The 288,358-nt window shown below is 41.8% G+C and overlaps 1 protein-coding gene, 3 long non-coding RNA genes and 2 pseudogenes across 8 annotated transcripts; 3 read left to right on the top strand and 3 right to left on the bottom strand.

Annotated features, from left to right (window-relative positions):
- Positions 1-32,022: 32,022 nt before the first annotated feature.
- LOC139589376 (uncharacterized) lies at positions 32,023-134,057 on the bottom strand. Its single transcript, XR_011679003.1, has 2 exons — positions 133,746-134,057; positions 32,023-40,470 (listed from the first exon to the last, which is right to left on the bottom strand). It is a non-coding gene; the product is annotated as an uncharacterized lncRNA (long non-coding RNA).
- Positions 70,473-77,398, top strand: LOC139589373 (uncharacterized). The gene is made up of 3 exons (XR_011678998.1): positions 70,473-70,875; positions 74,844-75,044; positions 75,530-77,398. It is a non-coding gene; the product is annotated as an uncharacterized lncRNA (long non-coding RNA).
- LOC139589375 (uncharacterized) lies at positions 88,268-128,628 on the bottom strand. Its single transcript, XR_011679002.1, has 2 exons — positions 128,449-128,628; positions 88,268-89,228 (listed from the first exon to the last, which is right to left on the bottom strand). It is a non-coding gene; the product is annotated as an uncharacterized lncRNA (long non-coding RNA).
- Positions 134,058-134,064: 7 nt separating the features above from the next.
- PIK3C3 (phosphatidylinositol 3-kinase catalytic subunit type 3) lies at positions 134,065-204,044 on the top strand. 5 transcript variants are annotated; one of them, XM_071425786.1, is made up of 25 exons: positions 134,065-134,223; positions 136,272-136,460; positions 136,971-137,114; positions 139,390-139,519; positions 143,416-143,502; positions 145,492-145,587; positions 151,432-151,503; positions 152,598-152,702; positions 153,164-153,256; positions 153,432-153,617; positions 154,895-155,049; positions 156,299-156,386; positions 157,574-157,641; positions 160,738-160,843; positions 161,740-161,856; positions 163,389-163,520; positions 164,383-164,511; positions 164,835-164,904; positions 165,504-165,568; positions 167,755-167,839; positions 173,141-173,221; positions 181,049-181,211; positions 186,683-186,773; positions 199,358-199,483; positions 203,336-204,044. In XM_071425786.1, exons 1-25 carry the CDS (start codon positions 134,156-134,158, stop codon positions 203,348-203,350), a joined length of 2,661 nt encoding a protein of 886 aa, XP_071281887.1. In that variant the 5' UTR covers positions 134,065-134,155; the 3' UTR covers positions 203,351-204,044. The 5 variants fall into 5 exon arrangements, 2 of the variants coding, with proteins under 2 accessions (XP_071281887.1, XP_071281886.1); XM_071425785.1 differs by having other exon boundaries at positions 173,141-173,215; positions 181,043-181,211; XR_011678999.1 differs by lacking the exon at positions 186,683-186,773 and having other exon boundaries at positions 173,141-173,215; positions 181,043-181,211.
- A 39,305-nt stretch (positions 204,045-243,349) lies between these two features.
- LOC139589455 (cytochrome b-like) lies at positions 243,350-245,847 on the top strand (annotated as a pseudogene).
- Positions 245,848-271,130: 25,283 nt separating this feature from the next.
- Positions 271,131-272,411, bottom strand: LOC139589457 (tyrosyl-DNA phosphodiesterase 2-like; annotated as a pseudogene).
- Positions 272,412-288,358: the final 15,947 nt, after the last annotated feature.

A 288,358-nucleotide genomic window follows, 5' to 3' on the forward strand; every position in this document is an offset into this window, starting at 1 on the left:
TTTAAAGCCAGATTAGAATAACTCAAAAAGTTGTGCCTCACCACTGAGGACTACTAAAATTGAGTTTTCCATCCTTGACACAGAGACATGGCTGAAGACATCTCAGGTAAGTATCTCCAAGACTGACAGGATCTTTCAGTTCTGGGACTTCTGCCCACCTGTCTCCTCAAATTTCCTGTTATTCTTTGTAAACCTGTCTAAAAGATTGGCCACATCCTGCAGTTCTGGCAACAAAAAGCCATTTCCCAGGATCTGAGTTGGCCATGTTTTCTGCTGATGACCTATGAGCAGCACACTGGACATCTCCAACCTGCCTTTTCTGGAAGAAAATCACTGTTCCTAAACTTTGCATTAGAAAATATATTCCATGCCACTTGTGGCAGCTGCAGTTCTTATGGATGATTGGTTAGAATGGATAAAAACAGATTTCCCAAACCAACTGTATTCAATGCAACATATTTTTCATATGTTTAATGGAACAGAAATTTTTATTTTAAGAGGCATTTATGAGCACTGCTAGCTCTCTGCCTAGGGAGTGAAGACCTGGTAGGGGGGAAAACTAGCAGGTGTAAGAATAAAATTAGTTTTATCACAAAATTGGAAAGGAACTGAGATTTTCTCTCCGTACTTCTGCTCTTAGCCACTGATGAAATACAGTCTTTAGTCACAAAAAGATCCTCCTGTGCTCACTATTTAACCCTTTTCTGGGGAGCTCAGGCTAATGTACTTCACTCCAGTGCTGGCACGAGCAGCTCAACAGTGCTGGCATCACAGCCTTCGATTTGAGCCAATATCATTAAAAAGAACAATTCTTCATTATCAGTCCTGGAAACTTCCTCCAGCAATCCGTGCTTCAGAGAGTCAGGGAGCATTTTGTACTTCTGTGGTGAGTCCTTGCAGCCCCTTAGCACAGGAGATGAAACAATCCTGTCCTCTGTCCTCATATCCTGGTTCCCAGGTTAGTTTTAGGGGGGATTCAACACTTTTCCCAAATGCCTCCTTTTTCCTTCCATTAACGGAAAGAATATTAATCTCTAATAGAAAAAAAAAACCCTCTGAAAATGGCTTTTCTGTCACTTGATTCCTATGATTATTATTTTGTGGAACAATGGAAAGCAGCAGAGCCCCCATGTTTGTCTAGATCTGCATCTTGCTTGAAATGTGTTCACACATCACCTGTTAATGTCACCTTGCAGTCAGAGGGGGTGTATTCAGAGAGCACGAGCACTGATCTTTCTTCTGAGTATACAATTAGGGGTCCGTTTGCCCATGTTGCAATGAGAATGAACAACTCATTTAAATGAAAAAAATTAATTTCAATTTGACTTAGAGCCTGTTAACTATGGCCAGTGTGATATGCAGTCTTACTGGAATCATTTTTGCCCAAAACATCAACCAAGGGATCTTATTAATGCAGACTGTCTCAGAATTGTACAATCATTTCTGGGTTTTGTGAGTTTGAAGCAGTAGTAAAAGCTCATTCTTTTGGTAGTGCAATAAAATTATTCCTTCTTGGTCAAAATTTGACAGGACATTTTGAATTCTAAATTTTCAGTTCTCCAAAGAGAGGGAAAGGGTGAGAAAGAGATTACTTGTGCTTCATTCCTCTTTAAGGCTGAAGTTCAGGTTGGGGTAAGAAGAAAAAAAAAATTGCTTCCTAAAATCAATTAATTTTACATGCTAAAAAAATACCCAACTCCATCTAGAAAAATGGAGAAACAATTTCTAATCAAATTGGAGAATATACACATCAAGAGTGGGAAAAAATGATGCCTCCCAGCAAGAGGAGTAGGAAGGAGGAAGATGAGTAAAACCCCTGAAAATAAAAGTAGATAGAAATTGAGAGTCGTATGAGATGGATAAATAAACAGCAAGGTTACAAGTTCACAAACCCACCCTGCAGGCACTATTAGGACTTTAATTTGCTTCAATCAGCAGCGTACGTGGTGTGTGTTTACTTCAAGGGGAATGGAGTCGATTTTCTGCTTCTGACTTAATATGCTACCAACATATCATGATGCCTGGCCAAATTCACCAAAGCATGTCTTTGCTGCTCTTCACTGGATTGTGCTCAGAGACACTTGTGGTACCTGTTAAAACACTTTAATGAATCTGATACTCATGAACAGTGCTGAAATGACAGCCCTGGAAATTGAAGTCTTCTATCAAACTACAGAACTCGCACAGTATGGATGAAAATACTGCCAGGTTCTGCCATGCTGTCCTCTCAACATGCCTCAAATTTAACCTGGAAAAATCATTTCTGGTGGTAGCAGCACTTCAGCCTCAATGCCTGGTCATTTCTTCCTACTTCAGATATAGTTGCCAGCAAGTGTTTGGATTATCTTGGAGATTTTATGCTGCAGACAGAAGCTGGGCAAGACATTTTCAACAGAATTATTTCTTATCAGAAAAAAACAGTTGCATTTGAATCAAAGTGTTCTGGAAAGTGTTAAAATTGCAACAATCTCAAAAGGCAGGTGCTGAAACAAAATGGGTTTTTTATAGATTTAATTATTTCTTTAGAATTAAATAATGCTTTAATTGTATTATAATTATCCACATAATATGTCTTAGATAATGTACCAGATTTTGCTATTCTTTAGGTGAAGCATTTTATCTTATTGAATTTAAGAATTTCAGTGTTTCTAAAATGAGTCATATATGAATTTAAATAGCAAGGTCAATTTCAAAATGGGAAAATTTATTTTGACAGAAAAATAAAAATAGCCCAAAATATCTCCATTAATGTTTGAGGTTTTTTGACTTTTTTCCTTGTTTCCTCATCTTTAATCTTTTGTGGAAAGGGAAGAGAGCAGCCCTGTTTCTATGTACTCTGTATCAGGCAGTAGTGATGTGGGAAGCTGGAGGGAAAGGAGACTTGGGGGCAAATTTAAATTTTTCGTAATGTTATGGCATTCAAGAACATTTTAGAAATATTGGAACCCCATATCAAAGTGGAATAACAATAATCTTAGTATTGCAAATTATTTTTCTATTATTTATCAACATTACCTCTGCCCCAAATGCTCAAATCTGAGCTGGGTCTAGTGATGGGAGGGGCAGGAGGGGTTGTGATCCCTTAGTGCAAGGAAGAGACTTTGATTTCTGCTTTCCAATGGAGATTGTAGCAGGAGAGGAGGAGAGGGTGGAGGACAGATCCCTCTGGTGCAGTCACAGAGGTGAGGGTGGGAAAGGAGGCTCTGCTGAAAGCCACACAGAATTAACAATGAGAAAGTTAAGAGAACTCTGAAAATACCATCATGCTGATTGTGCAGCTCTCCCCTTGGAAAAAAAAAATATATGATGTCAGCTTAAATGATAGTTTGAAAAAAGAAACAGAAGAAATAATCCCTTAAGGAGGTGTCTGAGAGTTGATACAGCAGACCTTTACACAGAAAAACAATGTTCACGGTGTGTACCAGCTGATAGCTATTCTCTCTTCTGACCTTTATCTTCAGGTGTGTGGACAGATCTGAAAACTCACTCATGGCTTTTCCATTTGAGACTTATCTTTCTCTTCTACTTATCACATGCCTCCTAGTTATCACAAAGCAGTACTTGGCCATTACCTTCATCACAGATAAAAGTATTATTGCGTTCTCGGTATCCTCACTCTCACTCTACTTGATTTCTTCAAGTAGATTGATTTCTTCAAATGACGTACTGCACAGTGTTTTGGTTTTGTTTTTTTTTTTACAGTTACTGAAACCTTGTGGATCTGCCAGCCTTTTTTTCATCTGACTGGTTTCTGAAATAACCTCTTCTGTGAGATGCGGCGTTCAAAATAGGCATAATTCTTGACTTGTGGGTTTCAGAAGAGAAATAATCACTGAGCAATTAGTTCAAAACCAAAACTGGCATAAATTTCACTATGGGCATGACTGACTCATATTAGCTATAATTATCCCATTTGCTCCATTTTGCTTCTAGTCCTCCACTGCCCAGTTATTGTGGGAACCCTAGTTTGAGTAGTGCCTGAAAGCTGAGAACAGACTAACCAAGCAGGCCAGTCCTGAAACTATGTTTATTAAACAGCATTTTCAACACAGATGTTCAAAAATAATTTCTTACCTTTCCCTCTCCTGAGAAACAGGTTTTGCAATGTTTTTCCTTTATGTGAGATACAGACATGGCTGCCAACACGATAATGTTGTGGGACCCAATACCATCTGGAAGACTAGATGCCATGGTCAATTCCTGGCTAATCTTGTCAGGTCAACCGTGAAAAACTGACATTCTGCCATCAGGAGCATACCCAGATTTGTTTTTCCACACTTTCAGGTTTTTATGGCCCAGGATTGAGAAGCCTTCTTCATTACTTCATTAGGTACAAAGGCATCTCAGAAGCAAGGTCACAGGTCCTGTACAGCTTTTGTCTCCTGGATAGATCCTGTCTTGTGGGACTGTACAGAACCAAACCATCAAGAGGCCTAGAGTTTTGTTGGGTTGTTTGATTTTTCTCAAATGTTAAGAATTAATGTAAAGCTAGTGTCACAAGGTCATTCATTAATAAATTCCTGCATTTAACTCTGGGGCTGAAGAATGGTAGGATAGGATAGGACAGAATAGGATAGGATAAGATTTCTCAAATTCTCTAAAAATGTTTTCAGATATGCTTCTTATCAATGGCTGTACCAAAGGGACTGAGGGGTGGTGACTGTGCAGTTGCAGAATCCATGTGCCAGGTCAGTTCAAGCACCTTTGACACAGCAGCTGAACTGTTCTCAGGACTGATGAGACCAGCTCCACAGACACATGGAGTCACCTGGAAATGCTCAAAAGGTGTGTGGATGTGGCAGCTGGGGTCGTGGGGTACTGGTGGGTTTGGCATTATTGCGTCAAAGGTTGAATTTGATGACCCTAGAGGTCTTTTCCAACCCAAAAACTCCATGATTCTATGAGTCTAGGACCCTGATTATTTGGCCTTGCTGTTACCCAAAGGTCAAAGCTATGCCTGTGTTTTCAGACAGTGGTACACTCAACAAACTGAAAGCAAGTTTAACTCTTATACCTGCTATGTGGGCTACCCAGCGCAGATCTGGACTCCTGCCTCAGACCTCCTGATCTGATTTGCCAAAACTCCTGCCTCAGACTGCTTTTCTCCCTGTTAAACCCTCTGTTACAGCTCCTCAGCCAGCACAGTGGTTCTGAGGCTTGGCTTCCCATCCCTCATCTGGCTACTGCATCAGTGCAGGACTTCTGCAGACCCTCCTCATCACAGAGCACCATGCAGTTAAGCTGCATCTTAGGAACTTCTCCCCCTCCTAAATGATGCTCAGGTCACTGGCAATGAGCTCCCTGCTTTGGATAGGGAGTGACATCCCTCCTCCCTTGAGACTGGGAGTCATTCTCTGCCTCAGGTGGAAGGAGATTGCAATTTGTAGTCTGGGGTCCTCCATGGCACAGCTTTTGGGGTCTAGCTCTGCAAGACTGGCACAATATCCTTTTTTTCTATTTTGAAGCTATTTGTAGGCTCTCACTCCAATGATCTATAATTGGAGTTGTGCTAGACCTAAATTAAATTCAAAACTAACTAGTAAACAGGTTGTTTTGCACAGGTATTTCATGCATGCAAATATCTATAATTATGCAGTAGTGTGCGAAATTCATACATATTTAAATATATGGCAATAGAGATCATGTTAATCCTTTCAAAACCCAGGCTATCTGAGAAACGGCTGAGTTAACATCACCTTGTAGTTCAGGAGCAACCAGATTATTTTTCTGCATTGCTATGTTTCTTAACTTGCTGTGGTTGTTTCCTTTTTCCCTTTGTCTGTCGCTCGTGGCTGATGAAACCCATGCAGATCTGAAAAGCTGCAGAACCGCATTGTCTGCATATTCCTTTTGCTGCTTCTCATCTGAAAACAGTACCTCCTGGCACCTGGAAAACCATCACAGATGCAGAACAGGTGATCTTTACAGAATGCTATTCAAAGTGAACAGTCTGCCAGGCCCATAGACAACAAAACACACTGCTGACTCCAGCTGGAGCGAGCGATTACTTTGATAACAAATTAAAACAGCCTCAGAAATTGGAAATGAAGGAGCTGTGCAAGGATGAATAAACTCCTCAGATGGCCCCAATTTTGTGCAAGTCTATCCAACACATGTGCTATAAATTGGTGCTCTTCATTAATAGCTACTGTTTAGACACTAACATCTTTCAAAAGGACGAATCAGGATCTGTCTCCTTTCACAGTGCTAACTTCCATCCTGATTGAGGAGACTATTTTCTCTTAACATGTTCAGAGCACTTCCTTGGGATCTTAAAAATTCTTTATGTGTCATTTTGCTTCTTGCATATGCAGACAATTGTAATGCTCAATTTAAAAATGTTCATATATTTTCTGTCTATGGGATTTTTACAGCACTGGATAATTCCTGGATGATTACTGTTTTTAATAACCACATAATTACTGTATTAATCAGAACTGTCCTATTGGCTTTTGTGTGACACAGAAGGGCAGAAGCAAGATAGAGATAAAGATACTCTGTATTTAAAAGAGCCCTGAAACATTTTCTTGAGCTCACTTTGCAATATGGCACACAAAGAGGTCAAAACACAGCAACAGCCTTAGCGGATATCAGGAGTCCATGTGCCCTTCAACAATAGTCAATTTGCAATAATTGAAAGCAGGTATGATATGTGAAGCTATTTCAAATGACAGCTAGCCAGACAGAGTGCTCACATGGGAGTAGCCAGGACTCCAGGTGAGTGCAGTGGATCTTGTGAAGGGGCACATAAACATGGATGAGACCCATCTTTCCTCAGTAATTAATGTTCTAAAATATGCTTAATTTTTTCTTTTAGAAAGCAGAAAATAAAAAGAAAGGAAGGAAAATTGCTACAGATTCTGCAGAAAGAAGATGAGTTGCACAGGACAAAAAAGAAAAAAAAATAGCAAAAGGCCAAATTTTCCAAAATATGATGTTGACTAATTTGGTGCCCTAAGGCAAAAACTTTCCTGAAGTTGAGTGCATTTCTTGTTTGGTACACTTCATACAAAATCTCTGAGATGGATACATGTGCCTACATGGTAAAATGCTTTGATATATCATGGGATCATAGAATGGCCTGGGTTAGAGAGGACTTGAAAGATCATGTCACTCCACGTCCCTGTCACTGGAAAGAACACCTTCCACTGGACCAGGCTGGTTACATCCCCACCCAACCTGGCCTTGGACACTTCCAAGGACTGGGCAGCCACACCTTTTCCAGGCAACCTGTGCCAGGGCCTCACCATCCTCACAGACAATACTTTTTTTCTCATATCTGATTCAAACCTATCCTCTTTAAGTTTAAAACCATGCCTCCTCATCCTAATACTGTTTGCATGTGTAAGAAGTCACTTTCCCTCTTTTTTATCATCTCCCTCTAAGGAAGGGAGCGGTGAGGTCCCCCTGGAACTTTCCCTTCTCCAGTCTGGGCAGGCCCTGCTCTCTCATCCTGTGTTTGTTCCACATCCATGTCAAACTGGAGGGGCAGGGAGGAGAGGGGGGTGCCCAGCTGAGTCTGTCTGTCCATCCCCAGGGAACAGAAAGGGCAGAAGCAGATCATACTGAAGCCATGAGGACTCACTGCAGATCAGCTGTGTTTGAAAAGAAGCTTGAAATTACCAAATGCAGCCCCCTAAAGCACTGTCAGTTATGACTAAAAACATTAAGGAGTCCTCTTTACTTATAGGAAATGAAAAGCAACCAGAGTGTTTAATTCTAAGTCATTACTTTTACCAGTCACTTGTAAAGATTAAATTTGTCAAAGACAAATTTCCTTTCTGCTTTTGATATCTGCTTGAGCCCTTTATATTTCTTCTTAGGACACTTGGCAATGCCTTTTCCCAGCTGCTCAGTTTTCCTTTACTGCAAGCATACATAAGCAGGCAAGATGCTCAGTGTTCACTATCTGAACCCCACACCCAAGGGGCATCCTTTAATGGATGTAAACCCTGAAAGGAAGGTTACTTTCATTAGTAGGATTAGGAAAACATCCCCTGGTTTGGTTTGATCATCTCTTAGTTGGGTCTGATTGCATGAATCTGAAATGGAAACAGCACCTCTTTTTTTTTTCTCCTTTTTTTTTTAACTGACTTTGATGGACAGATCCTTTTTATAATGTACAAATAATCTTTGTGACCCTGATAAGCAGGTCTGATGATACTCAGCTGAGTAATGTACCAGAACTGAAATTTCCATCTACTTGATGCTTTGCATAGGGCTTTTGATGAAGTCACTGTCACCTGCTATTAACTTAATATCAAGTCTTAATAGGGTCCTTTTCTTTCCATCTTCACGCTGTTGGGGTCCAAATTAATTACTAAGGGGAAAAAAAAAAAAAATCTTCACATAAATCCTTAAGCTTCACAGGAAGGAAAAAGTTTCCAGTGCCAGTTGAGATCTAAAGGCTTATTAGGAATGTCTGTCTCAACCAGACATCAGTGCTGCCCCTCCCATTTCACGTACCTCTCAGAGAGACACTTGAAAATTTGCTTAGCTTTAGGCTGGTGCATAGTTAAGTGCAAAAGGATATCTGATGTATTTGAAGTTAAGCACATGCTTAACCAATTTGCTCAATCAGAGAGATATCCTGGCAAGAGAAAACATCTTCTTAACATTTCTTTATGTTGTGTCTCCATCCACACACTGCCTGAATGCTCTCATCTTTGCTTTACCTCACAAACAGGAACTGGCAGCTTTAGAGAGATTATCAGGGAGATTGACTTAGAACTGAAGGGCACATGATAATGGAATCAGATTTACCTGCAGATGCTAAAATCTTTATCCTTAGAGAATCTGACTGGGCAAAAAGTATTAAAAAATGAAAACACTCGCTCCTTTTTAAAAGGAGCATAGCTCTAATGGTGCATATATCTCAAATGCATATATCATAAATATATATCACATTATAGAATATTAACAATGGTAGATATATTGATTTTAGATGAGTTACTTCACTCTGGTGGGTCTTATTTTGTGAAGAGTTGCATTTCTGCTAGGGTCATGCAACTAAAATTATCATTAATGGTAATAGGAAGATGAAATAATTTTATTTTGTTCATGGAAAAAGCATACTTAAAATATAAATTTGCATTGCAAAAATATTTTACTATTGTTCCTTCCATTTCCCTCAATGCTCGAATGACCAGGGATTTAAAGGCAGCTATAAATAGCTGAAGTGTTCTCTAAGCCTCTCTCTTTTTTGTGCATTTCCAGGTATGTTGTATATCTAAAGAGGAAATGAGTGACAGCCCAGTCTGCAGCCTGTTTTGTAGAAATATATGGCATGTTTCTATTATGAGGTATTTACTGCTTCTCAATTCTGAGCTCGCTTTGGGGGTATGTTTGAATTACATACTTCTTTTCTGTAGAGAGGGATAATTTCACTGAAACTAGTGGAGGCAGGCTTGCTGGCAAACAGACTGAACTTGATAATTTTCCCTCTTATCCTGGTATACTGGATACTATTCATTTGGCATTTTGCAGATGGGGAAATAGAGACCGCTGTGCAGAGGGGCTTTGTCAAAATCTTTCTCATGTCTCTTTCAACACCCCTTACATTACAGCAAAATAGGAAATTACATGTTTAGAGCACTCTGCCTGTTCTTTGACAAGAAAACTCTACAGAGTCTAAGACCAGTAAACACATCACTTCCCATAGAGAGAAACACCCTGGCTCCTGCAACAGTGGCTTCAAATCAGGTTTAAACCTTTCATGCCATGGCAGGGGCCACTGAATGTTACCCAAGTGTAAATAAAAGGTATTGAGAATTATTTTCCATTAGAAACATAGCTCCTCAGGAAAATGGGGTTTGCTATATGGAGCAGATGACACCCACATTTATTTACTTTTTTTTAGGTGCTGCCTATTGGGGCATATTCTCTGCTTCACTACAGAAGTTTAATTCCCTCTCAAATAAGCTGCCAAATGCTGAAAAATACCCCCACAACAGAAAGAGGCAAGGTGCTTTGAATGCAACCTTGTCGTCTGAGGGCAAGGTTGTCATTCCCACCCCCAGGATCTGCTCAGAAGGTGAAGGGTGCTGGGCAGAGGGTAAAACACAGCTCTGCATCAGGGAGAGTGCTGGACCGTGCCCTCTGTACCCAGCTCTGAGGACACAGACCGCCAGCATGCTGCTGGAGCACATTTAGCTCTGGACAAGCCAGAAACTTTTGCTGGTTTGAATATGCAAAGAGCTCCTGGTTTTTCAGGTGCACTCACAGAAAATTGTCTTTTCAGTTTCCCTGGGTTGTTGCAATGTCAGCTTGAGCCTGGTCCCATCCAGCTGCATCAGTCAAAGTGAGCTCCACAACATGACATAACCTGACACAGCTGACACAGCCAGGTGTTACAAGCCAATGGACACCATGGTTCACAAACTATTCAAATTACTTTCAGATACATATCCTACCTCTCTGCTCAAATCCTTCCCAGCTGTCTCCTTTCTCAGCTCCATATGAATCAGGGTTGGAGGAAAGAGAAGCGGGGGGAGATGGGGGAGGAAAGAGAAGGCGGGAGAGAAAATATCCTGCCTGGCAAAAATAATAAAAAAACAAACTGAATTCTTGCAAACCATATTGCCTGAAAAATTAACTCTTTGAGGGAGGCTCACCACAGCCTTGGAGACTCTTTTAGGCTTTTTGGGGGAGGGTTGTAAATATATCAGCTGTAAATGCACATCCTCTAGGTTAAACATTCATGCCTTGGAGTACTGCATACTAAAATAATAATAACAATAATAATAATAATAATAATAATAATAGTAATAATAATAATAGTAGTAGTAGTAGTAGTAGTAGTAGTAAAAAAACTGATCTCATGTTTATAGGATGTCATAAAATTGAAGATTTGGAGCAATTCCACAATCAAAATAGTCAAGCCTAGCAGCACCGGAGAGAGAGGCAGCCAGCCAGGACATCCACCCATGCCTAGGCAGGCACATGCAGTGGCTGTAGAAAGTTGTGTCCCAGGGAAACCAGTGAGACAATCCATAGGAATTCCTGCTTGACAGCACTGACCTGGGATGGTGCTGGCCCATATCAAGGCAGGCCACCTCCATTTTGCAGAACAGAAAAGATGGGTTGCAGAGTTTAAGTGACTTGATGAAGGTCATACAACAAGTCTGTGGCAGAGTCAGAAATTCAGGCATGAATTTCATTATCCAGATAGCCATCAATCACCTTGGGGGAAGGGAGAGGTTCAAATGCAGAAAGAATGGCTGGATACCCAACTTCCAGAGAAGGTCAGTGAGAGCTGAATGCCTCATGTCTCCCATTACCACAGAAATCTCCCCCTCAGAATATAAGTGCTAAAAAAGGCCACCTCCCTCCTGAATATAAATCTCTGTGATTCTCTTTTCCTCTTAATTATAATGGTCTGAATCAGGAGGAATAGTTTGGCAGTCAATGAATTTACACCTCCTTAGTCAAAGAGCAGAATTCACCCTACAACCTTCATGCCTTTGCTTTAATGTTTTGTCAAAAGCAAATAAAAAATATGGGTGAAACCAGCACCCTAGGCCATTAAGCAGAATTTCTGACTGGTCTTTAATGCAGCATGTGTAAGAGCTCCCACAGTCCTCCCTCAGGTTTGTGATCCTTTTATCTACTACAGACGGCCTCTGTGGGATGCATCTCTCTGTTCCAATTTATCTGCGAGCAGAAGGAAGAGAGAAAGAGGGAGACACTGAGAAAAGGAGAGAGAGAGAAAGAAAAAAGGGAAAGAAGGAATGAAAGAAGGAAAGAAAGAAGGAATCAAAGAATGAAAGAAAGAAGTAGAAAAGGAAAGAGGGAGAGGGAGAGAGGAGAGGGAGAGGGAGAGGGAGAGAGGAGAGGAGAGGAGAGGAGAGGAGAGGAGAGGAGAGGAGAGGAGAGGAGAGGAGAGGAGAGGAGAGGAGAGGAGAGGAGAGGAGAGGAGAGGAGAGGAGAGGAGAGGAGAGGAGAGGAGAGGAGAGGAGAGGAGAGGAGAGGAGAGGAGAGGAGAGGAAGGAAGGAAGGAAGGAAGGAAGGAAGGAAGGAAGGAAGGAAGGAAGGAAGGAAGGAAGGAAGGAAGGAAGGAAGGAAGGAAGGAAGGAAGGAAGTGGCGGAAGGGAAGGAAGGAAGGAAGGAAGGAAGGAAGGAAGGAAGGAAGGAAGGAAGGAAGGAAGGAAGGAAGGAAGGAAGGAAGGAAGGAAGGAAGGAAGGAAGGAAGGAAGGAAGGAAGGAAGGAAGGAAGTGGCGGAAGGAAGGAAGGAAGTGGCGGAAGGAAGGAAGTGGCGGAAGGAAGTGGCGGAAGGAAGGAAGTGGCGGAAGGAAGGAAGTGGCGGAAGTGGCGGAAGTGGCGGAAGTGGCGGAAGTGGCGGAAGTGGCGGAAGGAAGGAAGGAAGGAAGGAAGGAAGGAAGGAAGGAAGGAAGGAAGGAAGGAAGGAAGGAAGGAAGGAAGGAAAAGAAAGAAAGAAAGAAAGAAAGAAAGAAAGAAAGAAAGAAAGAAAGAAAGAAAGAAAGAAAGAAAGAGAAAGAAAGGTGAAAATAGAGAAATAATGAAAGAGAGAAAAGGAAGAATAAAAAAATTAAAATTAAAAAATGAAACCACAAATGTTAGTTTCTCTGATTTTGTATATGTATCTCCTTAAGAAATGCAAAGAAGCAGAACAAGCGCACAAAAACCCCCAACACCAACATTGTCCGTGGAGCAGCTGAGCCAGCCGAGTACAGCAAGCAGTGTACAGGTGTCTGGTGCTGCTTTTATTTGCTGTATAATAGGTGCCTACTGGAATGGGAGAAAGGGCATGAGAAGCTGTCCTTGTCTTTGCAGAGCATGAATAGCATTTATCTCAGTGCAGTGGGCATCGCCAAGTTAGGTTTTTGTCAGCCTGTCAATTCTTTTTTTTTTTTCTTTTTTTTTCCCCCCCTTTTTTTTTTTTAAACAGAAAGCAGAGTTCAGTAAATAAAGATAAATGATTGTGCTCCTTGTCTGCAGACCCTGGAGCTAAACTGAACAGGCCTCTTATGGTTTGGACCTGCTTCATTGACTGTTCAGACAGCCCAGTAATACGACAGATGTACCCAGCCGTTCCCTCTTCCCCGCTGTCCATTAGATTATGTTCATTTTGTCTGAGATGCCATTATAAGTCTCAAGGTCAAATAAGTCACAGAGAAGAAAGAGGAGGACTAATTTTTTTTTTTTTCCCTACCGCCCTCCCTGCATAAGGACTCACTCTCAACTTGCAAAGCAGATCGTCTTTTAAGGTGCACATACAGCTCAGCACAATTTATTGAAATAAAATGCAGGTGTAACATTCACCTGGAGGCACGACAGCAGAGGAGACTTCTCAAGAGTGATTTGGGCAGCTTTCCTAAATTTCTAATGAATTATTTTTAGGTAAAATACATTAAGTGAAAGCTCTCAAAAAGAGGTAAAGAGGAAGAAAAAAACCCGGAACAAATACACAGGGAAGCAAACTGCAAGGTCTGAAGGATTTTCAAGGCACACTGGACAGGTTATCACATTCTGAGCAGAGCAGCTGAAATGTGGAGATGGGAGGGGAAGAAGAAACAGCAGCAATGATAGAAAAATACCAAAGATTCCTAAAACCTCAAACCTGTTAAATATGTGGGAATTAATTTTATTCTTGGATACAGCAGGATGTGTGTCATCCCAATGGTGTCTTGGGTAGTGATAATGTCTGTAACAATAAAACTAAACAATAATAAATCAGGGAACAAATTTCTCTTCTTTATGTAAATATTTATATTTTTTAAAGAAAATTAAAGAATGGCTACTGAGGAACACCAAATAGGACTGTTTATTCAGTTAGCATGATTTTTTTTTTCCCAGAGCTTGATTTTCAACAAGTGGGAAGAGGTTCACTTATTTCTTTGACTTTTAGACTGTGCTGACACAGAAACCTTAAATAATGAAATTTAGGACTATGAAAGAGGCTTTTGTTTTGTTTTGTAAAAATAATTTGTATTTGCCTTTTTTATTCCCTTTCACTGTGAGCAAATAGTTACATTTAGTAAGAAACAACATAAATACTCTTTCGGGCAAAACATTCAATAATCAGAATACCCATCACAAACAGAAAAATAAATCCACAAAAAAAGCCCCACAAACTAAAATCCACAAAAAAAGCCCCACAAAAAACTATTATTTTTTAAAAACAACAATTTAAATTTCTACAGCTCTTTTATGATCTCAAAAAATTACTTATCCACTATATCTGGGAGGAAGAAAAACTCTGTTATTCAGATTTAGCTGATCAGCCATCAAGGAATGGAAAGATTAAGGGACATAGCAAACCTGAAGCTGGTTGATTCCAGCAGAACCTGGAACCAATTCTGCTCCTCCTGTGTGTCACATTTAAATCCTTCTGTTGGACAGACGCCCTCTTTAGACTGAGGAGAGGGCAGACATGAGGCAAGCAAGCTGGATCCAGGACAGCTCTGAGTAACTTCATTTTAAAAATGAAAATAATAGGTGTTCAAAAGTATGTTCAGGAATTAATTTGCAATGGCAAGTTCTGATGCGCAGGGCATGTTAAGGGAACACAGCCCAACCCAAAATCCCTTAGTATCCAACAGCTTAAAACACCTGACTCTCCAAGCCTGGCCCTTTAGGAAATCAGAGTAAGAACCAGGCAAATACAAGGAATACCGAAGTGTTTCAGAAGAGAAGCATAAATTACTATATTCAGATCAAATTTAAGTAACTTTAAAGTCTACCATGGTTCAGTTTTACTTTAAAAAAAAAATTAAAAAATTAAAAATTTTTTAAAAATTCAATCACTGAACCAGACGCATTCCCAGAGAGGGAATTCATGCTTGTGGCATGTAAAGCTGCTCGTTCCTGCCTGAGCTTCCCCGGGCTGCCAAGTGCATCAGGGCAGAGCCGCGCTGGTGCGTGCAGGGAGGCTCAGCCCACCCTGCCCCTGCTCCGAGTTTGCCAGACATAAACCAGCTCTTGCCCAAAGCCCCAAAACAGCACTCCTCTGTAGTTTGAGCTAATAAGTCTTCCTTTGTTAGGACTGTACGAGCAAAGAAGCCTGAGGGAAGCAGGAGGAAATGCTGAGCGACGGAGACGCTCCCCGAGGCCAGCCTCGCGTTCCAAAAAATGCAAAAGGCAAAAGGAGCTGCTCTGCCCTTTCTCAGATTACCACAGCCATAACCCCATGGTCTGGTCCAGACATTGCTCTTCCCCCTTTCAACTCCCCGTGGGAAGTCTTAACACTCATTTCTTTGCAAGGCTATTTTGGTCTTTGCAGTTACATGCTATGGTGATGAGAGTAGATTATTCCTTAGGGGAGCGAGGAAGGACCGCTTTGTAGACACTTTCCTCACCCTCTGCATGCAAGATTAAACACAAGTTGATATGAAGTATGCAGGGTTAGAAAGAATAGAGCCATAAGATTTTTAAAATATGAATCCACTCAAGTGAAACATAGACTAAAGTCTTGCAAATGCATTTTTGAGTGTGCTGCATTACTTCCCCATCGAGAGTTCTCCACATGATCCCTTGAGATATGCGGTCCTCTGAAGCCTGTAAAATTATTCTAATCAGCATTTGCTTAGCACTTCAGAAGTTCTGGCAAACACAAGCTAATTAATTCTCACAGTTCCCCCAGAGAAGGAAGATCTCATTTTGTTGATGGTAGCACAGAGGCAAGGATAGTATAAGTGACATGCCCAAGGCCACATTTTGGGCTGGTGTCTGGCACAAAATCAGAAGTTTGGGACTAGCTACCAAATCAGGCCAACCCAACCCTTCTCTGACTCAAGAACATCAGATGTAAACCAAGGTATTTGATAAAATCAAATAACTTTACCTTGTGCTTAGCATTAAGTGAGTCTGACAGCATTTCTGCCTGCAGTTATTCAAAGGAAGCTGCTTCTTTTCACCAAATGCACAGGAAAGTTGTGCATGAATTGGAGGAATTCAAAATATAGAGATGTTTTGGCTGGGAGAACTATATCCATTACCTTTGCTGCAGGGAGAATAATGTGAAATGGAGATGGAAGGAAAATAGTGGGAAAGGCAGGTGACATGTCATGCTTTCTTTTCATCACCTTCTGCTTTTTATATAAGTGAAAATATTTTGGGTGGGCTTTATATTTTTTCCTCTTGGTATGTGACATAACCTTCTGGTGCAGGAAGAACAATTTATGGAAAAGAATAAAGAGTCATCATTCAGCCTTGGGCTGGATGGGGATCTGAGCTGCTTAGAGTGGCTGAAGATGTCCCTGATCACTGCAGGGGAGTTGGAGTAGATGGACATTAAAGATCCTTCTGGCACAAACCATTCCCTGATTGTGCAATTCTGTGAAGTCAGGAGATGTCCAGAGTGTGTGATGGAGGATTGGAGCTATGAAAACTTGTGATGGATTGTATAAGGCACATCATATCATACCTACGTCAGGATAATAAATTCCTAATTTTTAGAAATATTCAGAAATATTACAAAAGCACACACAAAGTAAAACTCCCATCAAGGTGATATAAAGTAAGGGTCATTCACAACTGTTGGTTTATAATTAATTTATTTTGAAAACTCTGAGGCAGAGTTTAAAGTTTTTCATGGAAATTAATTTCCTGACCTACTCCCACACACACGCACACACCCATTTTTCAAATAATTTTCACAGTTTTGACTAAACAGCTATTGAGGGATGCCCTTTGTGAGTAGACAGTTGAGCAAAGATTATCCTCAGTGTAATATGTGTTAATAATTGCTTATTCTGGTGGCTCAATGTGACAAGTGATTCCTAGAGGAATCTCTAAGAATTGCATAAAAGAGAGGATGAGAGTTGTTAACCAGGAGCTGAAATTTCAATGGAGGGAAAAACACATCCCTTTTGAGAAAAGGAAGGGGAAAGAGAGAAAGGCAAAGGGAGGAAATATTCTATCAATGCCTGCATTTAAATTTGGGCTCAAAGCAAGAATCCCAAAAAACACATGTTATAAATATCTGGGAAAAAAATCCATGAGTATTTCTAATTGTTGTTTCAAAACTTTTATTCACTGAAACTTTTCTCTTTTAAAATTCTTTATCCAACAAAAAAAGAGTGAGCAATATAATTTTTACACAATAGTGTTATCTTTATTGTCTCCTGTTTTTCAAAGAAGCAAGTCAATAAAGCCAGCCCTTTTCTTTCAACAGTTATCAGTCAAATTCTTTTTAAGGGGTCAGGGTCAGAGACAGACCCATTATGTCTTTAAACTTCCATTATAGGGATTGTTGTGATACCACTGGCTTCAATTTGCAGGAAACCCTGCAAACTTTGACTCACTTTGATAGCACCTTTTTGCAGCTAGAAAAGCCCTGCAATAAAACTAGATTGGAAAGAGAAGGAATATGAAAAGAAATGTAAGTGCATGAAATGAAAATTATTTTCCCAAGGCAGGTTATATTAAAGATTGAACCAAAAAGTTATCTAAGTTTTCTGGAACTTCGTGCTGTTTTCATTGGATGGCATTTCAGTGTTTTGTTCTTTATCTGCATTTTTATTTATATTTTTTCTTTTTACATTTTTCTCCTCTTTTCTTCTTTTTTCCTCTTCTTTTTTTTTCTTTCCTTTTTCTTGTTCGTTTTTATTTATTTTTCCTTTTTTTTTTTCCCTGGATACACGGGAAAAATTGCCAAATTGCATTCTTACATTCTTGTTTTATACTACAACAGCAGTTGTACTTATCACATTGGAAAGTACTGCCATGTGGTGGGTGCTGTCCTCTAATGGCTGTGGTTGGAACATGGAGACAGGGAACTGTGTAATGCATGAAACTGGAATATTTTGAACACATAGGAGAACATGAGAGTAACTGGAAGCATTACACTCATCCCCATGAATTTCCGCTTCAAAATGATAAGTGACTACTTCCTAGGATTTTTTTGTCTCTGATATTATCCCTGTCTCAATTTCTTCTCCTTTTCCCCTCTTATAATGCTAAAGAATTCCTCTGCCTCTTGTGATATTGTTTCACCTTTGTGATGTCAGAGCTAATTACAGCTGGCATATGGGAGAAGCTGGATTTTGTAGGGGTGATGTTCTGCTGCAAGTGACTGCCAGGAGAAAAGTCCAGCCAAACCAGGGAAATGAACTAAACAACTTTTCCTACCACAGGGGTGAACAGCATTTGATGGAAGCAAAACTTCAGCAGACTCATATTAGAAACTGAAAAATGATCTATGTCTCAATCTTTTGAGCAAAAATTAACATCAATGAATGCTTGATGCATAATAACTACCCAGTGTTTTCTTCATTATGCCAGTAGTTTATGAATCCAAAGAGCTGCACTTACATCATGTAATTTGTTTTCCTGAGATGACTCGAAGAAGAAAAATGTCAAGTAATTATATACTTGTTACTCTCAAGAATTTTCATTTCAGGCTCAAGATGAAGACTAATACAAGAATTTGGGAAATAGTCTATAATTTCTGTTCACTTATTTGATGTAGTTTACCTTTATTGCTATGGGGTTTTAATTGATAATTCAATAGAATATTTATATTCTGTCTTGAGGTTGCTGCACTAATTCTATTAATTCCTGGAGTGGCTACATGACATTCTGTTAGAATCATTATTTTCCTTTTAATAGAACATAGCAACAGACAGCAAGTGATTCAGCATACGGTAGATTGTTCCATTTATTGAAAATCAAGATACTGTATTTGCTCTATTACAATAATGAAGTTGATGATTTCCAATCTGTTTAATAAACTGTTTCTGCATTTGAATATTTATATTAAATCAACCAGCTGGTGAGATCACATCAGTGTTTTTACTCAGAAATATATAACAATTATTAACACTGAGCATATTATTTGCTTTTTTTGTCTCAGCCAGGATGGCAGGATTTTTATGCTCATCCCATGCAAAGCACAAACTTAGAGCTCAGCCTTAGCTTTTCAATTTTAAAGTTCCAAATACGGATATTTACAAAACTGCATAGAAACATCCCTTGGGGAAACTGAGGCATAAGGTAATCATAGAGCAAATGTCAGAATGGGCTTCAGTCCTCTCTAACCTCCCATAGTATGCCACATTTGCTCTTAATCACTTGAATGATTGCTGTCAGTCATGCAGCAATAGGAACAGTTTAGCAGGGGATGGTGTGATGTGGTGTCATCAAGCCCACTCACCCTTGACATGGTGCTGTTGGTCATTATCAAGCTTCATATCCAATCTCTCCCCAGCAGCAGGGGAGATGGAATCAGATGATCTTTGAGGCCTCTTCCAACCCAAACCACTCTGTGATTCTGTGATTTATGTGGGCAGGTTGTCAGTAATTTGAAAACAGCTGTTGGTCATAAAATGCGTCAGAACTTCTGGTTCTTCACTTCCTCACACTCCAATCCTTCCATGCACCTTGCCCTGGTGCTGAATCAGCTTGGCATAACCTCCTGTGCCATGGGTTTAAGCATGGGAATGTTCCCACACTGAAGTCTGGGAATTAACAATCTGAATTAACAATCTTCATTTTGCATAGCAGAGTTAGCATCAGAGGATTAGGGGGTTTTTAGCCCTTCACTGGAAAAGGCATATTATCATAAAAGTTGAATAGCTTGGGAAACCAGAAGATGGATACCAAGAATTTCTTAATTTCTGGAATTTGAGGCTCCAGATGAATGCTGTCAGTGAAAACACACGGCAAAGAGGCAAAGCTTTGTTGGTAGATGTAATTCATTGGGTATGTGGTGGTTTCCAACACTGAAAGACAGGACAGATGGGTATGCAAGAAGCAGATACAATTTGTTTTACACAAATTTGCTAAACAAAAAAGCTACGAGGATAGTAATGATGAGTTTTCAGCAAGCCATCGGGGGACTGGAAGTAGCAGAAAAATCTTATTATGTATAGATTCATAGAGAGAAATAGCAGAGCAGTGTTTTGGTCCTATTTCTGTGCCCTTTCCAAAGGAGCCTACGGACATACAGACAGTTGGAATTGGCAGAGCTCTAAAGAAACTTAATAGGGTTATAGAAATTACTCAAAAAACCCTACAGGATGCGTTAGAGAGTTATTTCTTCTCCACATAGTTCTTTGAACCATCTCAATAGAAGTATATTTCATTGTATGTTTGCTTTTACAAGGTGGTTTAAAAAATTATATGAGAAAGTTTGTAATTTTCTGTGAAGCCCTATAGGATTTTTCCATAAGGGAAATATCTCTGTGTATCTAATACATGCAGGATATTACACAGCACAAGAATTCCTAATGAAAAATTTAACTCTTGGTACTTCCTTAAGCATTAATGAGAGAAACACTTCTTAAGAAAATGTGCAAAGCATCCAGCAAGTGCTACCCTGGATAACACGGTGACACAGGGAAAGAAGCAAAACAAAACAAAGGAAGCAGCCTGTGAATATTTAAGAGTTGATCTTATGACTTATCTCTGTATTGACATTTTCAAGCTAAAAAACATTTGACTGAAGGAAAATGGCTAGCTCTCAGCAGCAACAGCAGCATTGTGCCAATTTCCTAGCCTAGAGGCAGCATGCAGAAAGAAGTAAGAGCAAATGATGTATACTTTGATGTAAGGTGTAACCTGGGGGGAGTGCCAGCCAAAATGGGGGGAGAGAGATATGAAAAATTAAAATGAAACAGCAGAATAGGTCACTGACTGTAGGATGAAGTTTAATCTCTCAGTACCGTTAGTTTTAAGAATTGAAGGACAATTGGGAGAGGAGAACAGAAAAACATGTGGCTCATTGTTCTGTTGGTTTAAAATTGTTTACTTTAGATGGCTTCAAGTCATTAAGGGGAAATGTAGGTTCTAAGTAGAAGAGAGATTGTTGAAGAAAGTTTAGCAGGGAAAAAAAAAAGGAAAAAAGATAAAGTTCATTGTCCCAATTAGACATGAAGTGTTCTCCTGGTCAAAACCACCCAAGAAAACCTGGAGGGAAAAGAGGGAGCAGGCATAATCACAGTTACGCCTCAGAGAGTCAGACTGAGGATCAATCTGGGAAAAAAAATACACATTGATTTATAGCTTCACAGACAAAGGCAAATGATGGGCTGTGTAAATCACATCAGGCACAAATTTACCATTATTGCTATGCAAAACTAGGAAACAACACTGTCAGGATGCTGAGGCTGTTAATGGCAACCCTAATCCTATGAAGACTCAGTAATGTGCTGATGTAAATAAATCTACTGTCTTCAAAAAAGCCTCACAGGTTTAAAGTGAAGCACATGCTTAAGTGTCTGGAAGATGATAGTTCAAAAAACCATTTTCTCTTTCCTAACCAGCAAATTAACAATCTCCAATTTGCATAGCAGAGTTAGCATCAAGGGATTGGGGGTTTTTTCAGCCTATCACTGAAAAAAAGCATATTATCATAAAAGTTAAATAGCTTGGGAAAGAAGATGGATACCAAGAATTTCTTAAACTTGTCACCGTTATGGTATACCCAAGAATCCATCTTAGAGGCTTGGCACCAGATTCTTCCTCACACAGGAAGAATAATGGAATAATGCAGAGTGTGCAATCCAAAGAGAGCAGGAGTGTGCTATAGACCCTGGGTAGCTGTGCTCTAGCACACCTGGGGGACCACATTCCAACCTCCTGGCAGAGCCTGAAAGGATGCTTTACAAAGATTTTGTCCTTCCACCCACTCATAGATGACTTGAGGAGGAGGGAGGCTGGTCTAGTCTTGCTTTGGAAGCTAAAAGGAACTATTGGATGAAGGGATATGCTCACTTAAACATTTTTGGTGACCTTTTTTTAAATGTTGCTGGATGGAGTGACTGCCATGAGCTTCTGTGGAACAAGGGATTGTGGGAGGAATTGAGACAGGATTGTTTGGGTTTTCCATGATTCTTGCCATGACTTCTTGCAAGCTGTGGAGCATAAAATTTTTCACTCAGTGTTCAGGTTCTCTGTCTTTCTCCATAATATAACCTAAAGATACTTTAGAATGAAAATAAAGAACCAATATAATCCCCTTTTACCTTTACTCTGCCAAACCAGGTCTGCTGATGTCTTCTCACTGCTGAGCAGGGACAGGACCCAAGGGGATGGTGGCAAGTTGAGCATGGGGAGGTATGGGTTGGATATTAAGTAATGATGAGGTATAGGTTGGATTTTAGGTAAAGGTTCTTCACCCTGAGGGTTGCTGGGCCCTGAACAGGCTCCCCAGGGCAGTGGTCATAGCAGCAGCCTGACAGAGGCATTTGGACAATGCCTCAGACACATGGTGGGATTGTTGGGATTTTTGTGTGTTCAGAGATAGGAGCTGGACTTCAGTGATCCTTGTGGGTTCCTTCCAACTCAGGATATTCTGTCATTCTGTGATCCCATGCTCAGCTCTAGCATGTTATGAAGTAAGAAACATCACTGGCTAAAAGAGATGCTTGAATTATCTCATCTGCAGTGTTAAAGTGTTCCTGGAGCATCACAAAATCTGGGAGGGTTGATGTGCAAGAGGGAGGGTGTTAATGACACACTGGCTAATAGTAACTGGATGAAAGGGCAAAAGATCTTGCTTCACTTGCTGCTGACCTAATTCAAAACTGATTTATTGTATACAATTAGTTTGCATTCAATCTCTCTCCAAGCCACGTGGCCAGACAATGAGGTTCTTTGCTGCCTGCACACACACTGGAAGAAGCCTTTCTTTCAAGGACCACTCAAGCTCTCCCATCGTGGTGGGCATTTTTAGGGTTGCAAAGATCAAGGTAAAGGAGGTGGCAAACTGCTTCCTGTCTTGTCCACAAAGTTTCACTGCAAAAAGTTTTAATTGCCTTTCAAAGCAGATTCCTCAGGTAGAATTACACTCAGCTTGCACACTTAAGAAAGGAACTAACTCTTGCATTGTAGCCTCAGCTGTGATAAGGGATGCTTCGTCTGAGCTGCCAAAAAAATAATGGTGCTTACCTGCGCAGTATTTCTCACAGTGTATGAACATCAATATTATCCTTTGCCTGTTTGAAAGATTTCAAAGTCCTTTCTAAATTTACTCTCCAAGATGTCCTTGTGGTGCTCTGTGATTACCGGCAATCAAAATGAGCTAGTGCGTGGCTTGTGCCGTAGCAGCTTTTCTTGGAACGTGGACCACAAGATCAAGGAGCTCCACTTTTACTTTCCTCACCATCGCTTGTGCTGCTGTTCCATCTGTAGGACGGGGTCAGGCAGCACAGTCTGGCTGCAGTCAGCGGTGCAAACCCAGAGCAGAGCTGAGCACAGGTGCCTGCTGCCACAGACAACTTACAGCACACCTCTTGGCTCTATCTAAATCCTTAGACTTAACTGGCTGTAAGAGGAGAAATAACAGATGGAGGCTGCAAACAGATGGAGAAGCACAAACTAGCACTGAGACAATCATGCTAATTGTAATGGGCAAAATGCACAGCACACTGGGTGCATTGCCATGGCCATTACCCTGCGTCATCAGCAGGGGAACAAAGGCATGGGAAAACAGCCTGTGCAGGGCTGCAAGGTGCAGCAGGCTCAGGAGGCTTCATTTCAGAGTCTTTAGATGTCTAATAACATCAGCAATATCAGGGGTCCCTATAAAACCAGCGGAAACAGACAGGCAGCTCCAGAGAAGGATGGATTTTTACATAAAAACATTTAAATAACAGTGCCTTTCAGAGGTGTGTCTCTAGTCTGTCTGTGGCACTGACTAGACAAGGAGACAATTCTTCCTGTCTAGATGTATACTTTAAGGGCTAATTTTTACCAAAACAAAACCAATCAAGAGGAAAAATTAAGAGCAACAGCTGCCAGCACCTGATCCTCTTCACAACTCTGCAAACAGGCATCTGAAAAAGCTGCTGAGGCAATTTGGAGTACACCTTTCAAAACACAGAGAAAAGATAAGGAAAGAAATGTCACTCCCTCAGCCATTCCATGGGTAAAAGGAACTGTGGTACACATACATGCACATACACACACACACATTTATATCTTTCCAATTAAGAAGGAAAAATATAGAATCTGCTGGGTTGAACAGGAGCACTAGTGAATTATCTAGTCCATCCTTTTGCCTGGGGCAAGACTGATTTAATTATCTCTAACACTTCTCTGATGGATGAGTGTCAAACCTTCCCTTGACTATCTCCAATGAAGGTGATCTGACTACCTCCCTTGGGTAACTTGCTTCATTGCCTTAAATGTACTAATAGTTATGAAGTTTTCCATAACAGTCAACCTAAATATGCAGTGCTTCATTTAGAGCCTATCACTCCTTCTTTTTTTTCTTTTTTTTTTTTTTTTTTCTTGTTCCCACTGACTAATGAGGATAATTGGTTCCTCTCCTTTTTCAGGGACATGCCTTTATGTGTTTATGGACATTCATCATTACTCCCTTTAGTCTTTTCCTCTCCAGACAGGACGTGCCTGGTTGTCTGAAACTTCAGTGGTAAGAAGCCTGAGGCAGAAAGACGAACGTGTTACAAAAGGCAGAAATGTGGGCATTTTTAAAAGGTAACGAGGAAGACTGGGCATTTTGCACTGCCAGAGATTCAACATCTTCCACAGATACGAGGAGTGTGAAGCTAAAACAGGAAATGTATCTGGTAATACTAAAACGAGCTGCAAATGCAAAACGTCATTCACCTGCAATGGGACACCAGGTGAAGGAAACTGCCAGGGGATGGCACAAACAAGGGTTCTACCACAGCCCATAACCAGGTGGATGAGCCAAGGCTCTGTTCCTCAACCACAAAAGCAGTAAACAAAAGTGAATTCCCAAAGGAATATTCCCAACATGAATAAATCTTCCATAGCTAAGACTAGCTGCTTTGCAGCCCTTCCACCTGTTAGAATTTACTCTGTCCTCCCCTCATCTCTGATTTAATTTAGACAAGCAGACAATAAGTTCTTCACAAAGAGGTATTTAAAAGGTTAAAAGGGGAGAGGGACACCAATAAAGCCTTCTTTGTATTTTATTCTGTCATGAGGGTTAGCTGCCCCCCAGCCTATTCAGTCTGAAATGGCATCAACACTCCACAGAGACCAATTCATTCTCCAGTTCCTGAAGTGCAAACAATTCATAGAATAAAACAGCACCAGAAAGCAAGAGAAAAATCTCTGTGGGGATGCCACGAGCCTAGCTACATGCAGTGAAATCACCAGACTTCAAAACAGGAAGGAAGGGGGGTTAACTCTGGCCTTGATGGATGGTTCAGGCACTGGACATGGAACTCTCTGAGAGCTAGTTAGAGGGTCTCTATGTCTACATCACAGAGCTTGCCACAGCCCTTTTTGTGTTAGGTTTTTTATAATTTTTCCTGCTTCATGGATGGTAAATTTAGATAAATTGAGAGTAAGACTCAGATTTTCAGAAGGACTTTTTCTGATTTCACAAAGTTTTGGGCAATCAGTGGTATTCCAGCTCCCAAACACTTGAGAAGGTGAGCTCTAGCCAGAAAAGCTCTTGGAAAATCCTTCTACTTTAACTTGAATTATTTCCACTTTCTCAGACTCTCCTTTTAGCAAGCTACCACTCCCACATCTTCACCAACTGAAAGAAAAATATATTTACACTTCCAACATCCTCGCATGAAACTCTACAGCTTAACCAAAACTACCAGCAAAGACTGGGATGGAGCTTTTCAAACCATGAAAGGTGAACCATGTCAGCTGACATGGGGCTGCATGAAACCTGTGCAATAATGGTACTTCCTCCTATCTTTCTTTTTTCATGTTCCTGAAAGCCAGACTGAAGGATATATTTCTAAAACAGGACTTATCACCAGTGATCTAATGCAGAACAAGACACTTTTTTGGCCAGAGATGTATGGCTTCCTCTGACAAAGCTGAGCTCTAAAACTCTGCTGTTTACTCTGGCAGGATCCCCTCCTTAGGTCCATATCTCTACTCATAATCTGTGATTCTGCTGACATGGGATAATTCAGGTGTAGATCACAGGAATCCTAAGTGCCTCTGTGAATATATTTTCAGTTGGCATAAATAGGACATCACAGGGATGACAACAGAAGCCAAGTGTTCCTAATCCTTATCATTATCCCAGTTTCTGTACTTTCCTGGCCATGAAACCAGCAATTGACCCCACCCATACTTTCACTTCCACAAGTAAAACTGCTATTTTGAAGAGGGTCTGGAGCAAGCTAAGAAAATAAATCCTCTACCTTATCAGAAGCTATAAATGGCTGCTGGGAAGTCCTGAGAGATTACCTACTGGCTGGATATCACAGCTCCATACTGAAGAAGCAGCACTTGACTATTGACATTTGTTATTAATGTTGAAGAGCAAAATGCCTGTGATATTTTTATTTGGTATTTGTGCATCCCTAATGCCTCGTCTGCTTCATCCTGGGCTCTGTCATGCTCTCACTGACGTCAATAAGGGTCTTGCCAATAGACAGGAGGCTCCCCATTGGCTATTTCTCCAAACACTCTATGAATCTACTCTTATTTCTCAAGGCTTATCTGATTATGATTGGGAAAGTCATTTTCTTGTGGTGTTGGCACTTGCAATGCCCTGTCTTTATTGAGCCTGAGTCATGAACAAAATGTTGTTTTGGGTCTTGCCGTGCCTTATAATGAAGGACATTCAGTAGTGTTAATATCTTCTTTTATAAGCCTTTTTTATATATAAATTCAAGTACATGGAGATTCTTGTGACAGAACAGGCAGATGCAGTCTCTAGGGTGTTTCCTTGCTAGTCCTATGCCTAGATGTCTTCCCACTCCTCCCCTGGAGAGAGAGGGAGGATGTGTCATTAAGACAAGTCACACAGATTTTTCATTAAAAACACTTTCACTGCTCTGATGTTTGAAAGCTTGAACAAGAACATCAGCTAAAACATGATTTGAATGAGTCAATACTAAGAGAAAAAATAATGGCTTGAAAATGGGAAAGAAGTTTTGAGACTCCAAAGACTTGTGAAATGGAATTCTCCTTCTATAAAGGTGAGCTAAATGATGGGAAAGGGTGACAGACGAGTAGTTCTGCAGGCAGATGTTCCCCTGCTAATCCCCAAGCATGAGTAGAAGGGGGAGAAGTTGCACAGTTTTCCCTGCGACTGTTTGACCTGAGGGCTTTCACTTTGTTCAGGAATTTCAGCGCCTGATAAGTAGTTTACCTTCAGATGTGAGCCCAGTTTTGGCTTCTTCCAGAGACTGTCCACAAGCATTTCAGTGAAGACAAAATGGTAGCAGCTTGGAGAAAGCAGAGACCAGCTTCAGCCCCTAAAGACCACCAATCATTTGGTAGAAAATTACTTGAAAACCACTCATATGTGTTCAGTTGTGAAAGGTTTACTTCACTAATTGATAAGCATCCTCTTTCAGAGGGAAAAAAATCTCTTGTGGGATGCAGAACATTATGACACAGGAGGGAGATAAACTCTCTGATCATTAAAACATTGGTCTGAACACCAAATTATGCAGTTTTGGTTCTTAGATAATTGACTGAGATTCCTTCTGTGATCTTGTGTCTTTGCTTCTCTCCCTCACTGGCCATAATCTGAGAATGAGAATTGTAGTTCCTCTGACAGCCTGTGAACTTGGGCTGTAAGTAAATCATATGTACTGTCAATGAAATGTCACTGTCAATGAAATGTACTGTGATGAGCATTTTATCTTGGACTCATCTTACCTGGATTTTTCTGGCATCTTCTTGCACTTCCTCGATCCAACATTCTTGTATTTCATTGGCTCAGCAAATAAACCATGTGGTATTCACCCATGTGGTCTGCACAGATTGTCCAGATGCCTCCTAAAAGCCAATGAGTTGAGGTTTGGGGATATTTGGGGATATGAGCCAAAATTATCAGCTCAATCTACTCTTAATTTTCAGCAAATATTAATGCTACACCTGGACACCTCTAAATGGTAGAGAACTTTTATTTTGATGCCAACACCAGGTCTATCTTCACAGTCCTTTTGGACCATCAGCATCTCTGACATTCTCACAGCTGCTGGAAAGCTCTTTGATCTCTACGGCAATTCTAAATTTTGTCATTTTCTTACTTGCTCAGATGCTTTCCCATAATCTCTCTTCCAGATATGTCAATCAACAAGACAGCCAACACAAAGTTTTTTTGCCCTCCAAATCTATTTTAGTCTCTCTCAAGATTACTTGTATATTAATTTAACACATCTGGGGGATTTCTGATGCATGGATACAACAGCATATTTTTCTTTTTTTTTTTTTTCACTATCCAGCTTGCCCTTGTTTTTCCCCTTTGATGTGTAATAATGAGGTGGCACAGGGGAAATGTCTTTAATCAATTGCAGGAACTTATAGCACTATCAGGATTGCATGTATCTCAAAACACTTTATCACTGTCTCTTTCCAGCGTTCATAATTCTGATGTATCTGGTGTACCAGTGTCATGTCATTCTATTACATTAAACAATCTAACCTAACAACGGAACACAGTGAAATGATGAAATGCTGGCCTGCTTCAGAAAATATAAAAAGATAATACACTTGTTTTCATCTGGGAAAGCTGCTATTAGTTTATTCTGTGGTTTCACATGATTAGAGGGAGAACTAGATAAGCAGGTAGACAGACAGACATGAGCACACTGCTTGGGGAAATGCTGCTCAGGTTCCCCACCTTAGCCTGTCAATTTGGATGCATGAATATAAGCAGAAAGGTTTCTTGCCTTTTGTTAATTGCAAATAAGATGTGAGATCAGAAAAAACTTACTTCATGTCTCTGTTTCCAGGTTTATTTGTATATTAATATGCCTTACACTTTCTCCAAAAACAGTTGCTCCTTAAAATCTTCAAGCCCGCCTTACACCTTTATTCGTACTGCATCTCACCTTACTTTAGATATGTTCCCAATGAAAGTGATTTTACTGCAGTCAAAACTCTGACCATAACTCACTGAGCCATCTTGAGTTAGTCTTGATTTACCTGGCTGTGTAGCTCTGCATGTCAGAGCTCAGCTGCACAACTGCCACCGTATTTATTTCCCCCCTTTTTCCTTCTCTGGCAAGGTTTATAGCCCACACCAAACCTCAAGCTAGCATGGCTACATGGCTTTTGTAGCTGGTAGCCACTTCCAAGCTTGCCCAGAGCCACAAAACTGCCAACCACACCTCTCTCTGCAGAGGACACATGTGAAAATGGCTTGGGGTAATTTAGCACCAATTACATTTGGTTAATTTAACATAAACTTTGAATATAGGCAAGTTCTAAGTATGGATTTATATGCAGATAAGAATTTACACAGCTAGCAGCAGTGAATCCAGAAAATTTCAGGAATGCCATCAGACAGGGAAGAGGGCTGTGTTAAATATAAAAAAGTTATGTCAAAATTTTATGTGTACTGTGTGTATTTATTGTCCTTGACAGCAACTGGCTCCAGTATAGGCTTATTCTGGACCAAGAATCATTACTGATAGCCTGGGGAAAAAGACAACAGTAGAAACAAAAATTATCCATGTAAAACTTTTTATCCCTCTAATTGTTCATTTTCTGAATACTTAAACAAATCACTCTGTGTGTTGAGTTAAAAATCTCATTGAACACATATTTTCACATACTCACACCCTTTTGCTGTTTCCTGCCATACTGCAGCCATATTAACCCAACAGTAATCCAGTCATTTTTCCCTGTTATCCTGTATTTCCTCACTGTGACTTGGTACATGGTACACTTTGTTGGCATTGCTCTGGAAAAAGCACTCTGCAAGTACTAAGAAGATAAAAGGAGATATCCTGAGAAGGGGAAAAAGTCTTTACAGTGTCCAAAGGGGGCCCAGAGGGGAACTCTCAGTTAGGAACTGATTGATAGAACAAGGGGTAGTGGGTAAAAATTGAAATACAGGACAATTAGGTCACCTATTAGGAACAAATTTTTCATTGTGGGTGGGGTGGGACTCTGGCACAGGCTGCCCAGGGAGGCTCTGGATAGCCCAGCCCTGGTGGTGTTCAGAGCCAGGCTGGATAAGCCCCTGAGCAACCTGATCCTGTGGAAGGTGTTCCTGCCCTTGGCACATGGGGCTGGGACTGGATGACTTTAAAGTCAATTCCAACCCTTAACAGGATATGGTTCCGTGACTCTGTGACTTCCCTTCTTCCTAGGATGTGCCTAGGATCTTAGAGACATTTCCTAAGCCCTTCCAATCAAGAATAATTTATAATTAATAATTATCCCCTATAAAGTTGGTAATCAAAAACAGTCTAGGGTTAACAGCACTATCTGAAATCATAATTTAGGGTATGTTTCTCTGGGTTGGAAGATGCAGGGATCACAGTTATTGATGCTGTTTGGTTGTCAATGGCTTTCTTTACCATGAACTCCATGGTGGGATAAATAAGGTCAAGCAGACCAAGTGTCATGGGCTCAAAGTGTGAGTGACTAATGAAAGAATAGAGTTATTGATTCACACTGGGCAGAAGTAATTTTTGTGTTAAAACCTTGGCATCCCCATTCCTTGAAAAGCCAGTTGTGCTGTGTCATCCAAGAATGTCTGACATGCTGCTGAGAGCATGCCAAATGCCAGTCACTCAGAGGACTGTATCTTTAGAAAAAAAATATTAAATTATTTTATGGATTTAATAATACATATATAAAAATATATATACCACATAACAGATTTGCTGCATTAGCAGGAGCAGCAGCTGATTTCTAGCAATCTTATCACTGGGTCATCTTTCATGTATATGTACATACAATACCAATTACACTCCATAACACTCGAAATAGAGCCAGTAAATGTATGTGTAATTCATCAATGAAACAACACAGATTTTTCTAGTGATGCTTGACCCTATATTTTTCTTTCCTCCTTCTGCTTCTATTGTGTTCATTCATCATGTTATAGATCCATTCAAATCATAAACTCTTGAGGGTAAGATTTGTGTCCTTAATTTGTTTCTGAAAAATCTTGGTTACTATTATATACATAATAAGGGACATCACTTTTCCCCAAAACCATGTAGCCCTCAATACAACCTAAAACAAGGTCACTCACCTGACTGAAACAGAGTCACTGAAGCACAGTGGCCAAGCTAAGATGAGTAAACTGGCAAGCAGACTTAGAGACTCCAGCATGGGCATGAATAACACAGAACAAAAGCGCTGTAAGTGATGTAGTATTTTAATCACTTGTGCTCAGACATTAAATAACTCTGCAATATAATTCACCAGTAAATGTCTCAAACCTATAAAAATTTCAAAGAGCTTAAGCCCCGCTGATTTCAGTGACTAAGAAGACAGAATATCTTGCAGATGGAGATCTACAACTGAAGGCTACAAACTTGTTACTCTAAATATGCTGAATGAGTGGGTATTTGGTGTAACAGTCTGGCACACTTCAGTGGAGAAGTTTCAGGTTTATTTTGATTTAATACCTTTGTGAGTAAGAACAGAATTAATATTGTTCGTTTTGACCAGTGAAAGACCAAACAGGGAAGGAAAGGTGTCTGTGTGAAGCTTTAGCACTTTCATACACAAAATTCCCTGGGTGCAGTTCCAGCAGCTCATCACCCGAGGACTGCTCACCCTGAAATCTTGCAGAGGCAGGAAGGCTGCTGGCAAAGGATGAAAGGATGAGGCTCAAGAAAGAAGATGACAGGGAGGAACCTTCCCTTTGCTTTTCTAAGGCCCTCACATCTCTTTCTTAACCTCCTGTTAAGGAGTACATCTCCTCCCACATGGAGAAATTCTGCTCAGCAGTCTGGTTAGCCATTTTTAAATCAACTCTCTCTTGTGAAACTAATAATCAATTTCCACAAAATCTTTTCCCTTTGTAACTGTGATAAAATGAGATAGCTGAGACATGGGTATAGCATAAATCTTCAAAGCTTTGATATGAAGCATTGCAGAAAGAAGTTTTGTCTCCCCCCTGGCCTGCTCACACCTACCTTAAGCAGCTGGAACAAGGGGGAAAATAGGGACAGAACAATAAAGAGAGTGACCAAGGTTTATTTCCAAAAGAAAATAAACAACACTATAATTAGTAGGTAGTTGTTTGGGTTTTTTGTTTTGTTTTGGGAGTTTTTGTTTAGGATTTTTTTGTTTTGGTTTTTTGGGTTATTTTTGGGATTTCTTTTGGTTCTTTTGGGTTTTTTTTTTTTTGGTTGCCTTTTTTTGTGTTGTTTTGTTTGTTTGTTAGATATTTGTGGTTTGTTGTGGTTTGGATTGGTTTGGTTTGGTTTGGTTTGGTTTGGTTTTTGGGCAGGTTTTATCAGGCTTATACAGGATTGGCAACCTGAGGTGAATGGTATCACTCAGGTGATATACCTGGTTAATTGTTCTTGTCATATATATGTTGTCACACCATTCACTGAGTCTCCACATGGGTTAAGTTAACAAACAAGCAAAGAGACAAACATTGAAACAAAATTAACAAACAAAGCATAAGCTGGAAATAGACTGTGTAAGGGCAACTATATTTTCTTTATGGTCTCAAAATTTATTGACAGCTTTAGCCTAATAAGCCTGGCTTTGCCATCCCATAAAAAGAAAAAAGAAGAGGATAGTAAAGACAGACAGCTGTACCAACAGGAAATAGACTTTAAGATATTATCCACATCTTGATGTAGGAGTTAGCAGAACTGCAACTGTATATATACACCCAAATAATCCAGGATGAAAACAATTATTGGCTTTGTCGACAACAGACCCAGAAAAGATATCCATCAGCTTTACAGAATGGTCACAGCAACAATGAAAGGATCTTGTTTCCCAGAAGTCTTTCTGGGATTACTTTGTGTTCAGTTTTTTTTTTTTTTTTTTTTGCCATTAGATGAGCCAGTTATGAACCCTTCACTCCGCTAAGAGAACACCCAGGTGAGTTAGTAGTGAACAATACAGGGTGGTGGCTCCCCCACTCTTCTCTCTCTTTCTCTCTGACTCATTTTCAGGATTTCTTGCCTGACCTTGTTGGACAAATTTTATAACTCCACCGTGGAAGGTTACAAGACATCAGGGCTTTTAATTCCAAGCGCAGCGTTTCCTCACCCCACCAAAGTTAGCTGGCAGTTCCAAGAAATAAATGACTTTTGCTGGGCTCTTAAATAATATGATTTGCATGCTTGAAATGAGATCACCAAAGTAATTGTAGAATATTGCTTGCCATTACAGTCATTAAAGCCAGGCAGATGTAGGATCATTCTCATGGAAAACTTTCCTGCTGGGTTTTCATGGAGATAAGTGCACAAAATCCACTTCTGAAAAGATGTTGAATAGAATGAATTTGCCATTCACTGACTGTCTGATGATGATTTGCTTGTTAATTGGGAGTTTAGGCTTTAGAGAAACCTTAACAAATGTGATTGCTAAATTCTGGAGGTTGCCTCCCTCTTTGCAAGCCGTGTTTACAGCTATAAATTCTTCTTTCATTGTATGGCATTTTAGTAGAGATTTGTCAGTGGGGAAATACAACATTACTCATTTTTATAGAGGGACTTCCAAAGGTATTTTCAACTTCATTGCATGGCAAGAATGTGTTAATTAAATTCATAAAGGTGTTTAACTCTGTGCTTACTTTTAAGCACAAGCTTAAATTTTAATGTCTTAGTGATTTCAGCAAGTGATTAAATGTGAGTAGTGTTTTCCCATCCAAAATTATCCTAAAAAACTGTTCTGCAAGTAGCTAATTATTTACATTGGTGGGGGAAGATTCAGAAAAACAGACAAACATCAATAACTAAACTTAGCCACAGAATATTTGACCAAAAATCTACATAGTGTTACCAATTGCCTGGAACAGAATTCCAGAATGGTTTGGATTGGAAAGGACCTTAAAAATTATCAGTTGCAACTGATAATTGCCATGGGCAACTGTCCAATAGCCCAATTTGCTCCCAGTCCCGTCCAGCATTGCCTTGGACCTTCCAGGGTGGATGGAGCAGACACAGCTTCTCTGGGCAACCTGAGTCAGGGCCTCAGCCCCCTCAGAGTGAAAATAATTCTGTCTAGTATCTCCTTACCAGATAAAACACCAGTTTGAGTGAAGGGAAAAAATAAAAGATTGGTTTTTATGGAATTACAACTGGAGTGAATTTCATTGAATAACTCAAAATAACTGGTTAAAACTGGGAAACTGGTACTGACTAAAGATATCTCTATAAAGAGACATTTTTCAGACTAGGAGGAGAAGGAGCCATGGGCTGGCTCTGACATTGCTTTGCTTCATCTGAAAACTGCTGCACCTCGTGCAGTGTACATCAAGACAGTGTTGTTGAGTGCCTCCCAACAGGGGATGAGGGGTGAGTGCATCCCCACCCCTGACACCAGCCTCTGGGTACAGCAGCAGGCTCATGAGTGCCTCCCAGCTCCCTCACTGGATCTCAAAACACCTTTTTTTTAGCCCTGGAAAAGGGATATAAGGTTTGGAAGATATGCCCATAAGGTACCCTCATGTGCCAGCAGAGCAGAGATTGATGAAAGCAAGAAAAGGTCAGTCAAAAGTAGAGGGTTAGCAGAGGCAAAACTGCTGGATGTCTTGGCAAATTCATCTCTTCATCCTTTTCCCTTTGTAAAGGAGGAAACTAATTTCTGAGCTGCAGCACCATGTGTCCCAGGGTACAGCCTCCACTACAGAATCCCTCCTCACCACTGGCTGCAGGACAAGCTCAGTGCCTGGATTTCCTGTGGGATTTCTGGGCACAGTGAATACTTCTGCCTAACAGTGAAAACTTTCCTGTTTTTGAGGTGGAGAAACTGAGTCTCAGGGTGCTGAAACAGCTCACCCAAGGTCAGTAAAAAAAGACAGAAGCAGAACCCAGGAGTCCTGCTTGCCCCTTCCCTGTGCTGTAACCACTAAATCCCCCAATCAATAATGAATCTGTTACAGCAGTCTTATATTATACCTAATGTCAGGGGGAGGAAAAAAAAATAAAAAAGAAGAAGAAGGGAAGAGAAGAAGTTGTAATAAAAGCACATAGGATAGAGATACACATTTCTCTTTAGAGCAATAAATCTTTCCAAAAGGAAGTTGGTTAAAATTCTTTACGTTAAAAAAATGAGGTCTACGGGGACTCCAAATTTCAGTTCGATTTTTAGCTGAGGCATTTTTTTTCTTTATCAAACACTTGGTGCCGTAATGTGATAAGGGCCCCATGCAGACCATAAAACTAATTTATCATCTGTAAGGTGTACAAAGAAAATGGTAACTGCCTGCTTGTCTGCTTGACATATGAGGTCATTTTTGCCGCTAGCTTTCTAATACTGAGCAATTTTATCAGCTATTTATATACATTAATTGTAGGCACCCATATGTTCACCGTTGTATTTAATAATGCATTGCATTGAATATGCATTCCTTAAGTTTTAGCATGCCGTGTGCATCTTTTATTTAACTGTTTGGTTTGCCTATTAAAGCCCATTATTCAGCTCTGCTGTGCAACCCTTCCTCTCTCGAAGGGGCTTATATTTCTTTAAATCTTGCTCACCATGTTGAAAGTCAGTGGTGTGAACAAGGCCACCTCTCTCGTCCCGAAGGAATAGCAACAAAACAAGCAGAATTGGGGCCACGGTCCACTTAATAATACTAAACAAAAAGGATTATTCAATGAGTCTCTTTCCTCGAGGGACAGCAACGCACTCATGGGTTGTGGTGTGCACGCAGACATGCCTCTCTATCAATATGGGAAGGGAATTAAACAAAGGCCTGATCCTCATGCCCGCTCCTGTTGATGGAAATGAGAGAAGGAGCTTGGCTAAGCACGTAAAACACCACAAACACCTGCAGTGCCCTCCTCTGAAAGATGGCTGTGGGAGGAGGAAGACTTTACCCTCTGCCACGGGCTCCTGCTTGGGTCTAGAGACACGTCATGTATCACCCACACTAACTCTGGAGTGCCCTAATCCCTGCTGACAGCAGTCCTCACAAGCAAGTGGAAATCAAGGGAGAAAAATCCAGGTATTTGTAGACAGCAGCTCTGGGAGGGACTGTTTCTCCAAACACCCCTTTCTCTAGTGCCTCTGCTCAGTTTTCACTTCCAAGATCCTATGGAACTCTGGCATTCTTTTGTGTCTGATCCATAGGAGCAGTAAATATCACAGACCTTTTCCAATGCAGTGGAGGTGGATGGAACACCTGGAAGGGAATGTCTGTCCATTCCTTCACATCATAGCTTGGAAAATGGGAGCTACACACATGTGAGGAAAAAAAGGCATCATGCTGGGCAAAAAACCTTGAAAAATCGGGTGCCTTCCTGTAAAAATCCCAAACTTGCTTCACAGGTTCAAAAATTCCTAGCAGCTGGTATTATCAAAATGGTGCTCTGAGTACCACATCCTAAACTGGGTAGAGAAAATCTCCATTTCTGCCTTTTCTGGACAGGATGAGAAGCCTCAAGCATTGTATCCTATGGACCGTGCTGCCATCAGATAAAAGGAGCTGTTGCTGGCCTCAGAGATGTACACTGATGCCTTCTACAGATCTGAATTTTAATCTCTTGCTCATATTTCCAAGGAGCAATGGAATACTGTATATTGACAAACACTAGTTTTCAGGCAAAAATACATTCCTTATGACATTCAAAAGCATGTCAAGAGGAACATTTAGGGGGAAAAAGTTTCATCTCTCTGATTTATACTTTGTTGCCTTTCTTCAAATCCTCTTAAACCTGAAAATCCAAAGTTGCTCTTTAAAAACTCCACAAATTACATCTCAATAGAAAATGAATTTCCCAAAGGCTAAACTTCCAGGTTTTGCTTTTGAAAAGAAGATTCTCTAGCAATTTTGGCTGTCTTTGTAAGAGGTTTTTATTGTCTTCCACCAGGAAATGAAAAGCCTAAGTGGAGTTCGTGGGCAACAGGTCTGAAACAACAGAGATGCTTTTTGACAGCTGATCCTTCCCAGAGCCCACAGTGAGAGCTCGTGAGTGCCTCAGAGCTCCACCAGCCTTCAGCCTCGTATGTCAAATTCCAGCAAACTTCTGGCTTAGGTCTGTGTGTGATTAAATGATGAAGAGGAACACTCTCCTCTAGGCATTCTGTTTAGTGTGTTAAAGGGCTTTTCATCTAAATATTTTTCTGTTTGTTTGTTTGTTTCGTTTTGTGTCTGTGCTGACAGATAGCCTCTGCCTTCCTGCAGAAAGTCTGGAGAAGCTTCCAGCCTGTACTGGCCCAATCCACATTTCTTGGCATGACATACAGATATCCTCTCTATGGAGGAAAATACTTTCTGGACACTGTGCTAGCACAACATTCATCCTTGGGCAATTATACTGAGTTGTTATATAGCACATTTAGTACTGAGATCTTGCAGCATGTTTAGAACAAACCCTGCGATCCACTCAGAAAACAGGGATGGGAAGGGAAATATGATCAGTGCACCACAGCTAGGCAGGAGCATCCACCTAAGACACCCTTCCTGAATTTTAACCCTTCATCAAATTTGCACTGGTTCTAGGAAGGATTTAACTTAAATTTCCCTTCTCTTTATTATCTTTTGCTGAAATTAACCCATGAAGCAAGGCACGTGAGTTGGGGTTTACTTGGTGTTCCCACAGAGCCCACGGGACCTTGCTGAGGTCCCCTCACCTCTCACCTTTTCCCTCTCACTCATGGGCATGCACCCCACTTCACTCCTCTGCCTCCAAATCCTCAATCCACAGGGCTGGAATTGAGGAGGAAAGCAGTCCTGGCTCTCCTGCATAAAGACAGAACTGAAATCTTTGCCCACAACTTCGCTGTGTCCCAGAAAGCAATCTACAAGATGAGCATAATAAATAACTGCTAAGAGGATTCTGCAGTGGTTTTAGGTAGGGAGTAATGAGAAGTCAGCATTGGGTGTTTTTAAGCATGATGAATCTTTAACAACAGCTAGGTTAAAAATTCTTAGGAGGAAGAAGGAAAAAGAACTGTTTGTCTCTCCCAAGCTGCCAACACCAATAACAACAACCAGGCTAAACAGAATTGTTCAGGAGATGGTGCATTTCAACACAATCAACTAAAAGAGAGAAGTACCCTCACAGTTTAGTCTTGCAGTTCATTTACACAAGACCTAGCAATTTCCTGATCCCCCCAAAATACATCCTCTAAATGCAAACCCACTAATTTTTATTCATTTTTTTTTCTTTTTGTCCTCTTTCTCCTGACTCCTGTCACATACCATTTTCTAGATGTCATGTACATATAAGCAACAGCAGCTACCTAATTGTATTGACACTTTGACCTCTGTCCCTAAATGATCAATTATAGGGCCTGAAGGGACAGGGGACAAGATTAGAGTGAAGGGCAAGGCCTAAAAAGCCCCTCTCTCCCCTCTAAGGTAGGAGGGCAGCTTCTTTAGCTCTTTCATTAGTTATTGCTGTTGCTCCAGCCCCATTACCTCTCCCCACCCTCAGCAGTAAGGTCGTCTGCAGGAGTATTGATCATGCCTTAAATCCTGCTTCACCTACAGAACTGGACTGGTGAGCCAACTGTGATGAATTCTTGATGTTTTAAATCAAATTTATAGGATCTGTCTGCACCCTTCAGCTTGGCCCTGCCTCTGACTGCCGTGACACTATGGTCAGGGAAATTGCTAGGGATTTAACACTTTGGCCATACCAGACACCTTCTGTTGCAAAAGGTGAGGATTTGATTGGTGTCAATCATTCCCCAACCTGTCACATGGAGTTTTCAGCCAGCAAACATTTTAAAGACTGTCTTAATGAACTGGCGCTGCTCCTGTTGTCACCTGTCACTTCCAGCTCAGTGCCAGCTCACTGCCACTCTGGTCCCCTTCTTCTGTGGCTTTTCTTGCCTTCTCCTTCCCCTGCTCCAATCCCAACATAAACCACAGCCTTCTCCACTTTCCAGTCCCCTCCTGAGACATCCCATTTCCTAAATCTCCAACCCCATGTTGATAAACGAGGAGGTAACCCCAACATTTTGGAGCAGCATGGGCCCTCCCCAGGCAATTTCTGTACACATAGGCTGCTCTTTTCTGTGAAATTCCCCAGCATTTTGGCGGAAGTGTCCCAGAAAAAAGGCAATTATTTAAGTCTTTTCAGGATAAAATTAGTATGGAGAAAGAAGGACATCCAAATAGCTTTCTAATGCCTTGGTTCAGCATTAACTATCACCTTGGCTGATCAGTGACTGAAAAAGTTATTTCCTTAGGTAAAACTTAACAAGAAGATGATCTCAACAGAAATGTCTCTGAAAACAACAGTACTCTGTAAACAGCAACCAAAATACTCCTACAAGAGTGGGCTCCACCCATCCCAAATGGGACATGAGATTTTTATAAGCTGAGGCAACTCTCCAGGTCTTCCTTCAGTAGCTACAGCAAGCTAATGTACATACACAGGGGTATGTGAAGAAGCTATAGCAGCTACAGCTTATATTTGTGTATAAAGAAGGTACAAACAAGGTAGGAAAATTAAACAGAGCCTGGAAATCTATTTCTTCCTTGAGAAGCAATCCAAAGCTTTTCTTAGGCAGGCCCCAGATCCAACTTAAATGTCAGTTTTTGCAATACCTGCTCTGATAAGCACCACTTGTCTTTTCTGGGCAGATTTGTCATCACTGCTGATTTTTCCCAGCACATATTTAATTTCTGTCAGGGTCACTGGTGGGAATTGCTCAGGGAGGGTGGACTGTGATGCCTGTGGTGAGCAGGGAGGCATGAGCCACCTTTGGGGCTGTAGGAATAACCAGAAGCAGTGTTCAGCTGACTGGTAGCTCATGTCCTCTTCTCCCTATACCTCACACTTGACTTTTAAAGGTATTAGAAGAGATTCTCCTGTGATGGAAATTAAACCAGTGGGTTTGCATGAGTGGAGGATCTGGAAAGTCCAACTATGACTTCCTTTACACTGATAGGAATCAGGGAAAACTCCACCACAGAGAGCTGGGTAAAATGACAAAACAGGGCCAAGGACCACCCCGACCACCTTCTGTCCTTCCCAGTGCCAAGGCAATGCATGAATTATATTTCACTTCTTCACCTGATTGTGATCTGGCAGGCAGGTGCAGAAGCAGCAACACTGATCAACTCCTGGTACGTTTATGTCTCAGTGTTTCATTTTCAGCATTTCAGGGAAAAATGAAATGTATCAATGTGCATAAACTCCCATTAATGGGATGTACTTCTTCAATTTACACTCAGGCCTTGGAAGTGTAAATATTTTTCTACTCCCTGTTTAGAGTTTTCTGTGATTTGCTCAGCTGTGTAAATTGCTGGCTTCTCCACGCACAAAGTTGTGCACGCTATTTTTAAAGTCAGCTTTTTATGACAGTGAGGTATTTAGAACAGGGATTTGGGAGGCAGGACTCCTGGAGCCCAGACTCGTCCTCATTCACAGCAATTTTACAGTCACATAACTCCATCCGTTCCAGGTAAGCCAGTCTGTGTTTCCAAGGTAAGGAAAAAAAAAGTCCTGCTGGGTCCAGGTGTGTGATGGTGGCTGAAGTGTTTTGCTTGTCTGTGCCTCAGTTTCCTGGATTGTAGAAAAGGATTAGGAGGCCAAGTGCTCCTGGGTGTGACAAGGTGATTTCCATAGGCGTGCTTCAACACTCCTAGAGAAGTTATTTCCCAACACAAAATAACTTTTGGAGGCAGTAAGGTAATGAGCTGTTCTTGTGCCACATTGAATCTTTTGCTGATATACAGGTTTTGACTGGAGAAAAAAAAAAAAAAAAAAAAAGAAAGAAAAGAAGAAAAACAAAAGATGAGTTGTGAAACATCCTTTATCTTCATGCTGCTATTTGAGTGTCAGAAGCCATTGGCTTAATGTAGGTGTCGACAGCCAACCTGTGTGTTTCTAGAGAGCAGACACATCCCAGACCAGGAATTGCTTTTGCACCTGGCCTTTAGACAGGGAAACACGAGACACTGTCTACTGCCTGTAGGGCAAAAGTCTGCTCCTACTGAAGGCAGTGGCCAAGCTCCCTTTTCCTACAAGACTACCTAGAAACAACAGAAAGAAAATAAAAGAGAGCATTTCTATGTCACACATGAGAGCCAGTACAGACACTGACTGAGGTTTTCAGGTCTAAAAAGCCACATAAAGACACTATTTCCAGACTTAATATGAGGGTCACTGCACAGAGCTTGGGGTACACCAAACCGTGTCACGCTTGGAGGTTCATTCACTGAGGAATATGGAGTGACTCATGGGCTGGAGGATGAAAAGAAAAAAAATGTTGCCAAATTTTAGGTAAAAACACACGGATAGGAGAGCCCACACATGTGCATAGATCTGCAGGCATGGAGACAAAGAGATCTGTGCCCTCCCACTGCTCATGGAGGCTGCCACAGCACGGTGCGCCTCGACCGTGCGGCCAGAAGGGAGGGTGAAGAACAGATGTGTTTGCTCTCCTTAATGCAGCCCCATTAGGTGAGAACAGAACCAAATCCCCCATCTCATCTGGCTTAAAACACCTCATCCGCCTTGAAGTATCTGGGAGAGGATGTGCTGCCACAGAGGAGCTGGTGGCAGAGGAACACTGCCCTGCTCTGACAAATGAGAGGCGCCTGCCCAGAGCAGGGGGCTGGCCAGTAGTGGCAAGGAGACAGAGGACTGAAGTTGGGAGAGGTGCTAGATAAATAAGGCACTCCCGGTGGAATCCATTACCGGCTGATTAGGAGAGCTATTCGGGTTATCAATATCCAGATAAAGCACAGGCTGCGAGGGGGAACTCAACCATGAAGGTGGCCCTGCTGCTGCCTCGCCTCCGGAGCTGGGAGGGCCTGGCTGTCCCTGGGAGCACCCCTTGCTCCTCTCCATCCCACACAAGGATGGAGGTCCCACTGCAAGGGAGGTCCCTGGACCTTCTAAAGGAAGGGTGGGGGGAGCATGAGAGGCTGCCAGTGGAGCAGAGTGGGGCAGGATGAGGACACAGCTTGCCCTGTGCCCCACCATCAGCTGGGGGACTCTGAAGGAGCACAGCATGAAAGACCACAGCCACAGTGCGCTCTCACGAGAGCCAGGAGTTGTGCCAATTAAAAGAATTCAGGTCTGATTTTCAAAGAAAAGAAAAAATTTAAAATCCTGCTCGGTCTTTTTTTTTTTTTTCTCATTAAAAACCACTGACCTGTCTGGAGCGGTTGATTTAAGGACACAGGAAACAAAATTGGAAGCAGGATTACTTTGTCTCAACTAGCTTTAAATAACAGTGCAGCAGCCACCCCACCAGCACAGCCCTGCCTAGCAGTGCCTGCTCATGCTGCTCCCTGTCACACGCTTTGGGAAGACAGGGTGTAGCAGTGAAGCACCAAACTCACAGAAAGCTCAGAGGGGGGGTGTCAGATGGCCTTTGAGGTCACTGTGGAGGTTTGCTTGGATGGCTGTCTGGGGGTCAGCTGGCCCTTCCAATAGGCACTGCTGCCCTACAGCACAGGTGATGGGGGCACAGCCCTCCTCTACACAAGAGTGTGGAGCTGATGGGTCCAAGAAACGGGTGAGACTCTCTGCAGTGTCTCACTTTGGACATGGCTTGTGATGGACAACCCAGATCTAGCTGGTGGTGTCACCCCTGCTCTGAGCTTGCTGTGGGAGCTCATTCCCCTCACCAGGGAGGATTGAGACCCCATTCCACTGGCTGACCTCCTAAGGCTGCAGCACCTGTACTCCTGTTTTGCTTTATTTTGGCACTTTCAGGGTCCTTGTGCCTGCTGGATGTGGTTTCTCTCAGCTCTCCTTCCCCACATTTTGCCTGCTCACCTCTCTGTGCCTCACTGCTCCCATCCCTGCCTGGCTGACGGCTCACTGCCCTGTCCAGCCAAGACAGGCAGGGTTGGACGTCTCCAGCTGCCTGATTAGGCTTCTCTTCTCTCCCATCTCCATCTCCCAGGCTCCAGTTTTATGCCCTGAAACAAGTGCAGTAGTCTCAGGCTCTGCATCCCCACAGCAGCCGATCTGCACCATCTCAGGGAGCCTTCCTCCCCTCTCTGCTGCCCCCACGGCAGGAGATGAATCCAGCAGCAGCTGCTGGGATGCTTCCTGCCTGCATCCCAGGCTGGGAACATGACAGCAAGAGCAGCAGCATTTTGGAGAGTCAAGCAAAAACACACAAAGCAGAGGCTCTGTGCAACAAAGACTGCGGCACAGGGAAGGAAAGTTCGATACGTCTTTATTTTGGGGCTGTACAGCTCCACATTCCCACCAGTCCTTCCTCCTCACTGAAGCCTTTTCCACACCCTCTGTGCTCTCTGTTTATGTTCACCTGCTACCCAATTAACTCCCCGTTTAGCTGTGCACCTGCAGTGGCTTTATCCTCAGACAACTGCACTGGAGCCATTAACCCTCTAGATTGCATTCAGCTCTGAAAAATACCCATCTGAGCGGCTGGAGCATTCATCTGTGAATAGGAAATATGCTACAGTAGTTCATGGCTGGTAAATATGTGACGGGGGGAAGAGAGATTATGCTTTATTATCAATTGACTTGTGTCGCCAATGGGCTTTCTGTCATAATTGACTAATGCCACCCAGAGTGATATGTACTTCTGCTGATAGCTGCATTACAAGTTAACACTCCAGCACAGTATATGTTTTCATTCAATCTCTATAGGAGAAACTCATATATGGCAGCTGGCAATGCCCCGAGGGAGGAAATCAGCTGTCTTGGGACCGAGTGGAAGGCACTCAACTACAAACGACAGGAGACGAGGGAAGAATTGGGAAAGTCAAGGCAAAATTAGTCAGGGGACATTTGGCATGTTGCAGCATCTCCTGCCTGATGCATCGAACTTTTTGGAAGCAGCCAAAGAGCTGGAGACACCCTGAAGCTGAAGAGAGGCTGCCATTGGGGTCTGGTCATTGTTTTCTGTTTTGAAGGAAGAAGAGGAGGAGAAGGAGGTAAGGAGTGGAACTGAAACAACCTGTGAGCTGAAAAGCTGCTGCAGAGGGGCAGCAGAACAGGGGATAAAGGATCAGTGCTGGCAGTGCAGCAGCAGGTCTGGAGAGAGAGGGAGAAACTTTAGCATGGCTGGGGGGTCTGAGGAGGGGAGGGGAGGCTGGAGATAAAACCAGCTCAGAACAAAACCTGATGATTGCAACCTGCTTCTCAGAGAAGGGAAAATTAACCTTTCGTATATCTCGTAACAGAGAAATCTAAATACTCAGAACCAATGTTTCTCTACCTTCTCCCAACACAAGATTTTTGCCTCAAGGGAGCCTCACAGCCTTGTCCTGTGTCACACTCTCCAGACTACAGTAGCAGGGACCTCAGTCTGCTGCAATGCCCATCATACAGAAGGGAGAAAAATGAGAAAAACAAGACAATGTATATCATCACTGGGCAAGGCATTGGTTTGTGCCTCAGTTTCCCTCTGCACAAGCTGGAAAGCATTCACAAAGCTGCTTAGGTGTTATTGAAAGCTACAGAGTCTCAAGTGGAAAGTTCTGCAGAAACAACTGCTATTTTGGACTGGGAATGTAGCCTGGGCAGAAGAGGAAAAGTGTTTAGAATGCCTCATAGTGGCCTGAAAAGCAGCAAACTCCATATCAATTTTGTTGCTTTGCTTCCCCACAATTTCCTGGCCAGAAGAGTGACAAAACTTGAAGACAGCATCTTTGTACATGTCAGGTTTATGTATGTCAGCCTGGACGGAACTTTGAGCAACCTGATCTAGTGTCCCTGCTCATGGCAGGGGGGTGAAACGAGATGATGAGATGATCTTTAAGGTCCCTTCCAACTCAATCCATTTTTTGATTCTGTGCTCCCACGAGCCTGTTTCTGTGCTCCTCATTGTGTGATCTCAAACTTTGGGACACTCAGCCCCCTGGCTGTGGCTCTGGCCTCCCTCAGGCAGATGCAGATGTCAGGGTGTTGTGCAGGGATGTTCCTGCCCATCTCACCCCTCGGCCTTCCTTCACTGACCCCAGCCCCTCACCCTTCCTCCCCAAGGAGCTCAGCCTGCTGCCCACCCCTGCTGCAAAACCCTCTGGAAAAACTTCTCAGCACCAGCCCCTCTCTCTGCCCCTGACCACATCCACCCACAAAGACACACTCACACTCACACACACACACACACACACACACACACACACGGTCTTATCTCTTCCATTGCATGCACAGAGGGAATGTTGGCTTAAAAAAAATCAGGCCAGCTCCACAGCAGATGGAGGACTGATACAAAACCGTGCCGGTCAAGTGATCCCCCCCCTCCCCTTACTCTCTCCCATTCCTCCCCAATAACTGAGCAACAAAGAGGGGGAGAGGGAGGAGAGAAATGGCCCATTTTCCAGCTTGTGAGATGATTAGCACTGAAGAAAAAAAAAAAAAAGTATTTGCTGCACCAAAATATGCCTGGAGGTTGTGCAGGCACCAGCTGCCATCTAGTGGAATGCTGGTCTGGTTTGTCACCATCAGACACTGCCTCATTTACCTCCGCAGCAGGAGGTGAGGGAAGTGTGTTCTCCTAAATGTGTTAACTTAGCAGTGTTATACACTAGAAACAAATTAATATATAATTCTTCTGTGTCTTAAGGTCATTACTGCTGAGGCATAAATTAATAGAGCTATTCCAGTTAATTCATTTTGGCATTTGCTTCTGCATGTCTGAGCACATATGTGATTGGGGCCTTCGTCTCGTTTCCGCTGGTGGAAATGATGAAGTCCTGAAAGAAGCTTTGCCATATTAATGTCATTTTTAACCTAAAAGCCAGGGAGACGTGGGCTCTGCTGCTTTTTTCCCCTCCCGTGCTCCTGCGAGGCAGGCTGCAAGCTTGGAGTTACTTTTCGGACAAATCTGAGATGAAACCAAAGGACACAGTATTTTTCCTCACAGATGTGTGTGTCCTACGTATAAGCAGGGCATTAGAGCACTCTTCTGAGAATAGCAAAGAAGGCTGTAATGCACATTATCTGATCACGGATGCATTAAGCTATCCTACAGAAATATAGATGTTTTCCTTTCAGATTGGGGAGAGAGCAGGCATAATCAGTGGATAATGAGATAGCAGCTTTAGCATCCTTTTCCACCTCTTTCATTTCCCTTATTTTCTTCCTGGGGACACATCCTGTGGGGCACCATGTACCCCAGACACTCTGCTTGGCTGCAGCTTCATCCTCTTCTCTCAGAAGGAGAACAGGGAGTTTGGCTCCTTGTAGGGCTGGGCCATTACCCAGGGATCCCTTTTCTTCCTATGTCAGCGCTGGGGCTATTTCAGATAAACAATGAAAATATGATGAGAGAAGAAAACTTATTTTGGTTAAGGGTAGAATTTCTCACAAGGCTTGTAGGAAAAGAAAATGGGTCTGGCACTGGCTCCACCAGCATGTAGCTCTTTCACACAAACAGAGCACACAGCATCAAGCCCTTGCATTTTTCAGGCAGAGAGGAACTTGTCTCCATCTACCAGAAGCCTCAAAAACAAACTGTCTTCTTTTTTTTCTTCTTTCTTTTATTTCTTAATTAAAAAAAGCAACAAAAACAACCCCTTTCCCCCTGCAAAATACTCTACAAACTAAGGGACAAAAAATTTTATATATGATCAAATAAAACTATTTCCCAGACTCTTGCACAAATTTTTGCAAAGGAAAAATAATTTGTAGTAAAAATATCATTGAAGTGTTTGCCTGAAAGATCCTGCCACCAACCAAAATGTCTCCTGGATCAAGAAGAAGGACGAAAATTGTGCAGAATAGTTTCAGGCTGTTTTTTTTCATACCTGCTCGAGTCCAAAGGACTGTCACTAATGCATTTATGTATTTTCCTCTCTGTGTTTTGGTGATGAGGGGATTTCAGCACTGAAGTTCTATGCAAGAGGTGGTTTGCAGTAGTGTACTTGCTGCAAAACCACCATGAACTTTATCACTGTTTGTACTGACAGCTTAGTACAGATTTGAATTATTTGGGCAGAGATAAACCATGCATGCAGAAGGCAGCAATTTAAAGTGTCCCAGGTGCAGCAGATGCTGCTGAAAACCACAAGGGCAGGGGACTGCACTGATCCTCCTCCTGTCTGCCCAATAATGATGGAAACCAAACTAGGTGCCATGGATTGAGGCTGGGATCACAAACAGAGGCCTGAGCCACCCAGTGGTGCCTTTTCCACCACCACTTTCCTGTCCTGCAGAGAGCACCAGCTGCCCTCTCCTTTGCAGAGACCCAAAACACCCCAGAAGCTTTTTCCACCCTGGCACACTCCTCTCCATGAGGACACACAGCCACACTGGGACAGAACACAGCCTCACCACCTCTTTTTACATCCCTTGGGTATCTTCTCTGGTGCTTCTGTAAGCAATCTGGGGTAAATCCCCAGATTCAGTCAGTTCTTCCGAGGTACATTCTGAAAGAATCAAGAAGAACACTGAATTCATAACACTGTCATGAGGAAGACTTGTGCTGTTCTCTGTAACATTGCAGCCAAGTGTTGAATTTTGCACAGTGAAGGTAGAAAGGGTCTGCTGAAATCAAGGGAGAAGAGTGCTGTTTGCTACAGGAGCACGGCTCTGTTTATGTAAATGAGTTCTTGCTCTGCATATACAGAGGTGCATACATATATATGAGTGTGTGTTTGCATGTGAGTGTTTTATTTTTCTTGTGATTGAGCCTGTGGGCTCAGTGCTGCTAATAACAGTTTTGTGTTTTGTTGTCTCTTGCTGGGTTTTTTGGGGTTTTTTTTTGTTTGTTTTCTTCTCTCCTTCATTTCACCAGTAAATTCCTGGGGCAGCCTGGGGTCAAACTACTGCTTGCCAAGGAAAAGCAGAATGCCATTCAGATGTGTGGTGTTGTTCTGGTCCTGACCCAGAAGGAAACCCTTCCAGCACAAGTTTGGCTGAGGACAGAGGGCTTTGGAAATCCTTGGGAAGACAGCTCCAGCCACATAAAAACCCACTGAAACCAAAGCCTCGATCTTCATTCTTCAGCTGCAATCCCTTAATCTTCCACTCTCCATGGGTCATTTACTGTTGGGGACTAAGACTAGAACCTGAAGGATGGAGGAAGTGAAATTAGTATGTTAAAATAGGGCTCTCAGAGGAAAAGGAAAAGGAAGACAATAAAAGACAGTGCTACATGTCTCCATGGCACACTGTCATTTAAAGGGCCAAATGTCTTCATTTCCTCCTCATCATGTGAGAAGAAGACAGGAACCCAATCCTGCCTACTCCCTTCTTTAATAAAAAATATGTTTTATCTCTGTGGAAGGATGTGTTTCTTCCTGTCAAGAAGTGTCAGCAGCTAATCTGAACCTTTCAATAAAACAATGCCATTAAATAATTTAACCTGGGAAGAAACACTGATGGCTGGGAAATAATTTATGAATTTCAGATGTGTCAAACTTTAAAGCACTGAAGGGAAGAAATGTGAGAAATGGACCAGTGTGAGATTCCTCAGTGTGAGATTCCTCAGAAAGGAGTTTGTGAGATTCCCCCACCAAACAAAGAAAAAAAATGTGAGGATCAAGAGCCACTAATACTTTGCCACATGAAAAAGTACATAAAAGTAACATGTATAAAGACATAAGATATACTTTGTATAGAAAATTCTAAGTAAAAAAAGTGTGAAGGAAATAATACAAAGACATAGCCTGTGTACCTGCCTGATGCCTGCATAATATTGCTATTCCTCTTAATACACATTAAATAAACACATCACAGGGAAAGCAGAGCTCACTAGAACAGTGGGTTTCAGCAGCAAGTTAAAGGTGACATTGCAAAAGAAAGTGACAGATGATAAAAAACCGGTTATTGCATACATTTAAAAAAATAAAAAGAGAAAGGAGGAGGAGGAGTGTACTTAAATGAGCTGGGTATTCTATAGTCTGTTAACCTTATTAAGTAAACATGCTATTTAAACCCCCTTGGAAATATGGGAGTAGAATGAAAACAACAGACTGAATGTATGTAAACACACGGATCTGGTACTCCAGGGCATTTCCTTTGCTCTCTCTCTCTCTTTCTTTTTTTTTTTTTTCCTTCCCTTTTGCTATTTATTTTATTTTATTTTCATTTTCATTTGGCAACTTCTGCATTCAAAGCCCAGAGCTTGGAATTTCATACCTATTTAACACCTGGTTAAGCAACACTTAACCATTGGCACCAGCTGACTGCATCCCCATTAAGCAGAATTACTCTCATCATAGACATTGGAAATGGAAAAGACCTACCCGGTCATGTAGACCATTATACCACAACCAATGCAGGATTGTTCCATTTAGTAGGGAAAGAAGAAGGATGGGCTTGTCAGGGGATGATGACTCAGAAGAGTTTGGTTCTCTTCCCAGCTTGATCTTAGGCTTCCAGAGCGACCTCCAGAAAGCCACTTAACCTTGTTGCGCCTCAGTTCCCCATCTCAGCAGCAGCTTCCTTTCTCCCATCTCCACATTTGTCTTGCATTTTCTTCAAGGCAACATTTATTTGCACGTAGGTGTGTTTGTTGTTGTTAATAGAAAGGCTCCCTGATTTCAGATAAAGGGGGGGAAAATACAGCTGGGGCATCCATAATAGCCTCTGCTCCCTTTAAGGCTTTACCTCTGAGTAATAATGTGGGTTTTGTTCCTTTCCTGAACAAAGTGAGTAAAAAGAATGCAAGAAGATAGAGACAGATCAAAGATGACCTTTCTTTTGAATTATGATCTCACTCTTTCTTAAAACTGATTTAACAATAGGAATTATAAGCTTGAAATCCTAACTGATTTCTCCACACAAGAGCCCTTTTCCCTTAAGGTCCCCCCACTTTTATGCTCAAGCCTTTTTGGGGCCACCATGAGGTACAATCCATGACTGGAAAATGCATCTGCAGCATCTGTCAGCTAAAGAAATCTCTGCAGAAGTCAGACAGTCACAAGACTTACTACAGTCCCTGAGTTTATGTTAAATAATTCATATGCTAACACTTTCCACTGGTAGCAGTCAGGGGAAATCCCAAGCTGAATTTAACAAACAAAACAGAAGTTTCCACTCACCCCTCCTCCCTTCAAGTGGCCTGTGGCCAGAACTGCTCACCAGCAACACTGAGCTTCCTGGGATGTGGCTGTGCCCCCACCAGCACCAAATTCTGCCCATGCCATGGAGGAGCCTGAGCTGGTGGGCAAGTGATGCCTCAGCACCTCCATGTCCCAGAGCAAGGGCAAATAAATGGGAATATTAGTCCAAAAGAAATATTTGCTGCCCTGAAACCAGCTGGTGTTTCACACGGATGCGCAAAGCCCCATCCCTTCTGTCCCAGCCCTGGCAGCTGTGAGGCCATGAGCTGGGCTGTCCTCAGCTGGGATCCCGTCGTGCTGCGTCTGAAGATTGTCTTTCAGTCACTCTCGTGGGCTGTGCCACAAGGTGATGTGACATCAGAGAGGCCTCTGGGTCCTCTCCCTTGATGTGGGAGTGAGCTGAGACTTCTGAGAAAGCCAACAAAGGCACTGCTGGCTTTGTCTTTTGCGAGGAGGAGACTTTTATATTTACTTCATACAGATGCACACAGTCACTCTGGAAACCAGTACTCTTTTTTGGTTGTTTTCTACATGATGGGATTGTTCTGCATGCCGACCGACTGTGGAATGTCTAGACTAGTCTGTAGGTAAAAAGAAAGAATTTATTTTAAGAATAAATCTCACTCCTTTTGTAGGGTTTTTTTTTTTTCTCTTCTGTACAGTACAACCAAGTCTTATCCAACAGTTATTGTTTGATAGAGGTAGAGGCAACTTTTTAAAATGTTCATTAAATTTAAAAGGATATTGTTGTTAACACTGCAAGGACATAAAGGATTAGTACTTTCCATCTTGGAAATGTTAAAATATAAATGAAAATTTATGGGAATATATATGTGTATATAAATAATGGTAAATCTAATAGCTGCTCATTAACTTCCATGGCCTTATATCAAGCTCAGAAAGAGATCATAAACTAATGTGGGATCTTCTAGAAAAGGATAAGATTAACTTCCAAATTCTTTGCCTTCTAACTTAATGTGTCAAGCTGAAGAAACTAGAAACAAAATAGTGCCCTTCATACTGCAGTGTCCTTTATTGACTTTCTTTTTTTTTTAACTTTTCCACTTCTTTTGACTAAGTTAGAGCCTCACAGCTTTTTCCCCAACTGGCATAAAATGATATCAGACCCACTGCATGCAATGATATATGCCTCTGCCTTCAGTCAAGAGAAAGTACATCACTATTTTATTGGATGCAGGTCTCAAGAGCTCATGAACTCAACAAACACCCCTATAAATTACTGGAAAGCCACACCAAAGTGTAACAACAATAAACTAGAAATGGCATAAGTGGCTTTACTCAGCCAGACCTTCAAACACTACTCTGTAAGAGATTCCCATGCTGCTTCCTTACTCATTGCAGCTATTACTACCTTCTGTACAACCAGATCTATTTACTCACATACAACAAACTGCTTATGTCTGTCCTGCTCATCAGACAGCCTGAGAAGAGTAATTTAAAAAATATAGTGTATAGAAAACAAATTTTCTGTAATGCAAGTTTTTCCTTAAGTACAGGTTTTTCTATGATTTTTCTATTAGAATATTTCCTCTATGCTGAGGAAATATTCTAAACTATTTGCTTTGCAATCTGAAATCCCACAGAGGAGCTGGGTGAAGGGGTGGTGAAGATGAGGTTCAGAGCTCATGAGATAAAGTTTACCTTGGTAATGACTTCCCTCCAAAGGTGAAGATGCAGTTCATTACTAATGTCCACCCTTTTCTGGATTTCTTTGGCAAGATTGTCAGTGTACACGTTAATTTAATGCTGATCCTGCTGTTCAAAGCATTTCTAGTGTGAGCACATGTCCAATAGCCAGTAGAAATTCAACTGAGTGCATTAACTCATGTCACACCTTCTACCAAGCAGCCATTATCTGGTGTTGATTTCCAGTCACTCCAGACTGGAGGCAAATTTAGACCAACTATCTCAACCAGACAACTATTCACCAGGGAGTATGACAGTGACCACATTGCCAAAACTGCACTTTTGGCGGTTTCCAGCCTGCTCACTTCATGCACTAAACTGAAAGTTGGAGCCTTCTCCATCTCCTCCCTGACATGCTTTTGAGCAGCAAGAATGTTGTCACTGAATTATCCAGAAACCCTCCCTTTTAAATGGCTTCTCACACCTGGCTTCCCCTGAAAGCTTTGATACTTATTGCTTAGAAATATTGGGTTTCTAAAGCTAATTGTTGCTGAAGCTTATATCTGCAGAGTCTCTGGGAAGGAATTTATAGCTTGTTTGGTTTGGACTTCCACGTCTTCCCGTATTAGATTATTCTACAGTCTTTCCACAGAGAAGTTATTTTGATGTTTATCTTCTCTCTCTTAATTTCAACCCATTATCCTAGTTATTTCCCCCTGGGGTAATTTTGTTCCTCCCTGGGTGTTTGTGTTGTTCAGATGTTTGCAATGGGCTCCCTCTCCCCCTCAGATGTTGCTCAGCCCTGCTGTGCATATTGACGGTTGTTCTTGTAAAACTTTCCTTGTAAATCAACCCCTCCAGCTCTCTAATCATTTTTGCTGCACTTCTCTGAACTCCCTCCAGTTTGTCTTCATCTTGCTGGTAATAACTTTGCCTATGTGTCATTTGGCATTTTCTCCTTATCACATTCCAGCAGAGCATCAAACCTTTTGCCCTGTTGCTGCGTGCTGTTGTCAGGTAGACTGGACTTGAATGATTGACGTAATCCCTTAATTTGCTGGAGGGGCAGTTTCAGATTTTTGTAAACCAGTAAATTGGTGATTTGAGCCAAATATGATTCTGGGGAGGGGGGGAAGGGGGTTGTTCACTCATCTTGTCTAAACAAAACTGGAGCTGATTTTGTGGATTTAAATCCAGGGAGCTCCCGGGTGCTTTTCCCCGCCGTTTCTGATGTTGGAATAAAGCATCAGTGCTAATTTGATGGCTTTCCAAACAGAATTCAAAATTCAGAGGAACAAATCCTCCCTGTTGCTGGGTCTGGGAAGCTTTGTTTTTGTCAGTGATGGCAGAAGGTGGGAGGGACACAGTCCCAGGCAAAACCCCTGCACAATCCCAGGTCTTTAGTCCTGTTCCCAGCCATTCCCTGAGGTACAGTTCCAGAGGGAAGGAATTGTGCTTCCCAGTAGATATGCCCTTGGTTGTTCTCTGTCTAAGAGTAACAGGCCTCTGTTGACTTCAGCCTCCCATCCTCATCTGAGTTTTACACTCTTTCATGACTGTGCTCTGGCTTTTTTCTGCTGCCTTGCTTTATTCATGGAAAACCATTCCACTCCTGAGCAGATCTTGGCCCATGGGGTCAAGGAGCTGGAGGGGCTTGCATCCTAAAACCTCATGTTGTTTCATGGAGCATGTTTTAATGTGCACAGTTGATTCAGATGTCCTATATCTTGAACACCCCTTCCTTGTTAAGAGTTTGCAGTCTCCTTACTACGGTTTTAAAAAGACTGAATTCTCTGAGCAAAAGGTTCCTATGACAAAAGATTGCCTACCTTTCCCATGATTACATTCCCAAAGGTGAATGCCAATGTGTCAACAGAAGGAAATATTTCTCCTGCTTTCTTCAATAATTTATTGGCATTCACAGCTTTCCCCTTCATGATGACTGCTCCTGCAGCTCTAAGAATATCAGCTCCACTGAGAGATTGAAATTTACTTGTCACAGCTCTCCCAGGCAGTTACGAATGGTGTGGTGCAGGCAGGCTCCTGATTAAAAAAATTAGAGAGGATAGGGAGCAAGAACACAGCCACCCCACCCCAAGAAACTTTAAAGGCCAACATAAATGCAGATGAGCCATTTTTCAGATAGACATTTTTACCTAAAAAAAAAAATGCTCAGAATCCATTCTTGTATCCAACTGCCTTCCAGCACAAAGATGCAGGTATGGGCTTATCATCTCCATGACATCTGGATGGGATAAATTGCTCATTTCGTGCCTCAACCCATTCATCTTGTTGGCTTTTGAATGAAGAGATATCCCAGTAGAGCCAAGTTTCTCAGAGTCAGTGACTCCCAGTGGGTTGCGCTCAGTTTTGTGACCCAGATCCCAAATTAGCAACCATGGAAGAGAGATTGAACCACTTATTCAAATTAATAATTAATTACTGGAAGATGCTTGGATGTAATCTTGGAAATCCTCTCATAAGTGCCTCCTTCAGGTAAATAACCAATATTTCAAATTACCTTTTCCTTTTTACTTTGCAATATCCCATCACAACATGGGTTCAGAAGGTTCATACTAATTCCAGCAGCACATTCTGCTTTCCTTGGGTGCAGCCTGTCACCATTGATCTCACAGATGGACAGACAGAAGCAAGAGTAGAGGAGCCCAGATCAACCCATGCCCACCTGCACTGCCCAGCCCAGAGCTGCAATTCAGGAAATGCAGCAAGTTATCGCAGGTCGCAGCCAGCACTCACTGCACACAAATGTTCCTGTGGCACATCAGAAATTAAATCGATCAGATCTGAGTTAACATCACAGCAGCTCAATTGTCTTTATCAGCTTAGCTTGTGTAATTTTGTCTATACATGTTTTTTTCCCCAGAAAAGGATGAGTTTTTTAGCTAAGAAAGCATTTGCAGAACTTTTTTTTTGTACTGAAAGATGGTGTTTTGAGGGTAATTTCAGGGCAGAAAAGAGGTTGTTTGTTTGTTCTGCTATTTTTATTTTTTTTTTTTTTACTTTAGAGGTTTTTTTTCTGTCTTGTTTATGAAGGCAAGAAGAAAATAGTTTCCTAAAGAGGTCTGTACTTAGCTTAAGCAGATGAAATTTGGAATAGATTGAAGCGTATTCATTTAGCTATACACCAAGTTCTCCAAAAATTCAATTACAAGTAGTTTTGGAAAATCTTTTTTTGATGAAATATAAAAGAAAATAATATTGGTTTAATATTTTCTTTCATAAAAGAAAATATTTCTCTCTTGTCACTAGCTGGCCATCCGTAGCACTTTCATATCTCCTACCCCCTTCTGTCTCCTGTGTGCTTCCCACTCTCCTCATCACCCACTTCAGTTCCAGGCTCTAGCTGTCAAAGTGCTGAAAACTTTAAATTAATTTTATATGGAAAACAGATGTCCTTCTTGCAAGTATGCAACAGTTATTTTTCTGCTTTTGATTGAGTCTAGTCCCTCTCCCCCTCTGAAAAAAAAAATATTTTTCCAGGGAACCATAATTTAAAAAGAAGGCAAAACAAAAGTTTTGGTCAATAAAACTGTTTGTGACAATAAATAGAAATTTGTTTTAAAAACATTTACTTTACAATGCTGTTATACAATAACAGTGAGTGTCCATGTGAAAAGTTACTTTGAAGGAATAAAAAAGCTTCCTGTTCTGAAAATTTGAGACTAGATTGCCTGCACTTCACTGAAAAGATGGATCTCATTTTTAACTCATCCACATGTCATTTAACTGACTTCAGATTTTCTGACAAAAATCCAGCATTTTGGTCTGATCAGCTCTACATACAACATTTAAGGGTGAAATACCTTCCTTAGAGAGTTTCCTGACTCAGGATGCTGTGGGGAACGAGGGGCCTGCAGTGCCCAGCTCATCCTTAATGGTGAAAGCTGAACAGGGACGGGCTGTCCTTCTCTGTGAAAGGGCAAACCTTCCTTGCTGCCACAGCACCATGGCCAGTGGCTGCTTGTACAGGGTATTTCAGAATTCATGGATCCTTGATGCCACATTCCCATTTTCTGTATCTCAGCCACAGATGGGAGCTGTCGCAGGCCCCTTCTGCAGAGCCATAATGAGGGAGACCCAAAAATGAGATCCACCCTGATCCTCTGGAAGTGCTGAGCTCCTTTGGAGGACTGTGCACACTCCAGAAGACCTCACCACACCTTGATTTTTGACAGCAAAGAGATTTCCCAGGATATTTCTTGCCTGGGAAGCCACTTCACAACCCAGACAGAGACCAGGAGCTCTTTCTCAGCACTGTTTGGTCCCAGGATATAAATCCTTATGCTTGGAGACTTTAGCCAGCCTCTAATTAATGAAGCTGAGGAAGAAACTTCCCTGTAGGCCAGTTATTCCATATCTGCCTTCTGCAGGGTTTCTTGTGTTTGCCTCTAAAACAGCTCCCAGGGCCACTCCAGGGGAAACTCCAGGCAGTGGCTCAGACCCTTTATCTCTTCTTAATATGAAACTCTGGATCCCACAGTCCTGACCAGAGTCTGGAAACCACAAAATTTGCATTAAAATGTCCACCTCCCACCTGCTCCAGAGATAAAAAACCATTAACTAATATTCTTTTCTTTTGTTCTCTGTCTTTTCCCCTCATCTTTTTTTATTTTTCATGGAAAAAAAAAAAAAAGCCAGGCACATTAAATTGGACATACTCAAGTAAACCAGTTTGTAATGATACATCGGACTTCCAGTAGCAAGAGGAGGTAATTTGGCTCCATTCTGTATTTAGATTTTGAATTTTCCTCTGTCGCAGAAAGGATTTTTCATCAGAGACTTTGGATGCACAATAGCTGCGGGCATTTAATCTGCAGAGGTGCTCCTGAGGATACACACTGTCTTTGGTTTGCATCCAGAGAGAGAAGACAGAGGTGAATTTGGAAGGGATCCAAAGAAAGAAAAGAAAAGAAAGTGGTGTTCCTAATTTTACACATTTCTGTGGCTGAAGTGTGTCTCGCAGGCAGCAGGATGCCATCAATGTCTCCACGGCCCAGGGAGGTCCCTTGGCTTTTAACCTCAGCTATTCCACTTCATAAACACAGGACTTAAAGTTCCAAAATGTCTGGCTATAAATGAATTCTTCAAAGAGGTACAGGGTAAGGAAATGTTGCCATAAATATGTAACATCCACCTCTTTCATCTTTTTTATTATCTGGATACAGAGAAACATCTCATAGCATTTGAGCCCCCTATTTCCATGGTACAAAAATGAGAATGACCCTCTCATCTCCTGTCTTCTTTTCTTAGAAACCTGCAACTGAGGAGATAGTCCCCAACAGCAAAGCAAACATTTCCATGATCCAATCATCACAGAATCCCAGAATGGTTTGGATTGGAAGGGGCCTAAAAAAACATATAATTTCACCCTCCTGCCATTGACCAGTTTTCCCAGACCCCCATCCACCCTGGCCTTGAACACTCCTGGGGATGGGGCAGCCACAGCTTCTCTGTGTAACCTGTGCCAGGGCCTCCCTACCCCAGCAGCCAAGAATTTATTCCTGATATCTAATCTAGCTCCACTTACTTTCAGTTTGAAGCCAATCCTCCTTGTCCTGTCACTCCCTGCCCCTGTCCAAAGCCCCTCTCCAGCTCTCTTGTAACCACTTCAGGCACTGGTTCTCCCTGGAGCCTTCTCTTTTCCAGACTGAACAAGCCCTCCTCCCTCAGCCTTTTTGTATAGCAGAGGTGCTCCAGCCCTTGGAGCATCCTCACGGCCTTCTCTGGACCCACTCCAGCAGGTCAGGATCCTTCCTGTGCTGAGGACCCCAGAGCTGGATGCAGCACACAGGTAGGATTCATGGGAGTGAAATAGAAGGGTAAACAGACTCAAGATGACAGAAATTGGTAGAGCTTCAATTCCAGTGTGTTTCATGAATGGTGCAAATCAAATATACGGGACACAAGGTCCAGGATTCCCTTAAGCTTTACATTAATTGTACAGAGTTTATCAAAAATCTTCTGGTGTTTGGAGGGCAGTCTGGCAGGGGATATGATTATTCTCAACCCATTTTTGCAGATGAGAGACTTAAATCAACCAGATATGGCTGGACTTGATGATTCTCCATGCTTGGAAGTTTGCAGGGTCAGGCTGGAGGGAACTTGCAGCAACCTGGTCTAGTGAAAGGTGTCCCTGCCCATAGCAGGGGAGTTAGGACTAGATGATTGATCAGGTCCCTTCCAACCCAAACCATTTAATGAGTCTGTGATTCCATGATATATGGAATCATAAAGACGCAATGATTTTACAGGTCTTTTATCAATCTTAACAGACTTATGATTCAAAAACAGCATTATCCAACTCATGCAGCCTCTGGCTCCCAAATAACCTTTTCTGTGGGCCTTATTCCTCTTGCAGCAGAGGCTGCATGTCTGAACCCTGGCACTGCAGTGCAAACCAGCCTTGAGAGGGATTAATCTGAGATGCTGGGGTGTGAGCTAGAGAGGCTGCACCTCCTCTTGTGGTTCTGGGTATCAGGGAGAGACAACCTGTGGCTGAGAGGAGGGTGGAAGGGCTTAAATCACAGCACAGCACACGTCAAGAGCGCCTCTGCCAAAGCAAGCAAGCAGTTTAAGCAGCTTGCCCAAGGCCACAGAGAAAAGCTGTGCCAACAATGAGCCCAGACTAGATCCCAGCCCAGATCTGCACCCACAAAGCTCCACCTGTGGAGGCAAACCCAAGCTCTGGAGTACTGGAGAGCACGGCTTCACTGCTCATAGTGGTACAAACCACACAAGGCAAAGGTGGTGGCATGATTTGTGCAGGGTCTTACAGAGAAGAGCACACTGATTCCAGAGCTCCAAAATATTTCCCTGTTCCTCTTTAAGCCTTGTAATGGCTGTCTTTACTTCTGCATTTTGTTACTGCTCACTTTTCTCTTGAAACTTATTTCTCTCCAACAGCGGTGGCCCCAAAATTACTGCTAATTTCCTGCAAAGAATTTGTTCTTTGAAACATACAGCATGGCACTTTTCATTTTTCTCTTCTTTCTATGTGTTTTTTTCACCCTTCTATCTGAGACTGGCACTGAGTCTGTTGAGAACATGTAAGTATAGTTGCTTTTCAATGCTGCAAGGTAAATGCTGAAAATGACATCTTAAATGGAATCACTAATACAGATGTAAGTATTATCTGAATGCTTCTGAAGTCTCCTATGCACAGCAATAGTGTCTTTATTTTCTCTCCTGATGCATGCACCTTTTTAAGGGCAGCTGACAACCTATTATTTTTTTCTTTCTCCTCATTTTAGAGCCTGAACTTATAGATTACATTCATATCTTAAAGCTGTAACCTGTTAGCTAGGAAATGTCTGAAAATCTGACCAAAACAGAGACATGGTGCCAGGGTGGTTGTGATAGTTACCTACTCCTCTTAGGCTTCTAAGCAGAAGGAAATGCATATCAAAATGTTAACCACTGGCTTATGAGAAATAAAACAATATGCTCCTCATTATGATTAGAAAAAGCACACAGATTTGGTGGCAGCCATGGACTCCCCCAGCTGTAAAATTTGATTTAAGGTGGGATTCATCTCACTTTGCTACCCACTGTGGAATAGGTCACTGTTACTTTATATCTGCCTATAAGCAACGTAGAAAGAGTCCTTTCTATAAACTGGTTCACTTTCCTTTTCCTTTTTTACATTCCTTTCAGGGTGGGATGAGTCTTCAGAAGGCCCTTCTGGCCTCTAAGGAACGGAGAAGGAATTTTTGGAGGAAGCTCATATGACCATCCTGCGCTAGATGCCAATCCCCCCAACAGTGAAGTCTAGGCGACATCAATCACACAGGCTGGTTTCTGGGCTGCTGCAAGCCCAGGAGCCGGCACCCCTGCCAGCTGAGCTAATCTACTCTGAGCATTGCACTGCCCACTGGCACTGCAGCTCTGCTGAGCATCAGCTGCCCAGGGCGTTCTGCGGCGCTCAGCTGCTCCGTGCTGGAGCTGCACCAAGTCACACGCTCAGGAAGCTCGGGCAAGATAATAGATTGACTATTTGGCTTTGGAGATGCTCTGATCTCCCCCTGAGTCTGAGCCCATGCCTTTACATGGGCCAGATGGAGCTCCTCTGGTGAGCTCTTAGTCCATCCCTCTGCAAGGCACAGCAGAAGGCTGGAGGAGCAGGATAACTCTTTTTCCCAGCGGTGCAGAAATCCCCAGAGAGACACACAGACTCCTGTCTGCATCTGGAAGAGGTAAATGCAATTTCATGGTGTTTAATCCAAACAGTGCAACTGAACAGCAGTCTGGAAAGTCCACCACAGTGTTAGTACAGCATCAAGCCTCAGCCCTGACACCATTTAGCACATTAGCCCTGTCTGACGTGCACTAACCTCAAACCAGGATTAGGTTTCACGTGTCATTAACATGTGGAATGAAGCACATGCAGGTATCTGTTTGATGACATCCACTATGAAAGACTGGGACAAACCAGCCCACCAAAACAAAGACAAACCAGTCTACCAAACAAACACAAGTAACAAATTACGCATCCAGATTCACAAACTCAAAAAAGAAAGGAGGATAACAACATCCATACCAGTAACCCTAGCTCTCTGATCTCTAAGAGATGGACCACTGAAGGCCCCACTCAAGACACTCAGGATGGTCAGACAGGACTTTGTTAAGTAGAAGGAAACAAGATTGCCACATCTTATGGTGCAAAGCATGTAGGGCATTTGGCTTCTGGGGCTGCTGGGACTGTGCAATATTTGCCTTCCAGTGTTTGAAGATGCCTCAGAGCTCTCTCTCTCAGGATTGGCCCTGGCCCTCAGCTTTGGGATAACAAATCCTTTTTTCCAGGTATTTCTGAGAAGCCCTGAGAAAGTCCTTTGTAGTGGTCAGACGGATATTTTTAATTGCTGTTCTATTCTGGGGACTTGCTAGACTCATGCTCAGCTCCCTGGCTTTCCAGAAAGCCCTTGCTGTTACTGCACAAATTGGGCAAGCTATATCTTTAGATGTTTTGCTAATGGGTGCCAGGTCATGAAACTAAAACGTTCAGAGACCTAATTTTTTGACATTCAGACAGCCTGAAACCTGAGATTACAGCAATGTAAAATTTTCATTTATGTCATGCTTGGAAAGGATTTTGTTTGCTTGCTTGCTTGTTGTTTTCCAACAAAGCAAAAAACAAGGGGTAGCTTCAAAAGAAAGCTGAAATTCTGTCAATTATGAATTACATGGAGTTCCATGCAGGCAAATGTTTTACACTTTTGATGCACTGTATAGACACTGGATCTGCACCTGAGGAACTGGTCTGACTGAGAGGTTACATCTATATTTACTGAAACCAGCAGGTCCTAGGAAGCAGACCTGCCTTGATTCTGGCCCTGCACATTGATATTGTCCTTGCAGAGTCAGGTACTGGTGTATATATAGATATCTGATTCATAACCCATCCTGTGCCTCACTGAAGGCATTGGTTTAGGACCTGGGTGGCCTTGATTTTATTATTAGTGCTTCCACTGACCTGCTGCTCAGCAGTAGGTAAATGAGGTCATCACTTCGTGACTCTGTTCCCTTTTGCAAAATGTAGATAAAAACTCTTTTAATCCTGCTGATGAAAGGTGGTATGATGAATAGCATTCTTACCAGCCTTCCCTTCCTTATCGTAGGGGTCTTTGTGAATCCATTCTATTAACAGCTCTAAGAACATAGAAATCCCTATATAAATTAAACACAAAACCTTGGCAGTGCCATGAAACTGCAATTAGGAAATGAAAAAGCTATAGTTTTCAGAGGAACAATAGACTTGCCCACATTGCATATCGTGCATAGATTTAAGTATGCATTTAATAGTCTGACTGGTAATAAAAATACTATATAGATACAATATTTTTGAATTATTATTGCTACGCTGGAAGATCCACACTGTTTCTGTACCCTGGCTCTTATGTGTTTAAATTTGTAACTTCACTGCTGCACTCTCAGACTTGTTTGCATTCAATTTCTTTGGGCTTTCTAAATTAGATATGTACGTGATTCTCTGTGTTAAAACTAAATCGATTCTTAATAGTCATGTGGTGTTAATATTAAGCCAATTAGGCTCAAATTAACACACACATTTATTTAAGCAAGACCCTGATCTTGTAAACAACTTAAGCATGTATTTTGATCTCTGGCTTAGGCAAGTTCCTAAGTACACCAGCAATACAAACCCTGTCAACCATAGCTCAGCTGGACAAGTTAATTACGGAGGCAAAGAGAAACACCACAGAGAAACTATACAAATAAATGCTGTCTGAGGTTAAAATAAAATTTAAGAAAAAATTAAAAGGTAAACTTAAAACTTGCAAAAAGTTATTTGGTAGCTACAGATTCAGAAAACAAGGTGTACACATGTATTAATAGATTAGGGTTTTTTCTCTGAGATCTAGTAGGAAAAGGCATACTAAAAGTGATTCAGTTCTTTGTGAAGTAGACATTATCAGTGGGTGAGATGAACATCTCTGGTTTTCACTGCTCAAATCCCCACTGACTCCAGTGGGAGCTCAGACGTGGAGCTCACATGCAAACTGGTACATGTAGACACAGATGTGCAAAGCTCATTCAGATATGCAAAATGGGAGCTGAGCCATGCCTGTCATTAGAGGAGGATTCAATGGAAATTCCCTTTGAGGAACCTAAAATGTTTCCACTCATGTAAATCTTAAATAGCAGCTATACAGGTGAATAAACAGCCTGTTCCAAAAGTCACACGTGTCAATTGAATCCGGCCTCAGCAGATTTCATTTTAGTGTGACTATCATTTCTAGATGATAAGAACTTAAAACACCCTTCTCTTATCCCATCTCCAAATTATCTTCTCCCTTTTTGGCCAGATGCTGGTGAAACTTTCAACATTGAGGTGTAGACTATTTACTTTCTCCATTAAAGTTTTAGACTCAGACATGTAGACTCAGGTTACATTGGCTTAACAAAATTCTACTCATCTGCCAGACTGCTCACATGTTAACAGCTGCCTATCGACACACATGCTCACAGCCCTTTCCGGACATGACATTATGTGAGATGGCTCAAAAGTGCACAACATTGCCTTAGGAGGGGTTACTGGAGTCCAGTACCTCTTTAGATCCCTTGAATACATTATTTTTTTCTTACCCAAAATGATGGCCATGGAAGGTTTGTACGAACTGTGTCTGTGCACAGACAGCAGGGTACACAAAGACAAACCTGAGAGGTGAAGGAAGATGAAGTCGAGGGGCAGGTTAGCTCAGGGTCTGCAGAGGCAGAGTTTGTCTCTGCAGTGACTCTTTGCACAGCAGTCCACAGCTGCAGAGAGGTACAGGCAGGGCAGCCAGGTCTCCAGCTGTGTTTTTTGTCTTTGCTAGCTGTGGAAGCCTTCAGGGAAGTAATAAGGCCATATACTGGTCAAAATGTTTGTGGTCAAGAACTCGTGCCCTCAAAAAGAAGCAGTGCATAGCCCTGTTTTATGGCCACTAGAATGAACGGCATAATTCATCCAAATTCATTCCCAAAGTAGTTCTGCTGCAGCCTGCTGAGAACTACTCTGGATGCATTTAGCCCATAATCTTCCTCCATCAAGATATGACTATACCCTCCAGTGGGCAATAAAGTGCTTTGGGGCATCTAATTGAAAGTGTGACAGTTTTACACTGTTGGGAAGCAGCAGTTGTGGGTGGCATGTGCTCCACTGGCATCTGAGGGTAAATACAGCAGGATATGTGGCAGTCTACAACTGGGAGCTACATTATGCATGTGCTGGGAACAGCAAGCCAGTGCCACAATGCAATTATAGCTTTAAACCGTGCCCAGTGTGTCTGTTCGGCAGCAGTAGACAGACAGCTCCAAATCATTATTTTTTTTCTGCTTACTTAGCTTCTGGTGATTAGGTTCCTGTTTTGCAATTGTGGTGACTAAACCAATTAAGGTGCAATTTAAAGAAGGAACTCATAAATACTGTACAAAGGTAGTATTGACATAACTAAACTTTGTGAAAAAAAAAAGGAAAGGAGGGGGAAGGGGGGTGGGGGGGGTTTGTGGGAAGAGAGGAGGCTACATTTCCAAACTGAGCAATCCATTTTGGAAGACTCTGCTACATGCAGTAACTTCTGCAGTATGAATAAATATGCATAATCAAAAAGGGAGCACAGCTCGCTTCTCTCTATTGCTCATTTGATATACCTCTTCATGTCATATCCACTTTCACATAAACAACACAATAATAAAACATCTGCATTGCTAAATAACACTACTGTGTTCTAATTCCTCTGGAATGACATGAATAAGAACATCCTACTCCTGTTTATTAGAATTTATTGATGACATGAGTGTGTAAAAGCAGCAGAAGGCATAATTAATCCTGGTGCAGCCCCAAGTTACATGTCCAAACTTGACAAGTTTCACTCTTGACTTGCATTACTTTCCCTTGACGCATGGTAACACCAAGGGCTTTGACAAGGTACAGATGTCCTGCTAAAGGAGTGGCAGGAAAGGCAGTTTGCTCCTTGGTTCCAGCTTCTGCGGGCACAAAGGATGGGTTATGGCTCAGAGAGGAATGACGGGGGAATAGAGAGTACTTGGTAAAAAAGAAAATAAGAAAATAAGCATCCCTTTGCTCGAGATAGAAAACAGCCTGCTAATGAAGCTTACAGATGATGTTCAATTGGGAGGACTAGTGAGCCACGTCAGGGAAGAGCAATAATATTGGCAGACTTAGAGAAATTAGAAATAAGAGAAGAAAATAACAAAATTAGATCAATCTTTAGAAAGACATTTTGAAACACAAAGGCAGCTGGAAGGAAAAGCTGAAAGCAAGCTGTAACATTGAAATAAGTCTGGAGGGACTAATGGATGTGAAAATAAACATTGTTTGCGATGTGATGTGGCTATGAAAACAATGGCATATGTAGAAGTCTAGCCACTAGACTCAGTTCACCTTATCTATCCCCAGGGAACTGGTGGAGACATCATCCTTGGAAGTATTAAAAAAAACAAGTAGATATGGCACTTCATGGTGTGTTTTAGTGAGCATGGCAGTATTTGGCCAAAGGTTGGACTTGATGATCTTAGAATTCTTTTCCATCCTTAATGATTCTGTGATTCTAAACCTTTTCTCAAGGCACAGAATATATGAATATCTGACAGCTCTGTGACACACAGTTTGTGATTTGAGGGACTTCTTTCGGAGCTGGAGCCTGTGATTTTGGATTCCTGTGGCTTGTTTCATGACCTTTGAGGCACTGGCAGGTAACTAGACCTCTATGAGTACAGCCCTTGTGCCCTCAATCAAACAATCTGCTTTCAAAGGGCCCATATTCTCTCATTTTCTCTCTCTGTATAATTTTGTACACCTTGGTTCCCACTGTGCCCATAGGGACAGAGCTGGAGGAACAGGCAAGACTGAGAGACTGAACAAAACACCACTGCATGTCCACTCCCAGAGTGATGAACAGTGTTCACTGGAGAAGAGCTTTTTACTGGGTGGGCTTGAACCCAGAACTCAGAAAAGAACCTCACCTACTACAGACAAGTGTTCTAGAAGGGAAACTTTACAATTCACCTCCTTTGCTTTTTGTACAAATTGCATCAAATTCCGAACATTGTCATACCAGAAAGCGAACCATCAGCGAGCTTGGGCATTTTCCTCTCACCCTTCATCTGTCCTATTCTCTAAAACATTCCTTTTTCCATCCATACTTGGAAAGACCAAACCAAGGTTACTCTACAGAGCATTTTTCTCCTTGAGGCACCTGGAAATTGCTTCCAAGAGGAATTAATATGTTAACTCCCAAGCTATTCTGCTCTCAAGATGCCTCTGTTGCTGCAATGCTGTGGACTTCACTCAGAACCTTTTAAAATGCTGCAAGGCAGAGCCTTGTGGTACTGAGCCACAGTTTGGTAAAAGTTGTAAAAGCTTATGTTTCTATTTCTCAAAAACTCAAAAACTTTGCCATTACTAAGACAGCAATTGTTGCACAAAAATAATGTCAGGAAGAAGTATTTATTTGTATCTTCTTTACATATATGTACAAGTCAGGAGGACAGCCACAACTTGGGCAATGACTGTCAAAAAGACTTTGGAGAACTAGAGGCAATTCAGAGAAAAGCAGAGAGCTGGAGGAGTTGAATTATGAGTAAAAATCTTAAAGTACACATCTTATAAAAATTTTGTGTTTAGAAGGGAAAAATCCCACAAGTATATCCCCAGGAGATTTGTCCAAGCACCTATTTTTCCTTTTCTTTTTTTTTTTTTAATGTGTGTACATTATTTTCTCTCGCCTTCTGAAAAGAAGTGCAGTGAACAACTTTGAGCACCTTCAATCAAAAGTGCATTTATTTCAAAAGCTTGTGTGATGATTAATATCTGCCTGCCCACAAGTCATTTTATTCAGATGGGATTCATATGGGAGATTTCATAAATTTAACAAGGGTGCTTCTCAGAATCTTCCTGTCTCTCATGAAACATTATTTTAATATTTTCGTTTCCAGGGAACTCATCTGCTAAAACTGCTGCACCTATCTTTTCTGCCCTAGACAAAACTTTAGCAAGAATTTGAAGCACACAATTAGAAATGTGAGGATATAGTCCTGATGGATATACACTCTCCTGATAGATATGTTTATATGTGTACACATGTATGCCTTAGCAGTTGCCAAGTTCCAGTGACAGCAGGAATGTCTCACCAGAGATCATCCCCCTTCCCCAAGCTGGCCCAGAGGGTGTGAGGTGCTGCCAGTGGAACCAAAAAACAAAAAGGATGAAGTTTGTGGCAGCAGCTCTCTGGTCACAGGGAGCACCAGACAACTTTCCCAGGCATAGAAAAGGCTGTGACAAAGATCAGACAAAAGAATGATAAACAATTCTTATCCTAACTTGCTGCACCTTGTGTTGTGAACATGCGGAATGTGTTATGGAGAAATGTTTACCAAAGGGGTGGCTTCTTAATTAGCCAATGGTGGTGTTGTTTTAATTAAAGGATCAATCAGGTACACCTGTAGCAAATTAGGATATAAAAAAGCAACGAGTTTCTTAATAAAGGAATCAGCCTTCTGTAAATACATGGGGTCTATGTCCCTTATTACCCAGTCCTGACCTGTTGTGATGGCAACAGTTCACCCAGTTCATGCAGGTACCACTGAGGTAAAACAGGCCCATGTCCTGTGCCAAAACTGCTCCACAAAGAAAAAAAATGGTTCATGGTCATAGGAGATCTCTTCTGAAGGGAACAGAAGGCCCAGCGTGCACACCAGGCCTATTCCTTGGGTAGCTGCTGCCTCCCATTGGCCTGGTTAATGATGTAAAGAGAAAGCCCTGCTTTGGTGGGGCCCTCAGGCCATTATTTACTATTGTGTTTCCAGGTGGGCAACAAGGAAGTTACAACAAGAAGACCAATGGCAATCAGGAGAGACTTGAGGGGCATTGGGATGTCAAGTTAAGGGGTCAAGAGCACGAGTGGTATATTAAAGATCAATATCTGGCTCCAAACCTGATGTCACCAGAAGAATTTGGGGTCAGTTAACACAGAACCAGGCCTGCTGGTGACACACAGGTTATGCCTGTCTCAAAATGGAAAAAGGATCATTGCACAGGGGTGATAAGGGTTCATTGGAAGAGCTTTAAACTAGTTGTGAAGAAAAGGTGGTGGCATAGCCCTGTATGTTATGGAATGTTTTGGTTGTCTAGAGCTTAATGATGGTGATGATAGGATTGAGTGTCTGTGGGTAAGAATCAGGGGGAAGGCTGACAAAGCAGATCTCCTGGTGGGAGCTTGTTAAAGACCACCCAACCAGGATGAAGATAGATGAAATATTCTATAAGCAGCTGAGAGGAGTATCACAATGACCACAGCACAGAAGAGAAGAATAATCTAGGAAGTGCCAGGAGTGTGTGGGGGAGATCTTTCTGGCATCCTGACAACCAGGGGAGGACCCTCACAGGAGCTACTGATGGGGAAGAGAGAAGGGCTGATGGGAGATGTGGTAGGTGAGAGCTGTCCTGGGCTCAGCGACCAGGAAATGAGTTTTCCATTCTCAGAGAAGTAAGGAGAGAGGTCAGCAGAACTTCCCCTTGGAGTTCTGGAGAACTGAGTTTGGCTGGTTTAGGAACCTTGTCAAGAGACTTCTTTGGGAGACAGTCCTGATGGGTAAAGGTGGAAGGCTGGGTAATCTTCAAGAAGAAAACCCTAAAGGCAGGGGAGCAGGCCAAAAGATAGGCAGGGAAGGTGACTGGCTGAACAGAGCTTTGGCTGTTTCCAGAGAAAAACAGGAGAGTTTGGAACCATTGGAAAAAGAGGGAGGCAACTCAGAAGGACAGAAAGGATGTTGTGAGGGTGTGCAGGGAGAAAATTAGAATGGCCAAAGCCCAGAACTTAATCTGAGAGAAAATTGGAATGGCCAAAGCCCAGAATTTAATCTGTCTACTACTGTAAAAGACAACAAAAATTGTTTTATAAATACATCAGCAAGAAAAGGGGGGCTAAGAAGAATCTCATATTTTATTGGACATTGTCCATCCCTGGCTGGGAGGGTCTTTCTGCCCCACGACAGCCACTTCAGAGACATGATAGGGTGCAAAAGGATCTGCAAAAGGACCAGTTAGAGCTACACACCTGAAGACAGCCCTGACACAGAATCATAAATCACAGAATGGTTTGGGATGGAAGGGACCTTCAAAATCATCCCATTCCAAGCCCTGTGCCATGCACATGAACAAAAGGATGACGTGACTGGTCAAAAGTATAGTAACATGGGTCTTTGCTTGCAAGCTTTCCCAGGGCAGCAGCACAATAGGATGGACCAGGAGTATTAAGACTTTAGAAACAGAGTTTTAGTGCAACCTCTAGTACTGTTGTCAGGAAACTCTTTTCCTGGCATATTCACTGGAGAAACCCTCAATTTTTCTAAATTCTGTAGTTCGCCATGTTGTGCCAGAAAAATCACTTGTGTTTTCTGCAGCTGCAATATCTGTATTTGACCAGAGAGTCTGTAAACACTTTAGGGATTCTCCTGGTTTAACCAGAAGAAGAAATGGTGACACATAGGTTACGCCTGTCTCAAAATGGAAAAAGGATCATTGCACAGGGGTGATAAGAGCTCATTGGACACAACCTGTGCCCCTAGAAACTATCAGGAAGTGTTTTAGATTCCACACTTCCTGGACTATTCCTAAAGTTCGTAACAATTTTGGCATTTTTGAGGTTGCAAAATACTCACATTTAGCTTCTGAGCCCCGTTTAGGTGCACGTGTTTTCTGAAATCAAAGAAGACTCCGTGGATTTATATATTTTTTCACAATTGGTTTCAAGTTCTATTTCACTCATACATATGATTTTCAACAAAGAGCTATTGGTAGGTGTGAGTTAAATTCCTAGCTCTTAAATAGACTTTTGCAGCAAAATGAGACATAATCCAGGAAAAGGATGAACAAATTACCAGACAGTTTCTGTAGAACCTAAGTCCCTGTCTTTGTCACTGATGCAAGAGTTTCTTTCCAACAGCTCAGTACCCAAGAACCTGCAAGCATCTCTGTTTTTTTCTCAGCAAAGTACCACTCAGCCTAGAAAGAACACACTTGGGAATCACCACCCAAGAGTCACAGCTGCTAAGCAACACCTCAAGTCCTGTCCTCTCTGACTCGGGGTCTTTGCACTGCACCCACACAGCAGATGAGTCTCAACAGCAAAGCCCAGCTTTGGGAAGTAAAAGAGATGGACAGATTCAACTATAGGACTGTGATGCAGTGATCCTTTCAAAGTGTTTTTTCCAGGTCAGAGAAGACCCAAATCTTCACATACGCCTTCTTAAAATTTTTTTTCTGCTTATCAAGTCATTTACTGTAAAATCAGTCCATTGAGAGTAGAGTTGAGATTCAATAAAGATCTTTAATTCCTTTTCTGGATTTGTTCAGATAAAGATCTCTTGTCATACCTCATTACAAAAGAAATTTTACTGCTTCCATCCCATTCTTTGTCTAACTCATTTAAAATAGGATCTTTCATGGAAAGGGAATGATTTTTATTTTGTGTTTGATATGAAGCCTTGAAAAACTCATCTTTGCCTGAGTCTCTGGCTCTGGACTTTCATGATACTAAAAAAATAATAAAAAATAGAAAGGCAAATGTCTTTTAAGACAAAATTCCCTGCTCCTCCTCATTTTGAAATCCATAGATCTCACTTTGCATAGCATTTTCATAAACAGAGAAAACTCTCTATAGCAATGAAATAAAATTAAGATACAGTAGTGCCCCTCAGAACACCAATCATACTTTCAAAATAGACCATTCACTTACTGCAAAGGTTATTTCAAGCTAAGAATCCATTTATTTGAATGTATTTCCATTTTAATCAATATCCTTTAGAAATGGTTTCTTTCTTAGTCATGTAAGGTGAATTGATATAATTTTAAGGACTTGTATTTCTTTTCTAAATGTTCTTATAAGGCAAGGACATGTGTGAGATTGGATTTTCACCTCTGGTAGATTTGAGACAACAGCATTTTCTTTACCTTAGTGCAACAAGAAGATGAGTGCCAGAGGCAAGACTTTCAGAAGAGGAAACATTTCTACAGCACCTGAACACTGTGGTGACAATCCCTGGTTTCCAATCCCAAAAGATCTCTTAGCAGTGCTGCAAAATCTTCCTTTCCCCCTGAAAGCCTGAGACACCTTTCTCCAAAAACAACTGAAAGACTCCCATTAAGTTCAACAGACTTTCAGTCATGGTCTTATCCAAGATGAGTGCTTTCTTTTAATGTGTGAATAGAAGGTAATTACCTTTCATTACCTCAAATGTAGCAGAAGATGGGCATGTAGTTTTTTCTGCTTGGGCTTGTACATTTTTGTAACATTTGCAAAATGCTGACTTATGCACACGGTTACACTCAAAACACAATTACTCACATATAAATCTGCATTTGTGTTTAAATGTCACTGGTAACAAGAACGCTTCTGGTAACAAATTTGTTTATCAAATATACATCAGAAAATGGCACATTAAATAAGAAAATGTTCAATAAAAGATATGCTCAGCATTTTTACAGACAGTTTGGGCCTCATCCAACAAACCCTGATGTAAAAAGAAACGTAATCATTAATGTCTAAGGATCCAGATTAAACCATAAAGCAAAATTCTCAAATTTTTGCTTTCTTTACACTTTCCAAGTGCAGCTTTTCACTCCAGGACCTGACTGTATGCCTGTATGTACTGAGCTCATGAATTGAAGGCAAGACGACTCATGTGCATTTCAAGGGAGTAAAAGAGTCTTCTGCTAAAAAACTGATAGCACTGCTGATTTTTTTTTTTTTTTCCTGAGAGGCCTCTGAAATTTACTGCTGTGTTTAGATTTCAGGAGGATTATTAGTTTGATGGCAAGGAATGCTCGAGGATGACAAGGATGATCAAATATATGAAATTACCCATATTAAAGAACAGCAAAGAAGACTGGGCTCAGCCTGAGGAAAAAGAAAAAAGACCATATGCAACTGGTCTTAAAACCAGGGAGGATGACATGGCAAAGGTAAGCAGAGAAAGATTGCATTTTTTCTTTCTAAGGCTAGAATCGTGAAGTAGCAGGTGAGACTACCAGATGGCAGGCAGAAAGTAAATAATAGCAGGGGAGCGTAAACCAGCCTTGGAGATGCTTCTGTCTGTTCCCTCAGTGAAAAAGGAATCCAAAGTCTGATTGCAGTTATTGAAGCAGGGTAATAACATTTGAGAAGCACTGGGACCTCCATATAGAACCATCCACACAAAGACCTATAGAAGAGCAGTACCTCTCTGAAGTGCCAGTGGAGGGTGGAGGAAGATCCTGGAGCATTTCCAGTGGTGCTGGAATTGGGCCCAAAGCTCTGTATTTTGATTACTTTGGGCTATAGTTTCTCTGGGTCTAGCAGAAAATTCAGGTGTGAATTCTTTTGCCTTTGCACTCTTTCCCATGTCTGGGTGGCAAATCACTGTCCTTAAGGTTTATCGAGGTATCCATGAAGCCATCCTTTAATATTGGTAAGAAAAATAGGAAACAACAGGTCGGTGCAGGGAATTTGGCAGCATGCAAAATCAGCACGACAGGGAGATGATTTTACCTCTGTTTATAGCACTGGTGAGATTGATATCAGAACACATCTGAAAAGATACTGAAAAATTGTCAAGGATGCAGTGAAGAGCCAGCAAAAAACATTAGAGAGTTTAGAGAAATGCCTTGCAGTGAGAGATTTAAGCAGCTCATTCTGTCTAGCATATCAAGGATGTATTTTAGTGTAACCTGAAAGTCAAAACTGAATGATTCAAAATGGTAAAGTCAAAAAGCAGCAGCTTTGTTAGGAGGCCTAACCCTCTGTCTTGATGTGACTGCATCTTAACACAATTACAATGATTTATTTGTAGTCTGGGACAAAGTTACATGGCCCTTTCCTAAATTTGAAGAGGTATGCATATATATTTATACATATGTGATGCTTAAGGAATTATAAAAATGTAGTATTAGGTTTAAAGGAATCATTATTATTTTATAAAATGCTCAATTTAATGAGTTTTTGGGGTTGTTGTTTAACCCTAGACAATAACTAAGCACCACACAGCTGCTTACTTCCTTCCCTGTGTCCCCAGCGGGATGTGGAGGGGAATCAGAAAAAGGTAAGACTCACAGATTGAGACAAGAACAGCCTAATGCTTGACACAAAGTAAAATATAATAAATAGTAATAACAAGAACACTAATAATAAAAATAACAATAATAATAACAACAATAATAATAATGAAGAAGAAGAAGATAAGTGGGAAGAGAGTGAGACGAATAAAACCCAAAAGAAACAAGTGATGCAGAAGATAATTCCTCACCACTCGCTGACCGATGCCCAGATCAGCCCCAAGCAGTGACCAGCCCCTCCTGGACAACATCCCCCAGTTTATACACTGAACATTAGTTCTGTGGTATGGAACACCCCATTGGGCAGCTCTACTGCCCGTGCTGACCCTTGGTTTCATGTGTACCTGTTCATAGGCAGAGCATTGGACACTGAAAAGTCCTTGACTGAGTGAGCACTGCTGAGCAGCATCTAAAACATCAGTGTGTACTCAACATTATTCTCAGACTAGATCCAAAACACAGCACTGTGCCAGGAACTGAGAGGAAATTAACTCTATCTCAGCCAAATCTAGAAGAAGGGGATTTAACATAAATTCAAATGCAATTTCTGCTTCTTCACAGAGAGAGAAAAAGAAAACAAAATCACATCTTTGTTAAGGGATGTAGAAAATTATTTTTCCTACAATCTTGTAGACAGATAATGTATAGAAATTGGTTTGCAAGACCACAGGAACTGCCAGAGCTTTCTTCTTTCTCTTGTATCTCTCCTCATGAAATTTACAAGGATTACAATTGTAAAATTTCTTGAAAAGAAATTTTAAAGAAGGGTAATAACATTTGAGAAGCACTGTCACTTGAAAACCTCTATCAGTGTCATTTAAAGGGATTCAAGACGTTGAAAAGCCTTAATGTAACAGTAAGGAAAACATGGATAATTGTCTTTCTCCATGGCTCTCTGAGCCTTGTTCCTCCACAACACCCCTGCAGTAGTTTGGTGCCTCTCTGGCTCCTCATCATCATCTGCTCATTGTTCATTAATCAGCTGCATCTCCACAGGTGGGGACCAGCAGCAAACGTGGTGCCCTGGTCTGAATGGCTCTCACAAGACGTGAATCCTGCTCTCCTCACTGTGAGACAGTGCTGAGGGCAGAGGGAGCCTCCAGCCACTTCGCCACCACAAATCCACATTGCAGCTTTTCTCTTTTTTGTACAAAATGAAATTAAAACTATGCCCACTGACCCTGTTCAAATGGCCTGATGCAAACCAGGCTCTGGCCTGGAGAAGCAGCACGCAGTTTTTCCCAATCCATGAGCTCCTAGCAGATGATAGAGCTCAGCTCCACATGAAACACTATCTGCCCAGCTTATTGAAACAAGGCTGTGCCTTCTTGCACCTGGATTCCTAAATATATTTGCTTATTTTTAAGTGTGTTGTATTTAAATGCAAGCTTCAAATAACAGACACATAATGTAGCTGGTATATAAATAGGAAGGTGGTTCACCCACAAATATAGCAGGACTATTAGAGGTGATCATTAGTTACTAATATAAGCAGTTATTTGAACATTAGCATACTGTTATTCATAGCAGAATTCATGATGCGTTTAATAAGTAAGTAATAGCTTCCTTAATAAACTTAGGAGCATAAAATCCCCTGTTCTGTAGACTGTCAAAGATGGACAATGACATTAGTGATATTAAAATTTGAAATTTTCAAAAGTTATCCATATTTAGATTTTTTTAAAAAGGAAAAAAATACATTAGGGTGTTTTTGATTGATTTTAAATAGATTTTCCACTCATATTAAAACCTGTTGAGATTAAATAGACAGAAAATAAAATCAAAAGAATGGAAGAAGGTGTTAAAACTCTAAAAAAATGTTAAATATGTCCCCCCAAAGAGCAAAAGTAATTAATTCCCCATTACATGTTCCTTAAAGGATTTTATATTCATAAACTGACAATTCAGAAAGGACTATCCCATCAAGTTAGCAAACCAATCAACTATGACAGAAATGCATATTTAAATCCCCGCTTACCCAAAACCATGTGTGCTGCTCAACCAGTGAAACTGGGCAAGGGGAAACTGTAAACATTTCTGATTGCAGCCAACCACAAAGCCTACTTCCATCTTTCCAGTGTCATGATGTCTTCCTGCTCAGTACTTTCTTATCTCTGATTTTGTCATCATTTACAAAAAAGAGCAAGGAAATGAGGTGGCTTGACAAAGCAGCAAGAAAAAAATACTTTCTCGCCTGATGTTCCTTCCAGGACAAGACCAAGGTCAGTGTTGCTGGTCAGTCTCTGTGTGATTCATATAATTGTGAATTAACCAGGGTTAGGCTCACCAGTTAGACATTTCCAGGGATACAGCTGTGGGAGCACGAAATTAAACATGCATCACTAAGGCCATGTGAGGTGCTGAAATAAGCCCAGGTCAAACTGGAGGCTCTCCAGGGGAGACAAATCTTTTTAGAGGTAATTTAGAGATACATAAACACATGGTATGTTCAACCACAGCCATAGCCCAAGCCACTGATTTCATGGGCATTAGGAAATGTCAGCAAAATTGATTTGAAACTTTAAAACCTCTCCTATGTGATTGTAAATATTGCAATTTAATTTATCTTCAGTGGTTTCAATTAGATTCCAAATGATTTCAAGTATGGCAGCTAAAAAGTAAACAAGCTCGTTTGGGTTAATGCTGACAAATAATGAAATTTAATTGTGATTTAAGATTCCTAATGTTCATTGATTAGTTCATTCAAAACATTCCTTGAATAACCTCTTTTAAATTACAGAGTTTAAATAGTTCTCTTTAGTTTTCTAACACTGCACTTAGGTCACTCACCTCCATTAATTTCTATTGGTTTTTGTTTTTCTTTACATACTCTTTTAAAGGACTCTTGCTCATCTATATGTCACCTTGGTTACAAAAAAATCCACTGAAACCACGCCAAACTGGAGGGCAGCATTCACTGATGGCAGCAGAGGAAAGAACACCCATAGGGGTTCACACAGTGTGAAGTCTCCTGGAAGAGGTGGAAGGGAGGATCACCAAAGAGGCCAGAAAAGCTTGATTGTGCAGGAAAGTGAATTCAGGTAAAACATGAAGCTGGAGGTCAGTGGTGACTTCTGAGTAGCCCCCTATCTCTGAAATAAATGGTTCTATTTGATTCTATTAAAAGATCAAACAAGACAGCACTAAAAAAATATCCCAAGGAAAAAATCTTCCCCAGCATAAATACTCAAGGAGAAACCCTTGCAAAGTGAAAATTTTGTTAGTTTTTTGTTCACTGGGTTTCTGGTTGTTTTTTGAGGGGTTTTGGTGTTTGGGTTTTTTTGGTTTTGTTTTGGTTTGGTTTTGGGGTTTTTTTCGGGGGCTGTATTTTTTGGGGGGGGTTCTGTGGGGGTTTTTTTGGTGGTTTTTCTGGGGGATTTTTTTTTTTGGCTTTGGTTTTAGTCTTGGTTTTGGTTTAGATTGTTTGTTTTTTATTTAGCTTTTCATTATTTTTCCTCAAATAAAAATTCAGTTCTTATTGTGAATTCCAGACTTGCATCAATTCTCCTGCATTCCTCCCTTGCAGCTTTCTCAAGACATATCAAGGGACACCATATATGTAATACAGGAGATATCATGCTTGAACAGCCTTTGTAGGAACACATTTGGGCCCCACCTTTTGTTGCTTTAAACTTTCTGCTCTACAGATCCTGAAGACAAGATTACTTGGCACTCCACAGCTCTTTCCTACTGCATTGCTAAAATGAAATGTTTCAATATTCTTGCAATGAAACATTCTGACATTATCAAAATGCAAAGAGAAGATTGAAATTATTCATTTGGACTTACTCCCATAAAAAATGTCACTGAAATCAGCACATTTTCACAACAAGTTTTGATTTGGGCAAAGCTGCATATACTATTTATTTTTGCCTTGGAAAATGGTTTCATTAAAAACAAATGACCAGCTTTAATTACAACTCACTGAGCTTTTGCTCCAAAAGTCAAAGCTATTAAAACAGCACTAAGTCTGCATGTACAGGGAAACAGATTCTGTCTTACAAGTGGCTATGAAAAACATTTTACTCCCCTTCAGAAGGGCTGGCATTCGATGTCCCTGGGACTGCAAACCAAATTTGTGTTTTTCCTTTAAGTGGTGTCCACAATTTGTAAGAAAAAAAATCAGGAATTTAATAAACAATTCAAAGGCAAAAGGTGAAGGGCGCATCCCAGCCCTTTGAAGAAAATTACCATTGACTTTTGAGTTTAGTTCTGGAAATGGAAAGCAGGAACTACAAAGCTGTGTCTGCACGCCACTGGAGCCTGAGCAGAGATCTGAGACAGGCCCAATTGAGCCATCTTCCAAACCAGAGTCAATACGGCCACGCCAGAGCAGCCCTCTGTCCAAACTGATTAGGCTGCTGAAAAGCTGGATTTTGTGACTTTGTCCATGCTATTAAATTAAATGTGCCTTAGCCCACAGCATGACACTGAGGCCAGCTGGCATGCAACAGCTCACATCAGTATTGAACCTCCATCGCCATGCTGTGGGTGGGGGCATCCTGACTGCCCCTTGGGAGGGACCTCTGGCCCAAAAATAACACCTAAAAAAAGTTCAGACATGGTTTGTGGGAGTGTCTGCTTGCCTGAGATGAAAATGCACCAGCAGTTTATCTCTGCAATTAATCCACAAAGCTGCGTTGCCCAATGCTGCTTAATTTAGTAATAGAAATATGGCAAATTAATCTGCCTGTGTGACTGACTTGTACATTCTAATGATTGAATATCCCAGCCTTTCCAGGGTTGTGAGACACAAGACCTCATTGCTGCAGCCTGAGAGACACCTGTCTGGTGCCCATCTGAGCCCTTCTCACCTGTTACAGAGCTCCAACACCAGACCTTTTTCATGACCATCCTGCTGCAGCTCCTGGGGCAAAGGCTGACACACATCTCTCACTCACCCCGGGCTGTGAGGAGTTTGTATTGTTCTCAAAATAGGTTTTCATTACATCACAGACCAGTTAATTTGTGTTTGGCCTTTCAGAGGACTTCCTTTCCCTGGCAGGATGTGATGGTTTTCTTGGTTGACAAGGACCATGAGTCAAAGTTGTAGAATCTTTAAGGTTGGAAAAGCCCTCTAAGAGCATGGATTCCAACCATTAACTGCTATATTCACTGCTAAACCATGTCCCTAAGCACTACAAATACACATTTTTTTCAACACTATTATGAATGGTGGCTTCATTACTTTCCTGGCTGCCTGTTCCATTAAGAAATTTTTCCTAATATCTAATTTAAACCTCCCCTGGAAAAACTTTATGCCATTTCCTCTGCTTCTTTGTTAACTGGGGAAAAAGACCAAGCTCCTCCTCCCCTCCCTTCCCCTCCACCCCCAACTCATTCCAGGAAACTGTAGAGAGATATATGATGAACCCAAATCTGGAACAGGATTCAAGGAAAAATAGGATCCACTTTACCCTCCCTCCATGGTGCTGCCTGTTGCTGTCAGGGCAAAACCAACTCAAAACTCCTAAGTTTTGGCACAACCCGTGTCTGTGAAGCAGAGACAGGGAGGATGTTAGGCTTAACTGGTCTCTGCTGCTCTCATGCTCTCTCCCTTTGCCTGTATCCCTCCCAGCATGGCAGGTGCAGCCAGGAGAGCAAATACCAGTCACCTCACACGCTCCAGGAATGCACTCTTGTGAATCAGTAATATTGTGTCACCAAGCAGAGATTTGAATGAGGCCCTAATTGTAGCATTTCTATGGAAGAACCACTAAATGAGTAGCTGGGATGTCAAATAAAGAGAAGGTGATGAACATCAGGAAGTGCTTCTGGAGAGGTGGGTTGAGGAGAATGGCTGGGTGGGTGAAAGGGAAAGAGCTGGGAAAGCAGTTGATAAAAGGAAACTTTGTATGACACTAAGGAAAATTCTGGGAGAAATTAAAGCCCACACAAGAACAAAGATGAGTAAAGAGCTCCAGACACTCAGCAGTGCTTCAGTTGGGTGTCTGGAGTCTTTGACAGAATATGTGATTCATCAGCTCCCACACACACCTTTTTTTAAATATGCATGCTCATTTCAACAAATGTGAAATTTCCAGGAAAAGCAAGAGCACATCACATCCACGCAGCCCTGAACAGCCTGGCGTGGGCACACTGATGCCATGACAGGGATTCCAGCTAAGCATGGCACAATCACCACGCCATCTTCTGCCCAAGGGGTGGGCAAGAGGGAGCATCTTCCTCTTCTTCCCTCCCTTCCACTGCTTCCCTTGGGAAATGTCTGGGTTCTCTTTCATCTGGGTTGGGTGATTCATCTCTTGCACATATATGAGGGAAAAGAATAAAAAAAATATATCTGCCTCCTGTGGGACAGCTAAAACACGAGTTTTGGTGGATAGATCAGTATGCCTAGAGATCTTGAAGGCCTTTGAATAACTATCCAGGGGGTGCTGGGAGCCTGCCACATGCTGCAAAGTAGTCTTCTTCTGTCCACAGTTTGTTTTTACAAAAGAAAAAAAAAAAAAACAAAACACATAAACTGTTTCAGAACTCATAACCAGGGGGGAAGAAATTGTCACACAAAAACCTGATATGAAAAACATGTGGGATTGGATGTAGTAACACCTGCCTGAATCTTCAACAATCTCATACATCAGCTTCAGCAGGTGAGAACTGGCACATCCATGATGACATACAGCTCAAAGAGCTAGTAACATCAGAAATATGTGTTAAAGTTTTCCTCTTTCAGAATATTTGACCAAAATTGATATGAGCACTGAACCCTCTCCTCCCTGTCACACCACTCAAAGTGTCACGATTCCTTAGAAAAAGCCAACCTCTCTATCTGTGTCACTCATAGTCCAGACACAGGACCAGTAATTTAAATAAAACAAACAAAGAAGCCTTCTTATACTTAATAAGTATAATTAAATGCTCGGGCATTTTTCTACTGCCTTTTTAATGTTTGTATAAATAATGTAATAAAATTCACTATCAAAAATAACAGAAGCTTCTCCAGAGTTTTCATCTTCTTGAATCTCATGCTGCAAAATTTAGGGATCTTTGACTGAGAATTTATGTCTGACTTGCCCCCGAGTACCATCACCTCTGCTGGTGAGAACAGCCTTAGTTATCACTCTGGCTATGAACTAGACTAGATGACCTCATAGGTCTTTTCCATCCTTGCTTCCTGAAATTCTATTAAAGGCTACTGTCAAAACCCCACCTCAATGTACACTGCCAGGAGGGGAGGGGGCATTTCAGTTTGCAGTCAAAGCAAAAAACTGGAATATGTAAAATTAAACTTCTATTTTTTTCTCCTATCACAGCTGATAGGGGTATGGATATAGATTAGTAAGAGAAAATGTAATATTCCTCAAAATGCTCAAAATAACTTGGTGACTTAGACCCATTTTCCAAAGAAAATGAGATCTAGAGAAAAGTCCGAGTTTTTTTTCTTTCTATTGCCAACCTGGTTTACACCAAGAAACTGATAGCTGGATTATTATGTGGGACAAATACTTTCTTTCAATAAGAAAAAGAGATACATTAGAAGAGATAATTGGTTTAAGCATCCACGCCATAAACTCAATATATTCACTGGGTACAAACTGTGTTGAGTGTGGCTGAGAGTTTGAAAGCTATGGACATGAGTAAGCCCAGCCTAAGTGCTGCTTCCTGAAAATGAAGTCAATATTCCCTTTTAATAATTCTGAGAGGATTAAATATCCAAACTTGATACCTACAGTCAGACCAATACAGGGTAATATCATCAATATAATACAGGCAGGTTTTTTTTCATGGAATCACAGAATCATAGAATGGCTTGGGTTGGAAGGGACCATAGAGAACATCCACTTGCTTTCCCCCTGCCATGGGCAGGGACAGCTCGTAATAGAGACTAAGAGGGAGGGAGAAGGAAGGAAGTGGCGGAAGGAAGGAAGGAAGTGGCGGAAGGAAGGAAGGAAGTGGCGGAAGGAAGGAAGTGGCGGAAGGAAGGAAGTGGCGGAAGGAAGGAAGGAAGGAAGGAAGGAAGTGGCGGAAGGAAGGAAGGAAGGAAGGAAGGAAGGAAGGAAGGAAGGAAGGAAGGAAGGAAGGAAGGAAGGAAGGAAGGAAGGAAGGAAGGAAGTGGCGGAAGGAAGTGGCGGAAGGAAGTGGCGGAAGGAAGGAAGGAAGGAAGGAAGGAAGGAAGGAAGGAAGGAAGGAAGGAAGGAAGGAAGGAAGGAAGGAAGGAAGGAAGGAAGGAAGTGGCGGAAGGAAGGAAGGAAGGGGCGGAAGGAAGGAAGGAAGGGGCGGAAGGAAGGAAGGAAGGAAGGAAGGAAGGAAGGAAGGAAGGAAGGAAGGAAGGAAGGAAGGAAGTGGCGGAAGTGGCGGAAGTGGCGGAAGTGGCGGAAGTGGCGGAAGTGGCGGAAGTGGCGGAAGGAAGGAAGGAAGGAAGGAAGGAAGGAAGGAAGGAAGGAAGGAAGGAAGGAAGGAAGGAAGGTCCCTGTGCTTTTAGAATGAGAACCTACACTACTTTAAAAAAATCAGCAGGTGTTCCCTCATGCCTTATGGACATCTGATGATTTATATGTGGAAACTTCCAATAAGGCAACAGCCAATGTACATTCATATTTCTGGGGATTTTGCCAGTCAAAGCTATACAAGAGTTAAACATTGCTGTGTATTATTTTTAGTTGTCTCGAGAAATGTACAGGGAAAAATACCAAAATATAGGACAACGTGTTGCAAAAAATAAACACTTAAAAAAGAACTAAATGAAACAGAAAAACAAAATGTATATGATTACCATTTCAAACAGGGAAAGACTGACCCATTGGATACTCCTGAGAATGCTCCCCCATGCGAAGGTATTCATATTCATATATATCAGCATTTGTAAGATCCAGCACAACATTGGGGTCATTTTGTTTAAAATATACTGTGCACTCAGCAGGATACATCTGCTTTATATTAGTCTTGTGGAAATACTATAAAGGGCTTTGGGGGGCTTTTCGTTTTTTTCTGTTTTTACTTGGTGGATAATTGGGATAAAATTGAACCTATGAAAAAAAGAAAGCAACTAAGGTAGAAAACCTTAGTGTCCTGAGATGCCAAAAAGGAAACAGAAGCCTGAAAATTAATTAGGTTTTAAGGAAATATTTAGTAAAGTATCTAATGATATTTCAATATTCTCTTTATCATTTTATTGCAGTATGGTGTATTTTTTTCTATTCTGGCAACATGAAAATTTATATTTTGATACTTAATACAACCACAGCTCAGGTTCCAGATCAACTGATCGCCTTTTGGGACTGAGTCAAGTCTGTTCACCTTGTACTGTCATTAAAACACGTGCAAAGCTAGGAACTGGTTTAAACTGATCTGATTTGTGGCATCTTTCCTGCAATTTGTCATTCTCCTTGCACAGATGCAAATGACAAAGGAAGGGAGAATCAGGCCCTCTGTGCTGACAAAGGGCTCTTATCTTCACAATGTTTTGCTAGCTGATCATACTGTTTCCTTGTCCTTTCATTTAAGGGTCATCAAGATAAAAGTGTTTGTTTGAATTCTTTTTTTCTCTTTCTTGCTCCAAAGCCCTGTTATACATAATGTTCCTGCTAAGGTCATACTGTTGTTCCCTAAATATGCTTCTGCACAGCTTCATGGGCTGCTCTGCTCTTATAATTTTGCTTAATAAAGAAATAATGTTAGGTCTTCAAATAGAAAATACAATGAGTATGATAGGGGTCTTAAACACCATTCTCTCTTAAGTTCTCCTTCACAATCTTTCAAACCAACATAATTTGAGGGGATGTCCCCTTCTTCTATGCCCTGTCCTCCGGTCCCCAGCCCAAGCTCTGCTTTGAGACAGGGCAGAGAGGATTTATCTAAACAGGGTCTTGCAGCTTCAGCATCTCATACAATCTGAGATCAGGAGTTGCTACAGTCATCTGTTTACTTTCTTTTTCAACTTAAATAAAACAAGAGGGGGAAAATGTTTGAATGAGATAGCTCCTGCTTATGTGAGCAATTCATGGGGAATAAAAATAAAAATCTATTTATCTTCAACCACTTGCAATGAATTATGAATACAGAGGTGTTGCCAATTTGCATAGAGCATGTTCACACAGCTCATTCTTGCTTAATCCTTTTGCTTGAGCTTTTTATTATTTCTTATTATTATGAATTCAAGCACAGAAGGCAATTTCATCATACGAACTATTTAGAGAGAAGACTGATTATGTTATTATGGAGAAAACTGGTTTTTATCAATTGATTTGGCAAATTCAGGCTCAGACGCTCTCCAGTTCCCTGGTCTCCCATCTTGATTACTGTGACATCCTGCTCAACTTACTTTGATTCATATTTTCATGGTATCAGCTATTCAAAGCACAAGCAGCAAAGCACAGAAATGAGCAACCATTAGTTTACTAACAACATTTTGGTTTCTGGTCCTTGCTTCTTTTTATTTCTTGTCTACCACAACTTTTCCAAGGGCTCAGTTTCAGCTTCTTTAAAACTGCTTCTGCTTGTACCCAGGACAACATTGATGCTGAGGAAAAGCTGGGTTCAATAGAAGAAGTGCAAAGTATAATTCTCCTTCTGAGGGCAGAAATTATTTCAAGAGAGTCTCAAGCTAAGAAGGTTGGCAAAAAGGTATTACTGAGGTTCCAAGGCTTCTTTGTGGAGAAATTAGAGGTTGCATCTTTGCATGTTTAGAGAGGAGTAGGCTGGGAGTGACCTCTGTGTTTGATCACCCCTGGTTCACTGGATTCATGACCTGAGCCTTAGCTGGATGCTGTTGCCTTGGACTGCAGTGATGGCATACACATGTAACACAAGGATACAGAAGAGAGAGGAGTTTAAAGATAAACCCCAAAAGCAACAACAACAAAACTGCCAAAAACATGGTATATGAAAAAACAAGGGGAAAAAAAGTGGAAGCAGAAGAAATACAGATGGAGAGTGGCTTGGAAGGTAGAGGGGAACAACAAAAGGCAGGGATGGTGGGAGTTGTCACTTGAATGAGGCCAAGAGGAGAGATGAGGATGTGAAAAAAGCCAGCAAGATGCCAATCCATAAGCAGAAGAATTAGGTGGAAGAGCCATAGAAAGGTACCCTTTGATGTACAATGAGAGTCATCCACATCAGTAAAGTGGAAGCAGAGGACTAAGTAGATGAAGAGAGCAAGATAGATTGAGAGAATTGAGAGCAGAAAAATCACTTTTTGGTTTAGCTCGGGTCAGGAGGTCACTAATGGCTTTGGCCAGGTGGCTTTCAGCAGAGGGGAGGAGTTGTGAGCCAGCACAGAGGTGTTCAAAAGGGAAAGCAGGAGGAGCAGAACTTAAGGCAAAATGAGGCATGCTCTGGCATATTGGAGAGCAGGGAGGGAAGAGCAGGAAGGTGGCAGGGGAGCAGGGCTTAAGAGGCAAATGGAAGGTGCAGGGCATCAGGGCAGCACTGAGTGATGCTGGTGCAGAGCCATCCTGAGGCATTACTACTTTGGAAGAGCTTTCCGCTCCTTTGTTTCTTTCCACATCCCCAAGACTCGCTTCTCACCAGGGGAAAAAAAACCAAAAAACAAAAAAACATAAAAGTCAAACTAACAGAAAAAAGAGAAATTATGACTGGCAAAGCAGGAAAATGAATGGCATCAAGCACAGCAAAGCACTGTCACGGCCCAGAGCTCCATCCTGTAATAAGTGAGTGGCCCAAATGTCAAAAGGGTTAGGGCATTCCCTGCTGACACAGACAGGCTCCTGAGAGGGAGCCCTCATTTATGGCATGCTGGAATGGGAGAGGGGGAGAAGGAAACAAGGTGGAAGACAGCTGAGAAGTAAATTGATTTACATTTAAATATTATGTTTTTATGACTTTTTTCCCACTCCATGTGAAATCTCATCCTTTAAATTAGACAAACCAGGGTAAACTATTTTTTATAGTGTGAAAAAAAAATGATTGACATTCTGAGGTAATACTTTTTAAATTCCTCCAATTAAACAAAGCGAATTTAATTTTAAGTTTAATTAAAAGGAAATTTAATTAGAAAGAAGATTAAATTTTAATTAAATTTCTCCAAAATCCTTATCCTTTCCTTTACTGCTAATATTTCTCTCGGAACCAAATCCCTTTTTAATATTCTTAAATTCTATTCTAGTAAACTTCCCCTTTATATTAAAATTATATCTGCCTGGATGTTCTCGCTATCAGGGAAAAAAAAAAAAATCATTGCCCCTTTTAAAATACTTGAAGAGTACACCTGAGACACAGAGTAACTCAAGAGCGACCAGTGGAACATTTGGATATGCTCTGAGTGCGACACCACTAAATTAACCCTCCTCCTACTCAACACTCTGCAGGCAGGGAAGCATCTGTGTTTCACCAGACAGTCCTTTCCTGCATGCAGCTCTCTGCTGCTCAGCACACCCATGATGTCTGTACCGCTCAGATTTTCTGTGCTCTGCTTGTGCATCCAGTTTTCTTCTCATCTACTGAGAGTTTTTTGGGTGGGTTTTATGCTCTATTGTTTGCTTTACTATGTTATATTTGGGGGTTTTTCATATAATGATTTGGTTTGGAAGGAACCTTAATGATCATCCAGTTCACATCCCTCTGCCATCGGCAGGGACACCTTCCACTATCCTAGGTTGCTCCAAGTCCAGTCCAACCTGACCTTGGACACTTCCAGGGATGGGGCAGCCACAGCTTCTCTGGGCAACCTGTGCCAGAGCCTCACCACCTTCACAGCCAAGAATTTCCTTCTAATATCCCATCTCTCCCTGCCCTCTTTCAGCTGTTCCACTGTGTCCTATCATTGAGGACCCATGTCAGAACTCTCTCTCCAGGTGTCTGGAGCCTCTTTTGGCACTGGAAGAGGCTCTGAGGTCTCCCTGGAGTCTTCTCTTCTTTGTTCCAGGCGGAACAGCTGCAGTTCTCTCATCTGCAGTTCTCTCATCTGCTCTCTCTCCATTTGCTCTAGTCTGCTGGAGAGGTTTGGCTCACTCAAATGGACTGAGCACATGCACCCATGATGGACTGAGTCGATACTGCCCTTGCTTGTTTCACATTCCTGTGATATCAACTCCAGTCTCCATAGCAGACAAAACTGTCTCTTGCCATAATGCTTCTGGAAAGGCTTGCAAAACTCTACTTGCAGGAGGCAGCTAAAGCACCAATGCATCCACTTTCCACCAGACTGTCCCCCTGAATCTCTTAGGATGCATCTCCTGTGCACAACCCCACTGCTGTGCAACAGCAGGGACTGCACACCACCCAGCAGACGCAGACTGGAGGCAGCGATAGCAGGACAATGCTTGTCCTGAGCCATGCTCTCTCAATTTCAATTTTGTTCTTTTTCCAGCTAAGGCAACCATGTCCCATTGCAACAAAGAGGTGAAAGGTGAGCTGGATGTGCTGGGAAGCGGACAGGCAGGATGGCACTTAGTGTGACTTTCCAGAGCATCCCTGTCAATCATCCCCTGATACCAAAGTCAAGTAATCTGTCACAGGCTCAGTCCACCCATGACCCCACAGCCCAGCAGTCTGGTGGCTCCAGCACAGGGTCACAGTGCAGCAAAGCTGCTGTGAAACTGCGTCAGCCTGAGGTGTGTGCTGGGGCCAAAGGGTGGAGGATGAGGAGGATGCCAGCCAGCACTGGCCCTTGAACCATGTTCAGGGTTTCTGTCCCCAGGACCTTCCACACTCATTATGAGTATGTGACCCATTGTCCCTGAGAACAACCCATGTTTATTTTAGTACGTTGCCATGGTGACCACTAGTTTTGCCAATGGATACTGACTTGCAAAGCATCGTTATTTGTGTAGTTACTCTTATATGTAAAAACTCACCTGCTGGACTCATATGCTATCTGCCTGCCCCAGCATCCCTTATTTAACAGGAGTCAGGACCAGGCACTTCAGAAATTCCATAACAGGCCATTTACAAAATCCTGACTATAGATGAGGCTTTGTCTACACACCTATCAACTAGAAGAGTCACACACCCACTTTAAAAAAATACTGCAAATGCCTATGTCCATGAAACCAAATTTTTTTCCTTTTTTTTCTATTGTTGTTGTTGCTGTTTTTTGGACAACAACCTGCATAAAATGCAACTTTTCTGCTGAAATTAAAGCAGTTTAACATTGGAAGGGCATCCAAATAAGATGCAACATCCCTGCTGATATTAAAGAGGAGTTCCCAGGAGATGCTGTGTGTGCATGGGCAGTCCCAACTGCTTCACTTGCAACAGAGCTATCACTGTCCCACATACCACACTCTGCATCTTTAGAAATTCTCTAACCTGCCTACTTTGTCAACTTCTCTTCTAGTAGTCAACATTTCTGAGGTCAGTCAGGTTGTTCCTGAACAGCAGTCTTGGGGTTTTGGGGGGTTATTTTTTTATTAGATAATATTTTTCTGTTCCCTTACCCTAAAGTCATCTATTTTGTCCGTGAGAGCATTGTGCTCACCTTTTGATCTTCATGCTCTCCATGTCTCTCTCCCACACACTGCAAAAGTCAGCAGGAGCTGATCTTTCTCCTCACCAGCTGTCCAACCTGGCTGGGGTTTCTGAACAGAGGAATTATTGCCTTGTGGGACTTTTCTTTTTGTCTTCCCTATCTATCTTAAAAATAAACATGGACCAAATGACAAAAATTCGTACATTGCCAGTCTGTGCTGCAGGCAGTTACACAGTTACAGTGATTGGAAAACACATGGAACGGGGATTGATTAAAATATGGTGGGCCAATGGCATTATGCATCTTATTTCTTTCACAGATGCAGTCCTAAAAGTATTCTAGGACAGGCTTGAGAACATGGTGATAATATTTTATTTATAGTGATTAAATCGTTAACATGATGAAATTTATATTCTTGTTTCTGTGTGCCACTGCTCATTTCCAAAATCTCTCTTTTGGGCGGGAGATATTTTTATTACTAGCTTCACTTTCAGCAGGATCAACACAGATGAGGTCTAATAGGCAATGCTAAGATATAAATAGGAATGGAAACAGGCAAAGAAAATAACATTAACACATTTTTTAAGTGAGAAACGGAGGTATAGAGAAATCAGCTGTGGGTACCAACTACCTGAAAGTGTCCTCTCCAGTTAATTTAAAGAGTTCCACAAAATTCATCTGGAAAATATGCTGCAAAACAGAATTCTACCTTGATTTGCAGCGTCCTAGATTGCTAACTCAAGAAAAAATAATCCAATTTTCTTAAATGCAAAAACAAAATTAAGAGTTAGGACATTTTTACTGCCAATGTAAATACTTGTATAAATATGATATCATATAGATTATTAAATATAACTCTGTCTAGATATGTTGGATAAAATCATGACACTATGATTCAAAAATGCAGCAGAAGAGGGCAGATGTTTGTGCTATTCACCCTATTGGATGTTCTTTCTGAGAACATTGTCTGGGCCATTTACAAAATATTTACCTAGTGGGTTTTGTGACACTGAGGTGGAAACTCTTCACATGTGGGTGTTGTGTCATGGTAAGCTGTGTCTCATGATGGCTTGCTGCTTGAGAAGGTAAGACTTTGAAACAAATCACAAAAACAGACCTGAAACTGAAAATAAAAGCCCAAGAGCATAGTACTGTCTCCATTTAGTGGATCTGGACTTTTTCAGGTGATATACCTAACCTGTGGATCAGAATTTGTCTGCAGAGGAGAAGGGATACAGGCAGTGCTGGACTGCATCAAGTCAGTGGTCAGTCTGATTCAGTATGTCACCTGGAAGGGACCAAGGAGGCATCAGAAGAAGGTTCAAGACATTTCTCTCATGAGAGAACTTTCCTGCTTTCCCACAGAAGGTTAAGGTCTTCTCAATCCTGGATGTATAAGGATTTATTTCCTTTCTCTTGCTCCTGTTGAAAGAAAACTGTTCTTTACTGTTTAGAGTATTCTGCAGACTATCTGGTGAGTAAGGAGCTTTCATCACATAGACACAAAAATAGAGAGAGTTTTATGGGGTGTGTTTCATTCCCGTTGGGTGCCCACCAGCCATGACTACTGCCCTTTGGGCCACACAATCAACCTCCTCACTCATGAAGATAAATGTCGTATCAGCCCTGCAGTAAGCCATCATCTATTCTTGAGAAACAAAGAGAGTATATAGCATGACCTTCCTTGAAATATTGGATCTATTTACACGGGTTTGCGTGGACCACATTACTTATGAGTCACCAAGGGGAAACTGAGCTCCTTGTAGATAAAGCGATCAGTGCAAACCACTGTAAATAAATCTGAAATTTCTATGAAGGTCGCACTGTGTCTGATTTATACTTCAGCACCCAATGAAATAATGTTGACCAGGTAAGTGGTTTTCAATTATTTTTTTTTATTCACATAAGAAAAGGAAAAAAAGAAAAAAACCCAAAACAATCCCTTTTTTGTAGACTAAGGGACTGCTCTATTTTAAAGTGCATCTGGTTAGAGATGACACATGCCCAGGAAGTAAGTTATTGTCTGGCATAAGGCTAAATGTTCCTGGATCTGATTCTGCCAGCCTAACTAACTGGGATGACTTGAATGGGCATACAGGGCAGAGAAACTCAGCAGTAGCCACAGATGATCCTTAGACAGTTTGAAACTCCATTTTTTCCTGATTAATTTATACCTTTGTTTTCTTTGTTAACCCCAGTATAGGTCAAGCCTGAGTGAAACTTTTGTATCATTAAAGCAGGAGCTATCATAAGCACAGGCGTTTGGTCTTGCAAGGTAAGAAATTCTCCAGGGGCCATACTATTGGAGTGAAGTCAGGAATGCTGCTTTTATCATTAATCTGCTTTGTGACCAGTTTCACTCTCCCTTCCAGCTTTCATCTGATCTGTCTGTTAAAGCAGGTGAGCCCTTGGTATTGGAGGAGTCTAATTAATGCAATTAGGAGCAATAATATGAGAACTCCATTTTAGGTTCAGGGATATTGATAGGTTTTCTATTTGCTGTCCATAATGTCACTGAAAGGTAAAAATGGTACTAGTAAGTGAACTTGATCTCCTTGTATGTCCTTCTGAGCTCCAAAATGCACATTTTAGTGTTCTAAGGAGGGTGAAATAAAAACTATTTTAGAGCACCTAAGCTTAGCACGGGAGGAAAAATATTTTGAGAAGTACAGCAAGGTTGAACTTGCTGGGACTGTTATTCATTCTCACAGAAATAAGTTTTACTTAACACAGTAGAAAGTCAAGATTCAGGAAGACTGAGGGTTTTCAGAGACGCTAAGCAGCCTTGGTGATCACAGCAGATGAACTTCAAATCTGGCAAGGACAATGATGCTCTCTGGAAAAAGAGAAAAGTTGGAGTTACTTCATGACTCTCCTACAATCTCAGGGAAACATGCCTTCATTAAAATTTCCTGGAAAATATACCCAGCACTCAAACTTCAGCTCAGTTTTTAAAGTTCTTAATAAAATGGTCTGAGTTAGAAGCTGATCTGAAGAACAGTCTTCCAGGGAGTTTGGCTACAATAAGGTTTTTATAAACCAGACTGAGATTTTAAAAATAAATTGGTTAATTTAAATCTGACTGGGACCAGCCTTTTGCCAGCCTCAGCAGTTCTGCCACACCTCAGGACCTTTTATCAAATCTATGCCTCAGCAAATTTAAATGCTAGTTTAAGTGCTGTTGTTAGTTAAATGACAGTTAATTACATCCTTGTAGCTCAGATTAATTGCTTTAGCATATGAGTAGCTTACACATTGGACAGGATGTATCTGAAATGTCTCTGGGAAAGCTGAGTCAGAGCAGCAGCATTCTCTTCACTGTGAAACCACCTTTCTGCCCCACCAAGGGCAAACCTGAGCACCCGTCAGCCCTCCAGTGCCATCCTCAGGTACAGGAGGTGCCAGCTGGGCTGGTCACTGCCTTCTCAGGGAAAGGATTGAGAAGAGCCTCATGGCACACTGAACTAGCAAAAGCACTGGAACAAGTTCCCTGAAGAGGTGGTGGATGCCACATCCCTTGAAATGCTCAAGGTTAGGTTGGATGGGGCTCTGAGTGCCTGGTCTAGATGAAGATGTCTCTGATCACTGCAGAGGTGTTGGACTAGATGACCTCTAAAGGGCCCTTCTGACCCAAATTATGCTGTGATTCTATAGGACTGCAGACTAAAAAATTCTTAAAGTAGAATGCTCACATTAAACAGGTGGGTTTTTTTTTTTGCTGCTATAATTAACACCACTATGATTGTGTCAGTTCTTCTCACAAGTACCAGACAGGAAGAAACCCCAAGTTGTCCCAGTCTCTGTGTAAATTCCAATCCACATCCTAGAAAACTGCCACTTAAACTTTACAGTTAAATTACATCGAGTGATTGCTATTTAATTTGAGAGTAATGGCTTTAAAGTAATTGCACTGCAAAACCATCTATGCAAAATATTAATTCATATTCTTATTTATTTCATGTGTCAGTTGGTTTTGCTGCCTTCTCTTCATCCAGTTTATCAATAGTCTGGTGACCCTCAAAGACCATTTGAGAAGTGGTACAACCTTGGCAAGGGCTAAATCCTAGCAGAAGACTCTCTGAAACTCACTGTAAAGCTCTCCCATTCTGTTGCTCCACAGAACCTGCTTCACCATCTGCCTCGCGAATTAGATTTTTTGTTGCTGTATTTCACAGATTTAAAAATATGGTTATTATGATCCATAAACCAGCTTTCACAGAGATTATTAATTAAGTCCCAAATATTGTACTGACGTGCTTTGTGAAATATATCTCCAACGTCAGAGCACTGCTGCTGTTATGACCCATCTGCATAATATTATCTCAGAGTGCTTAAAGGCCCCAAGTTTTGCGTTTGCTGCAGGGGAAGGGGGAGTTTTGTTTTGTTATCCCTTGTAGCAGTTCAAGAAGTAAAACCTGGAGCCTTAAAGTCAGGTGGGTGAGATAAATTGAAACGGATCTTATTGCTCCCAAACACTCTCCTGGAAACAATGGCATCTTGACATTTTATCAGTCACTCATGCGGTCATTCTCAGCGGTATCAGCCAGAGCTTGAAGGATAGAGCAGTAAAGAAAGGATTGTCAGCCATAAACATTCCTCAAAACCATGAAAGCCACAAATGAAAGCTTAAGTAATGGAGGACGGAATACCCTTGATATTTCAACAATTACCTGCAACAACAGGCTTTGTTCAGAGCCCAGGCCATTTTTTTAAAAGCCTTTAGTTGTCATGGCCAGAATAGGATAGGGAGGGAGAAACAAAAAAAAAAAAAAAAAGAGAAAAAAAAAAAGAAAAAAAGAAACAGAAAGAACAAGAAGGAGAAAAAGAGAAGGATTAAAAGCTCTGCTGTGAAAAGATAAACTTGAGTGGCTGCAAATATAAGGAACTTTATGGAAATTTTTCAGTTTTTAAAAAATTAAGACTTATTGCTAGATATTAGAATTATTAGGCTGGGAGCAAGATACTTATTTTTTTTGGTAGTTTTTTTTTCTGAGAGATCATTAGAAAAACATTCATGCTGCTGAGCTGTTACCTCTCTGGTCATTTCTGATGTCAAATTACAGAAGAAAAAAAATTACACTTGCAAGCACATGGCAAATTGAAGGAGCTTCAGTAACAGGCAGAAGCGAGCAAGTGGAAAAACAAAAGTGAATTCAACTTCATTACACTTCAAGAAAAATACCATATTTATGTGCAGGATTAAAAAAAAAGGAATAAAATCCAGTTTTAAATAGTCTTTGTGCCAATATTTTAGCAATTTAGAGCTCATCGAAAAAAAGCAAAATGTAGTGCTTGGTATCTAAGTCAACCCAAACTCTCGAGGCAGTAAACATGAAAGGTTAAATGCTCTAGAAATTGCATTTGTAGAGTTTCTCAACTTAGGAGATTAATAGTTACTCAAAGCAATGGATAAATATTAGTAAAGGACCATTAGCAGGGAAAAACACATCAGTGAATCAGAGCTCCCCAGCTTATCAGATCAATTTTAAACAGGTTTATCTTGGACTTTCCCAGCACCTTAATGAGGAACAAATTGGTTTTTTACCACTTTTTGTTTCCTGAGATTTTGTTGATTTTTTTGTTGTTTGGTATATCCAACCATTAATACAACTGGGTCAGTGGCATAAGAGTGTTAATTCCCTCTCCTTGCAGGTTCCTGAATGCCATAATTTAATGAAAGTTCCCTTTTATTACTCTGCTTATGGTCACCAAAAATTTAAGAACAAATATCTATTGTTTAATGTTTCCTACAGAGGAAGAAGAGATCAAGTAACAAATGTAAACAAACCCAGAAGCAGGAGACTAGCTATTTTTTCCTTTTATACATATACATATATATCCATAGACAACAATAGGAACAGCTAAGCTGAAACTTGTAAACTAGCATGACTAAGCCCGTGGCCAGAAAAAAAAAAAATCATACCTCTGTTTACAAACAAATATTGAACCAGGCACTTGAATAGGAAAGCTCTGTTTTACCTTTTAGATCTCTGTGAGGTTTTAAAAAACAAAAATAAAACCAAAAAAAAAACAAGCCAGCCAAACAAAAACCACAAAAACAAATTAAAAAAAAAAAAGAGAGTGATGGAGAGTGATATTTAAAATACAGTCCTTGCTAAAGCAACAGAATGCACTCATTATACTTTATTAATGGCAGAGCAGAGAGCACAGCAAGCACTCTCTGTTTAACTGCTCACTTGCTCATGCAGAAACCTGAGTTCATTCAAAATGCTCCAGGACATGCCTGTGGCCCCTCACTGTCATTCCAAAAAAAAAAAAAAATACAGGTCCCCATAAATCCCAGAACATTTCTGACATGGTGATGTGGATCTCTTAAACACCCAAGATTGTCTCAGATGATTCAAAACACCCAGGGGAAAGAAAGTGGAATTAACTTAGAGAGCTAAACCATCTAAGACACAGAGACATCTGCCTCTGGGCCAAGCATCTCGTTGACTATTGACTTCTGTGGGCTTCAAATGACATTTGGCACCTAAGTGCTTCTGCAGAGCTGACTACAGGATCTTTTTCCCTAGGGTAGCTCTGTCTGGAGTTCATAACATTGCTCTGCAACCTGAGGGCTGGGTTTTGTTCCTGACCAGTTGAGTAAATCTTGATGATCCAATACCCACCTCTGCTTTCATTTGGCATTGTATGAGCTTGGGGTATTTAAATTGCTGCCTGCAAGGCTGAATTTCTCTGTGCCTCTGTAAACAGAGCCCAAACTCCTTTGGACACTGTCAAAGGCTGAGGTAACAGATTAGTGTCCACAGCCTTTGAATACAGTTTGTCATTTTAGAAGGGTGCTGGAAGCTGCTTATGCCCTGAGGTGTCTATGAGATGGAAAGTAGTTACCTTGTGGACCTGTAAAACTTCCCCTCACCTCCACTTGGGACATTTGTCTCCTGGAGGAAGAACATCATGTAATCCACTTCTACCCATGGACTTCACAGACCAGGAACAGCTGCTCATTCTCCTCCTTGGCCATATAAACCTGTCAGGATCCTGCAAAAGTCTTAGTTTACATAAAGCATAACTTTTCACAAAAAATCCTAAAAGGTTTCCACATCAGCAGTTTGTTTTATACACAATTTTGATGTAGAAGGTCTAACAGGATAATTCAGAAATCTGTTTATACCAATTGCAGCTGACAAACAGATGAAGGTGCCCTTATACATTTTTCTTATAATCAGCATTGTCTGAGTTCTGCAAAGAATGATGTTAGGAAGTTTAGAAGTTTTCTAAACTGGATTCCTTTCAGATTCATATATTCATCCCATTTTCATGACAAAAAACATTTTTTTCTGTGAATATTTCATGTTTTTATAGGGGAAAAAGCAGAGTTATCATGAGGTTAAATGTTGAAGTAGAGGTCTGAGCAAGTTGAAATACAAAGCAACACTTCTACTTCCTCCAATGAAATATGCATTTCATCTTCCATGAAGACTTGTTTCTTGCTAGTCTCTGTCAGCAGGAGCCATCAACATAACAGTGTTTTGCTGACCTGTGAAAGAGCTTCTAGTAACCACTACTCAAGAGCTCCATTAGGATGGAATCATTTAAGCTGATTCTGTAACAATGCAAAACTTTTGTAAAATGAGGTTAGGAGGTTGATGCATTTTATATAACCAAATGCAACCATTTTGGGCCTGAACTTGTGAGCTGCTGAATAGTCTCAGCTTCCATTAACGTCACAGACATGCTCAGCATTTTATGAGATCAATATCAATGAAATCTAAAATCTTAAGATAATGTTTTAGTTACAGTAATAGCAGTGAAAGTGCATAGGAATTTGAAGGCATTTCCAAAATAAAAGAAACAAAACCCATAGCATGTTTACTTGATACTGATGACAGTTTTTAGTTAAATCTTTGTTTTGTATCTCCCTGCCTTACCTTTGTTCCTCTTTAATGTGGACTATCTCCTAGAATACATAGTAAAGCTAACATAATTCATGAGTTAATATATTTTTGCCACTGTTCCTCAACCAATCACCAAGTACATGAATTTATTAATAATTACTTGGGCAGTTCTAGTTTTTAATGAGTACAACATAACACAGTCAGCCCATTAAACGTAAATGAAAGGGCCAATAACCAGTGTAGATGAATCAGATTAGAAGTCTAGCCTGAAAAGAATCAAGTCCAGTTCCCTGGGGTTTTTCTCAGGAAAGTTTATAATTTAGTCACACATATAAATGTACTAAACACTGTTCAAACCTTGTTGAGTTCAGTTGCCTCTAACTGGAGGCAAGTTCCACAGCCATATTCCTCTAATAGATACATATTTTATCACATTTTTCAGGTTAAATATATTAATTTCTAGTTTATCCCTATAAAAAAAGATTGTGGTGATACCGTTAATGTTTATGGAATCTGAACCAATAAAGTTTTCAAGTTTTTTCCAGAAGATGTTTAAGATTGCTCATTCCTATTGACTGCAGTGGGCCTGAACAGAGTCCATCAGGAAGATCAGAGCTAGGATACTTCCAAAAATTTCATCAGTGCAAGTAGAAACAGCACTGCTGAGAAGCAGGTAAAATTATAGTTTGTGGGAAGTTATAAACCATTTCCCAAAAATATCCTTTCATCTTGAAACTTCTAGTACTTGAACACAGAGATCCCTCCTCTTTCTCAGGCTATTTATCATTTTTAGAGGCTATAAATTATACACACCGAGCACCAATTTTATACACCAACAACCATAACAATGCAGTTGCAAAACAGAACACTCTGAAGGGTATGTTCCCCTTTCAAAAAGGGTAAGGAAGAATAATAATGCAACACCTAGGTCTGCAGTAATGCTTTCTGTTCAAGGATCTCAAACTGTTATAAGGGAGCCATTAACCTCATTAAACACCTGTGAGACAGGAATCTAGCCATTATCTTCACTGCTTTCCATGAAGAGGAAGAGTGGGGAGGGTATCCTAACATTTGTGCACCTTAAGGGTAAGTTTTGCAAATGCTTTCGACTTTTGCTATGACTGGTTCAACTCCGTCAGTTTTAAGCAAATTCAGGAGCAATATATTGATTGTTCTGAGCCAAGACAGATTACATGATATATAACATGCTGACAACAATGCTGGATAGATCAGGCTCCTAACACCAACTGACTGACTGTTGTTAGTATTGACATTAAGTTAATTCATTGGGAGGAAAAGTTGTACTACAGAAATCAAAAGTGCACATCACCACCTTCTCTCAAGCCAGGGATTAACTCATGGAGTTTGGGCTCTTCCATCACCTGGAAAAGAGCATGTATGTCTCTTAGGAGAGTTTGCCACAGATTGGAAGTGGGGAGTCACCTTACCTCCCTGCCAAGGGGGACGTCCTGAGTGAGGAGGGCTGAGTGGCAGAGCCAGGGCTGGCAGGATGCTGCACCTCTTTTCCTCCTGGATAGCTCTTAGCAATCACCATTTAGCTGAGTTCTGGATCACAGATCAGAGCTAACTTCCCTCTAGTCACTGGAGAGTGACTGTGAAAGATCAGGCTTTCACTCTTGTCTATCTGGAGAAGCCTAGAGCTGAGCTTGGCAGCCTGAGCTGTTATTATATTCAGCAGCAATTCAGCAGCATACGGAGCACTATTCAACCCACCCAGAAATGGGTACTGCAGTCTGAATGTGGAGCTGAATCCCACCCTGTTTAACATTGCTGCTGTCAGGCATCCTATTTTTCAGATACTGAGATGCCAGAGCTGGCTGTCTTAGTCTTTCCCCTGTGTGTTTATAGCCTGTGTGACACTTTGACTCCTGCTTTTGTTTTATTAACAGTATTTTTTACAAAGTTTCCTGGAAAAACAGGCCCAGAGAGGCTCAACTGCTTACCTGGGGTCATCAGCACAGAAACAGAATCCATATAATCTGTATCCTTTGCCCCTAGATGACCAGGCATCAACCCCACACATGGAAGAGCAGTTTTCCACCAACAGTTAGCTTATTTTCCAGATACAGCCTTCTCTGAAATGTGTCCATGGCTGTCACCAGAGTCACATTGTCTCAATTTGAAAATCACTCAGCTCCATTCTGACACAGCCACTGGCACAGGGAGGTCCTGTTATATTGCTGTATTGCTTATCTTCCAACTTTGCTGCCTTTTCTCTTTTTAATATTACATCTAGATTCTTAGGAGATTACAGATGTAATTACAGATGTACATATTCACACAGAATTTCTTAGATACCTGAACAATTAAGAAATTTCAGACAGTACTCAGGAGGAAATTTCCAATTTTTGCTTTGCTTCTTAATCATTATGAAGGTCAGGCTTTGTTCACCCTTGTTACCAAGTATATTTCATGAAAAATGCCGAAATTGAAGCTTACACAAAATGTCTTTTACTTTACTTTTTTCACCAGCTTTTAGTTCACCAGCTTTTTTCACCAGCTTTTAGTGAGGACACTTAGGGAGTCTGAGGTTGACATCAGTTCCTCAAACTCCAGCACAGCCAGTGTGGTAAGAGCTGAACATGCCATGAGTCAGAGCATCCCTGAAGCGTGGAACAGCCAAGTGAGACATGAGATGAGTAAGGAAATGTCCACAGAGGCACCTGGCCAAAGTTAAAGGAGAGGTCAAGGGGAGAATGAAACATGGATCACAAAACTCTTGTCTTCTATGGAGTGCTCTTCCCACAAGGTGAAAAGGACTTGTTAATTTAGCCTTTCTATTCCAGTACCTGTCACCACGTGAGACTGTCCTACCTGTTTTCCAGACTAATTAAATAGTTTTTTAATTCTTGAGGTTTCATCTGGACTCTCAGAAGTCAGATGTAATACAAAATGAGTCATGAGAAGAAAAACCCAATTGCTATACCCTTTCTGCAATGATGTTCACAGGAAACACGTCATCTGATTATTTTCTGGGGAAGGCTAAATCATAGTTTTGCACTGTGCTTTTAGACAAAAATCCTTCTCTCCTTCCCACCCTCCAAGTGCATATACAACTCAGAAGTGTGTAGTCTTTGCTCTTTGTAAATATGCCTACCTGGAATATGAATTCAAGTTTGAGCATGTGCTTTGCTTGATCTGGAACTCACTTTGCCAAGAGGATGCAAACAAGAACATATAAGTGCTGACAGTTCTCCAATGCCATTTCCACAAATCCTCCTCCAGGGACAGATAAATAATGAAAAGACTGAATGGGAAACAACACTAAAGCATCTCAGCCTACAGAACCACAGGATATGCACCAGACACACATGGGTGAATGCTGAAATGCTGAGAACATTTAGTAACACAGATAGGACTTTGGGAATCCTCATGCTTGTCTAGGCTAACTGAAGCATAAATCTGGAGTAAATGGAGCAACAGTGATGTAAACTGTCATAACAGATTGAGAAACAGACACAAAGTTCCTACCATCTACCTATATGATAGGAAAAATCTTCATCATCTCTATATCAAGGCAAATCTCTTGAAATTCCTCTTTTGAATGCCTACTCTGCTGTTATAGCAGTGCTAAAATGCAAAATATTCATCTTACATTTTCCACAGCTGACTCCCATTCTGTTAATTCAGGCTTGACCCAAATGATCCCTCTCTTGTTTGTTTGTGTTTTTTATTACTTTGCTGATATTGGTAGGCAGTCTTTATGTCCAAGGTTGTCAGTGAACTGAGTTTGATCAGGCAAATCTTTACTCCCAAGACCGTGCTGCTGAACTAGAATGGTGGAGTGTATTCTCCATTAAGTGCATTAAGCAAAACAGCATAACAGCATGCAGCATTTTAGACTTGTAGCCTACAATTTCCCCTCCTGCCCATATCAGGGAGATCTATTATCCTGCAAGCACAGGATTTTTCCATTCAGTGATCACTTCCTTTCCTATTCATTGCTAACATGCTATTAACCATTTCAGCCACTGCTGAGTATTGAGCTGATATTTGCAGAGGAGTATCTAAAATGATTTGAAGACTTTCTTCCTGATACTGTTAAATATTTCCTAAATTTCTTTATGGAGTAGGATTTTTTCCCCCTTATTTAGCAGGTAGATTTAGATCCCTCTAACTGTAAGGGGACGATATTAAACTAGAAATCAATATATGAACTCTGGGGCTTTTCAGATACATCAGGGTCTCCAAGTCTGAGAAATTAATGCTTGTTATTGAAAAGATTTACTTCAGCTTTCCCTAAGCAAAATCAGCCAAAGGACCTACAGTCTTGTGCTGCAGTCATTAGGCTGTGTCATGCTCCTGTCCCCACTTAAAAGGTGCTTGGTGTCTCTTCTCAGCCAGAGTGGTATTCTCATTCAAGACAATGGCATCAGTGGCCCAGTTTTCTACTGTGGGCTTTAGACATAACACATCTCTTTTAGTAACCCAATACCGTCTTTTTGATATCAAGCAATCCAAAAGTTTCTTTCTTATATGATACATGTTGTTCTATGAGATTTTTTCTGATTTTTATGAGTGACTGCCCACTTGGACCCATCTTTAACAACAAGAGGCAAGAAAGGGTGTTAAGCCCCTTAAAACCAGCTTAAAAGGGAAATACTTTTCAAACAGCAGCTCTTTGGTTTTCAAATGATTCTTGTTCATTGTGCTTTGATTCTATTGACACTGAATGCTCTCTTGCTATACCTCAGTGTGATATAATGGAAGGAAAACCATGTGGTAGTCTGCAGAAAAGTCGATTAAACTAGCAGACATAAAACTGCAAACAGCTTTTACACGTCACTAATGGACTGGGACCGCTTGGCTTTCATGATAGCTCAGAAAACCTTACACACCTGAGGTGCTGTAAAAATGAGTAACGGTTAAAAACAGGAAGAAATGTAAAGGACAAGGTGCAAAGATAGATGGCTTTTGGCATGAGCTGTTCAACAGTGTCAGACCATGGTCTGTTTACAGGTACAAACAAAATAAGCTCTTCTTCTCACAGGAGAGCTGCCTTTATCCCAAATGTACCCTGGAAACTTGGTGATCAAAATTTTGACTATTAGCAGAGTCCCTTTCCATCTGTTAAAAAGAGGCAATGGCTTTGGTCAACAGGGACATTTAAATTGTAGGTCCAATATTTGGCTAACTAAGGATGAGACCTGGGACTTCTCTCAGACTTCACAGAACAATGGTCATAAAATATGTCCCCACATCATGTTTAGTTCTGGCCAGTGCTGCCTGTTTTTCACTTTCAGACCCTCAAAGCTTTTTGCCTTGTCACTCTCTTTGCCTGCCACATGTAATGGTGTTGTCTCTCCTTTTAGATCTCAGGACTCAGAAGGACAGAAGTTCTGCGTAATCCTTTTCTCCTCTCTTCATTTGGTAGACACATGGGCTAATTCTCCAAGACAAACTTAACAAAGCAGTATCAGTGAAATGACAAATTTCTATAAATAATGCTGAATACTGCAAATGATATGCACTTGATAAATCACTTGATCATTAAACAAGAGAAGATGCCTTCTGTAAAATAAATAAACCATGAAAAGAGAAGGCAAACTTGCAATTTAATATTCATAAGGTCTGAACTGCTCAGGAAGATCTTGGCCAAATGTGAAGACACTCTGTGTGTCATGCACTTTTGACAGATGCTGTCCCCAAAGAAAAGCTGAAGCCAAGTCTGACACCTGACTCATACCAACAGGGAAGAGAGAGAAATCTTCAATGCTGGCTCAACTAGGCAGGAGACAGCAGGGTTTTTTATGGCAAAATCTTTTGACTGTCATAAATTTTCATGCTCTGTACCTCGATAACATGATGAAAGGCGATGGATTAGATCCATTTGTCATTATTAAGAATCTTGCTCATAGTTGGAGGAAAAAGTTAACTTGCAGATAGTATAGCTCAATTAAGTGGAAACCACGCATCCTAAAGAAAACCAGCCTTAATTGCAGAGCTTTGACCTAAAATGAATCAGGTTTGGTCTTAACTGACTGAGCACCAAAATGTATATTCTATTATTTTTTATCTTGCCATAGTAATTAATGTAAGAAATGTTTCATGCCGAGTTAACTTTGCCTATAATGTCCTCAGATTAAAGAAATTGGAAATAGCATCTCTTTCAGAGTAGCTGCACAGTGTTCTCATCCCCTGAAGGAAACCCAAGCTCTGCTGATTAAGAAAACTTCAGCTTTTGATCATGAGTTATTGGATATCGACCATCATTCAGTCAGGGCTGCAGACTGACTGTCCTGAACTGAAAGGCTTGGAATCAGATCACATCCAGGGGGAACAGCTCTCCAAGCAAAACTTCCTTCTCATCTAAATCAAGTCTACAAATAGCAACTCACGTTTGTCAGACATTCATCAAATGTGACATGCTTCATGGAGCCAGGCCACAAAAACACAGGAACCTGTCATAATAACCTCATGCAAGACAGTAGATGGTCCTGATGCTGGATGACATGCCAGGCAGCAGATATCATGCTTCCTGACCAGGTGAAAGTAAAACTCAATCCTGTAGAAAGAGAAATTGTCATTCATTAATGGGCGGGTGGGGTGGGGAGGGGGGGAAGGAGGCTATCTGATCCAATTAAAGTGTACATTGATTACTGTCAGGTTGCAGAAATGCCAACACACAAGGATTGATCCTGCTTGAGGATGGTGCATGAAGCAGCAAGCCCCAAAACTGGGGGCTATTGGACTTTCCAAACCCACAAGAAGTAGCCATGAAACCCAGGCACAAAAGTTCCCCAGAGCTGGGTATCTCAGCCTATCTCTTAAAGCCACTACAGGTTTGGGCAACAATTATCACTGTTTTTGTTACTGTTCAGTACAGAATGCTGCAATTTACTGCTCATCCTGCAGCAAAAAGCTGCCTGCAAGTCTCCAGGCTGTGCAAGGACTACCTCCACAAAAACACAGCAAACAAGATATGATGAGAAAGACCAGTCAGTGTCTATCCAAGTCCAGCTGACTTCAACAGGGCGGCAGGACTGCATCAAGAGGTAGCACAAAGGGAATGTTTTGAAAAACAGCTGAAATCAACAGTGAAAGAAAGTAAAGTAAAACAAAAATCTTAAAAAAAAAAAAAAGGAGAAACTTTTTAACAAAACTGCATCCTTGTCAAAATGAGGGAGTGAGAGAAAGTAGGTTTAGACTGAAAGAAGTTCCTGTCTGTGAGGGTGGTGAAACTCTGGCTGCTCCATCCCTGGAAGCATCCAAGGCCAGGTTGGACAGGACTTGGAGCAACCTGGGATGGTGGAACCCCCATGGCAGGGAGCTGGAACAAGATGAGCTTTAACATTCACTCCAACATTCACTCCAAGGCATTTTGTGAAAAACTCCATTTTATGAAAACTCTTTTAACCGCTAATGATTTTTTCCTTATGAAAATTTTCCCTTTTTTAAGAGGACATTTCCTCCCTTTACCATTCTTCCTTTATATCCCTTCCTTTCTATTTTCAACCTCCTACTATCACATTTTTCCACAACGAGAGCAGAGATAAAACTAGGAAAATAAAATTAGAGATTAACACTTTCAACAAAATTTTTCACAACAAAAATCCAAATAAGCAAATATTAATCTGTTTTGGAAAGACAAATTAAAATTAAAGCAAAACAAAACAAAACAAAACTTAAATAGATTTACTGGAAAAATCCTACTAGTAACAGATTTATGTATTTTCTTGTCCTAAAAGAAAAGAAAGATGGATGGGTTTGGTTCACCCAGTGAGTGGTTCAAGGGCCCATTGTGTCCAGTTGTGTCACATCCAGACACATCTACAACACTTACATGTGGAAATTTCTGTGCCATAGACAGTATATTATGATACCTACATTTATACTACTGAAAGTGTATCCTCTTAGGTTAAATTACATCAATTTTGCTTGTGTCAGTTCATTCGCCTTCAAAAAGGAAACTAATATGTCTTGTGAACACTTCAAAAATTCTATTTAATCCATTGATGAAATTATAGACAGAAAATATTAAAATACATGGACCTATCTATCTAATGTATTGATACATTTTCGACCAGTAGATGAAGTGATGCTATCACCAGAGAAATATTTCAATTGAGTGGCCAGAAGAAATGTAAAATTCAGCTTTCCCATGGAAGAAATCATGACTGCTCAATTTTGAATTATGTCCTTTAGCAAAATAGGTAATTGATGAAGTAGATAATAGCTTATAGCTGACTTTTTCGTGCAAAGCAATAGATGTCTGTAGGTTGCAGATAGAAATTCTTTCCCTTTTGATGGTCAAGTTCTAAATTAATATGACAGACATTTCATTGACAGCCTGTGATGGTCAGAGCTGGGTAACAGTACCCATCCAGTTTATGTATTGGATGTTGATGTCCGTGAGTTTGAACTAACAAAAACCTCCAAAAGTGCAAGGCACCTTGGAAAAATCTGCACATAGCACTTCAAACAGGCACATGTCTCTTCCTAACACAAGACATAAGAGATCTTTTATACCATGACAAAAAAGTGATAATAACACCCCCTTGGATGGCTGAGAATTTGCAGCTGGAATGAGGTACTTCATGATTAATGCCCTGTGAGGATGATGCTGTAAACAAAACATTATTTTGTATTGCAAATAAATGGGTCTGCTAAGTGCTGTCTAAATTCCCTCAGGTACCAGTGGCCCACAGCTCTGAGAAAAATGCATTTGCAGAGCACTTAGTGTCAAGAAAGCCCATCTCTTGCTGCCAAAGGGTTAAGAGTCTCTCCAAATCAGAGGATAAACTCATTAAAATGGGACATTACTGGAGAAAGAAGAAGCCCTAAGACTCCTTCCCCATTTCAATGCCAGGTTAGCAGGAGGAACCAAGGGGCATAATACAGGTTTGAGTGCACATAAAACAATAGTAAGCTCCATAAGGAATGAGGATTCCAAAGTAAATAGAATAGTGAAAGTCAGCAGAGGCAAAAGTTAACTTAATATAAAATACTTGACTCTCAGGTAAGGCATTAAGAGGCTGTTTTGGCAGCCAGAACTAATAGCAGGCTTGCTGAAAGGGTATTGGCTTCAGAAAGAAGACAAATACAGTCCTAATCCCTTTTGCCTGCCACACACTGGAGATGAGTGAAACCCAAGGGGGAAATTCTTATTACAGCAAATAGGTGCAAGTCCACAGGAAAAGTTAAGTCAACTTGACAATTTACAAATTTCCTTTCAAGCATGAAAGGTGGATGAAAACAGGAGGTTATTTTTAAAACCAAACAACAGTATTTTGTATCTGTTAATATCATTGCTGAAGAATAAGGGACATAGGAAAAAAGTCTATAATAAACCCAAGCTTCATTTCACTGGCACAAAGCCAGGACAAAATAACGTTTGTTAGACAAGCAGTATTAGAAAATCTAATACCAGGAAGAAATATTTTTCCTTCTTCCCGTCAGGGGCAGTGAGACCTGGCAGTTTATCCACAGCTTTCTGGGTGAAGATGCAAACCAAGGTAAAATCTGCTTATCCCTGACTTTGCTGGCTAAGGAATATACAGCACAATGTTCCTCAGTTAAAAAAAAAAAGAAAAAATTCCTTTACTGTGTGCTTCACGTTCCTTCTGATTTATTCCCCTGCAGACAAAAGAGGATTAGGGATAATCAAAGTTTGCCATCAGCATACCTGTACCATTTCACAAATGAAAGACCTTGAGCTTTGTGGAAAATACCCACACTGTTAGGTGGGCATCTACTTAACTCTTATGGACCTTTAACACGTGTTTTGAAATGCTCACGCATGCCAGGACCTAGCAGTATTAAATCTTGCTTTTGTAGGTGGAAAAAATTGCAATCCATGCTCTGTTACAGTGAATTGACCGTACAGATCAAATTATATCCTACCCACTACATGGAGACAGATACACTGCAGAATCTTGTGCTCAATGCTCCCAACTCCCTTCTGACACCCAGCAAGCTGCACTTCCACTATTAATTTTGGGGATGGAAAATAAATACCTCCTTCTCCAAATGCATTGTGGTTTGGGTGTACAGCAACACAAGCATGAGAGAGCCAGTGAAGATTGCACCTGGGGCAAAAATAGCTAGTTTGGGGGTGAAATCCTAAATGTTAAAATCACATCTTTCTTTGATGTTCCAAAAAGTGGTGGCTTGGGGTTTTTTTCCCTCCTCTGTAGATCCAGATGTCTCTTCCTGTTGAGTGAGGAAATCAAAGAAGACCACTCTGTCCAAGTTGCTGTATGAGCTCTAAGCACATGTGGCTGCTATGAAAGCAGGATGGACAAGGAGAAAGGATCTGATGCTGAGGAGTAGACAGATGCTGGGGGAACAGAAGCTGCATCTCAGATAGTGGAAGAAAGAATTTTACCCTTATAGACCATAGAAGAATCAAAGGGATGTGGTAGATGAGATGAGGGAATTGGTTTGGAAATTTGCTCTGCTGCTTCTCACAGAGGTCACATGGGTGGAGAAATATGTCCAGTCCTAGGGGCAGTCTGTGAACTTAAGGCAGAAGCTGTGCAGAGATAATTCCCTGGAGGGAAGAACATAATTAAAACTCTGAAATGGAAAACATCACAGAAGTTCATAAACAGACAATGTTTAAATGTGTCTGTCAGCAGATATTCTGTATTATCATGAGCTACCTCAGATAGCAAAAAAAATTTCCAGCCAATAAATACAAAAAAATGCTCAATCGCAGCAAAATGCTACAGGAAATTTCCACACCAGGAGAGGAGTCTAGCAGTATTTTTTTATTATTTTGCTCTTACAACTTTTAATATAATATATATGTACCTTAGCTAGCATGACTGGGTCTAGTGTGATATAGAATAAGTTAATTACATAATTGCTACCATGCATTGCACTGTAATGCTATTTATATGCAAAAAGTGTTTGCAGGATTGGGACCTAAGATGTTACCCCATGAAACTTACCTCAAATCCCTAGTTAATTCTTTTTGTAATACTGCTCCTCTTTGACAGCACCTAATTAGAGGATTGTTTGGTGAGAGATCTATATGATTATTTGTACGCATATATAAATATTCAGATAAATAAACATATAAGTATCTATAGATGTATATATATAAATATTTTTACATGGAGGCATTTGAGCCAACATAAAAATATATCTTCTTTCCAGCAGTGTCAACAAACAAGATGGGGACTTCTGAAGATTTCAGTTGGTTTGGGTTTCAAGATTCTTAAGATTCTTCAGATTCTCCTTCACTAATTTTATCTATTGAGTAATTTGCTGTAATTTAGGTCTTGGTCACTCTTGTATTTCTCTATAGTTGAAAGAGAGAAGGAGATGAAGGTGTTCTTTGAGAAGGCGACTCTGCTCTTTTTTGGGTTGAATCACCCTCTGGAGATGCCTATTTCATCCCTGCCTAAGCAGCCAATATAGGATTGCTTCTTACTTAGCATGATGAGTTAAAAAATTGAAGATGGATTTGGTGCCTAGTTCCAAATTCCTTGATCAGCCAAATAAAACAATGTTTCCCCTTATTAGGGGCAGATCAGTAGAAAGGTGTTTGAAGGCAGTGAATTAATCCTGGCTGGTTCAGTGGTTGACCTCATCTTGGAACAGGCATCTGGAACTGGTGGCATCAATTCTAGAGGTGTCAGCCCAACATGACTGACCTCACATGGTTATGTTACAACTTTTTGGCAGCTGAAGTCATATGAGGTGCTACTCTTGCTCTTCTTTTTATAAATATAAGCATGTTTCCTCTCATCAGGGTGAATCTCAGATCTCTTAAAATTCAAGCACAGCAAGGATGAAACATTGTGGTTGGGGTTTTTTTTCAATCTCCCTCAAGACTGTACCTATCATTTAGGACAGAAAATTATTAAAGTCTGAGCTACATACCCAGGCTCCATCACAGATAATAGAAAGAGGCAACCAGGTTCAGAGAACAATTAATGCCCAGGGCCAGTCTTGATTTTGGTAAAGTGAAAGTCATTTTGGGGTGGGTATGAAATGTAGGAATGTCCTTCAACAGTGATAAATAGGAGAGGTGTTATGAGACAAGAAGAATGAAGGCAACAGTACAGCTGCTAAATGTCTGAGCTAGAGGTGTACATGCTGGAATTCAGTTCATCCAACTTCATCCACTTAAAAGATTGTCAGGTTCAAGTTAATCTAGGCTCTTTTCTAGTTGATGGAGAGAGCATGACCAGAGGGCCACCAGGTATCTCCACTATTGGCAGCCAAAACACTCATGGCATGTGCCAGTACATGTCATCAACTTCAGCAAAACCTTGATAACTAGTTGCTGGGTGGCTTGCTTTTAGTCAACTTAAATGAGGTGAGATGGATTCCGTACCAGGTATTTCCTGTGGAGGAAAATTCTCTTTATTTAAATGTTGACTTGAGAATGGGACACAGTCCTTCAAAAACTCTTCAGTGCTAATGACTCGGGAAGTGTAAAGCCTGGAAAAAGAATATCAGCTCACCTAGTATAACCACTTGGATATCATCAGCTATTTACTGCCACACAACCATAACTGCACTAAACCCAGTCAATTATTTTGCTTAAACTTAATCTGTACTTGGCTAAATTTACTTTTCAGTGTTGGACTGAAGACAACAAAAGCAAGAGAATTTCCCTCATCTCTGTAGTTTGTTTTGAGAGTTAATTCCCTTCTCCACTATAAATGTGCACCTTTTTTCCCCATTTGAATTTGCCTGGCTTCCAGCCACTGTCTCTTGTTAAGACTTTATCTTGAAGATTCAAGATCCTTTTACAACCCAGCATATTTCCCTTAGGAGGCAACTTACACATGGTCACAGAGGAAATATATAACAGAGCAAGGAACCAAACCTTACACTCTGAAATCTCAGGATAATGCTGAGATCATCATCTCATCCACGCTGCTGACAGCACTTTGGAGAATGGGGATGGATAATGGTTATTAATGCAGCATGCAGAAAGGGTTTTTACAGGTGAGACTGTGAGAAAGAACAGTGTTACCCCTGTCTTGTCCAGTGATACACACTGCATGTGGCAGCTGGGACACCACAGAGGAGACCTGGTTATACAGGACACAAAGGTCTCAGGAAGTCAGCAATGTATGGCTCTAGCCTCTCATGAGACAGACTGTTTCCCACATGTCTGCTTCAACCTGTTTCTAACCTAATAAAAAATGTCTGCCTTGACTGTACTCTGACTTTCATGAACCAGACAATGCTCTGTGCAACACTGCAAGTAGCAGGTGCCCCTGAGCCTGACATCCCTCATCCTCTTCCTCTAGCTTCCCTTCCTGGCAACCTGAGGTTATTGTGGCCAAGAAACATGAAAGGGCACACAAGTTTTATGGGAATTGGCAAAATTCATATATAAGAAAGCACCTTCTCCCTCCCTGGAGCTTCACCTTGACGTTGTGAACTGAAGCTCTGCTGTCTGTCTGCTGCAGCCCCATATAAAAAGAAAATTGTTTCTCATAAATTACTTCAGAAATGCACATTGCATGTTAATTGTAAAATAAACAGTTTAAATTCATTTCATTGAGCACAACATCAGAAAGAAAATGAGACAACTGCAGTAGATTATTTTTGTTGGATAGGTTTCAATCATCTTTACTGATGCCCTTCATTCTTCTGATTACCATCACTAAAAACCCCCATAGCAAATTTCATCTGAGTATCTAAAAATAGAGATATTTATAAGTTAGCTGTTTTTGTGTCACAGTTCTCCTCCCCCTTTCCTCCTTGCATTTCTGATCAGACTTATTTCAGAAATATGTAAAACATCCAGGCAACAACTATGTACGGGGAGGAATCTGGAAACATCAGCACCTTCTTTTTTATCTGTACCAGAGCTGGCCAAAGGGGTAGGTTCAGCTTATTCCCATTTGCTCTGCCCAGTGTTGTCCCTGGAGACTTTTTTCTTTCAGCTGCTTATATGAACACTGCCTACTGATAGTTAGATCCAGCCAGGTTAGCAAAGAGTTCCTAATTAGACTGGTTAAACAAACCTAGTTTGCTTTCACACACACACACAAACATTAAAAAAAAAAAAAAAGTGAAACAAACAACACAAATAGTCCATTCCTCAGGCCAGCAGGAGCAAAGAGAAAGATGGGGCAAGACAGAAAGCAACATCTTCGTCAGCGAGAGAGCCATAGCTCTACTTATTCACACCAAAGAGAAGGCACCTAATAAGCTGGATGCAAAACCAGCAAGTTCTACAAGTCTCAGAGATGGGTGTATGCCACACCTCTGTGTTTGATCTTTTGTTTGACATCTCAAAAATTAAGCGATTCCTATTGAAGTCAAAAGTCTACATGCTGAGCCTACATGATCACTCTGTAGGTTGCAAGTCATACCTTAAGGCACAAGATAACTTGAAACTTAGCCCAGGCTTGTTTAAAATTCATCTCAGGTTCATAGAACTACAAACCTCAGTTAACCCTGTGAACTTGGCTCAGTTTTAGGGTTTGAACAGTCTAGGTCTAAACACATTTAAAATAGTTTTTCTTTTTTTCAAAAGCAGCCTGGGCAACAACCGAAAGCCTTGGGAAAAGTTCCTGTGCATAGGAAAATAGCTAATGCATCAAGTTATGGTTTCTTAATGGCATTCAATTAACACATCACCGTTGTTAGTTGATTAAAAATTAACTGTGAATACACATTTAACATTTAGTACTTACAAATGTTCCTTGATTTATTAAAATTGTCAGGAGTTAAGGAGTCTTGGGATAAGCAGAGAATATTTTCTTTGCCTATTTTGGTAACTCTGTAATGAAGCAAGCAGCTTTTAATAGAGAATTCAGACTTGTTGAAAACTTTTCTGTAAAGCACCTTATAAATCATTCTTCAGATATTAAACACTCACTTTCCTCAATTCATGCTGTTTGTGAAAGTGTGTATTGACTAGCTGCTGTTGCACTGCAAGAAACCCCCTACTTTAGAATTGCAAAAGAAGGGACTGTTTTTGGGAAAAGTGCAGATGAGTTTCCTCTCATCTTGCATTTGCCAATGAGAAATCTCCACGCTCACTTTTTGGGTTGCAGGATGGGAAGAAATGCCACCACGGGCCTTTTGGCGCATGGCATCCCAGTGCCACTTCTACATTAACAAGGCAAGAGGTGACACTTCCAGTCAGGAATGGTGGTTAGAAGCAAGCAGATGGAAAGCCATGCTCAGGACATGATGTGCATCCTCCACACAGAGCGTTTCCAGCGACTGCCAATCCCACCCCACCTCTGATGTGATTTACAGGACCACTTCTGGCAGACCCATCGATGCAGCCAGCCTGTGTTCCCCGTCATCTCACACCGGTGTAGCTCCTCCTATGTTGGATCTCCCTAAATTTGGACATGTCAATACTGATAATGTATACTGGGCTGGCTCTGACTGCACGTGCAGTTGCTGCAATCACATGTTCAAACAGACATTTAAGCCTCTGAAGAAATATTTGTACTCTCAGATGTGGCTTATGTGTTTATTGAACCAGGTCCAGGCAATGACAGGCATGAGGACACTGCGGAAATAGAAACAGTCCAACCACGAAGCAGCTACAGTAGTGCAAAGAGCTCAACATTTCAGCTAAAAAATTCAGGGAGAAGAGGGCTTTCCTCCTACCTGAGCACTGACATTTCAGGTCTGCTTGCTTTAGTCCAGGATCATGCCTCTCTGATAAAGTGACATATGGATGCAGATCACGAAAACAAGACCCCTACAATGTCAGCATTTGGTCACCCTGCTTGTGAGATGCTGACAAAAATATCTTAAACACAGAAGTTTACTTCAAACACTAATTTTCTGTCTTTGCTCTTCCACATTGATCTACTCCCAGTATAAAACAAATGAGAAAAAAAAAAAGAAAAGAAAGAAATGAAAAAAAAAAATGAAAAAAGCAAGCTTGGGAGCACTTTTTATCACGTTCCCCTCTGACTTGCTCCCGGGTAACACAGCAGTGTTTTTCCCTAGTTCTGAACCTAATGAAACTCTTGTCATGATGCAGGGATTAATCTGATTATTTATTATTTGCATTAGGATGATACCATCTGCCCTTCTTTCCCCTCTCTTCTCTTCCTCTCAGAATGATTAGGGATCTGTGGTGTTGAGCAACATGGGCACTGTTAAGCCTGTTTCAAGGAAGGGAAGTGAGGTGGGAAGAATTTAGTGATTTAACTGGGGTTTGCTGAAGCACAGTCAAAAGCATCCTAACCATTTCTGTGAGCTGTTTAGCAGGCCCTAAGCACAAGCCTGCTCTGCACAGAACATCACTGTGAGACAGAGATTTAAACTGGCTCCAAAATAGTCAAATGTCTGCACTGCAGCATCACCACCTGAGGAGAGGCTAGTTCTGGCTGCTCAAGCAGACTGGTCATCCCAGCTTGGTGCTGGTAAACTGAGGTCCTGCAGCCTCCTCACTCAGAGCTGGCTCAATGTACAGCACTCCAGGCTGTCTCAAACACAACACTAGCACAGGAAGCAGTAAAATGAGAAAATAATGTTTTCAATCATATGAAGTACTTTACCATCATCCTGTATCAAAGTGTATCTGCCATGCTGACAAAACAGGGTTCAGGATGAATGGTAAATAAGAACATTGTTTTCAGATTTTTCTGCTCTCAAGTATTCTGCTATATTTAGTCTCTTACCAGGTCTAATATTCTAGTTTATGAGAGACACCTGAGAGGGGACCTCATCAATGTCATTCAGTGAATGGAGGGAGGTGTCAGAGGATGGACCAGGCTTTGCCCAGTGGAGTTCAGCAACAGGACAAGGAACAATGGGCAGAAACTGACGCACAGGAAGTTCCACTTGAACATAAGGAAGATCTTTAAGCATACTTGAAAATCTGTGTCTTGTGTGCACTTAAAAATGAAGTGTCTGCGCATATCTGACCCCCTTAACTGTTGAAGTTACCTCTTGGGGTATTATTTATAGACAGCGATGCCCCAGTAAAAATCTAGCACTAATAACAACCCTTTTTGCCCAATGGGGATGCTTTGACATGGTTAGAAATCCATGAGCTGAGACTAGTTTCTACAGACACACCCTCCTCTACTTAGTAGACTGGTCTTGTTTTGCCACTTGCTTACATGAACCACATGCTGCTGTTACCAGCATTTACTGCTTAAGTCTGAACCTGACATTCTTCAAGGAAATTAAGGGAAAGGGCTTACTCACCCCAATGCTCTTCATGTAACAAGTATGACAGAGCTTATATGCCTCAGAGACAATGAAGGATCTACCCAGACAACAAGAAAATTCTGTCAGAAAGCAGGTATTTGTCAGCCTGTGAAATAAAAGGCTAATCTCCACACACACAGAGAAGCCCAGAGCATAATAATGGTAAAGGAGGGGCACCCAAATAACTTCAGGGAAGAAATAAGCCCCTGCCATGTCCATAAGAGAAATAAGCCCCTGCCATGTCCATGTCCATCACCCCACCTTGGTGAATCACAGGAGCTGCTCTCTGGAGCACCTCAGGGACAGAGAAGGGTCAGTACCCAAGGGCACATTATGAGGTGCACCAAAAGAGGGTTTTGGAATAGGATGGAATCATTGAAAACTTGGGAGGAGTAAGAAAACTAAAAACTTGGGAAATGGAGGATCAAAGTGGTTTGGGACAGCCAAATATAGGGAAACTGAAGGAAAAGGGAATAAACCAGTCAGCTGTGTGTAAATAGTTACATAGATAACTACAGCTAGTGCTCTTGTCTGGGTCCTCTGGGGGGCGGGGGGGGTGTTGGTGATGGTTTGTGCAAGGTCTGTTCCACCCTGGGCTGCAGCCTCCTATGTCCAGGTGCCAGCAACATGAGGGAGATTGGGATTCACAAGTAGCTACTGGTCAGACTGAGTGTCTGAGCCCAGCTGCTGGTGGATCCACATTTTATCCATGTGGATATATATCCATATATATCGCACAGACTTTCACCCTGACCAGTCACAGAGGGGACCTGATGGGGTTTGGGTGCTGACTGTGTGTGTGCAGAGGCTCTTTGAGGAGTGTGGATCTGGATGCATCTCTATATAAATACATATATGTTTGCATGCCTGTGTGCCTGCAGGCCATACACACTCTGTCTTCGTACTCATGGGACCTCTGGTGTGGATCTGTAGCAGTCTCAGCTCTCCCAGGCTGCTCAGTTTGGTGTTTCCCTAGCAATATTTTCAAGCCACCAGAAATGTAGGTGTGCCCTATGCAACAAATTCAGCTATCTCAGTATTCAGAGTCATACTTTGGAGGCTTGGAGAGGCTACTATATCGTAATGCTCTGTTTGATAATCTTTGCCAGCCAGATCTGAGGAAAGGAAGGAGAAAAGGAGGTACCTTTGGACAGTCCTGCCAGGCAGATGGACAGGGGAGCTTTTCTTTTCAGTTGAAAGATCCCAAGCACAATTGCAGGGAACAGTTTATGGTGCAAAAGGAAAGATAATAAGAATATAATGTGGAGGAAATTTTCAGATTAACAACTGTCTTCTCACTCTCTCCGCAGGCTGATATTGCTTGGTGCTTTCATTTTCTGTTACACTTTACATCCAAGCAGACTGTGATCTCTCTTGATGAAGGCACTGAGACAAAGAGCAGTTGGGTGCCTAAATATCTCTGAATATCTCTATGGACATAGCTCTGAAGACCCTGAGCATTCAAAATTCAAAATGGGGTTAGATTCCTCCAGCTGCAGAACAATAACTTTTATAGCCCTTTTCCCCAGACAGTCTCAAAGCCTAGAGTTTGAGACTATAATGAGAAGTTTAGAGCAATTGAAGTCTCTTATTTCATATTCATCTGAATGAGGACAGCCTGGAACCTGGGATATCTCACTTTTTCGTTTAAATAGCTAGACCTTTTTTATCTATGAAAGGGGCCTTGAGTAAAGTAAGGCCTTGTGCTGAACTTGAAGACATCAGGGATGGCCCAGGTTATACCTATCAGATTTAGAGCCTTATCTTTGCCTAATTCCTGGATCTCACTGGGATCTAGGCAGGAGTTAGCCAACCCACTGTTCAAATTCAGGGGTGCCCAGGGTATGTTTCCAGGGTAAAAGCATAGAGACCAAGAGATTTATTATTCCCGTGGATTAAACAGCTGAAAAGTGGTATGGTTTAGATGACAATTTGAGAGCATCTTTGGCACCAAATTCCTTGTTTAAGAGTATTCCTGAAATGAATTTATGAGCAACGGAGCAATGGGCCTTGCAGGCAATGTTTGCAATTGGAAAACATTTCATCTCACCTAGTTTTTCCCATTCCATCAGGAAGTACTGAACCTGGGGTCCTTCCAGTGACATAGGTAAGCAGAAGGGACTCCTTCTGCAAGCTAGGCAGCATGAATTACCTTCTCCATGGATCTGTCTCTCCCTTTCTCCTATAATAAGGAAATTGGATATTCATCTTAAAATAAGAACAGGAAAGAAAAGATGGACCTTTCCTGGCACCACACCCTTTCTTCCCAAAGCTCTGCCCTAACTGTCACTGAGTTTAAACCATAGAAAACTCTGGGAAATGACCACTCATTCCAAAATCTTATTCAATAATTGGAAGATGTTCACTAGCATGATGCAGCTTGTTAATTATGAAGCATTAAACATACCAGGCCAGATTTTGACATCTTGACAATGATGGCAATCTTGTATACAAATAGTCCTGCTGTAATAAATTGGACCATTTGTGTAATGGGATCTACCCAAGGCTACAAGTGACTCTGTGAATCCAAACCTGACACCTAATATTTATAACAGGGGGTTGGATGACTCAGGGCTTCGTAACAAAACACAGAGTTTTTTCAGCCTCCGGCTACCTGCTTTAATCTCACCGCTGTCAACCGAGACAAAAAGTCAGCACCACATGACAGCTGTTCAGAGACATCCTAATGAGCGGGTGATGTTGGAGGTCCCGGCGGACATCACCCCGGGAAGCAGAGCTGCGCCCCGGGGCCGGCGCTGGCGGCCGCAGCGGAGGAGCGCCAGCCTCTGGGTCAGGGTCGGAGCATGTCGGGGGGCACACAGAAACCAGCACCGCCGCCATCCTGCGGCATCTGCTCCAGGAGAAAGGCATGTCCCGGAGCTCCAGGCACGGCACCCCATCAGCACGCACGACCAAAAATAATCCCTCCCCGCCGCCCCCGACAGCTTTGGCTCACCAGTGAGGCCTAAACCATGTATTCTTCAGGGAGTGCAGCAAACCCGGAGACCATAATTAAAATATGTTAATCTACACTGGGCACTTACCCATGGATAAACACTTCCATTTGGCACAGTTTCCTGCAATCTTCTGAGATTTCTGACTGATCTCAGAACCCTACTCCTTTCCTTTTTGGCATTTTTGGTGTTACTTTTGAGCCAAAATTAAAGAAATATATAAAAATAAATAAAATTTGAAGTGAAAGAGAGAGAGGGGGGGAAATGACATTTTTTCCTCATAAGCTTTGTAATTTCAGCTCGTTTTTACTGGGGGTGGGGGAATGCTGTCTCTAAGCTATGTGTTCATTACAGCCAGGGGGAAAAAATGAGGTTGGCTCCCAGTTTTGCTTATGTTGTTAAAAAGAGCCTCTGAAGCTGCAGTTCTGGAACAGGTCTCCTCTTTCTTTGAAAGCATGCTGTTTGATAGACTGTCATTTGTCCCCTCCTTTCAGAAGAGCCAGCTGGCAGCTAAGTGCTAAAGCCAGTGACTTGCATGTGTTTTTCTGACATTTAACAAATGGGAACAGCTTGCAAATCTGCATTAACTCACTCTGTCTCACAAATAATCATCGGCTACGCGGTGTAGACATTCGAACATTAGCGCAAACACAAAAGGGAGCAGGAGTCTGTGGGAAAAACAAATTGGCAAATAAAAGATGTTGCACTAAGGGACAGATAAAGCTTTTTGGTTCAGATGGAGGGTTCGGGTATCGTTCCTGAAGATGGGGGTTGGGTGGAGGTATGAGAAGAGCGTGGTGAAGGGAAGTAATCCTCTCCCTAGATCCACAGGGTAAGTTATCGGATTTGCACCTGGAATTATAGTGTCTTTCCCCACCATTCATAAGTGCTTATCACTGGAGCATTTTCATTCTGCAGCTTCCACCTGATACAGTCTGTGGAAAATACAGAAAGTGTACCCAACGCCAAGCTGTTTCCTCATCAGTGTTTCTGTGTGGGAGCTATGGATGCCCCCAGTTGTTTCTCTTTGTAAATTAACATAAGAGTCTGCTACTAGCATAAGAAATGCTATAGATTGTTCATGTAACACAGGAACAGGATTGTTCATGTAACACAGGATAAACTCAAAACATGATCAGTTCCAAGGCTAAAATATAACAAGCAAAACATTTACTTTCTAGGCTTATGTCAGAGATTTGGACTTTTCACTTGAAAAAGAAATACATACGGGTAATTCCTTTAGCCTCTCTGAAAACTATAGCCACAGCTTTCAGGGAGTGAAAGACAAATCCAACTGTTACTTCATCTTAACTTCTCTTTATTTCTGCCTCCTGGAGGTTGAATAGGCTTCATGCCCAAGTGACAACGTGGGCATTTTCCTCTGGTGTAGGAATACCCTTTTTTCTTTGTTGGTAAACACTCTTACAGGCAATGGGGACAAATGAAGCTCACGTAAAATTATGGGAGAACCTCACATATAGACCACATACAATTATATAAGTTTGTGGTGATCATCCTCCTTTGAGATAACACTCCAGCCAGGACTCCAGCATTTAGACCAAAACGCTTCTCTTACTTAACCAAAGTCCTGTTCCTGGGAGTCATCACAGACTCGTGGAACCTGCAGGTACATCTCTCAAGGCTGTGAGTAGTGAGTTGCACTGCAGAACTGATCCCCTTCTTGGGTGAAAGAGAACCCCCACAGCAATGGCTCAGTTATGATTCCCAGAAAGCACCTGGTATTTTTGAGTACAATTATAAATTGTTTTCCCAGTGGAGTCAAAATAATTTACATTATTTACAATAATTTACATTTCAGAAAATGTTGGTGTTCTTAAAAAGGGTGACTGCACCTGTATTTCTGATATAATTTAACCAACATGGTATAGGTATAAACTATATACTGTACTACTTTGTCCCTGAATTCTTCTACCTCATACTGGTTGCAATTTACAATATAGTTTATATACAAATCTTTCACTAATCTCACTAATGCCAAGAAAAAGAAGCCCAGAATCAAATCTTGTGCCAGCTTTTCCACTAGGCAAAAGTCAGGCCTGTGAGCACAGCCCTTCTGGACCCTGCCTTGTCTATAGGTAAAGCCTTAGTGTGTTCAGGACATAGACAACTGAACCCCTCTACCACTGGGAGCAAAAGCAGCTCCATACTTTCCTGGGTGTGCAAAGCCTCTCCCAGAAAGAGCAGGAGAATCAAAGGTTCTGGATGGCTGTATCTCCCTCACCTGAACATCTGCAGGCAAGTTTTCTTGTGAGTTAAAGATTCAGGTTTCATTAAATCAGCAACCAGATCTAGTGTGTATTATCCTTGCTTATGGCAGGGAATTGAGACTAGGTACTCTCTGAGATCCTTTTCAACCCAAACCATTCAATGAGTCTAGGCAAATAAAGAGTCATTATTTGTGCTCAGCTGTGTTCCTCCGTTTCCCCCATCCCCCCAAATATATGATCTACTAGTAAGAAATCATCTGGTCATTCCAATCAGCTACAGGAAGTCAAGACTGTGACTGATAAATTATAAAAACCATCTCTAATTATTCTGTCATCTGTTTTCTCTCAAGTACTGGGCAATTTCAATGAAGCCTTAAATAGGGAAATCAAGTCATACTTCCTTGTCACAGATGCACTGTATTTTGTTTGCCTCTCTGAAATATAACTACTGTTATTTTTCCTGTAGCATCCATATTTCTTTTCACTACTTCCCTCTACATCCTTCTCTCTCTTGTTTCTTCTCTCTCTCACAACACTTGGCAAGTTTATTCCTGAAAAAATGTCCATCTGTAAAAAATAAGCAGAACAATAACACCTTGTAGGCATGATGTAAGTGTTGCTTGGGTTTTATTTTTGTACTGATACTTACATATTTAATTAAAGACAGTCCTGGCAGCTTTGTAATTGCTTAAGAGTATTCTAACAAAAGCTTAACTGCTGAAGTGAGCAGAATTGCATATTCCTTCATTTTTCTTGCTCTCCTTTAGTGCCTTCTGTGCAGTGCAGCAGTGAGTGTATGATTTACTATTGTCCTAGAACAATCTCTGCAAAACCTTACTTCTGATTCCCCTCCCAGCCTCTGCCTGTTCATACACATATCTACACATTTTTTCTCTGGAGTGGTCCCAAGGGAAGATCTGATTCACCTTGTACAACTACATGAAGTCAGTGAAGTTTCACCATCACAGATGAGGTTGGCCCCTTCAAGCAAAGCTCTGTAGTGGTTGCAAAATATATATGAAACAACCCAAAAGGTATTCTCTTCCAGATTATGAAGCAGCAGATCAGGCAGACAGATGGAGCAGAAGGCAGACAGGAACAGATAGTATTTTCTCTCAGAAAAAGAAACAGCAAATACTTCCATGGCTGAGCTCAGCGCGGTGTAGCTTTGGAACAAATATTTGAAAGGAATTTCAGGGGCTTGGAGGCAAGTTGCAACTACAAAAACAGATGTTGCCAACTGCAAGAAAGAGGAAAGTGTTCTTAGGTATTCTTGTGCCAGGTTCAGCTCCTTGACCCTTTTGATGCTATAGGGCACAACTAGCCAAGAGATACAACCACTGTGTGACTTCTAAAGATGCTGGGGTGTATTTATAAAAAACACCATGGAACAAAATAAAAACTAACCAGACATTTAGAAAATAATAGGATGGACAAAATCAGGAACCGTAGAGTAAAGCTCACATTCAAAAGTTTTACACATGGTCTCATTACCAAAGTCAAACCTTTCAGTGCAAAGCTATTATGAAAGAGCAAATCTCAGTGACGAGACCAATTCTAGAGTTGCTCCAAAAACTTTGTTTTTGTGAAAAATGTTCCTGCTCACAGCAGGTGCCATGAAACTAATGAATGGATTTTGTCCTCCAGGAGAACTTGTACTGTGCTCAAGGAGTTTTAGATCAGGCCCAAAGCTGCTGGTTTTCTGTGATGAAGCTTGCCATGGAAAAGCAAAGAAATATGAAGCAGCAGAGACTGACCTTTCCTAAGGAAAATTTAGACCTAGGTAACAAAGTAATTTCCTACTAACTCTCTGGATCATTTAACACTTTATAACATTTTTAGATGCACATTTCCAACCTTAATGTCATTCACAGTTGTTTGTAAAAAGATATCACAGAAGTGTTTGGGTTTGCTTTGGTTGTTGTTGGGATGGGGTTTTTTTGTTTGTTTGGGATGGTTTTTGTTTTTGTTGTTGGATAATCAGAGACACCAAACAAATATTTGGAGGGTTTAGAGCTCAATGACACAGAATACCTTAGAAACAAATAATTTTAGTTACTTTTAGAAGAAACCTAGTGGCATTTTTTTTTTTTTTAGAGAATAAAAATCAGCCTAACCTTTTAATGTACATTGAGCAACAGTATCGATCCACAAACCTCCAGGGACAGCTTATAGGTAGAAGAGGTCAGGAAGAAATGCTCCCCTTTGCACAGCAGGGTGTTCATCGGGAGGAACCACGGAGAGACATTTGTTATTCACAATTTCCTGGAAAATCTCTCTGACCTCTCCTGTGCTACTCTTTGCTGTAAAAAATTTATGTGGGGAATGAAGCCAAACCAAAGCACCAGATTAAACTACGAATGGGAGAGGCTACCCAGAACAAATAGAACAACATGTTGCTAAAAAGTCAGAGTGAAAGTCCAAAATCTGCAGACAAATGCACCCTTAAATTTCCAGGTAGCCCCTGCAATATCATTCTTATAATTGGAAATTCCTCTACTAGTTACTTTTGGAAATAGACTGTTGTTTCTGGAAACTAGAATGGGGAAAAGAGAGCTGCTGCAATTGAGCTATCGCTTCTTTAGACCTGCTCCCTATCTCTTCCAGCCTTTCCTCCAGAAAACATAAAAATTGCAAAAAAAAAAAATCAAAAGTAACATGCAGACATTTATGGCTGTGCAGGCATGTGTTTGCATGTATGTGAAAGAGACAGATGGGAAGAGGATTCCTGACCCAGGAGTGTGATTAAATCCAAAGCAGGTTGATAAAGGATCTACTGTAGTAGGGTGTATTAAAAAAGAGAGTTATTGTATCTTCTGAACTGATCAAGGTGATAAAGTAACTGATCACAGAGAAGAACTGCTGGAACTGCACCCAATTCTACTCTATGAGTAAACAGAGTCCTGTGGCTCATTCAAGAGGCTATAAATTTAAGCTTAGTATTTCAGGTCTATATCTAAAGAGTGACAGAACCTCATATCTCCTGATTCATCCAGAAAGAATGCATCATCTTTTTGTACCAATCTAATCAGAAACACTTTTGCCACGTCCATTTTTCTTTTTTAAGTCAAAAAAAGGCACAGAAGAGATTTAGTTTTGGGTTTTCTTTCCCCCCCCCCCCCCCCCCCCCCCGCCTTCCTCCTGGATATGGAAAAAATAAAACCAACCTCGACTTTGCTAAGCCTCTGACACAGATACTCTCACTACACATCTCAAAACAGAGCAACTCATTCCAATCCTGTGCTTTAAGTACCATCTAGTGGTTACAAAGATATTTGCATTTCTGTTGTTGGAGGGTCTTTGGATTCAGATTTCCACATCTTTTAAGGGATTAACTAGCCTTACCATTTTCTGAAATAAAATAAAAACCCCACTCTTCTATTTATTATTTCCCTTTTTTGAAAGAAAATCTTCATGTCTTTTTACTTAGATCATCTCAATTCTACTGTAATATTTAGCAACTTTGGAGTAAAGAGGGCTCAAGAAAAATGTAAATGTGGGGTTTTTTCTTTTCCAGAGAGAAAATAAATGTCAACACATGATCCTGCATTATCTTTTATTTTTTTAAACGATTTTTCCATTAAGAGTTCAACACATATGTCTCTGAATATGCATTTGAGAACTGGCCTTCAATTTGAGCTATTTATTATTTTTGAAAGTACTGCTCCATCGATCTGCCTATCTTATATTAATATCTCTCTTTGTGTGCTCTCCTTTCCATATTGCCTGCCATCTGCTACATGATCACTGAGAGATAAGCCTGGTTCGCTTGTTTGATTAGTTATCTTGCTTTCTATGTCAGTGGACATTGGTTAAATGTACCCATTGTGTTGCTCTCCTGATATCAGCAAAGTTACACCGTAAACAGGGAGAGGTGACCTCCTCTTTTTCACCAAATCTATGTGATTTTCTTCCAGCACAAGGCTCCAAATATCAGTAATCACATTCAGCTCCCTTTAAACAATGGTTTGGAAGAAATTAGATTTTGTCTCATTCCAAAATAGACATTTATGACAGATTAAATAAAAATGTTTAGGACACCTGTCTTCCTCCTGATTACAAAGGCTGCTTATCGATACAGGTCAGGTTCCTTGCTGTTGACCTCTAGTGATAATCAAGCTCCTCAAAACAGAGCCTTCAGGAGACTCCTCTGCCCAACCGGCAGTCCAGGGCAGGAGGGTGCCACAGCAGCTCAAAGGGTCTGAAATCAGGAAGGATGAGCTGAGTCCACCCCTGCTTCATCTCTGCTGATGTGCTGAGAGAGCCATCAGTCAGTGCAGCTCGTGGAGTGAGGGGATGATGCTGTTCCAGGCTCCAGTACTGCTCCAATAGCTTCCCAGGAGCCACAGGCAGTGCTGTAAGGACAGCCTAAACACCAACCTGGGCATAAACATCTATAGGTGTCTGAATTCAAGTGTTTTATTTACAGACAACATCCCACTCAATACTTCAGTCAGCTAAAATTTGGCAAGACAAACTCCACCACAGAAGGTTACTAATTTCACCTTGTAAGTCTAACTGGCAAGTGATGTGAGAAAAATAAAGACGATAAAACATTTATCATTCTCACACTGTCTCAGCACGGGTTATTACCCTCTCTGAGTTTGTCCCCACAAACATTCAATTTGGTGTTTGTCACAAGTGATGGAGCAGGATCCCATAAAGAAGGTCCTGCTGCTGATGGAAAATGTTTCTGTCCCTGGTTCTCAGTCCCAGCTGCTTATGCCCTCTCCCCCACAATATAGATTTCCAGCCATATTTGCATATAGCCATAGTCTTAACTGGAGCTACCACGAATATGTGCACAGGGAGAATTCTTATATGACAGTTTAAAAAGTCAGTTAAGTTCCTAACTGAGAAAAGCACCATTTAACTACTTTCCATTTGACAAAATTTAGAGATTCCCCCATTCTCCTGATAGAATACTGCTCATGCTGCTTGTACCATACATCATAAATTGCTGCCTAATGTTGAGCTGTGAATTTTCATCCTAGAAGTTCTGGTGGAGACATTTTGACATGAGCACAAGATTTATTCCTGGGCAGCCAGTAGATCTGACATCTGTGATGACAGATATTCTTTTTTCAAATGAGTATAATGACACTGGAAAGAACAGGATCAAACTTAATGTCCCTGAAGTATTTTTCTGTGAGTTGCAGATGTACCTGCATGCAGATTTCTGAGGAATCCCCATCAGAAGCAGGGGCACCACGTAGGGTTATGGGAGCAAGACGAATGTGCACGTTTGTTTCATCAGACAAATGCATTTTGCCTGCAGGAGTGGGGAGGGCAGGAGGGTGGAATGTGGAGACCTGGACTGCAGCTAGTGGAGAAATCTTGCTTTTACCGGGGAAGATATGGCACATCTGTGGGCTACAGCACATTTCTGTTACGTTATCCAGAGCGAATAGTTTATTACGTATCATTACCTCTGAACAACAGATAATCAATTTGGATGTGTCCTTATTTACCTGGACAAACACTGAAAGGCTTTGCAATTTAATGGCCTAACTGTTTGTTAGAACAAATAGACCTATTCAATTCTGAGATCACAGTCAATCTGACGGTTTATAGCTGGTTGGTTTCTGCTTTCGAACTGTGAAACCCTGATTTGTTTTCAAGGTGTAAAATTAGCAGTAACATTTTCACATGCTAACGGATAAGTCCCTTATTGAAACATATGACTGCACTTGCTCGCTGCAGAGTGAAAATAACCTTGTTCAAACACCCAGCACAAAGCCCGTGGCCTGCCTGAATTTCATACAAGCCCTGAAGTGACACCAGGTGTGAACCAGCCCAGACATCAGCTGTCTGCTTGAGAGTAAATTTCAACTATTAATTTACAGGTTGGAGCAGGAGGTTTCCCACTCATTATCAAATTTTATTATTTGTATACGGTGTTGCCGAGTAGCAGTGGAGTGCTTGAAGCAAGCATGGGCATTTAAAACAGTGATTCTCTGAAATTATTAGCCTTGGTAAACACCCTGAAAAGGGGTGTTAAATCATCTTCCATTGGTTTAGTAAGACACCTTGTAATCACACTAGTGTAAATAATTACAAGGTTAAAAAATAAAGGAATACCTGAACTCTAACATCTGCCTGGAGATCTTTGAAGCCAAAGGAGTGAGAACAGCATACAAGGAAAGGAAAAGCAGCAAGAAGCAAAAATGCATTTTACCATCTTAAAGCATCAGTTATTTTCTTCTGTTTAATTGGGTAGGCCAAACTAAATTCTCCAAATCAGAGAGCCAATAAAAATTTTGATAATACCAAACCAGACTTCAGTGAGAGAGTTGAAGATGGAGAGAGAAAGTCTGGCAACTTAAGCATCCTGTAAATCTGGCAAGTGTGGAATGAGTTGCTGTTTCCAGTACAAACACCACGTTATCCAGCAATATCTCAGCATTAATCTACTTGAGAGACCTGCTGGAGATCAGACTTATAAAAGAGACATCTATTAGGATGCACTGAAAAATATACATGGAGTGTAACACATGTAAAATATACATGTGATAAAGGAGACACTGTAAATACAGTGATGCTCAAAGAGGATGCTTCAAAGTGGCAAGTGGGTGCTCCCAGGACTCTCTGTCCAGAGGACAGCTGCACACAGATATACAGTTTATCTGCACCTATCTGCATTTTTCATTGTTTTTCTTTAACTGGAATATCATTTGTTCCGATTAGGAAAGGTAATAATACAGTATTAATATTACTCCCCTGCCTTCTTCTTGCCCCTTTTATTTTCAAGTCCAATCTCTTTTTGAAGTCTACATATAAAATAGGTTCTATATTCCCCTGTTAATTTTAATACTCCTTCTCTGTAGCCATTCCATCTTGGATTTGTCTTTTTGTAACTATTAGTGCCTATAAGTTCCTGTTGTATTTTTTTTTGTACTTTCCTTTCCTCTAGTTGCATCACTGAAATGACTCACAGACATCACACAACTTCTGTGAATAATAATTGATTATCTCTCTTTTTAAGTCAGATATGGCTAAGTTACAATTCCCCCTAAGCTCACAAATGATAGCACTGGTATCAACTGGTTCAAAAGGAATCCTACCAGCAACCTGAAGGAAAGTCCACATCTGACACATTTTTATTAAGTCCATTTACATTTTGGCTATCTCACTCTTGGCCATGCTGAGATGGATTATTTTTTATTTAATAAATATTTCCCTAAATCCCACTTAAGTCCTAGAAATTGCATATAACAATCTTCTGAATTTTGTGTTACTTAATCACCAACCTACAAAGTGCAGATGCCTTACTGGATATATCAGAAGCACCTAAAGGAGGTGAGGTTTGTGAAAAGTGAAACCACAGACAACACACAGAACACAGCTGCCCCAGTAGCTCTAACTCGTAGGGGGTATCCATGGACACGGGGTGCTTCACTGCCATATTCAATTCTCAGTGATACCACTAACATCTCTGTTTAAGGACTAGATCACCTAATAGTAAAGCTAACACAACCATCACTTAGGTTTTCCCATCAAAGGGCTTCTAACATTTTTTTTGTTTCCAATTCTTCACATAAGTGGCATTTTTCCATATTTTACTGCATTTACAATTGAAGGTTCTCATAAAATGAAAGGAAAAAAAGACACTGTGAATCCTTTTCCTTATTACCATTAGGTCTAATATTATCATTGTCATTATCTTATACAAAAGTGAGTTCTTTAGCTCTTTACTAAGGCTTCTTGCCTCTGTATGTCTGTGAATGACATAGGACAGGCTTTTACTGCAGGTCCTGAATAAACTTAGAGAAACATTTTTGGACCAGGGTGCAAGGAGCATATATTCAGTGATTTCTAGGAATCCATCTTTAAATTAACCGTGCCTTTATAGTACTAAAATTCTGCTTTTTCATTACTGACATTGCTTAATTGCTTTACAATCAGAGGAAAAAATTAGAAATAAGAAGAAGAAAGAAAAAAGAAAAGCAGAAAATACCTGCCTGACTTAACCACATTAAGCAGCATGGTGCAAAATATAACTTAACAGTCCAGTGAACTGTCAGTGGCAGAAGTAATTGGAAATTGGTGGGATAGTTCTCTATGTGATGGGGATAGGAGTTTTTCATGCCTGTTTTTAATGGGCAAATAGCTCTCAGGGCAGCTTCATATTCTGTCATTAATTTGTAAAGATCCTTTATAATGTAGAAAAGTTAAGATAGCAAAAAAAAAAAAATCCAATTACATGTTTAATGACTTGGCATTTGTGGTAATGCTATCTAGCACTAATTCACCTGTTAGAAAACAGTCTATCTTTTAGTCCCTGGGGTTAATAGAGTGCAAAAGCCTAGTCTTATCTGAGGGTGGGAGAAAAGTGAGTAATTTTTTCCTACCAATAAGAAAGAAAGGCAATGACAAAATTGATTATGAATTTTCAACTTGCTTTTTTGAGCTTAGCACTTCTATTTTTTATTAACTACCTTTTAAAGAAAATAACAGGTTTCTAATTGCTGGTGTCTCTCTGACTGCTCCCCAGGATTTTTGAGAGGCATGTGGGGCTTTTTTCCTTGTGTAGCCAACATGAGCACCCACTGGAGTGAGGCTTATACCCATATCATGTCACAGGCTGCGGAGACGATGCTGCAGAGCCTGCCCTTGAGATCAAGGCCTGTTTCACTTCCACATTGAAATGGGATCCATAATAAATATGGTTTGATCATTCAATAGATGGACGGAAGGATTTATCCTGGCCTCAGCTGCATGCTCATAACTACACTGAAATCAGCAGAGAATGCTTAAATGGGACTAAGAGCAGAATTTGTTCCACAGCAGCAGAGAAATACAGCTTATGCAAACATACATATTCATTTTCATGTCTCCCTTTATCAGTCACTGCTTTATTTGCATCTCACCCTGAATAAAAGGTTAGAGAAGGCATTTGTAATGAATGTTCCCATTTTAAAACATTTAAATAGTCTGCAGTATAAATTGAATATTCTAAGTGACTGCTCTGGTGTGAATTTCTGAGTCCACTGAAAGGAAGAGAGGCAGCATTTTCTGTGTTTGTGCAACAACTTCTTTGCTTAATACCAGATTTGTCTGTGTCACAGCTAAACCGGGATTAGCAGCAGAAATGCTAAATTATGTTAGAATTCATACACTTCGTCTAGCCCATGTAAAACATGAAAATACTGTAATGTCAAACAAACAAACAAACCAACCAACAAACAAAAACCCCAACTGTCATCAGTCCAGTGTCAAAAACTAGTTTAAAGATAATTTCTGTCTAATGCTGGAACATAAGCCCTGAAATGAAAACTTATCACCCCTGTTCCTAGCTCAGCTTGTGGTTCATCTGGCTGTAGATCGCTAATGAAGGCTGAATACTGAGCATCCAGTGAATTCTGTAACCTGGGGTTTTCTGAGCAGGGATCCCCACAACTTTTATCTGAACACTTCAGGGTCAATTATGGTTTTGTCCTTAATGTTGGTGGGAGAAGAAAACATTGAGCTTCATGTTCCCAGTTCCTGAGCACCTTTCCTCTGCAGCACAGAAGATACAAAATCCAACACACCCTGAAAAATTTGCACAATGTCTGGTGCTTGGAGAATTAACACTTCCAGTGTGCCCTTTAGTGATGTGGAAGTTACAGAGAAAATACATAAACCTCAGCTAAAGGAGGGGATTCACCCTGTTTAATATTAGCTTATAAACACTGGGTTTAATACAAGTAGGTCATCTAGGCTCTCTTTACAACCTCTCTGAGAAAAAAAGGACTGCAAATAGTGGAGCATCCTGACCTCACCCAATTACTGAAGGTGAGCATGACTGTACTGCTCTTGAGTATTATTGTCTCCTTCCTTGACTCTAATCCAAGGGGAGACTAGCCCAGACTAGGGAAAGTCATGTATCCCGACACAACAATTTAATTTTAAAGAAATAATAATCTTTTGTTTATGGCCTGAATCCTTATTTGGATTTGGATGCTGTGAAAATGGGAGTCGTCTGCAACTGGATGGATGGACTTAATTTTTATTTACTGTATGGTCAAAACCTATATTTGTGGGATTCTATGTTTGTTATTTTTTTTAAGTTGTTATTATTGTTGCTTCTTATTTGGAACAACCTAAAAGAGATGTTCAGCTACTTTGGGGAAGCATGGGGTGCAGAGTCAAACTTGCTTTCCCTAAGTTAGTTGAAAGTGATGTGCTCTCATTCCCATGGCAAAGAACATTTCCTTTAGCAGCTGACAAGTTTTTCAAGGTGTTTCTGCACATCCTGTAGGGAAAGCAAATTGTCATCAAAATTGAAAATTCAGAATATGTTTTTTTTTTTTTTCCCTGAAGGTCCTTAGGGCTCTTGAAATGCTAAGTAGAAAACTGAGCTCAATGCATATGGAGGAGATTTTCATATTTTAAAAGTCAGACAGAGTGTCAGCCGGCAGATGCAGCAACTCCAAGAATCTTCAAAAAGGCAGAAGCAGAAAAGTTTACTGCTTGTTCGATGGACACATTATTTCAGGCTGTGTTCTGCAGATTGAGAGGCAGATTGCCTAGGGTCAGAGGGTGACCCTGCCCTACAGCATGAGTATTATTCCTTCTTTTTTTTTTTTTAAGTGCAGATTTACATTTGGCTGCAACCTGCCTCCTTAATGATGGATCAGCCTTTTGTGCAGGTATAAGCTCTGATTGATGGGGCACGGGGATAGGAGAGGAGAATGGAGAAAACAAGTTTATAAATTTGACATAAGATTTGAATTGCAGCAGGAACTCTGCCAGTCTTCTTAGGCATAAAATTGGACTGGCTGGAGATATGTACTGCATGTGTGATGTTTCAGCACCTATTGCTTTCATTATATCTTTGCTTACTCGGTTAACAGACTACTGAACTTGCAAAATCTAGCAGACTGGGGATTTTTTTTTTAATAAATTTTATGATGGGGGCAGGGGAGAAAGAACTGAAAACCCCAAAATTATGTAACTACATGACAGGACTTGATCTGAGGTAACTGAATACAATTTACTTGATTTCACTGAACTTAACTTACACTGATTTTCTCTAACTGATGACCTGACACAGTATTCTGGTTTGGGTTTAGCTTTTTTTTTTTTCCCCCTTCTGAATTGGCAGTGTTGACATTTCATGTTTCCCATTATTATTATTCCTTCCCCTTCCTTGTTTTGGGAATTAAATGGCTTATTGACTAAACAGCATTAGAAAACTAAAGTTAATGGGCCAAACTCTTCCCTAGTGCAACTTAATATATTGAGTTCAAGTTATATAGAGATGAATGAGTTCAGGGACTCCCTCCAAAAAGAGTTATTTCAGAGGCTTATTCTGAAAGTCCAGAGCTTTGTTGTCATTTCAATGGAAATTAAATGTTTAAAGAAGCGCAGTGCTTCACATTCCGCTGATATGATGAAACCTGAGGGTACTGACAACAAAAAGGCAAATCCATACCTTTTTAATGGATTAGAACAAATCTTTCATTATTATCAAAAATTAATTTAATAATACTCTAGTTTATGTCTACCTATTCCCTGGAGAACTCAAATTGTAAGTGTAACTCACGTGCCCATCTTCTCCATCATTTCATCATTTCATCATTTGTGGTGAGATTTTAAAAGACATGGAGATGTGGTACATGGGGACATAGGTTAGGAGAAAGTTTGGCAGTGCTGGGTTCATGGCTGGCTTGATGATCTCAAAGGTCTTTTCCAACCTGAATGATTCTATGATTTTTTTAATTCCATCAATAGCAACTGAGGACAGGGCTGACTTACTGATATGACAAACGTCTCAGGAGCAAGGTAAAAATTGGGAGGATTGGGCTCCTAAAATTACCTAAAATGCACTGATCTGGATTGGGCTGAGAGAAAACAGACCCCTATGACTGCGTCAAAATTAAAATGTTGTTTCTTACCAGGAATCAGCACACCCATCTCATGGTCTTAGTGGAGCTTGTAAAGTGGAGCTTGCTGAGACAGACTGAATAGCTGGTGCTGCTGGTAACAGGAAAGGATGAGACTGAGTGGGTGAAGAGATAATAGATGCTGGCCAGTCCTAGGTTCATTTGTGCCCATGGAAGGATTTTGGACAGAAGGTTGGGCAAACAAGAGACTTTGTTCACTCATAGGGTCACTTAATGAGAATAGGCTGGGCATATACTAGACAGTACTACTCAGCCATGGAATAATAGAAACATATAAAATCAGGTGGAAAGTGAAACTTACTAGGTAAAACTCCATAAATCAATGGAAGGCAAGGTGTGCTCTTTTCTATAACTCCATTCTTATCCATTTTTAAAGAAAATACAATGTGCTAACCACCCCTCCACTGTGGTTCTGAAAACCTGATCACCGCTGTGGTATTTGAATAGCAGAAACTCTCTCTGCTGTACACCCAGTGTGTAAAGTCTTTCTCAGGATATTCCTAGAGGGAAAAAGGCAGTTGCCAAGTCAGTTTTGTTCCAGTTCATTAGTGAGCGGAAGTGATTATCATCTGACAGATGCACTAAGGGTTGGGTTATGTATAGTTCCTAGATGTCTGAGTCCAGTTTTTAGCAGACAGATGTCCACATTCAGGAAAGATAAAACAAGTTTGACAACATAGCTACTTCCAACAACTTTGCTGAAAATCTTTACAAGCAATGTGGGGCATGGCTGGATATCTGATCAGTCCTCTTCCGTATCGTGGTAGTCCCACCAGCAGAAAATAGATGGTGTGTGAGGAATCACTGCTGTCCTCTGGAAGATGGGATATATTTCTTGGTGGGATGGAAAGGTTATGTATTTCTCTGTGGCTATCAGTCGAATGTGAACTGCAAGTGACACTTCTGCTTCAAAACAAGAAAAATAGCTCCATTCCCTCCAAAGAGAATTGTGTCAGCAGCAGACCTCTCTATTGCTCCCACTATTTTCTCAATGCTTCGCCTCATCAGACTTCTGGGAGCTGACAAACTATCAGACTGAAAAACAGAACAGGGGTAGGGGAGATTCTAATGCATGAGCAGAGCAATGAAGAGTGTCAATCCCATGCTTGCTATATTTTTTCCAACAACAAGAATGGCATAATATCAGCAAGTAACTAAATCTAGTTACATCTAGCCAGTTACTTACAGTTTTCATGAGAAAAAAATAGACTCCTCTTGGTTTACTTTTTTCCAAAGAAATTTTAAAAACTTACATATGCTGAGTTAAATTGGTGTTTCAAGACCAAACACTCAGGTATATGTTAGAGCACTACAAGAATATGTTTCTGGAAAGCCAGGGGCTTTCCCACTGCATCCACCAGAAAGAAAGGAAGACTTGCAGTGCTGCCAGAGCAGGTCCAGACCAGGTCATCAGGCATCTCTGTGGGGACCTTAGTCTAAGACTGGGAACTGCCTCAGTGAAATCCATGGCTGGGTCAGGCAGGGCTGTGATAGAGCAGGAGACTGATTTCTATGGCATTGCTTGGGCACACAACTCCCTGAAATGAGGTTGTGGGCCATAAGCATGAGGGACTGGCCACCAGTAACTCCTAACAGTCCCTCATGTCATTCTCAGCTTCACCCCAAGCTAGAAGGGACATGTCACTCTAGGACACGAAACAAAATCTTCAAGGTAAAAAGAGAGAAAGTTTAATTCTGACTCCAACATTAAAAGATTTCCAAAAGTGACAGTGGATTGGAGGATGACAGTGACACCTCTCCAATGACACTGAACAAACCAACAGTCCCTCAAATTTTTCCTCCTCCAGAAAAGAATGAAAAACAATAAGCATTTAAAAGAAAGTCTGTGAGGAAGTTTGTTACAGAATGTAAACATCAGAAGGTTGAGAAGAACTTAAAAAAAACAGGGCGACAGGACAGATGCTCCTTTTTCTGTTGGCACAATGAAGGTCAGAATTCGCTTCACAATGCACTTGGAGCATCATGAATTTTGACACTTGTTTGCTTCAAGAACGTGTTCCGGCTATCAACATCTATGTTGCATACTAAGTTGCATACTAGTTCACTCCTGGGCTCTGTTGTGGCATATATTTATTAGTCTCCTTAAGGAAGAAACCCAAGCAGAGTTGCCAGGAGAGTTTGCTTATGGGTGTGCTGCAGATCAGCAACAGGTGAAAAGGTGTGCTTCATTTGAAATGCAACACTTGGAATAATCCTGCCCTACTTCAAGAGGCCAAAACCAGAAACACACCACCACCACAAAGCACTTTCATGATGTGCCCTAGGTGTCACACCACAAAACCGTCCCACAGGCAGTAAAGCAATCCTTATATCACAGGATCATAGAACCACAGAATGGTTTGGATTGGAGGGGATCTTAAGGATCCTCTAGTTCCAACCTCCTCCTCTGCCATGGACAGGGACACCTTCCACTACACCATATTGCTTCAAGCTCCATCCAACCTGGCCTTGAACATTTCCAGAGACAGGGCAACCAAGACTTCTCTGGGAAACCTGAGCCAGCACAGTCTGATACTAAATCCAGCATTTAGAGCTGGAAAACACACACATAAATAATCATATCTTTTGGCCACAGGAGGGGTCACTGAAGCTCAGAAGTCAGAAGAGATCACCCAGTTGGGATATGGATAGACCACTCTGCAGGGGCCAGATCAAGAGAGGGTAGCTGTGAGTCATATGAACTACTTGACTCAGGGCAACAGCCCATGGTGCTTGCTTTTATCATTTAGCATGGGTGTTGCCACAAATGGCAAGTGAAGGACACACAGAAGTGGCAGCAGAGAGTAACACAGCAAAATGTCCTTATCCAGCTCTGTATCTGCTCCACAGGGAAAGGCCCCATTCAGCTTTACTGGCTGCAGGTGTGTGGCAGTGCAGATGCCCATCACCTCCAGCCAGAGCTGTGTCAGAGCACAAGCAATGGCCCTGGATGTTCATCACTGCCTCTTGCAAGTGCTTCGGGACCCTTCAAGGTGAAAAATACTCTTCCTATCTCCCTGCGTGGCAGTACATGAGAACCTAGAAACGTAAGGTTATTAATATCAGAAAGTGGTATAAAGTGACATTTCTGATTGAAATAGCATCTTTCTTCAATTTTATTGTCAAAAATGTCTCTCCTAAACATTTTTCTGTTCTTTTGCCTCACCTAATTTAGTTATCTAGTTAGACATACTGGAATCTGAAAAAAAAAAATTAATGCCTTTTTCAGAAGCCTTCTGTAATTTTTTCCCTTAGCTTTTTCCTTTTTTTTTTCTCTTTAAACAAATCTTCAATAATTATCTGAAAATGCCTATAGTGGTGCAATAGAGAGTGAGATTATTAAACTCTAATACCACTAATTTCATTAATTAAAAAAAATCTTATTTTTCCTGACAAAAAAATCATACCAAAACAGGTACACATATATGAATGTAATTATTGCTTGTGCACAGAGACATACATTGCTTAGCTTTAAAACAGTGAGATTTATTTGTCTTTTAATTTTTGCAAGTTTATGTTTTACTTTTTCTTCACACCCAAGAAGAAAAATATGTTTGTTTATTCCTGTTACGGAAAACAGAGATTTTACGTTAAAAAAAACAGGGATGAAACCAAAGTAACAAACAAACAGAAGTCATCAAAAATTATGAGGCAGGCAACAAATGAATGGCAGCTGCCAGGACTGCTGAAACTGTAAATATGAACAGAAAGTGAAGAATTAAGATAGCAAAGATGGATTTAAAAAATCACCTTTACTGAGCAGAGGAATTTGTTAATTTAATTATGGTTAAATTATGTTTTGTACTCATGATACATGCCAGCATGGTAGTGCTGGAAAGCAATGACTTCATTTTAGTAATACAGGTTATGGTCTGGGTTGTGGACTTCTCTAGTTTCCTATTTGTTTTAGAGAAAAAGGAAGGAAAGACTTTCTGGTCATAGTACCTGATGGGGGAAAAAAGTGTTGAAGTGGAAAAGTCCTTTACTTAAAAGAAGCATCCCTCCATCCCTCCTCTGCTTTGGCTTCTTCCCTCACAGCTGCTGACTTGCAGAAGAGGAGTAGCTGAGATGTCCTTCTACATCCACCTGTAAACCCTGTCCTGCTGTGAAAATGGAAAACACTGTTTCCAGGTGACAGTTATATATATATATATATATATATATATATATATATATATATATATATATATATATATATATATATATATATATATATATATATGGGGGGGAGGGGTTTATATATATATATATATATACACATATATGGGGGGGGGGGTTTGTTGTTTTTTTTTTTTTAGTCTGAGCTTTGCTGTGAGAGAACACCTGTTTGGATGCTTCCACAGGACCAAGAGTGTTTTAAGTACAGTGAGCTAGAGCAAAATAGCACATTTTACACTTTTTTTCAGCAGTCCTGAGAAGTTCAGCAGTTGTGGAGTATCATAAAATACAAAACTTCTGTTTGTCAGTGCTGGCTGTTTTCCCTACATATAGAGAGTAAGTGTAGGATAATAATGACTATATGCATAGGATCTGTACATGTCACTTAAAGGTGCTGACAAGCTGTATTAATTCTCAAAACACTAATCATATTTTTAAATCACACATTAATTTATAACATTTTAGTTGTAGTTTCTGCAGCTTTTTAGGTAGTTTCTGGCTGTCTGTGCCAGATGTACAACCCTTGTGTGGCCCCAGCCCTGGTGAAGACCCTTTCCTTGAGCTGAGATGAAACTTGTATGAAAACTACTTAATTAATCATAATGGAGGGCTTTGCTTGAAAAGTTATTAACTCTGAACTTCTATATATAAATAATGGCATAGTGGGATGGAGCTCTGAGGCAAGCCCTGGTCTAGAGGAAGGTGTCCCTGCCCATGGCAGGAGGTTGGAAATAAAGAAGCTTTAAATTCCCCTCCAAGCCAAACTATTCTATGAGGGTCCAAAGGAGGCCACAAAGATGGAGAAAGGTCTGGAAGTGAAGGCTTAAGAGCTCACTTGGTTAGTTAGATCTGGAGGAGACTGAGGGGACACCTCACTGTGGTTTTCGAGATGCTCATGAGAGGAAGAGGAAGGGCCGGTACTGATCTCTTAATTCTTGCCACAGCAATAGGATCTGAAGGAACGGCGTGAGGCTGAGTCAGGGGAGGTTTAGGCTGGATTTCAGGAAAAAGTTTTTCTCCTAGAGGGTGGCTGGGCACTGGAACAGGCTGCCCAGGGATGTGGTCACAACACCAAGCCTGTTTGAGTTTAAGAAGCATTTGGGCAATGCTCTCAGACACATGGCTCCTACCATGTAGTTGGGGCATTCTGTGCAGGGCCAGGAGCTAGACTCGACAATCCTTCTGGGTCCCTTCAAACTCAGGACACTCTGTGATGCTCTTGCGAGGCTCCATCCCTCTCCGCCCTCAGGCGGCACAGGACGCTATCCCGCTATCCCGCAGGCAGCCGGGCCGCAGCCATCTCGCCGCTGCGCGCTGCCGCCACCATGTCGTGCACAGCGCACCCAGGCGCTGCGGGCGGGGGTTGGGGGAGCAGGGGCGGCCGCGGGCCGGCGGCCATTTTGGTCAAGGGCCGGCACCGCTCCTTCCTCCCTTACTCAAGATGGCGGCGGCGGCGCATGCTCGGAGCGCGGCCGGGGAGGCCGGCACTGCTGCCCGCGGGCGCTGAGGGGGCGGGGAGGGAGCAGCAGCGGCGGCGGCCATGGGCGAGACCGAGAGGCTTTATTATGTGTACAGCTGCGACCTGGACATCAACGTGCAGCTGAAGATGTGAGTGAGCGGCGTCAGGGCTCAAAGGGGAGCGGTCGCTGCCGCCCTGGGAGGGGGTAGCGGGCCGCCCGCCCCTCGGCGGGGTGCGTTGGTGCCGCAGCCCGGCGGTGCCCGGGGACAGGCGGTGCTGGCTCATCTCCGGTCCGCGTCCCGGCCCGTGGGGAGGCGGCGGGCGAGGGGCTGGGCTGGAGCTGTGCTGCGAACGCGTGTCAGGTGTGCCGTGTCCTCAGGTGCTCTAAGGCAGCGATTGTCAGTGCTGGCTCCCAGAGCCTTTCACCTGTCAGAGAATCACAGATTGGTTTGCGTTACAAACACCTTTAAAGCCCATCCTGTTACACACCCTGACATGGACAGGGACACGTTTCATTATCCCAGGCTGGTCCTAGCCCCGTCCAGCCTGGCCTTTAACGCTCCGAGGGACGGGGCAGCCACAGCTTCTCTGAGCAGCCTGTGCCAGGGCATCACCTCCCTCACAGTAAAGAATTCTTTCCTAATTAATCTGAATCTACTCTGTCTGAAGCCATCTCCCCCTGCCCTGTCACTACATGTTTCTGTAAATAGTCTTGCCTATTCTTTCCTGTTAGTTCCCTCCAGGAATTGGAGGGCCACCGCTGTCTCACAGCTCACTCCTGAGTGTTAAGGGAAGGAGATAAACTGATGACACTCTTGCTGCTTGTTTCCATGCTCCTCTGAAAACAAGGTGGTCTTACTGGGGTGTTTTACTGTAGCAAGATCCAGGTGCTGCAGCGTGTAAATATATTCCTACCTGAGCGTGTGGAAACACTTTTGTTGAAGCTGGATTTACCCTACAGTGTTGTAATTTTTCGTTTGTTTTTTTTAAGTTACTTTACTTCATCACAGCAGTGAGAAGTTTGAGAAGTAGGAGGGATCTGGCTGACTCTTAAATGTAGTGCGCCCAGTGGTGGTGCATTATTAAAGTATCTTGCACTTTTCTGGCAAACTAACTTGGAGAAGCTTGTTAAGGGTTGTTTAATTTCTGAAAAAGTGATGGTAGTGGAAGGTGGCCCTGCTCATGACAAGGGTTGAAACTGGATGATGTTTAAGTTCCCTGCCAGCCCACACTGTTCTGTGCCATCAGGAGTCAGATTCATGTGATCTCTTTGATAGTTCATTCCACCAAACAAAATTAAAACTAGCAGGTTTTTTTTTTTTGTTTTAACACATAGAAGTGTATGTCATCCTTAGAATGTGCAGTGTCAGTTCTGTGCAAGTAACTTGTTAATTTACTCTGAAATGGTTTTGTGGAAACAAATAGATTTTTGTTTGGTGGAGGATTGATCTTACATGTGTTCCCATCACCTCAATTTTTTTTTTGTTTGTTTGTTTTTGTTTTTGTTTTAACTTGTGCATCCACAGACAGATATCTAATGTGCATGTCTGTTTTCATCATGGTATAGCTGAAGCCTGAGAAATTCCAACAATTTCTCTTAATAGTAACATTGTGCAAAGTGCTGCAGGGTTTTGACCAAATTTTATTTGATCAGTCTGCTTAAGCGAATTTTATTTTGTTGTGGATTTGAGAGATCATTGACTTCCAAAACCAGTCATACATTTCATAGATCTTAAAAATTTACTTACAGTAGTTGTTCTGTGTTTTATTTTTCCAAATAGTATTTGGAGCATGTGTAATCTGATGTTTTCTTTGTCTATTTTAATAATAGCAGCCTATGTCTTCTCATTTATTGTTGCCCTACTTAAGCTCTGTCTGAGAATCCACAGGTTGTACTAGAAAAAGTTGCCTCCATTTAAAAGACAAACAAGTAATTCCTGCCTTCCCTGCTCTTCCCCTCACCCCCGCCTAAATCAGTACAGCAATATGTTCATGTTTTCTGAGCATTTCACGTCCTGAGTTCTTCTCTGGTATTTGGATTTCACTAGAAGCGGTAGTGCAAAGTGAGAATAGCCTCAGTTCTGGGTAATCTAAGTATAAGCTATGGAAATACAATAGGATTTCTACTACAGATAGAATAAATTCTGGCTTACTTATGTTTTCTTCTTTTCCTCCTCCCCTGCCCTCTCCCCTGTAGAGGAAGTCTGGAAGGGAAAAGAGAGCAGAAAAGCTACAAAGCTCTCTTAGAAGATCCAATGCTGAAGTTCTCGGGACTGTACCAAGAGACTTGCTCTGACTTGTATGTAACTTGTCAGGTGTTTGCCGAGGGGAAGCCGCTTGCTCTTCCAGTTAGAACTTCCTACAAGGCTTTTAGCACTAGATGGAAGTAAGTGGCTTGCCTTTTATTTCATGTTCTTCATAATTAGTGGGGCACCAAGTATTTGTTTCTGTCAGAAAGATTTGTTTTCCGTTGTCTTCTGTATAATGGCTTATGCTTCTTCAAGTGTCTGTATAGTTAGTGTTATCCAGCCAGCACAAAAAACACCTTTTTGTGTAAAGGGTAAGTGATAAAATGGCTACTTGTGTTCTTGGGCATGGCCTGCTACTTCAGGTGACTTCTGGGGCCAGGAGTGATATATATTCATGCTGTTCACTGACAGCCTGATCCTTGCTACTCAGTTATCAAGCCAGAATATTTTTCTTTTGGTGTGTAGCCTTTAGTCATGGTGTTTGAATAGTTAAAGCCCACAGGAAAATAGTCCATTTGCCCTAAGAAATTTTTATTTAAACTAACAGAGAGTAATTTGAATTGTAAAGTTTTTATTTATTATTTAAACTTATAGAGAGTAACTTGAATTGTAAAGCTTTATGACTAATAAATGGTGTTTCTCTGCAGCTGGAATGAATGGCTGAAACTGCCTGTGAAGTATCCAGACTTGCCTCGAAATGCTCAGGTGGCTCTGACCATCTGGGATGTGTATGGACCTGGTAAAGCTGTTCCTGTGGGAGGAACAACGGTCTCACTCTTTGGAAAATATGGGTATACTGCTTTTTCTTCTCATTTAAACCACATTTAAAGCTCACCTGTGAATAGTAATGTGGCACAGGTTATGAGAGATAAGTTTTTAAATATTTTCTAAACTAGGTTAACAGTTCTGTGTTTGAAAAATCAGATACATACATACATACAGGTGATTTTCTCCTGATTATTCCCGAGTGTAATTTCACACTTGCTGCAGTGATGTATAAAAGAAGTGTTCTGTATAACACCTTTTTTCTTTTTTTTTTTTTGATGATCTACTAGCTTGGATTTTAAGATGGCAAGTGCTGAAATCACTTCATATCTACGCCCTTGTACTGCATGGATGCCAGTACTGATTACTTTAAAAAATAGTTTAATTGGCTTGCAATTAGGTTGTGAATGCACTGTTATTTATAGGGGGTAAAATGTCACTCAGTAAATCAGCACTTTTCAAAGTTAATATGCTGTGATCCAATAGAGGGTGTGTTCAGTAAATTGGTGGATGGTAATACTAAGGTGGGAAGGATTACAGTAATAATCTGTGAGGTGAGAACAATACCTCGAAAGAATCTTACCTAAGTGCAAAGGAGACTGAGAAAACAGGTTGTGGTCTCAGGAAGATTAAGAGGCACAGGTACTTTTTTTGCAATTGATTGTTATCACATACAGAATGGGGAGCAGCTGCCCAGGAAAAGAGAGGGAGTTGTAGTTTAGAGTGAATCTTAGACTTGTAGTTTAGAGTGAATCTTAAATTTTGTGTAGTTCAGCATCATGGTGCTCTTGTAAAATGTGTGAACAACATTGACTACATAAACGGTTTACAAGTATGTGCATCAGAGACACTTCTGTACCCTTTTCTTTTCTTATCCTTTTCTTCTCCACTCACATGGGGTATATTCTGTTCTTTCTAACCAACTTCAGTCAAATTTCTGACTGCTGGGAGTCTGTATCATTGAATGTCTAGCAAGTAGGTGTGATGGAGGAAGTGTTATACCTAGTCAGGCTGAAAAGAAAGAATGTAGAAACATTTTTCTAGTGTGTATATACTGCTGGAAAATGGGAAGAAATAGCCTGTTTTGTCTAGCCAGTGGATGAGAAGTAAGACTTCACTTAGACTGAAGTGCAGGAAAAGTTTAGATTATCATTAGGAAAGCTGCTCTGATGATGCTTGAATGCAGAAAGTGACTGTAGAGAAAGGTTGTATCTCTCTCATTGAGGATGCTGCTTGAACAAAAAAGGATGAGATTGCCTTAAGGCAAAACATTGAACCTGATCAATTGGACTGTGCCCCAAAGACTGCTGGTAGCTGTTAAAGCATTAACGCACAGTACCTGGAAAAAGATAAAAATAAATTTCAATTATAAGTCTTACTTCCAGCATGTGGAACTCAGATGAAGTTGATGGAGAGAAACCAACAAAAAAATTTTGAATTTTGTAGTTTTTAAAAGAAAACCCTTGTAGTAATGCTCCATGAAATGGTGTGTAAATTCAAGGTCAGATGGTCTTTTCTAATTGTTATTTCTCATTTTTAATGTTCACTTTTTAAAATACTCCTGTCAATTGTATTTACCTGAAGTTTTTAGAGTAAAGCGATGAGCTCTTATTGGCAAAGGTAATGAATGCACTTGATTTCTTGGGGCATCTTTTATGGGTGGATCAGCACAAATGTGCAAGGTAAGCAGAGTTTTGCAGAGAAAAGATGTGGTCAGTTACCCTGTAAAGTTCTGTTCACTGCACACTTTCAATTATCAATTCAATTTCAAGCATTGGTGGAGAAAGCGGTGTGTGGAGAGTTTTGGCATTTTTTTCTTGGTATGTTTTTATTATTATTTGGCAGCTCAGAAGGCTGCTTTATGGCTGTTGACCTTTCAGTGCAACTTCGGTAGCTTTTAAGTTCATTTTTTTCATACTGGCAGACCTAGGGTTACTGTTACAATTTGCAAGTCAAGAGGAATACTTTCTGCTTCATTACAAATAAAACTATGAAGGTCGAGCCTTCTCCTCAGTTCTTGTTTGTACCACCCCACTGGCTTTGGGAATTACCCATTTTTCTTCTACTTGCCCAATAAGTGATCTCTGACTTCACAATTTTCTTCTAACTCCATGTGCCAGTAAAATAAAGGTTGTAGAGAACACAAGGTGCAAGACACTTGTGCAGTAGAGTTCAATTATGCAATTTTGTAGTTTTGACAAAGGAAGCAACTTCATTTTCTTGCAGCTGCTGCTCAACTTTGATTCCTGACAGCTATATTATTTTGAGTTTACTGATGTGATTCTGCATTTTTCCCTGCAGTATGTTTCGACAAGGAATGCATGACTTGAAAGTCTGGCCCAATGTAGAAGCTGATGGCTCCGAGCCCACCAAAACTCCTGGGAGAACCAGCAGTACAGTCTCTGAAGATCAAATGAGCCGCCTGGCAAAGGTAATGGAAGAGCAAGTAACCTTTAAAATGTATGTGACAAGCATGCACTTCACTGGAGAGAAATGAAGACAGCTTGCAGTGCTGTTTTCTCACGTGATAGCTCTCTTGCTTTGGTTATTTAGGTGTTTCACAGGATTTATACAAATGAGTAAAGCAGATCATATTTAATTCCTTCTGAAGTGTTTTTTTAAAAACCTTGTATTACACGTAGCAGTTTGTTGGAACAACTTAAGATCTAAATTCTTTGTAAAGAATTAAAACACGAAAATGCCTTGAAGATGCCTAAAGACAAAATTCCATCAGGTTTAATAAGAGCCTCTCCTAACAGTGACTTGTGAGGACAGTTGAGTTTCTTTCAGAGACCATCTGTTATCTTTGAGGCTGTGTGGCATAGTGTTCCAAAGTGGTGTCATACCTGTACATTAGAAAGAACTTGAGTAGAACTGCGGAAATTAACCCAAGTTCCATTCATTTAAGCTCATGAATATGTACATTAGTATTTTTGCCTCCAAGCTTTTGTGGGCAGAGTATATTCTTGCCATCAAAACTACTGAAATTGGTCTGAGTGTGTTAGTTACTGGGCTGTTTTACTAGATGATCTCTGATTATTCAGGTGAGCTTACCCCAGGCTTTCCAAACTGCTCAGTCTGCCTATTCAGTGAGCTTTCTTCTTAATCTTTGTCTCCCAGATTTTATGCAGACCTTTGTGGGACTCCCAGTGAAAGATAGAACCATTTTCTCATTAGAGATTTATGACAGTGATTAACTGTCTTTCAAGGGTGTCTGTTTTATTAGTGTAGTTTGCACTGAATTTATAATGGAAAGCTCATTAAAGCCAGTGGTGCCCCATTTCTTGATCATAGTAAAATAAATGCCCTCTGGCCTAAGGAGTCTTTGTAAAAAGACACTAAATATCAAGTCTTATTTCCAGTTCATCACATGGTTATATGATAGATGCTGTGGGTTTCTGAGAAAGGCTTTGAGAGGGTAGGCCATGCCTTTCATGTTAGTTCTGTTATGCGGACATTACCACTCACTCTCTCTCTAGCTCAAAAAGCACAAATAGAGTACTTCAGTCTTAAAATAGCTCGTTCTGTTTTAGCCTGTTTTGGTATTTGGAAGATGATGGCCCAAGGCCTCTGAGGAATAGGAGGAAATTCTTTCACATCCTATTTGAGAGTTGTAGTTAATGGCTAACAGAAAGCTAATAACATCACTACCCCCATTCTTTTCTTCTGAAAGATGTTTTGGGAGATGCTAATTTCTGAAAGAGGAAAGTTTTCACTGATATTTTGTTGTGGTCCTTTTTATAAAACCATTTTACTATCAGATGCTAGGGAATTTAGGGTTTCTGGGAAGTGTGTCTATGGGAGGTTTCATTTGCACAGCTGTTTACATAGCAGAGGAGGTTCTTGTGATGTGTCACTCTGAAATAGCCATTGCTCAAACACAATCAGCTTCAGTTCTTCTGTGACTTATTGACCAGTTTCTGAATGCCTTCTCATGCTACTCTGTGTGAAGGTATATTTAAATATAGGTAAAAGGACTAGCACTTAGGTGCATACATGGCAAATTTGCATGGGCTTTGTTGTTCTTGGTTTGGTTTTTTTTCTGTTTATTGAACAGACTTGTCCAGTGTTGTGCTATTGATTGGTATCAGTACCAGAGCCCAAACTAGAGTCTTCCAGATAAGAGGTAGCTTTGGAGAAGAGCTTGGGAAGAATCTTTTCTCCATCTGAAAGATAACTCCTTTCTTTACATGCTTCTGAGTTTATGTCTGGACGTTTTTCTTATTGTTACATGGAATTTGTATAAAACCAGTGAGTAGGTGGTCAAAGAGTTTTACCTTGCCTTAAATAATTGATACTGTGGCAAGTCTCCCCTTTCATGTTGAGGTGCCATATGGTTGTGCTCTCACAAAACACATGAATGTTGCTAGTAAACCTGCTACTGATGGAAAAACCATGGCTTTGCATTCTGGAGGCATTGTGAATGCAGATTTTTTGTGTACTAAGGAATATTAATGGGAAGAGTATTTTAGCATTCTCAAACATGAGTGACATTAAGAGGTTTCTCCCATGAGTGGTGTGTTAATTTATTGTACTTAAACTTAAAGTATTCTTAAGTTCTTTTTGATCCATTCATTTCCATCATACCTTCTGCTGGCTGAATGAAATTAGGTAATAGTAACGTTGAGATACTATCTAAAGGGATGCATCTTAGTAGCAAATGATGAATGCTTCTTTCCCTGAAGGGGATACTAGCTTCTCTCTTATTTTAAACTGTAAATATTAATTCAAGACAACAGTTTTTCATGTGTATCTATATGCTCACAGATCTTCCAGGTCTTGTATTCAGACCTAATTAATTGCTGTATTACAACTTTTTTCCTCTATAAGGGAGGTTTAAAGGTTTCAATTATTAATAATTTTCTTCTGAAACACACAAAATAACTTTCATTTTTTTATTCTCTAGTGCAGTGAACAAGAAGATGAACTAAGAATTTGTGACCAAGTTTTTTTCTCCAAGACTTTGATTACACAAACTTTAGCCCAACATACTCGTGCCTCTACTGTTAAGACATCAGTTTAGTGAGGATTTGAGAGCGAATAATGAGACAGTAAAATTGGTGCAAACTCTTCAATTCTCTATCTTCATAATGACTTTTATTTTTAGTGTACCTCTAGTGTTGAGCTATGGAAGGTCTAGTGCACATATCTGACAGATTGTGCAACCTGGACATCTCCGAGTGTATCCCAAGTCTTAAATCTTCTGTGTTGTTTTTTTTTTGTACTAATACCATCTCCAGTTCTGTGTGGAAGCAGCAGGCTGCTATTGTGTTCTCCTGCATCCAGTACCTTCATTCCTGCTGTCCCAGGTCTCTGTATTGCCTGTCTTTTAGCTGGGCAAGAAGTGACAGTGTCACTGTATGGCCTGTTCACATTCAGATGCTCATGGGTGGGCAGGCTGACCACAGAACAAAGTGAATGAAATAATGGTTGTAACCTTTCCTCTAATAAGAATAATTTTGAGGGGTCTCTTTGCTAGACATTTTCTAGACAGATACTAATTTCTTTGAGAGATGAAGGAACTTCATGTCTTCTAGTCCTTCTGCATCTCTTGCATTCTGCAATAATTACTGATTTTTTTTTTTAAGAATATGTCATTTCTTAGCAGCTAAAAAAGTGATCTTCATATTTGTGTGGTCCTCTGCTGGATAAAAAATTATCGTAAAAAATTTCATTAAAAATACTGTTAGTGTATCTGAAACTACAAATCGTATGCTCTTAATGAGTCCTTAAAACAACTTTCTTGCTATTGCTACAGTAGTTTGTAAGCATAGGAATAAGGCTTGAGCTACTAATCAGATGACTAAAGGAGAAAGCAAGCTGTCTATGACTTGCTGTAAGATCTTCAGTTGACCCAGTTATCGTCTCAGTCTGGAAACAGCCTTTCCTGCTTAGGAAAGGCTGACACAGGCAGAAATACTCAGTATAGATAGTTTATGAAATACTTTATTTTTGTGTGGCTTGGTGAGCTTTAATATATGAAACATAGTAATACAAAAATGGGATGTCTTTTTTATGTGACTTTAGTTAAGAAAAAGGTTCCTGTTTTTGCTATGTTAAAAATGCCAAAGTGATGTGCATGGATAATTATTATGGTCTTTGCTGGGATTGGTATTTTAGATTGTAGACTTATTTTTATGGCATGGTTTGGCTGTTGACAAGGTGTGTACTATGTCACTATGTGTCTGCTATACAAGGTGAGTACAGTTTTTTCAGTTCCTTTATTTTTTTTGTCTGATTTCATATTAGTATCTTGGTTAGAACTTTGGTGTTGTTTTTCTTGCTCTGAGCAGTTTAAATGTTATCATTGTGTTTTTTGTCATGCAGCTCACCAAGTCTCATCGGCAAGGTCACATGGTGAAAGTGGATTGGCTGGACAGACTCACCTTTAGAGAAATAGAAATGATCAATGAGGTAAGTCATTGTAGGGTCAGGTTTGGAATTTTGGGGAGTTTTATCATGCTAATATGAACCTTCACTTCTTTAGGAGACTTAACTGCTTGGTTTTATTTCCTTCAACTGCCAGTGGAAATGGTGAAGGAAAAAGTAATTCTTCAGAAGCTTAAAGTTGATTTTACTTAAGCAATAATGAGGATCACAGAATAGATTGGTTTGGAAGGGATCTTTAAAGGCCATCTAGTCCAACCCCTCTGCAATGAGCAGGAACATCTTCAATTGGATCAGGATACTCTGGGACCTGTTTAGGATGACCTTGAATGTTTTTGGGGATGAGGTTTCTACTGTCTCTCTGGACAACCTGTGCCAGGGCCTCAGCACACTCACAGTAAAGTCCTCTCACTCCATGCCCTTCTCTGAAGTCCCTCTCCAGCTCTTCCCTGGAGGTCCCCTTTAGGCCCTGGAGCCTCTCCTTCTCCAGGCTGAAAACCCCAGATCTCCCAGCCTGTCTCAAAAGGAAAGGTACTCCAGCCCTTGGGGCATCTTAGTGGCCTCCTGGACTCCCTCCATCAGGGCCACATCTTTTTCACGTTGAGGTCCCAGAGGTGGGTGCAGCTCTGCAGGTGGGCTGTCACAGCACAGAGGGGCAGAGACCCCTCCCTTGACCTGCTGCCCACCCTGCTGAGGAGCAGCTCAGCTCAGAGCTGGTTTTGGGGCAGCCAGTGCACGTGGCCAGCTTATGTCCAGCATTTCATCCACCATGTGCACAGCTGTCTGAGCTGTTTTCAGCTTCAAGTGAACTTGATCATGGAGCATAAGACTTTATTAATAATTTGGAACAGCTTGGAACAAACACTGTTAGGCATGATTAGCTTATCTCTAGTGTTTTAGGTTGTGATGGGGAGCTTTTTAGACATTTTACCTGTTCCTTGGCTTCAGAGTTGTTCAACTTTATTTTTTTTAACTTTGGGTGTGGAGAAAAGACATTTGTAGTTTTGACCGAATATTTTTTAAAAATAAAATAATCTGGTAGTTTAATTCCTAAATGAGGTTTTAACCCTCACTGATCAAAATCAGCTCAAACTGTCTAATTTCTTATACTCATCTTGCATGAAAGAACTCTGTTTTTTCCTGTGCCCTGAGATCGTTGTTGTCTTATTGATAACTGGAGGTTTGGAAGTCAGATTCTTTTTTTAACTAAAATCTGTGGTTTTATAAGCCTCTATAAATATTTTGATGTTTTTTAGAAATTAGCCTATCATCTTCTTTATCTCATTTTTCCCTTTAGCTTTTTCTTCTCCACTGACAGTAAAAACACAGTGAAATAAAATTTTTAGACCTGTGCTTTAAACAGAGAGCCACTTTATCTATGGTGGAAAGTCAAGCCATTATGAATGCATTAAATGATCTGAATTTACATTACTCATTGTTAAACTTCTTTCTTGTTTCTCACCCAGATTTTAAAGTTCTAGGCACTTTTTCTAGGTAGAGCATTTAAAAAATGCATACATGAGCAAATCTTCCTCTGAAGATGAATAAGCTGCAAATCTAATCCTGTAGTCCAAGTTTATTCAGTGTCTTTTATGGTGTTGGTTCAAAAAAATGATTTGTTTTTTCTATATCTTCTGTTTTTTACTTTGATGTGCATAATTATAGGTAATGATTTAGACATAAACAAACACCAACTACCCACTGGTCATCTGATTATTCTGCGTTGCATTTTTTATACCTTTAGCCCACAGCTGGAAGCTGCTGATGAAAACAGGTTTTCATCTTTTAAGTGTGAATATGTATCACAAAGTGGGAATGTGAGGTAAGAATGTCAGGAAGGAGGTGATACGGTCTCAAGTAGTTCTATAAAATGATTAACTAAATAATTGCTGCAACAGCTGATAACCTAATTAATCAGTTACAGCACAAAGGAAGTAGGGTAATTGCTGTACTGAGAATGCTGAAGATTGATGCCCTGCAAAAAATGATACACATCTGTGGTGGCTCTTTCCTCAGAGGGAAAAACGAAGCTCCAATTTTATGTACCTGATGATTGAATTCCGTTGCGTCAAGTGCGATGATAAAGAATATGGAATAGTTTACTACGAAAAGGTATGTGCCCTGCAGGCTTTATGGTTGTCTTTAAAAAGCAGCATATGCACCTAAAATGAATGGGTTTTTCTGCTGACATGAAATATTCTGCTGCAGTAGAGCAGCAGACAGCTGTCAATGGCAACTGTTTATGTACATACAAATCAGATAGTATAGATGCAACATGATTGCAGATGTCAGTCATTTGTGTAATAGAGTTCAAGATTACAGAATTTAACAAGTGTGAGTGATTAAAAACTTTCTGATTTATAGTTCTTTCAGTCACCCAGCAGTACTTTCCAAGTAGCTGTATGTAAAATTATGACTTAGATCCGGAGGATATGTACCTGTGTTGAGTGTTAACTTTATAGAAGATGAGTTATTAAAACTTTGCACAGGAGCTCTGCTGGTGAACATTTTCTGTAAAATGAACAAATACAGAAGTTTAGTCTTTCATACTGAAAATGCTGTGGAATAATTAAGTAAAAGACTTCTAGATTGGAATGTCTCGCATCTTTCCTTGCTGTTTATGAAACAGATCTATCTGCAAAGCACCACCTTCAGTATTTTTCTATTAAAATTTAATGGGATGGAGGATTGACAGTGAGCTTAACAGACACCAGTGTGGTATTGGAAGGTATTACCACTCTATGTACTGTGGAAAGACCTATGGACATAGAAAAAGCAGTGCATCTATAATCTGGTTTCAAATAAAATTGTTTCTTAGATATTTCATTGTGTTTAGATTCATAAGAAGTCAGAAAGTTACTGAATAATGCAGCTTTATTGGAAATAGATAGAAGGTAGGAAAAGAAACTGGAGTGCTCTTGAGACCAGAGGCACTAAGTTTAAGCAGCATTTATTCTGAGAATTTTAAAAAGCTTAATTCATTACACAAAATGTTGACATAATGCAACATGGATTATGAGTATTTCTGTGTATATGGCTATTACTGGTTGGCATGGCCTGAAAGAGCTGTGATCTAACTTAAAACTTTTGAAGAAGACAGTGAAAAATACAGCAATAAATAGCACAAAAGCAGGATTAAAAAAATTAAAGAGAAAACAGGTCAGAATCTGCTTCAACTATTTGATGTATTGCAAGACTTGGAGTTTTTTGGCTTTCAGAGTGTTTTTTGAGGGCAGTGTTTGGTTGGAGTTTTTTGGTTGGTTTTGTGGGGAGGACAGTTGATGTTTTTCTTTTATTTTAGTTTCTTGGTGAATTTTGGTAATATGGATGAAAGTGGGTCTTATGCAGCTGTCAAGGTTAGCTGCTTAGCATTTCTTTTTTGGAAGAACTGGACTGGAGTTGACAGTGAGACCTCTCCACAAGTTTCAAATCTTTTTGCATTTAGAATAGCTGTTTTGCAGTACATCTGTACACTTATCCTAGAACTAGCAATTATGGAGGACTGTGCTGTTGCAAAACTATCTTGTGTTACAAATCACAACAAAACCTACAATCTGTCAGATTTCCCCATGAACAGAATAATGTTATTTTCTTCTGTGGAAATAAAGGAAATACTTGTCTGGAGAGCAAGAATATATAACATAACAGAATATGATCATAACAGAATATGATGAAAATATTGAAACTTCATAACAGAATATGATGAAAATATTGAAACTTTTAACTAACAGCTAACTCTTTCATGAGAACATGCTATACCTTTCACAGGTGCAAACATATGTGGCTCTGTGTCCTCTTAGCTCTTTTCTTTTTATAAATGAACATGGCATTCCTAAAAAATGACTTCTCTCTGTTACCTCCAGCAACCTGCCATTATAGATGAATTATTCCAAATTTACACACATGACTTCTTTTTTTTCCATCATTGTGGTTTTATAGATGTGCACCATACAGGAAAGAAGATTCAGACTCCAAGCATGCATCTTTCTTTTAACAGATGTTTCTGAAGCATATTAAAAGTGCGTGGAGCAGAATAACTATGAATTGGCTGCTCTTGCAGAAATAAAGTAATTGAATGTGTAATAGTACATGTTAGAGCTGTAACTAACTGCAGTTTGAAGGATTTGTTGTTACAAAGTAGCTTTCCAAGAACCTCTTGACCCTTTTCTGACAGCAGTGGGAAATGGTACATAAATTAGTGCCCGTTTTCTCAGTTTTGTCATGCTTCCAATTACAGTCTGCAGTCTGTGTATTGGCCATCGCCAGTCCAGTGCACCGAGCATAATGAAAACAGGTTCTGTTGTCACCTGCTTGTGACCGATAGTCAAAGTGGAGATTACTTGTCACAGTTTTGTTGATATATTTGTTTTCAAGTGTTTAGGAAGAACTAGCCTGTTAAACAGTGACTGATAGGATTTGGGGTTCTTTGACTCAACATTCAATTACAATGATGTGAGGTGGCAGTGTCTCCTTCCATGTTCTGTGTTAACTTCATTTAAATACAGTGATCAAGACGTGAGGGATAGGGCCTGCTAGTAATGACAGCATCACTTTTGATTCTCCATTTAGGCAGAAATTCTGAGTGACTTACCAAGTACAAATAACACCAGCATTTATCACTAATGTATTTTTGTGCAGGTTTCAAGTGAAACATGTCTTTGGGTAAATGGTTACACTGCTGCATCCAGTTCATTAAAAAAGATAAATAAATTCGATTATCAGAGACCTTTGATGGATTTAAAGGAAGAAGTACTGTCTACACCAGTGCTTCTCTGCTTTTTTTTTTTTTTTTGGGGAGAGGTTGGTTCGCATTGGTGTTACTCTAAATGGTGTTTTGGTTAAAAAATAAGTTAAATAGAACCTCCTTATTTATTTGTGCTCTGAAACTGGTTTTCAGTAAGTACAGAGGAGTGTTGCTGGTTTGGAAAATTTCTGCAAATGTTGTGGACTGTCTTAAATGAACTCTAATATTTGTATAAAGTCACCCACACTGACCTTACTGTAGTGAAATATCTGCAGAGCTCTGTTACACAGCAGTTTAAAGCAACTTAGTACTGTTTAGTATTGATGTTGCTTTTGTTTCATGCTGGCAAAGCAGCAGGTCACCTCAGGTTCTGCCTATGCTGGGAAGTGTTGCAGCCAAGAGGAGCAGATTCACTGAGGGAAGAGGCTGCTGAAGTCCCAGTGTCTGCACTGTGTTCTTGTGCTCTGGTCTGTCTTTCGTCACATCCCCAGTTAGAGGATGTCAGGGATTTCTGAGATTTCCATGACGTGGACTAAAGCTGTCTATATGGGCATGATCAGGAAAGACACTTCAAAAGTATGCACTTGGCCAAATTCAAGTGCTAATTTAGGCACTGGTTTGGTTTAGTAACTATGGTCAGGGTTGTGGTACTGCATGTGTTGCTCTCAAGGTATAATGGAGAATTACAGAAGGGTAGTTAAACAGCTGACATCCTTCACAGGACAGCTAATGTCATTCTGCCTTCTTGAGTATTTCATTAAGCAGTCTGTTTCAAAATGTTTGCTCCTGACACTGTTACTTGTCCCATGAATGCTTGGAAAAACTTGATTTCATGGCAAGTTTTGGTTGGGCTTAAAGCTTTGTTCTGTCATGCAGTGAAACACTGGAAATGGTTTTTCTGGTGGTTGAACTGAATTAGCTAGAACTTGTCAGCTTCACTCTACAGCATGATCTGACTACATTCAAAGAGTTTTAAATAAACAGTCATTATCATGATTCTTTTCAAAGATTCCAAAAGGGGTTGCCAGCAATGAGTGTACAAATCATTCTTTTAACATTAGTCTTGGGGGAAAAAACTCCATAACTTCATTTATAAACGTTTTGACATGACACACCGGAAGGCTTTTTTTTTGTTGTTTTGTAAGTAAGCAAAATTTAGACTATAGTGCTTTTGTCATTCTCATCCTGAGGAGTTTTGAATTTTTAATGTCTGCCAGAGATTTCTAACTGTGGGGTAAATGCTCCACTTGACCAGGCTGAAACCTTTCCTTTTTCAGTTAATGTATGTGATTTTATCATTTTTTCACTGAGGAAAAAATACAGCAATGGGTGTTACTACTGCTTATCCCTAGAGAATCCTCATGGGACCTGGATACTCTGAAGAGTTTGAATGCTTGTTAGTTGCTACTGAGTCCCCTCCAGTGTCAAGTTTTTCATACAGGGTTTTTGTGTGAAGGTTCTAAACAGAGGGGAGAATTGTCACTGGGAGATAGGAATCTTGTGTTTCTATAAAGGCAAAGTAATATTGCAGCCTTAGAGTTTAGAATTGGAAGATAAGAAATATCTTATAGGTATATAGAAGTCAGTCTGTCATCAGATGTGTTTATGAGAAGGATTCCACCAACCTGCGACAGTTTCATTGTTTTTTATATTATTTGACTTTATGACATGATCTGAGCATTCTGTCTGGTGAGATGGCAGAGGCTTAGTTCAATGTGAATGCTGATCTGTCACTGTGACTCCAGCCCAGTTCAGTCTACTGTTAGTGATGCAGCATATTTTGTTATTATGGAAATACTTTGATGCTGCTATTTCTGTGCAGCGAGGTCAGAGCTAAGTTCATTATTTAGGCAATATGCTTTTAGAGCAGAGATACTGTAAGCAAATGTCATCTTTGCCTCTTCAGTGTTTGTGTGCGTACTTTTTTTTTTTTTCAAAGACTAATGAGAAAAGCAACCTGGGACCATCATCAGCCGCAGGCAGACTGTGCGTTTATTTCCCTTAACTAGGAAGGATATGTGTATTCTTACTGCTTTTGCTTTGACTTTTGTCAAAAGTGTTAATTCAGAAAGGCATAGGACACTAGTAAATGCAATTAAAAATGTCTTTCTAAGGAAGCATTTTAATAACAAGAGATATTTTACTGTAGCCAGCAACACAAAATTTATGTAGTAGGAAAAAAAATGTTTCTCCTGGGTGGTTAATGGCAATTTTAAACTCATATATCTTGTTACTGACAGATGATTCTCCCCCTTGAAACAACCTCTCCTTTGAAAGTTACCTCTGAAAAGTATAAAAGTAAAGCTATCCCAAAGGGCATATGTGATTGGAAAAGTAGGGAAAAAAAGAGGATGGGAGCAGAAAGAAACCTGAGCAGGTTACCTCAAAACTTAGTTACTGTGGGAAATGTTGGTATGTCAAAAAATTTTTTTCTGATCTCAAATTTACAGCAAAATAAACGAAAACAGACTCAGTAGAAATATGGCAGAGCACATGTTATGCTGAGTTTGTTTTGTTCTGAGTTTGACTGTTTTATTGTGTATTTTAAATGAAATGTCTTTTCATAGCTTTTATTAATGTTAGTTACCCTCCAGAAACCCTTGTATTATGAAGTACAAAACCACACTGCTGTGTGTCTAGAAGACAGAGTTGCTACTTTTGTAATGCGGAGGCAGGCTTTTAATTTTTTTCTTTGTGTCTGGTTCAAACAGGAATCTTGTAGCTTCTCCCTTCCTTATTTAGACAGCATACATTAGACTCTAAGAGCATGGAATCTCTGAGAGATAAGGTTGCATACATCTTTCTGTTGAACTTTTAAAGTGTTGAACTTTAAGGAGATATTTTCTGCAATGTGGTGGTTTTTTCTAGAAAACTGTGTGGGTTTGGTGTAAATACAGAGCCTGGTTTTGTTTCTCCTCATGCTTCCAGAGGACAATGGTGGCAAATTTCTCCACTCACCTGTGTGGCATCACAGTAGTGAGCTGTCAAGCTGTGTCTCCTCTGGTGAACTTCATCTGTCTTGCCAAATCGTTTGTCATCTGGGAAAAAGACAGAGAAGAAAAATAATCTGTTTATTATTTTATTTTTCCCCTTAAAACTATCAGCAGTTGAATCATTCTTCTACTGTGGTAGAATTCACAATGCATTAATATGATACATTTTCTCCCTAAAACTTGAAATGTTTAATATGCCTTCAACTTTTCGTCATTCAGGATGGTGATGAGTCATCTCCAATTTTAACAAGTCCTGAAATTGTTAAGATTCCAGATCCCCAGATGTCTGTGGTAAGCATGCTACATATGGTGCCATCTGTATTACAGAGTTACTGTTGAACTTTTCATAAATGTAGATGAAAGTGTGCCTTCTTAAATATTTTAAAATTCCAGTGGCAAGATATATTTAACCAGTTGAGAAATATCAGTGGGTTTGAATTTTGTATTTTTTTTCTATTTCTGCTGCTGCTAGATTAAAATACAAGGATTGGTTTAATGCTTATGTTCGCCTCCTTCTTTCCATGCATAATGTGCCTGCTTCTGAGATGTAAGAAAGCAGGGAAGGGGGATTGTTGGCAAAGGAGATTAGAGGGTGGGAAGAGGGAGCTGAAGAAGAGGAATGTAGAATTTAGGGACTGGTGCAATAACTCTTGGTCATTTCCTCTGTTAAAATATTTTCTCCCTACACTCTCTTGTATGTTGTCTTTCATGTAGACAGTGCCTAAGTACAGTTCTAGAAAAGATTTCCATTATTGTGGATGCCAATTCAGTGGGACAGGTATTGGCAGCTTTGGGAACCTTAATGTAAGTGGGCTTGTACTGGCAACACTGTTTGAGCACCATGTAATCTAACACTGCAATAGCAAGTCTGACAATGCTGGAAACTGCCTTGGCTGCTGAAAACTTGTTGGCACTGTGGCTCCTATTGTGGCTCCTACTGTTGCTAACATGGTATTAACAGTGGGACAAGTTTTTGAGATGTTTTTTCTTGCATACAAAGCTTTATGCTGCAAACATCATCCTAAAGAAAATGTTTATGAAGTGTTTAGCACGTTTGAGTGCTGTCAATCATGGATGTGTTGACTGAAACGCTTACATTTTGCAGCAATTCACCAAAAAGCAAGGTAGGGTTTGTTAATGCTAAGTCAGAATCTGAAACAGACTCTCAAAACTCCCAACAATCCTCCAGGTATTATTAAAGGAGTTTTTTTTGTAAAATAAACAAACAAAAAAAAAGCCAGAAGATGCTGTACTTTCAGATTTGAATTTTCATTTTCATGCATTTTTTCAAGAGACTGGTGAGTCTTCTCTAGATGGTTTTGCTTCAATAAAAATATTCTCTGAAATTTAGTATTTATAAATATTGACTTACCCTCTGCGTTTAGGAGAACTTAGTAGAAAGCAAACATCACAAACTTGCTCGAAGTTTAAGAAGTGGACCTTCTGATCATGACCTGAAGCCTAATGCAACTACACGAGACCAGCTTAATGTAAGTCAGTCATATGATGGCTAAGTTCAATTTTATTAGGTAGATTGGTAATAATATATGGTGACAGTTTAAGGAAAGTACAGTTAATTTCAGTTTATAGAAAATAATGAATTAAATGTTTCAGAGTGCTTAGATAGAAGAGTCCAACTCAGAAAGGAACACAAGGTGCTTGTTCTTTTTTTTTTTAACCATTGAGGGGGGTTAAGAATGTGTGTTTTGTGCATGTCATGTAGGTGTGAGTGGTACACTTAAAGCAACTGTGTTTGCCTGCACTGTCAGTTCAATCAACCATGTAACTGAGAAACATTACCACGATACCATAGCTTTGTGTTGTTGGAAAGCTTTTTTTTTTTCCCCTAGCTATTTTTGTGTTGTCAGTGTTGTGCTTTCTCACGGTATACTCTGTTAACTTGTTGATTTTGCCTGTTTTTAAACTCACTTTCTGACTGTGTATCAAATAGATCATAGTGAGTTATCCACCAACAAAGCAACTAACGTATGAGGAACAGGATTTGGTGTGGAAATTCAGATATTACCTTACTCATCAGGAGAAGGTGAGTTGTTGAATGGTTTGGGCTGGAAGGGACCTTGTCCCTTATCAGTAAGCTTTTCCAGGTCTGTGCTTATGTAAATATAATCTGAATCTAGTTCTTTGTGTGAGACATTAGTTTTTGAAATAATTTCCTTTGGCTAGCTTTCTGCTGATGAATCGTCCACCCTCCTGTTTAGGCCTTGACAAAGTTCCTGAAGTGTGTCAACTGGGATCTACCACAAGAGGCAAAGCAAGCACTGGAGCTGCTGGGCAAGTGGAAGCCCATGGATGTGGAAGACTCTCTGGAGCTTCTGTCATCTCACTTCACCAACCCAACGGTGCGGCGCTATGCTGTCGCCAGGCTTCAGCAGGCTGATGATGAGGTATTCACTGGTCTGTTGGTACATGGAAAAGTCCGCTGGTCCCAGGATTTTTGATCTCATTGAGTCCTTGAAATGTTTGCTACTTTTCACGACATTTTCATGAATATTGGTAAAGGAAAACAAAAGATGATTCACTGTGTTGCTATGTATTGTAAGGTTTTTGGGGAGCAGTCTTTACATAATTAGGCGTCACACATTGATATTGTCTTAGCATAAGCTGCCAATAGTAGCTGGTTTTGTTAAACAAGGTAAAACAGCTCTCACCAAAAACCAGTGATAAATTTGGAGTCTTAACCTGCAGAAGTGCTCTGAACTTAAATAGTAAATGGAAGGATTTTCAGCAGATCCATCTGGTGAATTCAGTATATCGTCATACTCTTTTGCTAAAGAAAATGAGTAGAAGATTATCTGTGGAAATGAGGCCTTTCTAATTGTATACTGATTAGAATGTGATGAGCTGTGATTATAAATAGAGCCCACTAAATAGAATCTAATATGTTAAATATCAATGATTTATATATTTTATTTTGACCATTAAAAAAAAAAGCAAACCCAGGTTTGAATGTATTACCATAACTCTTGATTCTTTGGAAATCAATGGAGTTTAAAATAGGGAGGATAAATAAATGATATTTTTTCAAGCCTACTTCAATAGCCTAGGTCATACTGCTGTGACATTAAAAATGTACCTTCTACAAAGTTTTGGAAGGTAAGTAAACAGAAGAAGTTGAACAGTAAAGGCAACAAGCTGATTTTAGACAGCAAGTGGTTAAAAAACTGTTCTTTAGTATAAAACAGATTAGATCTGTGTTTTTTCTCTTAGATCCCCAGCTACACAAAGGATAAAAAGAATAGTCCATAAGAGAAGAGAGAATTTCCATTCTTGATACCATAGTCCAATTTATGCTTGAATTTTCAGTTTTCTTCTTTTGAGACATAAATTGAAAGCTTTGGATCTGGAAGCAATTAGGGCAGCTTAACTGAAGAGAATTTGAACATAGTAATTGCACCCGAATATTCACTAAATTAGTACTTATTGTCTATGAGTAACAAAGAATAGTAGAATGATAATGCAGTATCTTTTGGGAGTAAAACTGCATCCAGCACCAGTGTTGCTATGGTACATTGCTTGTTTAGGGAGACTTCCATTTCTGTGTTATTAGAGGTCACTAAATCCTGACTAAGTTTATCTGTAAATTACAATTTTGTAAACAGAAGGAGTTCTAGTTTTCTTTGACTGACACCCTTCTTTCACTTGGATTTTTTTCTTCCCTAAGGATTTGCTGATGTACCTGCTACAGTTAGTCCAGGCATTGAAATACGAAAACTTTGATGACATAAAGAATGGCCTGGAGCCTAGCAAGAGGGACAGTCAAGGTTCCATGTCAGAAACTATGACAACATCTGGATCTAATGCTTCAGAAATAGACAGGTAAGAAGCTTAGACTTCCAGCAGAAAAGTAGAAACATGTAATATTCTAAGACATCAAATTGTTTCTTCTTTTTAGGGGAGCTTTACATATTCATCATGTTATTTTATAATCTGAACATTAAAAAAAAAAAAAAAACAAGAAGAAAATAAAACCTAACAAATCCAGAGCATTCATGAAATGTGTTTCCTGATTATACATAGTTAACAGAGCAAACAGTGTTAAAGTTGTGGCCTTTGCTCTTACTACACAAAAGGAAGAAAACTTCTGTAGAGCAGGAAAACCACTGCTCTTACTTCCTTCTGTATTTGCAAAAGTTAAGATGTCTTCACTGAAGTTATATGAGGTTCCACTCCCCGCTTTCATCACAGAATGTGGATCTAAAAATCCAGTCAGTTTGAAGTGAAAAGAAATTTCATTCTGCTTCTGCAAAAGACAGTGTAAGGGAAGACTTGTGGAAGCATACTTCTTATACTTGCAGGAATCCAAAAGAAAGACTGAGGTAGCTAATAAAGTATTAAGCAAAGTGCAAATGAACTTGGTAACCAAAGCCTTCTGTGAATATTTGGTACAGATTTTTAGGATTTTCAGTCTTAAGCTTCTAATGACTTGTAACACAAGGGTGTATTTTTTGTGTTACAGTTCTACAGCTTTTCATTGATCATTCTGCAACGCCGTAAAAGTGGGTGTTGTGGGAAGGGTGGTGTATTTTGAGGCTCAGATGATACTTAGATCTTAGAACAGCTATTTAATTACTTCTTTTCAGGTAAATTTACCATCTGAAAACTTTGCCTTGCAAATAAGCATTTGTCTGCTCTGTGTAGTTTCATTCCAAAGACTAGTGCTTGCAGGTGTTGTGTATCAGCAGTTTCATCTTAGAGCATTTGAGAAAGCTCCTGAAAATGCAGACTTGTTGAATTCCTATCTATGTCTGCTTATTTTGAATGGAAGATGTAATAAAATGCAAAGTTTGTTTAAGTGAATGTCCTTCACAGGCATAAACTGTAATAGTTCTCCATGCACAGATTTTTGCTGTTTTCAGGAACTGCAGCTGTCAAATTTGCTGTTCATGCACTTTGTTCTGAAACAGAGTTGGGATGATACCTTCAAAGAAAGGTAGCAAAGAAACTCCTCTAGTTTTCTGAATTTATTATGCTGTGGAAGTGAAATTTATTGTGATTTCTATGCATGCTCCCTGGCCCCTAAGCAACAGCCTTGAATCATACCAGTTACGTACTTTCCTTTGTGTAGTTCCCAGATTATGAGTCCTATTCCACCTGTTTCCTCTCCACCTCTTACTTCTAAGACAAAAGAGCTTGCAGAAAATGAAAACCTTGATGTAAGTCACATGATTTACTTTCTATTTATTGTACTTTTCTAGTGACCTGGTACTGTTTCTTCTTTTGTGTGTGAATATTTGAATCCTTTGGGTAAATCTCACTGAATATTTAAAGTGCCCAAAGAATATAGATTTAAAGTAAATGCTAAGAAAATAGCAATGGCTTAACTGAATTTTTTACAGGGTGTCTCTTTATGTCCATGATCACAGTATGCAAAGCTGGGGGACTGGAAATTGAAATTTAAGTATTCTTCTGTAAAGGAGAAAATTTTTATGTGATAGCAAACACTATCACATACTGATTAGACACTGAAAACTGCATGTGTTAGGGTGTTCTAAAACAGTCTTTTAATAGAAAACAGTTATCCAGATATTTCAGACTCTGCAGTCTGTTCTTTCGTATTCTTTGACATGTCATCTTTTTTGAACCTAAGTGAGACACTGTCTTGATTTATGCCTGCCAAGGACTATATTCAGTTTATGCCAGTAGACAAGTAATAGGAAAGGGACTGGAAGAAGGGAAAGATAGAAGGTAAAGACATTTTGAAAGAATCTGATTTTAATCTGATATGCGGATTAATTGGTCTTTGAACTAATGATCCATTCCCTGTTGCAAATTGTCCTGTTTGAGTCTTAATACTGCACAGAAAATAAACCTCAAATTGAGCATATCAGTGAAGATACACAGATTTCTTGCTACCTGGACTATTAAACCTGAAGGAAGCAACTAAATGTTGTGTATCCTATATAAATTTGTTTTCTTGACATGTAGAACATCTTCAAGATTGTTAGATGCTCTGGATACAAAACCGAGTGGGAAATCTCTTTGTGAGTTGAATGTTATGGCATTTACAGCAAGATGCAATTGCATAGAAGGAAAGAGTAACATATTATAAGTATAAATTACATTAAAGGTTTCTTTTTGGAGAACATGATGTGCTTTTTATATATCGGTAACTGGAGTAGCAGACCTTCTACTTTTAGTAGTGCTGCTGGATTTAAAGGAATATGTAAATTATTGTGATTTAAATATTAGGTAGGATTGGATTCAGATTTTAGAAGGAAATACATCTCTCACAACCTTTATATTTACTTGATGTTTTTCCTTAACGTTGTCTCTCTCTCTCAGATGCTTAGATTTCTTTGTAAATTAATTTTTTTTTTTGCTCTTCTTAAATCCCTTCCAGCAAGACCTTTGCACTTTCTTGATATCACGGGCATGCAAAAATTCCACATTGGCAAACTACTTGTACTGGTATGTTAGAAAATGTTTATTTATACTGTATCAAGATGTAATTGAAATCAAAGCTATAATGCCCAGAAGGATGCTCATCAAAAGATGACCTGTCTTGAGAGCTTCAGAATCTCAGTTTTTCTCAGGGTAAAGTAGTAGATTTAAAACAATATGCATTTAAACACAGTAATTTATAAATGGAGAGTAATGAAATGTAGAAATATGCATTACTGTTAGACTAAAGAAGGTGATGTCTAGAACATTACATAAAATGTCACAAAAAGCAGCCTAACTGTGTAAAGTTGTGATTCAAGTTATTTATGGTGTTGGGGAGGAGATTAAGTTCACCTTCGCTCTGCTTTGCTGTTTGTGCGGTTGTAATTTTTGTGCTTACAATGTTTGACAGTGTTGGCTAGAATACTGAAGTTACGCACTTAGATTGTAATCAAAGGTGTATGTTAGGAAGTTTCATAAAGCAGTTTTTTTTTTTTTTGTTGTAACCTAATTTTAGTTTTATTCCATTTATGGTTATGAGCACAAACAAAATGTCATTGCAGATATGTGCGATGTTAAGGGGGAAATTTAGTTGTAAATATTAGTTCATCTATACTCTAGAGAGGTAGGATTGCTTAGTTCAGGATCTTAGCTCAGTGTATTAAGAGTAAAATTAGACGTCTAAAATAGTAATCTGCAAGCCTTCTGAACAAGTATTTGCATGTAGGAATTTTCTCATTTGAAACAAACTGAAATGAATAGAGCTGTACTGTGTGAAAGTGAGTCTATATGTGTATTAGTGTACAAACATCTTCATGTGCACAACACTCACAGCTATTTACTTGCATATATTCATGTATTTTAAAAGGAAGACCTTGGTGCCTTTTATGTGTCTAAACCTAAGTCATATGATTCTCATTTGTAACCTTTGTACCTGCATCAAATAACTAAAAATAAAATAAATCAAATAACTAAAATCATAATGCATATGATCATATTTTAGTGTGCTAAGAGCATTAACCACAGATAAGTTGTGAACTGGGAGCTGTGTGATAAGTGATGTAAATGTAATCAACAGTTTTTATAAAATTCTTGCAAGAAACCTATAAACTATGCTGAGAGATTCCATTTATAACTTTCTAAGTTTCATTGTGCAATTGTTTTTAGTAGGTTGAATTTTAAGATACTTAACTGAATGACTTATGTACATGTGCAAGCAATAGTTACTTCTGTTGCAGTGGCCAAAGATAATGTTCAGCTTCATTAAAAATTACTATTAAATATAAATTATTAAAATAATTGCAGTCTGAATTGGTAGGAGTAGAAACCAAGTGCTTCACCTAATCAAATATTCGTCATTAAGATGTTGGTAGTTTAACTTACTTCTATCAGCTTGATAGAAACTGTTCTCTTACATTTCAGCAACATCTCAGACACTCTGTCTACAGAAAGTTCAAACGTCCATAACTCTGTGGAATTTTTTGACTTACGACTTAGAAAAAAATAAATTCAACAAAATGAATAAGAAAAGTCCACCAAACCAAAAACCCTAGTCAATTTATTCTTTGTTTTCTTTCCAGACATCTCAATTTCTCAGTGACAAAATACAAATGTTGCAGCCACTGTATGAGCTGACGTAGCCATAAATCCTCATGGCTGCTGATCATTTGTATGTTTCAGCTATCCAGACACAGCATGCAACTAAAATAATCAATGGAAAAAGTACAATAACCCTTGAAAATGGAACCTTCTGCTCAGTCACTTGTCATTGTAAAGCTATCCTGTCCTTAAACAGTGGCCTCAGAAGTCAGTGCTACTGCTTTTTCTGTCTCCTCTTTGGATGTACAAGACACCTACCCAAGTATGAAGCATTACTCTTACTCCTTGCTTCAAAATAGCTTTGAGAAACTGTCCAGGGCTTTTTAACAAATGAAGATGAAAATGGCACATTTCAATTCATTACTCGTCCTTTTCCTTCCAGTTTACGTGCAGACTTTGGACTTCCTTTTATACAGACATTTGTGAGAGAACAGTCTATAACATGCATATAACAAGCACAAGGCCCTAGGAAGAATCTTTAGTTACGGATTTTATTGGGGTTGTACACATGGAATAAGTTACACATGCCTTATTCTAGTAGATGGAATTTGTTGTGTATTTATAAATAAGACTACTCAAATCTGATCAGCTGCAAATGACAGACCTCTAGTCTTGTCTCACAGTTATTCTGTCATGAAGAGATTATGCACAAGTACATAGGGAAGGTGTAATTCTTGCTGACGTGAAATGTCCAAGAGACTGTCTTGAATTAGTCACTTTTGAATCCAAATGCAGTGTTTGAAAATTTACTAAGATGCTAAAATTTACTGAGACGCTAATTTCTTTCTTTTTTTAATAGTATTTATTATGCTTTTACTTTGTTATATTTTTATTGAATGTTTTTGCTGGGTAGTACTAGGAGATACATTGACCAACAGAAAGAAGATACATACATAGCTTTCAGTTAATAGCTACTTTTTGCATGTCACTGCTGCAAGTAGAAATTTAGACAAAAGCATTCCAAATGACTGCTTAACATGAAAATAAATTTTCAGTGTAGGTGTTCCAGATTGTACTATTAAGTTTTGTATCCAATTAATAATTTAGAAATGGAAACTCTGGCATGTAGACTCTGCAGAGCTGCTTTAGGACCAATACTTTTCCTTGTACCATTTCTAAGGGTAAAACAGGGACCAGGTAGCGTGAGATTCTCCTTGTATTGTAGGTGCTCTTGAATAACAAGTCTGCAGCCACTAAATTATGTAGCAGGTCGTATTATAGTGGAAAACATGCTCGGTTGTACTTCTTGGCTGGAGTGTTCATATGATTTGGACTTCAGGTGTGTCCTCTTTGAGTCATGACACTTCACTGTAAGTGAAAAACCACAGACACTTTGATAGACTCTCCTGATCCAAATGGAACTGGGGACTATGCAATTTTAAGAGTTCAGCTGTTGGTTGAGCTAAAGATCTCAAAGATCATCTTCATTTTTAGTTCCAGGTCTGTAATACAGGGCTACTGTGTTTCACTCAAATTGTGTAGCTCCAAGAGGAAGGTATAACTCCAGTTGTTTTTATGCTGCAGGTATGTAATAGTGGAGTGTGAAGACCAAGATACTCAGCAGAGGGACCCAAAGACTCACGAAATGTACTTAAACGTGATGAGGAGATTCAGTCAGGCTTTGCTGAAGGTAATGCCTCTGTGTCAGGAAGTCTGTAATGATTTGGGATAGTTCTTCCTTAAAAAGGTTCACATGTCTAAGAGGATGTGTTGGGTTTTTTTGTGTATGAGTGTCACATGCATTGAAATTTTATAAAAGCTTCCACTCCTGCTCGAATTTTGAATTTGTAAGCTGAAGAAACTGCCAAAAATGTATAGAGCAAATATTGAGAACTCTTTCTTCTCTTTTGTTGCTTGCTCCTGTTACTAACATACTGGTTCTAAAATACTCTGCCTTACACTGGGTCTAAAACATTCTAAAAGCCTTGTGTAATCAATGTTATTTATTTACTGTTTATTTAGTTATTTATTGTAAACTCTGATCCTTGAGGTGCAAGTGGAGAGGCTGATCTGGAACTCAGAAACAGGACTTGCTGTTCTGTGTGTCAGCAGCAGAGGGTGCTGGAGCAGCAGGGAAAAAAAACTTAAAACAGCCAAAAAAAATTCTGTCAATTGGAAGTTTTACTGTATAGCAGATCTGCAGTCTTTACATATTTCCATGTATCTCACCTTAACATTATTTCCAATTTTAGGGGGGTTACTTGAATCTGACTCTTGTGCTTCATAAGAATATTTTGCAGTTATCCATAGTAACTTAGTTTGGCTGTGTGAATTGGTTTGTCATGCATGGCTGTTCGCCACTGAAATTGTTGAAGCAAATTGAAGTGCGCTGCTAGGTCAGATAATTGATTGCCAGCTACAGTGACTGTGATTGTGTTTTACAGAAAATACCTTTTGAATTGACGGGAAATGGATCATTATTCACTTAACCTCTTAAAAGCCCAAAGGTCTAAGAACAAAGGAATGATTTCTAGATAAAATAATTACAGAATGAGGAATTAATTCTGTTACTTTTCATTCTCTTAGGGTGATAAGTCTGTCAGAGTTATGCGCTCGCTTTTGGCAGCCCAGCAGACATTTGTAGATCGGCTGGTTCATGTAATGAAGGCAGTACAGCGTGAAAGTGGGAATCGTAAGAAAAAGGTAACTAAAGGATTGGAAAGCGTGTCTGTGGCCTAAATTTGACAATGGGTAGGAATGTTAGCCTTTCATTAAAGTTCCTTAGCACTGAGATCTGTAACAGATGTGCATCCTTCTGTAATAATTTTCATTAACTGTGAACAAACTTTAGAAAGGTTCTGATAGTTCAAATTTCCAAAGTGTGTTCCAAGTTTGTAGATAGAAAACAGAAGAGGCCCTTATAAGCACTCACGGGGTGTTTTGGCCAAAGGAGTATATGAGAATAGTTAAATACTTGATGATATAACTGAACATTTTGTGGGGATGTGGGAGAGTATCAGGTTATTGTCATGTGAGTGATATGCCAGGACGAGTAGTGAAAATCAGTTACTAGCAAGGTTTCATTTGTTCCAAGAGCAACAAAACTGTTCTCTTGTAAGGTATGTGTTTATCAGAACTCTGCTTTCTGTTGGGTCTTGAGGAAAAGGCTTTCTATTATATGTTTCAAGAAGCTTTGTCCTTCTTAGCTAAAGTGTTTTAAGTGCACCTGACAGGTGAGTCTGGGAAAAAGTTGAAATGGCAGAGGGATTTCTGTTTGTGTATAACCTTTTCCTTTGACACACATCAGTATTTTTAAACATGAGTTTTTCAGTGTGATGGTTTCTTTAAATGTATGGGGTATATTTATGCAGAAAAATAAAGCACTTATTAACAAAAAGTGAGGCAGCTTGTTCTGTGTATCTATAACAAAGGCTAAAAGAAGAGGAGAATTTTTCAATTTCCAAGATTCTCTTTCCTGCTTGTGCATTAGTAGTGTTCAGTTGTATATTCTTTTAAGAGATCTCTGTAAAACTAAGAAATACGTGGCTTTTACTTTTAGATTTCAATTCAGCTAGCAGCAATTAAGAAATAGAACTATTCCTAACAGCTGTGGGCCTTCTTGATGTCTGTTTGTGTCTGTTATATTTAGCAAGGGAAAAGGCTAGAGACTTTATTGTATTCGACTTTTACTATGTAGGACACCAAGTGTAAAGTACTCAAAAATTGATGAGTTTTGTGTTTCTGATAACTACAGATGTAGGAATGTCGAGCAAGTCTGGAAATGAGATCAGTGCAAACTATTGGCCACTTGTTTCCTACTTGGTCATAGGAAATTCCTTGGTGGAACTGAGGAATATAAAGTTTCTGAGCTGGATTTTAATCAATTTCTGAAACATAACTAACATTAAATTTTGATACGAAAAACAAAATCCTGTGCTGTGTGCGGGCAGTTTAAAAATAAGTTTATTTAAGACTATTATATCTGGAACTTAGAAAATTGCTTGACTGTACTAACAGTAGATGGAATATCTCCTTTGTTATTCAAATTACTGCAAATAGAAAGTTTTTATTTTCCTAGATTATACGAATGAAACCTTGATTCTTTGTACAGGTAAAAAATTGAATAAATTGAATATTTGTTAGTAATGCATCCTTTGTTTGTGGACTTTATATGTACCGAATATGTGTTTTATGTTTCATGGGTTTTTTTCTTAAACAAATATTCATTCTTTTAGAATGAGCGGCTTCAGGCATTGTTAGCTGATAATGAAAAGATGAATTTAGCAGATATGGAACTTATTCCACTTCCTCTGGAACCTCAGGTGAAAATTAAAGGAATAATCCCTGAAAAAGCCACACTCTTCAAGGTAAGTGAGAGTTTCTGAATATCTGAAATACTAACAAGTCTTGTGATTCACAAGCTTAGAAACATCAGTTAAAAGATTTAAAGAGACAGATATAGTCAAGGCAAAGTGCAGTTGTAGCATGCTCTTCAAGTGGTTAAACAACTCCTTATTTTCTTTTGTTTTTCAATTTAAATTTGTAAATTTTAAAGCAGCTTAAAACGTAATAATTTTTTGGTATTAATTTAAAAATGTAACCTTACTGCTCAAGATTAAACTCTGTGCCTCGATTATTTTTGGTTTGCTGTGGAGGGAAGTGACTTGGTCAGTTGCAATAGATTTTAACATTCATGTAGATAATTGATCCCCTTTGACCCATTTTACATGGAAAAATTGCAAACAATTAAATGGGCTTTCTCAAACAATAATGTAAAAAGGCACTTTTGCTTTTGCTAAATAGATTAAGGAAGCAATTAATTGTTTAAGATGACTTGCCCCTAGGAGTTCTTTCTTGCTTATCCTATAATTGTGTCGCTTTTTGATCTGATCACTTTAAATTTGTTTTGATGTGACCTTTTGCATAATGCTTCCTTGTTGACTGGAATTACATGCACACAGAAAAAGATTGAATACTTGTGTCCTTTCCTCTTCTGCTGTTGTGGGGTGCAGGGAGGGAGAATGTATCCTTGGTTAAAAAGGAAGGAAAGCATTAAGGTATTTTTCTTATTAAAATACAGTTACACTTCTGGTAATTGGAAGTGGTACACTCTAAACTATTGAGGCAATGCAAATACAATGCAAAGATTTTATTTCTGAGCTCCATTGCAGCAGTGTGTTAATATGAGCACTGTTATGAACCAGCTTAGTAGTGTATTTCCTTTTGCAGAGTGCCTTAATGCCTGCTCAATTATTCTTCAAGACAGAAGATGGAGGCAAATATCCTGTAATTTTTAAGCATGGCGATGATTTACGTCAAGATCAACTTATTCTTCAGATTATTTCACTCATGGATAAGGTGAAAATTATCAATCTATATCCTTGTCTTTGTGTTTTCTTGATTTTCCTTGTCAAAAGCAAGACCGTTTAACACTGTTAATGCAGCTTATATTGCTGATAATTCCAGAGTTCTCAGATCCCTATGTGGCCTTTTTTTCTTTTCTGTAAGAAAAAGATGTGCAATTACCCTGTGTAGATTAAGAAAAAAATTACAGAATTGCCAAACAGGCTCTCACTCATTATCAGTTTCAGTAGAGATCAATGTCCAGTACACATCCTTTTAGTAATAGAATCTGACTTTCTGTGCATTCATCTTTGCTTTTGTATATTGTTTTTTTCCAGCTGTTAAGAAAAGAGAATCTGGATTTGAAGTTGACACCCTATAAAGTGTTGGCAACTAGTACAAAACATGGTATGAATACACTTATTTCCTAAAAATGCAGTATGGAGAAGAATCTCCTCCCTCTGTTCTTAGTGTGTAAGAAAGTCTTGTTAGAGTTTAAGCCATGGAAGCAAACAATCTGAGTCACCACAGTGTTCCACAGGTGACTCAAATATCTTCAGAAAAGGAGCCTGGTCTGGGTTTAGGAGTAAATGACAATCAGCAGTTACCAATCTTTGCTGCTGACTTTCCCTGTGATCATGAATAAATAACCTAACACTTCTATTTTAGATCTTTTCATGAAATGGAGGAGAAAAACAAAAAATCAAACTTGGCTGCTTTTAGATACATTCTGGATAAATATTTAGAAAGTCATTAACATACTTTCTCTTATCTTGAAAACTTGTGAAAACACACCTTTTGCAAGTTAATTTGGTGTTAATGACAAGTTGTTTTAAAAGTATTGAAGGCAGGGGATTGGAAAATGGGATCAAAAAAGTGGGTTTTTTCCTATTAGAACCAATTGAATGACTGTGTATTAGTTCTGTCCATTCATAAACATGTATTAGAGAGTAGTTTGAAAGTTCTGTGCATTGGAGATTTTCTCTTTTGGCTGTTTTCTGTCATAGGCTTTATGCAGTTTATTCCATCAGTACCAGTTGCAGAAGTTCTTGCTACTGAGGAAACTATACAGGTATGTGATGGGGGAGTTGTAGATTGCCTGCTGATCGAACAGTGTAAGCTGAAGGCGTAGATCTTATGCAAAATTCTTAGTTTTTCAGCTCATTTTTTGATCTGTTGGAAGACAAATTACTGCTGGAAACATTTGGGGTTTGTTTGAAAAGGTATACATAAATGACCACTTGAGTATCCCGCATTCTAAAAGTAACACTATTCAAATAAATTCCAGTGGAGTTTAGTTATGATATTGAAATCCCAGCTTTACTGTAATGACAAATGGCAGATACCTGACACTTCTTGCTGCATGTTTGTCTTTCATTCATTTGACCTTGTCAAAATAAGCTTTGATTAGTTCTTTTCTTTTTTCAATGAAACAACTAAATAATTCATTTGTACAATTTCTGAAGCCTGTTTCCCCTCAATAGTGGATATATAGGTGCTGTAACTTGGTTTTGTTAGCAGATTTTCTTAATTCTCATGGATTTGAGTTGAGACACACCATTGAATAATGGCACACAAAACTCATACTGGTTTCAATCCCAGCACACAAGCTAGATAGCAGAGCTCAGCTGTTTGTGATAAATATAGCTGGATAAAAACATACCAAATTGCTATATGAGGTGAGCAGCTGATAGATTTTTTAATGAAAATAGAGCATATTTATTTGGATTTGATTTTTCATGGTGCTTTTTTCCTTTTGTGTAGACAATACTGAAGCTTGCAGTTTTTTGTAGTTCAGTAACTGTGAGCCAAAGCAAACTAGCTCTCAGCTCCTATAAACTACCTGTGTTAAAAATATGAAGATCTAAATTATTTATCATTTTTCATTATCATTTGCTTAACAAATAAGCTTACCAAATACTTATCACATACAAAAATACTTATCACTAATCAGTGACCAGCATCAAGTTACATAAGTTGGAGTATTTTTAGCTTTCCATTCCATATATTCCATTTCACCTGCATAGTCAATAATTTTACAGACTATAAAGTGCTTTCTTGACAATCCTTTGTAATCTTAGAGGTGTACTATTCATGATTCATTCCATTACATGTTTTTATAAAATAATGTGTTTAGAAATGCCTTACAACATCATGTGCCTGGAAATAGGTGTCCTATTGTGTCAGTTGCTATGCAGACATAAGGAGCAATTATTCCTGTGAAGAATTTTTAGTCTAAATAGACAGTGCACCAGAAGAGTGAGATTTCCTGTGCTGAAACATAATAAAATAGCTGGGCATCATAGACCAAGGAAATGAAAAGCAATTGAACACTTTCAGGTGTTCTGGAAGTTTAGTTTACTGTTTTTGGACATACTCATTTTGGATTTCACAGCAGTTCTAGTAAAGATGAGCACTCTGTATACCTACTAAATTAACTATTGAAAAGATTTAAAGCCAGCAAACCTGTGCTGCCTGGAGAAATGCAGATCTCCAGGAGAGAAAAGGTGTTTTGTTGTTTAGGTGTTACTTACCTTAAAATTTCAGTTCATGTTTTAGAAGTTCATTTACATAAGTGTCTTAGTTTTTCATTATGATTTTAGTAACTTACTGTGATGTCCAGGGGATTACTACACTCTTCTTACAGTGTTTCCTTAGATTGTGCTTACTGGAAGAAACTTTGCTTAGGCTTGGATATAACTGAGTTTTCTCTTACTCAAGAAGGGTAAAAGGATTGTTTGGCCCTGTCCATATTTCACAGGAAATTCAGATTTTCCATTTCATGACTTGGGCTTATTTTCTTTTTAAACTCAATAGCAGCAGTTGGTTTTATTGAAAAATAGGGAGACATATAAGGATGCTAAACTGTGTAAGAGCATGCTCCCCAGGTGTAGTTCTAAAGCAGAACTGTTAATCCTGTTTTAGTTTTTGTTGATATGACCTAAACAGTTTGCCTTGGAAGTATTGTCACTCATTGTTACTGATTAGTAACTTTTGAGTGCATTGTTAATCTTCTGGAACATTTAATAAAGGAAACTGCTTTTCAGTTTCTGTGCTGAGTATAAGAATATGATGATTGAGACAGGATATAAATAAAGTGATATTAAACTAGATCTTAGGAGGTGTTTTAGGGGTGGTTGTTAGTTTAACAAGTTGTAAAAATGGCCATGTGTGGTCTTGATTTAATTTTTTTTTTCCCTGAAGACCCAGTTTCATATTATGTGGAATAACTAAATATCTTCATGGCATTCTCTCCAGAACTTCTTCAGAAAACATGCCCCTAGTGAGACTGGCCCTTATGGAATCAGCGCAGAGGTGATGGACACATATGTTAAGAGCTGTGGTGAGTTACAGTCTAACAGCTGGTAACTTCTTAGGTGAAGTCTGAAGGGTATGGTGGATGAGGTATTAAGTTATTTCAGTTTAGGTGGCTGCAAACAGGGCACTGTGCATGTACTTGCTGTCAGAAATGCAGTGAAAAGAATAATTTTAAACCTGACATGTCACACACAAGACGGCTGTTGGCGGGTCTTGAAGGAGAGTATGAGTTAAATACTCTTTGCTTTCCAGCAGCAATCTTATCTCTGCCCTCTCTGTATTGTGAGTTGGGGTCTTCATAGTGCAGGGACACGTAAAGCATTTATGTAATGATAAATCATCTGTATCAAAATTCTAATTGGTTTTGAAAACATTAGGCATTTTGGGGGCTGTGGTTACATTTGTATGAAAAGAAAAAATGGTTGTGTATTTCTTGTTTAGTAAACTGATGACCGTGTTAAAATACCATATTTGCTATCCATAAAATTAAAAAAACCTCCATTCTAACAAAAGAAAAAAAAAAGGGGCATTCAGATGTGACTCCACGGTATCTTCTCCTTTGCCCTTCTCTTTCTGGTGGTGCAGTCTTTAGAACTGCTTCAAACTGTCCTGATTAGTGGGTGAAAGCAACAATTAAAACTGTTTGCTTTTTATCACTGCTGATCTTTTGGATCACAGAATGACACAGAATTTCTAGGTTGGAAGAGACCTTTAAGATCATCGAGTCCAACCCATGTTCTAACACCTCAACTAGATCATGGCACCAAGTGCCACATCCAGTCTTTTTTTAAACACATCAAGGGATGGTGACTCCACCACCTCCCTGGGTAGATGATTCCAGTATTTGACCACTCTTTCTGTGAAAAACTTCCTCCTTAATTCCAGCCTGTATCTCCCTCAGCGCAGCTTGAGACTGTGTCCTCTTGTTCTGTCTGTTGTTGCCCGGAGAAAGAGACCAACCCCCAGCTCAGCACAGCCACCCTTCAGGAAGTTGAAGGGAGTGATGAGGTCACCTCTGAGTCTCCTTTTCTCCAGGCTGAACAACCCCAGCTCCCTCAGTCGTTCTTCATACGGCTTGTGTTCCAAGCCCCTCAGCAGCCTCGTTGCTCTCCTTTGGACACACTCAAGCATCTCAACGTCCCTCCTAAACTGAGGGGCCCAGAACTGGACACAGCACTCAAGGTGTGGCCTCACCAGAGCCGAGTACAGGGGCAGAATGACCTCCCTGCTCCTGCTGGCCACACTATTCCTGATACAGACCAGGATGCCATTGTCCTTCTTGGCCACCTGGGCACACTGCTGGCTCATGTTCAGCTGACTGTCAACCAGCATGCCCAGGTCCCTTTCCTCCTGAGCACTGTCCAGCCACACCGTCCCCAGCCTCTAACGTTGCAGGGGGTTATTGTGGCCAAAGTGCAGGACTCGGCACTTGGACTTATTGAACTTCATCCCATTGGATTCTGCCCATCCATCCAACCGTTCCAAGTCCCTCTACAAAGCCCTCTGTCCCTCTAACAGATTGACACACGCTCCCAGCTTAGTGTCATCTGAAAATTTGCTAATGAAAGACTCTAAGCCCTCATCCATGTCATCAGTAAAGATATTACACAGAACTGGCCCCAGCACAGACCCCTGAGGGACACCACTGGTGACTGGCCCCAGCTGGATGCAGTACCATTCACCACCACTCTCTGGGCCCGGCCATCCAGCCAGTTCCTAACCCAGCACAGAGTGCTCCTGTCCAAGCCACGGGCTGCCAGCTTGTCTAGGAGTGTGCTGTGGGAGACAGTGTCAAAGGCCTTGCTGAAATCCAAATAAACAACATCTACAGCCTTCCCTGCATCCACTAGGCGGGTTACCTGGTCATAAAAGGTGACCAGGTTGGTCAAACATGACCTACCCCTCCTAAACCCACACTGACTGGGTCTGATACCCTGGCCATCCTGTAAATTCTGTGTGATGGCACTTAATATAAACTGTTCCATTATCTTGCCAGGGACTGAGGTCAGGCAGACTGGTCTATAATTACCAGGATCCTCCTTTGCACCCTTTTTGTGAATGGGTGTCACATTGGCCAGCTTCCAGTCATCCAGAGCCTCACCAGTGAGCCAGGACTGTTGGTAAATGATGGAGAGTGGCTTTGCAAGCTCATTTGCCAGCTCTCTCATTACCCTGGGGTGGATCCTGTCTGGTCCCATAGATTTATAAACATCCAAGCATTTCAGTAGTTCTTTGACTGCCTCTTCTCGGATAATGGGGGGACCTTTCTGCTCCCTGACACCATCAACCATTCCAGGCGGGCAGGTGTCTTGAGGGCAAATCATCTTCCCACTAAAAACTGAGGCAAAGTAGGCATTAAGCACTTCTGCTTTCTCCTCATCTGCAGATGCTAAGTTCCCTCCCTTGTCCAATAAAGAACAAAGGCTGGTCTTACCCTTCCTTCTAGCATTAAGGTATTTGTAAAAACATTTTTTATTATCCTTTACAGAAGTTGCCATTCTAAGTTCAAAATGAGCTTTGGCCTCCCTAATTTTTTTTCTGCATGCTCCAGCAGCCTTCTTGAATACTTCCTTAGAGACTTGACCCTCCTTCCAATGCTGATACATCCTCTTTTTATTCCTAAGTACCTCCAAAACCTCCTTGCCCAGCCAGGCTGGACGTTTACCCCGTTGACCGATCTTTCGGCACACATGAGGCATGTCCACCTTTCCTGAACTCCTTTGTTTTTAAGGGCTGTTTCTCAAGGGACGCTCTGAATGAGTCTCCTAAACAGGCCAAAGTCTGCCCTCCGGAAGTTCAGTGTAAGAGTCTTACTGGTGTTCCTCCTCATTTCACCAAATATTGAGAACTCTATTATTTCATGATCACTCTGCCCCAAGCGACCTCCAACCCCCACATCTCTCAGCAGCCCATCTCTATTTGCAAACAGCAGATCTAACATAGCCCCTCCCCTGGTGGGTTCACCCACCAGCTGCAACAGAAGGTTGTCCTCCATACATTCTAAGAATTTCCTGGACTGCCTCTTTACTGCTGTATTAAGTTCCCAGCAGATGTCTGGTAGGTTGAAGTCACCCACAAGAACAAGGGCTGATGATCTTGAAACATTACCTAGCTGCTTATAGAATAAGTCATCTACTTCTTCTTCCTGGTTGGGTGGACAATAACAGACTCCCAGTAGGGTGTCAGCCTTGTTGGCCTTCCCCTTAATTCTTACCCATAGACATTCAACTCCATCTTCCTTAGTTTCAATTTCTATGGCATCCAAAGTCTGCTTAATATAAAGGGCCACCCCTCCTCCTCTTCTTCCTTTCCTGTCTCTTCTGAGGAGCTTGTATCCATCCAGTGCAGTACTCCAGCTATGTGAGTCATCCCACCATGTTTCTGTGATGGCAACTACATCATAGCTCTGCAGCTGCACCATGGCCTCCAGCTCTTCTTGTTTGTTGCCCAAGCTGTGTGCATTGGTATACATGCACCTCAGCTGGGCTACTGACTTTGCCCTTGACTTAGCCTTGCAACCCTTGGGCCTGCTTCCAGATAGCTCAGCTGCTTCCCCTTCCCCCTTCAAACCTAGTTTAAAGCCCTCTCAATGAGGTCTGCCAGTTCATGAGCTAAAAACCTTTTGCCCTTAACAGAGAGATGTACCCCATCTGGTTCTAGCAGAGCAGACGCTGTAAAAGTTTCCCCATGATTAAAGAATCCAAAATTTTGCCGATGACACCAACCCTTAAGCCACTTGTTAATGATGTGGATTCTCCTGTTTCTTTCTTCATTTTCCTCTGCCACCAAAGGGACTGAGCAGAACACTACCTGTGCTCCTGCCCTATCAACTACCTGACCCAGTACCCTGAAGTCCTTTCTAATTGCCTTGACACTCCTCTTTTCAATCTCATCACTGCTGGCCTGGAGTATCAGCAGTGGGTAATAATCAGAGGGCTGAATCAGCCCAGGAAGTCTCTCAGTGATATTTTGTACCCGGGCCCCAGGGAGGCAACAGACCTCCCTGTAGGATGGGTCTGGTCAACATATGGGGCCCTCAGTTCCCTTCAGAAGGGAATCACCTACTATGATTTACCCTTCTTTTCTTCTTGATGTTAGAGGTAGTGACCCATCTTACAGATGAATCATAATTGAGGGGTTCACTGGGCAGACAATTTTCTCCTAAATCATCTAGTTGGGTCTCTAGATCCAGGACCTCATACCTATTCTGAACTGGTACCTGGCTGAATGATGGGGATGGGGAGGAGTTTTTGTTATTACCTCCCCAAATGGGGACCCATTTCCGCTCCTCTTCATCTAGCAGGTGCCCTTCTATTGCCTGAGAGCGGGAGGCATATAAGTCCTCAGTCTCTCAGTCAGAGGCCTCCCTTAAAGATGGAAGGGCTGAGCTCCACCAGTCTATTTCCCTTTCACTTTCCCTGATACTCCTTAACCTTTCAACTTCCTCCCTAAGCTCAGTCACCAGTGAAAGGAGGTCGTTCACTTGTTCACACCGCAGGCAGGTCTCCTCCACAACACTCCCTGAAGCCACCAATAAGCTCAAACACTCTGGGCATGGATGAGTCTGTACAGAAACATCTTTTTTGGAGGGCTCGACTTGGTCACTTACACTTGTACCAGCCACAGTTTTTGACCGTGTAGAAACCATTACTAACAGACACCTCAAACACAACCAAGCAGATGAAAGACCTCAAAGAACACAGAGGACTCCTTACTAGCAAGAGAGCTGGCAACCCTGCCTGCTTGCCCTGCCTGCACGAAGTGCCGCACAAACTGCCTTGTATACACCCCAGAGACTCACCACACCCCTGTCTGCCTGCTCCTGTTCCTGCACTCCCCAGAGGCCTCTTAGAATCAGCCACTCAGCAGCAACACAGGAAGCTCCACCCTTAGCTCCTCACTGACTCACTGACACGGATATCCAGGCTCATATCCATGCCTAATAGTTGTTTACAGTGGCCTTAAAATAGCTTCAGTTCAAAACATGTACATTCACTTAGTTCAAAATATTTCAGCTTCTTTTGAAGTACCTTCATCCCAGTATTGAGCTAATTTAGTCTTTAAGGATTAGGCATGTAACAGAATTGTAAGAAATTAAAATCCCAACAGTATTGAGTAAGTTCTAGAGTTTTAGTTCTTCAAATGTTCTTCATAATGCTGACATTGATTATTCTTCACCAGCACCACTCCTGCCCCAAGTCTCTGTGGCATATTTATTGTTAGTGAACTAGAGCTAAAATAAAAAATATGCTGTTGTTAATTGTGTGGAACTTGTTTCTCTCCAGGAAAGGTACTCATACTGATGTTTACAATTTACTTTTTACAGCTGGTTATTGTGTGATTACTTACATCCTTGGAGTTGGAGATAGACATCTGGATAATCTGTTGCTAACAAAAACAGGTAATTCTTTTTAGCAGTGTAATTTTATAGCAACAGTTGTTTCATTTCTAATGTGTTGGTACTTTTTCTCTGCATTTTCCTTGTGAATATAACCCACTGAGTATTGCAGACTAGATTATATTTTAAAATGTAAGTTGTATTGTCTCATTTAAGGTAATATTTTCTCCAGTGTATTATAAGAAGATGATTTCTTAACTAGAGGAAATGAAGGATTTGAAAATAAAACTACTTCAACTATTACAATCACTGCTGTGGGATAGAGGGAATTTCAGTTGTTTTCATTGAAAATGAGCTCATGTGTAGCTGCATGTGCTTCACAAAGTTTTGACAAATAACATTTCTTATAGGGGAACGTCTTTTTGAATTGTTGTTTGGCTTATTTTTACTTGCTTGCTTACTTTTGAACTACAGCTTCCCTAGGAGCTCTGATTGCTTGAATACCTTCATTACATAGTGGTGGAGAATTAAGAGTTGTGGTTAAGTGTTTATTATGAAGTGAAACGTTTATTGAATGAGAAACGTTTAAATAAAAATGTTATTTGGAAAAAGAGACCCATCCACGTGGAAGGCTTGTTAGTTAAAGGTAAGGCTGAAGCATATACTGCTTTTAACCATGATAGTCTGAAAGAGTAGAAAATTTACAGTTGGTCTTGATTAAAAGGTCTTGCTCTAAGCTCATGGGGGAACAACTAAAGCAAATGTATTTTACCTTCTCTGTTTGAAAATATACAGTCATTTAAAGATCTGTCTTGAGAGGTCTCTCATTTATCTGTGGTGGTGGGTATAAATCTTTCCATAGCAGGCTCTGCTTGCATGCTGAGAGTAGTAATAGTTCAGTGTTTTGATTTGGGATAAAGTGCATCTTACCTGTCTGTTAAGTACAGCACAGTGGCTTTACTGGAAGAATTTGGGGAGTACAGCAGAGGGCAGTGCACATCCATCGTACATTCCAAGTCTGAAAACCCACGGTCTGCCACAAACTGAGGGCTTTTGTGAGCTGTCAAGAGAAATCCTTATGTTCCACATATTCCAGATACAACAAAGACCTTCTACCAAGGCTTGTTTCTTGCTACTGAGGATCCCTTAGCCTTAAGTTAGAAGAAGTTAATTTCATTCTTCTCCTGAAGAATGCATGGTCCAAGTACCTCCTTCGAAATCATACTACCCTATATGCATCCTTTCTTGATGATATTCATGTAATGAATTGATGTTTTCCAGTAAAGAATACTGGGTATCAGCTGTGGGTTCATATATTTCTTACATATCATTACCCTTTTTTTGGCTCAACCTTTCAGTTTGGTGAATGTAGCCATATCTGTTAGACTCCTTCCAATGGAATTGGTGCATCATCTTGTAACATAAGATGTCCATGCTTATAATATAGATACAGTATAATTTAAATATTAAGCACTAGAAACAGTAGTTCATAAAAACACATTGTTTTCTACACATTAGAAATGTGTCTTTTGCATAAGATGTCAGTTATGTAATGAAATCATTCTGTTGTCTTTCATGACTCTTTTATGCCCATAGTTCTAGAAATGGAGTGGCTTTTTTGTAGTAGTAGTCTTGAAAAAGACATCTGGATTTTCACATTTTTAGTACTGTATCATTATACTTCAAGGACAACTCTAGAAGTGTGTTTGGAAGAAGATGTGGAGAATGTTCAGTCAAACCATCCTTATCTGTCAGTACTGTTAAAAATTACAAAAAGACTTGCATCAATTTCATAAATGTGTCTTGACTGGTAACCCAAAGGCCATTAAACACTCAGTATTCCATGGCAGGGATATTTATTTTCTCTGAAAACATTGAACTTCTTACTTCTCATGGAGACAAAATGCACTTTCAATTGGTCTATGTTTTAAAATCTTGTTTCTAAATCCGTAGCCGATATTACTGTGGTTTGTGGATAACAAGACACTTTTTCAGCTGTATGCCCAGGATTAGGCAACATCAGTGTGTCCTTTTAGGATTACAGACTGATTTATATATTGAAGTTGGCATCTGATTTAACAGCTAACATTCCTTTTGTTGCCTTGGAAGGAAGATCTGGGTCATTGTGAAGCTGGATTGTGATATACAAGGTGTAGCATGTTCAGTTAACTTCCATGGAAAGTGCACTAGGCTATTACGTTGTAATTACGCCAAGCCTTCCCCTGAGAACATTTTGTTCTGCAGCTCTTACACTCACTGATTTGATTGTAGAGTCAGAATATAGGTACTAATAAAATACCCAGATATGGATGTCTTCATATTTGCAAGGCAGTCAGTACATTCATAAGGAGAGTTAGAAAGTATTTCAGCCTTCATAGACAAGTGAAGTCTCCTGTCCCTTTAGAGGTATCTTAGTCATTTCAACTTGCTCTATAGTCATGCAGAGGTTTCACAAAGGTGCAGGCTATGTGTGGATATTGTAGGATATCCCAGACATTTAAATAGCTTTCTTGATAGCACTGCTTATGTGTGTTTCTGACCAACGTACTCTCACCCTAGGGATGTCCAGCTTATCTTTCAGTAACCTCTGGTCACCTGCGTGAAAATGCAAGTTCCCAGTGTGAGTTCCTAAAGTACAGGGGCTTTGACCTGAGCCGTACACTTGTCATTGCTCTGTAGCAGGAGGGAAAATTGCTACGTAGATAAAATTATGTTATTAATATCTAAGAGCAGGTCAAAGACTCAGTGCTCAGAACTTGAAAACCACATTTGCTTTTGGCATCACGAGTAAATACATGAAAGCACTGGGCTGTCTTTTCATTTAATGTTAAGAGGTAGAGCTGTGGTCACCAAATGACACTACATTTATTCTTCAGTCTCGGTTAGAAAGGGTTGCCAGGAAAGACAGCAAGGACCTGAACTGATTCATATATAAAATGACACCATGTGTTTGTACTTCCTGTGGTTTTTAGTCAAAAAATCTATCCCAGAGCAGGTCTGAGATGGTTGAAATGGAAAACCTTCAAGATTCAAACATTCACTTTCTGTCAGTGCTTAGACAAGTACATTGTTAAGTGCATTTATTAATGTTGCAAAATACTGTAGTATGTAAAATACAATTTTTAAAGATGTTTTTAAATGTTACTGATCTTGATAGAGGGACATCCTTATTTTTTTTTTAAATAAAAACTAATGCATACTTTCGTGCTTTAGATTTCTCTCTGGAATTCCACTTTCTGTGGTGATTATTATTAAAAGAACATAACCTTTTAGCTTTTGATCTGTTAAAACACTTTTTCTTCTAGGTACCTTGAACAGCATTTGTCATCTATTTATAAATATCAGACCTGGTTTTTTTTATAATATGCCTGAATAGAATGTATTTTGGGAATGGACAGCTTGCTGGGGAGGGAGGTGAGTTATAATGCTTAAGACAAGTTGGGCTCTTAACAGTTACATGGGTGACAGTGTTAAACTTTACTTCAATCTGTTGCTGCATACTGACTTTAAAACCTGTATCCTGAATAAGTTCTTGAAAATTCACATTATTTTCATTGTTGTGTAGTCTTAGAAAAGTTGTAAGATGCTGCTTATGAAAGTAAATTAGGCATTCCGATTTTTTCATCATGCCACTGGTCTGTTAGCAGAAGAGAAATTTTTACAGTAACATTAGAATTTGCTGGGAAAGCCAGAAAAACACCCCATCCATCCAGTCATTTTCATCAAGGACTTTTCATCCTATTGCTTCAAATTTAAAATAGGAATTTAGTTAAAATAATAACTAAATTGTATATTTCTTTATATGGGCCAAGTTAAAATAATAGTGGTGCTTGAGGGTTGCAAAGAAGTAATGAAATTTTTGTTTTCGTTTACAAATTGTGTTTTGGTTTAGTGGTTTTTTTGTTCTTCCCCAGCAACGCACACAGAGTAGTTTGAGATCATTTGCTTTTTTTACTGTTAAGAGACAATTGCCATCAGACTTACTTTATTTCAGTAATTGCATCTAATTTGCTCTGTCCTGTGCATTTTAAGGTTTTCAGAGTTCTGTCTGGTTTTCAGTGTTTTTTCCTAGCAAAATGAAACAATTTTCTGTGCTGCTCTATAGGCACTTTCTTCTGTATTAAAATCTAGATATTAGCAGTGAAAGTAATGGACAGATCACCCTCTCCAGCTGCAGTCAGGTGTTACTGGCTATTGCAAGGACCAGGTATGAATTTTTATTCTCTACAGGTCCATGCTTCACTTAATCAAAGATCACTGAAAGAAAGTCAGATGGACTTGGAAATCCCTGACACCCTGACTGGTAGTTGGGATAACTTCCATGTTTTGTGCCATATCCTTGAAGTCTCCAGTGGCCTTTCCTCTCTATTCCACATGTTAGAAAACAAGGTGTTGAGTGGGAAAAGGTAGTCAAACTCATAGAATAAAATATTTTAAGAAAACAAAAGCTCAAAAGTACCCAGTAGTATCGACTCTTAGATTTTGAATTAAATAATTTTATATATGCATACTGCTTACTCCTGGAAGCTTCTCATCTTCTTCCAGTCAGTAAATGCCTTCCAGTTAGTAAAGTGTCTTCCTTTTTCTACAGTAAAATAAACGGGAAGGGCAAGGTGATTTCTAGTGCACTAGTTTTAAATATGAGATCTGTTTCACATGTTGTCTTAAGTAACTCCTGGTTTTAGTTTAAATCATGACTGAAACAAACAAAAAAACTCCTCACCTTTATGATTTAGCACTCATTTGGGAACAATAGTAAACCAAAGCAGAGGTCCAGTTTTGTCTGTAATTTATAAGCATATATAAAGTTTAGCAGCCCTTTAAATTAAGACAAGAAATTGGAAGAAGTTGGATCATGGTAAAACATGATGGTCTAAGAGATGGAAGGGTATGTGTTATGACATTCACCCTGTATATTGAAGGAAGGAAAACCATATTTTACAAACAATTAAATACTTTTGAAAAAGTAGTGTTGCAGAAGGTTCACATGAAGGCTGGATTACTGGGAGGATAGGTGATTACTGTATATAAATACCATGATATGAGTATGAAGTGTTACATGGAAGTGACTGATACACGTTGTAGAGAGACCCTCCCTGGGCATACTCAGAAACTGTCTGGACATGGCCCTGGCTAAGGCACCTGGCTCTGGGTGTTTGCTCATCCAGGGGGTTTGACCAGGTGTCCTCCAGAGGTCCCTTTATTCTTGCAATTGGAGTAATGCTGAATGAAAACTGTCACATTCATTAATGTAATGAAAGTGGAATAATCAGTGTAACGCCCTGATAGAAATGGCACTTGGGATGATCACGTGAGAGACTTGCAACCTTTTTGTCTTGGTCTTGAAGATTTGAAATAATTGAGTTCATTAACTTCATAAGTTTATTATATATTAGCATAAATAAGAATATAAATATTACCTATTTTCAGTATTAAATACATAGCAAATTTAATTTGTCCAAAGCAGGCTTGTTCTTCACTTTTTCAGTAGTTAAGTCCTGGAGGGTAACATGAGTCAGGTTCCTCTGTAGAAATCTCTAAACCTTCAGTGCTCCCTCAGGCTGCTCCTGGTGTAGAAGCTTAGTGCCAGCACCAGGGAGAACCTTTTGTCCATGTTCTGTAGCATGGTGTGCTGGTTTAATTGATCTTGCAGGAGCTGAATTAAAATTAATCAAATCTGTATTTAGTAAACAGGTTTGAAAGGTCTTAAATATATTTATTTAAATGTCAGCTTGTACATACATTTTAAGTCAACCTAAAAAACAGCTGAATTTTGAAGTACATCTAGGAAAACTATGATGTTAATGCAGGATGGCCTCATCTCACTTTCAAAGTGTCTATCACTCAATTATTGAAATATTTTTGAATGCTTTAGATGTCTTTGTTACCAGTGTAAATTATTAATTATCATCTTTTATTCCTTATCTCCAGAGCAAACTGAGAAAAAATATTTCTGCTACAAGGGTTACTGTTTTATTCAAAATGTTGTCTCTTGACTCTTCAAGGTGACAGGTTTAAATAAGTGAACAGAAAGCAAGTCCCCAAAGCTTTTCAGTTAAACATTTTTTCTAGCTTAATGATGAAAGGGTTCTGTATGTGGTTGGTTCAAAAATTTGGTTTACAAAAATGAGCTCTAAAAGAATCTCCTTTATCAGACCAGTAAGAATATATCGAAGGAATGGTTTTTTTTAATAGCACAATTAGTTATGCAAAATGTAATGGTTGTGGCATTTATCAGTCAGCAAATACTTTGCCTCTTGTTGAGGATGCTTCTGATCTCTCTTTGAAATTGGACTGTCATGGAATTAGTTTCTTGGATTGAAGAAGAATGCTTATGACAGGTCTCAAAAAGCCTTTTGTATTGATACTACATTATTATTCAATGAAACAGTCAAAGACAGGTGATTAACTGAAAAATATGACTGCTCCATTTTTTTTTCCAAGAGCACTGAGAACCTAATCTTAGGAAATCTTAAAATGAACACACAAGCTGCAGGTTAAAATACCCAAAGGCAAATACAGCCTTTGTCTGTAATGCTACTCAGTTCCATAATTCTGAAGCAAGACTCTATCTTCTGTGCTGTGTTTGTCTAGATAACAATCATGCTAATAATTTTCTACCTTCTTGTTTAAAAGATCTTCTATCTTGTATCTGCATGCATATCTGCAGTCTCACCATCTTTTTGTAATATAGCTGTGGTATGGCTCAAGTCATTGCTTAAATTAAGCATTCCAAACTGAAAATACATTTGCAGCACACATTAAGAGACATTTTTCTGCTTAACACGGACAGTATTTAACTGAGGCAAGATTATTCCTAAAAAATGGCTACCTAAGAATGATGAATTGTTTTATTTCTATTAACGCTTTTTTTTGGTATTTATAATATAATCATATATATATTGTATTTATAATATATTCTTTCTTCAGTTAATCTAAGTATTTTAGGGTTTTTGAAGTTGCTGGTAAACTGAAGTTTACCAAGGGAAGTTCAGTTGTTCATTCTGCCACCAATAACATCTCACGTGTAGTTCAGTGATATTGGATGGGAGCACTCTACATTCTCCCCAGTTAATGTGTGAGCATTATGGTGAGCAGCATGGCAGGCTGTTGATAGGAAGGGCAGTTGCCTTGTGCATTTGAGGAGAGGAGGCATATACAAGTTTTTGTTAAAGCTGCAGAAATGTTCTAAATGCAGTCAGTTGAACTGAGAATGGAAACATAGTGATCAAGTGAGGCAATTCATTTTAGTACTGAGAAAGGGTATGACAAACTTTTTGGTGGATTTGAAATCCAGTTTCAAATTTGAAGTTGTAGTGATGTTTCTTCAGTGTATTTCAAAACCACTGATAAGTTTTGACTCTACTTGAACAACTCAAAAGACTTTTGAAACAGCATTGAACTCATCTTTGGTGTTCAGTGACTTCGAAAAGTTGTTCATAGGATTATGAGTCTTACTTTCTCTTTGTTATGTTAGTTGTATGTTAAATTTACCATATTTCATGCCACAGCAACCAAATGCAAAACACACATGGCACTGCTTTAAGTATTAATGTTTAAATTAGCTAACAAATTATAAAGATGTTAAGAATTAGTTCTATCTATTATGTAAACTGTGCGTTTAAGATCTACTAACCAGTTTCAGTATTGGTACAGTCTTTGTCAATGTACTCCACTTGTTTAAAAATCAAAAAGCTTGAATTTTAAATCAGCTTTTTTTCTTTAGAACCATAATTTCCAGTTAACAGCTGAAGATAAAAAATATACTGTTATAGACCTTATAGAAAACTTTCTGGGAGCTGCTTGCAATCTTCTTAATAATTACATTTTTCTAAGATTTGCAGCAAGAACTTTCATTATGCACAGTGTTTGTCTTTCCTTCTTCTACAGGCAAACTGTTTCACATTGACTTTGGTTATATTTTGGGCCGAGACCCCAAGCCCCTTCCTCCCCCGATGAAGCTGAACAAGGAGATGGTGGAAGGCATGGGAGGCACCCAGAGCGAGCAGTACCAGGAGTTCCGCAAGCAGTGCTACACAGCCTTTCTCCACCTCCGCAGGTAACAGCACTGGGCTTATGGCACAACCCGTGAGAGCCACCCGAAAGCAGGAGAGGACACCAGTAAATGAATTGCTGAAATGTTTCTGTTGAAAATTCAAAGCTTGTTTAAACGAGAACACAAGAATTTGTGTGAAACAAAGGAATGAAAGCATCGCAGTGTTGGTGTAATGTGGAGGGTGAATGTAATTGTTTAAGTTTAAGCCCTCAGTTTTGCTTGTTTAATAACTTAAATAGCTTCATTTCATAACTCAAGTGGGATATTAAATTATATTTCTTTTTGGGTACGTTTTTGCCCTTAAGCTTCTTTTCCTCTGCTTATTGATGATCAAGGAACTGTCATTTTAATTTAAGTCATTACTCATTTGCTGCTTGATTCTCCTCCAGTTTAAATTAGTGATGATCAAATTCTTTGGCTTGAAGATGACACACACATATGCTTAGTTCAGTTCAGCTCCTGTGGGACAAAATTTAGCAACTTGTAGTGACAATCAAGCACGTTAGAAATTTCTTTAAATACCCGGAATTGTGGCAGCTAAAACCTCTTCAGACTCTGGTGTCTAGGAACCAACAGATCTTTCTTTTACACTCAGAATCAGCTTCATTCTTTTGCAGTGACTATAGTACTTACCCATTAACTTTCTGAGCCAAGTAGCTGAATTTTTTTCTGTTTGAACAGAGGACAGGTAAGCACTCCTGGTCTGTCCAGGGATTTGATTTAGCACATCTTCAGTGAAGAGGAAAGATTTTCATTTTAATATCAAAGATTACCTAATGGAAACTTTCAAGTATGTGTAAGAAATTGTTAATATGGTAAGCTTATGTGAAAAGTACCTGGAATATGGAAAGCAGCCAGTGTTACAAAATAAAATGCTGCATGTAGTTCTTCAGTTGATAAAAGGAGGAAGATTAAGGAGTTGGTCTAGGAACTGAAGTTATTAATGCATTAAAAAGCCATTCAATAATTTGAAAAAATAGTGCATGTTGTCAGCAAGCGGTATTTGTGGCTTCAGAGAACAGTCCAACTTCTGAACTTTGCTTAAAGCTGTTTAGTAATGCTGTATTTATTTGTCATATACTTGAGTTGTTTTTGTTTAAACCTAGCTGTTTCAGTGGAAAAGTCTGTTGTGTCAACGATGGAGTATTCATTGAATTAATTTATGTAATGATTTGCTACAAGGATCATCATTAAATGTGTAGTATAATGGTAATTTGGGTATCCAACTAAACTGTAAATCAAGATGGTTTTATTTTTAATGTCTGGAATTGTAGTTGTAATTATAGTATCGCCAATATTTGCTCACTTTATTGGAAAATATTTTTACATGGTTCTAGAAAATATGCCCTTAAGGTTTTCAGCAACAATACTGTATGATAATATTAAAATTACTGTAACTATTATTTTAAGCAGCTAGAACTAAAAATAATTAAGATTACTTGTTAAAAAAGAATAATTGGTTGTGGAACACTTTAGTTCTAACAGTTCTGCATATTGACCCACTCACTCACAGACAGATATTCTGGCCAAGTAGTGTGTAATCATAACTTATGATAGCTAAGACAAAATGCAAACTTTGTCATCTCCATCAGATTGTGCTTTATTTCAGTTCTTTATTTCCCTGAGGAATAACCAATTCTCTACATATTTCAAGTATCTTTGTGTATCAGGACTCCTGGTGGAATGGATGTTGCATAGTGAAAAAAAAAAAATACAAGGAATTTTAAAGTTACAAGTGAAGGAATAGTTCTGTCCATTGTTTCTGGTTGTAAGCAGTTTGGCATATGATCCTTATTGTATGTTCTTTAGTTAGTTTGGGGATTTTCTTAGGGAGTAGGAATAAGGAGATGCTTTCTGCTTTCTTAGTGTGATCAGTCTTTGTCAGCAGTGCTGTAGTGAAGGAGCAGCTGCTGCACTGTGAATGTGTTGCAGGGCAAATTGTGGCTGTCAGCAGGACTTGGGCTGTAGCAGCCTCTTATGCTTTCGTTATACATGTTGAGCCTGTTTAAAGATGTTTAAATCCTGCTACATGTCAGCATTTCCTTTCCATCAAGAATTTCCTGCTTACACATTTTCAGCAGCTTCCGTAGTTTCACCAAATGGTTCATGAGTCCCACCTCCCTGCTCATGGAGGGTCATCCCGGAGCACATGGCACAGGGGTATGGTCTGAATGTTCTGGAATATCTCCACTGGGAGAGACTCTTTACCCTCTCTGGGCAATTTGTGACAGCAAAGTATCAGTCAGAGCATTTCAGATTTTTTTTCCAGAGTGAAAATGGCTCTACATTGTTTTGTTCCTTCCAAGTAAAGGTTTCCTCTGCATTAATCCTGTGAGAAGGTGTTCAGTTTGAGTTACTGGGCGTAGGAAAGGGCAGAGAAGTAGTAAGTAAGTTGGAGGAGGGACAGAAGCTGTAGTTTGGGGTGAGATTTATTTCTCTGTGTGGGTGGGGTTGTCTAGTTGGCTGGAGTAGTTTTTCCCCAGTCAGTTCTTTGTTTAGTGACTGAGGCTGCAGTCCAGATCTGAATGGAAACACTGTGCAATAAGAGGAAAGCTGTGATGGCCCTTGGGAAGTCCTGCTCCCTTGGAAAGATTGTAGTGCAGTGTCAGGATAGTGTTCTAAAAGCTGGGATTAGATGGTGAAGAAAGAAGAACAGAAGTGAACCTGGGTAGGATTACGTCCATATTCACTTAGTTTGGATTGCAAAGATATACTGTAGGAAGAATAAATGACATAATTTATTATAGCTAATTGTGACATGACAATGATTAGGGAGTATTCATACTCTTGAGAAGATAATTTTGTCATGGGGAGACCCATGTTCCACTGAAAGAAAGGTAGTATCCTTAAGGCATTTTAAACTTAGGAATTTTGACTTATTGACTAAGGTCAGCAGGGCCTTAGTTTGGGACTACAGGTAACTGTATACCTTCCTGTCCATGTCTTTATAGTGGATGTCTGTAGCTTCATATTTGGTAGAGTATTGCAAAGCCAACACCCTAAATATTTGATTGGTTTAGGACATCTATATGCAAAGGGTCTGGTAAATATTGAAAAAATAAATAAAGGAATGCTTAGGATCAAGCAGATATTTGAGATATTAACTACTTGAAAACAAAAGTTACTGGTCTCAGAAAACATAGTAATGAGAATTTGACCTTTTGTCTGATGTGGGTTCATTTCTTGATATATGAGACCTTTTCTATGTAGAAGTAGAATTTTCATGTTGAATTTCTTTAACAGTACTTCATGTTCAAAACAGAAGTTAATCAACTTTCAGTGCAGCTGAATCCTCATTGATTTTGTAAGTTTATTTGTACTGAGTTTGAAGAAAGCAAAGAGTAATGTGAGAAGAATTTAGTTTTCAGTTTAGGTGCTTCCTTAAACCTCCTTAAAACCAGGAAAACCTGGCTCAGATTTTGTTCTGCCTGTGGATAGATGTCAGCCATTCCAGAGGCCTTTGTAATGTACATGTCAAAGATGAGTGATATACCTTGCTTGATAACAGTCAGGCTCCTAACTGAGGTGATTCAGCAAAATCTCTCCTCTTAGATGAGTTTGGGCTGTCAGTTCCCCAGCTGTAAACCTCATGGCATGTCTGCCAAAGATGTTCCCTGTAAGAAGGATTGCAATTGATTATTAAGTTATAGAAATGTTGGGGTAGAGGACAGATCTGCAAATACTATAGTGAGCAATTCTTCCTTAATTTTTAGGGTTTCTTCCACTCCATACTCCCCCTGCAGATTACCTTTTCTTGACCCCCCCCCCCCAAATGAGTATCTTCAGGTGATCTTATTCCTCAAGAATCACGAGACTTTGTTGTATGGAACAGAACTGTCTCTTAACTGGCATCTAACAATGATCTCTAGACCTTTAAAATCTTTTTTTACAAGCCTCAATCACATAAATAGCTCCAATAACCTGTAGTGCTTATAAGCTCTTATCCTCTGTGCTGTTGAAGAGCAAAAGGGACTCTGAGACTTTGGATTCTGTGTCAGTTTGAAGGGAAAACTACTGACAGAAGGTACCAGTAATCTAGGAGGAGACTTCAGAGCATGTACCTGTAACATTTAAGTATGTGTTAAAGGAAATCTAGTTTCAGGCAAGTGGAAGAAAAATTGATTAAAATCAGTGGTGTCTGTTCCTAGCAGCAGAGCAACCTGACTGCCATATTTCTTAGCCAGACCTGAAACAAAATGGTAGAGTTAGCTTTCCTTCTTTTCTTTTAATTTGCCATAAAAGTCATTTTTCTGACTCCAGCTCCCTGCTCTTGGGGAAGTGAAGTAAAACTTCTGAAAGAAATAAGGCACTGAGGATTTCTAGCCAAACAGTTGATTTTAGTGCTTTTCTTATAATGTTTTTAAACTTATATTGGAATGTGTTAGGTAGTGTTAGGTTTTGTTGGAACTTAAGTTTTTCTAGAGACATGTCTTTTTTGAGTAGTATTTACTTTGTAAAATACAGCTATGAAGCAGGCATTTTGTTTAGCTGAAATACTTTGCACTCCTTGCAATTGTCAGCTGATATATATTCAGCAGCTTCCTAATAAACAAGTTTTGCTGCTAAGAATTCATTTTCCCTCAACTGTGAAGCTCCTGGTTCTCTTAGCAAAGCAATATTTCAAATGGTGAAGTCAGTAACATGTTTTGTATCTCAAAGGGAACTAGATCTTTTTGCAGAGGAAGGGAAGTTCCAGTTTGTGCTGAGCAGCTTGAAAGTTATCCTCTAAAAAAGAAACTGACAGCTAATTTTCCGCAAGGGCAAAATGTTGTTCTTTAAAAAATACTCATAAGTATTTCCTAAACCATTTTAAAGCCGAAAACTGTTCTCTGATTTGTCTTTTAATGGTTATAGATGACATTTGTATTTGTACTTCCTAAGTGTACTGTGCTACCACTATTACTGGAGCTTAAATGAGGAACTGAAGACTTGGATCTGGTTAAATATTTAACTCATTATGTCAAAAGCCCTTGCAGTGATTGGAAAAATAATTTTTTGTACTTATGAAGACTTCATCTGTTTGAATAAATATCATGCTGCTGTATCACTTCATAATAAAAAATAACTTTTGCATCAGTATTCTAGCATATGTTTATGCTAAAAGAGGTAGAAAATGGTATTATAACTTAAAATACATGAAATCATAGTTTATATTTCATGTGTCTCTGAGTAAATATTCTGATGATTTTAGAAAACTGTAACAAAATCAGAGCATTTTATTCAATTTTGGCAGTTTAAGAGATTTTGAAGGTTAAACTTTGATTGTATATGTCTGTCAGTATCTTGTGTTCTTTAACATACTTTAAATTAGTATTAAAAATGGGTCTCTGAAGCATTAACAGTTCTTTGTAAGATGATAATGAGTTCTTAAATTGTTTACAAAATGTCTTTTGTACGGTTTTACCTACATGTACAAATGTCTTTGTACATGTTTTACCTACAACATATTTTACCTAATGTGCTCTTCTGCTTAGGTATTCCAACTTGATCTTGAATTTATTTTCCCTCATGGTGGATGCCAACATTCCAGATATTGCTCTTGAACCTGACAAGACTGTAAAAAAGGTAATTGTAAAGCTTTCATTGTCTTTCAGTGACCCAGGACATCTCATTACAAAATTTTCAGTCACTTTTGATGAATGACTTATTTGTGTCTCACCTGAAAATACTTGCTCCTGTTTTATAAGCTTTGAGCAATTTCTTTCTTCACTGAAGTTAAAGATAGGAGAGTGTACTTGGAGAACGCTTAGCACATGTGCCTATGAATACAGAATGCCTTTTCATCATCCCTGTAATGCTGCACACTCTGCTCCAGCACTCTGTTCCAATGGGTACTTTAGCTAAAAAGAGTGTTTCCACCTTATCAAACTTAAAAGTGAAGCAGTCAACACTGACTGTATCATGAAAGATTGCCCCAGATAGTCTAGAAACCTTTAAGACATGGATGGTTTTATAAAAAAAGTCTTCTTCTAGTTATAAAACCAGTGTACTGAAGATCTAAAACCAGTAGGCTGGTATATCTTCATGAATGAGAAATTTTTGTTTCATGGGAAGGCAGATTTTTGTCCTATAATTCTAACTTTGTCCTTTATACCAGCTCAAGTCATTCTTCTCCATTTGGTGTTGGAGCAATAGTTGACATGAAAAATACAGGATACATCTCCATCTGGATTTCATTACACTTACATTTTAGACAAATGTTGGGGTTTTTATAATCTGATTTGTAGTGAAGGGCTATCTGTTTTAATTCTCCAAAAGACTTTGTGGTGCCTGTGTGTCCAATGGAAATTAGTTCACTGTAATTTTTATTCAAGCTGTGGATTGTCTCTCAGGCTGTTCTTCACTGTTTTCAAGAAGTTATTTTAGCAGAGATTCAGAATCTTCAAATAAATATTTCATGTATTAATATCATTTCCTTAAAGAAAACTAAATTGTGACTTGCACAGATTTTTCCTTTTCTCTTCAAGGATCCAGGCATTTCTATTTAGAGTTTCTTGGTTTCAAATCAATACAAAGAGTTCTTGCAGCTGTTCAGTTTCATATCCAGGAAGCTAAGCTAGTCACAAGTGCTGTGTTTTGTGGTAAAGATGACAATCTTCCCTCCACTCAACTGTTTTCCTGAGAAAGTGACAGCAAATTATTTCTTCTTACCAATACTTGAACCTCACCTCTGTCCCTAAACACCCTAAAGATTGAGTAGGTTACTTACATAGAACATGGGAGATAAAAGCCTAAAGTAGGCAACTGAAATGGTTCAATACCTTCAAAGTTCTGGAAGTAACTACACTTTTGTAGAGACATCTTCTTTGCAAGGAAGAGACCTTCCCAACAGTATGCAAGTCCTGTCTTAAGAATCTCACCTTTATAAAGAAGATGCATTTGGCTCTGCCTACCCTTTGGAAACATGAGTGATACAGTAAGGAGGGGGAAGATCTTTTAGATTGCAAAGTCTACTAATAAATGCACCATAAATCTAGTAAAATTTGAAGTATGCATCAAAAGGTAGAATGGGACTAATTTGGGGTAAGTTTGTGCTTGACTGAAATGGTCATCAGGAGCTCAAACCAGTGGTTTCACTGAACTTCAGAAGTGCTGGTTCTTTAATGTTTGCACCAATAAGTTTGAGACTTAGGATGCATTTTAATCTTACTCATTACTGGTCTGGAGTTCCCTGTCCTTTGATCACAGAATCCCAGAATGGCTTGGACTGGAAGAGATTTTAAAGATGATCTCATTCCTTCCCCCTTCCATGGGCCACTTCCACTAGGACACTGCTTGTGTGCAGGGTTGTTCATCCTTGCCTTGAATCAGTTCTTGTGACCTCTGATATTTTTTACTAAGAGTCTTCTTATACTTGCTGCTTATCAACATGCAATATCCTTGTTTCTTAATAGCATCTTGGTGTTGCATTTTTGGTGTAAAACTCTTTCAAAAGTCTGTCCAAGGGTATATGCTTTCAGTAATTAATGATAATATGATGTTGGGTTCTCTGAAATACTTGTAAAGAATGGTTTTAATATAGCAATAGTTGAGTATTTCAGACTCTTCTAAAACTCTTTTACTCACTGTAAATTTCCAATATAATTTTATTGACTTAACAAATCAAGGTACAGAATTGAAAGCCAGAAAGTCTTTTCTACAGCTGAGAAGTATGTCACAGTTCACTTATGTACAATAATTAAAAATCAAGATTATGTAAAGCATAACAGTATTGCATACATCTGGAGATCATGCAAGACAGCAAAATCTAAAAGGAAATACAGAATCACAGAGTATTCTGGGTTGGAAAGGACCCACAGGGATCATCAAGTCCAGCTGTTAAGTGAGTGGTCCATGTGGGATCAAACCCACAACTGCGGCATTACCAGTGCACACTCTGACCACCTGAGCTCTGAATTGGATCCATGTGGTTATTTCTAAATTCCATTACAAAGTAGAAATAACAGTGCTTTCATTGCATGAGAAGAACACGAGCTTAGTTGTTATGTGACAGATCACTGTTAGATTAAATGCAGCAATTAGTTATTAGGATCCTGAGCTCTGACAGTGGTGCAGCTCAGTGAACTGTGACTTTTACCCTCATGGGAGATTGCAGGCTGTCCATTCACAGAGCCTTTAAAATGTGAAAGCAGATAGAACTGAAGCAGTAAGGCAAATGTTTCTGATAAGGAATGCAGATCACTTTGAAAAGTAAAGATTTTACTTCCCTGAGTTCTTTTAAGTTATTTTAGAGTGTGCTTGTTCCTTTAAAAACAAACAAACAAACAAAACCCACACAGTAAGGTATTGTCAGGAAGATAGCCAAATTGTTCAGCTCTCTCTCAAGTTTTGTTATCTTATATAAACTTTTGGGTTTTTCCGACAGCTCAGCTGTTTCTGAATCCTGTTGACAGTTTGGTCTTTTTGGTTCAAAGTTATCCTTTAAAAACACTCCTTAAATTTGTACAAAAATAATACAGCATCTCAGGATCCCTAAAGAGTGGGTAAGCAGAGGAGCCTTCCATTAAGCACTTGTTTGTTTTTATGATCTGCTGGGTGCTTATGACAATTTTCAAAGCTCCTGTGAAAGTAATTTTTTTCTCTAGTTCTCAATTTTTCATTTTTCTATTTTACTTTAAAAAGATAAACCAGAAAATATCTTTTAATGGGCTAGGATCAGAATCATCTTAACCTGTTGTATAACAGTGAATAGGTCATTGTCGTTTGGCGGGTTTCTTTAGATAATGTGCTAGAAAACTTGTTTGGAGTATTAAATACTCATTAGCCCATCTGAAATCAGTTATAAGCTTTGTTGGAACTAATAAAAAAAGGAACAATGTGCCTTGCTTCTCTTGGGGTGAGTGGCAAGTTGATTCAGTCATTTAACAAGGTAATACTGTACCTTGTTGTAGAAAAATTGAATAAATGCTTTCAGCATCTCCATTGATTTTTATTTTTTTCCTTAAAGCTTTAACAAAAAATCTATATATATTTCAACAGACTCAAATTAGGTAAAGATCCATTTTGGACTGACCTGCAAAATTAAATTACCTTTGATGTGTGAGACAAGTCAATAGCCATTTCAACCAGGGTATCATTTTCACAGAAGACAAAGTTGGAGATTTACAAATGTTTCTGTTTTTAAGAAGGTGTCCTGGTGAAGAGTAGAGGTGAAGTTCATAGCCAGCATTTTCCTCACTGGTGCTGTAGTGGCAGCACTTGGTGCTCACTTTCCTGTAGAGCCCTTCTTTTGTTTTAGGGGCCTGGAGCCAGTCAGGCTCTGGGCTTACAGGCAACAAGGTAGGTTACCTGTATTTCAATTAATCTGAATACTAGTTTGATGATTAAACTGCAAGGAGAGTAACTTCCCTTTTTGTAACACAAAGGAATGCTTACTGAAGTAATATATATATTGTATATCTTATAATGCGTATTGAAATATTACACTGCAATTATTTTATCAAACAATTTGTTTGGCATAAAGATCTTTGATACTGGAACTTTTCAGTAGGTGTAGCTATACTGCTGCTATGAAGTAGACACGAATCGTTCCAAAGGTTATTGCTACAGAAAGACCTTTCTTTAATGGCCACAATTTTGCTTCCTCAAAGTGAAAGCCTTGCAATGTTAGGTGGTAGCTGAATTCCCAGTCTGATCTTTGTCTGTCACAAAGGGACATCCTGTCCCACCAGTGGGCAGGAAGTTGCTTCGCAGGAAGTGTCTGCCTGCCGGTTACAGAAGGGTGTAAAAACTGCATTCAGCAATAATTTTTGTGTTCCACTTTTCTAAACTTTCAGCAGATAATCTATGTGGTCTTAGAGCCAGAATGAAGGTTTGATTTTAGTAATCATGCACATATTCTAAATAAAACTAAAATTTGCACCTGCCATATGGTAGTGATGGCTAGAATAAAATAAGTTGAAATAAAATGAAGAACACTACTTTTATTTTCCATGTCTTGATTTGTTGTATTGTCTCTTACAATTTCTTGTAGTGTATAGGTGTTTGATAATGGGATGCTTATTGGTGAGAGTAGTTAAGAGAAGATGTTGGAAGGAGTTTCTTACTTTTAGTCATAGAAGGAAAACAAGTAAGATCATAAGGAAACTTCAGTGAAACATGTTCTCTTCTGCGAGGCCTTGGATGATTTGTGTTGTGATTGCTTTTTCTTTTAAGAATTTCATACTGATACGTTGAATGAGACTTTCTAGAAAAATCTGAGTGTGGAAAATACTCTCAAAGATTATAACTACTAACCTGAGGAACAAAGGCAGACTGTTTTAGGGTTTTTTTTCCCCAAATTATCCTCTACCATCTAATAATAGTGGGACATCCCAGGGAGCTCACTGACAGAATGCAATTGTGAAATCAAGCTTAAAATCTAACAGAAGATATATTGTCCAAGTGTTGTTTCTATCCAAAAGTTATGAAATGTCTTGGAGAAACACAGATTGAGTGAAGGCAAAATTGGAACAGCAGCTTATGTCATATACAACATTCTGTAAAATAAGCATAGACTGCACCTCATTTACACGGTTTATTGGCACAGGATGGTGTAAGCACATCTGGGTGCTCTGTTCCTGTCCTCCCTAAAGGAGCTTTAACAATCTTCTTACAGAAAAGAGAGCAAACTACTCATTTACTTAACAGAGAAAGATGGCAATGAGGGTAATTTTTTCCTACTGGCATGAAAAGAAACAGAAACTCCTTATGGCTTCACCTGAATATACAGATTTAGAGCACATCAGAATTTGGCAGTACGTTCTTACTTGCTTTGCATAGCATTTGTTTTCAGACATTAAATCAGTGCTGACCTTAATCATGCATTCTCACAGTTAAAATTGGACTGAAAATAAGTGAGTCAGCATTGACCTGAAAATAAACAAAGCTCTGTTTGAAGTTTCACAACTATTTTTGAAGATCATATGGAAAACTGGTTTATGAACCAGCTGTCTGCTTGCAGTGGGTATACACAGTATCACTCAGTGAGTTTACCAGGTATTTATAGAAAAATAGGTTAGGACTTCCCAGTTGGAAGAAAAGCTTGTTGTACTGACTCACTTCCCTCACTCACTCACATTGATCACTACTTTCCCCACAGGAAAACCTGGAAAACAGGGATTACCAACTGCACAAAATTTGTCTCCACCCTCAAACCTGGAGAAACCCTTTTCAGGTTCTTGGTGTTTAGTTTTATAGTAAAAACCTTGTCAGTTTTGACCAAAAAAAAGTAACTGCAAAGCTTAAAATTAGTTGTCTGTTTGATCCTTTCATCTTTTGTCTTCTTCATACTATTTATAATGAAAGCTGTCAGTATAGTGTGCTTCATCTCATGGTTCATGACACATCTCCTACTGCCAGTTTCTGATTTAGGCTTTTCTGAAAACCTGGCTCAAAAATGTCACAAAAGGGAATTAAATTGAAAAGTAGCAGAGTATTCTCTTCAGTTTGTGTCTCCATTTCTTTGGCCTCTGAGATAATTGCCTTTAAATTTTCCACTCTTCACATATGCTTTTCCATTTCTCAGATTTCAGGAAAAAGACTGGGCTGAAATCATTATATTGACTTGTCAATGCATAACTAATAATACAATGAAGATATCGCTACACTCACTTTTTTCCCTGCCATTGCTCCTTGCTTTTCTATTTCCAGCACAGCTGCGGTGCTAATTGCTAATTGTTGGGCATTGTAAAATTAGCCAGTGCTATAAATTCTAAGTAGTAATGACTAAAATCTGGAGTCAATTATGTAGCCAGTTTTGCGTAAGGAAGAGGTGCACCATCACTCTTCAGATGTAGCTAATGGATTCAGCATTGTCACCTCCTAACAAAAAAAGCTTTTTATTTTTCTACTGGAAAGCCAGATGGTTTCTATCTGTCCTTCGTAGCAGATTTGACCTTTAAATGAGAAATCATCAGGGACCAATGATTCATTGGCAGACAAAGGACTCAGCAGGCATTAAAGGACAGTGTCTAATTGACTGAGCTCTGTTTCAGATGTCCATTGATTAAAGAAGGTGCTGCAAAGATGCTGTGTTATAGGCGAGGTTATTGTGAGCACAGAAAGCACAAATACCTGGCTCCCATAAGCAGGTGCTTAACTGCTATTTGTGAAAGTAGCCCCATTCATTTTGGTACCACCTTTGGATAGATACAAAAAAGGATAAAATCATAAGAGAGGAAAGTTGTTTGTCTGTGGGCTGTAATACTGAGAGCACCCTACACTGATGCGGACTCACTGCCCTTGATAAGAAATTGATCAGCCTAATTTTTTTGGAAACTAGCAAAAAGAGAGAGCAGACATGTTTTTTCCTTTAACATTAAATATGTCAAAGTAAATTATTTTTATTCTACAGGTATAAAAGTTGAAGCAGAGATGTGACTGGAGGTGCAGATAGTTTCTGAGCTACCTTGTTTCTAAACCTGAGCTAATTATTCAGTTTTTTTCCATCTGGCTTGTAGTGAAACTTACACTGCTTTCTTCCTCCCCTGTGCTCCCAAGTCAGCCAAAGGATAATTGAGAGTTAGTTCCCAAGTTAGTGAAATGGAAAGGACTTTCTAAGCTGGAGCTTGATAAGCCTTTTTAGGCAGTGGATATCAAAACCAGCAGTATTTGTTAGAAGGTGGTACTAGGAAATCTTCCTAGAGGTTTATTAATGCCAGTAGGAAATTTACAGGAGAAGTAAAGTCGCTTTTGCTTGATTAGAGTCTCTTTGTTTCAGCAGTATTTTCTTACTGCTCCAGGGAGGTTTATGCTTTGTAAAAGTGTCACATTGCCACTGAGCTTATTTTGCTTCGGCAGACGTTCCTCTCTCTGTCCATTTGGGTAATGACACTGCAGCTGCACACCCAGCTTTTTTGTTTCTAGGCTGTTGATTTTTCATGCATATTAATTAATTTCAAAATATTGAAAAAATACAGAAGTTGGAGTAAACACCAAAACATGAACCAAGTGTGAGAATACTCTTGTGCTCTTGTTGCTTTATATCAGTCTCTAGTTGATTGTAAGTTTTTGGCCAGTATGATGAAATTCTGAGCTGGAACAGTATCATCTTTGAGTACCATAGTGGCTGAAACCCCAATTCTCACAAAGTTCAATTTAGAGATATTCAGTAACATTGTTCTTATCTTCTATTTAAAAAAAATTTAGAGAAGCCTACATGGGCTTATTTAGAAATCACATTTTGTTCAATTTGAACCCATGGAAACAAAAACTGTTGACAGAATAGTCTCTCAAATGAAGTTTTTCATGCAAATAAAGCGTCTGAACAGTTTGTGGTGTGCATTGTTTGGACTGTAAGCAACAGGAATACAGCAAAGTATTTAGTGAAAAAGATGAAATGTGATAAGGATTAAGCCAAGCACTTAGTGCCAATTTCTGCCTCATGAATATTGGATGCTGACTACTGTAATAATTACAAGGCAAAACAGTTAAAATATTTTTTAAATACATTTTTTTCTTTTTTTTTTTCTCTCTTTTTTAATTGTTCTCTGTCTCATTTTAGTAGTGCTTACATCCAGTGTATATTGTGAGGCATTGGAAAAGGACACTGACGTTTCTCTTTAGAGCAGCTGAAGTTGCAATGAGCAATCCCATGCTAGTGTGATAAAATAGTATAAAATATAAGCAGTGTTGCTTAATGTTGCTGGAAGAATAAATACTAAAGCACCCACTAGTCTTCAGATTGTCTGATTTATAATTTGTCTGAAAACTAAACAGGATTAACAAAAGGTTCTCATATGTACATCTTATATGTCACTTTAAAATACATTACTTCCACCCGTAATTCTGAAAAACAGAGCTGTTAATATCCATGAAATATGGATTTGGGAGCTGCCCTGAAGATTATAAAAGTTTCCACAGAATTTCCAGTTTGTCTTAACCTTGAGTGCTAAGTACCTAATCCATTTCTGGTAATGTTTTATAAGTGAGAGGATGCTTGCTAATGAAAAATCCCTGAGTTTAATATGGTAACTGTGGTCCATATTGTACAGAAGTCTGATTTGAGGACACAACAAGTCCGTACAAATCTGCTCTTTGGTGGAAGGGAGAGGGCAGTCTTGTGCTTCGACAACAAAGGTGAAAGTGCAAGTGAAAGTCTTGGAACTCTGCAGGGAAGTGCACTTACCCACAGCAGTACTACTCCCAGCTGTGTTTTCTTTTGATTTCTCAATCCTGAGCCCATCACATTTCCAAACACAAAATAGCCAAAGACAGAAGGTAAAACTTGGAGATTCATTCAACTGAAGGAAAACCCAGGCCTGCCCATTTTCTCAGATCTTTTACTACCGTTCTTAATAAGATGGTTAGTGTTTTCTTGAATATTTCATTTCTTCTGTTTGTCATCCTTTTTTTTTCTACTTTACACACAGCTCTGTGGGGCTTACTGTGAGTTTTCTAAGTTTTCTGTGAAATCAGCTTCATAGGACATCTTTGATGCCATTTTCTAAACAGTATTCATTTTAGTTCTCCTTGAAGACAATTCAAGGAAAAGAACAGAGTCTGAGTTTACAATCAGTTAACATTGACTGTTATTCTGATAGCTGTTGTGCTCTTCCCTTGTGTGTTAGATTTTTGGGATAGTCATGATGTGAAGTAGTTTTTCTTTTTTTTTTTTTGTTCCTGTAAAAGATTTTTTCCCCTTCTCTGACTTGTTATCTTGCTAAGTTCTCATCTTCGGTGTGATTCTGCTGTAAGTGATGATCCCCTTCCTTTTTCATTATCAACAGTTAAGCCACAAGTAAATTACACTTAAATGCTTGTGCCCACACCCTCACTCCCCCATATTTTCTTCTGAACTGTCCTTGGTATTCTTTTCCTCTTTTAATTTTTGTCATTTGAAAAACAGGAGCAATATCAGGGTAACTGACAGAATTTCCTTACAAACTTCAATCCTCTTGTTGTAGATTTTAATACTAAACTATCCTCTGTTCAGGGGGATAGGAAGTGGACAACTTTAATTTAGTTTCAAGTTGAAAGTCAGTATCTTGATAGACTATTCTTATTTATTCAGCCTCTTCATCCTTGGAACATTCAAGTTCTCCTCTTGAGATTTAATATTTCAAAACAGTATTTGTATATCAAATGGAGTTTAACGTTTCATTTTCTGGAATCAAAGCAAAAGTTCAATTAGATTCATCAAGCTTCTTTTTTCCTCTGTTGTATAAATCCTGAACTATAACAATGCACTTGATTTAAGTATCAAAGTGGGAGCTCTAAGGACGTCTTTGATGCCTTCATGATGGTCATCATTTTTAAGTGTGTAGAATGAGATAATTGTATATCTCATCAGAATTTCACCCCCTAAATTCACCTCTGTTTTTAACACCATGCAAAAATCTCTTCCTGTTGACCTCATCTGTGAGAAACTGTCAGCTTTTAGAACTCATCCCACAAAGGAACTCGAGAGATTTCAGATGAGAATTACTGTTGCTTTCCTACAGAAGCTATAGGTCAGTGTGTATTAATCTTGTTGCTGCTGTTGCAGCTCAAGAGGTAAATTGTAATTTTGTCTTGTTTCTTCTCATCTTGGTTTCAGCAATCAGTTTTAATGCAGGGCTCAAAAACTTTCAAGCAAAGACTCAATACTGGGCATCATTTGATCCATCTGCTAATTGCGAACTGATTGAGAGATGTAACCATGGGTCAGTTTCTTTGCACATATATCAGTGTGCCCAGTGTGTTTTGTGGAGGCGGGTTTAATTAGTCATTCATTCTAGAGAATGAAACTGCATCTTAATATAACTAACTGCAAAGATTCTGAGGTCTTCTGTGAGCAAATTAGAAGATTGCCAAAGTATTTGATTACCAAACTTTTAATGTTTAAAGATTGTTACGGTGTTTTTTTTTCTTTTTTTTTTGAAAGTGGAGCTAGTGATTTTGATGAATTCTCATTAACATTACCTTTTTTGTGAGCACTAAACTAGATCTGAAAGATATCTCTGCTGTAATTTGGGGATGCATTTAAGCTTTTGCATAATTGCGAGCGTGTGAGTAGTCCATTAAATTCCGTTGGATTCTACTGTGTGCGTCAGTCACTGCCTAAAACTTCTGATGTGGGAGTTAATAAACTTCCTTCTCCTCTTGTTTGTTATGAAGATGAAAGTTCTTCATAACAAGAACTTCTTAGAATAATCTGCTGAATCTCTCACTGGTAACATGCTTAATTGAAAGTTTGAATTTTTTTGGCTTAATCCATTCTTTCATATTGATCAAACATTTTTTTGAGAGGAAGTTGAGGAAAAACTACTTTATACTTACTTCAAACATATCAGCAACAGAGTTATAATGGTTATTTTGAATGAAGAAACTTTATGTTTATAGAACTCTTTTCGAACCTAAAGGATTCTACAATTCTATAATTTTTCCATACTGTGCCGGCTAGCTTAGGCTTTCTATTACAGTGCTGAAGGGCACTATTTTGGAATATATTGCCTTTGAAAGGAACACAGAGTTATATGCTAAACTGAAATCAGTTAACACTCAACTGAAATCTTGGAGCATTTTTGCTGTCATAAAGAGGGTGTTGAGTATGTGGTGTTCTTGGTGCATAGAAAACATACAAATTAGGACATGAAGGTAGTATCACCTCACAAATTCAGCCTTATTGTGAAAATTGTTAAAATAATTTGGCTCACATTTTTGTCACCAGCTAAAAAATAGTGAATTCAGGGAAAATGTTTAGGAAAGACTTAACTCTGTCTTACAGTCACAGCCATGAGAAGGTTAAGAAACACATAATTTGATATTTGCCTCCATGAGAGATTTTTGATTGACAGCTCTTTAATATAAAAAGTTTTAATGAGCTCAACTGTTTGAGATGGAAATTGGACAAATTCAGATAGCAAATAAGTCACAGTTGTTAAACAGGACAATTAATCATTGAAACAACTTGCCTAGGATATGAAACATTCTGACTTGGCATAAAGATAGGGTAAAAGAGATTGTTTGATACCATTTTACCTAGTTCATTATGCAGGAGGCTGAAATACTTGAATATGATGGTCAAGCACAAGAGCTTGAATTGTTTGAGATTTATCTTTATGAGAATAAAGCATATGACTACATGGCAGCAATAAATCTTCCACAACTAATGTGAATTTGCTGGGCAATTTAAATTCCGTTACCAGCACTACTTTGCAAGGTAACTAGTACTTTAAATGATGGCCATAGTGTTGCTTTGGCAGTGCTAGGATCTAGGCTCATCAGAAGATATTTCAAGGAGGAAGAGGATAAAACCAGGCTCAGTGGAGTTAGGGCTGGGCTCCAGTATATTAGGGGAATTTGGCTCAGTTCTGAACTATTTTCTTAGAATTAGTTGGGAGTCACTGAAAGGCATCTACTGCCTCTTCACAGATGTTCTTGGCATTGCCAAGACAGAAATTGGAAAGTATAGGTATTGCTGTATTCTTAATTGTGCATTCAGAGCATTCAGATTTTAACTCATGTACAAGTCATAAGTACTAAACAGAATGTGTTACTGGTACAATGTTATTGTCAAAAGAAAAAACCATGTAAGGGGGTAGCAGTGTCTCCAACCAAGTGTTCTTGGCCTGTGGATACAGTTAAAGAAATTCTCACTTAGATACAAAGGTCAGTTTTGGCAGAGTTGATCTGCTGACACTTTCCTCCCATTCTGTATTCTTAACTGCCTATTCTTTACTTAAGTCTACTTAGAGTTTTTTTAAGACAAACGTTACCTAAAAGTAGGTTTAGAGTAACAAAGTGTTACATCCTTTCTAAAATTATTAGGATCATCCAGACTCTTCCAAATTTGTATTTAACAGATGAAGTTCCTTGTTTTTTCTCAAGCAGCATTTCATTCTCTAGTAAATATTGAATGTTACCTCTTTTTCTCATAGCATTTCAGTCCTGCTTAAACTTGTATTTCTAAGTGCATCACTTGACTTTTTGACCTTGAGCTTTGAAATTACTGGTTTGAATTAGGGGATTGTTTCTAGCTTATTTAAATACTATTTTTTATTAGAGGACTTTAAATAGCTGTTTTAAATAACATTGCACATTTCCAAGAATCTGCTGTAGCTTAGAAGTAAGAGAGAGATTCTCCACTAAACAGCCAAAATCCCTGTGTCTGCTTCTGTATACATTGGTAGAATAATGCATGTTTTTAACCACTGAACTAATTTTAGCCATTTCTGCTCCCTTTCCAGGTGCAGGACAAGTTTCGTTTGGACCTGTCTGATGAAGAAGCTGTCCATTACATGCAGAGTCTAATTGATGAGAGTGTCCATGCCCTCTTTGCAGCTGTCGTGGAGCAGATACACAAGTTTGCACAGGTGAGGTATTTTCTTCTCAGCTGCTGGACCCTGTGGTAGCTGAGGCGAGAGGCTGTGAGTGGTAGGTTCATCACTGTGTGATGTTTTAGTTCATTTAAGTACAAGACGAAACTGTTTCAGTTGTAAGGACTGGAGGACAAGCTTGTAGAGGTCCTAGGACTGAAGAACAAGCTTGTAGAACAAGCTTGTAGAGGTCCTATTTTGAAGCACCTTAGCATCATGCAATGTCTGGTGTCTGGGATAAGGCAACTTCTGATGCCCATCCAGGCTGGGCATGAGCAGCCCCAGAGCAGCCCTGCCCAGAAGGGCTTGGGGGTGCTGTGGGTGAGAGCTGCACATGGCCCAGCCATGGCACTCACAGCCCAGAGAGCCAAACGTGTCCTGGGCTGCATCCAGAGCCCCGTGGGCAGCAGGGCAGGGAGGGGATTCTGCCCCTCTGCTCTGCTCTGCTCTGCTCTGCTGAGACCCACCTGGAGCACTGCATCCAGCCCTGGGCTCCCAGCACAGGAGGGACAGGGACCTGCTGGAGAAGGTCCAGAGCACTTCAAAAGTTACCAGAGGGCTGGAGCACCTCTGTTAGGGAGACAGTCTGAGAGAGCTGGGATTGTTCAGACTGGAACAGAGGAGGGTCCAGGAAGACCTTACAGCAGCCTTCTTCCTGATGGTTTGGGTTGACAATAGATTATTGCCTCTGTTATTTTTGTTATTACAGTATTCCTTCTATGAAGAATGAAGTGTTTAACCCAACATCTTTTACTTTGTGCTGTGTTACTACAATACACACTAGGAGAATAAAATACTTGATTCCCATGTTAAATAAAACTGTGTTTACAAAAGCATTTCTGCTTTGAATTTCCAATTCTTTTTTTTTCCCTTAAAACCATCTGACATTTAGTTTGTTTATCGTGGATTTAAGATATTACACTATTTTCCTTAAGTATTAGACCACGACAAGAAATGGAATTAGGAGAAAAAATTAAACTGCTCTGAAAAGCCAGTCATTATCCTGATTTTTAATTGATTTTTTTCTTCAAAAGGCTAGTCAAATTCTGATATGAACTGTGGAGAACTATTCTTATGGTTATCCATTTTGCTAAAAAGCATCTGTTCTTCAAACTTAGTTTTGATTTTGAAGAATTGCACTGTAGTGCAGGATGAGAAGAAATAATGTAATTTCCATTTATGTATATATTTAATTAAGGTGATGTTTTATGAGATGTGAAAGAAGGAAGTGTAATTATATGGAAATGATGCAAAATTTGTTGTCATCATTATGGATTACTTTGAACTTTAGGTGGAGAATGGGAATTTCATAAGGCAAAGTGAAAAATGCCTGGCATCTGCCTTGGGGTTCAAATAAAATAAAAAAAAGCTATTAGAAATATTCAAGTTTGAAGGTTTAAGTTTGTCCAGTATGTGTGTAGACCTTTCTTTTCATAACATACTGACAGTCACTTTTTTTTTAAGACATGCCTTTTTACTTCATTGGCCTTAGGTGACTGCCACACTCTCCCAGATAATTGTTACTGCATTTGTGAAAGTGTATTACAGGTTTGATTCGGGTGACCTTTTCTTTTTCCATTCAGGCTTGTTTTTGCTTGATCTTTCTTCAGTTCTTAGCCCTGCTTTTAAAATCACAGGACAGATTTGTTCAGAATATTTAAAAGTACCCAAGAATGTTATTCCAGGTTTCTGTGGGATGGGGCTCTGAGCAACCTGGTCTAGTGGAGGGTCTCCCTGCCTATGGAAGAGGGTCTGGGATTAGCTGATCTTTAAGGTCCCTTCCAACCAAACCATTCTGTGACTCTGCCTCCCAGGAATGGTGTTCCATGCAAAAAACTGATGCACATTCCAGCAGGCACTGATTGCTTCTTCCATTCATATTTTTGGGTGTTAATGTACAAGCCCACTGGTGTATTTTACTTTGGACACCAAATAAGCAGATGTGACAGCCACTAATGTAGGTCTGATATAGTTATCTTATTTTGTGGTTTTTACCTCTCCAGCTGGCCCATGCTGAATTTCATCACAGAGGTTTTTTTTCCTGAGGCTCTGTGCAATCTTTGTGCACTGCTGCAGAGTGTGCAACCTGTGTGCTTTTAGGTTCCCTTTCTGCTTCGGGCATCTGGTGCCTAGAATGAAAAACAAGTGTCTTGATTTGCAAGTGCTACAGGCATCTCATGACTCCATGTGATGCTAGTTTTGGAGTTCGAGTTACTGCCTTTATTCACACTCCAAAAAATTTAGGCTTGCAGGCTTTCTCCTGCAAAGATACTGGATTGCAAGTGTGAAGAGAATGCAAAAAGAATAGACAAAGATTAATCAGCAGTTGACAAGTCTTAAGAATCTATGGTTTATTAATGTATTTTTTTTAATACTTCAAAAAAAACCTGATGAAAAGTAAGTGTAATTAATGTCTATTCTCTATATTATGGGTGAAATGGGAGGCTTCTTAGCGATATTTATTACTTCATCAGTCAAAATCATTACCTTTCCTTTTTGTCTGAGGCAGTCTTAAGAATTTCCTGCTGTAGTCCTGATGGAGTCTGCAAATCGTTAAACAAATGAACAATTAATGGGTCGTGAATTTGCCGTAAAGGGATCATCTTATTGAATGGCCAATTGAAGCTTTCGTTCCTTCATCTGTAATTCTGCATGGAATTGCCAGTGGCCTTGTTCTTCATAGCATTATAAGTTGTCTGGAAAAATACCCCAATGCCACACAGGTGTTATGACACAAGTGTAAACAGCAGATTTGGCCCAATGCCACACAGTATTTCATTTCAAATGCTGTTCAATACATTTTTTGTTTATCAGTAGATATTTATTCTTTTATTGCCTTCAGAATAGGCCTGTGAGGAATCTGCAGAGTCTACTGCAGCACCTAAGAGCTTTTTAACAAGTCTGGTTATTATAGTAACCATGGTGTTTCAGTGTTCTATATGTCACTCTGAATTAAGTAAAGCTCTTGGATAAAGTAGTCTGGATGTTTTGGAATCAGCTCAGTGTTGTTGTTTTATAACAATATTCTAAATTGCATTCAGTTTACAGGTGTGTTATGAAGCCTTTAGTTTAATTTCTAATGTGTCTCTAATCTGTTATTTTATCAGATATTTTACAGACCTCTTCATGCACTGCCTGTCTCCTTAATGGTTATAAAAAAAAGTTGTCTCAAAAGTAAATAAATTCAGCATTTAGAATAAGCTAATGGTGTTGTACAATAGTTCTCAAGAGGATGAAAAGGTGCATACTAATTTTAGTTTACACTAATGAAGACTGGATAGCCATTTCTCCCTGGAGCATCATTTTCATTTTAGGAGCATTATTTATTTCTGCAGAGGAAGGAAACAATCTACAGTTGAAGTGTCTAGTTTCACCTTTTATTTCCCTTGCAAATTTACAAATCAAGTCAGTTGTATTCAGGGCTGAAATGGTAAGCAGTGATTAGAAAAGTGAAAGCTTGTGGGATACAGGGTGTCTCACCTGAACTGTAGTGGTACAACTTCTACAACTGTAGAAGTTCCATGGATTTAGAGTATCTTCAGGCAGTGCTTCTGCATCAGAGAATGCAGGCACCTCAGCACAGGGCTTCTGTTTTTCTTTCTACTGGATGTAAAGATTAGATAGGGAATGTCTACCAGCAGGACTGTGTATATTGGATAAAATAATTTGTCAAGGGGTATATAAAGTTGGCTTCTGCTTTTTCCCTTAAAAGGTTGTGAAAATCATCTACCCTTACATATTTCACCATGTTTTTAAACACAGAGTTCAATTTGTGCATAGCATTTGTTCTTTGAGAGTAAAGCAGATTGAGTAATCTCTGTGCTGTTGTGTTTTTTTCTTTTCTTTCAGTATTGGAGAAAATAAGCTTTTTGCCTGCTCATGGTGGAAACAAGCAAATGCTCAAAACAGAGACTTTCTCAAGCCCTTGTGGACTTTAACAAACAGTTTTGGAAGCAAAAGCTGCAGATTTAATAGTGTGAAGAACTGAGAACTCAGAAGGTAGAGAAGCTTTTTTGAATCTCTGTTCATTAAAGGTTTAAAACCAACCATTTTTTAAAGGAATATCATTGTTTGTACCATCCTTGGGAGCCTCAAAGGTTGAAGTAAGCAACTTCCTCTCAAGCCAAAGATAACTGGAAGAGTTGGATTTAATGATGAATTATTGTATGTGTTAATATATTTTCTTATTTAAAAGCTAAAGCAGGGAAGCTACAGTTTCTCAGTGCAGAAAAACCCCTCAAAAAACTATGGTAATCCTCTCTCATCCCTTCCCACCCACTCTGTTCCTTGAATAAGTTTTAAATGTAATTCATATGATCCTTTATTTCCTGCCTTAGGCAATGTTATCATTTAGAATGGACAGTCATTTTGCCTGCTTACAAAGCGTTTTTAAGTACTGATAAGTTACCCCAGCTGTAGGCAGCCAATTGAATGATTGCTAACAGGCTCAGCAATGGGAATGCACAGTGAGCAGTTCAGTATTTCACGCTTTAACTCTAAATGTTTTCTGTACAGTGATTATATATTCTTCACTCTAATAAAAACATTTGTTGTTGCAGTCTTGAGGTGTTCTATTTTTTCTTTTTAATCTCACTTGCTGAGACATGGCACACTAGAGGATTATGTTTGTAACTACTGTCTTTTTGCAAGGATTTTCACTTCTCAGTTTACTTGATGCTGGAATAACACCACTCATGAAATTACTTTTGTGCACATGTTTACTTCATAATGAATCTGGTTTGTATGATCAATAATGTAATTAGCTCTTCATAAATGCGTGGCTCTCTTCAAAGGGTGCTCTAATAGTCCTGTATTTTTTTAAATAACATTTTAAGTCAGGAAGAAATCCTTCCCAATTACAAAGATAAGAGGGACCTATTTGAATGTGAATCTGACTGGTATTTGTGAATCAGTTTTGCTTTGTGCTGTTGTCCCTTTTTTCTCCTGTATGTATGACTTAAGAACTGCATTACCCTAGTTGCTTGGTGCTCATGTTGTTTAGGAACACAGAGTGCCACAGAGGATCCATCATATTTTTAGCCCCTCTTAACTTTAGCTCACTCTTCTTTGGAGAAGTAGTAGTGGTCATTTTCTTGTAGTTTGGTTTTTTTTCTGTCAGACTTACGTGTTCCTCATCTGCCTCTGTTTCTCATGAACTTGTTCTATGTACAGTGCTTTGTGGCACCTTCCAGGTATAATTCTGAGAGCCTGGACTTCTCAGATGTTTAGAGACAATTCTGTAAAAAAAAAAAGGTCCTTTTTGTTCTTTTAATACATTTCTAATGTGCATCCTGTGTGCTCAGACAACTTCTGATCTTTATGAAGCAGCCACACTTCATTTGACTTGAATTCTTGTCTCTGACCCCGGCCCTTTCAACTGTACGTATTGTAGGATTTTTCATCTCTTTCTTTTGAAGAAAGCTTCCTGCTCTTCCTGCTCAAGTCTAATTATGAAGGATATGGGCATGACCCAGTGTGTACCAGTTGACCAGACAGGCCAAGGTTGTCTCCTTATTAAAACCCAAAAGACATCATCAACTCAATCCTATAACACATTTTTACTTTGCAGAGATGTTTATAAACTGTTAAATATTGATCTTTATAAATGCATGGTTGTTCACTATGTCTTGTGTTTTAGAATTAGCCTGTTCATATGCTGGACTATGCAACAGCCTATTAGAACTGTACTCTTAAGTTATAAATATTAGCATGTGAACCCAAGTGGAATGTGATTACAGTAGAAAAGGCTTAGAAAGAGCCAGACTTCACTGTACTTCACTGTCCACTTTTTAAATGGAGAATATCAGGCACAGAAGCAGAAAAGCTTGCCTGAATCAGTGGAAAATAGTCCAACCAGTGTGTTCATCTGTGTTTCTGCATGTGGAGTGACTCTGCATATATTTTCCATGTATTTTCCAAAGAATTTTGTAAAACGGTGAGCACTGACAAACCAACTGGATATGTCTCCCATCCAGCTAGTGGCTTTTTTTAAGCTGATATGCCTATTCTGTTCCTAGCTCTTTGGAATCCTTATAGAATGAAGAACAGGACAACACTGAGGCTGCTACAACAAACTAGATGCAAGTAGATTTATACTTTAAGCCTTGTCTTCTAAATACCAGGTATTGTTGAAAATCGAAAAATATCAATAGGTTTTTTTAATATAGTCTTATATAAAGTTCTGACTCTGTTTTGTAAAATCTGATGGCTCTTAGCACCTCATGTGGCATAATTTATTTAAAATAAAACAGACAGTTGAAAAGAAGAAAACCAAACAAGCTGGGTTGCTGAGGGGATATAAGTTAATCTGTTTTAAATAAAATATTTTTTGCTTTTTGGTATGTTACCAAAATATTTGACTTACTGGAGTTAATATGTATAATAAGTTATCTATCATGGCTTGATATCACTGTATAATACCATGAGTCTATTATGTGTCTGTTGTCTCTAATAAATTCTGAATCCCTTGAATAACTACATAAAATTCTGTCTTGAGGAGTACAATTCTTAAAGGTGAAATCCTTTGTATATTTCAGAAAGATAGAAGCCTAGTCAGGTGAAGGTACCAATGTGAATGTCAGACACTGCACTTTTATTTTTGTGAGTGCATAAATGGGGTAGGCACACACACAGCACACGGCTCTGCATGGAGTGAGGCAGTGAGCTCCATCCTGTGTTCTGAGGCATGGAAACCAGGCTGTACCAGGTGTGCCACAGAGTAACTTGTCAAAAGTCACCCTCTTAAGTCCCTCCAGGAAGCATTACAGAGCAAAAGAAATAAAACAGTCATTAATTTTGCCATGGACTTATTTTGACCAGCAGTTGTATTTTATATAACTTGAGATAAAAAGTACAATAAAATTACCCTTGTGGGTTCTTTATTTGCCTTTCAGCATTCATCTTGGTCTCATACTGATCTTTTTTCTCACAGAATCTGTAGGGGTTCTTTGGGATTGAGGGTGGGAGAAGCAAATAAAATAATTTCATTTTTCCTTCCCTACTGTAGACTGTCCTGAGTTGTTTTCATCTGCCAGTGCATCAGGAGCAGAAAGTGCCACAGTAGGCTTTTCTTTTGAGGGTAAAGAAGCAATAATTTCCAAAGTAGGATTTCTGGGGAAGGCAGGGTAGAGGATTGAGAAAGATGTGAATGTGCTCTGTGCTTTTAATACAAAAGACCTCTACTTTTGGCAAGAAACTTCCCTGTTCTTACAGACAGTTATCTGGTATTGTTGTTCTTGTGCAATTTAAAATAAAAAGTGCTTTTGCAAGGCTTTATAGGAATAATGACTTTGGAAAAGGGAAGAAAGAACAGCGAATGGGAATTATAACACCCCCTTGCAGAGTGGGGATAGCAGAAAGAGAGGCAGTCTAAATGGCCTGCCTTTTGTAGTCAGGAGAGGTTTTACTCACAAGACCTGGTATCATCAGCAGATGGTAAAATACTGTGGTTATTATGAAGTATCTGAAGCGCCTACATTTTAGGAGTCTTAAGGGAGTCATTGAAAACAGATTGCAGGTGGATTGTGTTAAAATAGATTTTTGTAACCTCTTCAGCTGATGTGATGATTCTTTGTAATAGTGAGGCTACTCAAAGTGTGATATTGGTGCCCTCCTGCCCTTCTGTCATTTAGATTGGACCCTTCAAGGGTGAAAGAAATTTCATTTTGGAGGATAAAATGCCCAACCCCAGTTGCTTCCTGAGTATTAACAGTGAAGTGGTTCACCTGCCTGGGTTCAAACCTGAAACAGCGAGAACACTGCTTGGGGAAGAATCCATAGCTCATCTACACACAGGCATTAATCACTTCAGCTGTGTGTGGGACAGTCCTTTCCAAAGGGAATTAAGCTATACCCTGGGGAGGTACCTAAATTCCAGATAAAACACCTCTGCAATTAGTAGCTGTGCAAAACTTAACCATTTGCAATTCCTTCCCTTGATAGAAGAGTGTCCTCTTCAGTGGTGAGGGCTCAGAAGGTGGCAATTTACAAGGGTCAGTGTTCATAACCTGCAGTGTAGAAAAAGTGATGTGAAGGTGTGGCTGAGCCACTGTGGGTAGCTCTGGAATCCTTTCTTCCATGGTCAGGCAATTCACTTTGGTCCAGCTTGTTTGTCCTCACAGTGACAGTCAGATAATTCCACGTTCTTTCTCTTGCTCTGTGTTTAGACATTGATTGGATTATGTGACAGGTAAATCATAAAGATACACATCCCAAAGTGACAAACAAACTGCTTTGTCTCACTTCATCTATTAAGTGGGAAGGTAATTTGCCTTTTTTTGGTGTGTCTTCTTTCACTGGGCATCAGAATATAAAGGTAATTATAACCAAAGGGTTTTCTCTCTCATATCTAATTTAACATCTCTCACTGATTACAGACTTTAAAACTCACATTATTTAAAAAAAAATAGTTTTGGGTTTTGGTTTTGTTTAAAGTTTAGTTTCTTGTGCAGACATGTATGAACAGTGTTCTAGCTGAGAAGATAGGAAGTAATTAGGTGGAATCTCTGCTTTTAACAAAGCATCTGCAAACTTCTCTTTGAACTTCAGGTGGAGTAACCTAAGTTCCATATCTGCATGCATATATAGAGAGATGGCTGTGCATCTTGCCTACTGATGGTGTAGCATCTTGTCCTGTGTCCTCAGGGCAGGGACAGAGCTTTTTTTTTTTCTTTTCCAGTAAATACTGAATTGGTTTTTGTGTTTTTTTCCCCTTATCTGATGATGTCAGTTGTACGTACTCAGTGCATTCAGCTGTCCTGACATTTTTCTAATGCTGTATTTTCATTAATTGACATACAAGTGAGAGATTTCTGATGAAAGCACAGCTGGTCTAGTAGCAGTGTCTATTCCCTGAAGTGGGCAGCTTCCATTTCAGCTTAAACTTGGAATTTTTCTCTCTTTGTCTGTCCCTGCTGGGAGCCATTCTTATGTAGATAATGTCCCCGATCCTGCTGTGACTGACTCAGATGCTGAGATTTCTGACCCCAGGGCAGTGAAGGGGAGACAGTGGTGCCCTGATGGTTGTCTAAGTCATTCGCCAACCTCAGGGATGAGGACATCGCTGGCATGACAAGAAGTTCTTTAAAGGAATTATTCAGGTGAGGTCTCTGGTCAGGTTCTCTTTTTCCAAGGGAAAGCACAGCTGCAAACCTTGGGACAGTGAATGAGGTTGTCTTAAAAGCAAACTACATGGCAGAGACCTGCCTGTGGAGACCTGCAAGACCTGTTCTTGTTGAAATCCTGAATATGGGGAAAAAAAATGTGTTTATATAGTTTAGAGATGTTTTGCATAGTTAATCCACAAAGTTTACTAAAACCTGTAGGTGGTACATTTTCAAGGATATTGGGCCATACTGCATTTATCTTTTTCAAGGTGCAGTGTGCCAGTAACAAGGTGCTGTGTGGCATCTTACTCCAAACGAGGAGATGACAGGTCTCAGCTCCTCTGCTTCTAACTTGACAAATGCTACTTTTGAAACGAGAACTGAGAGGCTCTGTGCCACAATCATGGCATGTTATCCATTGGCCTTGAAGATTTTTTGCTTCTTGAACTTGCATTTCCCTCCCAGCTCTGTAAACTCAGTGGTGCAGAACCCATTCATAACTTGTCATGCACAAAAAGTACCACAGCTTGGGGCTTTAATTTGAGGTGGATTTGGGAAGTGCCATTATAACTTGCCAAATAGCTGTGTGTTTTGATTGCACTTTGTGTTCAGACTTGGTTCATTGGCTTTTGTTTCTTCCATACCTTAAAGCTCGAAGGTGCCTGAAGAAATGTATCTGCTGGAGCCCCTGGTCCTGTCAAACAGTGTTCTGGCAGTTCCCTCCACCCTTCTGTCTTGGAAAGCTCCAGTAAAAATATGGAAAATTAATATGTTTCTGTGCTTTCATTAATTAATTAATCCTACAGTACTGTACATACACAGGTAAAATTGAACTGAAATACAGCAGTTTTTCAGCTTAAGCAAGCAATAGCCACAAGACACACTGTGTCAGGCCTTTTGATCAGTGTCCATGTTTCCCGCATCTCTGTTGTCCAGCTTAGTGTGTACCTGATCCTGATTTAATATTTTGTAACAGATAAATTATTTCATTCAGTGAAGAGATACAGCCAGAAGGACAGCTAATAGCTGTATGCTTTTTTTTTCTCGTTTATCACCACATGGAATGCAAATGGAGCTGTACAAGAACAACTGAGAAAATTACGTGTCCCAAGGATTATTTTCTTGTTTACAGTTTCAGACGTATAAATGAGCAAGAACAACTCATTTAAAACTTGGAAATCAGCATAAATCAGGATGCCTACAGCTCAATCTTACATCTCTATTATGTGTGTATACAAAAGCCTTGCTTAGCATATGCTTTTCCACTATTTCATTATTTGGTTGTCCATGTTTATGTCCCTGGTCATGTACCTACTAATGTTCCTCAATAGTTTTAGTGCTGAGCCTTCTGCTCAGTCATAAAGGTTGTTGATTTTGTTGCTCATACTGAGTTCTATTGTAGCCATTGTCATTTTTCAGTCCTGGGTTGGTACTGGGGCAAAAGCAAGCACAGCTATGGGGGTCAGGTTACCAGCTGTCCTGAGTTTTGTGACTGCAGTGTCAGTCTTGAATTTAGGCTCTCTCTGAAGATGCAGTCACTGAATGCTTGAATTCAGTTGCACAAAATACTGTAATGCAGGAGCATTAAGGAGGAATCTGGGGCCATTGCAGTTGCTACCATACTGACACAGATTTGGGGCAATTACCCCTATTTTAATTGTACTAGATTAAAGCTGCCAGATGCATGAATGTTGTGATCCTGTATGTTTCAGTATCTGCAGGATCCTGTTCAATTCTTCACTACTTTTGGATAGCTGCTCAAGAATCTCTTCTTCCCATTTGCCTTGCCAGACTAGCAGGTAAGGATCACCATCCTTAGCTTTTTATTTGGATCACGGATTATGATTTCTAAAGGAAATTTGTTCAAAATAGGTCCTGCATTTAATAGGTATTGCTCTATGGGAGCATGGATATACTCATGTTTTCCATGTTGTTTTTATCACCCCACCATGGCAGTCTTGGCTACCTCAAGCCATTTGAAATGGCCCTGTGTGCTTCATTTTAGCCAAACTGGATCAACTGCTTTAGTACGGGCTGATTCTGAAATTACTAAATTCCACTGACTGACAATGCTGAATAGATTTCCATGGACCATGCTGGGAACTTGATGCAGGTATTTGTATGAAGCCAAAATACATGTGACTGACTGTTCTGCTTTCCTGCCAGTACTGGCATGTTCCTTGCCCGAACCAAACAGAGGGTGTTCCTAACTGGACATCTCAGCCATGGGAGGTTTTGAGAATTTTAAGAGTCAGATCCTCCTAGTTGTCAGCAGAGAGGCTCAAGGCATTGGGCCATTTCCATCTCTAAAGGAGGTCACAGCCATGGGCACGCAGACTCTGAGCAGTGGAATTCACTGTGAGTGTGGATTAGGTGTACATCCAGGCTTTAACTTGTTTGACTCTATAGTCACACACTGTTGTATTGTGTTTTTATTGTTCCGTTTCTGTAATCGTTTCATCTATGTACCCCCATTCTCCCCAGATGGTTTGCCCCGAGTTGTTTCTCTCCTCCCCCATGTCAATCTTCTAATTCTGCTGATTCATTCCCCAATCTCCTCCCGGCACCCCTGTCAATCACTCAGCCTCCCATCCCTTCTTTCTAGAACCTTCCAGCAGGGGCACCGAGTGATTGGTCAGAGGTTGGGGCCCTCCCTCACAGTTTTCCCCAATTTGTTGCCCCTCCCTGTCTATCTCCCCAGTTTCCACATCCCCAGTTCTTCCCTTTGGTTGTTCCGTGAATCCCTCCCTTGTTTCCACCCCCCTTTATAACCTGTTGCAAGAGCTCAGTCTGGGCTCTTCGCAGCTGGTTTCTTTGAGGCACGGAGCTCCCCTTGAGCTCCCAATAAACCTTGGACTTAACCCCTACGAAGAGTCAGCTCCTAACTCCTCCACCATTGTCAGCCAGGGCCTCCCCTGCATTAGGGCTCACAACCCCAGCTGCCCTCCTGTACCCCCTGGGCACGGGAGAGTGTTGTTATGAACAAGTTCATAAGTTAATACAATTAGAGATGTTAATGTTAATCTGAAATTGTAGTAAGTTCATTGTGTTAACTAAATAGTTGTTCAATGTTAAACCTTTAAGTTGTCCCCACTGTTAATCCCCTTACCTTACCGGTACCCTTGTTGCATCTGTCGGGTACTGCCTCCGCTGCTCTCCAAAATGGCGCCGGGTAACATCCCCGGGAAATACGCAAATTAAGAGACCTTCAAGAAAATCCAACCAAAGACCCTAAAGACTATGAGCTAGCCAAAGATTTAAGGAACTAAGCAACAAGTCCTATTAGCGAAAAGCTCTCCTACTCCACCAGCAAGGTTTTAGATGTCGCCCTTTAGATGACTAGAACTGGGTCAGAATGGGGACCCTAGGCGATGAGCCAAAAATGTGTCTTCCTAGGCACACCAGGAGGCCCCAGTTCTGCTGTGGAGCAAAACTGTCTGCCCCCTCCTCTGTGTCACCAAAGGCAGCAGCAGCGGTGTGCACAACCCCTTGGGCCCCCACCCAGAGCTGATCACTCAACAAAGGCATCCAAAAGGAGCTGGTGTCAGCTCACAGTGTCAGCCGCAGTCTGCCATGTCGGGGCTGGTCGGGCAGTGACCGGACGGTCACAAAGAGGACACGGCAACAACACACACACTTTCCAAGAGGACTCAGAGGTACAGGAATATTCAGGGAAAGGGTTAATCCTGTCACATTTTCATCCAGTTTGTTCCCTTTGTTTCCATAAGCCTGAAAGATCTTTGTTTCCATGGGCCCATCTTCACCAGAAATTGAGACCTTCACACACCACAAAGTATAAGGAGTACAAGCCCCATCACTGAGCACTGTGATATTTTTCCCATACTCAAATGCCTGTGGATGGGGCTTGGAGCAACCTGGGCTAGTGAAAAATGTCCCTGCCCATGGCAGGGGGTTGAAAAGAGATGGTCTTTAAGGTTCCTTCCAAGCCAAACCATTCTGTGATTCTCTGAGAGCTATAACGAGCAGTCTTCCCCCAGAACCACAGGAGATGGTCGTGTCCCAAGAAGACAGAACTGCTTTTCCCTAAACTTATTAATGGATGATGTTGCAGCAGAGAGCACCATGTTCTAGAAACACCAACTTCTCAGAAGCTGGAGCAGAGTCAAGTGTACTTCACACAACTGGGCACATCAACCAAGCCTAAAATCACAGAGGAGATAATTACATGGCCCCAGAAAATCAAGTAGCTGTTCCCTTATGCCCAGCTTGTGCTCTGAATCTTCCCATAGCATCCAGTTGCCACAATAGGTAGGCTTCAGATGTGCTTTCTCTGATCTCTCTTATTTACCTGTTTTCAGATGTTTTGTGAAGCTTAAAATAGCAAATGTGTTCAGTTCCCGGTAGTGGAAAGATGCCAGATGAGGCCAAAATTATTAACTTTTCTATGGTAGAGATTTGCATGAATTATGTCAAATTAAACATGAATTTCTACTCATACTGCAGTTTTCAAATGTCTCTGGAGGATTTTATTGGTTATTCCCTTCATATTTTCTTTAATTCTATAAAATCCAGCATGACTGAGGATGAGAAGGAGGATTTTTTTTCTTATTAATATTTATTTGAATCATTGAGGAAATGAGGTTTACTTGAATTTGAAATAATTATGGTGAATTCCTGCTGGCACAAAAAAGGACAGACTTTATCCCAGTGAAGACTGTCCCAATGAAGACTTCATCTGCTCCATGGCTATCGCACCAGCTGTTTTCCATTTCACATATATGAAGAGTTTTGCCAGTCTCCTTTAAATCCTATATATCTAGCATCAGGTATCAAGTATCCAAGTGGTTCTTATTTAATCTGTTGCATCTGTGTTGTCTTCTCTTGACCTTTTAAATCTGCAAGCTATTCTAAGCAAGGATCATATCATTACATTTGCATAGTGATTATTGCCAAAGGTCTGGAATCATTGAGGGTTCCTATAATATAAATAGTTATGGAAGAAATTAGCAATCCAAGCCCAAATGACAGGGCATTTGTAAATAACATAGCCATATCTTGATAATTAAATTAACTGTAAAATCAGAAGGAACACTGGATAGCTGCACAAACGCCTGTGAAGAAAATGTGTACTTGCACATTTTCATTTTGATCATCCTGAAAATACCAGAAAACAGAAACTAAAAACTTAAAGAAATTAAAATAATTAAAAACAAACAAATTTGTTTTCTAATTCACAGTGAGAAGAGTTGTCAACTATTGGTTTTAAACTAAACTGTGTAAGCACACAGAGAAATCTTTTTAGCTAGATTTCTACACTGTGCCAAATAACTTCTGGTGGAGAACAAAACAGGTAATAAATATATTCAGAGACCTTAGCATTGCACAATATAGAGCTAGAAAGAGACATCCAAAAGTTAAGCCTGAAAAATGTTATTGTTAAGAGGGCAGTAATGCTTTCCTGTGAGTGACTCCTCACCATAAAGGCATGTGCTGGATTGCAAAAACAGTTATCCAAGGTTTATTTGTTAACAAAATGATGGAATGATAGAATAATTTGGGTTTAAATGGATATTTACAGAGCACCCAGTTCCACACCCCCTGCCATGGGCAGGGACACCTTCCACCAGATCAGGTTGCTCCAAGCCCCATCCAACCTGGCCTGGGACACTCCCAGGGACGGAGCAGCCACAGCTGCTCTGGCTGACCTGTGCCAGGGCCTCACCACCCTCATTGTAAAAAATTTCTTCCTAATATCTAGTCTAAATTTACCTTCTTTCAGCTTAAAAGCACTATCCCTTTTCCTATTGCTAGAGGTCTAATAAAAGTCTGTCCCCATCTTTTTTATAAGCACTCTGTAAGTTTTGAAAATCTGATCAGTGGAGTACCACCATCACCATAAGGAAAAACTGCTTTATGCAGGTCCAGCTGTTGAAATGCTTATTCAGATAAAGGATTTCAGAGTTCTAATACCCATAATATTTTAAACAAAAATCTTTTCATGCTCAGTAGCAGTCACAGAGCAGTTGAACATTAGGATTTGTCAGAATTAGAGAACGTACAGAGAACATCCTCATGCTGCTGCATGTGTGCATGTGCATCCACACACTGAGTTCAAGGAAAGAAAAATGGGTGTCCCATTCCAAAACAGATTCCAAAATGGAATAGGAAGATGAGTAAAAAGCATAAGCAAGGGAAGAAAATGCCTCCTAACACAGGACCAACAGCTGGACCAGGAAGCTTCAGTCTAGGAAGGACACGAATGAAGAAGGATGTGAAAGAATTCTTTAAAATCTGCAGTGCCAGATTTTGTACCCAGTACAACAAAGATAAAAACTTGCTGAGGAAGGGACTTAACTGTAAGGAGAGCCTGAGAGAGCTGGGGCTGCTCAGCCTAGAGAAGAGAAGGCACAGGGGTATCTTATCCACCTGTATAAACAGCCAGTGGGAAGGAATGAAGAGGAGGGTCAGACCTCCTCCATAGTGACCAGGGGCACGACAAGAGGTGTGGAGGTGGTCAGATATGGGGACAGGCTGCCCAGAGAAGCACTGAAATCTCCATCAGTGGATGTGCACAAAACCCAGCTGGACATCTCCTCCAAGTGGCTCTGCTTCAGCAAAAGAGTTGGACAGGTGGTCTCAACAGGGTCTCTCTACCCTAAGCTATTCTGAAAATCCTGAGTTTTAAGTGAAAAAAAAGCAGTAAAGAAGAAATTACTGTACTTTTCTTAGTGAACAGATGGTATCAAAAGGAAATTAACAAGACAAAGGCTGGAAACAAATAAAAGAGCTTTTTACACAGTGCATAATTGAACTATGGAGCTCTTTATCATAGTGTTTGTGCTAAATAGCAATGCTAAATAGCAATTAGATAAATGCATGGAAGAAACATTCATCAAGGTCAGTTAAATACAGTATTACCCAGAATTCATGGATTTCCTTAATCTACAAGTCATTGGAAACTGAGAGAACAGACAGAAAAATATATTTATATTTATATTTATATTTATATTTATATTTATATTTATATTTATATTTATATTTATATTTATATTTATATTTATATTTATATTTATATTTATATTTATTTCTATTCTTAACAATGTGGTCTCACTCTTCTTTTGACTTTTGTTATTTGTCACAGTTGAGGACATGACATGACAGCTGACCTTGCATAGCTGGTCCTATGTTTAGAAATACAATACATGTGCATTTTGTAATCCATTTCACTGCAAATGCTCTGAGGAAAAAAAAAAAAATTAAAAAAAAATGAACTAGAGTTTGTCTCAGAAGAAGAAAATGTGCCTTAAGAAGAGAAAGAAATTATTTGGATGGAGAACAGGTTTGTTCAGCAAGAAAGTTCCATTATAATTTCTGCTTTTGATGACTGCCAAGGCTATTTAAAATTTTGGTATTTCATATGTAATACAGGAAATTCCATAATGAAAACTATTCAAGCATAAGTGAATATTTAATATGCTTTTCAGAGGCTTGGTCTACTTCTAAAGTATAGAAGTTTAAATAAAATCACTTAAATGACTTAGGGAATTAAGAAGTCTATGATTTTTGCAAAACACAAGAGTCTATTAGGAGACTGAAGCTTTTCCTGTTTAAAAAAGCAAATCTTACAGTTTTAAGAAAATCCGAAGCATATGCTGAAGAAATGTTTTATCATAATTAATTTTTAGGCAAAATAGGGAAGAATTTGATTTGCATGAGCCAGAAGACTGGCTATCTCTGTAATGGACTACAATTGAGGAGACTGAACCTTAGGGTTTATCTTTAGCTTTGGTTATGTCAAAAAAACAAGTTAATAAGCAGCTACACCACTGGCTTGCAGCGCAGGGAAGAAAAAGTTTGGGTAAGAGTTTTCATATTTCCTTTCTGGCTGAAGACCTGTATGCTCAAACAGAGAAGAATAAGTGGATGTGACAGGATTTTGTGCAAAGATTCTGAACAAGGTTGAAAATGTTGAGAAATTGGACAGTGTGGAGATTAATTGAAGTCTGGGCAAGCAAGTTTTCTCTTGAAGATGAGAGCAGCTGAAGCTGCCTTTGAACAGATGTCGGTGGGACACTGTGATTAAATACATCTTGTTTTTAAAGCTCTGCTGGTCCCTGTGGAGCAGTGATTATGAACCAGATCAATTATGCTTCAGTATTCATATTAAGGCTGAATTTTTTTCCCGCTGTTGCCTTCACTCCAAGTTTTTGGAATGAGATGGTAGAAAAGGAGGAACTCAGGTTACTAACTCAGAAAGGCTGATAGTTTTGTTTGGGTAGGAAGAATCCCATGGAATATCCTATCTCTTTCTTCCTCTAAATTAGTTTCAAATATTCCAGCTTTAGGTTTTGGGGGTTTGGTTTTGTTTTCTTTTTTTACTTTTTTTTCCCCCCTGTATCTGCCCTGGGTCAGTACTGACTTCTGTGGCCAGCACCTGAGCCTGATCCATTCTGTGTTGTGAAGCTGTTGTGAGCTTCATCTGAAGAGCTGAACACAGCTGTAACTGTTCCAAGTCCCTTTGTCTGTACTTTGATTGCTTTGATAATGTTCTTCAATTATATGTGATGATAATTAAAGAATATTTAAAGCATTGTACACAAAAGAAACATGTAACTGTGCTGGAAGTGGGATAAAAATTGTCTTTATTTAAATGCTGAGATAGTAGGAAAAGAAAAAGGAGGAAGCCATGTGCTTAAAACAGCTTTTAAGCAGAATTTGAGGGTCTGCGGTGCTGACTTCATCCACTGAGCCAGAGCACTTTGACAAATCTTTCAGTCACTCTTTGACCCTAAAGTTTGTGCCTCGGGTTGAACATGGTATTATGCCTGTTTTGCTGGGTTTAAACACCACTAGCACTTAAATCAGGGCTCTGGGAGCAGGCGAGCCTCTCAGTTTGTGGCAGCCTCAATCTGATGGGTTTGATCTGAAGAAATATGAAACAAAGTCAAGAATCAGACATCACACAGACTTTAACCAGCCACGCTACAACAGCTGTCAGCTACTGATGAAAGTTTTCCAGAAGAAGGAGAGCCAAAGCCTGTGTCCTTCCTGGGCTCCAGGCTGACATCATTTCCCTGAGTACTGCTTCTTCCCACGGGCTGTGATTTCCCTGAGAAATCTCTGTACTGAGTGAAAGTTCCACCACACTCCAGGGACTAGAGCAAGGACATGGCCAGAACTTCTCTGTGCAGCATAATCCCCCAAGCTGTTGGACTCCTCATTCATTAGAGCTCATAAAAGCAGCTAGTTTTGATGACTGATTGACAATAATTACCTCTAGGATACAATCCCTCCTGTCTCTGACTATTTAAGTACTCTTCTGAAAAGTTAAGTGAGAAAAAGAGGAAAAAATCCCTCTTGGAAACTGCTTCCACATCCACTATACTTAACCCATTGGCTGTTAATTATTCACTGTGTGTGAGCTCACATTGTACCTTGCAGAAAAGGCACCATTAAAGATGTTATAGACAGCATTTATGAACACAAAGAGCTTTGTAAAACCACTTTTAGTCCATAGCACTCAAGACAAGCCTACACTACAGTGAGTCAACTGCCTCTCAGATGATTTGGACAGACTTTTATAAAACTCAGCACACAGTGATTTTGTTCTCTTTAATCAGTTTTCCACAGAGGGACCCACTGTGAATGCAAACCCTGGCACTGCTGACAAACAGAACTGAGGGTATTGAGATTTTTCTGCCTTTCCCAAAAGAAGTCAAAACTACAGATATACATTTTACATGCATATTTTGTTAAGTTTTGTTTTCAGCACAGTGTCTTCAACTGGTGGAGCTGTTTGATTAGCTGAAATTAACTACAGTGTATGGAAATTCTATCTGCCACAGGAAAAGACCCAGAGTGACACAGCAGGATGTGACAGGCTGCTCTGGAAGAAACAGTTTTCCCCTGAAGGCAGTAGAGCTCATTTTGGGATTCCACTTTAATCATGTGCTGTGGTCTCTCAGTATGTAAAAAAAGACCCCAATCAAAAGGGAATTACTGCCTGCAGATCACAGGGTCCAAGAGACATGAAAAACGATGTGCTGCTTCCGTGGGGAATGATTTACTGGCTCAGCACAGGCCCCTTAGAAAAAGGGCTTCTGTAATTTTGTTTCTTCCTAAAGAATGAGGAGAGGACACCTGTGCTGTGGCTCAGAATACCTATTTCAGATCCTTCTCATAGTGGGTTTCCATGGGAGATTGTCTCCAGTATCAAACCCACTTCAGGACATCCTTTTCTTTCTATTGTCCCACAGCTCATTCTTGCCTCTGTGTAGCACTGTGAGATTGTGTGCAATGACATCATAGAAATTAACATGAAATACAGGGGAAAATACAGGGTTCTCCTGAATGAAGAAATTGGATGAAAGAAGTTTAATTGAGAGAAGTGATGGATGTAGTTAAAGTACTTCCAGTTCAAAGGAAGATACGCCTTGTTTACACTTAAATGAAGACAAATCAATTCCTGTGCACTGCTTAGAGCCCCCAAAAACTGTGCTGTGAGTGAAAAAAGTTCCCTGCATGTTGAGGAATGCACATGCCTGCTGGGCAGTACTATGGAAGGAAACAGAGACCACAGAGCTCCATCCTTCCCAGCCCTTGGGGAATATCTCTATATTTTGGAAAGGCAGCTGAGCTTCCAGAATAAGTCCAGTTTTGTCTCCATGATCTCACTGCCTTCTAAGGGCTTCCTGTGAAGGGTTGAAATGCTTTGGAAAAATTTCATTGTGGTCTGAGGGTAGTTTAGAAGTTTGGTGCCCATTCATCCTGATGTCTAGTCTTTTAATAGTCAAATAATCTAGTGGGATAAATGAATGGCAGAGAAACATTTAATGAGATGCATTAAAATTCTTGGAAACAAGGGGTTTAATAGCCATTAAAAGTCATTAAACTTTTTTGTTTGCCTCAGGCAGATCAGCAAAGTTATTGGAGACTGCTGTGAAGTTTGAATTAGGTGAACTGAAGCTGTCTTCTAAGAGACATGCACATATGAGGGTAAATAACCAAAATCAGAATCCGTGACAAGAGGAGAAAAAGACAGTGTTGGCTTTGCTTCCTTTTAGGTACAGATCAAATCCAAAGGGGCAAATTACTGCATTGGAACAACTGGTTCTTTGAACATTGGAAGTTTGAAGAATGAAAGAGGCTCGTCTGCTACAGGGTGGTCACTCAGCTGAATTTTCAAATGGTGACAGTATTTCTTGTTTTAGCTTTGGATTTTTGTCTCCTGAAGCTAGGAGGATTACAAAAATTTCTGGTACACCTTCTTTTTCTAATGATTCTTGCTGCAGACCTCAGCTGTTCTAATCAGCAAAGAAATTAATACAGTCTCCTTTCTTGATTAAAGATTCAATTCCATAAAACATACATTCATAAAATCTTTTTGTGACCTCCCCAGTCCAGCAGACACAGTTGAAACCAGCCAGCAGCTTCAGCAGTTATACTATGAGGAAGCTCAGATGGATGAAAAGTGGTAACATATACCTTCCAGCACTGAAAATGTTCTCCTTAGCTTTGATGTCCGTCAAATAAAATTATGCTAGCCAATTTCTCCTCTACCAATCCCCAGAATATAGGATATTAAGAGTTTGAATTTTATATGAAAAAAAAAATTCTGAATCCAACTTGGTGTTTTATTGAAAAATGCTGTTTTATCACCTTAGATCCAGGGACAAAACTATCACCTTTGATAGAAAGCATTAGCTCTCACTTCTCATCGCCTCTACTGAATAAACTATTTTAGACACTTTATTGCTACTATTATATTTAAAACAATCCACATTGTCTGTACATCTATCTTCTGAGTTTGCCCTTCCCATAGTCCTTCAGTCTCCTGTTGAAGACCATGGGGCAAACTTGGGCAGCACTTTCATGGGTACAAATGGAAAATATCTGTGATAAAGTCTATCCCTGCAAGATAATCCTTGTCCACATTTTATTGCAAGCAGCTTGAGCAGTCTGAACCTGATTATCCTAGGGTGATGTTATGATGCTAGTATCCCCATTCATGTGTTCTGTTTAAGCTGGATATTATGTTCTATGCCTTCAAGACTGGCTCTGAAGAGTGAAAGTTTTGTTTTGGTTTTGCTATCAGCCGCTCCCCCACGGCTGGTGGGACACACAGACAGGGCAGTACATGGTGCTGCTTTTGCTTTTTGCTTGGCTTTTCGCTTTGCTCTTGCTCTTGCTTCTGCTTTGCTCTTGCTTTTTGCTTCTGATCATTAGCTACTTTAGCTAGGCAGTCCAAATTTTTCCCTGGACTGTTTTTTCTTTCCCTTTTTTTGGGAACCTGCTCTGGGCTGGGGCCTGGCAAACACCGAGAGTTTGCACCTTGTGGCCTAGCGGGGCCTACTCTGGGCAGCAGCTGCCCCAGCGCCAGAGGGACTGATAACAATGCAAGCACCCCCAAAAGAGACTTTCTGAATTTGTCATCTTTGTCAGAGTGGTGAAAGAGTGGTGTCATCTGTTATTGTTCATTTTGTGTGCTGGGGGGTGCTGTGCTTGTTAAATAAACAGGTTCTTTGCTCTTCTCTCCGAGGAATCCTTCCTGACCCAGTTGGGCGGGAGGGGCTGTGTGGGTTTGCTTTCTGGAGGGGCCCTCGTTGGAGGTTTTCTCCCAAATCTGCCCTAAACCAGGACACTGATGAAGGTTTTACAGTCCTGCTCTGCAACCTGAAGAGCTCCTCAGCTTTACAGACAGCTCAAGCAGGGCAAAGAGCTGCACTTGGCTGGGATTACACAAAGTTCAATCAAGGCACTGCAGTTATAACAGCCTTGTGGTTCGGGCTTCAAGCTTTCCAATAAATTACTCTTTCTACAGCCTTGATGGTCTGTGATTTCACCTCCCTTGCAGAGAAACCATTTTTCCCAAGTTTCAACATGTGCAAGAGAAGCTTGAGTGGCTGTAGGTAAGGCAAGGAAGCAGAGGATGATCCCTCCAGCTAAGGCAGTGATACGGTTAAGGGCACAGTAATCTTCCTCTCCTGGAAGTGATGGAAAAGCTCCATAATGGAGCAGACGTTCCCTGAGCTGCACAGATGCCACATTAGTGCTACACCCAGGTGTGCAGGGGGAGCTAATTGAGGCCAGATCTGGGAGCGTGGCAGGAATCGCCAGCCTGGCACGTGGGACCCAGCTGGGCTTCAGGAACAAATTGGATCAGGGACCCAAGGCAAGATGAGGCTGTGACAGGGGAGGCAGCAGGCCTGGGAGGGGGGAAAGATAAAAGAATAATTAATTCAAGGAGTTTGATACAGCAAGGAGTGGGGGTAGTGCTGAAAATAAATGCACAGCGCGTGGCTCAGTGCAGGGCTTTGAGGGCACTCAGCAGGATTTGATGGAAACCCCCTGATGATCTGTAGGGAGGGCAGCTCCATGCCCAGGCTCCCTGATGCTCCTGCTGCTGCTGCTGCTGCTGATGATGATGGTGCTGGTTCAGCAGGTGCTCAGCTGCAGCATTTGCTTCCTTCCATGAGAGCCCAGCGTGCAGTCTGGGAGGGGAGGAACTGACTGGGGAGTTCCACAGTCCCCATTGTTGAAGTTAAAAAAGACCTCTAAAATCATCAAGTCCAGCCACTGACCCAGCACTGAGCTGAAACCTTCCTTGAGCACAAGGATATGGGTCTCCTACCTTTCCAATAGAGGCAGCTGTCTAAAGCACTCTTTTCATGCCAATTTTGAGGCATTTTAACATTTCCTGCATTTTAGAGGCAGTCTGAAGGCTGCTGTGAGCTGCTGCAGGAGAACAGACCTGTCCTCCATCCAGGAGGATGTGGAGAGCTGGGCACAACAAGAGCTGGGCCCTTCCCAACTACAGCTTCAAATGACCTACAACCCACCCAGGAAAGTACCTCTTTCTAATCAAATAATTTTAGCCATCCAAAAGCTTTGCTGGATGAGGCTCCTGTTGCTGTAGAATGCTGCAACATCTGCCTGGAGACTTTTTTTGGTCTGTGGAGTTACCAGCTATAATCTTTGAGCTGTTTTTAGACTGAGCAAATGCTCTGTGCATATTAAGCTGTTTTACTGCTTCTGTTTTCTGATGTAACTTAACAATGATGCAAAAACAGTGTCAGTTCTGAGTTTCCCATGGAATTTGGATTGTTTTGCCACCATCTGTCTGCATTACTGACTTTCAAAACTGGAGGAGATAAAGACTGATAGTTTATCAAGCCACCTTTCTGATGTTCAGCTTTCTGGCAGACTGATGAAAACGTGTGTTGAATCCTAGTCTTGTCTTAAAAGCAGAGAGTCAGCCCTAAAAAGTAAAGCTGAAACAGGGAAGGTTTAAATTGTGTATTAGGGAAAAAAATCTCCAAAAAGGTGGTCAGGCATTGGAACAGGCTGCCCTGGGGCACTGGTAGAATCACTGTCTTGGGAAATGCTCAAAAATTGTTTAGATGTGGCACCTGGGGAGGTCTTTTCACAGTGAACCTGGCAGTGGTGGGTTAATGGTTGGATTTGATGGTCTTAGAGGCCTTTCCAGCCTTAATGATTCTGTTTTTCTTAGTAATAACTATTCTGTAATGCCCTAGAAAAAGCTAATGAAGTGGTTCAGACCTCAGTGCACTGGGGTTTGTATGGCTCTTTAAATTCTTTAAAGGAGAAAGTTCAAAACAAAACATACCCAAAAAGGCAGGGAGAGGAGGTTTTCAAGAAACAAAAGCTTCTTGGAAAAAAAAAAGTTCTGTAGAGGATATGATGACACTGTCTTTTTAAATTGGACCTCTTACATGATTTCTAACACCTAAATATCAAGAAATACATTCAGCTTCTCACTCATCATAAGCACCTATGGTGCTGGCTTGATTGCAGACATGTGAAGTGCTCTGGGCTCTATATTTTTAGTTTGCAGAAGACCCTGTAAAGGTGATTTTTGTGCTGATTTAAACAGGAGTGGACTTCAGAGGGTAGGATTTCTAGCCTGCCTTCTACTTTGTTGTTTGGGGAGGCACAAAAGTGCTTCCAGTAATAAACTGAGTATTTATCTAATTCACAGTAATTTTCATAGCACTTTGTCTTGGGTTTTTAAGTGACTCTTCAGATTTCCACATCACCTGTATAATTTCTTTTTATCCTCGTTCAGATTCTGCAAAGTCAAAATGAGATTAGAGACTCCAGTTTTAAAGGACCATTTATGTACATTAACTCAGGGAAATAAAACCCCACCACACAACACTTTGGCACTAAGCAAGGTCCTAACTGCCATGCAATCTCATTGAGCTGAATCTGTCCTAGAATTTGTTCTCCCCAGGCAGAATGGGCACAGCAAACCATTTTGTCTCAATGGTTCCCCTGGGAGTAGTTAGATCCTACATTTTTTTTTTTTTTCTGCAGCACACAAAGTTCCCTGCCATCCCTTCAGCCCTGTTGATACAGCTGCAGTTTAAACCAGGTCTGTGAAATTATTTGGGTTAAAGCAAACAGCAAAAGCTTATTTACTGCATCATTTTTATGTTTTTGCCTTGTTCTACATCACTGTGGACTCTGCTGTGCTGGTACAGCACATGGGAGGGGAAGGTGAAGGGGAAAGGGGGAAAAGGAAGGGGAAAGGGAAGGGGAAAGGGAAGGGGAAGTTTTCTTTAGAGAAGGAAACTGAAGGAGTGTTTTTACCTCCATCCTTTTCTGCTGTGCTCTTTTCTTTCTTGATAGGCAAGGATTTGAGCTCAGCACATCAGTAATAGCCAGTTCCCCTTCAAAGGGAAAAAAAGGTGGATAGTGACCCCCAAGCTGGGAAGGAAGCAGAGGAATACTGTGTAGTGCATGCATTTTCCTGGCTCATATGATAAATTCCTTTTCAATACCCCCAGCATTTTGTAATTTGAACTGCTGCCTGCTATTTGTTTTACTTTAATCTGTGTCATTTCTCTGTGTTTATTATCTTCCTTCCCACTGTCCCTCAAGTTCTGCATTTCTATCCAGCCTCCCACGATATTAGCAAGCCTTTTCATGAAGGGAGGACTGTGTATGTGGCGAGAGAAAACTTCAATAAATTACCCCTGCAATTTGTAACTGTCAGAGTACAAAATACAAAGTACTTAAAAAAAATAAATAAAACAAATGTTTGCATTTACATTCCATACTGGGAACTTTTATTTTCCACTAAAACTAAACGCTTTATCTGAACTGTCAATGTTATAGATGGTGCCTTTATATATTTAAAGATTTGCATAGTTTTTATCAAATTGATGCACTTAACTGATTTAACATTCCAGTCGCTTATTTAGAAAGGGGGAAAAGATAATATTTTAAAAGAATATGAAAAATGGATTGCCTTTATTCAGGTCAGTTCATTAATCTGTCTTGCATTTGTTCACTTCAGACACAGCAGCTCTTTTTGGTGTTTATTCAGGATATAGTGTCTGAGAGATGCATTGTGGGATTGAGCATCCATCTTGGTTTTCAAACTCTATTTATAAATTGTCACTTCTCTCATGTTCTTTTGTTACCAGAAGTCCACACATGGTGCTGACGGCCCTGACCAACACTGAAGATTAATTCAGGAATCACTTGTTAAAGCAAGGAGATTTGAGTTGGGTTGATTTAGTTTGATTTGCTTTTTTGGAAGCCATATGTTAAAGTTCAGGACTGCATTTTCAGATCCTGAAATCAGCTTTAACCTTACTGTGTGTTTTGTGACCATTCTACACAGATGGTGCAAATCTACCACGGTTCCCCAAAACTGCAAGTTCCTCACAGCCTAACTCACTCTGTCAGAGCGGCCTTTCCCTGTCCCAGCGTGGGTAAGGCTCGTGCCTACAGAGTTCAGGCAGCAAGCCAACAAAATCCTGATCCATCACTTTTATAGTACTGGATTTCTTATGGCTGAACTCACTGAACTGATTTACTCAGCGAGCTCAGGAACACCAGGGGTGGTACCAGTGGGACAGGGTATTTCTCTGTGGCAGTCCCAGTCCAATTTATCCTGCCATGGAGCACAACCTTTGAACTACCTCAGACTGTTGATACAGCAGATTTTTACACTGAAAGTGCCCACTTTGGTCCCTGGTGTCTGGAGTTTGATAGTTTGTTTAACAGTCTTAAACAGGAAAATTATATTAAGGAGTATTCAGTCCAATGCACTAAAGCATAATAAAATTGGGTAGCAGGAAAGTTAGGTCAAATAAATTCAAATGGAAAAGAATGAATTCAGTCAGGGTGCTTAAGCACTTTATAAGCTTGGCAAAGAAGGCAGTAAATTCGCAATGGAACGTTTACACCAGGACTGGATGCCTTACTTAATGATAAGCTATGGTTCAGCCACCACAAAGTTATTGGGCTTGATAGTGTTCAGTTAGGGAGAAAGAAAGAATAATTCCCTCCGCCACAGCAGGTGAAATCCTATGGCCTGTGTTAAACAGAAGGTCATGCTTGCAGAGGGCTATGATCAATTCTCCTTCAAGATCTATGAATCTCTGCTGGTAGGTGTTCTAGGTTCCCATTTGCTCTGTGTTTTACGGAATATGTGAAAGGAAGTCCCAGACCTCTGTATGTGAAATTGGTTGCCGCTGTATTAATCTCTCAAAGCTCTCTGGCCTTTGAAAACATACATCTCAATACCAACAGGGACAGACTGCAGTGTCATCTAGGCACTCCCAGGCTGCTGAAGCCCTAGAATTTGTGTTACAATACTGAAAGTTTAAATCCTGTTTCTGAGAAGGAAGTCACAATTGGACACAGGCTCTTTCAAATTTAGAGTTTTGTGCCCCATCATCCACATGAGTTTTGGACCCTCAGTATTAGGCAGCCTGAATTCACATCTGGGAGAATCCAATGACTGAAGAAATGCAGCAGAGAACCCACAGTAGGTGAGATGTGTCTGAAAGCAATGGGCATGTATGTCCATGGAAAAAAATCCAACTATGGGGCTAATTTTTTTTCTTTTTTTTTTTCTTTTTTTTTTCTTTTTTTTTTTTTTAACTTCACAAAGTGAGTTTCTGCTCTTCTACCTGGTACTCTGTGTTATGCCACTCAGGAATGGGAGTTCAAACTCCACCTGGCTGAGCTGGTGGAGTTTATCCAGAGCACTAGGCATCATAGAATCACTCAATATTCTGAGTTGGAAGAGACCCACAAGGACCATCAAGTCCAACTCCTGGCCCTGCATAGGGCAGCCCAAGGATCCCACCATGGAATCATTCCATGCCTGAGCACATTGTCTTGAGCTCCATTAGCCTTGGTGCTGTGACCATTCTCTGGGGAGCCTGTTCCAGTGTGAGAGGCACCAATCTGATTTTCACTTATGCCTCAGTATATGTTATATTCTTGTATAACATTCCCATGTTATACAAGAATATAACATATGCTTGTTATATTCACATGTACAGCTCCTCTTATAATATATATTCTATATATATTATAAGAGGAGCTGTACATGTGCTTGCAGCCCCAGGAAGAGTTCTCCTGGCAATCACTCAGGGCAGACGAAGCCTCCATGGTCGGATTGGGAGTGAACGCCGCCATTTGCCGGCGGATCAAAATGCCCAAATGCCCGCCAAAAATGCCCGCGGGGGCGGGCTCTGGGAGGAGCCTCAGCGCATAAAAGCAGCTGAGGGGGGCACAGGAGTCGACATTTTGTCGGAGGGAGCAAGTCGCTCACCTGCAGGATGCGCTCGGCGCTTCTTCCAGCCCCCCGCCACTCCCGGGTCCTGCTTCCTTGCTCCATCATTCTCGAAAACCATCCCGTCATCGCCACGATCGCTCCGTTGCGTCCCCGACGGGGCGGACGGCGCTGCAGCCATCCACTGCAGCCATCCACTGCAGCCATGTACTGCAGCCATCCATGGAGCCAGCCACTGTAGCCAGCCCCTGCAACCCTTCACTGCAGTCATCCATTGCAGCCAGCCACTGCAACCATTCACTGCAGTCACCCATTGCAGCCAGCCGTGCTTGCCGGGCCCCGCCGCCGCCGGCCCGCAGGCAGCCGAGCCCGCTCGCACCCACCCAGCCTCGGTAGCGAGCAGCCTGCCGCTGCCGCCTGCTGCCTGTGCCCGACCCAGGGAGCTACGGCTGCTCCAGGACTGCGCCCGTGGCGCGGCAGCCTGTCCCCTGCCGATGGAAGGGACACGCAGCCTTTTCCCTGCCGATGGAAGGGACACGCAGCCTGCCGCTGTTACTGAATCTCTCAGCCCGCCGCGACACACCCGCCGTGGTTCGCAGCACACGCGTTGTGCCCGCTAAGTCGATGAAGAGCCTTTTCCTGATACCCGATTTAAACCACCCCCGACACAGCTTCAGGCCGTTCCCTGGGGTCCTGTTCCTGTCCCCACAGAGCAGGGATCAGTGCCTGCCTCCCCTTTTCCTTACAGAAATTTGAAACTCTGCTGAACCCCGCCCGCAAACTTCTCCAACTGAACAAACCCAGCGTCCTCAGCCACTCCTCCCATGGCTTCCCTTCACGGACCTTCACCACCCTCGTGTCCCGCCTTTGCACTGTCTAATGGTTTACTATTCTCATATTCTAACACCCAAAAATGCCCCCAGGTTTTGAGGTGACGCTGCTCCAGTACAGAGCAGAACAGGAAAATCCCCTCCTTGCCTTCCTGGCAGTGCTATACCCACTACCTCCTCCCTCACCAAAGAATATCCGAGATGAAAGAAAGTCAAAAATTGCCACAACATTCCCTGCCACAAACCTAACCAATCAACCAAATCAGAAAACACATGCACAAAAAACCCCCACAAAAGCCAACACACCCATGATCTGCATTACAAAATTATCATTCCCCTTATCTTCAGTCGTCAGAGAAGTCTTTGATCTTCCTGAAGTTCCATATGACTGCATTCCTCTTTCTGTCTTTTTGACATTTTCCTGTGAGTATTAATGACACTGGAGGATCCTCAGGAAGTGAGATAAGTGTCATGAGCAGCTCCCATGCCCTTTGTGTATAAATCCTTGACATACGGATTTAGCTAAGTCATGTAATGATCTTCAGTTAATTTTTTTAAAGATTAAAACTGCTCTCTTTCAAGTGCTAAGAATTCATAATTTCCACCTGAGAGAAAACTTAGAGGCTCCAAATTGCAACACATGGATTTTCTTTTTTAAATGTTATGATTATTAAACTTGATCTCACCATTTTTGGGGTGGGAAAGGGCAGACCAGTACTGTTATCCAGCCTCTCTTAAATTACTCTGCCTCCTGCTATTAACTGCTGCTTCAGAGAAAAGTGAGTTTTACTACTTGTCAAGATTATGTGGAGCCAATACAATGGCAATTACAATGTGTTAGGGCAGCTCTGAGCACAGGGCTACAGTTCTAATCTGGGCAAAATCCCCTACTGCTTTCTCTGCCACAGGAGCAAGCATCTCATCCATTTTCCTTGTGTCCTTTTTTCGATGTTCTCACTGAAATTAATCAGTTGACAGCAGCAAAGGCTTGCAACTGGCCTCCTGTGACTTAGCTATCCATCATGGATTTCATTTAATATAATAGTACCAAATGTTCTTGCATTCAGATATGTTTTGATGTTTGTTTAGGAACTTCATAAGCTGTTACCTCCCTCCTGGCACCTGATGAAGCCATGCAGAGTTTAGGAACTGTGGGTTGGAATTGCTTGTCACAGCTGTGATGGCCATCCAAAATGCTTGTTACCTTTGGAATTAAACTAAGCTTGTCCATCCCTTTAGCCCAGTTTGCTGCCTTTTTATCTCCTGGTAGAGACAAAAGGGAATCTCTTTGACAGTTTTGCACAGAGACTGTGAGATGCAGTGGGGCTGTAGCAATTCTGTCATGTGATGGATATTTGGGTCTGGGAATGGTTCTCTCCTCTGTGTGTTGATGGTTTACGTCCCTGGAGAAAAATTCCTTGGTCTGGAGTGTAACTGCCCATGAAAAGGCAGGGCTGCTTTTCAAGTAGGAAACCAGCTGTGTGCTACCTGTAGCCTGCTCTGCAGCCACAGGAGCTGGACAATGGGATGGATACAAGTGAGGAAGGGGCAAGGGGAGGAGAAAACCTGGGACAAACCATTACCCCTGGGGCTTATAGGGTGAGAAGAATGGGATGAACCATGTGATCACTGCAAATTACCAAACACGCAGGGCAAAAAAAAGTCTAGATAAACTATTTAGTGCAATATAACAAGTATCCATGGAAACAAGTATGTCATCCTTGAAGGGATGACTATACTGTTCGATGATGCGGCTCATGGAGCCCACAAAGCGGGCATTGCTGCCCTGCAGCCCTTCCAGCACTGCTGCATTGCACTCCATGCTGTGGAGCTGCTTCTGCCGCCAGCCACTCCTGCCTCCAGCTGCCCCACTCTGCACACAAATAAGACTCTTCATTCTGTATGTGTGTGAATTTCATGTAAACGTATACACCAGTGTTCAATTGCTCAAACACATGCAAGTCATCAGATTTAGAAAAAAAGAAAAAATCCCCGCTGTTGCTTTGGTATTTCTGTATTCCTTTGACTTCATCTGTTGTCGGGTGGAGTTCCTACGCTTGAGACATAAGACAGATTCACACATGTTGCCTCAGACAAGCAGCCTCGTTCATTGTCTCTGGCACCTTTTTTAGCCCATTCAAAACTCCTGGGTTGAGACAGATCATCGGTCTAGCCATGTGCCCCCAGACTCTGAACCAATAAGATTCCTGCATCCTAGGAGAGCTCTCACTGGCTGTTAGCTTCTGTCAGTCAGCCCAGAAGCTGGTTCATGGAGCTGAGCTGGGCTGCTGTTATAACTTGATTCATGCTAATGCCACAGTGAGGGTTTTTGGGGTCCAAGCTGCTGCCGGGAGTCCCAATTCTGGGTGCGGGCAGACCTTCTCCTTGACGCATCGCACTGTGGAGCGTCTCTGCTGCTAACGTGCGCATGCACGGTCCCGGACGACTAAAGATGGCGTGGCCAGGTAGAAGGAGGACTCAGAGGCTCCAGTGCTGTTCCAACAGGCTTTAATGTCGGGAAGTCCTAGGAAGCAGGGAGGGAAGGAAAGCGGGGTACAGCCTCAGCTGAAGGGTACCAGAGTCGGGGTGCCGAGCCCCGATCCTGGGCAGGACCAGGGTTTTTAAGGGGGAAAGGGTAGGTGGGATCGGGGTACACTTCAACCACTAAGGAGAGGGTAAAGAGGAGGGCTCAAGGTGGGGTGATTGGAGGTACACCAATAGGGAAATGAGGGGAGGGTGTTGTTAGGGTGAGATCCAATGAAAAAGTGGGAAGCAGGGAGCTTTCTGGAAGAAAGGGAGTGTGTTACAGATGATTGATTGAATCGTCCCATGGTGTCCCAACCCCATCCTCTGTGTCCCCTCCTCCCACATCTCCCCCTTTTCTGTTAATTAAAAAGGCCTCTCCAACCATCTTCAAAACGGCTTTCTTGAGGCACAATATAGCAGTTACAACAATTCCTATGATGATGATGACTCATAGCAGGCCTCTTAAAACAGAGGAGGCCCAGTCAGGAATTCCCCATTGATTGAACAGCTTGTCCAGCCAGTTGGCTGCCTTTTTTGCAGTCCTGTTGCCTCCGCTTGAGGCGTGACGGCCTGGATCGGGAACGGCACGGCGGCAACCCCCTTTGCCACTCGCTCCAAGTACTTGCATACACCAACGTGGTGGACAGTAAATGGCATTTTATTAATGGTTCCACAGTGTTATATATAACGGGGGTTAACAGTCAACAAAATGGAGGACTAAGTAACGGTAAAGGGGAGGGGTTCTGTCTGCCCGTAACATCGCTGCAGCTGTCCGGCCAGTGAAAGATGTCCCAGCTAGCTCGCCAGCACAGCTAGCAGCACAGGGGGGCACTTAACCCGATAACCAGGCTTTGGGTCAGTGCCTCAGGCAAACGCCCAGCATTATAGCTGCAGGCGCTGCCAGGTGCAGGACAAGGCCAATGAGTGGCTGCGGTCAGCAGGGAAAGAAGAGAGCTCTCTCCAGTTGGGGCAAAGTCCAGGTTTATTGGAGGTCCTAGGGAGGCCAGCAACCGAAGGGAACAGGGGAGGGAATTACATGAGGTTATAAAGGGTGTGGGCGGCAGGGGTGGAACCAGGTTGGGAGCAAATAGGAATCCAGGGGGCAGTGGGGAACATGGAATTGACATACAGAAAAGACAAATAAAAATAAGTTGGGGGAGGGTCCCCGGCCCCTGAGCCAATCACTCTGAGCCCTGGATAGAAGTTTCTGGAGAAAAAGGTGGAGGCAGGGAGTGACTGGCAGGCCACCGGAGTGGGGTTAAGGGAAGGATGCATTTGTTAACCAGGGAAATTGGGGTGGAGTATAAAAAGATAAAATGGTTGCTATAACAACTGGGGTGACAGACTGGGAGGGGAGGGAGAACCAGGGCAGAACCATTTTAACTTAGAGGGGGAATGGAACAAACCAACACAATACAACATCTCCCCCTTTTTTGTCTAAAAACAAAAAGAACTGATGGTCTAAACGGAAGTAAACTGAACTTGATTGTTATACTCAAAGTCCGAGTATTCGTCTCTGTACCAGGGGTGGCTCGGAGTGGCATGGCCCCATTGATCTTCTTCTGAGGCTTCTGCCTCTTCTGACTGTCCATCTTCAGAATCCACCACCTGGTTAATGTCCATGGTAGGAACTATCCTACCTAACAACCGCTTAATTAGTTTCCAAACAATAGAACATGCAACTGGAACCACAACTAAAATAAGAATAACCAAAAGTATAGTTCTCAAAATCTACCCCATCCAACTGGAAAGGCCCCATCCTGAAAAAACATCCCCCAGCTAGTCTGACGTCTCTTGCTTGATGACATGCGTGAGGTCTTGCATCTTCTGGATAGAAGCCCTCGCATCCTCGGCCTTGGATGATAAGTTCATACAGCAGAGGCCCTCGAACTCCTCACATCGATGGTGGTGGAGGAGGAGCAGAAAATCTATCGCTGCTCTGTTCTGGAGAGTCGTCTTCCTTGTCATTTCCTCGTCTGATAAGAGGTCTGAGAGAGCGGCTGATGTAAAATTGGCTTGCTTAGCAACCCAACACTCTAGGCGGGCCAATTCACCTAGAGATTTAGCTGCGGAAACCCAAGGCAAAAACAGGGTAACTGCAACTGTTTTTGGTTTAGACCAATGAGTAATTTCTGAGTCACAGTCAGTGTCGAGATCTGTTAAGTTGCTTTTGAATCGGGCCGAATTTAGTGTGACGTTTCTTGCTTTCCAGTCTCTAATTTGGGTCATGTTGGGTGTAAGCAGCGACAACCGCCCGATGGTGCAGGGACCTCTGATAAGGCGAGAGGGGATGCCTCCCCACGCTCGGTCTCTGCAAATTAAAAACACACCTCAGGGTAAAGCCAGGGGTTTGCCTCCAGGGGTGGACAGTGCATTTATTTTGGCGACAGACATGCACCACTGGTTAGTGGAATACTTCTTTTTGGACTGCCGCACCACCTGGAAGCTGTTACCCATGGGGGCTGGGGTGAAGGGTGGAAGGAACTGAAAACAAAGGGAGGCATTGGCGGAGCCAAGTAGTTTGAATTCAAATGATCAGTATCTAAAGGGACCAGCCCTTTGATCCCATTCCTCCAAGCCACCCCGGGGTCAAAGCCGAATGGACAGGCGACCCTATTTGAGGTTAAAGGAGTAAAAGAAGTGGCAAGGGAGGAGGGAAAATCATTCAGATGGGAAGGGATCCCCACAAGGTGTGACGACATTGGGTCCTCTGCCGAGCCGGTGTCAAGGCATATGTGATCCTGGCCGAGGGCTTTGGCAAGAGTCCGCCAGACGTTTGTCTTCAGCTGAGGGATGACCCAGGGGCCCAAAGGCAGAACAAAGGGCCCGAGGGCTATCATCAGCAGGATGATGGTGACTTGGAAGGGGGCCATCCGGGTGTGGGTCACTAAAACAAAAAAGAAATATAATCAAGGAATGGTTCGGAAAATTAGGTTCTTCCCTGAGGGAAAACTAATGGAGGTCAAAATCCAGGGTGTAGGGTCTCCGCCTTTTCCTCCAACACGCCTCCTCGACCTGAGCTACCACTCCAACCTTTGGTGCCTTCTTGGGGAGGAAGGGTTGGACCCACTTGGATGGAATCCACCTGAGACCTGAGGGAGTGGACACGCAGGCATATCCCCTCCCCCAAGTGACCAGGTCGAATGGCCCTTCCGTCTTCCAGGTCTCCGGATCCTTAACAAGGACCGGAGGCCTGGCCTTCAGTTGCAGCTGCTTGTGTTGCCCAAAGTGCCTGACAATCGGAGGGATTAGATTGTCAAAAGAACAGTTCAGAAAATTGATGGTAAAAAGGGCCTTTGATAGCCAGACATGAGAGGACTCCCACCTTCATGGCCGTTCGTTGTTGTTCAATAACCCTCTTTAGGCTCTGGTGGGTCCTCTCAACCACAGCTTGGCCTGTTGGGGAATAGGGGATGCCGGTCTTGTGCTCTACTCCCCATTGCTGCAGGAAGCTTCTCAGTTCCCTAGACTTATACGCTGGGCCATTGTCAGTTTCGATGACCTTGGGGATGCCCAGGACAGCGAAAGCCTGAACGAGATGTCTTTCGGTATCCACTGCCCTTTCACCTTTGTTGGCAGAAGCATAGACAGCACCAGAGAAAGTATCCACAGACACATGCACGTAACTCAGTTGGCCGAAAGAGGCATGTGTCACGTCCATTTGCCACACTTCACAGCTGGAGAGGCCTCTGGGGTTAGCTCCGGAACTGAGCGAGGGGAGCTGATGGGTTGGCATTGGGGACATGTAGCCACAAGTGCCTTGGCCTGTTCACGGGTGAGTTGGAATTGCTGAACCAGACCAGAGGCGTTCTGATGGAATTGCTGGTGGCTGATCTTAGCTTGACCAAACAGATCAGGGAGCGGGGCCATCCGAACAGGAGCAGCAAGGGCATCATTGGCTCTCCGATTGCCCTATGCATGGAACCCCAGTAAGTCGGTGTGTGACCTGACATGCATCAAGAAGAAAGGTTGCTCTTGGTGGGAGACTAATGTGACCAATTTGGAGAGCAAATTAAACAATGGGATGTTAGACACCTCTTGAAGAACCGCATTTTCTGCCCTGGACACTACACCGGCAGCGTATGCCAAATCTGTGACCAAATTGAGTGATTTGGAGAACCTCTCAAAAGCTCTGACGACAGCGTCCAACTCAGCTACTTGTGGAGAGCCCTCCACCTTAGCAACATCAGCCTCCCACTGCTGAGTTTGAGGATACTTCCAAGTCATTACTGACTTGTGGGATGCTCCAGACGCATCAGTGAACACAGGGCATTCAAGGGAGTTCAGCTCTGAACCTTTTTTAGTGATAAAGAGAATTGTACATCCTGATTAAATAATTTGTGGGGCAGCCGATAAACAGTAATTTGGCCGGTGTAACTGTCCAGAGCAAATTGTAACATTTCATTGATCTCCAGCAGTTCATCAAAAGTCTTCCTTTTGAACTGGCCCGATACTAATTTGATGGGGATTTGGATGCAATCAAAGTCACACCCTGCATGCTCCCTGATCCGCGATCTTGCTTTACGGATCAATTCTGCCACCAGTTCAGATGGCTGTGTCATCCTCTTGGACCTATGATGGCCGAGGAAAACCCACTCTATAATCAAGAGAGGGTCCCCAGAGCCTTGGCCCTTGCCTTTGATGGTTTTGTCCCATTGAAAAATCATGCCATGGAGGTGTGGCAATTTTCCCAAAATGATAAATCTGAAAGGCAGGCCCAGTTGGTATCTGTGGGCCTGCCTGGCTGAAATGGACTCCTGGATTTTCTCCAGAGCTGCCTGAGCCTCTGGGGTAAGTGACCTAGGAGAACTGAGCTCCTCTCCTAATAACCTCTCATTTGGAGTTATTATAAAGCCAGAGCAATAGGGCTCAGGAGCTCAGTCCCTGAGTAGGGACCGGGTGCCCGAAGTTAGCTCGCTCATGCCAAGGTCGCGGGGCTACCATCTAGCAAGCATGGTGACTGTCAGCTCCATAGTGATTGCAAGCTCTCAGGATTTCAGCTCTGCTTGCCTAGGTAGTGGTGCCCTGGGCTGGAGGCTGCAGCAGACGGAGAGAGAGGAGAAGGAGAAGGCACAGGCTGTTCCACGGAGATGGCTTTATTGGGGAGGTCCGTGAAGGGTCTCTGCTCTTCTTCTTTCTCCCCTAATGGGGTACAGTATGCTTCTTTTACAGGGTTGGAAAGGATCCAAGCTTGACCAATGGGTAAGGGGTTAACATGACATGGCCTTATAGGATTACAGAGATAGGTTAAGGGTGGAGGACAGGGAAACAGGAATTTTCTTCTGCTGTTTCAGCATTCCTATTGTTCATATCCTCCATGGTGCTTTTCCTAAATCTGTGGGGTTTACTACACTCTCCCCGTTTCAATAAATTGAAAAGGGGGGGGCTAGGTCATCGGTCGGGATTCCCAGCCAAGGCCTTACCCAGTTCAAAGACCCACACAGTTGATGGACATCCACCAAAGTCTTGATACTAGCTTTGATTGCCAGTTTTTGCGGAACAATGGTCCACTTAGTTATTTCCAGACCCAGGTACTTCCAGGGTGGCATCCGTTGAATCTTATCCTGCTGAAGCTTGAACCCTGCAGCAACCAATGCATTGATTGTCAGGTCAAGCAAGTGGGTAAGCATGTCGTCAGTCAGAGCACAAACGAGGATGTCATCCATGTAGTGATAGATGATGGCATCCTCGGCAGCTGTACGTATTGGGGACAGCAAGGAAGCTACATACCATTGACAGATCACTGGGCTGTTCTTCATCCCCTGTGGAAGAACACACCAATGGTAGCGCTTGCTTGGGGCTCCATGGTTGATGGCAGGAACCGTGAAGGCAAAACGTGGGGCATCATCCGGGTGAAGGGGAATTTGGAAGAAACAGTCTTTTATATCAATAACTGCCAAATTCCAGTCTCGGGGGAGCATCGTCAGGGACGGCATCCCTGGTTGAAGGAGACCCATATCTTGAATAATGTTATTAATTTGTCAGAGGTCATGAAGGAGCCGCCACTTTTCTTTGTTCGGTTTCTTGATGACAAACACTGGGGAGTTCATTCTGCCATGGTCTCCACCAGGTTGCCTTTAAGAAGCTGCTCCTTGACGAGCTCATTGAGCGCCTTCAAATTCTGTTTATTGAGCAGCCACTGCATTACCTGTACTGGTTGATCTGATTTCCAATTCAGTTCCCAGGTAAGGCACTCTTCAGTGACCGCTGCCCGAAAAACCCGAGGAGCCGCTGGAAGGTCAGTTTGGGCTCCCCATTGGGCAAGGAGGTCCCTTCCCCACGGGGGTTCCGTATAGTCTAAAACAAATGGGCGTATTGATGCCAATTGCCCATCTGGCCCCTTAATTTGCACAATGCTCCTGGTTTGTTTGGCCAATTGCAAACCCGCGACACCACGGATATGACCAGCCACATCCTGCAATTCCCAATGTGGCGGACATTCCCAAGAAGGAACAATCGTCACATCTGCCCCTGTGTCCAAAAGACCTTTAAGCAGTTTCTGGTCTCCCCCCCTCGAAAGCTGGCACATTATTCGAGGTTTGTCCACCCAAGGACCTGAGCCCAGGCCACCGAAGGATGACTGTCTTGTGATGGTTTGGCAGGCGGGCCTGGGACCCAGGTTAGCTCAGGCACTGGAATGGCCTGGGCGATGACTTGACCCTAGGGCAAGAAGAGGGGAGGACGGACACAGTACAGCCCCACCGAAAACAGTCCCGGGTCTGATGTCAAGAGACCTGGAACTATGTTGAGTTTGAGTGGTGTGAACTTTGTGTCTCCGACAACCACATACTTACATCTGATACATCCCCAGTTACCTGGGCACTCCGGGCACACGGTTGCCAGATGGAATTCAGAGTCTTTTAGGTGTAGTGGCTCTGTCAGCTGCAACCTGTAAGGTTCGTTTTTGGAGACAGTGGTTAGAATTGGCACAGGTCGGAGGCATAATAAACATGACAAGTCCGGTGAGAGAGAGTCACATTTAGCAGTGACAACAGGAGGTGCTCCCTTTTTCCCCTCCCCACCAGGCGGTATCAAACCCGCCTCATTTGTGTTCTCGCGCGGGGGGGGGGGCTGCACTTTGATCTTAGTTTTTTGACAGGGGTTCCCCCGAAGTCCATGTCCCTTATTGAACTCATAAAATTGTCTCTTTAAGGGACAATCAGGCATCCAGTGCTCCAACTTCCCACATAGGTGGCATGGGGAAGTAGAGGCTGTCCTCCTGCATGGTCCGGGCATGATGGAAGGTGGGAGGTGGTCCGGTGGAGGAGAGGGGTTTATTGGTGAAACTTCCAGGGAGCCAGTGGTGGCGATGCGTTGAGGCAATGGTCTGGCCCTGGGGTCGAGGTCTCCGGATGCGGTGGTAACCTTACGAGCACAGATTTCCAGCATGTGCTGCAGGGTGGGAGGAGGGTCCAGCGGCAGGCTGAGAATGGCGTCCCTGCATGCTGGGTTGGCGTTGGTGGCAGCCACTTCTTTGAGGAGTGAGTTCCTCGTTTCCTCACTCTGCTGGAGGGACCTTGCCAAGGTGACCCAGACGTTTTTTTTGGGCTGGGGGACGATCCAGCCTGGGGTCACCTGGACAGATGCGAGAATACAGGCAAAGGTGGCCAGACTGGCTGCATAGGTGGGAATGCCCGGGATTATTGGGACGTCAAGCACATTTCCTCTCTTTTGTCCATGCTGGTGTACCTGATCTTTTTGGGGAAACAAAGACTCATTAGAACAAGTTCCCTTTTTTCTTGGCAATCTCCTTGAAAACACACAGGCACTGCGTGACATCTCTGTGCTTCCTAATAATTCCAGCTCCCTGACTATGGTAAGCTCATAATGGAGCTCTTTCATGCCCTGATAGGCATATATAAAACTCCAGTCAGTGGTATCTCAAGTTCGCTGGGCCGGTGTAAAGCACCGAGTAGGAGGAGCATGGACCACAAAAGGTACTTGGTACATGAAAAAGCACGCGACCTCAAAAATACCTTTTATATGAAAACCACGTGACCTTAGAATGTACTTTGCACATGAGAAAACATGCAACCTCCAAAAACACATCTTACAAAAGGCTTGCGACCTTGTAAGTTCTATGTAAAGGCTGATCTCTCTTGGGGCTGTTCAGATCCAACCCAGCTAGCTCTGGACTCTTGGCCCCTTGCAGCCTTTACAAGGACAAAAGTAAAAGACTGGAGGCGCTCTTCTTGGGACCAAAGTCCTATTTGATTTCTTGATAGGAGTCACCTCGGGTTCCAAGCAATGTCCCGGGGAGAAAAGAGTGGCTTGGGAGTCTCCTCACAGGAGATTTTAAGCTCAGGGCAAGGCAGATGGAGGAAGGGGGCCACAGCCAATGGGATACAAGTGAAGAAGGGGCAAGGGGAGTAGTATACTTGGGACAAACCATTACCCCTGGGGCTTACAGGGTGAGAAGAATGAGATGAGCCATGTGATCAATGCAAATTACCGAACAACCAGGGCAAAAACAACTAGATAAACTATTTAGTGCAGTCTCGTACTGTGGAAGGGGCTAAGAGCAGGCCTGTTAGCTAAAGGAGTGAGAAGAAACTGAGAAGTAAGAAGAAGCTCATAAGAAGCTCTCTCCAAGGCTGTAACCAAGGAGACCGAGAGAAGAAAGATAAAAGAACTTTGCAGCTGGACAAAGCATTTTTAGAAAGTTAGTTAACTGTCACTGTAACTTCTCACCAATAGTATTATGTTGATTTATTGTGGCCAATAGTAAAGATAGAAGAGGCATAAACAATTGGAAAGTGTATAAAAGTCAGCCATGTTCAATAATAAAGTGTTGCCAACCGAGACTGCTTGTGGTCTCTGCTTTATGTCGTGACCGCCTCGATAGCGACATCGTCCCATGGCCACTGGAGATGACGGGTGCCGGCTAGCCGCTCCCGGAGTGACTGGTGGAGACCACGAGTCCCGCCACTCCCAGATTCTCGGCGAGAACCCCGAGTAGTGGCTCCGTCTGCAGCGTGGTGACGCAGGTGAGAGCAGGACTGCAAAGCACTGAGGCGAAGGAAGGAAGGAGTGGACACATGTATGGGTGCCAAGGCGCTTTATTAGCCCAGGCAGGGCCAGTAACGGTGTGTGGTGGTTTGACAGGAAATGTGTTTCCTGGGATGCTGTGGTTAGGCAAGTGGATGTTCAGATTTTAATATTGGGCACCTAATGTGGCCATTGGGACATTGGGTCCACCTCTGAGAACACAGGGTTAAAAGCAGGGCTTTCCCCTGGGAGGCTCTCTTGGTTCTGGTCAGTGAAAGGTTCAGAGCTTCTCTGCCCAGCTGCGGGCTGGGCAGGGCAGGGGAAGCCATGGGGCCAGGTGAGGTAGGCCCAGGGGAAGCCATGGGGCCAGGTGAGGTAGGCCCAGGGGAAGCCATGCGGCCGGGTGAGGTAGGCCCAGGGGAAGCCATGCGGCCGGGTGAGGTAGGCCCAGGGGAAGCCATGCAGCCGGGTGAGGTAGGCTGGGCCCTGGACAGAAGGGAGGGGAAGGCCCCTGCAGGATGGAAGGATGGAGGAGCACTGAGAGGCATCGGGCAGCCACTCCCCCCCAGGAGTGACAGAGAGAGAGCCTGTGCCTGTGCTTGGCCGGCCAAGAAGGAGAAGGGGGGGGGTGTGAGAAGGTGCCCGGCTGGGCAGCCGTGGGAGTTCTGGACAGACAGAGCCTCAGATTTTTAACCCTTTTCTTGGATGATGGAAACCTTACAAATGCTAAGCCTCCTGGAGCTGAATGAGAAGAGAGATGTAGATGAGATAAGAGGAAATGAGCCACGAGAGAAATAGAGAAGAACTCAGGTGGAAGAGATGATGGAGTAGTTTATGCTGGACTTTTTTTGTGTAGCCATGGACAGAGCCATGTTTCCTTGTGATACAGGGACTGCATTCTAGGGGGAGGCAATGCCTCAGGACCAAGAGGGTTTGGTGTGGGTACTCCTCGGTCCCAGGGAGTGAAAAATACAGGGGGGACAGATGTCCCAAAGTTGAGACTGTGCCTTTTTGCAGTGAGACGAAGCATCCTTAAAAGTTGACCCTACAAGCAGCTCTGGTCTGTGTTCAGTGCTGAGAGCACTGGACATGAAAGGAAGATGTCACCATTGGCACAAGAAGGACTCCTTCTCCTCTTGATGAACTGAGGATTGAGTATTCTGAAGGGTGGTGCCGGACTGAGAGTCAATGATTTGAGGGATGTATTGTATTGGGAATTTGGTGGGGAGGAGGAGGAGATGTATTTGTAAAGTTTTCATTTTCCTTGTGTGTTTCTTTTTTTTTTCCTTTCCCTTGTAGTTTAGTTAATAATTTTTTTTTTCCTAAGTGGGAGCCTGCTTTGCTTATTCCTGGTCACATCTCACAGCAGAAACCAGGGAGAGGGTATTCTCATGGGGGCCCTGGCATTGTGCCAGTGTCAAACCATGACACAGTGTCAGGTAAAAACCGCTAGGGAGGCACTTATAAAGGGGAGGGTGTAACGGAAAGAGATACCAATGAGGGACCAATGAGCAAGACCCGGGGGGGAGCGAGGGACACAACTGAATCAATAGAAAGGGCCCGGGGAGGGAAAAGGCTCAGGGGACAAATCATATGCTAGGTGAGGGATGATTGACATAGAAGAGTCTCGAAATGAAAAGGGACGGTTACAATGACTGACAGGTTACAGGTGGGAGGAACAAACCATTAGGAGGGAGAACATGGGGGGAACGGAGGGTCGAACCAAAATCTTACCTTCTAAAAAATAACCAACTTTACAACAAAAGCCATATAAACACACAATTTAGTGCAATACAACAAGAATCCATGGAAACAAGTATGTCATCCTTGAAGGGATGACTATACTGTTCGATGATGCGGCTCATGGAGCCCACAAAGCGGGCATTGCTGCGCCACAGCCCTTCCAGCACTGCTGCATTGCACTCCATGGTGTGGAGCCGCTTCCGCCGCTGGCCACTCCCGCCTCCAGCTGCCCCACTCTGCACACAAATAAGACTCTTCATTCTGTATGTGTGTGAATTTCATGTAAACGTATACACCAATGTTCAATTGCTCAAACACATGCAAGTCATCAGATTTAGAAAAAAAGAAAAAATCCCTGCTGTTGCTTTGGTATTTCTGTATTCCTTTGACTTCATCTGTTGTCGGGTGGAGTTCCTACGCTTGAGACATAAGACAGATTCACACATGTTGCCTCAGACAAGCAGCCTCGTTCATTGTCTCCGGCACCTTTTTTAGCCCATTCAAAACTCCTGGGTTGAGACAGATCATTGGTCTAGCCATGTGCCCCCAGACTCTGAACCAATAAGATTCCTGCATCCTAGGAGAGCTCTCACTGGCTGTTAGCTTCTGTCAGTCAGCCCAGAGGCTGGTTCATGGAGCTGAGCTGGGCTGCTGTTATAACTTGATTAATGATAATGCCACTGTCTATCATGCTTAAATATTTTCTTCTATTTTTTAGCATCCTTTTTTGACACTCGCTCCCATTGCTTTGGTCTGTCTGATGTATCATAGGTGAGAGTTTCTATGGAAAACCAGTATGTCATCTTTGAAGGGATGACTATACTGTTCTATGATGTGGCTCATGGAGGTCATGAAGTGGGCATTGCTGCCCTGCAGCCCCTCCTGCACTGCTGCATTGCACTCCATGGTGTGGAGCCGCTCCCGCTGCTGGCCACTCTGCACACAAGTAAGACACTGTTCTATGTAAAGGCTGAACCCTCCAGGCTGTTCAGGTCTGATCCAGCTAGCTTTGGATCCTTGGCCCCTTGCATCCTTTACACGGACAAAAGTAAAAGACTGGAGGCACTCTTCCAAAGTCCTATATCATTCCTTAAAAGGAGTCACCTCGTGTAGCCTGCTCTGTGGTGCCATTGGGCGGCTTCCTCCTGCGCAGTGACATCCTCGAAAGCGGCGTCACACACGGTGCCGGTGGTGGAAGAATCGGCCAAAGCTGCCACATGTTGGGTGCCAATCATAGCCTGCTCTGCAGCCACTCCTGCCGCTGGCCACTCCTGCCTGCAGCTGCCCCACTCTGCACACAAATAAGACTCTTAGTTCTCTATGCGTGAATTTCATGTTAAAGAGATATACTGACACCGTGCCTCAGTCACAGGAGGAGGGAGTGACCCCCTTTCCCCTCAGCATACATCACGAGTGGCCGCTCCCCGCCTCAGCCATCAGCAGGCACAGGGTAGCAGTTCAGCCACAAGCTCCCACGGAGCCGTGCACACTCTAGCACACATCTTTCAAAGAGACACTCACTTTGGTATAGTCTCTACCAATGCACACATGCCCACAAACACGAGATTTCCTCGTATGTAGAACTTGTGTACATTAACACAAGTATATAAATCTGTGCACGCTGGTATGTTTAATGCCATCAACACACATATCTTACACAGGGCTATATTTACACTTGTAGAGCCTGTGCACACTCACAAACACAGAGATGTACACAAACTTAGTCATACCTGAGAGGGGGTAATTTAACACACATGTATGTAGTAATGCACACAACACATGTATACCTAGGTACATGTTGGCATCATATTGCAAAAGTTCCATGCCTTCTCGATGATTTCTCATAGGCAGCTCCTCATAGCACTGACTCCTTCACAGCACAACCAGCAAACTCCAACTCTCTCTAAGCTACTCATATAACTTGGGTGTAAACAGCTTGGGGGAAACCATTATCAGGGGCTAAAACGTGTACAAGGATCGAACCATTTTGCTTAATTAACATTGAAACAATAACTGTTGCAATTAAAATAACTGTAGAACTCATAAAAGACAAGGCCACAAAAATCTTTATAAGTGTACTGTTCAAAGAATAAATGGAGCGGTGTGGCCGGTAGAGCACGCCCAGGCTAGGTGACCAGCCCGTCTCCAGCCGATGGGGCGCTTCCCCAACTCGTGGTCAGGTACCGCGCCTAAGGCAATGAGCTGCCTTGTGGACGTTGGCCGCTGAAACTCCAACCCACAGGAGAAAGAAGAGGCGTCTCTCAGTCTCTTGGCACAATCGGGTTTATTAGGCCCCAGAGGGACCAAACACCCCCAACGAATCCCGAGGCTGAGAGCCCCGAAGAAGGGGAAAACTTCAGGTTATAAGGAAAGTGGGAGGGGAGGGTGGTAACAAATCAGGAGCGAGAAGGGAAGGATACATTGAAGATTGACATAATGACAAAACCAATCATACATAACTAAGGGAGGGGCCCTGGTCCCTGAGCCAATCACCCGACACCCTGGCCAGAAGTTTCTGGAAAAAGAGGCAGGGGTGCCGAGTGACAGGCAGGCAACCGGGGGTGAGAACTAAAAGGATACATACAGCAACCAAGGAAACTGGGGAGGGGTTTGGAGATTGACATTTAACTGAATCAGGGCAGGACCCTTTAACATGACAATGGGGGGAGAACAGGACAAACCCAAAACGAACAGCAACATTCGCCCTTCACTTCCTCCTCCTATTTGTCATTGTAGGCCTCACACTTGTCCATCTCACCTTCTTCCATGAAACAGGTTCAAATAACCCACTAGGCAGTCCCTCAGACTGTGACAAAATCCCCTTCCACTCATACTACACCAATAAAGATATTCTAAGATTCGTACTAATACTTTCTGTACTCGTCTCACTAGCCCTGTTCTCCCTCAACCTCTTAAGGTGACCCAGAAAACTTTACACCAGCTAACGCACTAGTCACTCCCCCTCACATCAAACCCGAATGATATTTCCTATTTGCCTACGCCATTCTCCAATCCATTCCAAACAAACTAGGAGGCGTATTAGTTCTAGCTGCCTCAATCCTAGTCCTATTCCTCACTCCATTACTACATACATCAAAACTGCGATCAATAACCTTCTGCCCTCTGCCACAAATCGTGTTCTGAACTAACGTCCTCATTCTAACCTGAGTAGGCAGCCAGCCAGTAGAACACCCATTCATCATCATTGGCCAACTATGTGTAAAATCACAGCTTCGGGAAAGAGCTTTCAGATAGAAGATAGTACCTGGAGCGGTGGCCGGTGGAAAGTAAAACGCCCAGGCTAGATAAGTGTCCAGCCAACCTCCAGCCAGTAAGGCACTTCCCCAACCCAAAGTCAGGGCCTTGTGCCTAAGGCGATGACAAGCCTTGCGGACGTGTGGCCGCAGTAGAGAGCTCCGAAGTCACAGGATGAAATGAAGAGGCGACTCTCAGTTTCTTCAGGGAGGGTGGTTTTATTGGTAGGGAAACGTGCAGGTTCAGGTAGAAGGAGCTGAGGGCCCCGAGGCAGGGAAAGCCTCGGTTTTACAGAGGGTGGGAGGGGTGAAAGATAGCAAATCAGAGAGGGATACATTAAGGATTGGCATAATCGGAGAACCCATCAAACACAGTTGTGGGAGGGACCCTGGCCCCTAACCCAATCACCCGACATCCTGGCCCGAACATTCTAGAAAAAGAGGCAGGGGTGTCGAGTGACAGGCAGGCTGCCAGGGGTGGGTAACAAGAAAGATAACCAAGACAACTGGGGAGGGGTTTGGGGATTGACACAAACTGGTAACAGGGCAGGACCTTCTGAGAGAATAATGGGGGGAAAACTGAACAAGCATAAAACACACCACAACAAGTACCTGTGCCATGAATGTTTGGCAGAGCACGTGGCTGTTTTTTATTCCCTGTGGCAAAGTGACCCAGTGGCTTGTATGGCTCCTTTCTGTTGATGGATGGTACAGAAAATGCGAACCTGGGAGTGTCTCCAGGGTGCAACAGGATGTTAAAAAAGCAGTCCTTGATGTTGAGGAGCGCGAGCTGCCAATCTCTCGGGAGCATAGAGGGTGAGGGGAGACTGGGTTGTAGGGGGCCCATATCTTCAATTACTTTGTTGACTCTGTGTAGATCTTGGAGCAAGCTCCACTTATCTTTACCAGGTTTTTTAATAACAAAAATTGGGGTATTCAAGGGGGTATCAGATAGAACTATGTGCCCCAGGCACAACTGCTCCTCTACTAGCTCATTGAGCGCATTCTGTTTGTCTTCAGGGAGGGGCCACTCTTCCACCCACACCGGATTGTTGGACTTACAGGTGAGAGGTGGGGTGGTGTGCTCCACAGGGGCCCAACCTAAAAATCCCAGGTGGCATTTGGGATGTCAAATCAGACCCCCCATTGGGACAGGACATCCCTGCCCAACAAAGTGATGTCACAGGCGGTGACAAACAAGCTCACAGTTGCTATCTGTCCCTCAGGCCCCTTTATACTCACCCGGTGTCTGCTGCGGAGAGTGTTGACAGCTCCACCAATGCCGGAGACTGTGCTACAGGGGGGCACCAACTCCCAGCTGTGGGGCAACTTTGCTGTAGGGATGATGGTGACGTCGGCTCCTGTGTCTGCCATTGAAGTCGTCCGGCCAATGTAAAACGTCCAGGCTAGCTGGCCAGCCCGCCTTCAGCCAGTTGGGGCACTCTCCCAATACTTGAGTTGGGCACAGCGCCTAAGGCTAGCATCCCACACTGCAGTGGCAGCGCTGCCTTCAGAGGACGTGGCCTTGCAGAACTTCAGCCCGTGGGATAAAGAGGGGACTCTCTCGTTGATGGCAAGTTCACATTTATTGGAGCTCCGATGGAGCCAAGTACACCCAAGGGAGCCAGAACAGAAGAGAGCCCCGAGGGCTCTCTCAAAACATTGGGTTTTAAAGGGAGTGGGAGGTAGGGGTGGTAACAATACAGGGATGAATAGGGGTCCAGGGAGGGGTGATACATAAATGATTGGCATAAAGGAAGAACCAGTAGTGGAAAACTTAGGGAGGGGCCCCAGCTCCTTGACCAATCACCCAACACCCTGGCTAGAAGCTTCTAGAGAAAGAGGCAGGAGTGCCGAGTGACTGGCGGGCAGCCGGGGGTGGGGGATGAGAAGGATATAATCATAACTAGGGCAACCGGGGAGGAGTTGGGAGATTGACATAAAACTGGCGAGGGGAGGAGAACAAGGGCAGAACCATTAACAGAATAACATGAGGGGAACAGAACATATCAAAAGGCAAACCACAACATGCCATCATCAAAAGGTCGACACATTTGTCCTTCCATGAGATGGTGGTGGGGATATTTGGTCTTTCCCTGCTTAGAATATGTGAGAGGTAAATGTAAATGTCATAATTAGTTGAATCATAGTCTTGTCCAGGTAAAATGTACATCTGTGCAAAGGGGGAATGTTTGCTCAGAGTGTACGGTGGCATAGTGCAAGAAATGGTGACTGTGATCTCATTGCCTGGTTCCACGGTGATGACCTCAGGGATGATGGTGATTTCATAGGGAGTATGTTTGTTGTCCCTCAGGAGAAGCACTTGGGTGGGTTGGTCGTTGTATGGAGGCCCTAAATAGCCTGCCAGGACTCTGACTAAGTCCTCGTCCAGCAACAAAAGGTGTACCAAACTGCAGAGAATGCGGTATAAGCTCTGATCTAATTGCCCTGTCCAGTGGAAGTATCTAAGACTGGCCTCGTGGCTCCGATCCTTGGAAATGTGCCATCCAGGAACTGGGTCTCCTGGATGGTAGGGAGCTGCTGCGGCCTTCCATTTTCTGTCATCGTGCGGGGCAAGGGCGCGCTTGGCCATCCGTTTCCTGGACAATGAGGTGGTTGACAGAACCGAGGTGGACAAGGAGAGGTGGCAGAGGATGTGAGGCGGCTCTCAGACAAAGGGATAGGGACAGTTGGCATAAATATGGCCAAATTGCTTACAGTCAAAACACTGAATATTGTTCAGAGTCACCATTGCCTCCCCCACACCCTTACTCACTGCAATTGCTACAGTCTGCTCAATTAAGGTGGCTTTGGTGCAGGCAGTCACCATTTGAGTAATGGAGGGCTCGGGGTCCTGGGGAAGAGTCCTAAGTACCTTTTTGGTGTTGGGGTTGGCATTGGTCATGGCCATCTTCTGCAGAAGCTCATCCCTGGCCTCAACGTTGTCAATCTGGCATTCAACAGCTTCTCGCAGGTGGTCAACAAACTTTATGAAAGGCTCGGCTACCCCCTGATGGATAGCTGAGAAGCTTTGGTGAGGGGTGGAGCTGTCTGGGATCTTCAACAAAGCTGTCTTGCAGCTAATTTAATGTCAGTCAGCACATCAACTGGTGGTCCTCAGGCCTATCAAAGACCCCATGGCCTGAAAAGGTATTCATGGCATCATCTCCCAGCTCCTCTACCTGATGTTTCTCAACTAATGGTCTTAATAGTTTTTTCCACTGTGCTTCCCAAAGAAGAAATTCAGTGGGGGACAACAGTGCCATCATAGGGTACTGAAGGTCATGTGGAATTAGTGTGTGTCCGGTAAAAGTCAAATCCAAAAGGTTTTTAAAATAGGGAGAGCCCCTCCCATAGTCCTTGGCTGCTTTCCTCAGCTCCTTTATTTCGGTGTATGGGATTTGCTCCCACCACACGTCACTGTTCCGGGTCAAAATGACCGGTACAACCACCCAGTCAAGGTCCCTCTCCAACTCCAAGTCCCCATCCCTGACTGCCTCCTCCCTGATCTGCACCCAGCTGCTGCCCGGCCTGATGCTACAGACGGGAGTGCTGCAGACCTCATCCTCCTTGGAGGATGAGACTGCAGGCCTAGAGCATAGGGTCTCTGACTCACCAGTGGTGCCTGGTGACTGGAGCCCTGGCAGGCCAAGATGGTTGCCTTCCAGTCAGGCCCACTTCCGGTTCCGATGTCGTGGGAACTGGAAGAGGTGGGAGATGGGGGGGTGTGGCCTGATGGAAGGCTAGCCTCATGCGCCAGGGTTGGCCTTCCTGGGGACTAGGACTGTCCACGGAAAGCCAACCCAAGGGAGGAACGAAAGGGACGGAAGGGGTGGAACCTGACGCGCATGATGTCGTTGCGCGGGGGAGGGCAGGACCCAATGCAGGGGCAGAACACGACGCAGTGGGAAGTGCCAATGGAAGGGCGGGAGGACTACTGGGAGGAGAGGAGGCGCCATTTTGCAGACTAGGGTGGTCAGCCACGCAGTTGGCGCCATCTTGGTTGACTGACTTGCAACTGCATAAACTTGGGTCCAAACTAGGGATAAGGATCTTAGGATCAGGGGTACGGGTAAGGTCCAGACTGGGGTGGCCAGTCCCAGGCCAGGTGAGGGACTGAGTGGGGCAGGAGGCAGCAGGGAGCAGGTGGCAGCCCTGTGCCCTCAGGCAGGATCTGTGTCCTGTCCCACTCATAGGGGAAGAAGGTTCAGGATTGGGTGGGGAGGAACACGGGGGAGGAGAACTGGGTGCCCCAACTTTTCTCCCTTTCTTTTACTAACTTAGAAATGGGATCAAATAAAACATTAAATTTCCCCGCTTGAAAATTCCCCTTAACTTGCTTGGCATAAATACATTTCCCAACTTTCCCCCAAAAAGAAACAGAGAAAGCATCTTCCTGAGACATCTCAGGGAAGTGCTTGAACATGAATTTTAACAAAAGCTTTAACTTCCCTCTTTGAAAATGAAACATTCCCCAGGACAAGGACGGATTGACCTTGGAGATAGAACTCCTTCTGGGCATGGGAAAGGTTTCCTCCATTGCCCCAAATGTTTTCCCCCAGTGAGGTAAAGGGTGAAATTAAAACAAACAAGCCTGAGTGGGGTGCTCCCCAGCATCAAGTCACTCAGCAATCTGCGAAGACCCAGGCAAAAAGAAGAAAGACTCGTGGGGGCTGGTCAGCTCCTGCCAGTCTCTCTGGTTCACCAAAGCTCCCCCGGAGCTGCAGGCAGGTCGAAGGTGAAGCACAGAAGGTTGTCGACAGGCCAGGAAGAGCAGTCCTTACAGCATCAAGGCGCAGCTCTTCCTGGAGCTGGGTCCAAACAGCGCTTGATTTTCCTGACGCAGCCGCTCACAGAGCCGCAGTGCCGAGGAGTCACTCTCAAGGATCTGGGCAAGTGGACAACTGCCCAGGTCCCTGTTCAGGTGCCAGCTGAGGGATCATGGTGTTGTTCCTGGGCAGGTGCGGTCGAGAGCTGCCTCCTCTTGGTCAGAGTGACCGGCTCCCCCAGTCCACCTTCTCTCAGGCCCAGAAGACAAGATGTATGCCTGACCAGATGATGAAGGAGAGTGTCGGGTTTGGCTGTCTGTCTCTGCCCCGACACGGGTAGAGTGGTTCTTGGGTGGCACGCGATTCAAAGGACGAGTCTGGACTCTTCAGCTTTTCGATCTTCAGGTTGTTTATTGTTTCTTATCTACAAAATTTTCTGTCTGCCCAACAGAGGTCTGATCTGCAAGCAGTCACAGGCACTCTCTGACCACCCACGGGGCGGTCATGTCTTTTTATACTAAAATCTACGTACACAATATTTACCTTTATTTCCCAATGCTTTTCACCCATGTTAGCAAGTGCACCTTCACCATAAACCAATCTCCAAGTGCCAACATCATCACAGGAGATGGAGGACAAGAAGAAGAAAGAAGAAGGACGAGACACGCCCTGATCCCTCCATCTTGTCTCCATAACCCCCCTGTACCAAAAACCTTAAAGTCTATATTTCACCCTCTAAATGTGTCTCTTTTACACCTTTTACTCTAAAGTGATTCTCTTGTCCTCAAACTCTTGTTACTTCTGTGGACAGATCAAAATCAAGCCACCAAACACTCTTGGCAACATTCCAGGATTTTCGAGACCCCCAAGGGTTCTCCTGGCATCTCTGGACATCGGGAACGATGTGCTGAGATCCCACAGGAGGGCTCTGAACACGGCTCTGGGTCCAACAGGATTTATTGCAGGAAGGTCGGAGAGTCCAGGTAAGGTGAGGGCAAGGAGAGGGGCAGGGACACAACCACTGCCAAAGGGAGGCCAGTAGCAGAGCCCAGAACAAGGTGGTGCCAGGGTTTATAACTGGGGGAAGGTAGGCAGGGTCAGGATACATGTATCCAATGGGAAGGGGAGTCAGGGGAGGAGTTGAGGTGGGGTGACAAGGGCTACACCAATGAGAGGGGGGGGGAGAGGGTGGTCCTATGATGAGACCCAACTGGGAAGGAAGAACAGAGAACCTTCTAGAATCAGGGAGTGGACCACGGTTGATTGATAGTCAGGTTGAAGTCTCCTCCCAGGGCATCTCTGCCCCTTCCTCCTTGTGGTCCCTTCCCACACAGTCCAAGGAAGATTTATTTCAAGGATGGGTCAGGGACAAGTGACAAACAAAAGAGGTCTGTCTAAGGTCCTTAAAGGGAGCCACTCCAAGGGGTGGGTACATCACACAGAAGTCTGCTTTCGCCAAGCCCAGTAGCTCAAACTCTTGGGGCTCGTGTTGCTGCCGCTTGGGGCGTGGCGTCCCAGGTCGAGGACGGTTCAGTGGCGGCGCCTCTGCCACATGGGCCAAGCACATGCATACACCAATGTGGTGGACGGTAACTGGCCTTTATTAACGGTTAGACAGGGTCTTTTATAACAGGGGGTAACGGTCATTAACAGTAAAAGGGGAGGGGTTCTGCGTGATCTCGCGATATCTCAAGACCTCGCAATATTTCCCCACATTTCCCCCCCCCCTTTTATGACCAGTTAAAAACATAAAGCAAAACTGACAAGTAGGAAACGTGTAACTGGCAAGATGCAACTAACTTGAACAATATAACACAACTGCAATAAACTTGTAACTGCAAATGTTTAACAAACGGAAAGCTAACTATCTCTAACTGTTTTGTTTTGTTTTTGTTTTTTTTTTTGAAAAAAAATACCAACACAAACTTGTTTAAAATGTAAGGCGACAAGTCATGGTGCTGACTGAACCCTATCTTTGAATACTTTGAATATCTTTGTAGGACCTCCTCAGTTTGTTGGGGTTTTTTTGTTTTTTTTTTTGTTTGTTTGTTTGTTTTAGTTGACCTCCTAGGACCAAATTATTTTTCCCAGAGTCTGCGACCTGTTTGATCTTAAATTAGAGAGGATTTGGAGAGTCCATATCCGGACTTATGTTCCCTCCAAATTGCCCCTTGATCATTTGACACAGGGAAGAACTCTGGGATACCTGGCATTCCATCCAAGTAGAGCCAGAACCTGGCCAGAGCTCGAACTCTACTTGATGGATACCTCTTTACATTTTTGCTCAGCTGTTTGTTTTTTTTTTTTTTCCCCATCCTTCTCTGTGCCGGCCACTCCTTTAGTTTGGTCCTTGAGTTCTTTCACGACCCCGGGATGGTCTGCCGTCGGGCTGCTTGATGATTCATTGCAGCCTTTAGGAAGCAGGGCATACAGGTCGCGGGGGTGTCTGAGGATTCAGTCCTGCAAAACAAACTTCACAAATTTCATTAGTTTTTACCCTGAAGGTCTGGTTTTATCGACTTAAGTGGGCACCATTTGATCTTATTATTTTTCTTAACGGCTGCGTACCCTCGCCCTGTGAGTACCAGCCTCCAACCTGTTTCCCATTCTCCTAAGTCATTTTTAATCATAACTTGTGGGCCTTCTTCTAGTGCCCAGGTGGCCCAGTGCCTCTGGGCAGGACTTTTCATTTCATCTCCCCTGGGGAATTGATTCAAAGCTAGCAGGGCAGTTGCTAGGATGCGCGCTTGGTCTTTTTGTGGGATGGAATTGGTAAACCCTTCTTTTTTTGCAAGCACCTCCAGTTTTTAAGGTCTGGTTAGCTCGTTCGACAATGGCCTGTCCGGTGCTATTATACGGGATGCCGTGGACTAAAGTTATACCCCACCTTGATGCAAAAGCTTGGACTGATTTTGAAATGAAACTCGGACCATTATCTGTCTTAATTTGCCTCAGGATACCAAGCCATGCCATGGTAGTTAACCAATGCTGGATAGCTGCTTTAGAATCTGCCTTTTGGTGTTGCGTGGCCACGATTACTCCACTGTAGGTGTCCACTGTTACTGCAAGCCATGCTCGGGGTTTCAGCAGCTGAGCATAATGTAAAATCTGTCTGCCATATTTCGGCAGCCTTGAGGCCCCTGGGGTTGACACCGCTGGACCACAGTGGTGATTTTTGGCAGTAGGGGCATCAGGCGACGATGTGCTTAGCATCAGCGGCTGAGATCCCGCATTTCTTTGCAAGTGCTTTGGCCCCGATATGTAGGGATTCGTGTAGTTGGTGGGCTTCTCTTAGGGTCCACAGCCCTTTTGCGGCGGCGTCTGCCTTGTTGTTGCCGATCTGAAAGAATCCCTTAACTGAACTGTGGCTGTTGATATGGATGATAGACACGGTGCCCTTTCGCCAATAAAGTGCCTCTTCCAGCATCGTCGCCACTGTGGACACTGCCACACCGGGTCCAGCCATGGCTAGACAGAGCTTGGCCACGAATATAGAGTCAGTCATGATGTTAAGGTGTTCCTCTGGGAACAGTCCACATGCTAGTGCCACGGTGGCTGCTTCGAGTTGTTGGACTGAAAACGAAGGATTTGTTGTTTTAATACAATGCCACCGCTCTCCTGACTGCCATACTACAGCTGCAGTGGAGGTTAGTGAAGACGCATCGGTGAAGACTGTGGGTCCTTCTCGTGGCCGGTCAATTACCTTAGGTAGTAGGTCGACGTCGACAACCGTGAGCAGCTGCGTCCAAGGGGGTTTTGCTGCATGACGAATTTCTCCCCCGAATCCAGCGAGGGCTATGGCCAGGTACTCTGATGTTATTGATGACTGTGCGGAAAGTTGTTTCCAGAAGGGCAGATATATCCTGGCAGGTTCAGTGCCCAAATGTCTCAGGGCGAGTTTTCTGCCTTTCATAACGAGGCTACCAAGGCACTCAACTCCTGGGGAAAAGGCGCGCAATGGTTTTCCCAAGACCACCCATTGTATTGGTTGAGCCTTATCAGGGGGTCCTTGGGCCAGCGCTCCTACTCCCCCTTTCTCTGTAAAATGGACATACAAATCGACCAGTGCATTTGAGTCCCACCTGGCGAGCGTGCTCATTGACATCTGATGTTCAATAAAGTCAAGCGAGCTCACTGCCTCTGGCGTCAGTACCTTTTGCTCCCATGGGCTCTTGCCTTTCAGGAGATCGTTCAGGGGGTCCATGACCTCAGGAGGGATCAGGATGATGTTATGAAGCCATTGTAGGGATCCCACCAGCTGCAGCATGTCGTGAAGCATCCTGATGTTTCAGCGAATTTTTATTTGGGCAGGGGTTATATAGGAGTCTGAGACTCCCACCCCGAGAAAGGTCACACATGGTCCCCTCTTTATCTTCGCACTGGCAATTTCGAACCCATTTGCTTTTAAGGTCTCTGAGATCGCAGACACTAGCCGGTCTACCTGGCCTGTTGATGGCGCGGCGATCAGGATGTCATCCATGTACTGGATAATGATCCCTTCCATGTGGGATCATTCTGTCGGACTGGCGCTAGTGCTTGGTCCACCGTAATTTGGCAAATGGCAGGGGAGTTGACCATTCCCTGAGGCAATACCCGCCATTGGAAGCGCAGGTTGGGCCGCTGGCTGTTCGGGAAGGTGACTGAAAAGGAAAACCGTTCTTTGTCCTCATCATGCAGGGGGCTGGAAAAGAAGCAGTCTTTGATGTTGAGCACTGCACAGGGTTGTCCTCTGGGCACCATAGAATTCATTGGCAATGAAGTTTGCACAGGGCCCATTGGCTGGATCTTTTTGTTCACCTCCCGTAGGTCATGTAGGAGACGAAAGCCCTCACCAGATCGTTTGGATATGACAAAGATGGGAGTGTTTCATGGGCTTGTGGAGGGTTCAGTGTGGTTTTGCTGTAGCTCCCGGGTAATTAATTCGAAAAGGGCAGTCATTCGAGGCTTAGACAAGGGCCACTGCTCGACCCACACTGGGTCTAGTGATTTCCATCTCAGTTTGACGGGCAGTTGTGGGTGTGTAGCAGTGGCCCTTAGAATAAATTTGTCATTTTAACCTCCAACAAGGTCAGGGCGTCCCTCCCTAACAAGGGTGGACATTTGGACATCACATATGGGGAGAGGTTGATGATTCTCCCTGGTCCCCTCTCCATGCAAAGCGTTAGTGTAACAAGCTGGGTGCTTTTTTGGGCGCGAGACAGCCCTCCAACCCCGCCTACCATGGGGGCTTCCTCCAACTTCCACTGTGAGGGCCAGTGTATATCGGGAATGACGGTGACATCTGATCCTGTGTCAACCCAAAAAGGGATACAGATAGCAGGGCCATCAAGGTTGTTATAGAGACAGCAGACAGCCCACACTATTAGAGGGTGTCTGCCCACCTTCACAGCGAAGGCTACCCATGGGTCTCGCTCCCATGCCTTCATGGCCAGGGCCACCCAGGGGTCTTGTCCCCAGGGAGCCGTTCTTGGTATTCCTGGGGTGTGGATGGACTGGTCTGGGCCGTTGGCTGGGCTGTGAAGTTGACAGTGGGAGGGGGCAGTGGGTGCAGGAGCTCCATGCCCCATTGGCAATTGGCACATCCGGGCCGCTTTGTGTTCCGAGTGGGAGGGGGCTGGGTGCGGCCCGGGCGCCCCCCCCCCTCCCGTTTCCCTGATCCTTGGGTTTGCACTCCCTAGCAAAATGCCCTCTCCTTCCACATGTCCAGTAGGGCCCCCTAGGCCCCATCTGGCGTGGGGGAACGGCTGTCGGTGGGTATCCTGATTGAGGGCAGTTCACTGCAATATGCCCTGCCTGGCCACACTTAAAACATGCCATCATGTTAGTTATAGCAGTGTGGACAGCTGCCTGAACTGGGGCCAGATGCTCCTCTTTAACGACATGCCTGATCATGTCTGCTAGGGTAGCCCCAGGTGGTAGCGACCGCAAGATGTCCTTTGTGGCAGTATTACACTGCTGGCGCAGGCACTCTGCTAGCACAGGGCCCTTTGCCTCCGATGGTAGAGCAGAGGAATCAATTGCTGCCTGGAGGCGGTCCACAAACTGCGTGAAGCCTTCGCTCTCGCTCTGCTTTATGGTAGACCATGGCGATGGTGTGGCGATAACCTTAGATGCAGAGCGAATAGCCTCTCTGGCAGCACGGCTTGTTGTCATTACCTCATGGGCTCGAAGGCCCTCAGCCTGTGCCTGGGGGGTGATCATAGTTGGGTCCGTGCCCATCAAGTGTTGCAAGCTGGAACCATGTAGTGGATGGTCCGCCCCAGTAACCAAAGCCAGCTGCCTTGCACAGTTGTCCTCCCACTTCTGTTTAAATACAATCATTCCTGCCCCATCAAAAATTAATCTGCATGTCTGTTTGATATCAAATGGGAGCATGTCATCCCCTCCAAAAACACTGTCGATGAGAGTAGAGACCATGGCTGAATTAATCCCTCTGTCCGCAATCGCTTTGACAATTGCCTGTATGTCCTTGGGGTTCACAGGTGTATAGGTTCTTTGGTTTCCGCCTGGCCCCCCCACCCGGACGGGAAACGCTAACTTGGCTGAAGAGGCCCACTCGGCACACGCTATTTTTATTCTCCTCCAGTTCGTAAGGGGAGCTTGTTTTTTTTCTTGTTTTCCCTTGACCCAAGCAGGGGGATTGTGATGGCTACCCTTTTGGCTGAGTCCAAATCATCAGAATAAGAGTCAGGGTCAGCAATGGACCACATGCAGAACCACTCATCCCAGCTCGAATCCGACTCGGTTCCAGAACTTGACTGGCTGGAGACTTCCGGGCTCCAAGACCCTTTTGTCAGGCTCCGACCCTGCCCCTTTGCCTTAGCCCTGTGCCGCTCCCTACCTCTAGGCTTGCCCCGCCTCCTGCTGGGGGAGGCCCGTGCCCTGTGATGAGATTTCCAACATGTATCCTGAGCGGCATCAGTTCCCCCTCTGTGCCCTTTCCTCCTGTTAAGCCCGCGTGTGTCTGCGCTGTCCTGCAACCCTTCTCCGCCGCTGCCGATCGCGCTCGCTTCCGCGTCCCCCCCCTTCAGGGGCATGCCACCCCGCGGTGCGTAGGGCGGGTGCCCCGCCCAAGCTCCCTCAGGGTCCAAATCAATGGCAGCGCCCCCCGCCTCCCCGCTAACGGTGGGGCTCTGCGGCCCCGAGTTAATGGCGGGGCTCCGTGCCTCTGAGCTAACAGCCGCACTCTGCACCTCTGAAGTAACAGCCGCACCCCGCGCCTCTGAGCTAACAGCCGCACGCTGCGCCTCTGAGTTAACGATGGCTGCGCTCTGCACCTCTGAGTTAACAGCCACATTCCGTGCTTCCTCTAGCAGCCCGTCCCAAAATGACAGCCTTTTCCCCGTAGTTGCGGGGCCTGGGCTTGGGAGCTGCAAAGAGCGCTCCCATGGCTGCGAATCCCCACACTCAGTAGACTCGCGTTCGTCCGCACCCTGCCGGGGCCCCTCCCACAAGCAGTCCTGGGTGGCCTTCCACTTTCCCTGCTCCTGCTAGACCGGCTGAGCCTTTTTCAGTGCCTGCATGAGCCTGCCCCATGATTTTAGACTCCGCCCTGAGCCTGAGGACATAGCCTCCTCCGCTAGGGCCCCAGTACAATTATCCCATACCTCTGGGTGGAAGATATCCTCCGGATGCCTGATCACCCCAGCGCGCAGGAGCCTTGACACTGCGAGGGCAAAATCGCCTGGCTCACAATCTATGCCCCAGTCTCTGTGAATTTTAAAAATGACCTTAGCAAGGGGCTCCATCCTCTCCACTGCTGGCTACCGACGCGGGACTTCCTCCTTCACCAGGTCCTGGCGCGAGACTTCCTCCTTCGCCGAATCGCAACGCGAGACCTCCTCTTCCGCCAGCTGCGACGCGAGCCCTCCTCCTTCGCCAATTTTCTGGCGCGAGACTTCCTCCTTCGCCGCCCCAGCGTGAGCCTTCCTCCTGCGTTGGTCCTAGGCGCGAGCCTTCCTCCTTCGCCACTCCTGGCGCGAGCCCTCCTCCTTCGCCGAATGCCAGCAGGAGACCCTTCCCTCTTGCCAGTCCTCTGGGAGCGTCCTCCCCGCCGGAGACAGTCCTGCTGCTCCGGCCGCCGTCCACTCGCCCAGGCGATTCCCGCTTCCTGGATTGTTCCCGGGTTTCAGCACCACTTGTTGCCGCCGCTTGGGGCGTGGCGTCCCGGTTCGAGGACGGTTCTGTGGCGGCGCCTCTGCCACACGGGCCAAGCACATGCATACACCAATGCGGTGGACAGTAACTGGCCTCTATTAACAGTTAGACAGGGTCTTTTATAACAGGGGGTAATGGTCATTAACAGTGAAAGGGGAGGGGTTCTGTGTGATCTCGCGATATCTCAAGACCTTGCGATATTTCCCCACATAGGGGCATGAGGCAACGACGTGCTTCGCATCAGTGGCTGAGATCCCGCATTTCTTTGCGAGCGCTTTGGCCCCGATATGTAGGGATTCGTGTAGTTGACGGGCTTCTCTTAGGGTCCACAGCCCTTTTGCGGCGGCATCTGCCTTGTTGCCGATCTGAAAGAATCCCTTAACTGGACTGTGGCTGTTGATATGGATGATAGACACGGTGCCCTTTCGTGAACAGAGTGCTTCTTCCAGCATCGTCGCCACTGTGGACACTGCCACACCGGGTCCAGCCATGGCTAGACAGAGCTTGGCCACCAATAGAGAGTCAGTCACGATGTTAAGGTGTTTCTCTGGGAACAGTCCACATGCTAGTGCCACGGCAGCTGCTTCGAGTTGCTGGACCGAAAGTGAGGGATTTGTTGTTTTAATACAACGCCGCCGCTCTCCTGACTGCCATACTACCACTGCAGCGGAGGTTAACAAAGACGTGTCGGTGAAGACTGTGGCCTTACTGTGGCCGGTCAATCACCTTAGGTGGTAGGTTGATGTCGACGACCGCGAGCAACTGCATCCAAGGGGGTTTCGCTGCATGACGAATTTCTCCCCTGAATCCAGCGAGGGCTATGGCCAGGTACTCTACCGTTATTGATTGTGCGGAAAGCTGTTTGCAGACGGGCAGATATATCCTGATGGGTTCAGTGCCCAGATGCCTCAGGGCAAGTTTTCTGCCTTTCATAATGAGGCTACCAAGGCACTCAACTCCTGGGGAAAAGGCACGCGATGGTTTTCCCAAGACCACCCATTGTGTTGGTTGGGCCTTATCAGGGGGTCCTTGGGCTAGCGCTCCTACTCCCCCTTTCTTCGTAAGGTAGACATACAAATCAACTGGTGCATTCGAGTCCCATCTGGCGAGCATGCTCTTTGACATCTGATGTTCGATAAAGTCAAGCAAACTCACTGCCTCTAGCATCAGTACCTTTTGCTCCCATGGGTTCTTGCCTATAGGAGGTCATTTAGGGGATCCATGATCTCGGGAGGGATCAGGATGATGTTACGTAGCCATTGTAGGGATCCCACCAGTTGCTGCATGTCGTGGAGCGTCCTGATATTTCAGTGGATTTTTATTTGGGGAGGGATTATATAGGAGTCCGAGATTCCCACTCCTAAAAAGGTCACGCATGGTCCCCTTTTTATCTTTGCACTGGCAATTTCAAACCCATTTGCTTTTTAAGGTCTCTGAGATCACAGACACTAGCCAGTCTACCTGGCACATTGATGGTGTGGCGATCAGGATGTCATCCATGTACTGGATAATGGTCACGGTGGTGAAGCGGCATCGGCTAGAGACATCCCGGCAAGCAGGCCAGCACCGCTTTCAGCCAGGGGGGCACTATCCCAACTTTGATGTCAGGCACAGTGCCTAAGGTCAGCACCCTACATTATAGAAGCAGTGCTGCCTTGAGTGAGGACGTGGGCCATGTTAGAGCTTCAGCCCGCAGGAAAAAGAGAGTGCTCTTCAGTGGTGGCTAGTCTGGGTTTATTGTAAATCCAGGGAAGGCCAGGAACCGAAGAGGATGGGGGGAGGGATTACATCAGGTTATAATGGGTGTGGGAGGTAGGGGTGGGAACCGCTCAGGAACGAATGGGAATCCAGTGGGGAGTGGGATACAAGAGATTGACTTAGAAGGAATACCAATAGTGGCAAACCAAGGGAGGGGCCCCGGCCCCTGAGCCAATCACTCAATGCCCCAGCTAGAATGGTCTGGAGAAAAAGGCAGGAGTGCAGAGTGACTGGCAGGCCACCGGGGTGGGGTTTGGAAGAAGATATATTGGTCTCCAGGGAGCCTGGAGAGGGGTTCAAGAGGGGATACATTCACTGTCAGGGCAACTGGGGAGGAGCTAGGAAGCCTGACAGAAACCGGGAGGGGAGGAGAACCAGGGCAGAACCATTACAAAACAAGGGGGAACGGAACATAGCAACTTAACACACCACAACAAAATGGGAAGGATTATAAAACTGACTACTATTGCAAATATATTTTCATTAAAAATTTTTCTTAGGATTTTTCTTCCTGAGAAGCTGAGAGGCTTCAGGAACAAAATGTAAACAATGGTTATCAGCTGCTGTGGAATGCAACAGATGCATCTGTGATTGGCTCATCTTGGATGTTTATAACTAATGGCCAATCCCAGCCCAGTTAGCTTGGACTCTCTGTCCGAGACACAAACCTTTATTATTCATTCCTTTCTATTCTTAGCTTAGCTAGCCTCCTGAGAAGAAACTTTAACTTCTATTCTTTTTAGTATAGTTATAATGTAATATATATATATCATAAAATAATAAATCAAGCCTTCTGAACATGGGAGTCAACATTCTCATCTCTTCCCTGACTTGAAAACCCCTGAGAACACCGTCACAGACTACTAGAACAGAATTACAACCAAAACCACACACTGCAACACCCTTCATCCGAGAAGGGCCCTCCTCTCCTCTGAGGACAGCCAAGATAACTTCTCCTTGCTAAATTACACACTTGTTTCCTTCAGATGACTCCTTCTAATTTTAGAGATTTAAGACACAATAAGTACCCAAACAAACATAGGCTCTGACACAAACTAGGAACTTAATAGACACTAAGGACAGCCTGCCCTGAAGAATGTACACGTTGATCACTTAAAACAAAAAAATCAAGCTGAATACTACAGATAATACTGCAAAATACTAAATTGGTACTTGTAGCCTGCTCTGCAGCCATGGGAGATGGACAAATGCCAGCTAGCCGTTCCCCATGTGTGGCCGGAGGGGACCACAAGATCTGCCACTCCCGGGTTCCCCTCAGAAACCCTCGGGTAGTGGTGCCATCTGTGGCGTGGGTGTTGCAGGTGAGAGCATAGCTACGAAGTCCCGAGATAAAGGAAGGAGAGAGTGGACACTCATGTAGATGCCAAGGAGCTTTATTTCCCAGGCAGGACTAGGGACAGGTGTCAAGAGGGGAAGGGCTTGGGGAGGCACTGATAAAGCGAGTGGGCATGATAGGAAGAGACACAAGAGACACAGGGGAGGAGTGCGAGACACAGCTGGACCAATGAGGATGATATATAAAGAAGAGGCTCTGGAGGCAAATCATAGATCAAGTCAGGGATGATTGACACAGAAAATTCTCGAAATAAAGGGGGGTGGTTACAATGATAGACAGGGGAAGCGGGCAGCACCAGGAGGGAGGAAATAAACGTATAAGGGCATAAAGGGGAGGATCAAGGGATCAGTCATCTTGAGGGACAAGCCATTGGTGGGAAAACAGGGGGTAAACAACTTGGGGAGAAACCATTACGAGGGGATTACATGGGGGGAACCGAGAACCAAACCATATCTTAAACTTATAAAAGGGATAACTTACTTTACAACTAAACTCATATACTTTTAAAACACAAGACACCACAGGTATTTTTGTATTAAAACATATAAAACATAATAACCCAATAAATCACGCTATCTATTGCAATTGAAAGAATAAATGAACTTGCTAACACCAACCACAAGACTCCAGCCAAAACCAATTCACACATACAATTGAATTACATATAAATAATTTATAAACCAAAAAGGAGATTATGTTGCTAAATGACAGGTTCTAAATCCTCTCTGCTACCCCTAATGGGTAGGGGGACTTTTCCTAGCCAGTGACCTTTGCCCTCCCCAGCCCATCAACATGCTACAAGGAACAACCTCCTCTTGACCAGCTAATTCCTCAATCCAGGAATCTCCCTTTCGACACCCGGGAACCTCACCGCACTTGCCCTTAAGAGCCTTGGATGTTATTGGAAGTCCCTCAGCTGGCCTCCCCCAGATGCTCAGGAACTTCCCTCTGCTCATCCTGAGGAGCCTGAGTATTCTTGGGCTCCTGGCCAAGACTCCTATTCTTCTCTGGTTGAGTTCCTACTTCCTCCCTCGTCAGAAGAGGAACAAACCCCTAACCAGAGGCCTCACTCTTAGTAGGTCTCTGGTTAAGAGTCTTTAGCCCATCACAGAGGTCCCACCTCCCCAGATGAGTCTTGGGGAGCCACCCTCGGAGCTGCCTTTGGTCAGTGGAACTCCCCTGTGCCCCCCTTTTTTCTGGATCAAAGGGTTGAGCAATGTCCACTCCCCCTCCCATTAGCCGCCCCAGTGCCTGACACTGTACTGGGAGACCCGGTCCCAAAAGTCTTTCCGACAAGTTGGAAAGTTGACCCAACCAAACCACCACCTCGGGTCCCTTTGACTTGACCAAAAGCAACTCCTAGGAGTCCTCACCACTCAGGGGAGGACAGGAACCTAAGTGGACAGGAACAGACAAAAAGGAAGGCACTTCCCCCTCCCTCGGGGTACTACACTCGTTCAAGTTCCATGTGCTTCCCTCCTTTCCCAGATGGCCCTCTGTTGTGGTTTGTGTTGTGTCTATTCTGTTCCCCCATTGTTCATGTTAAAGGTCCTGCCCTATTCCCAGTTATGTGTCAATCCCTAAACCCCTCCCCAGTTACTATGGTTGTCGAATGTATCGCTTTTGTTCTCCACCCCTGGCTGCCTGCCTGTCACTCAGCACCCCTGCCTCCTTTTCCAGAAGCTTCTGGCCAGGGTGTCGGGTGATTGGCTCAGGGGCCGGGGCCCCTCCCTCAGTTGTACGAGATTGGTTCTGTTGTCGTGTCAATCCCCAATGTATCTTTTCCTTCCCTCTTCTGATTTGTCATCCTTCACCCCTCCCATCCCCTTTAAAACCCGGGGTTTTTCCCCACCTTGGGGCTCTCAGCTCTCTTCTCCCTCACTCCCAGTTCCCCCTGACCCAATAAACCCATTTACCCTGAAGAAACTGAGAGACGCCTCTTCAATCCTGCGGCTCGGAGCGTCATAGCGGCCAACGTCCGTAAGGCAGGTTAATGCCTTAGGCACATTACTCGACTTTGTGTTGGGGAAGTGCCCCTCTTGGCTGGAGACGGGCTGGTCATTCCTAGCCTGGGCGTATCTTTCCACCGGCCACACAGCTCCAGCCCTCGTGCAGGAGTTTGGAACCGCAGTACTTGGACGCCCACACTCACTTTGGGGGTCTGAGTAACCAGTCCCCATCTCACTCTCTCCACATGCATGTACCCCCCACTTATGGCTCATCCCCACTCACAAAACCTACCTATGAGCCCCTCTCTGCTCCCTCTTGAAGGGCTCCTGAGGTCTGGGTTGTCGTGTCCTCTGTTGCCTCTCGGGCATAGCCAACAGCCCTTCTTTGGTGCGAGAGAAATCCAAAATCCAGGTGGCCAAGAAATCAGCTGGATGCATCTCCCCAAATCTGTCCTTCCTGGGGCTGCCTCTGGGTGTGGCTCTCCCCAGAAAATTATGATGAACAGGCAAAATGAAATTAAAAGGAGGCTGATGACTTTGAAAAGGTGCCTGTTTATTAAACTGAGAAAAACAAAAGACAAGGTCCCAGGATAAGCCTAGGGCCTGTGCAACAAGCCAGAGGTAACTGAACAGTTCTGTGTACCAAACTGTTTCCCTAGACACAAGGTACCCTTGAAAGACCCCGGGTGCTCTGCACCCAGGGCTTTTAAAATCTCTTGGGGTTACTCAATTGGTGCGCTCTGCATCCTCTTGCCAACTGGTCCTTTTCTTGATTGCTAATAGGTCCATAAAATGGTGTAGTCCTGACCAATCATTTTGGAATATAGCAATCTGACTGGGTGGCTCTCTCTCCAACCGTAATTCGAATTGCTGTCATCACTTTATGATGTCACTTTTCTAGAAGATTCTTACTATTGCACTTTATTACTACTCCCCCTTCTCTGTTCTATTCATATTTAGATAACCATATATTTAACTCATTAACTTATTACATTAATTATATAACAACTTACTATATTAATAATCTACTATAGTTCATTGTAATAATCAACTATTAATAACTCTGCTTAAGAAAGTGAATTCATTTATAACAGCCGTGGTCACCCTCAGTTGGGTCAGAATCACTGAATGTTACTGTGCCGGATGCCTCTGGCATGCTACCACCCACGCGGGCCCGCATGGTCCCTGCCTTGGAAACCCCATGCACTTGTCAGAAGTCGCCACCAGCAGCCCTCCCACTGCCCATGGCCCTCCACCGCCTCTGGGCTCCATCACCCACGTGATGTCTTGATCTCAGGCTCCAGAGGGGAGCTGCAGTGTGGGGTTGCGGTGTTGTTCCTGGGTAGGGTGCAGTTGAGAGCTGCCTCCTCCTCTTGGTCTGAGTGACCAGCTCCCCCACCCCACCTTGCTCTCAGGCCCAGAAGACAAGATGTACGCATGACCAGATGATGAAGGAGGACTCTGACCACAGCTCAGCTGTGGGTCCAACAGGGCTTACTGCAGGAAGGTCAGAGGGTCCAGGTAAGGTGAGGGCCAAGGAGAGGGGCAGGGACACAACCACTGCCAAAGGGAGGCCAGTGGCAGAGCCCAGAACAAGGTGGGGCCAGGGTTTATAACTGGATGAAGGTAGGCAGGGTCAGGACACTTGTATCCAATGGGAAGGGGGGTCAGGGGAGGAGTTGAGGTGGGGTGACAAGGGGTACATCAAGGAGAGAGAGGGTGGTCCTGTGATGAGACCCAACCGGGAATGGAAGCGGAGAGAACCTTCTAGAATTGGGGAGTGGACCATGGTTGATTGATAAGCTGAAGTCTCCTCCCAGGCCATCTCCACCCCCTCCTCCCTGTGGTCCCCTCCCGCACTGCAGCAGACTCTACACCCCAGCCTGCCACAGCAGTGTGGATGGTAGGAGTGCCATGACATTCCTGAAGAAGCATCTTGAGAAAGACGGCCCAGGGGCACAGGCGTGTTCCCAGCCAGATGAGTGATTCCAGCTCAGCAGCAAACTCAGCGACAGCTCTTTAGGTGATGCAGAGAAAGGGACTGGAGCACTGTGTGGCAATCCACAGAGTGAAGGCCTTTATTGAAAGCAGGGCACTCTGTGAAGGGAGCCAGGGACAGCAGCTCACCCAGCAGGGGAAAAACTGGGGTTTATATAGGAAAGGAGAGGGGTAGGGAAAAACTGGTAACAAATGGGATATAGTAACAAATCAAAACTGGTGTATATATCAAAACTGATAACAAGTCAACATATAACTCGCAAAGACCTTTTCACAAGGTGGGAGATTTTCTATCCTAACTAGCAAGTATCTGGTTCAAAGGCTAGCCCTCCAGGGGAGTGCACTGAGCCCTTTGTGGGCTGATTCCTTGGCCCCCACAGTTAAAACATGTGCAGTGAAGGTAGCCTCTACTATTCTGTTAAAATAAGGTGATTCTCTCCTGTAGTTCTTAGCTGTTTTACACAGTTCTTTCACTTCCCCATATGTTACTGGCTCCCATCTAGGATTTGAACCTCCCCTTCTATATTGCACCAGAGCAGCAGTTAATTTAGAAACCATTTCCCAGTCCTCCTCTTTTAACACTGTTGTCTGGATCCTCTCCCAGGGATTGATGGAGTCACTGGATCTGGAAGGGCTCTTCTTCCAAGGAGGAGGAGAATGAAGAATAACCAGACACTAGCACGATATTTTTATTGCTGGTAGGGTGGTTGTATCAGTGCTTGACCTTCGGCATCAGCCTGGACTAAGGCCTCACGGGCACCACCATGTTGGAGGGTGGTGGTTCTGGAACCATGGTGGGAGCAGTTCCAGTTCGCCCAGAGGAGGTGAAGCCCAAAACAGAAGGGGTGGAGCCAAGGGAAGAGCCTTGGGGGAAAATGGCAGTTCAGGTGGAGGACATGACAAAATGGCAGTTGTTAGATGGCATGGCAGGATGTCTGGTGGAGGAGGAGGGAAGTTGGGATGATAGAGAAGGAAGGAGAATGGAAAGGGAAGGATCCAAGATGGCATGGCCTTTGCTGTCCCGAGCAGATGTAACCCACTGGAGCCTGAGCTAGCTCTGAGCACTCTGGCTGCCATGCCAGGAGTGGGGACTGGGGTTTGCCCCCAGCTGAACCTGCAGAGCTGCAAGCTCTACAATGCATGCTGTTACAGTCACGGCAGGGACCAGGTAAAAGAAGAAAGAGGAGGCTCTTTGTCTTGAGGTTCCACAGGAAGGTTTATTCCAGGTGAAAAGGCTAAGGCAAAAGAGCCTCAAGCACCTCAGTACACGGGGTTAAATACAGTTGCAGGATACAAAAAATCAACTATTAGGGAAATTTCAAGGGTGGAGTAAGATGATTGAATCAACAATGTGGGACCAATCAGGATGGGAGAAGGAGAGGGAAAGGTCACATGGGCCAATGGGGCATCGTATATTAGGGAATTTCTAAATAGGTGTTTCAATCAGGGACTGGCCCAGGGAGAGAGTGGCAGAGAACATTCAGGAAAAAGGGGCAGGGTTGCCTTGATGGGCAGGGAAGGGACCAGAACAAAGGCAGAGGAAAATAGCTTGAGGAACAGGTTTAAGGGAGGATACAACTTAGGGATAAACCAACTTGGGGAAAATATGGCAGGGAAACAGAATGAACCATTTAACAGCAATTTAATCAAATAAACATGAACCGCAACATCAGGCCCTGAGTGAAGGAAGCAGAGAGGGACACGTGGTAGCACTGAAACCAGTATAACCCAGGCTTCATCTGAGCACACTAGCATTATTCTCCACCCTGTATCCCACTCCAGGCTAGTCCAAGGGCCAAGAAGGAGGAGGACACAGGAGGGCGGAGTAGTCATAACTTGCTCATGCAGTAAGACAGGTTCCCTCCCATGTCCCACTCCCAGGGTCAGAAGAACAAGGAGCAGTCTTGGTTTGGGAATAGCTGGTAGTGGAACTGGGATCACAAAGCTTTTCCTCCAATTTTAATACTTCTAATACAGCACAGAAGGTGGGAAGCATGCAAAGTGCCATGAAATCCCCCTTGGTTTTTAAATTGTAAAGCTTCACCCCCACCGAGTCCCAAAAATCTGGCATGAAGATGTATTAGAGACTGAGAGGATGTTACAGAAGACCCACTTTATGATGGCTTTCAGTTCCCTTTTCTGTAATTCCTTCTCATGAGCTGCTAAAAGTAACTTAAATTGTACATATACATTATGTCCCACGTTTGACATTCCTGAGCCCATCTTGCGGAACTGGATTGGGGTTGGATATGCTCCCCTGGTTAACTGTGGGTGGATGTGTCCCCTTCCACTCACCTGTCTCCGCTGCAGGTATCCATGGGTCGCTGCTCCTCTGGATGCCCAAATCCACCAATTCACTTGCCAGACCTGACTTTGAAAACTCCACACCAGAAAGGGAATGGCCTACTGGTCAGCTTCTCCCTGCTGACATGATCCTAAGAGAATCCTGAGTATCAGTGCCCCTGTTCAGGTGCCACTTGTCACAGTCTTGGCTTCTGCAACCTCAGAACCAGTGGGAGGTTGACCATCCTTTTATTCACACACTGGGAGCAGTGTGGTGAATAAAAGGATGGGTCAATTGGGTTACCAAAAAAACAAAAGAACTTCAATAGATGAAATAACAACCAATAAAAGCTGCACATGGCATGAGGTTGGCTCCAAAGGACCCAAAAATGGGAAAAACACAACAATATATAAGGTAGATCTAAAGATAGGGGTTTAATCATAGAAGAGAATAGAAACAACTGTACATGTCAAATGTGTTAGGAAAATTAATCCACAAACATCAGAGATTTATGTCCAAAAAGGAGACATCCTTTTATTCAAATAAAGGGAAAGGCCATGGGGCATTCCCCTGGCGTCTCTCAAATTTTTGAGGACGCAGCCTCCCTTTTTATCCTAATTTCCTGGCCGCATTTCCTTTCTCTCTTTCCCCATTGGCTGAGGTACTTGAGAGGTACAGACTTCCTGATACACCTGATACTGACGATTTCCCTCTAATGTGTAACTGTCCCTTTTAATTCGTAATTCTTACAGAATTTTTTCCTCCCTCTTGTTTCTTTCATCTTTCAATGTCTAATTTCATTTATCAGCAAACCTAAATCTTAGTTGTAAAAGCAAGTATCTTTTTCTATTCATCAATCAGTGGAATCCTTCCCATTGTTTCTTTTATCTCCCAGTGCTAGTTTTATCTACCAGCAAACCCACATCTTGTTTGTAAAGACAAACCCGCTATTCCTCTCAAATGTCACCAACCAATCATTAACTGCAACTCAAAAACCAGCTTATTTCTATATAGAATAACTCTATTAGCATAAGAACTCCCAGCAGCCATTTCTCCTCACCCTAATTAGAAAGGTTATTCCCATGACCTTAAGTCTATGGTTACCTCAGCTTGGCCGACTCCCACAAGGAGGCACTGTTAAAATCAAACAAGAGATGTGGTATTTTTAATTTCAGCTGCCATTATTGTGTGTTAGATCTCTCCCAGGAAAATCTACTAAGAGACTACCAGAGCCATATATGAGGATATTTGCTTTCTTTACCTGTTGGGCCAACAGTCTTCGTATAACACCTGTGGAAGGAAAACACCTCTCTTAAATTCAGCAGAAAACGAAGACTAGTAATTTAATCCGCTATCAAGCCCATAACTTGATTTCATCATATATTGTATTAGTACAGTCTCATTTAATTTTAATTATTCCCTCAATTTTACCATTGCATTGTTCAGTTTTTATTTTTTCCAGTATAAATGTAGTATATTAATTTATTAATAGGCGCTCTAAAGTGAAACCAGGATTGGCAGCTCTGGGACTGGCAGCGTGTGGCACCACGGCAGAGCTTGGTATGATCATAGCAGGGACCAGCACGCCAGCTGCCATCACTAGCACGTCCCCTAAAATGTGCCGCAGGTTGTCACCGTGCACCCTTCTGTCCTCCAGCTTTCCCTGCAGGACTGCAATATGGACTTGCAGTATCTGCAATATGGACTTGCAGTATCTGCAATACGGACTTGCAGTTACCTGCACTAGCACTTTCAGGGACTTGATTACCACTGTTTCCTGGCAAAGCCAAACAGCCCTTTCTTGTACAGTGGCAAATGCAGCAGTACCCAACACCACACAAATGCAAGATTTCTCCTTTCCTGGCTTGAACTTGGCTTTTGCCCACAAGGCTGAGACCCAGCCTATGACTCTTTGGACAGTGTCCCAGTGGTCCCTTGTGGCAGTATGCTGCAGCCACAGGGTAGAGAGTCACCAGCTAGCACACATCCCGTGGGCAGTGGGCACGCAGGAGAGAAGCTGCCCCCAGATCTCACCTGAGACCTCTGCGGGGGGCAGTGCTTAGAGAGAGTTTGCAGCTCCCAGCAGCAGCTGGGGCGTGGGTAGCACAGCAAGGAAACAAGACACAAGGAGCCAAGATAAAGGAAACAGGGAGAGATCCCTCATATCAAACCTACTGGAGATCTATTCCCAGAAGAGGTCAGGCACAAGAGAGGAACAAAACTAGCCTTTTTAAAGAGGAGATGGCACAAGGGGTGGGTACAACTCTCATCCAATGAGGGGATTTCAGGGATGGGACACACCACTTAACGTAACCAATAGGGCTCATTCAGGGGAGGGAGGAAGCCTGTAAACCAATCAGCCATTGAAGCAGGGCTAACTGACACAGAAGATTCAAGAACACAAAGGGAGTGACTACAGAGACTGACAAGAGCAAGGGGCAGTACAACTGGGATTGACAAGGACTTATAAGGGAATAAGGGGAGGAGCAGGGAGACTGACACACTGATGGGCAGATAAGTGGTAGGAAAACTTTGTGGTAAACAACTTACGGACAAACCATTTGAGGGAACAAAATGGGGTACATGGGAGAAACCATTATAACTGACTAACATTGTAGGTCTAACTTTTATATTAAAACAACTGTAAAACACCAACTACTACTACAGTCCCTAGCCCACTCCATTCCAGACAAAGAGGGTCTTGCTCTGAAAGCTTCTAAGAAATCCAGGAAGGGGGCAGGTGGATCACTGTACCAAACACCAGTGCACCCATGAAAAATCATTCTCCTCTGCTATAGTTGAGCAGAGGAGGAGGGAAGAAAACTCATGGGGTGAGATAAGGATTAGGAGAAAACATTTTAAAGGCAAAACAGGCTAAGAACTTTGAAAGGTATAAAGAAAAAATTATTAACAGAATTACAAAAGAATACTGAGAACTAGAATAAACCTTTAGAATAACATTTCCCTCCACCCCAGCCTTTCTTTCCTTCCCACTGACAGTGGGGGAAACAAAACATGGGATTTTTAGTCAGTTTGTTACTTCTAAAGATCTTTCTTCAGTTGGCTTAGGGAGAGGAGTCTCTTTTGTTATGTCATGGGGTCTTTCCCACAAGAGACAATTCTTTGTGAATTTTTCCAACATGGTTTAATTTTCACAAATGGCAATCCCACCTGACATAATACAATATGAACCCCTCCCATGGGCACAAAACAGTCTTCCCACAACTGTTTTTCCATGGGTCATTAGTTCAGGGGGGTCCACTTTTTAAGGATGAGCTGTTCTGGTATAAAAGCAAGGGTCCACTTCCTCTGTCTCTGAAACTGAAGGTTATCTCTCTCTCTCTCTCTGTTCAAGCCTCTCACCAGATCACAGCTTCTCAGCATCCACACATTCCAGTGTGAGCACCCTTTTCTTATGGGCTGTGGATGAATTCTGCATCCCTCCATGCACTTCATGAGTTACAGGAAATAGTTTTTGCATTATTGTCCTCACCACAGCTTGCAGAAGAATCTCACCTCTGAGGCTTGGACCACCTCCTCCCCCCTCTCTCCTTTGCACTGATCTTAGGGTCGCGGTGTTCTCCTCATGTGTCTTCACCTTTTCTTTCTCTCGGATCTGGGAAAGAATTGGTGTCTATAGGTTCATCTGCTCTCAAGTTCTACCTATAAATTGAAAAGATTTTATAGAGTTCTGCAGCGCTGAGAAGTTCATCTCATCCAGGCTCCAGACTGGGGAATCGCTGTGCCTCTCGCTGCTGATCGCGTGGTCCCTGCTGGCACTGAGCAAGTTGCACCAGCTGCCGGCTTCACTCCACGCCTTTTCTTCGTGTGGAGTGCCAAAAAAGAAAAGCTGCTGCCACCACTTTTGTCTTTCTGTCTGCAACATAGCTGGCTAAAAACAGCCAAGCAAATAAAGTTCATTGTGAGCCATGCTGAGATAGCCGTGGCACCACCCTGGTCGCACCGATTTCAGCTGCGCAGTCCTGGCCATGTGGCTGCTCCTGGATCAGGATGGTGCTGGCCACGTGGCTGCTTGTGGCACCAGGACAGCCCCCAGGGGCTCAGCCTGGTGACTGCACCAGCACAGGGTCCAGCAACCACCTCCGAGAAGGGGGCCTGGATGGCTGCACTGGGAATGGGTCCAACAGCCCCCACCACCACCACCACTCCAAGGGCAGGGAGGAAGAGAGGTTCCCGTGGTATCTCTGGTTTCTGTCTTTCCTAAATATGTTATCACAGAGGTGTTAGCAGCTTTTCTAATTGCCTTAGCTGTGTGCCTGTTCTCAAAGGTAGCCAGAGATTGGTTTTGCCAGGCATGGAGGAAGCTGCTAGCAGCTACTCACAGCAAAAATCACTTCCATGGCTGGCTTTTTCCCTTTTTTTCCTCCTCACCAAAAACCACGCTATTTAAAACCACCACGTATCTCCTCAAAACATGAGAGTGTCGGACTCAGATTCCTTCTGCATTTAGTTTAACACTAGTTGCAGCTGCTTTACACGTTCCTTGGAGTGTTACTCTCCAGATGAGAAGTCATAAGGCAGAGTTTAATACCAGATATGCTCACATGTGAAACTGAAAGGTTTCTCTTAATTGTAGCAATTGGAAAAGGTATTATCTCGTGTTTCAGTAACTTCATTCTTCGTTTTTTTAACATGATGACAGTAAAATACTCATCTATGTTACCTGTAATAATAGTGCAATTGCCTGATTTCAGCTGGAGAAGACAGAGATGTGGTGGGATGACTTCCTGTAAAAACACAACTGTGTAACACCAGGTGTGTACAGATTCCTCTAGCTCCATCTTTCATATATCCTAGATCCAGCCCATCAATGTTCCAGGTGATCAGTGAGAAGCTGCTGTCATCTTTTGGCTGTGAGACTGCACTGGCATTACTTGTCATTGCATCTGCAGTGAGGTCAATAGAGCTGCTGGTGTCTGCCTAGGCCGGGGCTGCCCTGCCTGCTGCTGCCACCAATTAAAATGTCACGTTGCACTGTAGGAATTGCGAGAAGTTATTTTAAAAATAGATGGTCAGGCACAGCAATGAGGAGCTAAGACACATGGACCTGTTGCTTATCTTGAAGATTGTTTATTGTAACAAACTAAACACTTTCATGTTCTAAACTTAGCCCAAAAGCACTCATTGGCCCCTGTCCTGCAGTGTCGCTGTTCATGCGTCCCTTTACCCAGTCAGCTCTCTGATCGTGCACCTCCCCAGCCAATCACTGCCCCACGCCCATGCCAGCCATACAACCTGATCTCTGCTTACAGGACCTGGCTTGTACCTTGCTGTTAGCCCAACCTTTCCCAGAGTGCTTTCTGTTGAGCTGAAGTGAACAGGATTTCTTGTCTCCCACAGTCAGGAATGAAATTAAGCCAAACGAGGCAAGCATTGTTTTTGAGAACCATTTATTGGTAATAAAAAAATAAAATAAAATAAAATAAAATAAAATAAAATAAAATAAAATAAAATAAAATATAAAAAAATAAAATAAAATAGAGTTACGCTATTAAAGAGGGCTAGAAAAGACAAAGAATGAGGAAGAAAAATGTGAGGGAGAGAGAGGGGAGACAGAGGGAAAAAAATGGCTTTACCACCAGAGGTTGGGTTCTCAATGTCCACAAGGTGAGGGCTCTGCACGCTGCCTGCCTGGGAATGACTCCTGTGGTGACAGCGACTGGACATGAGGCAAGGGAGGTCCAGAGGCCTGGGTCAGGCTCAGAGGTGGGCAAGGCTGGATGCAGGTGACTCAGGCAGGGATGCAGGGATGAATCAGGCAGGGCGTTGGTCAGGCACACAGGGAGGTAGGACAGACACAAGGGCAAGCAAGAGCCAGCAAGGGCAGGAGAGCCAAAGGCAGGCTGGGGCCAGGGCAAAAATGCAAGACTCAGAAGCCCCAGACCTTGTGATGCTGTCACTTTTGATGCCCCTGGCTGCTCCCAAAGTCCAGCAGGCTCCACCTGCTGACAGGAGACCATTGGCCCAATCCAATGTCCCACTGCAGTCCATTGGTAGAGGCATTTTGCCATCAATTGCAGAGTGTCTCTAGAGGGTTATGAATATAAATGAGGCCAAACTTTCTCTGGAGAAAGAGGTTCTCATTTATTAAAATAGCTGCAGGGAACAGAGTACCTAGAATAAACCCAGGCACCCACACAGCGAGCCAAAACCAGAACAGTGTGCTACCCCCAAGTGCACTGGGCTCTCCCCACAAAACAAGTTTCCAAAATAAAAAAGAACCCTGACCCAACTGCACTCCCCCCATTTATAGCCACCTTCAAGTCCAGGATTGGTCCATTTTTGATCCCCATGGTGATTGGTCCATTTCCAGGCTTCTCATTGGTCTTTAACGCCGTTCATTCTGGACCAATCGTTTCTGCAGGGCTTCGAATGATTGTCAGATCTTCCATCCAATCCCTCTTTGACCTCACCTTCCCCGCCAGACCCCCCTTGCACCAAACCCTGGACCCTTCTTCTAGAACCTTCTAATAACCCCCCCAACTCTTAACATAATGCAATTAATGCAACATAATTAATACAATATAATTGCACTATGCCCTAATTTAACATGACTTAACTTTTACTTATAACGTTCAGTGTCTTTGGTGTTCCCCTGCTGACTGCCTGTCCCATGTGAGATATGAACTGGCTGCCAGGAAAGGTCTCCCCAGAGACAAGGTTTTCCTCCATCTTCTCCTGGCTGCCTCCTTGACATGGCAGATGTGCAACCCTCCCCTACAGGCCTCTGGCAACCAGGGTTGGGACAAATCAAAAGTAAATTGGCTCCTCACATCATCCTTTTAAATAAATCCATTAGAAGTGTACAGAACTGTTTTATTCTGCCTGTCGGCAGTGTGGGTCATGCGTTCTGAAGAGACAATTAACCTGAAGTGGGAAATTTGCAAGCACCAAGTTATTGTGCTGAAAAGTAAAACCAAGGTCTTTTCTCCTTATTATGTAAGACACTATAAAACCTTCAGTTTCTTGCTAGAGAGAGAGAGAGTTTCCAGAGCAGAGATGAAAAGATAGGATGAAATTAATAGAAATGCTGAAGTGTGGGGTTTTCTTTTTCTTCCTCTTTTCCTGCTAGGCTATCACTGAGTGAATACAGTTCCAGTGAGGGCCCATGTGGTGGCACTGTTTGCTGAAGTCTTTATTTCACAGACTGAAGGACAAATCCTACAGAGAGGAAAAGAGAAGGAAAAGGACAAATCTCGCTAATGGAGCTTTTCATGTTGCAGTGGTCAAGTGATATGGTCAAGCCTCACTTTTATGTGCCTGAACCATCATGTTCTTTTCAGCCCTATTCCCAGGATTCCTGCACAGGGAGTATTGATCTTTTTATTTCTCCCCTGCTTTTTTTTTTTTTTTTTTTTTCTTTTTTCAGGTACAGCAAATACCAGAGAATAGAAAAATAAATATTTTTAGATAAATGCCCAAGGGTGGGATAATCTACAGATATATGCGTATATCTTGCATATTCTTTTTTTTTTCTATCAGAAATATGGTAACACTGAGCTAGTAAAACTTATTAACATTCCTGAATAGGAGCTCAGAAATTTGAAATGCAGATGTGCTGAGTACATAGCTTGAAATCTCTTGTTTATTGGTTGCTATTTTATACCTTAAAAAGCATTCAATATGCTCCTACTTGGAACTGCTTGTGTTCACACTTCTGGTCTTTCACACTTTATGCAATTATTAATAGTTAATATATCCCCTTTTCTTGGAGGGAACACAGCCCTTTAAAGTCACTGATATTACTGAAATTTAGTGGCATCACTTGAGATAGCTTTGGTGGAGAGATTCAGGTGCCTAAACATACCTGTCTAGGGCCTTTAGATACCAAGGGACATCCAAGACACTCCTCCAGGAAAGACACAGGAAATCTGGGGCACCCAGAGTCCCACTGCAAAGCCTATGGGCAGCAAGTGGGAAACCACATGGGATTATCTCTCTCTGAGTGTTACAAGACCTTTGTAATGTCAGGATGCCTCAGCCTTTGAGGAAAAGGATTCAAAGGCTGCCCACATCTGTGTGGCACTGGGGTAGGAGCTCCTTCCTGCCTTCCCTTCCAGGGTGTGTTCTCCTGTCCATTACTTTGCTGCTGCCTTTGGAGTTCTTAAGACCCCATATCTCAGGGGAGGAAAGAGTGGTAGGGGTTTTCTGCTATTTTATTTAATAAAATTATTACAGCCAGAGTCAGAACAGGAGAGGGTGGGAGCTCATGGCTGTGAGGAAGGGACAGGAAAGAAGGATGGAAACCTCCTTTTCTGGCAGCAATAGCCCATTATGGCATTTTGTATCATTTGAGTCAGCATCTCTTTTTTTTTTTTTACCCCCTGAGGGCTTTGGTGCTCTCTCCAGCAGGTCAGCTGGCTGTTTTCAGACCCCAAGCCAGCATCTTTTCCCCAGATATGATGTGGGAGGATATTTCTCCTCTCTTTCATCATGGCTTATACCCCCTGTGGATCTACTCGCCAGATTTTGTGGTGCTGGATGAGTCATGTGGATTTTGAAGATGGGGTTCAGCTGTTTTTATGTGAAAAGTGGCCCTCACCTAAAATTGCAGTTAGGTACAGTGGGACATTTCTGAAAGCATCAGCAGCCTTTGGGCACCCAACTCCAGATAAACTCTTGTGAAATTCTTGCTGTAGTCCTTTGCAGAAAGAGACATGATAGCTCAGCCTGTCCCACCTCTCTTGCTTCCATACTCTACCCCTAAATACTCCCAGTTAAGTAGGGATAGATGTCATTTGTGGTCATTGTGAAAGTTTGATTGACTTTAGGATCCCCTTCCTAATCAAGCCATTAACTTCTAAAGATGAAGCAGAGAAGAGCACAATGTAACAGCAATAAAAATAATTAGGGTTGGAAACGAGTCTTTGTTGCTGTCTGGGAATTTGCAGAGGAAACCCGAGTTTTGACATGCACTGTTATTGTCATGCTGCATTGATATTCAGACTGATGGTTGCTCAATGAATCTCTCTCTTCTTCTTCTTCCAGTATAATGTGAGACAAATTTGCACAAGATGAGAATATTTACGTGTTCAAAATGCAGACTTCCAACCTGATACTGTAAGAAAGGAAGTTTGTAATTGAAAATTAATTCATACTGGAAAGTGTAGTCAATAGACAATTACTGAGATACAGCTTGTGTTTATTGCTTGAGGAATTTTACACAAGATTTATAACAACTAAAACCAATTACCTTTACATGTAAAGAACAGTCTAAAAAGATGAAACTTAATTAATGTAGAAGCCTTCAAACATTATCTCCTGCAAATAATCACCAACCAAACAGTAATTAAAAAAAAAAAAGTATGTGAAAGTCAGCATATTATTTGTGTTGAAAAAGATTACAGAAAAATCCCCATATTGTACACAATTTTTGTCCTATTAGTTTTGCAGAAGTGTGCCACAACCATTTTACTCTAGAAGAGTAGGAGGTGAAAATTGGATGTAATATTTGTGAAATTGAAATCAAGTAGGCAGAATATTTTATAATAATATTCAGGTGCACTGCTGCCTCTTCCATCCTCTGTACCTGCTCTCTAGATCCCCCTGAAAACCCCAGAAACTTGGGAGTTGTATTCTTCATGCAGAGACTTCAGAAGGAGTTTCCCATTAATTCCCATTTGCGGGAAAAAGTATTTGACACTTGACCCGAATCAGAATCAATATCCTGTTCAGAGCTCTGACAAGAAATTCCTTATGGCATCAAAATGAGACTCATACCAGAGCCCACTCTTTCAACCCCTTTCTCCTGACCTGTAGTCATGTTCATTAAAAAATTTTAAAGTATTAGAAATACTTCTTGGGACGAGTTACAATGGGAACAATTTTCCTGCTCTTGAGAGGACTATAAGATACCTTGGAAAATGTTTATTCACAGTCCAGATCTGGGCTCATCAGGACAAGAGAGAGATGGGGCTCCTGGAGCAGGTCCAGGGGAGGCCTACAGAGATGAGGAAGGGCCTGGAGCATCTCCCTGCTGAGGAAAGGCTGAAGGAGCTGGAGAGGAGCCCCAGCTGAGAGGGAGCCCCATCCCTGTGTGTCCCTGTGTGCAGGGAGGGGCAGAGCATCCCTGTGTGTCCCTGTGTGTCCCTGTGTGCAGAGCAGGGCCCTGGCTCTGCTCTGGGGCCCAGCAATGGCACCAGAGCCACGGGCAGGGACTGAGCCCAGGAAATTCCCCCTGGACATGAGGCAGAACTTCTGTCCTGGGCAGTGACCGAGCACTGGGACAGATTGTGCAGAGAGGGGATGGAGTCTCCCTCACTGGGGATATTCCAGACCCCTCTGGACACAATCCTGTGCCCTGTGCTCTGGGATGGCCCTGCTGGAGCAGGGAGGTGAGACCAGATGACCCCACTGGGGTCCCTTCTAGCCTTAACCAATTCTGGAATTCTGTGACACACTGAATGCATTGCATTTCAAAATGCAATTTCAATACTTTTCTATCTAACAAGAGTTTTTTAAAAAATCTCAGGATCTTAAAGGATCTTAAAGACATAAGGCCAAAGAAGTCAGATCTACCAAAAGTCTCAACACCAATTATAGAAGATGGTTCAGAATGTGAAGACCACCTCAGCATAGCTGGAGCCCAAGGGCACTGGCCAAATTGGGATAGTACTAAAAAATGGAAAGGCGAAGCCTCTTTCTCCAGAGTCCTGGGTTCTTTGCTGTCCACACATCCAAAACCAAATGCTTGCTGGGTTCAGGTCTGGAAAGATGCTTTCCCTAGACTTTGTTTCTGGGAATCGCCATTTTGGTTGAGATTTTGGAGGAAGTTTGAGCCTTATATATTTTTTTTTTCATTGTTTTGTGACTCCCATACTGAACAGGTCTTGGTAAGGTAAGTAAGAGGCCTTTGGCATTAGTGCTATCGGGTTTCTTCTTTCCTCTCTGAAAGACAATAGTTTAAACTCTCAGTGACTGAAAAGCCTAGTTCTAACTGTGGCATAGGTTCAGGATAAAATATGGAATACATGTGCAATGGTCTGTAGAAGTCAGATAGGAGAAAGCAATTATTCCTTTTCTTTTCTATTTTAAATCAGTGAAACTGATTTAAACCTGTTGACTTTGGTCTTTTGGTGAGTTAATATTTTTGTAATAATTTTTTCTCTGTCCAAAAATCTAAACAGAACATCCAAATGAGGAGGGCGAAAATTTTCTTCTCTTTCTAATTGTAATGACCACAATTAACTTTTAGGTATGCATTTTGCTTTATTTTTTACTTTTTTTTTTTTTTTAACTGGACCATATGTGAATAAGTGGATTTTGCCTTTTGCTTAAGAAGATGAAGATCTCCTGTCTGAAACACTGTGAGTAAAAACGTGGTCATTGCAGGGGAGTTTTGCCTCCAGGCACAGAGAAGAAAAACAATGAGAATTGCAGTAATTTTCACCCTGGAGTGCAAAGAAGCTGCGAATTAGTTACAGAGAGAGAAGTAAGTGCTTGTGAGTGGAAATTTTCCACTGATCTTCCCTCTTAAAATTATTTATGAGTTTAAAGAATAATTAGAATGGGGGGGAAAAAAATCCACAAGATTTATGGATCTGTTAGTCTAGAGCTTGGGGTTTGTGCTGCTTTTTCCAGAGCTGCAGCAATCTTAGGGTTTATTTTTAGGTGCTGGGAAGGCACCTAAATCTTTAAAACCTACACCAAAACAGAATTTAGTGCTGAAGTGACCCAGGAGGGAGAAAAATATGCTGAGGAGAAGTGTGGTCTCCTGTGATTGTTTTCCACGTGAAATGTGTGAAGAGAAGTGCAGAGCTCTCCTGGGGAAGTCACTCTTCCCCTTTCTCCTGTGCAGGCGGGAAATCAGGACCTGATGGCAGGGCAGACTTGGTGCTTTGTGAGCAGTTTTGGGCACAAAAGACAAAACGTGTGCGTGGGCTGTTATGCACAGACCTCCTGGGTGACTTCTCAGCACTTGATTACACTTTAATTATTTTTGTAATGCGAAAGTGAGCCTACTCTCCTGAGGAGAAAGAACTGCTTCTATTAATCTATCAGGTTATAGCAGGGGATCAGCAATTAGCTGTGTGCTTTCTATTCTGCTATAATTATTTATAATGAGCGGCCTACAGGAGCCGTGCTTTCCGCAGCAAATCCCATTCCATCCAGCAGTTGGATGGGTTGTTTTGGTCACGGTTTGGGAGGTGGATCCAAGGGACTGTGAGTTGAACTGAACAGAGCCTGGGCAGGCAGCTCTGCCTGGTGCATCCCCTGTGACCGTGGTGGCACCAACACATCCCCTGTGACGTGGGAATGGCACAGACAGGTTCAGAGGAAGCTGCCAGCAGAGCACAGCCCAAAACCTGATGGAGGAGCTTCCTTCCTCAATTCCTGTCGCTGCTATCAGCAGCACAGATGGTCTCTCCAGCACTTAAAGGTACCTTCGCTGCCTTTTGGAGAAAGCAGAGGGAGAGCTTTGGGAGTGGATCCTAAGTGCTGGTCCTGCTACTCCCCAGTCATCTGCCAACACTCAGTTGTGCGGGTGGATGATATGTTGAAGGTTGGACTCGATGATATTGGATGTTCTTTCCAACCTCAGTGATTCTGTGATAGGTACTCCTATTACAGCACAGTATTTCAAGATACCAATGACCTGCCCAAAATTTATTCAGCCTTATTTCCAGCCCAGATATCTACAGCCATGTCTCACAACAATCTCAGAGAAAATTATTACTAAATATATCTCTTTTGTTTTAATAGGCAAAACTCATTCTTCTCGCTGTTTTACTGAAAACATGCAGTTACTCAGCATTTCTACAAAAGAGGCTGAAGTGCCGCTGGGCAAGTAACAACAGTATCAGAAGTTGGATATGTTGGGTCTGAAAAATGCTGCATGGGCAAAAAAGATTTTGGAAACCATACTTTTGACACCTCCATTTGGCTAGGACATGCCCCTTAGTAATTTTCCCTTTCTCAACTGTTGCTTGGTGTGAAAATTTAATTTGTGGGAAAGAAAAAGTATATATGACCAAGCAACATACACATACAGAACAGACTGTGAAATTAATCCTCAGTTCTAACTTATCTAAATTTTCCAGATCTTGATACTGCAGCCTGATTTTTTCTTCTAAGAGTGTTTTTGGCAAGTGTTTCTGGACCAAGTAACTTCCCAGCAAAAGGGAGAATTTAATAACTGTAATTTTATTAAGGAGTCCTGCTTCTATTTGATAACTTCTGCTAGGAAAAGAGCTTTACAAGATTAGTGTCCCTCTGAGCAATTAAGTAGCAGGGTCCCCTAATCTCTGAAGTCACACACAAAACAAGTAGAGTAGTAGATTTTGCTTCTCTGGGATCATAACAATTATTTATTGCTTTTAATAAGTCTGAGTTTTCTTGGATCTGTCAGAATATCCTTTTGTACTAGTGTAAACGGGAGTAATTCTAACAGTCCATGGTGCTGATAAGGTGAAATCAGAATTATGACCAATGTATTTTTAATTTCTTGCATCGTGAAAGAAAAAGAGAGCATGGAACAACTCAATGAAAGTTCAAACCCTGTGGATTTCTAGCTCTTTCATGAAAACATGTTGCTTTAAAAGTTTCATCTTTACAGAGCTTCTCCCAATTTTCCCCTATAGAGCAGGTTTATAGTGGACTTGCGTTATTCAAAGTATTTTAGGGCAGAAAAGCACTCACATTGATCTTCTTTCATGGTTTTGTTTTGGTTTTGGTGCAGCTGTGACCTGGAGGGTGGGAAGGACCTGCCAAGGCTGTTTCCCCTCACACAAGCCAAGCAGGATGGTCCTGAGAAGATGGAATGTGCGATGTGCTGTGTCAGTAGCTCATCACATGCTGCTGCGTTTTGTCAGGAGGGTCATATCCCAACACGTGGCAGTCAGTCACTTCAATAACTCCTGGAAAAATAAATAGGAACAAAAGCAGTGGGAATAATGGAGCTGGTCATGAATATCTTCTCCATGCTCTCAAGCAAGCAGGGGGACTCCAGCTCTCTGGGATTTTGGCCCTGGGAAGTTGCGCCACTGTTTGTCAAGCTTTGCTTGATCGAGGCGCTTCAACACCTCACTTGTCTCTGGGCTGGAAAGGTGCTTGCAGGTGGGTTTTGGCTCAATTGTGTTTACTTTTGGAGCCATTCCATGTCATCCACCAGTGTAACAAAGCTGTGTGTACACAGATATTTGTGTATTTGCTTGTGTTTATAATATACATAGGTAGGAGGAATCATTTATTAGAGTCAACTACAGCCTATCATTCTCTGTTTCACTGTGCTTTCTGTGCTACCTGTCTTTTATACACAGTGATTTTCCATTGATTTTCCTAGATTTCTGGAGCCTTTTCAAAGCATTCTCCAGCTCCTGGAAACTTTCCCCCAAAAGCCAACATTCTGGATTAAGGCAGGCTGTTCTGGAAGAGTGGATATGTTTGAAAATATATTTTCACAGCCATCACAATAAATTATTTTCATGATGCAGCCTTCAAAACTTCTGAGTTTTTCTTGGGTAATTTACTGGGTAATTTACTGGTTAATACCTGAATGCAAGGTATGTCCTCCGAGGTGAAGTGTGTTCTCCTGGAAGCTTCATGCAGAAGCACAGGTTTCTAAAGGAATTCAGTAAGGGATAGAAGCACCAGGCTATCAGAGAGAGGGGATTTCTCACTGAATAACCTTTATAGCTCTGGCCTCTCAGTCCTGAATCTCAAGGGAAAGCTACTCTGCACCCACTCCTACCAAACAACCCCACACCAAATCGTTCAAAAAAACAAATGTGTGAATTGGAATTCAAAACTGCACTGAACACTACAAATCCTGGATTCAGGAAAAAAACACTGATATGAGGTGTGCTTTGTTTTCCTCCTTTCTTTTGCAACCTGCTATCTTTCCTAAAGGTAATGAATCACCTGGCTCTGCTTTTCCTTGTAGAAGATTATCACCTTTTTCCCTGTGAACGATAATTTTTGCTGTACAGGTACCAGTGACATGTTCCCCCAGTGATTTAACCTCTTACCATATCAAGTGTAACACAGAACAGTTGTTCTCCACCCAAATTTAACACTGACAGGTGCTGCTTCTCTTTCAGGTTAAGAGAAGATCCTGTGTGTCAAAAAGCTTGGCTGTTTCTCCATGCATAGCAGATATTACCATTCCCTGAACCCTCAATAGCCCTTAAAAACACAGAAGAGCTCCAGGCCCCTTCTTCCAAGGCCCATGTTTCATGCCTTGGGGATTAAGGCAAGACTTCTAAATGCAATTATTTGATACAGTGATTTCAAATGAATAAATTACCTTTCCCTCTTTCAGTCTGGGATGAAATCTTGATGAAGGGAACAAAGAACTTTGTTTCAAGGTGTCTCTGCTGACCCCAGCAGAGTGCTGGAGCATGGGTCTGTGAGGCTGAACAGTTAAATATTGCCTGGGGAGTAGCAGGCAGTGGATGTGACTCATCTCATGTCAGGACTGGCCTGGCCTTTCCTGTTTGTACAGAGAATGAACTCACTGTCCACTGCAAATATTCTCTTTCCAGCACAGATTCCCTATGTTTTATTTGCACTAGGAAGGGAGTTTTTAGGTTGTCTTTTTATTAGGTTTTTCTTCACTAAAGGCAAATGATGTTAAGCAGAGCTCTGTGGAGGGTGAGGTGAAGAAGGATGCACAATTGGTTACTCCTGAGACCATCAAAGGAAAAGGATCATCCCACTGTCTGACTTCTGAACCTCACCAAAGGGACACAACCAATAAGTTGTCCCCAAAAATGTTTCAGACTAAATGTTACAGGGTCCTGTGTGGCCTTGTGCTGCCTGCATGAATACAGAACCTATCTTAGGGTGTGTGGGGAAGAGAGTTGGGGAAATGAGCAGAACTTTTGGTGGCATATTTTAACTAATTGTGGGCATGATTAACTAATTGGGTGGTATGGGGAAGGACAAAAGGTGAAGAAAACTGTGCCACAATGTCCCACCCATCCTAGAGAGGAATTTGCCTCTGTATTTAAGTTCGCCAAAAGGTTTATGTGAGGCTGTGTGCTGTGATTTCCATCAAGTTTAATGGTGTTTAAAACATAACTGCTCCAAAAGCAAGATGCTGCATGGTGAATTTTATGCAGAAGGTTTCCATTAAATCCGTATAAACAGGGATATCTGCAATTGCTGTAACTCTTTATCATGCTTGTACCTTAAATACCAGCAAGATTAAAAGTGCTGTAGAACTGAAAAACTGAAAAAATGCATGTAGGCTCGTTCAGCTCTCTGGAGAGCGGGCTGGTCCAAGCTCATGAAAGCACATGGAAAATTCAGCTTCAGCCCTTGGTGATGTAAAGGTGGGATAGCTCACAGAATCACAGAATCTGTCACAGAATCACAGAATTGTTCAGGTTGGGAGGCACCTTAGAAGTCATCTCACACCAACCCCTACCCTGGACAGGGACAACTTCCACTAGACCAGGTTGGTCAGAGCTCCATCGAACTTTTCAGAGGATTTTAGAGGATTCTGATCTGTATTAACAAATGGAATTAGAATTGAGGCCAGTGCTAGCCAAATCAATAAATTTTGATGGGGTTTGAGATTTTGATTGGGAGTTCTTTAGAAGGAGCTGCCCAAAATCAACATTCAGGTGATTTGCAGATATACCACTATAATAGATTTTAAATGGGAACCCAAATCATGATTTTGATATCTCCATTTACACACAAACCCAAACACTTAAAAAAGATGTTGAACATGAGCCAGCTCATGTAAAAATCAGCTCTGAAAATGCATCTCTTCTGTCTCTCTCTACACTGCCATGCTCTTCTTTCACCTGCTCTGCTTGTTTTTCATCGCATTTGTTAATGCAATTTACTAATGCATAAAAAAATACATTAGACCCAGACATGTGCCATCTGTTTTTTAGCTAAACTTCAGACAAACCACTTAGATCTTAGGACTTCTCAATTCTAAAAATGCCCTTTTTTTCCTCCACAAGCCTTCACAACTCTGTATCTCCTTTATTTGCCTTTTAGTACAGTCGGAGCAGACAAATAGAAGGTGTAGCCATGTTATTTTTCTCCAATTAAGTTAAATGTTTCCTTCACCATAATTACTTAAGTTGAGGTCTGCAGACAAGAAATTACCCAGGATGTGATCCCTACCCAACTTCCAAAGTCATAACAACTCGTACTGTTCCTTTCCAAACAAAAATTCTGACACTTAGAAAGTGTGGTGTTGCAGGAAATGTTTTGAATGTTAACAGTGATCCAAACTGCTTTGATAGATTTGATAGAGCTGTGAGTGCCTTGCCATTAAGGCTACACAATCCTTTCTCTGTTGTGTTATTCAGAAAGCATTTAAGATGGAAAATAATTTTAATTTGAAATTGTTTCAAAAATATGTTTTAATGGGAATATGATGTATTTAATAATTTTCCTTCAGAAGCCCTAGGTGTTTCAAAGTTAATTTTTTATTTTCTAGCATGTATTCAAGTCCTGTGTATGTGTTTATGTGTGTATGTGTATTTATGCATGTGTGTGAAGTATTATTTTCTTTTTCTCGTTATGAATTCTTTTGGGGAGAGGAGAAAATATCCTACTGTAAACATCATCAGTTTGAGAGAAGGTGTAAAATTAAAAAAGTAAACTGGACCTTTCCAAAATTACTTAAATAGGAAAATTATTTTCTCTTTTATTATTTTAATTTTTAGAAAAATATAATTTGTGATTAAGTTTATTTATCTCAAATGGCAAATATGGGGTGATGATACATACTGTAAAACACCCAAACTCTGGGGATCTAATTTGATGGCTAATGTGATTACATCAGACAAGCTTTATCTAAAATCTTTGTGCCTCCAGAACATGCAGTGATTTCACCATTACTCAGAGTCTGGATTAATTTCATCCATCTCTGTTTCTTCCTGGAATTTAGCGATGCCCTTTGTAGCAAGGCTGTTCTCATCACATCATGTGTTGCTATATACATGCTGGCCTTTGATAATTTTCTTGTTTTTTGGATGGTGTCCATCCATTTGAAGGGGATGCTCTGATTTAATTACAGACTCTTACTGTACTGGTTGATCCAAAACCACAGAGCTCTGAGCTCCCCTCGTCCTTCCCAAACTGAAGCAGAGCGTTCTTCAAGTTTCCAGGTAGAGGTGGAGTAGTCAGTTGTCCAGCCTAATTTGCAGTCATCTTTATACAGAATCATATAATTGTTTATGTTGTAAAAGACCTCTCAGACCATCAAGTCCAACCATTCCTCCAGCACTGACAAGCCCAGCACTAACGCACATCCCCAGGTGCCACTTCCACATGGGTTTTAAACGCCTCCAGGGATGGGGACTCCACCACAGCCATGGGCAGCTTTTGCCAGGGTTTGACCACCCTTTTCAGTGAAGAAATGTTTTTCTTATATCCAGTCTAAGCTTTTTTGTCAGGAACTAGCTGGTGCCTCACACTGAACAGGGGTAAGGAGTGGCAGGACCTCTGCAGTACTGCTCATGAAGTTATGGAGGACTTCTGCTGATGTCTGGGAGCCACACAAAACGTGGCATTTGGGTGTGGAGGAAAAAAAGGGAAAAAAAACAGGAAAAATCAATATATAGAAATTAATGTGCCTTTTTGAAGACTCAAAACAGATGGGGAAAAGGTCAAGGATTCTTTGTTGCTAAGTGCGTTTCTATGACAACTGCAATGTGTATGTTATGAGTGAGCAGTCATTTGTTCCAGCTGCTGGATCATTAAAGGGGCTGCATTTCCCGCAGAACTGGGAATGTTAGTCATGGATTATTTACTTTTTGCTTGTCCCTCTGCAGACCAAGTTTCAGCAGGTGAGACTTAGCCTGTACGTGAAAGCTTCAGCCAGTTGCAGCTACACAGCTGCATCACAGGCCTGGATGGGTCTGGGTGGGTCTGGATGGCAAAGTGCCTGCCTTACAGGATGCTGGGGGAGCTTTGTAAGAAATCCTGGGAGATTAATTAAGATCCAATCCTGAAATTCAGACTGTACCTTAATGATGAGATACTCTATGACTCTATGATGCTGTGCTGTGTTGGATGTGTTTCTGAGGGATTTAAGGCATGACTTGAGAGACACACGTGACTTGTCCCACAGCATGTACAAAGGCTTACAAAATGTTTGATAATTGCTTTAGAAAACATTAATTAGTTGAAATGATGGTAGGAAACAACTTATTTCTTCGCATATTAAAATAAAGGAAAAAGATGTAATGATGTCTCTGTCTATTGCTTCAACAGCATGGCAGTGTGGTCCAAGAAGCACAGATTTTATTGTTCATAATGTGTTCATATTATTCATAGGTAGCTGGGTCATCAAAGCCACCTTCTCACTCCCCGTTGCATGTGGACAGGGGAGTGAAAGTGTAACAAAAGGTTCATGAATTGAGATAAGGACTGGGAGAGATGACAAACCAATTATTGTCACAGTCAAAACAGACTCAGCTTGGGGATATTAGCTGTTTATTACCAATCAAAATGAGAACAGGAAAATGGAAAGGAAAACAAACAATAAGAACATCTTCTCCCACCCTTCCCTCCTTCCTGGGCTCTAGGTATTCCTCCTCAGCAGTGCAGGGTGATGGGAATGGGGGTTATGGTCAGCTCATCACACGTTCCTGCTGCTGCTCAGAGAGGAATCCTTTCCCTGCTCCACTGTGGGGTCCCTGCCACAGCAGGGAGGTCTCCATGAACTTCTCCAGTGTGATTCCATCCCATGGGCAGCAGTTACCCGCAAGCTGCTCTAGCTTGGGTCACTTTTCCATGGGGCGTGATCCTTCATGCACAACTTGCTCCAGCCATGTCTCTTATTTTTAGAAACATGGCTCTGCCTGCACTGAGGTGCAAATAACACTTTATCCCAAAGACAATAGTATAGAATTTATTTAACAGTAAATATGAGTAGAGAGTGAGAAAGAAAGAGAAAGAAAGAAAGAGAGAGAGAAAGAAAGAGAGAGAAGAAAGGAAGGAAGTGGCAGAAGGAATTGGCAGATGTGGTGGAAGTGGCAGAAGTGGCGGAAGTGGCGGAAGGAAAGGAAGTGGTGGAAGGAAGTGGTGGAAGGAAGGAAGTGGTGGAAGGAAGTGGTGGAAGGAAGGAAGGAAGGAAGGAAGGAAGGAAGGAAGGAAGGAAGGAAGGAAGGAAGGAAGGAAGGAAAACAAAAGAAAAAAAGAAAAAGAAAGAAAAAAAAAGAAAAAGAAAAAGAAAAAAGAAAAAAGGGGCTCAGGAGGGAGAGGGAGGTGGGGTAGGGGAGAGAGAGAGTGACAGATTAAATAGAAATAAGAGATATCACCACTCATGGATCCAGCAGTGTACTATTGGTCCTTCTTCACCCTAGGCTTCTAAGTCGTGGAGGTCCAAAGCTTGTTCAAAGCTTTTCACTATTTATACATTTTAGCAAACAAAGGAATGAATATTTATTGGCTTAACTTACAGTCCAGGTTCCAGGAATCCATACTCCAGGCATATTTGGGGGTGAGAGGCTGTGCTTCAGTGTTTATTGGTGGTTGCAGATGACATCTGTCCTATAACTCAGGGTCAGTTAACAACACTGCCTGGCCAATTTTATGTGTACAACACATTGCCTCTCCACACAGTTTGGCACTGTGGGGACCCTTCTATGGATATCTGGGTATATTACTCAGGATGTGCCAGCCAGGCCTCACCAGGCCTGCAGCCATCACCATTCCACTGCTCCTTTCCATGCTTATCTTGTGGCAAAATCCTTCTGTGGTCTTAAGCAGTGTTTGAAGCAGAAAATTGTGATTTTTAAGCCTCTACAGTGGTTCCCTCACAGGGTCACAGGTGCTGCCAGGACCCTGCTCCAGCAGAGGCTTCCCATGGGGTCACAGCCTCCTTTGGGCATCCCCTGCTCCAGCCCGGGCTCCCCCAGGGGCTGCAGGTGGATCTCTGCTCCCCCGTGCCCTCCCTGGGCTGCAGGGGAATCTGAGCTCCAGAGCCTGCAGCAGCTCCTGCCCCTCCTGCACTGCCCTGCCTGCCTGCAGGGATGCTCCTCTCAAATGGTTTCACTTCTCTCTTCTCTGTCTGCAATTAAATCAGTGCAATAACTTTTTTCTCTTCTCAAGTACGTTATCTCAGAGGCTTTACTACAATTAGATTTTTTTGGGCTCAGAAATGGTGGAAGCTTTGGTCAGCTTCTCAAAGAAGCCACCCTTGTAATGCCTGCACCTCCCCCCCCCCCCCCCCCGAAAATCTGGTCACACAGATAGAAATTACGTTTTTGAAGCTTTTCCATTCACTTAATTTTACTAATTTTTACCCCTAATTTTTGCATTAAAAAAAAAAAAACCAGAACAAAAACAGCCAACCAAACAAATAACACAGAAACACTAGAACAGGGGTGATACTGAGTCACTATCCATTGCCAGTTACAATGAAAAACTTGATGTAGTATTTCTGCTCTGTGACTAGTGAATCTGGGAAAGGTGACAGCTTCAGTGTGTCTGGCACCGAAAACTGGGAAATAAACTCTCCAACCAATTTGCTGTGTTAGAAATCCGACAGTGCGGGATGCATGGGGACTTCTTCTCAAGGCATGGATAGCACTCTAACCGACCCGGTTATACCCATGAAACTAGAACCTGTTCATCACGTTTCTATTACTTTTTCATTACATTTCCTGGATGCATACATACATGCTAATTATTTCCAT

The sequence above is a fragment of the Agelaius tricolor genome, unplaced genomic scaffold (assembly GCF_023055355.1).
Source record: "Agelaius tricolor isolate 1412-34295 unplaced genomic scaffold, bAgeTri1.0.p SCAF_4, whole genome shotgun sequence".
In the NCBI taxonomy this organism is placed as follows: Eukaryota; Metazoa; Chordata; class Aves; order Passeriformes; family Icteridae; genus Agelaius; species Agelaius tricolor.

Coding starts and splice junctions, on each gene's coding strand:
- PIK3C3 (XM_071425786.1), top strand. CDS start 134,156: ATGGGCGAGACCGAGAGGCTTTATTATGTGTACAGCTGCGACCTGGAC. Junction 134,224..136,271: donor ATCAACGTGCAGCTGAAGAT/GTGAGTGAGCGG, acceptor TCTCCCCTGTAG/AGGAAGTCTGGAAGGGAAAA. Junction 165,569..167,754: donor CTACTGAGGAAACTATACAG/GTATGTGATGGG, acceptor CATTCTCTCCAG/AACTTCTTCAGAAAACATGC.